The 230,839-nt window shown below is 41.4% G+C and overlaps 7 protein-coding genes across 13 annotated transcripts; 4 read left to right on the forward strand and 3 right to left on the reverse strand.

Annotated features, from left to right (window-relative positions):
- Nucleotides 1–2,236: 2,236 nt before the first annotated feature.
- Nucleotides 2,237–19,363, reverse strand: LOC110987113 (uncharacterized). The gene is made up of 9 exons (XM_087137446.1): nucleotides 19,173–19,363; nucleotides 15,271–15,504; nucleotides 10,643–10,783; nucleotides 9,733–9,822; nucleotides 9,015–9,242; nucleotides 8,210–8,462; nucleotides 7,750–7,985; nucleotides 5,505–5,676; nucleotides 2,237–3,913 (listed from the first exon to the last, which is right to left on the reverse strand). The coding sequence occupies exons 1-9, from the start codon at nucleotides 19,282–19,284 to the stop codon at nucleotides 3,883–3,885; spliced, it is 1,497 nt and encodes a 498-aa protein (XP_086993572.1). The 5' UTR covers nucleotides 19,285–19,363; the 3' UTR covers nucleotides 2,237–3,882.
- A 9,101-nt stretch (nucleotides 19,364–28,464) lies between these two features.
- Nucleotides 28,465–70,946, forward strand: LOC110987123 (uncharacterized). 2 transcript variants are annotated; one of them, XM_087136863.1, is made up of 18 exons: nucleotides 28,465–30,554; nucleotides 48,681–48,785; nucleotides 50,937–51,053; nucleotides 53,970–54,061; nucleotides 55,806–55,862; nucleotides 56,087–56,156; nucleotides 57,914–57,958; nucleotides 58,177–58,367; nucleotides 59,237–59,299; nucleotides 59,716–59,812; nucleotides 60,752–60,982; nucleotides 62,728–62,937; nucleotides 63,429–63,610; nucleotides 64,066–64,149; nucleotides 64,735–64,949; nucleotides 66,001–66,138; nucleotides 66,827–67,100; nucleotides 68,258–70,946. In XM_087136863.1, exons 2-18 carry the CDS (start codon nucleotides 48,698–48,700, stop codon nucleotides 68,267–68,269), a joined length of 2,166 nt encoding a protein of 721 aa, XP_086992989.1. In that variant the 5' UTR covers nucleotides 28,465–30,554; nucleotides 48,681–48,697; the 3' UTR covers nucleotides 68,270–70,946. The 2 variants fall into 2 exon arrangements, with proteins under 2 accessions (XP_086992989.1, XP_022105268.2); XM_022249576.2 differs by having other exon boundaries at nucleotides 28,635–30,554; nucleotides 68,164–70,946.
- A 3,024-nt stretch (nucleotides 70,947–73,970) lies between these two features.
- On the forward strand, nucleotides 73,971–98,913 carry LOC110987129 (uncharacterized). The gene is made up of 16 exons (XM_022249588.2): nucleotides 73,971–74,244; nucleotides 75,031–75,150; nucleotides 78,484–78,581; nucleotides 85,098–85,154; nucleotides 86,274–86,352; nucleotides 87,407–87,451; nucleotides 88,426–88,628; nucleotides 89,704–89,787; nucleotides 90,852–90,954; nucleotides 91,667–92,053; nucleotides 92,950–93,123; nucleotides 93,451–93,632; nucleotides 93,935–94,018; nucleotides 94,917–95,131; nucleotides 95,501–95,638; nucleotides 96,502–98,913. Exons 1-16 carry the CDS (start codon nucleotides 74,145–74,147, stop codon nucleotides 96,809–96,811), a joined length of 2,379 nt encoding a protein of 792 aa, XP_022105280.2. The 5' UTR covers nucleotides 73,971–74,144; the 3' UTR covers nucleotides 96,812–98,913.
- An 8,178-nt stretch (nucleotides 98,914–107,091) lies between these two features.
- Nucleotides 107,092–146,269, forward strand: LOC110987075 (neuronal acetylcholine receptor subunit alpha-3-like). Of its 3 annotated transcripts, none has more exons than XM_022249497.2 (7): nucleotides 107,092–107,434; nucleotides 117,895–118,081; nucleotides 136,291–136,430; nucleotides 137,095–137,139; nucleotides 137,678–137,787; nucleotides 138,966–139,959; nucleotides 141,089–146,269. In XM_022249497.2, the coding sequence occupies exons 2-7, from the start codon at nucleotides 118,012–118,014 to the stop codon at nucleotides 141,233–141,235; spliced, it is 1,506 nt and encodes a 501-aa protein (XP_022105189.1). In that variant the 5' UTR covers nucleotides 107,092–107,434; nucleotides 117,895–118,011; the 3' UTR covers nucleotides 141,236–146,269. The 3 variants fall into 3 exon arrangements, with proteins under 3 accessions (XP_022105189.1, XP_022105191.1, XP_022105190.1); XM_022249499.2 differs by having other exon boundaries at nucleotides 107,092–107,296; XM_022249498.2 differs by lacking the exon at nucleotides 107,092–107,434 and adding an exon at nucleotides 115,112–115,271.
- Nucleotides 146,053–180,989, reverse strand: LOC110987074 (neuronal acetylcholine receptor subunit alpha-7-like). 2 transcript variants are annotated; one of them, XM_022249496.2, is made up of 10 exons: nucleotides 179,653–180,989; nucleotides 175,542–175,583; nucleotides 162,170–162,330; nucleotides 159,140–159,184; nucleotides 157,401–157,510; nucleotides 152,868–153,121; nucleotides 152,088–152,276; nucleotides 151,221–151,307; nucleotides 150,494–150,603; nucleotides 146,053–149,870 (listed from the first exon to the last, which is right to left on the reverse strand). In XM_022249496.2, the coding sequence occupies exons 1-10, from the start codon at nucleotides 179,726–179,728 to the stop codon at nucleotides 149,343–149,345; spliced, it is 1,602 nt and encodes a 533-aa protein (XP_022105188.1). In that variant the 5' UTR covers nucleotides 179,729–180,989; the 3' UTR covers nucleotides 146,053–149,342. The 2 variants fall into 2 exon arrangements, with proteins under 2 accessions (XP_022105188.1, XP_086992885.1); XM_087136759.1 differs by lacking the exon at nucleotides 179,653–180,989 and adding an exon at nucleotides 176,976–177,549.
- Nucleotides 180,990–182,796: 1,807 nt separating this feature from the next.
- LOC110987078 (uncharacterized) lies at nucleotides 182,797–188,877 on the reverse strand. Of its 3 annotated transcripts, none has more exons than XM_022249501.2 (7): nucleotides 188,753–188,877; nucleotides 186,358–186,523; nucleotides 185,949–186,030; nucleotides 185,166–185,305; nucleotides 184,588–184,858; nucleotides 184,071–184,153; nucleotides 182,797–183,507 (listed from the first exon to the last, which is right to left on the reverse strand). In XM_022249501.2, exons 2-7 carry the CDS (start codon nucleotides 186,434–186,436, stop codon nucleotides 183,374–183,376), a joined length of 789 nt encoding a protein of 262 aa, XP_022105193.2. In that variant the 5' UTR covers nucleotides 186,437–186,523; nucleotides 188,753–188,877; the 3' UTR covers nucleotides 182,797–183,373. The 3 variants fall into 3 exon arrangements, with proteins under 3 accessions (XP_022105193.2, XP_022105194.2, XP_086993237.1); XM_022249502.2 differs by having other exon boundaries at nucleotides 188,778–188,819; XM_087137111.1 differs by lacking the exon at nucleotides 188,753–188,877 and adding an exon at nucleotides 188,606–188,685.
- A 146-nt stretch (nucleotides 188,878–189,023) lies between these two features.
- On the forward strand, nucleotides 189,024–220,596 carry LOC110987077 (methyl-CpG-binding domain protein 2-like). The gene is made up of 7 exons (XM_022249500.2): nucleotides 189,024–189,203; nucleotides 191,017–191,174; nucleotides 192,690–192,832; nucleotides 193,522–193,612; nucleotides 194,241–194,338; nucleotides 209,605–209,767; nucleotides 217,461–220,596. The coding sequence occupies exons 1-7, from the start codon at nucleotides 189,091–189,093 to the stop codon at nucleotides 217,499–217,501; spliced, it is 807 nt and encodes a 268-aa protein (XP_022105192.1). The 5' UTR covers nucleotides 189,024–189,090; the 3' UTR covers nucleotides 217,502–220,596.
- Nucleotides 220,597–230,839: the final 10,243 nt, after the last annotated feature.

The following is a 230,839-nucleotide window of genomic DNA, read 5'->3' on the forward strand; positions in this document are numbered from 1 at the left end:
AAGACATCGGCTTCTCCATCAGCGACATTTGGCAGCCCCTGCTCACCTCCTGGGCTGATGGGTCCTCTATACCCTAGGCCCCCCGCCGATGGGTCTCCTATACCCAGGCAACCTTCCCCCGCCACAGCCCATGACCTATTGACATGCATCAGTACCCAGGTGGATCCACCAGCTGCATCCTCGTTCCACCTGACTACACAGAAGGATCCGTCACACTCCAGTGCTCCAAGTCAGCTTATAATCCCCACTCTCTGTCGGCATCTCTTCAGTCTCCTGACGACAGACAGAGCATACTGTCCGAAACGTTGAGTTCCTCACGGTTCTTTTCAGAACCACACAGACTCACCAAAGAGATCGTATCCTTGCATGGTGCAAGGTACCTTACTTGAAGGAACGTTGATGAATAAACCAGCCTCTTTGATTGTTGTATACAAATCAGGTGTCCAGACGACGTTTATTTTAAGTCAGGTCTGCTTGGGTTGCCGCACTACGTTTTGGCTAATCAGATTAGGCATCATCTCAACGAAGACCAGAGATCATTGAACTTTCTTCGGGGACGGTATACTTCAATCCCAACGGACTCGTCCCTAGACGCTCAGGCTGAGTTCGAGCGAATTGCTCTCGTATGTTCACGAACAGCTTGATTTGTTGTTCTTGGATCAGCCGGTCGAACGCCGGGAACGTACAACCGGTTATTGCTGGAAGTTAGTCACAAGCAACATGGCGGCGTCCTTGTACGTTATTCGAGAGTTAATATTTAGATAGCTGGGCTGAATTCTTTTCTGTTTAATTAGGAACATTCATTTTTGTGTTATGAAGAATAGTTATTGTTACTTTTGCAAAATTTCCTATATAGTCTCTGGCTTTGTAAGCTATCACTCTACTTTTTTGCCATGTTTGCAACTGTTCAAAAATCAAAATCTTACGAGTTTTTCCGTGTGTTCTTGTAAAACCCTGACGAGGAGGTGGTGTGTGATCCTGTTCCGTGAACAGTGTTCTTGAGTCGTATTTCCACCGTTTGAGCGCGAAAACAAGAAACCTGTATTGAGAACAGGCCGCCCGAACTCGACCTCAGGGACTCTCCAGCACGTGCCATCCGACCGTCACGGCTCAAGGAAGCTTGGGGCGTGACGTCACAGTACTCATTTTGCCGGAAGCGACGTGCCCATAACGCGTGCATTTCACAGTCGTTTGTGAACCAGCGAAGTGCAGTTCTGACTGTAAAGGAGCCTGCGTTGCTAGGAAAATTGCGCCCTCTCTTAGTCCAACTCGGGGCTCATAGTGGACTTTTGTGAAGTAACGTAAGCATAGGGAAATACCCCCCCCCACACACACACATACATAACCTACATGTGCACTTAAAACCCAAGGGCGGATTCATGCAGGGGACCCCAAAACCATGGCCCCTCTCCCTAAAAGGAGAAAAACGTTTGAAAAATGAGAGACCAAAGGCGACTTTTTGGCCTATTCCTTGCCTCCCTGCAAGGTGAGTTAAAAACATTTTAAAAAATGCAGCCTCAACTTCAGAAAGACCATGAAGATTACATACCAAAATTTCAAAGATTTTTGCCCCCCCCCACCAAAGAAAAAAAATTGAACCCCCCCGGTTCTGGATCCGCCATTAAGCTGCCCGAATTTTTTGGCGCTCTTTTGAAAATGTGTGCACCCCTAAGGGCCCCAGTGCACCACTAGTCTTGTGGAGCACGAACTCGATATTAGAAAGGTAGAAAGCTTTGAAAAGGATTGTCAGCTGGCATATCTGAAAGATTTTATGGAAGAAGTCTCCACCTTATGCTCTGTTTTGCAAATGAGGACTCATTCTTCAAAAATCATGTCAAAAGGTACGGTGGCCCACATCTGTCAAAAAATCATGGGTTTCTGATCACCAAAGTGATCAGAAACAGAAACAAATCTTGAGTGGGTACGTCTCTCAACGTCCTGGGAAAGTCAAACATATTGATTTTTTTGAAGTTGGAGGCATTTATCTTTGGCTGTCATTTCAGGAGAGGAGACATTAATCCAAGGGCAACCAGCTACCTTATGAACAGAGGTTATTTGGCGCAGCGATCAGCTCTTTGAAGACGAGGCTGGAGCTAACTGTGGTAAACCGTTCCGTCAAACATCTTCACAGTTCGTTGCGCTTCTTAATGTTAACGTGGCACATTTCAGTTTTTATCGTACAATATTAATAGCATCAGCAATATAAAAAACAAACTGCAAAAAGGCGAAATTATGATAAATTCCAAACGTCCCCGTTATTTAGTGACTATCTTAAAAGTGACAAATAAATTTGATTCGACACTTTTTCTGTATGCAGGCTTACTTTATCTGAAAGATCGCTGAGAGCTGTTCCCAAAACTTATAAGCGTAAACAAACATAAACTAGGAGCTATGAATAAGGCAGAGAGGTAAATGATCTTATTACTTGAAAATGAACAGAATCCATAATCCTTGGTAATATGGACAGATAATGTTTGTCCAGGGCAACTTATTTACTGGTCTTTAACCATAATGATGATTTCCTAAAGCCTGGAAACTGAACCATATAGTAAAGATCTTGAGAGAAATTCTACGGGGAAGCAGAGAGGCGTACATCATTCTAGACAGTGACAAAAAATATATTTGGACGGGGACCATACAGGTTTCAACTTAAGAAATGTTTTTTGTGATGGGCACAGACTTAAAAGGATTGAATAACAAACATAAAAACCTACGTCATTGTTTTTATAGATACTTTCTTTATAATCGTTTACACTTTAAACTTCCATAGTTCATAGCTATGGTAGGCCTAGCTATAAGATTTCAATGATTCTCTAGTGATGGGTAGAACGGTCTGTGTACTTTTCGTTTGTTCGTTCTTCGATGAAAAAAAAACGAAAAATGAAAACCGGAAAATGAGTCGTTTCTCGTTTGTCGATTTAAAAACAGAAAATTGAAAATGGAGAAATCGGTTCTCGTCTTTCATTTAAAAATGAAAAACGACAATCGCGTTCTTTTTTCGTTTTTCAACATGAAAATGAATAACATTGTAATAAATGATCTACCTTTTTGAAGAATGAAAACCAGCTCCATTTTTCATTTTGTAAAGTAAGGAAAATCTTTGTAACCCACCAAATCAGTCATGGCTGAACAAAAGGAAAACGAGGGATCCGTTGCTTTTAAAGTAAAAGATGGAGCAACCCAAATGTCCCGCATTTTCAAAGGCAACTTTCCTTTTGAGAAGTGCTCAGAGACGTCCGTGACGCCTCCTCAAAATTACGTGTGCAGTCAAACGAAATTGGGTTTAAACTAAAATTTTAAGCCAGATTACTTTCGTTTTTCATTTCCAACATGAAAACATAACACGATTTTTTCGTCTTTTTCCTCATTTTTCGTTTTCAAATCGAAAAACGAATGAACGAAACGTACAAGGACCTGGAACACGTCATGCTGGTTTGGGCAGTTTCGACATACCTTCCAATTAGACACGTTAATGGAACTGTAAATCAAAGGTTGCTACTGTGTTTGCTAGGATGCTTGATTGTAGATACCACTTGATCTGATTAATTTGAACACGTAAAAGTGGAGTTTATTTCCAGTTTCTGGGAGAAGATGTAAGGACACATGGGTATTGTGAGACGACCATGATTAGCGCCACCTGTTGTCAGAATGTTACCCAGTCCTGTTCACTGATCTTCCGTGCTTAAACTGAATTGAAGGATACATACTTTCAGTGAGACCACGTCATTAATTTTTTTCGAGCTGAATGGCCTGAGCTTATAATCTTTTGACATCATTTGAAACCCTCATTGTTCTTTGGGGAATTCTGTTGAAGCCTGATATGCTCATATTAATAATACCACTGCTGTAACCCCATGTGATCTGTCAAAGAGAGCTTCACAGTCAATGTACTGGGCCGGTGCATCTGGCTCTTCTGTAATATCAAGAGGAACAAAAAAATCCGCACATTAGTACAAAGATCAAAGGGTGGTCCGCAGGAAGGGCCGGGTTGTCCAATAGGCACAGTAGGCACAATGCCTATAGGGCTTGCAATATAGTCGGGGCCTACGAAAAAGGTGCCGACACCTTTTTACCATAGATGTGTAATAAAACATCACCATTGAAATTATGCAAACGTAGCTTCAATGATTGAGTATCGGTCTTTGAATTTTCGATGTTGAGAGAGCTTCAAGAACTGCTCATGCGTAGCATCAATGCAAGACCGCAGGGCTAACGACTGCAGCGCTATGAGACTGGTGCTTGAACTTAGAGCAGAGTACATGTACATGTATATAGAGCCCATGGGCATGCGGAATACTGGTGCCTTGAGCCTACGGAACACATAATCCAGTCCTGGTCACATGATGACTATAAACAGTGGTAATTTGAACCTGGAAGTCGCTGGTTGGTTAAGTGCAACTCGTCCAGTCAAGTGTTGAGTTTAGCACGGATTGGCAATTAAAGCACTGGTGCATCTTTCACTTGACATCTATACAAAAGTGAGGGCGCGTTAAGATATCTTCGTTTGACGTAGTAAAGTGCAGTTTGCTTCGCTTTTGAATCGCTTCGTGTGCGTAGGATATAACTGAACAACTGACTTTTAGTGGATTCCTAGCAACGAATTTCCCTGAGCAGTCCATGCACGGTATTCAGCAATGATTTTAGATTGTATTTCACCCGCAGGAAAAAGTAAAACCATAATGACAACACTTCACACGAAAGCGTGTTGTCTCGAACGCAGTCGAGGGTATCATCGATCCTCGGCAATGGGCTATACTGATGTCTTTCTCCTGACTTTAAGAAATAAAACAGTAAAAATCTGTAAGGCTACTTTCTGAATTTTCCACAGCTAAAATGTTTGTAACAACGTGACTGAAAAAAAAGACAAACAACTAGTTTACACTATTTTAATGTAAAGCCTAAGATAGTCGCTCTTTGGTCAACCTACACCCACCCAACTCAACACCATCCACCGCGCCAACTTGTTCCACTGCATCTCTGCATAATGCTAAGCCAACGTCTCCTCCCCCGGCAAACAATTCCAAGTCCGTGTACTCCTTCAATTGGCCTGTTTCCTACATTCAAGGTTCTGTGTGTCCTACAAGTATACCGTCTGAAAGCTCTTTAATCAAAAAGCCTTCTTCGCCAAAGGCACTATGGATCTGTTTCTTACTCCTCCCCAAGGCATAAACCTGAACCGGCTACTCATAAGAAGTGTCTTTTTTTTTTATCTTTTGGGAGGTCTGTCTTGTCAGTGGCAAAACTTCGGTGTGTTGTTTTTCCTCCATCCCAATTGCTAAACTAATCCTGGGGCACTTAGAACGAGAGCTTTTTCTGTTGGAAATGAGATCTGGAGAGAATTGCAGGTGCCTCTCCCTCCATATGTTAGATTTCGTTGGGGTAAGAGATGAGGATGTAGGCGACAGGAGACTGCATACGCATGCGTTCATCCCTTTTAAGTGTCTATACTTGTATTTAACAACCCCTTCTGAAAAAAATACACCCACAGCAGTGGTAAACCTCACCTGAGTTTGTTGTATGGAATTACAGTGTTGGCGTTAACCGTGAAGGTAGTGACGTACATGCATTGGCAGGTAAAGTAGGGATGCTGAGGATTAATGACCACGGGGCCATGCCCGTCTGGTACACAGACGTCTTTCTGCTTCCACGGGTCGTAACCCCAACAGTCGCTCACTCCTAGACATGAAAAATCGACAGAGGCATTTCTTAAACCTCGCATTCGTCGTCTGATATCAAGTCTCAGCCCTAGCCTTGGTGTCATTTGTCGGCCTTCTATGATTAAACAAAAAGAACTAGCTCTCAAGCTTTGATATCTACGTTTGAAGGTGAGGCTCAGGCTCCATACTTGCCTTAGCTTGAACCATAAAAATTGGGGCCTAACTACATGAAATCCCTTCCAGCCGTTCCAGAGACAAAGGCTATTTGTAGCAAGCATAAGTTGTGTAATAGGAACTGTAAACCATCATTAAAGGTGCACCGGAGTTGTACCTAAAGAAGTTTTGCTGCAGATATAGTAACGTTTGACTATTTGGCCAAGGGCCAAAATGCCCTGACCATTATCATGGTTTTTCCAGCTTTTTTGAGCGTGACTTTCAAGTTTGTGGACATTTACATTTTACTCACCGAGCGATTGCGAGCTGAGCATGAACAAAGGATCCTCAAACATCATCAGAAAATGCCCTAGATTTAATTTGCAAAGGACATCTATACCTGAAATTCCATTACTGTATAATCGGGACTACAATGAAATTGGGAGAGTATCGTATTGACATTTTAGGGGGTCATGAAAACACGAAGAGCGTTATTTTCCTCACTTATTTGCAACCTGGAGTCCGCGTCTGCTGTATACTTCACGCCTCATGAGGCCTCAACCGTACATAGTGAGTCCACGACACACGTACGTAACGTGCTGAAAGACGGTCAGTTGAAAGCCTAAAGTAACTTTATATTTGAACTGACATCAAGCCTGGCTTGCACAAGCACAGGGTCAATGTATTCTTAAATTCTGTTTTGAAGTTTCTTCCAACTATAACTGTAACTTTGCGTGGTTGGGTCACATTAACCAAGTCTCTCTCCAATTTTTTTCATGGCTCTTTCTGAGGTGGCACATTATCGCTTCAATTTGCTCACACCACATTACGTGGATCAAGTAAAATCCTCCCTTTGGCGACACATCTTTCTCAGGAACGAGAAAGGCACTCGTGGCGTGAAACGTGCTGGTTATTCCAAGCCAAGCCCCTTGGGTAGATTTTGATGCCTTTCTGTTTGGAATTTCCCCATGCACTTGACATTGGACCGCCATCGGCGAGCAATGGTCTACATTATTTTTGTAGCTCCATGTATTTTAGTCACCCTAGTCTAGTCACTGACACCCTGAATGCGAAGGAAGAAAATGACGGAGTTGTTGGGAAGGAGTCAGGTTATCAGGTGGGCAACACTGGCAGCCTTAGAGTAACATGATCTTCTCATCCAATGGCCCGAGTACCGGTACACTGGTCACCCAAGTGGGAAAATTGATTATTATTTCAACGCTTTAATACGATTATATAAATCATGAATCCATCATTGAGGGCTAAGCTTGTGGCTTTAACCGAGTCCTACTGATGCTTTGGACGGAAGGAGTCTGCTCAAAAAGGCAGATTAGAAAAATAGCAATACAGACGTGTAGAACCAACTGGTGCATGGGCAGAATTTCTATAGAGATGGACCCCCGCTCTTTAACGGTGAGAGTGACATGATTAACATTTCTATAGCTTTGGTGGAAAATTTTGCTGAAATTCTCTGAAGATGTGGAAATCATTTTAGTCACTCTATGCTCCTCCATGTTCATCCAGAAATCGTGGTTCGACGCCACAGAACGAGATCCAGTCCTGATTTTCGAGATGTCAGTGAATATGTATATGGTTAGCGTATCCACGTACATGTAATTATTTTGGTTGTGACTTCTTGGTGTAAGCCTGCTTTTCGTGTATAGCTTAGAAGTTCTTTACAGTTTTTATCTCTACCCATTTGCTCCCATCTTGGATGTTTTCTGCCTCCCTTGCCATCCATCGCTAAAAACAAAACGTAGACTCACACAACCAAGCATTATGTCTGTCTTCCCGGGAAAAAAAATACCCAGGGGTTACTTTATGAAAGGTGTCTAAATTTGGCTACAACACTGTTATAACATGCTTGTAGACTCCTTTTCGTAATACTGCTTAAAAGGTTCGCGATGCCTGGCCCAGATCTTGTCATTTTATCCGTTACCTGTTTTGCAGTAGGGGCAGCCACAATTATCCACCTCGTAGTGCACGCATCTGCTCTCAAACTCACACACGTTGCTGTTGGGGGAGCAAGCAATGATGGGTCTCTCGCCACTAGCACTGGCGAAACATTTGCAGATCCGGCCACACTGGTCTCCATTGTAGTTAGGCACGATATCGTTGGGGGCGTAGTACTTTCCCTGGTACTCGCAACAGTCCGAATAGTCGCAATTGCAGCCTCTGTGATGAATATTAGAACGTTTATTCAAACGACTTCACGTTGAAGGCTTCCTACTGTTGTTCCGTGCGCCCGTTATTACGTCCAATAAAGTCATATTTTATACCGTAGCGGCTATATTTTTTGCTTGGGAAATTGCTAACTTTTGACATAATACAAAATTCACTTCAGTCGAAATTTTAGTGTCTTTTAACTTTAGAAAAATCATTATTATCCTCGACTTCACCTGTCAATCACTTTTCCAGGTGAGATATAGGAGGTGACAACATCGCATCGGCATTTGGCGCAACGGCCCACCACCGTCACACCACCGTCTGGTATGACCAGGTAGCTCCCCTTGTTCTGTAAATCAGGGACCAGGCAGTTCCCCCCGGTCACAGCAGACCCTGGTATGAACCCGGACGGGTACCCTGGGGATGGGATGAGAGGGGACGGGAGAGGAGGGTAGCCCTCGAACGGAATCACTGCGCTGTCGCTTCCTGCAAAAACATAAATGCCAAATATGACCTTCTTGTTTTATAAGTGAAATTTTATTAATTATCTGTAGGACTAAAATGGCATTATTTTGGAATTAGCTAGTTCACTTTTTCACATAATCCGCCTTGAGCAGAAGCACCTCCTCATCGGTTGAAAATAGCCAGGTTTGTTGGGATTGCTCATTTTGCTGGTAGCGACGCGCCCGTAACGCGTGTATTTTATTGTCGTTTGTGAAACACCGATGTGCAGTTCCGACCAAGGGAGCCGCCGTTGCTTGGAAAATTGCACCCTCTATTGGTTCAGCTCAGGGGTCATTGCAAATCAGACTAAGTCCATTATGCCGATAATGCCATTTTATCTGGTGGTGTATGTACGCACGTTACTGTATTAAGTAAGAACCCTACAAAAGACTATCAAATCTGACGAATTTTTGGCGACAACATTATTGTGATCTTACATCGTGCCTAAAAAAACTCACTGTCAACGACTTGATTAGAACCAAATTCTGGTAAGCTTTTTCTTAAGTTATATACTCTGGAGAAGTCCTGTATTACCCAGTATTTCGTGGCCAAATACCTGCACCTCACACAACGTCAGAAATTCCGCTCTGTGCCGGATCTGCACGCTGACGAAGCGCCCCCTCGTGTTTGCTGCGCACTCCCGCGTGATCTTGTTGCCCGGGGCCGCTACTTCTGCCTTCGTCACAAGACTACCGCAGGGGCGGTTCCCGCCGGTCACAGCATTGCCACCAACGCGCACTTCAGCGCCAAAGAGACGTCTACCTGCACCCCCATAACGAAATCCAGTCCACAAACAAATTTAGATTTCACCAGAAATGTGCTGAAGAAGGGGTTGTAAAGGCCACCTCTTTCTCAAAGAAGCTAATGTAAGTGTGTACACAGTACATTATTAACAATGCACCATTTAAAATGTGGGAGTATTGTCATCCACGTCTATTCACCATCATCCTATTCCTATCATCTTTGAGACAGATCCTAGTTAGAGTGGTAATTGCCCATTTATCACTGGTTCAATATTTTACACGTCACTGTCGCCTCCCTGCATACAACCATCTCTCTTACCCTCTTCATCATCCTTTTATTTCTCATTCCACGACCACTCCATTAATTAACTTGATCGTATACAATGTTTCACCATACCGGAATTAATCTGAGCTTTGTCTCAACCGTGGGCTACATCTCCTCTCTGTTTAAATTTACTTTGCAGGGCTTTCTCTTTGTCAGACTGATTCCAAAACTCAAAAGCACTCACCAAATTTTCCAGCGCGGTTGAAAATAACAACCTTCGTTACGACGAAGCTTTTCCCCAAGTCTAGTTTCCACCAGGGTTCAAAATGCTTAGCTGGAAAAGACGAATCGGCACGAAATGAATTAAAATTCTCTTACTTATATGGTGAACTAAAGTTAAATTTTAAAATCCGGCGGCAAATTGGCCGAGAGTGGAACAAAATGTCACAAGCCATGAGAACTCATCCAGACTCAATTTCCAGGGGGAGAGAAATTTGTTCCACGAAACAATTCTATGGCTTCCTCATGGGCTTGCTCAGATGGGAAGCTACATTTGGTCCCTTTGTTCTCCCTTTTTGCACGAAAGTAAATAAGATGTAGCCGCCAAATCAGTCTTTGTATATTTTAACAAAGCCAAATTTGCCTCTTGTTAAGCGAAATTTACTTCTTATTTAGGAAGGATGGTTACGATTACCTACCTACTATACCAGGCAAGATATGGGACGGAGGGGTACCCCCCTTACCTGTCCAATTCCTATACACACTCTAGACTATTGTTACCTAACAGCCCCCCCCCCCGGAAGTTTGTAAAGAATTTCTGAGATTCCGATCAAACAATGACCAACACAAAGGCGGGGAGGTTCTCTCCGTCCCATATCTTGCTTCAAATGCTACCTACTGCTTCCATTCATGATACCGAACTTGTTACATAGACTTTTAATAATGAAATACTGACGTGCGTGGCACCTTTCTCTTTCGTAATCCCTGTTCCGCAGGGGGACAAAGTTTTGCACTTCAGTGACAATGGAGACTTAGGCACTACCACCCCGGTGCCGTACATAATGCTACCCAAACTAACCAAACCAACGGGTAGGGCTCCCCGAAACCGTGCCAAAACCAAATCAAAACAAACGAACAAAAATTAGTTTTCTTACCTGTATGAGTGCAAGTATTTCCGCGGAAGAACTCCCCGTCAGTTTTCCCGTCAACAGCAAGCTGTGCCCCCCGGGATATGTGTCTGTACGTTTGGGTAGAAATTTGCCAAGCAACTCGATTCTCTGACAAAAGTACTGACTCTGCGAAAGGACACATGGAACTCTTAATTGATCAATGCAAGTGGCTCACGCTGTTGTGTGTAGGTGTGGCTGATGAATTCAGTTAATGACGCTATACAGGATTTTTTTTATGCAAATATTTTGAAATCTAGAAACGATCGAGAGAATCTGTTGCCGGTGAAACTGACGAACTACAGCATTGCAATGCACAAGACTTAGTCGGCTCTACACGAATAAGAGGAGATCATAAGACAAAGACAGCAGAGGATATTTCGACGAATCCCGCATGTTGAAGAGCACAAAACTGGAAAATAATATGCGGGTGCACTGTGCGTCAGAAATATAAACTAAACCTAGAAAGGTAAGCTGAGGGATTTTAGTACCTTTCATTTTGTCGAGGTCCAAATTTTATTTGTATTCAATAAGTATTCGGGAATGTGACCCAAGGTGTAGGGCCTATCCGTAGAGCATCTACTAACTAATTCTTGTAATAGTTGAAAGCTTCATTCTGATTACCAACGGTGTAACATTTTTTACTGTTGGCTGCTCTTTCCTCACATGGCTCTTGCGCATGTGTGCGCAGTGGTAACCACGACGTGTGTATGTACGTGAATATCAAGTCCATATACACACTATTAGCTGACTGCGTAGGAGAGAGTCTGTCAGAAGCTTGTTAAAGAAAACGGGTTTTCTCGGGGATTTATAGGCAAACTCTTTGGGGAAACCCTGCATTAAGGGACAAAATTATAAGAGGATTAACTTTCAATTATGAAATCTAAGTAATCCATGCCTATGTATTTGGCCGAGGGGCAGGTAATTCTGACGGATCACAGAACAGGAAACAAGGTAAAAGCTTAAGATTCTTGGCGGAAGAAGATCGGAAAATAAGGAAAGGCTCTAAAATGATGAGTTTACAGACAGCTTTTGGATCATGAAAGCTGCTGGCAATAAGCTGAGAACAATGTAGCACTTATGTATTCACAGCGGTGTGATCAGGACCGTATGCATTGTGTATGTTTTGATACAGTACGCGTGCATAACCACATCACCAACCAGCGGCTCAAAAAGAAAACAGACCAAATAAAAAAGAAATAAAAGTTCCACTTGACCAAGATCCTTCATTTCTACTTCAGTGACTCAATAGGTAAAAAAACCTAGACTCACACATTTATCCGAGTTAAAAAATAAAACCAAGAAAATTTTCACTTCCAGCTTGGGTGCAAAACGGACAGCCGTCCCTTGTCTAACAGCATATTCTTCCTTCGGTAAATCTAAAGTAAATATGTTCCTTTGGGAACCCAAGACTCCGTGAAATCTTTTAAGTGCATCCATTTCCTGCTCGACCATATACCCTCGGGAAAACGTAGGTCTATGTGAATCCACGTCCTAACAACGGAGCTCTTGACTTGCCATCAGGCTTGCTGAGAAATATTTCATCTCAGGAGGACGGTGTTGACCTTAGGGTGCCCACTCACTTTTAGGATATCATCGTCCCATGAAAAATTTATTATGACGATGTAATCCTGCATTCAGGATGGCATCGTCCCCTGATAAATCATTCACGATGTCAACATTTAACATTCGAGATGTCGTCAACCTGAGTTATTGCTAAGATATCCCCAATTTTTGCCTAGATATCCCCAAACTAGATGGCACTTCCAGAGCTCAGTACATGTTAACGGTAACACGTGGACTCTTGCACTCTGCGATGTTGTTTCGGCACTACCATTTGACATGAAATGCAAGACAGTTGAAATTAATAGGTGCCTCTGTACAATTGAGAAGGCAGTCTTTCGCGAGAGACCTCACAAAATTTTGAGAGAAGAAATGGCTCCAAAACAAAATGTTCAAGCAATCATTATAATGTTGACACTTATCAAGATGTATTTTTGCGTTGGGGAGATGTTAATTATATATAACGGGTTTGCCCTTACCCAACGTATATTTATAAGCACTGTATGCTCAGTGCTTGTCCGAGAGCTTGCGAAAAAACCTCACAAGCTTACTCGGGTGGGACTCGAACCCACGACCTCCTGCTTACTAGTGCAGATGTCTTAACCACTCGACCCCGGCAAGCTCGATGCTTACTAAATGATTACTTCGATTCCGTGGAACGCGCTCAATGCCTGTATTATCCTCACAAACCACTAATATCTGGCAGTGAATTTGGTATAGCGAGCTTCCGGAACCCTCGCACGGTCCCCTATGGAGATTTTTCTAAACGACCTTTCCCTTCCGCCGATATCGTATCTAGGTCTCCATGTTCATTCACATTTGTTTTCACTGCCCGTGCTTACGTGAAAACGAGATTGTACAACGTTGCAAAGATTTACCCACTTGCAGTCGATGGGTTCCAGATTCCGTTTAGTTGACATCACGCAGTTGTTGTCAACAAAGGTTAGATGAAAGATTAGAATCTTTCGTAATTGAGGTAGAATATTGCTTTCAGTTTACTGGTGCCAGGCAACTTTTAGTAACTCCCCATTCCCTCCGTCCCCGGCACAGAACTAAGTTACTGTGCAATGCGAACCGTGCTCGAAAGCGAGGTCGTGCAACACTAACAACCAATTGATATGAGATCTTAAGTCATTTGCATCGGTGCATTCAATGCGATTATTATTCCAATGATACCACACAGGGAACCCTTTCGTGGACCTGCAATATTGTTCAATTATACGGTCCTTGGCTTTAATCAAAGTAACATTACCGTGAGCGCTACAGCAGTCAGTGGCGATCGTCTCGGGCGCCGCGTCCCTTGTAAATCTACAGTTTTTTTTTACCTTACAGGAATCTCCCTTAATAGAAATGAGGCTGCCTGCAAACATGAATACTATTGCCACATAAAATAACAGAAACTTAACAGAAAAGCTCATTACATGCAGACGATATTCTATTTCGCTATTAATGTACAAAAAAGTCTTTCTCATTTAAAGTTGTCTATGATAGACATTAAAAAGAGCGTTAGGTCACACTCTTTTAAACGAGTTGTCAAAATTCAGGAAAGAAGTCCTTCCGAAAACTAATTCAGGCAAGACACACAGAAATGTCAGGAGGAAGAAACGTCAAGGAGGCTGGTCCCACCCAGGCTAATTCATAGCAAAACTCCGTCCGTAATAAGACCTCAAGAGTAGCAGACATCGCTCAGGGCAGAAGCGCCGCAACAGGTCTATTCTTATAAACTTTAGTCTGGCTGAAATAACAGGAGCCATTATGATGCGTTTATGTACAAGACCAAAACATATATGATGAGCCCCATGTAAGAGCAGACGGGAATCCAAAAATATATACAAGTAGTATTTCAAGCTCTTCACTGAACAAAAGCCCTCGGACGATGTGAAATCATAATTCAAACAAACTAAGTTGTAACTAACACTTTCAGCTGGATGAATGGACATTTTCCACATCCAAATCGATTCTTTCCTAAATGGACTCCTAGACTATCCTTTTTCTAACATTAACCTAGATCAAAGTAAAACAATCTTAACATTTTTATATAATAACATTGTTTACACTTAAGTTCCGCTCACAAAGGGACCCAAATCCTTCTTAGGTATTGCAATCCTATTTATTGTTCCAGAATTGACAGAATAGTTGCTTGACAACGGCAAAGGTACTTTACTGATGAGCACATCTGGTGAATGTATTTCCTACATGCGCAGATGAGGCCAGGGCTAGGGCTGGTGTTACTGGGCTATTATGAACCGAGAGAATGTCACAGTTGAGCTGCCTGCGGGGCAACCGCGCAAACACGTCGACGTAGCAGGCTCCAGTTTGAAGAGCGAATGGTGCAGACTCGGAACCAACCTACCCGTGGGTAATGAGGACAAATAAGCAAGGATCCAAGGTGGAAGTCAGCCTAGATTTAGCACGGGTTGACGTACTTATCAACAGTCCGCTGAGGACGGGAAAAACAGGTTAACAGAAAACCCACGACCGCCATCCAGGGGAAAAACGTAAGTCGCTCCAGTTGGCACTTAATTAAAAAATGGGGGAAGAGACAGAGGTGCGACACAGTTTGGACAAGACGAAGAGAAGTATAATTTCTGCATTTTTTTTGTTACCCTGTGAAAAATGCCGGCCATTAGTACCCGAGGTATAGGCACAATTGAACTTGCAACCACATGTAGCTTCAACTAAGCCCCTGAATAAAAACAAGTTAAAATGATTGAACTTGCAACCGCATGTAGCTTCAACTAAGCCTAAGTTAATATGTTGTATTAACACGGGCATGCCCCAAGAAATATTAGAATCTTTATCATGGTGACGCTTTCTCTGAATTCCAGGGCAACTGGAGAAATTGGAGAGATTTCATTTAGGCATTCCATTCAATTCCATTCGGCAGGTGAGAGGGGGGGTACGCCTCTTGGAGCTCGCTTCGCTGCCGGGTGCACAACCTTCCAAAATGGCTACAAGCTGACAAGGACAGGTGTATTGGCAAAGTTTTTAAAAACCTTTTTATACAGAAAGAAGAGAGAGCGAGAGTGCGTGTGAGAGAGTGGATTTCCCACCTGTTACTGAGGGCCAAATCCAGCCACCAGGCCGGCACTTTGGACAACCACAGATGTCTGTGATTGGATTAACGCACAGGTTGGTGAACGCGCACTGCCTGTTCACAGCACACACGATGTGGCCGGTGCGACCGAAGAGAGAGGCGTAACACCGGCACTGGGTCTTGCAGGGGCTCAGGTCGGGGACCTCCTGGCCAGGGTTGTAGATGTTTCCGTTGGCGATACACGTACGTCCTGGCGCGGAAAAGGAAACATGGAAAAAATTTCAAATTAATAATGCGCCACAGGTTTTCACCCGTATGACACATGTAGTTGGCATCCTCTCAGTTAAGCTCTGTGGGCCGAGCCATTAATAAAAAAAGTATTTTCATAAGCACAATTCGAACTGGACGCGAGGGGCTTAATGGATTGTGACAATGATGACCTTACCCAGCACAGGAATCATCAATTTCACTCTTTCAATTTGTATTCACTGCAGGGGAGGGGGACAGAAAGAATATGAAAATGTTGAAAAAGATATGAAAATGTTGTAAAATGAATGGTCCCTTGGTTAAATAATTTGCCCATAATGATGTATTACACTCAACCTTCGTTTTTCGCAACTTTATCCCTTCCCCTCCTCTTTGAAAAGTAGAACAAAAATGTTGGCACCACCTAAACCTTTATTGTGGACAGACACTGCTGTCAATAGGCAATAGGCCTAACGATAGTGGGCTTTTCCATGCACACTGTCCTTTCCCCATACTATATTACCATACAAGCATCATATGACGTCGTTAACAGTGTCGGAGCTTTCACCGTGCAAGGATAGATTTCCCTCCTTGGACAGGACAAAATATAAATCATGGCAATTGCGTACCATGATGCAGCCGAATAGGGTACGACAACCTACAGTTAAACTGGGTTTTACTGGATTGACTTCATATTACGAACCATTTTCAAAGACAGTGCATCCTGGTATTGCTCAATATATTTCCAGTAAGGAATAACATCACTGACAGAGATTTCCCTTTGTTTCAATTACCTAATATTTAAAGCTTGATGCTGAGGGTGCACATTATGACTGGCCAAAATACTCGCACCGTTTTAAGTTTAGAAACGCGTCATGCCTGGCATCAGCGCATCTGTCGTTTCCCCAGACTATTCCACTGCAAAGTAGAGAGTTGTGGTAGAAATAAATTCATGAGGCAACAGATTGAATGTTCAACATTCACCGAAGGTTCACTATTCACCGAACATTCAGAATTCCCCGAATGAAATCATTGTTTCCACTATACAAATTGTGAAAGTCTCGTGATATTTTTTTTGGAAACGCCAATGCAAATCCTAGTCGCCGTTGCGCTTTTTGAGCTTAAGCGACAGGAATGTTTCTCATCCCGACTTCTTTAATGCTTCCTTCCTCTGTGTCTCACAGTCTGCTGCAATCGTTTGACAACCTATTTTGTATCTTTGTTTCTATTTCGAAGCAATACCAGACAACGACGCGTCTTGATTTTTGGTATCGGCAAGAATTTTGTGCGTTTGCGTCTACATGTTTACATGTCGTAGAGTGTTATTTCTGTATTTAAAGAACACTGTGCAGAGCTGCAACTACACGTTATTGCATGTGGTCAATACAACGATATTCATCGGTTGTGGTTAATTACACTGAATAAGTCATGACCCGTATCGATGACCCGCCAGTAGTGTATAAAGACGCCTACAGGCCTACATGATGTAAATCAATAGGAAAAGACAGAAAACAAACTGACATGCACAAAGGTATGAGCCAACAACAGATCAATACAATTTTGTCCAATAGTCTTAATGCCACCACTTTATCAATGTTAGGGTCCTGAGTAGACGACACCTTTAGGTGTTTCTTCAGCGCAGTGATCAGAAAGTAATGTTCCAGTAAGGAGGCAAAAATCTCATCTGCATTTACATGGATTAGGGATCATTTGAATACTTTTAGGTGGCGAGATATTCTACATAACGTCCCACAAGCAGATCATGGTTGGCTGAAGATATGATCAATTAGTAGGTCAAGACGCAAACGTCATCAGCAGTCACCTGTAACGGAATTCGATTTGGAGAATTTCCCACCTTCGACGAAATAGAAGCAAGTCTTACAGGAATATACTTGTAAACGACTATGGGGCAGCGCGGACATCCGGAATTCTCGCAAAATGGCAGGTACCGCGCCGGTGAAAACAGCGACCATGGCGACGTATGCATGCAGCATGCTGTCAGTTGACCGATTTTAATACACAATCTTGTCTTTGACGCGCGCGCTCGTTGTAGTTGGTTTCATCGGCGCGGTGTGGTTGCTACCCTCAATTTTAATTTTGTGAACTCCAGATTTCGGCGCTGCCCCATATCCGCCTTTCCATATGTACTTTTGTGTGTGTGCGCGTTGCTAACGCAATGCGCTCATGCGTGTCAATTTTACATACACAAAAATCGACTACATTAACATAGCATTCATGCATCGTGTTCGGCCGTCACATTATGTTGACGCGCACATGTTGATGCGCATATGGAAAGGCGTCTTAAATCGGAAGTTGTTAACTGCGCATGAGCGATTGGTTGAGGAGCAATTCTGGCAATCTTTCAAGTCATGACGGGTAAATTGCGAGTGAAACAAAAACCTATCGGATTTTTCTCCGAACTTCAGGATTGTACAATTAGCACCTGAAGCATATTTACGAGCTCCTGTCATGAGTGAAATACGATTCAATGTGAGGGACCTCTTATGGTGTAGTGCCCAAACTATTTATTCTTACATGGACCCGTTAATGGTTCATGTGAAATCTCAGCTGAGATCGGAGGACGATTTGAGACGTTTAGGTTTAACTGTTAGGTGCTGATTGAAATGAACATTTACGTAAACGAGTACGACTAGGTTGTGAACGATTTTTGTTAGTGATCGTTGGATAGTGCGTCGATAAATGGTCGGTTGATGAAAAATTGATCTTGCAATGTTCACTACATAAACATAAGAAACATGTTGCGTAGTTCCTTTTTTCCCTTCATCTACAATTTTAATAGCTGTTATGCCTAAGTTATGTAACAATGAAGAGTTTCTTTCCAGTTGCAAATGCAATGAATATTGGATCTTAGAGAAGCTTTTTTTCGCTTGCGTGATATCCTAATTTTGGCGGCACTTCTATAGATGCATGTCACCAGTGTTTATCCTCAGATTCCATTGGCAAAATTTTTGTTCTGTTAATTCCACTCTTTTGAGTTGAAAATTGAGTATTCGTCCGCGAATGAAAAGTACCAGTAACACTAGGCCACTAGCTAATCACTGTCACCACCGTGTTTGGTTTCTCGCTTACACAAGCCATGCGAAAGGTCAAATGAAATAAGGTGACATTTCTGTGACTTATGCGTGCGGCGCCAATAGGCGTATTACCGTCACGCCCTTAAGGAAATTTAACGATTCGTTTTCTGGGTAATAATGCAGTCTCCAATTTGACATGGAATATCTCATATCCGCTGGGTTGAAACATTATTAAAGGGGAAAATTTAACGGGAAAAGCAGCTTAACACGAGTATTATTTGACATCCTTAAGACCTCGTTCAGGAAGTGACACGCCCGCTGTTTTCTCCAGAAAAACAAAGTGGTGCAGAGCAAATGATTAACATGATGAATAAGCTGGTAGGAGGGTGCTTTTGGTTTCGAAGGAACGCTTTTTTAAAACATACATGAGGGGTTCACTCATTTCGCTATTAGGCTATAGTTGAAAGATCCTGATGGCATTTTATGGCGATTCACCACTGTCTATCGTGAAGGACATGCGCGTTTAAGCAGTTTCTGTCTCGGTTTTTTTCCTATCCAGACTCGAAATCTACACGAACTCATCAATAAAGATTGTGTTGGTTTATTAATGAAATCTACGAACTGTTCAGGAAATTACCTGTAATAGTGCCCCGGCGGTGTCGGGTAAGCGAAGCGTTGGTCCAACATGGCTTGACGAATATACAGCAAGCAAACAAGAGTTTCATTGCAGCGATGTTTATAAGGGCCATTTTTGACAACAGGAAGATCCTGAAGCAGAAGTAATAAAAGGGGAGTACGTTGGCCTTTTTATATACGGAAAACTCAAGGCCGTACATCACCGTACGGACCAAATATGACCACTTACGTTCAATTGTGATCCTCGTTGGCCTTACTTGTAGAAATCTGAAGCATTCTGGATTTCGGGGGGGGGGGCAAATCATTGTTAAATCATGATCTATTATTGTCCCCTAAACTTCCATATGTTACGTACGCGAATAAAGCATCGGTGCACGATAGCAGTCATGTATACACTCTTGTTGCGAGAGTGTTTGTTTCGATAGATAAGTATTCACAAATCCACAAAAGTAATCATTGCTTGATTTAAAGGACAGAAATATCGACAAGTACAAACGTGTAGATTATCCTGCGAATGTAGCACATTATAAACAACATGCAAAATAATATGTCCTGGTCTTGGACAGACGCGTGGCTTTTAATATCACGAAACAGTTACTCTTAAAAATAAGAGCGATAACATATTGTAAAAAGATTAAAGTTTTTCATTTTGCCAAGGATTAGTGTTTTTCCTGATGCTAGAATGGTGTCAAGTGTACCCATGATTGGAGCCCTGCTCAAAGATGAACCTACGCAAGAAAGCGTGACGCCATGCTATCAAATTGAAAACAGTACGTGTAATTGAAGGGACAGCTAGCGTGCCCTAAAGACATTAATATGTACCTTTATGCCGACATAAAGGAGACATATCAACCTCTCCGTCATGTACCATTGTTAATTTCTTTGACATGGTAGAGAAATTCGTGTAATTGGATTATAAATTTATTAGCGTATGGTCGTTTGAAATGCCGATGAAATGTGCCAGAGTTTAGAGCGTTCTCACGTGACTGCATTATTTTGACATTAGTTTCGACTCAAACATTTTTTGTTGAACTTTTTACAATTCTTAATTTCTTCCTTTTTGTCATTTCAAATTGAAAATTTGTTTTGATGTATCCGAAAAATATTAATGAAAATCACCTCTGACGCGATCGACGCAACATACACTGCAGTCGCCTGAAATCCAGTTTATAACCCAACAAATTTGCCAGGCAAATAGAATCATGGATTCAAGGACGAATGCAGGGGAGGTCAACGAGGGTCATCCCCTCTCCTAATAAAGGAGCACATTTTATTTATTAATGAGAGAAAGGCGATTCTTGTGGTTTATTTCATTTGTCCTTCCGAAAGCGGGTATACTCTCATGCCCTCAGAACGGCCACAAAAGGCTAAAGATTCCAATATTTTGGACCCCTTGAAAAACGACTTTACCTCCACTTGGTTTCGGACCTGCCCAGGGATGCATTTCAGACAGGACCCGTATATGCAACGTCATGCGGGATTTGGATCCCAGTTGTTACCAGGGAAAGCATACTAGTCTCAACAATATATTGGGCTCTTATCTACGGGGAGCCCTCGACAAATTTCAAACAGATGGGGCATTTTCTGTGAAGTTGATGCGTGAATGAGAGAAAGCCCTTACATCGTCATTCATATTCACCATACGTCCACTCCATTTTGTGTATTGTTGTTCAAATGTGACCATTCGTGTTGCCTCATACGCCAGGCACCATATTCACATGAAGCTTAATTAAACGAGCAACTAAAAGTTCAAGGAAAACAGTATCATTTTACAAATAATAAAAACACCAGTCCTTTCTTATTCCACAGATATAGGATTTAAGAGCTTATTTCAAGAGCCAGATATGCAATTTAAAAACATCATCCGTGGAAGTAATCTTTGCAGTTAATGCGTTTTTTTTCCTTTGAATATTGCTTAATTACGAAGTTCAGTGAATTCGACAACCTCAACCTATAAGAAAGCCGGATTATAATCTTGATTGGATGCACGCTTTGAAATGATTAGCTTATGCTAGTTCCCCTCGGTGACCCCCCCCCCTGGGCACACGGCCTTGGGAGATACCAAGGCTTAAGCTTCTCATTAGTACTTCAGAGAAGCATCGCAATCCACGTTAGCTGGCGTTCACAAACTGATTACAGTTGTCTCCAGGGACAGCTTTTTTCTGGTACAAGAACTCATCAACATGCACGGGCGTCACGAGGGGGTAAGGTGTGCTTGCTAATCCCCTGGAAAAAAATTGATAAAGAAAAAGGGGGAAATAAATAAAAGATAAGGGGAACAAAAAGCGAAAGAAACAACAGATAAGGGGCAAAGGGACGATAATCGCAAATATGTAAAAAAAAAATCTCAGAATTGTCCCCCTTCCACCGTTAAAGTTTTTTTCAGTTTGCTGCTGCTGAGTGCTTTGCAAGCCCCGGACAATATCCTGACGACACCCTTGTCAAGAAATCATTGATACTCACACCATAGCTACAGGTTATACACTATTGAATCTAACATTTGCAAGAGTAGAGCCAGTGGCTACTCTTTGGAAGTGTTAAAGTTAACATTTTAAATGTTACACAAAGCATTTTAAAAATCAAATCCAACAGTTAAAGACTTAATTCAACCTTTTTTCCATTTAAATTGTTGAATCAGCATTTTAATTGTTGAATTAATAGATTAAATGCTTGACTGAAAATTTGGATTAATCCAAAGGATGGATTATGAATACCACAGGATGCTTATTATTTTGTTTTATCGAAACCCACCTTTTTCATAATTTAAAATCTACTCTTATTTTACCGTAATTCAGACTTTTCTGCGTGATTACCTGTTATTTCATGCGTTAGTTTTGATCATAACGAGAACCTTTGGATTTATACATGTAGTTATCCTCATCATGACAAAAGATAATTCATAAAAACGGGTTTAGGTGGAGTGCTTTGAAGTGGTAAAATCTATATCGGGTGTCAAAAATTGGGCCAACAACACAATTTACTCCAGCTGGTGAAAATTTCTTTCATTTCGTTTAATACTCCAAAACAATCATCGCCGAGCAGCTGTTCCTATTTACAATCATAAGGACTTCGCAAGCAGGCCCTTCTCTTTTAAGCGCGCTGACGATACCATTTTATGTATTGCAAACACTTCGAAGGAAAACCACTGTCAGCAGTCCACTTTTGGGCCACATAACTGGTTGGTAAATAGTTTATGCACCGTGACTGTGCAGGCTTTCAGTGGTGTGTTGAGCTAAGTAGCAGTTGCACTGTAAATGTCCAATGGGCTGTCTGGAAAACATGCCAACTATACAACGTCCTAATAAACTCATGTGGTGGATGTCTAATCATTGTACATTTGGCACTCTCCATTATCCCGGTCTTTTTAAAGCAGGAACTGTTATCGTTAATAATAGTACCGGTGAGATAGTATTTCGGGCGTGAACAGTAAACCTACATGTAACCGGACATTTAGTCAGAAGCTATCAATAGTACGTGTTGTTGCAAAGAAAAGAGAAACTGACTGAATACTAGTCTGGATACCAGACCCAATGATTCTGACTACCCGACGAATGAAGGGTCTGGGCCCGTATTCACAAAACCTAAACTTAAGAAAAACTTAAGTTGCAAATAAACACTAAGCCTCCAACTAACTTAAGTGGGGTTCTCAACTTGAGATTCACAAAACAACTAAGCACCCTACTTATCTTAGTGCTACACGTAAGTCTCTAAGAAAAATGTGCTATGAGGGTTACATGTTGCTCATGCGCATGAATCACATATCAACAATGGTTGCCAAGTGTCCATTGTCAATCAATCAATTAAGATTCCGGACGCATGCCGACAGGTTACAAAGCTGAATTTGCCTGTTAAATTGCACATTAATTAATTGTACCTACTGAACAAATCAAATTAAAAGCGCGCGTTTGATACGCAATCCACTCCCGGGACGCGTTTAGACGCAGGACGCATTGAAATTCCATTAAATTAATGACAATTTTAAAATCGCTGTTGTAGTGACATTACGCGCACGCGGTACGGAGATTTAATTTGATCGCAACACCTTAGACCATTTTCACTATTTTATGACCATCTTTCAATTTTGTTAATTATGACAATGACCACCAAAGACGGTAAACAATCAAGAAAGCCTAACTTTTCTGAGAATGAAAAGTTGACCATTCTCGCTGAATGGGAAAAACGGCAAGACGTGCTGCGGCCCAAATTTTCAGCGAAAATAACATCAGCTGCCAAACATGCTGCCTGGCAAGAAATTGCCGATGTGCTGTATGCACAGTTTCCTTCTGTTCGACGGGACGTCAGCGAAATTCAAAAGAAATGGCAAAACATGAATAGCAAAATGAAGGAGAAGGCATCCGCTCAAAGAAAGGAGTCACTGAAAACAGGTATTTAGTTTAAAAAGTCATTATCTTTTTGCAATTTATTTACAGGTTTGGATTGAATAAAACTTAGACAGTTGACATCCAAGATATTGGCAAAGCTTGTGTTTAAAATTAGCCTAACGTTAAACAAAAGCTAATGCTTCTATAAAACATAGACTGATCCTGTGTGCCTCCGGCACTGAAAAGTATTTTTGATCCAGAGTGAAGCCTCTCAAAGCAGGCCTAATAATTACCTGTGCGCAGCATTGTATCTTGCTTCAGCTCGATTTGATGGACGGAGGAACGGGGTAAGGAGCCATCGTTTGGACGGGTATCCCGTATCGCCTAACAGGTACATTTCTCCTTCTTGTCCATTTTCAAACTGTTCTCCAACCAGGCTTTCCCGCAGAACCCGGGAGTCATGAGTGCTGCCAGGCCACTTGGCATTAATCGCCGTGAAATTGCATTTGTCGTCGACTACCACTTGGACGTTTATGGAGTGATAGTTTTTGCGATTTACAAACTGTTCCTCCTGCTCAGATGGGGCAATGATTCTGACATGTGTACCATCAATTGCCCCTATTATGCCCGGAAATGATGCAATTCTGAAGAATCCCCGTTGAATGTCTGGTATGGTATCAGCCGCTGGCCACTTGATGAACTGCCTAACCCTTCGAGCAAGACTTGTCGAAACTTCAAAAACAACTCTAGAGACGGAACTTTGTGAAATATTTACAGTATCTCCGACAGTTCTCTGAAATGTTCCACAAGCATAAAACTGGAGTGCCGTTAAGACTTTAAATTCTGGTGATATTGCATGACTGCGCTCGGTCAGTGAGGTAATTTCGTCCCTAATAAGATCAGTTAGGAATAATATTCCGTCTCTGTCAAATCTATACCTTGTGAGTAGTTCACCGTCTGTATATTCATCCAAAGGGTTTCCTCTATCACGAAAAAATCTCTCCCTTCGTATCGCTCTTTCATTAATTTCTCTAAAACGAGCGGCACGAATAAAAGCCGCCATGACACCTAAGTGCCCCGCTTATTTGACTTAAGACACGTCCGACCACACTTAGATTTAAGTTATGAAAATAAGTAGGGCACTTAGTGCAAATGTTTTGTGAATACTACTTAAGTTGCGACACTCGTCTAAGCTGTATACTTAAGTGGGGTGCTTAAATTTTCATGACTTAAGTTGTTTTGTGAATACGGGCCCTGGTATCACCAAATGCCATGTGACCAGGACTGGAGGAATTCCTCCAGTTTCCGGAAATAGCCGAAATATTCCGAAGTCGTCTCATCTACATTCTGCATGTTCGGATGGTACCGTTGATGTTCGGTTATTCCCGGTCGGGTAGGTGGGCTTGTTGAACGTAAATCGTCAACAATCATACATTGGCATGTAACAACAAAGTTACAAACAACTTACTTGTTGATGGGTGTGTGCGTGGAAGGAATGTTGCTGTACAAGAAATGATCAAGTAAATGAATTTCAAAATATTTATGTATGATTTTGAATTTTTTTTTTTAGATTTTTCCAAGTTCGCCTCATTACTATAGGGAACACTCAGCTGAATTGGAACCCACCTCGTATAAAGGGAATGAAATTGAAAACATCCGGGCTTTCAACTTGTGACCTCTGACCCTTGCGTCATATCTATTTATTTCCGTGGGTGATGGCTCACCTAAGATTCTTTATCAAGAGTCGTCAGGGAATCTTTGGGCTGGGACCAGACTAACTGAATACGAGCGTTTCACAATTGTGCGCCTCCAAGAGTTTGCAACGCGTTGGCCAATCACAGTGCGCGAAATCTGTCGACCAAATGCGCGTTTGGAAAGGGTCGACAGATTTCGGGCGTTTGAATGACGGGATATGAAATAATATCGCATGGCTGTGTAATTTATCGTTTTCTATAGAGATAATTATCGTTAAACTTGAGCAGGCATCATTAGTTCACTCTACAATACGTTTATGTGAAAAGTGTGTCAACTGTTAATAACAGAACGAGTTGTGTTTAAATACGTAACGTAAATACGTATACGTTCTTGAAAGCATAATGTATGACCTTTTGCTTTCGCTGCAATATGTGCGTCTCAGGCGAACATGTATATCCACAGCCTATAGTTCATCAGTTAACATCGGTGCCCACTATATGCCTAGTTAAAATAAATCTTGTACAAGTCCATATTTAAGTTTATTTCAAAGTCACTTGAATGTGCTTAGGTAGATAGGGGGAATAGTCTGTGTTCCTTTGTATGGTACAACCGTCTTCGAAATAACACTTTATCCGACTCAGCGTAAAGGGCAAGTCAGTATACGACTGTCTGTTCTTTCCCGTTGGGACGCCCTAACAGTAACAGGCACCACGCTGTCAGTGATGCCAAACAGACGATTTATTGCATTGTTTTCTTGAGATTTTGGCAAAAATGTCAGCTCGAAGGTGAACGATTTGTATGCATGTCCCTCCTTAATTCCCAAAGCCGCTGAATGAAATTCTTCATAGGATAGAAAGATTGGCTCCTACTTATCAGATAGGCTTTTCGAAGTGCATATTCCACCGAACGTTTGAAATCACAAACAGAATCATTTTAAGCTCCTGTTTCAGCCATGTCGCTGTAATCCAAGCCCAGGCTTCGATGTAAATCCACACAGGGATAACTAAACCAGGTTTCTAATAATACCCTTTGTGAGATTTCTCGTGCTCCATGCGAGATAATTCTTGGCGGAAAAAGTGTTGTTTTTCTAAAATGAAGAAGTCTTCCATCGAAAATAAAAAGCTTGAAAATAAATTAAAAACCTTAATAAAATCTGTAGAAATTACCTTAATAGCATATCAAGGCAATGAAAGGGCCACGGAGTCTTTTCGTTTTCAAGCAGTTTCCTCAAGCATTTATTCATTATATGCGCCGCAGCTATACCGCGCCACCCCTGTCATGAAAATGGAAAGAGCTAGAAGTCTTTCTCCAATAACGCTCGCGTGTTATTCGCGCTTGCGCTCGTGGTTTATCCAATAAATAATAATTTGGCAAAAACACCTTGCATCATGTTACATGAAAGATCTGTGTGGCCTTGTTTGTAAGCTGTAGATTTTGTCCAACCAATGGGTTGGCTGGACACGCTGTTTTGAATTATTTGTTGCTGGTTTAAAGGGCCCGTGAAAAGTGGTTTTTAATAGTTCTAATTGAAAATTGTATGTGCTTATCCATAAAGTAAAAGTCATATATGTTCAGAATGTAAAAGTTTCTTAATTAATAAACTGACAAATGTTTTCAAATATTGCCGAAACGGCCCCGCCCCGAGAGCTATCTCATTAACACAGAAAGTTTGCATAGCTGTGATGTACAATTGAGGAGACATCGTTGTGCGCTGCTAGCGCGTCAATGCTTGTCTTGGGTCTAGTTCGGAAAATTCAGTTCAGTGTTTGGGTTAATTAGAGATTATGTCGACCAGATGTGTTGGCAACACATCTGGGACAAGCCTGCATATCTTGCTAACCGAGGCGAAATTCAGACGAATTATGACATCGAAAGTCAGGCTGACCAAAGCCAAATGTTATGACCGATCGACAGCGAGCTCCGAACTTTGCCGCGCGCATGTCTAGCCACAGTGCTTTCTTCTGAACATGTACGACTTGTTTGGGATTAAATTAAAACGATTGCTTAAGTCAGATGCCGCGCCCATGATCTTTGGGAAGTCAAAGAAAGCCCGTGAACAAAAACAAAGGGGAGCTCTCATGAAAGGCTAACGATAAAGAGTAAGAATTGCTTCCAAATCGGCCCGGGCTATACCACTCAAAATACTCGTGTGAATGCTTCGTGATGCCTCAATATGTACGCCACGACACCAACATGGTGCGGTGCGGTGAGTCACGTTGGTGTGTTTGTTTGTTTTTTAGATAGGCCTATGTAGTATCAGAGTCAGAAATTTATTAACGAAGATCCAAATTGCGGCTGATTAACTAACTCTGTAGAGTTGGAAATGACTCTGTAAAGAGAGACAGAGGATTTTTCGGAGACAGATGCATTGATTTGAAAGATTGAATGGGCTGAATGAAGTAAACATCTAAAAAAAAAGAGAGTTAATTTGACAGAAACTACACAGCATCCAAAGAAGTTATAGTTGCTAAGAAGCTATGCATGTGCTTCCCATTGAAGTCAGTTGCTATGGTGCTATCAAAGCTGTGTTTCTGTAGTCATGCCTTGCTTTGCCAGTCAGTCTTAAGGTGTCTTTCTGCGTGCACGTCAACACTTGCACGGAGAGTTGCGTATCCGCCAAAATCGCTCCCGATGTGATTTTGACGGCCGAACGCAGCGCACACGTGTGTTATGTTAATGGAGTCGATTTGGATGTCCGTGAAATACAGGCGATTCACAATAGTGCGCCTCCAGGAGTTTGCATTGCGTTGGGCAATCACAATGCGCGAAATTTGTCGACCCAATGTGCGTTTGGAAAGGGTTGACAGATTTCGCGCATCGTGATTGGCCACCGCGTTGCAAACTCTTGGAAGGGCACTATTGTGGATCGCCTGTATTGAAACGCACGAACGCATCGTGTCGCAAAGCACCCGAAAAACGTACACATGGAAAGGCACCTTTACACTTGTTCAGAAATGCAGAGGACCGTTTTTTTATTCGCAAGCCTGTTCGTGTTAGGTACAGTGCTCATCACACAATCGGAGATTTTGGTTGATTTCCTAGAGGACTTGCGACTGAGTTAGCTCAATTCCCTAGTAGCTAGACCTACACAGTGTCTTGTGGCGATACTTTAATTAATAATAAAAACATGATAAAAATTTTGTATAGCGCCCAATTCCGCCTAATTGACGCTCGAGGCGCTTTACATAGGCCTACAAAAATATCATTGAAACGATCATAACAAAGTAAAATTCAAATTTAAGAATTAAAAGTTTAAAAAATTACCAATATGAATGACCTAATAACGAGGCCTATTCGTGTAAAAATTAAGAAAACGCATCAGACAAAACTGATGGTCAAGCGCAAACCTACGAAACTGACCCTAAGGCCGGTTCCTAAGGTACTATCGACGTATAAAAGAAAAAGAAGCGAAATTTTAACGTCAGAGAAATATTCGTGCTTCAAATTAACAAAAGGTGAACTAGTTTAAACTCAGTGAGTTTCCGTGTAAATTCTTCCACACGTCATTCGCTTCGCTTTTGTTTTCGCACTAAATGTGAACCAGATTTGGCAAATACAACATCGAGCATAATTGTTGGAGGCGTTCGGACTCCATTTTTAAATTCCCTTTAAAACTGTAGTTGAACTCGATTCGGTGTGAATTTTCTGCCAAAACGCTTCTGAACATACCTTATAATCTATCACACAGTCAAAACAGACTGTAACAACAACTGGACGCCCTAACGTTTGACAAAATGTCATATGGTACAACAGTGATTTTACAAGATCGGCTGATTTAAGGGTCTAAAATCTACCACAGCTTTCATTCCACTGACTTGATTCTTATTTGAGTTCACTGCTTTGAGAAAAAAAAAAACAGCGGCTTTGTTATCGGTCAAACTGAAGATCTTGCATTTTATCTTGCGCAACATCCATGAACTACAGGGCGTTTTGAGTTAAACGTACATGTGGGGTCCGTCTACAGCATGACAGGCATGTCAAGAGCTCCTGCCCTTTAAAAAGAGCAGTTTTCCACGCCAAGAATAACCAGCAAGTTTACCTTGAAGTAATATGCCTCTTCAACAATGCAGCACTGTGGATTCATGCAAAAAAAAAAATCGTCAAATAGTGGAAATACTACAGTTGACTTGCACGGTCCATGACGTGATGAGTATATACATGTATGAATTTGTGCGTGCGATTATGCGTCATGATCACACTTTCGCGTCAGTTTATGCACGTCAATGGAAACCTTAAATCAACTCTAAGTTGACTAGCTAATAAATATGGGCACAAAGGAAATTATATCTGGAAACACGGAATGTTTAAAGTCTGGAACTCATGATTTTTGTTGACTGTAAAATCCTTTCGCTGTGCAGCTCGCAACCTTAAACGGAAGCCATCTTAGCCACATACACAGCCGACGGTTTGGACCATACCATTACACTTTGGGGGTGATAGAGAGATCGCAACAGTTTAGCATTAAGTAAATTCCACTTTTGTAGATAAATTTAATTTCGAACTGATCTAATTTCTTGTTTACTTTATACCTTAAACATAGTTTCTTCATGTTTCAGTTTTCAATGCGTTTTGTGAATTTCCCCTGGTGTGTTTGTAGCTGCTTTTAGTATTACCACTTTATTCAGACTCCATGCAACAAAACGACCGTACTCACCGCGCACAAAAAATCTGCGCCCTTTAACGGATATGGTATTTAAAACGAAACGAATTTTACACAATAGTCGGCCGATCATCGTTAAAAGAGAGAACAAAATTTCTGTTTTCCAGAAAACAACAGCATTCTGGGCGGAAATAATCTACAGATTGACCGAGGCTGTTACTTACCTTCTTTTAAGTAAGATATTTAAGGATTATTCGGCAGTCCCTTTTTTGCCAATGGTGTAAGTTGCCGTTAAGGGGAAATACAAGTTAATTCAGCAATCTGACGGCATGTAATGAGGATATTATTTCATTCCTGAAACTTGTTCAGCCGTCCGAACAAATCGAAGTGCGTCACTGATTATGATGGGAACGATGTACCGTACGTTGCGAGATTGCGCAGTACTAGGGAATAATAGCGAACCACATCCCGCCAGCTAACCTCGCTAAATCAACGAGCACAGTCTGCATTTGGATTGCAACGAGTGAGCAAGCAAAACAGCGTGGCGTTTGTGAACGTACCAAGTGGTCTTCGGCAGGAAAGGCTGGACCTAGAGAATGCTGTATACTCGGTCTTCTCCGCTTATGCTATCATAATAACTTCTTGCACAAGCGCATAAGTACAAATATACTTGATTTCCATCTACATTTGGCTAATCGCGTCCAGTTTCCTGTCGCTTTTTTTCCTTTCGTAAAAACTGGCAACTTGACTTGATCGTGTGAGAGAGGTAAGATTATTATTTTTAATTCAAATAATTTTTCAGGTAGTAGAATTAGATTGTGCTAAGGTAACCACTATCCTTCATGCCGTTTGTTGGAACACGTATGGAAAATGCAAGCGTCTAAGTAATTTCAGTAATTCAATCTAATTCGATTTGATACAGGCAACGGCCTAGATTTGTGTATCCTCCTTATTTTGCCAGTGGTACAAATTGAGTTAAACGAGTGAGGACCTTTGTTTTCTACAAGTGTTCCAGGAAAAAGAGATGTATTCAGTTAATGTGCGTGTTTATAGGTTGATGCCCACTGCAGGTCTCTGATGAGTACGACTAGCCTGGCATTTCTGTTCACAAAATTATAGTGTATGTAAAGTAGTTAATGGAAAACTTTTTCAGTGGCAGCTTTCCTCCCCACATGCATTCAAGAGATTGATGAGCAGGTTAATTTCCTTCCTTTTCTCCCATAGAAGGTCTACGTGACCAAAATGTAAGGACACCCTCTGCATATGGCAGATATAAATATCGGACGTCATTTTGGCATTCAAGAACCATTCTCATTAGATTTGGTTCGACGGTCATGAACAGCCTTCCGATGACACATGGACGCTTTGGGCGAAAAGTCAACATTTGATATTACAATCTATCGCCGTCCTTCATTCATACACAGACATCGGGACAAAGTCACGCATACCATAAAGTGCAGAGCATTATCAAGATTTCTCTGATTACCGTAAGTTAAGATTTCGTTATACAGGTGTTGAAAAACATTATAGTGCTGACGGAAAGCTTGTATCAAGGAAAAGCGAGACATTTTGGCTTGTGCACTCCCGTGAGTAAAGATTCTGAACATGTTTTCTGCTTAATAATGAAGTTTCTGTGCTCAGAAGGTTGAAAAGACTGGTCGTTTTACAAAGTGTAGAATTCCCTGCTTAGCAGAACGTTAGTTGTATAATTATGGATAGAATCTTAATGTGGTACTATCGGTTCTCCTTCCAATAGATACTTTTGTACGAAAAAAGTGAAGTATGTTTTTTCGAAGTCCGTTTTCAGAAGATATATTTTTCCGACTTCGTTGGGACGAGATAGGTTTTTGTCCAAAGTGCGTTTGTTCAAGACACATTCTCCTGTTCGTTCTTATGACATCTATATTTAGAAACATTGTTTCTATTTTTGGGGGAACAAAATCGTTTGTACGAGAACATTTTTTTGTATGAGGTTTGTTTTTTTTGAGATACATACATACAAAGTTAATTTTCAGGAGATATACATTGTCAAGTGTGGACTTATTTATCACAAAAACTTCAAAAATATAACTCATAAAAGCGAACTTAAATGACAATCTCCTAAAAACGAACTTGGAAACTTACATCTCGGAAAAACAATTTGTTTCCAAAAATGGAAACAACGTTTCTATTTATAGATCTTATACAAAAACGAAGTGGAGTATACATATCTCGAACAAATGAACTTGGGAAAAATATATCTCGTAAAAACCAAATTGGAAAAATACACTTCACACAAACAAACTTTTAATATATGTTTCTTTATTTGTACTTATGCTCCGTCAATGGTTTCCTTAAAAAATAGATACGGCGCTTTCAATAGTATTGTTAGTAATACTAATGCATCTCGGGAGATATAGCCTATCTGAAGAATGAATTATATTTCCCCACATGAATAAACCTCATTGGATTCATTGAAACCCATCTAAATGTAGTTTTTAACACGGGCAGAAACTACGATTGAATTACCTTTCCCAACTGTCTTTTGTTTACTTAGCGTTAAGTAAATAACAGTAGAAAGTAAAGTAGGGCAATTTTCTGAAATTTCTGCTTTCTTTTCAAAACGACTATTAATATCTCCTGCCTATATCCCAAGAAGATGTTCAAACGACACCGCTCTTAAATTTCCCACTATTACAAACGTCATTTTCAGACTTGTGGTGATAACCACTTGTATAGAAGCGACGCACCAGGAAATGCCGAAACAATAACTGACGTCAACGTTTGAATAAATTAAGTCATTAACTGCGTCTCACCAGGCCTGCGTGGCATTGTATTCCGGCGAGAAAAGAATGTATCATACACATTAATTTGGAGTATAGGCTGAAATACGTATACAGTGGCTCTCTACCATCGGACGATTTGATGTGTTCACAATAGCCATAGCAAACTCAAGACTGGCGTCATTTGGAAGGATCCTGATCCTGTACGCAATATATACACCTCGTGTGAGCAATTGAACTATTTGGAAGCAATATGGAGATTCCAAGTACATCCCAACGTGACAACCTCTGCAGGGCATCGGAGCACGTCATATAATCCCCGAGTTAATCGTTAAACGGCATATCTGTCTAGTCAACCTTTCCAGGCTAACTTTATAGGCAATTTCAACTGAGATGTAAATTCAACAGTAATTCCAATTGCTTCAAACATTCAGAGAAACGAGGGGTTTTTGTACGTCATCTGTAAATTTCTCGACTTCTTGTTTGCATAGACTGGATTGGCCAATGCCTTGGTGTACTGTGTAAACTGGCAGGAAAACAAATTTTACAAATTAAGGCATATAGACTTTGTAAACACATGATACAGAAACGTGCGGTTTAAACGATGAGTATGCGACATGTACCCAGAACGTTGTACAGAATTTTGTTTTTTAATTACCTTAAGTGAGGAAAAAAAGGAATACGATTTATAATTCGTTATTTAAAGTAGGCCTACGTCTCGTAAAATAAAATGCATAAGATACAGGGAGTAGGCTGTACTGTCAGTCAGTATATAAGCCGGCAGAGGTGAGTGGCGTTTTTTTACCCTAGCCCTAGTGCGGCTTCGTATGAAACTGGCCCGCAGTTGTTAGAAATTCTTCCAGTTTGTAAACATTATTTCCCTCCCTCCAATCAAAGGTTATATGCATGTTATTCATGATTGGTTTCAGACAACAGATGGTGGTAGTTTACCAGAGCAGCCTGACAATGTTTGATTTAGTGTGTTTGTCCGGGCACGCGTAGCCTCGTCAGGGGCTTCGTTAATAGTTTTTTTCTAAGTCATTTTTGTAAGCCTTCATTTAAGTGAATTGATTCGAAGTTATAACGCTCCGTGTGCCGTTTAGTGCGTTTCCGTGGTTTACGTGTCACCGACTTACCTTGTGCAAAAGAAAATCAGATGTAGATTTGTTACCGGTATCCAAAATAGCTCAGTAATATTCGACAAAGTGTGCTGTTCACGGTGAGTCAAGGCTACGATCGTTTTGTTGGGCTATGTGCGCCACGAGGCAAAACGTCACAGGGCAGGTCGTCTGTTGAGATGAGCCGACATATCTAAATTCACGATTTGGAGCCAAGAACGGAGACGAAGCCGTCATATTGAGAGACGACTCTTATTTCAAAAGTCTCCTGTGGCTGCGGAAGGGCTATTGCTCGCTGAAGTATCGCCCCAAGTCCATTCAGCAAGCCAGGAATTCACCATTCTAGATGTTTATTCCCTGATGCAACTTCGAAGCGATTTCCTTCTGAAGACATCCACTCGAACGGAGCATTGCCTGTGGATGACACGTCAATAGAGACAGTTGCAATAAGCAGCCACAAACAATGCAAGTGCTGTGGGGTAGGCCCCTTGCAACTGGTACTGTTACTTACGAAAGGCGAGGAACCATTGAAAAACGTGAAATGCAATCCCTCTTTATGTAATTGAATGGCGCAGCGAAGTGCAGTAAGACGCTCTGTTTAGTTGCTGGAGGCATTGTGTTCCAATAACGCGGTTTGGACCAAACGGGACTCAACCAAGTCCCACTTGTTGATTGTAAGTTATTAAAATTCACAATGACGTGTTATGGAATTCTGCAAATTAATATGGGCCTATTGATGGCACAATCATAATTAATTTTGTGGAGTAATGAGTTTATTTTCTGGGCAATAAATACCTTTGTCTGGTTTAAGATAAAAGTGATGTTTTTGGTCATCATATACGGATAGGTGGTCATCATAATTATGAACTGTGCCGTACTTCCTCTTTTATGAATTTGCTGCTTGAGGAAACGTCGGTAATATACCCTTACGTATGTATTTTATTAGCATGTTGCGTTTATAAAATAATTCATGCGTTCAAAAGTGGACGTGTTGTTGAGCGTTGATTAGTAAGCGTGTTGAATACTTTAAAAGTGATACAGAAATGCACTTGGGTTTTACGGTGTAAACAAGTTGTCATGTAATGACGCTCTCCCAAGCAATGCTCACGTCTTCCCGACTAGCATCCTTCCTGCCTTACCCGCTCCGTTGTTGGTCGACCTGACAGCTGAGTGCATGATGATAAGTTACTTGATTAAGACCACATTCTCAAGGAAGTCGGCACACCGTGATAAACGATTTTGGTCTTAATTCTGCCGCCATCCAAGCAAGGCGGCGCAACCGTCAAGAGCATTCACAGGCCGACAAGGAACGTCCACTTATTGGTGCATGCTCTGTTCTTTAAGAACAAAAAACAAAAGTGGTCTGTCTTTAAAGAGAATCTCGACGACATGGCGATGAAAACAAGTACCTTGGAATAGTGAGTTAACTGTTAACCTCTGCGTACACTTTCAGCCTTGCATAGACACCCAACCCAATCGAAGTTAGTATCAAGTCCAAAAATCCATCAAGGCTGATTTTGCAGCTAGGTTATCCCCCTGTAGTTGATAACATCTCCTTTATCTCTGAACAAAAACTATCCCGCCTTATGTAACTCACGCGTGATTGGGCTTCACAGTGTGTTATGGAAGTTGAAGAGTCTACTTCACTTTAAGACGTCCTGCTAAAAGTATTCACAGGACTGCTGTCTAACATGACCCGTCAGCTTGAGTTTCATTTTCCAACGTCGGTGCTGGCGGTCATATTAGCGCCAACAGGACCCGGCAGCTTAAACTAGGTTAACCGATCAACCACTCATTAGTTTGCATGGAAATAGAACACTGCGTTAGACCCTGCCAAACCCTTCCCCAAAATTTAAAAAAAACACACACACACACACAAAATCAAGTATCAGTATATCTTTCCATCAAGATGGCATTAAAATAAATCTGTTATAGTATTTAGGGCAAGAATTTAATATAGTTCTCCAAACTAGTATCTTCGAAGATTTTCTGGCAATCCGGGAAAGTGAAAAAAAAAACTATTGGGGAAAAAAACGAAAAAGTTACAACGTATGCGACGTGTCTCTTTATTAATGTTGTTTATTCCATAAATTTGGGGTCTGACGTGTAATATTTTTCCGTCCCCGTTACACGTGACCTGTGTATATCATTGAAATCGACTTCAAAGAAATTTGTTTTGTTTAGATTCACGAATGGGTTAGGTGTCGTTGCTCTAATGCTTGATAGGCGTGCATATGTTCTACACTGTGATCACACGTGCTGCAGTAAGTGACGTGTCACTGTAACAATCTCGCCTAGACTATGTCCAAATTGCAGATTCCAAGTCAAGGATATTTGCACCTGGTAGTTGCAGTATAACTTGGTGTCGCCATTTCTCACTTACCGATATTCCTTGTCTCTGAAAAGCAAATATAATATATATCACTTTGTTGCGATTGGCCAATTAATTGCAAACTCTAGTAAAACGAACGCACCAGCCTTAATTTTATTGGAACTTTTCCCAGGCTGGTTGAAATGTCGATTCACAAGTCACGTCTGCATTGTACGCGACACCTTTAAGCTCCGATGCCAATTAAGCCATAGTGCCCAACGTGTGCATGCACTATTCCCATTAATTAATCATTCATGATAAATCATGAACAGCTGTCATCAGAAAACACGGTCACATAAGCACAAAAAGTCCTACTCCCAACAGAAAAAGGCTAATATCCCCCTTTCCTTCGTTGACCCTGCAATGTCTTTTCTCGCCCAGTCTGAAAGTGCACTTGGGGTTGGTAGGACCCCACGCAAGTGGCATATTAAAACGGTGCCTGTTGATCAAAGTTTGGCAGCACGGGCATAATAGAATTACAAGGGTCGCTAAAAGCTGTGCTTGTGAATTTTACCGCCACAGTAGTGCAGGCATCCATCAATTAGTCATGATACGCAATGAACGTGTTTGCCGTAGGATGGCAGCTTCGACGTAATCAGAAAAGTCGCCAATGTGTCGCTTTAGCGGGACTCCGTCTTATAAACATCTTTTCATTTGTTGGGCATCTTTGTTAAAACCGTTCAGACCTATCTATATTGTACATGTCATCACGTGCCGAAAAGTGGGGGGGGAGGGAGTAGAAACTAGGCTAAAACAAATGCTAACAGCCCTAACACTACCATGTAACCAAACAGCGATATTGTTATCCCCTGGAATTGCCTTCAACCCTTTTCCTCTTTGAGCGAGCTGAGCTTTAAATAAAATGAAATTAAAAAGCTCTCGCAGACGTGAAGAAATGCCATCTGGAGCGAATTATAATCCCAGTTGGGTTGCTTATCCATCAACGTAATTGCTTATTGCCTACGGTAGGTGGTTAATTCCTGAGACATAACACGACAGCCAACAGAGAGGTCTACCGTGAAATTATCATTGTCCCAATACTCTGAAGCATTTGGAAATGAGTTACAAAACGTGTAGTCGGAGTGACACCATTATTTCAGCAGGCTTCAAACTAAATTTTAACTGTAAACACTTTGAAGAGATGCTTTAGCATTCTCTTTCATTCAAATCGGGATATTTTTGCACTGTGAATTCCTACAGTTGATTTCTTTCGAAACAGAATTACAAAAAATCCCGAACCGAACCGAACCAAACCGATACTGTTGAGTTTGGTCACGATCTGACCGATTTGACCAACATGAAAGATCACATTAGGCTATGCTTTGCATTCAAAATATTATAAAATTTCAATTACGATTTGAAGAGAGACGAATTCTTAGTCGGAAAGATGAAGCATATTATAATGTGCCGAACTTAAATTTTGTTATTGTCACATATATATATTATTCTGCATTTCAAATTCTCATCTTCATGTTTTGAATGTGTGCGGTCTGTTCAAGTTGACATTGGCCCTTGAAGGCTGAAAAATTGCTATATGTGTGCTTACTGGAGCAAGATAAACCTTAGCGCGGGAACAGGACATTAAAAAGTCACCGTTGGGGGATCAACCTAATCGGATCTGTCCAACTCCCCCCATGTAATCAACAAAACCGAGACTTAGTCCCAAGCAGCTGGCTAGGAATAGAAGTAGCACACGTGTTTAAGAGAAGTAGGCCTAGTTGCAGCCGCTATAGCCATTAGTTTCCGAAGGCGCTACTGCCAGCCGAAGCCATTACTGTCAGACACGGCTTGATCTGAGCATTGTTTCAATACGTTTGAGACCTTCAACACTCAGACATAGTATCTTGAGAGGACGTGTCCTTGGGACCAACCTGCAGTAGCAATGACTACAACACCGGCTACAGCAAACAGACACAACAACCACAAAATGAAAGCGTGAACAGATAAATAACGGAGATGTGGCTAAAACAAAAAGCACAAGGAAAAAGCAGTGGGCCAAGTTTTTGGGGAAAAATCTGTTGTAGTCTCAAAGAGCGTTTTTGGAGGAGGCCTTTGGAAAGTCTTCTTCCGGCGCAAATATTTTCTCAATTTATTTTGTTTGTTAGCGTTTTGTTTCCATAATTCACTTTCTACTGTCGATACGGTGCTTTTACCTCTAATTTTGCTTTCAAAAGATTAAGAAGTGCAGTTCAAATTTTTTACTCAGATTTTATCTCGACATGTGGAAACTCGATACGATGTAGGTAATCCGATACGCTTGCGAAAATTCACTCTGCGTGAGCGCCCCTTGAAAGATTCAGATGGTTCTTTGCAGAGAGTTTGACTCGATTTTACGTATCTTGGGTGTCTTTCCTAAATCATATTCTCCAATAACATCGATATATCGGTCTGTATGGAGAGTTTGGTACTTTACATGTTGGGAATTCATTTGAAAAATTGCAACACTTAACAGTCTGTCAAGTGTGTGTGGGCGTGTGGGTGGCATCCGGACTACTGTTCCCTCTGCTCAAGGAGAATACGATCAGAACCTCTACTTGAAACTAATCTCAAGCAGATCATTGGCTAGCATGAAGCTGAGGGAAAAATACTGTGTGCGAGCAAGGTCGGGACTTCCGATAGATAGAATGACGAAATGAAATTAATTCTTCTAAAAACATTAGTATATTGATTTTGCATTTTTACTGTCACTTTTTTCTGTTGAATGACCGGCGGCGTATCCAGCTTTTGGTGCCGGGGGCAGGTTCAAAAGTGAATGCATCTTCGGGCTTATTCAACATGATGTTGGGGAGAAAAGAGACTCAGAGTCCAAACATCCTTGCTTTTATTTCCTGCTGTTATTTTCCTGGGCTTTTGGTGTTAATAGTTGGTAAAAAAATACTATATTTGATAAAAATCTGTCGGGGGAGGACAAGTTGCTTGATACGCGACTGCTAGTGACATTATCATAACGTGACTTAAATTATCATCTTTGACACATCCCCGGCTACGTGCGTATACAAATTGAACCAACTCGGGACTCACACGTCTCTAGTTAGAGAGGACATTAAAGACCCCTTTAAGACGATGTTTCGTGACGTCATATCGTAACCTTACTAATCACTTGAAATACATCCCTGTCTACAAACATGTAAAAAAAAAATAAACTAAATAGGGCTCACAGTTCTGCAGCTATTGAATGTTATAAGTATCGCCTTTAAGATTACGTCACGTGACATCACCCAACTTCCATTTATAACACATCTTACTTTGTGAACGCTGAAATTGATCCAAGTCGGACTTGTGTTTCTGGGGATAATAGCCTGCAAAGAGTACAGCTTTGGAGGCATGTCAAGTGACTTTGTTTGTTGCCCTCAAGACCTTAACTCTTCTAAAGAAAAGTCTACGCCTAATGGCCGTTCCTTTGTGTAACTTTGCTGATGATTAAAGATGGCAAAATGGCTAAATAATAAGCCCTAGAAAATTGTGTCGAAAATCAATCTTTTAAAAAAAAATTCAAAATGTAATAATAAATTACCCAATGAACTCATCATGATATCACTACACTATATGCCCTGAAATTTAGCTCTACCTCCCTTGTGTAATAATTTGTGCACAAGAGGTAGTCCATTCAGAACTCTTGCAAAGCAAGGTAAGTGCAAGTTTACAAGATAAAAATTTCAGTTAACAAAGAAGACATCGTACTTCACCAATTACCAACATGTTTGGAAACCAACGTCAATAAAAATTGGTCAGGGCGAATGTATAAACCAGCCTTCAGAGCATACTTGGTGAGGGATTTGAAACATTCCTGAAATTTGAAGGTGGGTTCAAAATTTTATTTTATTGCTTGAGATTGTTTTCGTGCTGAAGTCGAACACAGCAAGACTTAATTTTTTCCTTAACGTAGCCTTAGACAGCATCATAAGTTACTTTGAACACCTGCACTTGCAAAACAGGAAGGCATGCTTATGAAGTCATGATAACTGTCGTTGCGGTTGAGGTTACTTTGTATATTCTTGCGCTGACACTCATAAAAAACATGACTTACACTGGCTTCCCTGAATCAAAATGTAGTATTTCAAAGTTCACTATTTCTTGCAGCTGCATGTGTTTTTTATCAGTGTCCAAATGAAGCAAGGTCCACTGCACTTTTCACTTATCACCCTATCACACTTGTGACCAGCATCTCCCAAATGAGATCACTTATCTGCTTAGGTGAAGTCTAATCAAGAGGAGGGTCCATAAGCTAAAACCTGCTACCAATGGTTGCAAACATGTGGATCAGCTGCCACAAAATATAGGCGTAAGCCGTTTTGTCAATAGATGAAGGCTATATGCTGCAGTATTTTCAATAAATTGATTCGTGTTTCAAACGCTACGAGGATCTCATTAATTGGTGAAAAGTTTTCCAGAGGTTGCATTGATTTTGCTCTTTTGTGAAGCACTGTAATATTATCTCAGACAAAACAGAATTGAAATAAGTTTTCTCAAGTCATTCATACAAGTTTGGCGAAACCATATTGCGGTACCTGCTGTTACATCTGACCCACACCGGAGTGGTTAATACGTCTTTACTAGTAAGCAGGGGGTCGTGGGTTCGAGTCCCACCCGAGTAAGTGCTCAGACAAGTACTGAGTATACAGAGTTAATTAATATACGTCGGTGTAAGGGAAAAACCCGTTCTTAAGACTTTGATCTTGGCGTTTCGTGCCTTCGTACTTTATCTGAAAATGAATTTTTTTGACGTGGGTCATGTTTCGGCCAAGTCAAAATTACCCCAACCCTCAAAACTGGAACCAGGTTTATTGACGTGTACAATGGGGTATTGCAGAAGCTCGCAATTTATGCCCTCTCATTCCCCAAGTTTCCTGAAGAAAACAAACAAACAAACAAACAAACAAACAAACACCCCAACAAACAAACAAACAAACATGCAGTCTGTCGTGGCACTATTGATTGACTGTGGCAAAACAAAGAGCTTATACATGGCGACTTTGTTCGTTCTTATACTTTCCACGGTATGCAGAAAAGCCAAAGCCAAGTTAAATCTTGAGAAAAAGAAATCCTTTTCTGCAACTTGCTGAAAGCCAAAAAAGCCAAAAGGAAAACAATAGCTGCTTCAGCAGTTATGCCGAATCAGTTATAAAAAACCCTAATTCTGTGGGAGGAAGTTCATCCAGTCTTTAATTATTAAATTTGTCAATAATGCAGATTATTTCAAGCGAGTTGTGTTAGGTGAGCCTTTTCCCTGCAGAATGTTCTTAAAAATTGCCTGTGATCCAGTCATCAGATACCTGATAAGGCGATAGGAACACCACCAGTACGCCCACATTTGTCCACAAATTTCACGTATTGGGGATTTATTGAAAGACTTGCTGAGTTGAAAGATTATCCCACGTGTTACTAACTCTCTCTGGACAGCAGAGTCTATCGACAGCATTATGGGTAACTACTGTAATCAAACAGGAGTGAGGAACTGAGAAATTAAAACAAAAAGCGAAATCGAAATGTTAGGAATGTTGACAAAATTCCGAGGGCCATAAATAAGCTAGAGGACCTTTGAGAAACGAATTTCGCTGCATGTTTCCAAGTCGGACATGCTTAACGCCAACAAAACTTTTGTAAGTTAGCGTCGTCATTGTTGTATCCGGGGGACAATGGGACTTGCTCCTCAATGGGGAAACATTCCGTCAACTGGGGTTACTTTGGCAGGTTAAAATCCTTGATCGTTTCTTTTTGTCCTAAAACACAAATCATTTTTCATTGTTGATTGGATATTTTGGTCAAATGAAGCCTTAAGTCTAATCTAGCAGAAAACCATCCACTTCTTTTAATTGCGAGTTAGAGTCTAATTAGGTGCTGCCAAAGTTACCCCGCAGTTCGGGCCAACTATGGCAGGTTGATGGAATTTAATGAAAAAAAAGATTAAAAAGGATTATAACAAAGTTTTACACTTGAAAAAATCCTCCAGGACACGCCTAGCTCCAGAAGTTTTTATGATAAATTACTTTCATAGAATTATTTGAAAGAATCTTATATCATTCATACAGAGTGTTGCATAAATATAACGACTACAACCAACGGGTGTGGCTTGTCTCAAAGTTATTATGGGGTGCCAAAGTTACCCCGGCTTATGGTTCTTTTTGGAATGTATTGTGTAAAGGCTATTTGGGGGGCTGTTGAAGTAACCTTTCTTTCCAAGGCGTGTAAGAAGCCCACAATTTCAGCCTCATCTTCAGATAGGCCACTAAAAGCTAAAGTGACAAAATTCCTAAATTTTTTACCCTCCAAGCTAATTTTGCCCTTCCCCAAACAACCGTTCTGAATTCCCTCTTGGAAAATGGTCATGTTTATTGTTGTGAGTTTATGATTTTTCTTATGTTTAATTCTCTTCGACTGTGGTAGATCTGCCTTTACCAGAAGATAGGGGAGTGTGGAACACTCCTAAAGAATTTGTACCATAATGAAAAAAGTTTCAACAGGTACAATGACCGGATTTGTCGTGGTTTAATTGCAATGATGGACTTGTCACACTCGTCACAACTTGGGAAAAGTGCGCAGCCCGATACTGGCAGGATGATGAAAGATAAACTTCAACCTGACTCGAAAGAATTTATTCAGTGTTCACTGCCGACAGAAACCAATTAACGGACAGGCCTGCATCCTGTATGTCATGTCGCAAATCAGACTTTCATCATAACCAGATTTGAAGATCTCGTGCATTCTTGGAGAATACTTACTTTACTGGTGGGGATTTCTGCGCATTTGCCACCGTGTGATGACACGCAGACCATCAATCTAAGCGAGGAATCGTGAGGCAGGCGTCGAATTCAATACTGAAAATGTCAACTGTGTTAACGCGCAAGAAGGGGCAGACTTGAAGGACTTCGAAGGATGGCTGTACCTTCTGCTGTCGTGTGTAGGTATGAAGTGGCATAAACAAAACATGGGGTGCAGATAATTACCAACTATGAACACAGCGTTATATAAAATAAAAGGAATTCATTGCAATGGAATGCATTGGAATTCAACAATGCATTGTTGTCTTGTAGATAGTTTACCTTTTAATTTTCAAGAACTTTTGTATACTTCTAAACAAATGTAAGAAGTACTGCCTCTTTAAAAAGTCATTCTTTAGGATCGGAGGATGTTTTGGAGAAAAATATGGCCGAGTAAGCGTAACTGCCTCGATACTTTAAATTGACGTTATGTGGAAAGCCTCTATCTTTAAATTACTTTGTCGGTGGTATACCGGTACTTTGGAGTTGATGCGCATAATCACGACAAACTTTCACCCCATCAATCATTCGGCCGTCCAGATTGTTTTGCTTAGCTTTCCAGGGTCCAACAGCACCAAGGGAACGGTTTATTCGGGATGCTTGTGATGGACAGAAGATTTCACTTTCAATTTGGCGCCTTCAGCCGGACTGCCGCGCTTCAGAAATAGAGATAAATGGACTGGACGTGCCCTGCTCACAGGATTGGATATGCATGCTTCCGATCAGATGGAAGAATGATATGTCCATTTACCAATCCTCTCGAGGACTGAACTTGGTAATTCTTGCAACCGATCTTGTAAATAGAGTTACAATATAATCTACTCGCAATCCATGCATAGTTTATGCCATCTCAGTAGACGCTTTTAGTTTGATTCTGCTATCAGAAGATGGACACTTTGTTTGCAGCCCGGCACGGATGGACTAAAACTCCAGCTTTCAATTTGAGGCTATCGGCCGCACAAGCCTGACGCCAGCCGCGACGATGCAGAAATTGTGATTTAATAGCGGGGCGTCACTGCTCATTCCTCGCAGGGTTGGTGCCTGCAAGCATCTGGTCAGATCAAAGAACATTCGCGACAGAACTCCTCACGATAACCGAACAAACCTATTTTTCTTATATGGAATATGATCTACATGCAGGTCATGCGTAGGTTCGTCATTCTGCTCTTGTCCATCATGATACAAGATCCATTTTGCTGTAGTAAAATGACACAATACAAACCCAAACAATAAATAAAATAAACCGCCACATATTTTGATCATGACGATGAAAAGATCGGTGAAACATTAATGAGGAAGCCAAGGTTAATTCCAAGGGAAAAAAGCGTAATTTAGGCAACGTCCATGCGCTAATTTCTAGAACGCCCTTGATGTGCATATGCCGTGGGCGTCCTGTCAAGAAAGGAATTGGTCAAGTGTTAAATGCATTGACGTCAGCTTCCAGTCTAAAGGTTCGTGAAGAGAAAGTGTGATTACATGTAAATGAGCACCACTTCCTAGTCCTAATATCATTGCCTCCAGTGGTTATTCGACACATTATACAGCACTTTCCCCTACATATTTTGACCTCGTTTCTTGGCTGATACACCCAATCTCCCAACTGTAATTTCCTCAAGATACTGTGTCGTATTTTGGTTTTATATTGGAATTGCTGCATTGTCTAATGGTCGAGTACATAGGATTTGGTTGCACTACCTGCCTGGCTGGCTTTCAAGGGTCTCATTTTCAGAAACTGAAAATGCCACTTTCGGAACTGGTGGTCGGAAATGTGCAACTTTGCCTCTATACACTGGCATAGAGCTGAGCACGGGCAAAACCTATTTGCTGCGTTTTTAAGAGCCTCTTTTTTTTCCCGGAAACCTTCATTCATGAACATTCAGCTTCATACAATCTCTAGCGTTTAGCGTAGCAAAGCCAGTGGATCTTTTTCGATGATGATATTTTTCGTTCTAATTGTGGACACGAAGCGACATGCGAAGTTCAGAATGTTTCCTGTCTGACAACCTGACGGGCTGTCGTCATAATTTACACGATGGGCTATCCCCAGCTGCTCTGATAGCGGTAATTACATGTATGTTCACTGCAAGTCGCTACGATTACTTGAATTCTGTTTCGGTGTATATCAGATAAAAGAGTTACAAATAAAAAGGAAAAAATGCATTTCATCGCAATGTAGAGTCTGGTAAAACATAAAAAGGTCACTATATAATTGATATATTGATTATACATTTTTATTAAACATCTCAATGATAGTATTATAATTAGGCGATTATTAAGAAAGGGACGAAAAAATAACACAGAGGGAGATGCATTTAATTTAAACATTAATTTGACAATTCTTGTCTACCTTCTATTTTCATTGACAGTGACGTCATCGTCACCACGTGACAACTTGCGTGCATGATCACTGCTCACGCCATTGACCATCAAATGAACCACGGCTGTGATGCCCCTCTATGCGTCGTTCCTAACCCGGAAATGACAAGGAAGAATTCCAGCTGCAGTCCATCCGTTGCATGTTTCACAAAGCGTTCTAAAAATCAGGCTTGTGTTAAAATGGCAGGCATCACCGGGGCAAAACGCCCCATACTTCGCCCTGTGGGTAACAGTGTTTCTTAATAGGCGTAGACCCTTGGAGAATGATAACCAAAAGGTTTTTGTGTCGAAAAGAAACAAAGAAACAATGAAGAGGGCGGGAGACAGTGCTCTCTGGTAAACCCCTCGTCGATTTGTCTGAAAGAGGGCCGAAATACGATTCTGTGCTTGGAGTATGATCAACAATTGTTAAATGACGCCTGTACAGCTAAAAAACATCTGTTCACAATTGTTTTGTTGGATTCATCATCCCCAACCCCCCCCCCTCTTGCATCTTGGCTCACTCCCTCGTTAGGTAGCGCTGTTACCGGCCGGCTTGCAATGCATCATTTATCATTGTACCTTAATTCCTCCCAAGATGTGGCATATTCAGTGCGACATGTATCATATATTTTTAGCAATTAAAGGGGCGGATCCAGGAAAAATCCCAAACCTGACCACCCGGGGGGTGGTCAGGCTTGGGATTTTTTTAATGTCTCATTTTTGCGGACAAGCGGAAACGACGATGAAACATTTTACATGGCCTACATTGTTTACAGTGTATTAGTGTGCTAATTTTAATCATTTTTAAAGATGATTTCCCAATTTTATTTTACCTTTTTGTATCAAAGCGGGATGGGGGTTCGACCCCCGCCCCCCCTGGATCCGCGCTTGAATTATCACACTGTGATTCCAGCCTGGGGCAAGTTGTTGAGACGTCTTGCAGGCGGTGAAATTCGAGTAGCCACGCGTGGCAAGATCGCGAAATTAGACCCCGGAACTACAAATTCGCTATTCAGAGCTCTTAAACTGCACTTAATATACCAAAGCCAAAAAGACTACGACTACGGACTACTGTCTACTGGGGGACGGGGGAAAATGCCCCCCCCCAAAAAAAAAACCCTAAGAAAACAACACCTTTTGATTTTTATTTTCCCCCAACATGATGCTGAATTCTTGCGAACCTTTTTCTGACCCACCGACTGTATTTTTTGCAGTCGGGAGTAGATCTGTATATTTTAACCTAAATGTAACAGAAACTCTTTCCCATCGTTGGACGGGGGTGTGAACACTAAGGGCAAGAGGAACAATATCGGTTGCCATGCCGGCAGCCCCCCCCCCTGGAAGTAGAAAATGTCATGCAACTCATAAACAGCCGACAGTTACAAATTGACCCCAGCGACCCACCATTGTGTATTTAATGCGAAAAAAAATGTGTTTTCAAAAGTGTGACGTCTATAAAATTCTGTTCACCAAAACACGGTCTTGGCAGTCTGTGGTTATGTTGCTGAAATACGAGTGATATTTCTCTGAATTTGTTTTCGCCCCTGGTGTGTTGACATTCAATTCATTCTATCAAATCAATTCGTGTATGGCTACATTGTAGACTGGTTTCCCATTTTTCCGTTGGTCCTCAGACTCTCATCCAACCGACGACTGTGATAAATAACGCTCTCAGGTCTTTCTAATTCCCGTCTGACATTTAGAGAGTTCAAACATTTTTGGTTCGAAAGACTGAAACTCCTTTAGTCTATCTGGGTCTGTTTAGATGATAGTTGCATGATTTAGTCGACTAACCAGAATGTTACAATTCACGTTCATTGTAGCCATTACTGTTCATCTCCTTGGCCCTGCCACGAGGCCAGATTATTAGGTCTGAGTTTCTTTTTTGCCGAAGAAGCAGCTGCATATGAATGAGTGCATGTTTCTGACATTCGTCCTTTCCAACCCTCATGGAATCACTGGGAAAATGGCAGGAATAAATGATTCCCGTCGCCAGCCTCTAAGATTTACCAAAACACAACATTACTTCAAGACCATTTATTTCCTACGTGTCTATCGTTTTCTCAGGGCTATCTGTATAATCATATAGCATTGTATCCTTCCAATTTTTGTAAACCTAATACCCCACATGCCAATGGATTCTTTGTGAAAAATTGATCAGTATCAGGATCTTTTGAATTTTTCAAGGCATCCTCTTTACTCTCATTGCCTTGCAAATGTCTTCAAATCGGGTTGGATGGATAGGGTTATAATTTGACAGTGATTTCACTTTAGGGATCTGGTCTGCATGAAAATGTCTGATGTACGGTTGTATTTTAAAACCCCAAAATCCACTCTCAGAAGTTTCTCTTACCTGTTTCCCTAGAGAGAAGCCTCAAGGAATTTGCCAAGTATAATTTCCAATCTCTTAATAAAAACAAGGCAAACTTGCTGAATTGAGTAGATCCATGCATCATCGTTGGATTGCATTTGTATCAATAATTATTAACCCCGGAACTTGGAGGGGCATCTCTGGAGTGAAACGAGATTCGGTCAATTGTCCACAAGTTGAAAAGTTTTAAATAAGTCTGCCCAATCAAGTATATGCTTGGCCTGCGATTTTGTTTTGAATATTAGGTCGACTATTTACGGACCTTTCTGAAGCCTGATTGTAGTTGCGCTTGAAAAGAAAAGGTTGGTCCAACACCACAGTCTTTGATGTTACGTTCATTTGTCGCACTGCTTGTGACGGAGACTATAGTAGTTGAATTGCCAACGGTCATTGTGAAAAACACGGTCAATGTGAAGAAAATGGAGAAGTTGAAGTCTATATTAAAGTATGAAAAAGAAAGTCAAACATGATTTTCATACTTTCATGAAGCTGGTATATAATTCTGATCGGGTTATGTAAAGTAATATTTTAAGTTTATTATCTTTTGAAGTTCCCTGATGGATAGTAAAACTGGCAGGAAAACAGTACAACTTTTACGAGGGATACCGGTACTTTCACACTCCTTCCAGCTTCCTGACTAACCTCGTCTTGTTTGTCTTAATTCAAGGCCCTCGGGTATTCCTCCGCCTGTCTGATTCAGTTATGACGACAAAATTTGGAGGGAGTTAGAGATATTTAAGGTCTACAGCTAGTGTCCAATCAAATATACTAAGGGTTTATTCCAAAAGCTAGGCCCAGTGCAAAATCAATTTGCTAGTTTGTTTTGTCCAAACAGCATATACAGAACAAGGATTTCTGGATATTTTTTTAGTCCCACAGTTTTGTCCTTTGGTAAGTCGTCTTGCCTCTGGGTTTCCATCAGTAATTACTGCTGTAATAAGCTACACAAATTGACCTAGCGTGCACGTGGAAGCCAGTATCAATAGTAAGAGGCTGAGGTGGCTCCCGATTTGTTACCAGCTATAAGTTATCGATTCGCTACTTTGAGAGAGTTCCCCTCAGTTTGTGTGTGAGTTAGTCACCGTTTTCTCCCAAATGACCTTTGAGTAACGAGAACGTGCGACTTGACACATCTGTATCTTTTGTACTTGCAGGCCTCGTGAAGATCGAAATGGGAGCTTTTTTTGACCGCCTAGTTATGTCACTGGTTATCCTGTCGTCCCTATCTTACTGCGTGGATAGCCTTTGTTATGCTTCAGGTAACGTACATGACTTCCTCGTCTAACACAAAGGCGTGGAGCCTTTACGATAATCAATACCAAAAAGAAGTCCAAAGCATAGTTCGCTATGTATACGCAGACAGCATCGCCGATCACTCTCAAACGGTAGCAAATTCCACCGGTACAAACGTAGGCATAGGCTAGATACATGCACTCGAAAAAGTAAGATCATATTCAACTTTACACACTGTCTGCGTCGAGTCACAAAATTTGGCCTACAAAGCCTCGTTTCTATTGTTCCTGACGATCGCGAACAGCACGCACGATGTCAATTAGAGACGGGAAATGGGCGTGCGCTTGTACATGGTGCCTTGTGGGGTACGGGAACAATGGAAGGTACCCTACAAGGCCAGTGTTGATCCTTGTTGGGTGCTAAAGTGGTACCCCACAAGAATTTCACGAAATAGATATTTCAAATTTACTCTAAACAGAGGTATTTTCAAGTGCCATTCATCCATCGCAAATTGGAGTGTTTTATGTAAGGGACATACGGTCGAAATTTCAACCCAGGAAACTGAATTTGGTTGAAATGGTAGTGATTCGAAATTTTTTCCGTGTTGTGTGGGTGTTTTGTAAACGAGAACAAAGTAAATACCCCACAAGTATACAACTGTAAGGGTGTGTAGCGTCGTGAGTTTGTTTCTGCATTCAATTGGGGACCCTGAACAATAGAGGACAATAAGGTCCCCGATTGACAGAGGGTCCCCGATTGACAACTGTGTACAAAACATATGGGTGGTCTTCTACAAAAGTTAAAGTACAAACAAAAGAGGAAAAATAGGGGGTCCCCAGTTGCAGGCAAATACACAATTCCATGTGTGCGTGTGTGTAGGGGTCAATCTTTCCACTTTTTTTAATGGACAATAATTCTCTCTATATTTTCGTTGAGACAGTATACTGTATAAACTTTTCGGGGAATATCAAAGTCTCTTACCTTCGCTTCCGGGGCAAAGGAGGGATTAAAGTTAGCGAAGACTTTTACTTAAAAATCTTAAATCAGAGGTAGTCCAGCTGACCCACAGCGAAGGGTGAGTAATGCCTGGACTATTCCGGAAATAAACGATGCTGAATTTGCTTTACAACACCTCATCAATATTCAACTCATAAAATGATGGAAATCCATAACTGTACTCGTCGACGCCATTGTAGTGTCATGCCTAGCAACAGGCAGTTGAAATGGTCTGGTGCTAGCACCCTTTATTTGGACTGGTCCCCGTCGCTATTGCATAGGGACCCGTAGCTAGCTTGCTTCTGGGGTCCATGGTTGTTTTAGTTCTGCACAGGCGCAACTGCTTTTTGTATTTATCGAGATGATATTTTACACACAACTTTCGTGTGCGTGACAGCCGAACACATGGCTCTCGGGAAAACTTTAGAAAAGTTTTTTTTTCCCGAAACGTCTGCAGGTGTGCTGCGTACAAGGAGTGTTAATCCATTCTAGAAAGTCTTTTAAAGTCACGTGACAGTGTTGCGCTCACTTATAAGTAGCGATGGGCAGTCGGATCGGGTGATTCCGGAGGGAATTTTTGGTGCTCAGTGGAAAACCTACCCCATCACAGCAAGGGGATACTTACCAGGATGACCTCACCCGGTGGACTAGTCCCCGTCCCTGTTATATAGGGACCGGTAGCTAGCTGCAGTTTAACATATACGATTAGCCCTGTCAATTTAGATACTGTATATTTTAATTTTTGTCAAACCAATAACAATGTTTCAACATGAATTGTTCATGTGCAAGGATATGTTGAGTCATAATAGCAATATGTGTGGGGATCATCATGTAGTCCCGTGTCGAATTACCAGGCCTTAGAGGTACACTTTTGACATGCCCTATACCCGTGTAAACGTATATCAGGATAAGCTGGGATTTGTCACAGATGCATGTTGTGTTAATGTGGTCATGTGCAAACGGCAATATAAAATACAACTACATTTAGGCCTATACACAACAACTGGAAAGCAGATCAGATTCATTCAGACAATGGCAGATGTTATTTTGTATCAAATGGTTCAAACGTCATAGCTCTGTAATGTCGTTAGATTGATAGTGCCCGAACACTGCGTGTTTGTCTCTTATTCAAACACGGACCTCTGATTCTATATTATGTTTTCGGTTCTTTGTCTATTCAGATATTTTGCAACAATCAGTCAATGCTGAATTTAATACTTTGAAATTAGACAACGGTAGTAACCAATGGGAACTGGTGGCAAATGTCACATGGTCAAGAAAGCCAGGCGAGAATGAAGGTAAACGTTTATTTATTATCAGAAATCTTTTTGGGACTTCAGATCACATTAAAACACATTTCAACTCCAGCGCATGTTTTGCATGCGTTTTGTGCCGTCACGTTCGTTTCGATCGTTTGTGCGTACATTTGAAGTTTGAACCGACCTCAACTCTGAAAGAGCCAAGGGAACCCGCCCTGGGGCTCAATTTTTCCGATATTGTCGCACTACTTTTTCCTTTGCATGCCAACCTTCAAGAGTTTGTTTTTTTTTTTTACTGAAAATCGAACATGCCATTTTTCGAGACAGGTCAGTCCCAAATTGAATAGTTTAACCATTGACGAGCTCCATGCACGCGGGTCAATGCCCGTGAACAGGTGCTTCAAATGACTAAGCAGCAAAACAATCAAGTGAATTGAATTGAAACCTCACATATTTGTGGACCTTTTAAAAACGCATGCCGAGTTTTAAAAGAGATCGGGCACGAGACTTACTTATTTACTTACTTAATGCTCTTGCGTGGCGGGGGCTGAAAGGAAACATTACCCGAGTCATCGCCATGTGTAGAGCCCACCACAATCGCCAGGGCCCTCCGTCATGGGCCGTCTCGGGCCAGTTCCTCGAGATTGTCCATATTGGCCCCTAAAGGTCTTTTAGGTCGGTCTGGACGATGTCCATCCACCTAGTGCGGAGTCTTCCTTGGGTCTCCTCCAGCCTGCAACGGTAGGGTCGAACGAGAGGATGGCCTTTGTGGGATGGTCTGGTGGGAGACGGAATACATGACCGAGCCATCGGAGGCGGCGTTGGACTGGCAGCTAGGAGGTCGGGGGTTGTCGTGTCCGCTCTCGCAGCTCGTCATTCGTGACCCAGTGGTACCACTTGATGTGTTCAATGTTGCGGAGAGATCTGCTGTCGAAGCCATCAATCCTTGAAGCTAATGTCTTGTGCAGTGGCCAGGTCTCAGCTCCGTCTAATAACTTAACGGAAAGAACAGAGGCACTGTAGATCACATGCTTTGTCTGGCGGAAGATGGTGCGGTGTCGCCAGAGAGGCTTCCACAGACACTGCATGACACCGCTGCCAGGCCCCGTCTCCGATCAATCTCAGGCCTAAGATCCCCGTTGCTGGTAACAATCGAGCCGAGGTACACGAAGAGGGGAAAAATTCGACCCTGTCCACATGAAGAGGGGGAAGATCTGGTCCATCGCCGATGGGCATCAGCTTGGTCTCAGGCCAGTTATCCTTCAGACGGAGCTTGACTGTCTCATGGTGTTACAAGGTGAGCTGAGCGCCTCTCTGAGTTGGTCCACGGATGGGCAAAACAAGTTGGTGTCGTCTGTATAATCGAGGTCGGCCAGGTGGTAGTTGCCGTATGATACGCCGGGGATCATCTTGCAAACCTTCGTCATCAGGTGTTCGATGACGCATTTGAAGAGGTCTGGAGCAGCTACACACCCCTGTCTGACCCGCTGTTGATCTGTGTCGCGATAGAGCCTTTGGAACATACGGGTGAACTTTGGGGATGCTCCAATGATATCGAAGATCTTTCACAGGGATGCATGATCAACCGTGTCAAATGCAGCCTTGAGACCTATCAAGGCGATGAACAGGTGATGATCTCCTCTGTACTCCCAACACTTCTCAATGATTAGGTGGAGAGCGGAGATGTGGTCAATGGTAGATCTGTTGGGTCTACTTTTGTCTGGAACCTCCCTTAGAGACTGATCCGCCACACGGTAGCTCTCTCCCAGATCTCAGGAACGCACAATCTCCCTCGCCACGACAATTTTCGACCCATGGGCACGAGACAGCCAAGTTAATTTCTTTGGTGGTGGAATCCCCCTCACGCTTGTTGAATGGTAAAAAACATTCTTCCATAAGGTACGGTACAGGCTGGTCATCTAACGTCACATTACAACCGCATTCGTGTCGGCTCTCGTGCCAATTATGAAGCGGTCTTTGAGTGGATGGCAGGATTGCCTGCCCATCATTTCTTAGCGTCTCGGTTTGCATTCAAATGTGTAAGGGGAATCATCTCTCCTTTCAGGAACACACATATTTCCAACAGTCTCAAGCAAATTTAATCGGCACTAGAAACTCGATGGGGTGGGGCGAGAGCTCCATTCGCTAATACGCGTGCTGTACTATTTTGTACTTCGAAAAGAACTACATTGTAGCTAGCTATCTTTGCTCCGTGCACCAAGAGCTATCCCTCCCTAGTGAGAGAAGAGAGACCGAGTCGACTGTTCAAAATAAGCAGCACGACATCTTCCAAAATACATTAACCCAAAACAAGGGCCAGGTTGTCTTCGACCTTCTCACAGTCACAGGGTGGATTCCTTTTTCTTCGCAATTTCTTCCTTCCAGTGGTCCAGTTTAAAAGGAAGAACAGATGAACCTCCGCGTGCATTCAGGGTTTTATTGTTTTATCTCTGTATAGTACTTGTCAATTTGAAAAGTTAACATTTTCGGCTGACATGTCTCGAAAAATGCGCATTTCGCCAGAATACTTTTTCTGATTTTCGTAAGATTGGAGTGAAATAACAAATCCCCTGAAGGTTCATCAGAAAAAAATACATGGCAATAACCATTGCCGAAAATGTGCAGCGGCACAGTTGGCTAACACTTTGGCTCTATTAAGGTGACAATAAATTTACGTATATCCCCCAGGATGTTATGTCTGTTTTTCTACATCTTCTTCCTCTCTCTTTCATGCACTTAGACCGTGATTATATTTTCAGCTATGCTTGGTGCCTTTGTTCACTGTGAAGGTCTATCAAGCTTGTAAGCTATGTGCTTACTGATTGACGTGCAGACGTGCACTTAGCCAGGCTTATCCTCAATCACTAAGCCGTCAAGGCTTCATTATTTTCAATATCAAGCTCTCTTTATCATGCAGTAACTTCACAATCTTCAATTTTCCATTGTTTTTTCTAGACTTTGGAGGATATGCAGTGCGAGTTGACTTGAATCGGAACACACAAAAGCTGTCGATAAATAACTGTTCCTTAGCAGGATTGACGAAAACGGTAGTTATCTGTCAATGTGTCCATACTGTTCGCGTCTGTTTCGTGTACAAGATTACCAAAGCGCAAAACACGCAGCAGGTGAATAGCAATCATATACGAAATTACATGTTTAATATTCATCAAAAAGTGAGGTATGTGTAAACATTCCAAAGTCGATGTATTTTTCAAGTGTTTATGTAACATGTTTTTCGATGATTGTTTTACTACTTAATTTTAGTTTGTTTTGGGGAGATCAATTTTAAGAAACAAGGTTTATAATTCTGGGAAACATTGCTCTTACAAAATACCTTTACATCAGGCTCACAGAAGATGCATTTTCCCAAGTTTTTTTAAGACATGAAAGTTGGGTTTTACAAGATCTCTTTCTAGAAACATTTCTTTTGTGAGATATAATTTGAAATTTTTGTTTCGGTGATATATATTTTTTCAGATCCCCAACGGGGAGCTGTTGAAATTCGACATTTCTTTAAAAAATCCGGTGAAACTTCACTAACTTTGGGAAGTTATTAGTCTAAAGATGAAGGTATTTGATGCTTTGACGAACGTTTGGCAAAATATCCATTTGTCAGGTTTTAGCAAGTAAAAGTGCCTTGCTCTTCTTGACTACCTAAATCTGGCCGTACTCTGTAGATCATTGCGTTTCTACAATGACTGAATTTGAACGGAAGCGCGATTTCTTCGTAATAGACCTCATGCACGTGGCGTCAATGTAGAGCGTATTTTTTCCTTCCTCTGGGATATGCTCAAGTAAATTTTTTTGTGCATTCATCGTAACGATATTAAAAACAAAGAACAGCCTCTGAGTTACCAGCAACGCATAACCTCAACAGCAGATCCGACTACCCAACCCCGTTAACAAACAAGGTTTTACAGAGAAATGCCCCTATTCGGAACGGGGCCTGACTAGTTTTCACCTGAAATACTTAACAGCTTCACTTTCTAAAGGCACAGGAGTAACAAACTCCCTCCCCAAAAGGGTACGTCCTTATGAAACCCTTCCAAAAGATTGAAAAGCCACTCTAAAAAAGTGAGAATAACTTCATAAGATGAGCCATGTATGAAGGACAACTTTTTTCCCGTTGTCCTTGTAACGACAACTTTTTTCGAGTGGAAATTTCACTCTTTGGGAGTGCTTCACACTGTTTTAGCGTGGTTTTCAGTCTTTTAGGGTGGTTTTCAGTCTTTTAGCGTGGTTTTCAGTCTTTTAGCGTGGTTTTATGAGGGACTCACTCTTTTCGAGGGCGAGTTTTTGCACTGTTTGCATTTATAGAGTTAAAGCGTCATTATGTAGGGTCATAGGTACAAAATGAAGGAAAACCACGGAAATTCAGTCGAGCTGGTTTGCGTTTGCGTAGCGCACGTACCGTACCGGTAGTGGGCAAGAAAAGATTAGCCTGAAGTGGGTGTTTTGGGTTCGAATCCCAGGGGAGTACTGATTTTTGCTGTTGGGAAATATTAATTTTGAAAATTTATTATACATTTAGGTATTGCCCAAATTTGTTATCTTGAAGCATATTTTATTTGATGACAAAAGCTCACTTCAACACGTTCTCGACCAGGTTTTAGGTCCAAATTTGAACGGAGTCATTTCTCTGAAAAGCCTCGTTTGTTAACAGTGGTGGGTAGTAAACCACAGTGGTCACAATGCGGGGGTAAAATCAGCTTGCAGAAGAAAAAATGGCAGTAATTTAGCTGAGAACCAGAGTATTTTCTTGTGATTTAACTTTTGTATTTTTTTTATTAGGAGAAGGAATATTACTTGTTCACCGGTCTCCATTTTGGATACACTTATTTTTTCGGGGTAAGAAAAGCGTTTTTGCAAAGAGAGATAAGACGTCATAATTATAATCTCAAAATTGATATTTTGCCATTTTTTTCAGTATTGATAAATCTCTAGCTATTTTCTCGACAAACGTTTGAACCACTTCATTTCCTTGACTATTTTTCTTATATTTTTTAACTTGAATAACGAGGTGCATAACTCAAAGGTGACCGAGTTTATCACTGTGTTTTAAATTCAATTAGGTTTCGACAGTCTGCAATTCGACGAACAAACGAAAATCCAAAGAGGTTTTTAAGACAAAGAATTCACCCGGTGAGTAAACCTTTGGCCTGCTTTTATTGAAAGTGTTCTTATTCTATGACGATTGATGAAAAAGTCACTTATTGTTCCTTTGTAAAATGTACTGTTTTCTTTTTTTGACAGCGTTCTTTCCTAAAACCTGGGTTTTTTATCAGCTTGTTTGAAATATTTGTTTAAGTTACAAAATGTTTTCTATATGTAATTTGATTAAGATAATTATAATAGGAAAATGTGATGTAATTTCAAATTATCGTTACCTGTATCAAATTGATTACAATTTCCAAATATCTGACTTGACTGTGATTTCTACGAGGAAAATTGGAAAAAAAAGATTGAACATTACGGCTCTCAAATCAAGGAATAAGGAATCCAAAACAAATTGAATATCGCAGGAATATTCAAATTACGTTTGTTTATTTATCTGTTATAAACTATAAAATAAGTTCTCTTGTAAACTGCTTTGACTATAGCCTCTCTGTTTTCCCCGGATCCGATGGCCAATGTAACATTGCCACTGTTAGTTGTATTGGCCCCTGCCAACGGCAGTAAGCACTGTTTTATGTAGTGCACTCCCCAGGGAGCCTAAATGGTTTCAGGAATGTTCAGACGATATGAGCACATTCCGTGATATGCACTGTATAAGAGCTGACTATTTTTATTATTATTTTTATTATTATTACGGAGCTGCTGTTCCGTGACAGATCGCTCCGTTGAAATCCTAACACCGAGCGTTTCAACATTAAACGGGCTATCGCATATGTCCCTTTCGGCAATTTGTTAAACAGTGCGCCACAAGGAGGTTTTCATAGAGAGACCTTTCCATTTAAGAAAAATAAAAATGGCCGACTTGCCGCGATTTGCATTTGAGCAAATGTCAACAGACGATTTGAAGAAATGTGTGATGACCAGGGCATTCTTTGCTTCACAAAAAAAACCTCTACCGTACATTAATTAACACTGATACGCAAAACACTTCCGAATCTTAAATCTAAAATGACAACTATTGCAAGCCGGAGTTCTGGTGCGCAGATGAGCACTTACGAAATTATATTTTAAGGCAGTCTTTAGGTGAAAGTTGAAATAAAACCAGACCAAAATAAAATTATCATTTTACGGTTTTTTAACATTCTGTGTACAAAAGATTCTAGAATTCTAAAAATCTTCTAACCTTTGCTGACCAGAACTGCATAAGGTAAGGTCAATTGAATCTAAAACCGATCGAAGCATGTAGGTAATTTTTTCAGCGTTATTCATTCTTGCTTTCGCATAAGCACAAAAAAATGTGCATGAACAGGGAAACCCATAGGAACAGTGATACCGAAAGTGAATGATCGTTTACGAAATTCGTTATTCACCCATCTCCAGGTGACTTTTCCACAATATCGCTTGAAGATCACAAAAAAAAAATTCCGAAAGGACTGGTTCTTGGAGTGTTTTCAGTTTGAATTGTTCTTCCAAAACGTGAGAGGGCGGTCTCATCGACAGCCTTTCCATACCTACCCAACTAAATGCGCCCTCACCGAATTGTCAAAAGCTGAAACGATAAAAGTCTGCGTGATAAACCCCATAAAAAACATGCAAAGGGAACACTGCTTGCTGTTCCGGATGTCATGACAGTTTTCTTCAGCGCCAACTTGTTAGTAACAAGGGTGTTGTGTCCTATATTATGTACCGTCGTTATAGTTCATAAAAAGTAATGAAACTAAAATCAAAGGTCGAGTTTTGCCCTCCTCCTGAAAGTCCCTGATAATAAGGTTTATTTTTGACAGATTGCTACTTGGAAACTGGCGACAAAGAGTTCTGCGAAGGAAAAAGTAAGTTTGGCCAAAATTCTACACCAGCTAACACTTTGAGATAATTTATAAGCTTGTCACGTGATATGGGAGAGTTTGTTAAAGAGGAGGATGGCATGGCTAAACAGGGAAAACGGAATGAAACCTTGATTCTTACAAATCCCCGAATAAAATCGACTTTTCGTGAATCTTTTTAAAGTAATGAAAGGAGTATCATTAACGGCTGAATTTTCTTCAAGGCGTCGAGATACCCGGGGTACCCTTGGATTTTCAGTTGGACTGTGCAGCGCCTTCAGTGTCGGATATGGGTCAGTACACAGTGGTGTTATCCTGGAGTCCTTCGTCTCAAGTGAGTGACAACATTTCACTCTACGAGTTACGCTACAACACTACTTCCACAGAATTACCCCTGAAGGTTTTCCATGATCAGGTAATTATGTTCGTAACTAGACCTGTGCCAGGTGCTTCTTCAATCAAATGTGTTGGTCACTTGATACTGATTCCCCCAAATCAGACGCAGACAAAGTTTATTTCCGTCAAACAAATATCGGTACAGGGGGTACGATGGTTATAATTTTCTGTGTTTGGTGGTCACGGACGGCTGCTTTGACTAGCAGTATGCGCGCGCACGCATATCGTTGGACAATTCGTCACAACATCTCACTCTTCATTTCGCTTAAAGCAATTAACTTGTAGCATGTTTCTAAGGGAACATGAAGGGTTCCTTAAGGCTTTATGGGGAAGAGGCCTTATCCAAAGGATCCCTGTGGAACTTTGTGTTGTGCCCCCTAAGGTTTTGCATGAGGGGACAGTCTTAATGAGGTTAAATATGATATCCGTCCAACTGTGCTCGCGGTTACGCGTTTTATTTGATATCCAACAGAATGTCCTAAAGCCTGTGTTGGTAGCAACCAGGGCATTATTCATGGAGCGTTTTCATTGTTTGTTTTTTGTCAGATGAATTTATTTCATTTTATATTTATTTCTTTTTTATCGATTACAACTGTATGCATCTAAACCCAAGGGTTAATTGATCCTGAATCAGGTTGGCTTTGCTTGTCTGTGCCCTGAAAAACACTTACCTGGCAACACAGTTGCGAAATGGTGTAATGCATCATGAACGAAGAACCAGTTTCTCTCGCTAATGCAGCCCTACAGCAACTTTGCATTACAGATTTCAATGAACCGTGCAGTAGTAATATACGCACCAAAGTTTAACTTAATTCAGCTTTATTAGTTTCTCAACTTCAGACACCAAACTAATTTGTTTACAGATGTTCTTTATTCCTCCGGTTTTAGGACAAATTATTTTATACGAAGGAACTGGAAGACGTCAAGAGCTCCTCAAATTATACAGCAATGGTAAGTTTTATCATGACATCATACAGAGGAACACACGAGACACAACTGGTTACTAATAGATTGTTAAAAACGGTTGAGATCGAATATCTGCACCAGAATCGGCGCTTTTTCCCCAATCAAGATTAAAACCTGTTTACTTTTAATAAGGTGTATATGGCGTCAAAGTGGTACCATTTTGTGTCTTGGAGTACTGAGAATATAAGGCGTTGGAAAAGCAACTCCTGGCTGAAGTACGAAGCGGATGGAGAAAATAACTGTTAGTTGTGGGTTATCACAGAAAAAACAAGCAAGCTCTATTCTTCGGTGATTGTGTTTTGAAGACAGATGAAAGATATTAATTTCTTCAGGTGGGACAGCTGAACAGTTTTATTTTGTATTTAACGGCGAGGCGTAAATGTTAACTAATGACTGTATAGGTGAGAGCATATACGGACGATGGGAAGGGCGGAGCGTGGGCTGTGCTGGACTTCGATACGCACAGTGAGCAGTTTGCTAGTAATTCAACCCGATCAGGTCAGTGAAAATAAAAAAAAGTGAGATCTGTCTCTTTCATTCAGTCGTATTACGGTAATTTGACCGACGCCTATTGACTTTGCAACGCGCATAGGTAGTGTAATTACTGTAGTCAACATAAATGTATTACGTATGTTAACTGACGGAGTTTCCAAAACATTCTCCGACTGCATATGATCAGAGTCTTTTTACAAGTGATAAAATGTTTGCAAAACATACTATTACTAAAAATTCAACGGCCAAACGACGTAATTTCCTCCAGCATTCAATGAATAGAGTTAATCTTGCGCGCTTGCGCACTGAATGTATCATTTATGCATTTACGTAGGTAGAAATTGACCCTTAATACTTCGTGGGTCTGTGTATAGCTGTGACCTATATTTCCCTCATAAAATTTGGTGAAGGATTTTGGCTATTGAGCATGGTATTGGGGGGAAGCAGTGCTTGCCCTTCCCTTAAAAACAGAAGAATAGGAAAGGCTTAAAAAAAGTAAACACTGCAAAAGAAATGAAAAACCAAAATGAAAAGGGATGACAATCACCATTTTGCTTTCCCCTAGCTCTAGTCATGACTTCTTAAGCATTTTTGTTATATGATGAGCACTTATTTCCTTGAAATCCCCTTGGAAATGTGGTTAACCCCCTGGCAACGCCCAAGCCCTTGAGCGAAGCAAAACGCCCCTCTCACGTGGCAGTTAACTCTATGTATGTCCCGTTTAGATTGCACAAAGTCGCTTTCATGGTTGGTTTGCGTTGTTTTATCCGCGTATCGGATGTATTTTAAATGTGTTTAAACCTAAAATCATTCTAATTGGTCAATAATTTTCGTACTGTATCAGTTTACTTTGGCCTCCATCTCGTTTGATTTTGTTGAATGGCCTAGGAAAATACTTTCCTAAAGCAGTTGCGAAATTTAACGTCTGTTCCCTTATTTTTGTAGAAGAGTTATGTGCTAAATTGAAACCATCCCCGGATGTAACCACCTTTGCAAGTGCAACAACGGGACAACAGACAGCGCCCTCGTATGTGGCCGTAATTGTTGTGTCGTTCATGGCAACTTTCGCCGTTGTGGGCGCCCTGATACTCCGTTTCATCAAGAGAAGAAAGGCAGTGGCGGAGTCCAAAGAGGCGATATTTGTTCGATACCCCGAGGAAGGGGGATCTAGAAAGGGTCAGTTTTTATCTTAATCAGCGGTTAATGACTTGGCCCAATTTCATAATGTTGCCCGGCAGAAAATGCTGGTTAACAAGTCACGTATGTTCATTCCCATACCCTTGTGCACCACTTAGTTAAGAGCTAGCGCATGCGTACTCGATCACTTTACTATGGATATCGAGGCAGGCGGCGTCGAACATCGTTCCGACATTTCTTTTCGCGGATGAAGATCATGATTATTTTTTAACAAAACACAATCAAATAAAGTTCACGAAGATAACCCGATAACTAAAAATGGATTAGACAACATTAAACCACCGCATTATATGAACCAAGCTGCACAAAATTTGAAACAAATTTTGAAAAAGTAATTTTTACAAAAAATAAACACAATCAGATTGGAAAGAAAATACATCCACGGTCTTTTCCATTTTAAAACAACTTCTCGAGTTTATCCAAACAAACAAAATAAAGTGCCGTGTGTATTAAGGTCTAATAAAAACATCGGTAGTATTTTCAAGTGATTTAATATCTTGCACGGAATCATTTGTCCGTAGTAGTTACGTGCATAGATGGAGTACACGTACAGTACATGTACACAAACTCGCACATGTGTACACGTAAATCATGGCCGACCGGTCGACAGAGAGCCAAAATTGAAATTGAGCAAACTAACCAAGGACAATTCGCTATAGCTAAACATAACATGGTAACCTTTTTCAAACACTCTTTCAGTAATCAGGATATGCAGCATGTGTGGACCAACCGGAGAACAGTTCTAATTTTCAAGTTCAAAATACCGTTTTTTGCGTTCAGAAATGTAACGTATACAGACATCTTTCACCCCGTTCTCTCCAACATGTCACTTTAAAATGAAATCTGAAGCCTGATTTTATTTCTCTGGTATAAATTCAGCAAACGTTCAGACAGTGCGGAAGATCTCCGCATATAGATTTTGGTGTAGTCATTTGCTGGCTGGCGTCGCCATTTTAACAAGCAACACTTCGACTTTGCCGAATTTTAGCGCATGTGCACAAACTAAGTGGAAGGGGTGAACATACGTGAATAGGGGGCCTAAGTTGTTAACTCCCCCCCAAAAAAAAGAAAGAAATCGGAGGACCAGTCCCCACAAAGTACACCACTTTTATTAGCAACCAAAGTAAAGGTTTTTTGAGCTTGGCAGATTTCTCTGCTTAGCGGCTCTGTGAAATTATAGCTAAACTGGGCTGATATAACGTTTCGATAGGCCTACTACAGTTCCCTCCTTTCATTAAGGGTCATGAGCAGATCGAATTTGTGTCCTACACCCCCACAGCTCACTCCTGAAGTAATTGAAAACCTGTCCAGGGCATCCGTCAAGCCTTCCTCAAACAAAGAGGCATTATCTTAGTCCATACGAAGGGGGGGAGGGTTCTTATTTTTTGGAAGTATAGCACTCAATACGTTCATGAAATAGCGCTCTAAATTCTAAGCTGTGGAAGGGCAGAGAGCTTATTTGAAGTCTGTATTACCAAACCCCACTAGAATTTGGAGTGGGAAAATATACAGGCCTAGGTATACTGTTACACAGCTAAGGAGGGGGAGCCAGAAATTTATGATATTAGTTACTTTTCTTCCTTGATTGGTGAAGGGCCGTTGGGGGCAGCAACAACTCTTTGCTGTTAGATTGCCGCTTCATTCATGGACACTTTGCTAAGTTAACTTAAAATAGTCTCGTGTGTGTCATAGAGCTTAAAAAAGCAATATATTCGTTTGTTTAGGAACCTCTGCAGGCATGAAGTCATCATTCGATGAGCTGCGGGAACCAGACGTTGATTTCCAGTCGAGAGAGATCGACCGCTCCCTTTTGACCATCAACGAGAAACTCGGCAGTGGTCAGTTCGGTATCGTGTATAGCGGAATACTAAACTCTGCAGACAGTTCATTAAAGAAGTACGCACCCCGACCGGTAGCCGTGAAGAGCCTCAAAAGTAGGTATCCACATCTCTTTGGGCGCCCTCATTTGGCTATTATGTGTTGTGTTTACTACGTTTTGCTCTAACGAAGAGCGTCTCTTCCTCTCTTGCCCGCTTGTACGTGAACTGTGCTGTTTATCATATAAACGAAGCAGCCCTGGTACACATCGCTAGTACATGGAGAAGTATAGTTCTTGGAACAAAAAAAGTACAGCAAAGTGTGTATTCTTCTGTCTTGACTTTTCTTGCGAAAAGAGGACGTTAAAACCAAACACAAATTGTACCGAATTGATGCATCCTACATTGGTCCTTATGCTATTCAATTGAAAGTCTTTCTGTTGAGACAGCCAGTATGACAAAACAGAGCTGTAAGTGGAACGTTAAATATAAGATTTTGAAGTCGAATCACCTCGCCTCTGGCCAGCTTAAGAAATCCAGCGAGTAATACTTTCGCTTTATATGCACTTGATCAAGTTATTTAAATTACTGGTTTAATCGGTCCACAGTGAACGCAACACGGGAGGCTAGAGAGGATTTCCTGGACGAAATCAAGCTGATCATTGACATTGGTCACCATCCCAACATCCTTGCCATACTCGGCTGCTGCACGGTGGATGAGCCCTACTATCTCATCACTGAGTACATGAAATACGGAGACCTCCTTGGCTTTCTGTGGAAGTGTAGAGATGTAAGGCCAAGTCCAAAAGTCCAAATCACTTGGCTGCGGCTTGAAATTGCACAAGAGTCTATGGGAACTAATTGCTGCCACTACCACTGCATAAAATAATAATTTGTGTAGCGTAAGCCGCTGCTAGGTTATTCGGACCCAGACTATGTCAATTGAATTCATTAAGATAATTTTTGCATTCCGAATTCCGTATCATCACATTCCTTGCACTTCTCAATATTTATTGAACTACACACGGAGAGAAAAGTTTTTTGCACTGCAGAACTTTTGTAGATATTTCGGTTTAGTTCTAGATCAAAATGTCACCGGAAGTGCATATATATAAGATGACCGTCAATTCCTGTCACCGTAAAATGTGACAGCGTTGAAGATTTGAACAAAACTCCTAGGAAGCTGTTTACGAATGCACACGCGCAGTCTGTTATGCAAAAGGTTTTTAACCATTCTTCTTTCAGGAGAAATTTCAAGCTGAGGACCCGATTTTCTGCATCGCTGAGACTGGGCAACTGCAGATAGCCCGCCAAATTGCGCGTGGCATGGTAAGTTTGCAATGAGAACGTGAAATGCTGTGTGACAAATGAACCTTTAAAAGTTCCAGTAGCCGGTGCTATATGGTGGCGCCAAGCTTAGGAGATAACCCAAGGAAACGTTTCAGCTCATGTCTTTTGCTACTGATTAGACCTAAAATAGTGAGAGAGGACCTGGCTATTGGGGGTAGCGAGTACAGGGGCGTATCCTGATGGAACAGGCAATGAGGACATGAAGGAAATGTTTTTGAAAAGTTCCATTTAAAATCAAAAGGGGCAGGGCGAGAAGGGGGTGCCATACGGCCAAATGCACGGTGTTTTTATACCTTTAGCTCATAAATAAACGGAAAAAAATGTATAGATATTTCGTCAACGTTTACCCTTTGGTCCCCATATCCTCTGAATACACCACAGAGGTCCGTCGAGCATGAAGCTTTGCCCGACTGCACGTACAGTTGGTAGATTTTTTTCATGTAATCACTCCCGTTTTAGACACTGATCATATGAAGTTTTAGACCGAATTTTGGACCGACTGCAATTTTTGTAGATGTACTTCATTTAGACTATCATTTTAATATCCAAGTAATTTGGCAATAGGAGTACTTGTCCAACACTCGGTACTACCACGGTGACCTGGCCGCTCGTAATGTGTTGGTCGGCGAAGGTTTGGTGGTTAAAATCTCGGACTTTGGCATGGCGGACGATCTTTATCAGCGGGGCTACAAGAGACTTGGCCAGGAGAAAAAGCGGCCTCTGAAGTGGGTCAGTCTGGAAACCAACACGAAGGGAACCTGCTCCATCAAAAGTGACGTGTAAGTAGGATTGTTCATATGCTGCAGGATGTTTAAAATCAGAGGAGGCAGACCTGCAGTAGGGCAACATTGCATGCATGCCGCCGATGTTCTTAGCATGAGGATACAATTTGCTGCGTTGTGAACCACTCATTAGCGCTAAGCACAACCGGTGACGTCGGAGGGCACGAGACACATACCCCCTAGCCAATGTCGGAACCCACCTCATCAGGTGATGAACCAGCGTGGGGGCTCAAGCGGGGCTTCGATTCGATCCTAACGGGTTCCCTCCGCTGGAAATCCAAGGTGAAATTACATTGAGTGTCCCCCCGAAAAGTGTGTGCACCCAGATGCCTCCTGAAGGTTTCACCCTATAACGGCACTAAGCACGACCAACATTGAAGCGTTGCACTACTGAAGTACTGGCTTGTTGCTGTACGTATATTTATAAGACAAGGTCCAGGTTGTCATGTTTCACGCAGTATAAGGTTCTCAGTTTTTCAACGCAAAAACAGCACATTCCCATCCTTGCCAAACGTCCATTAGATTTTTATGAGCACTTATTGATGCAGTGACATAACTAGGGGGCTAAGTGTCCGGGGGGGGCACCTGGGGGTAGTCATATTTTTCAAGGGGGCACCACAAGAAAATAAGCTGTCGCTGCATACCTTTATAAACTCAACGGAGATTATTCACAGATTTCAAACGGGGAGAGGGATTGGGGGCATGGGCATTCGCTAGGGGGCGTGCCCCTGCGCCCCACCCCTTCCCTGTAGTTACCCCACTGTATTGGTGAAATGAAAGCATTTCTTGGAGCAGTGAGTTAACTTTCCTTTTTTTTTCTTCACAAATGGAACGCAGAAGGATTTTGTGTTTGAACTGAAAAGGTGCAAACTAGAACCTTTTTACCGGTACTGTATTAATCATTTTTTTATTTATAGAAAAGAAATATAGCTACGGCCATCGTACATGCAAGTCCAAAACTGTAATTCATGCTTTAATTTGGTCCGAAGAGGACTTTGAATTGTGTCGTTTTTCTCACAAGAAATTGTTTCGTGTTTTACTTCTGTAGTTGGTCCTTCGGCATAGTTCTGTACGAGATCTACACTCTAGGGGGCGTCCCGTACCCCGGGCTGGACGGCTTTGAGGTCGTTCGCAAACTCGAGGACGGTTACCGAATGGAGCAACCAGACAACTGCCCGGACGAACTGTGAGTCTGTTACAAACTCATGGGTGTAAATTCAAGGGGATGGGGGGATAAATCCACCCACTTTTTGAGGTTGGGGATACGCTAGTGCATTATCCCCCACTTTTTTGTGGTGAGCACAGAAAAGAAGGAATAGAATTTGTTGACTTCCCAACTTATAAAATGTATTCAATATCACTCAAAAAAGGAAACGCCGAAAAGCCATAAATAGGCCTATGCCATTGTGATGTAAGATTCTGCATGAATGTAATACATATTACAGATGCGACCCTATTCACTATCACATGGTGTGCCCCCTCCCCCTGCTTTTCGAATTTACATGGCCGAGCAAGTCATTCCCCACAAATCCTCATCTCTCATCCCGCAATTTTTGGCACAAATGTTCGCCAATGAGCAAAATAGTTCATAAAAAGATACCCTGAGATGATGGAATGACTGCATTCAATGGTGACGTGTTATGCACACAATCATCGAGTTATTTGCAAAGAGCGGTGAAAATTGTAGTATCTATTGTAGAGAGACTAACCTTGACAGTTGCTCCGCACAGAACCCAAACACTTGGCTTTCACTATTAGAGGAGGCCCTCCGTAATGTTTAGTGAAAAGTCGCTAGATTTTTGCTCTTTGGTTTATAAACCACATCTATAACAATGTAATGACTTCTATGTACCTCTTTCATTAAACACAAAAAGGTACATCGTCATGCTGGAGTGCTGGCATGAGAACCCGGACCTTCGTCCAACCTTCACCACGCTCTACAACAAGTTGGACCGGATGCTGAGCGAGCTGAGCTCCGAATACTTCATGGAGTTGGATGTGGACGACCACCTCTCGCCGAGCACAGAGATTACGAACTACGGCTACGAGGGCACGCGGGGCGACGGTGGGCAGTATGAGGCGCTGAAAGCGTTCGGCTGGAGCCCTGTCCCTCGGGTGACTGTCGAGTGCGTGGACGCCGTTCAACAGGTATGTGTGCTCTCCTTGAGTTCCTTTAAGACTTGTTCGTGGGATAAATTGACAAAGCCTTACAACAGTCATCTTGTCAGTTACTTTAGATTTATGATCTCAAAAACCTTTATATTATCAGTGGAGACACGTGGGCGAAAAAGGGCACCATGACAATGGCTCTAGGGTAACTGGTCTAAGGCCGTAATCCCCAGGTCGGGTTCGCGGGGGCGGATCCCGGAATTTTTTCCAGACGGGGGGCTAAGGCCGGAGACTTTTTTTTAAATATCTCAGCTCATTTTTGCGGACAAGCAGAAACCATGATGAAACATTACATGACATAAATTGTTTATAATGGTATTGGTGCACTTACCTTTGCAAAGTGTAGTTATTTTTTGTTATTATTTTCCCATTTTTTGTACCTTGTTTTGTCGGGGGGTGTGTTGACCTCCACCCTGGGTCCGCACCTCACCTGGTTCGATAAGATACACCTTCCATTCTTTGAGGGGAGGGTTTGGCTTATCAAACACCCCTTATTTTTTGTGTCGAAAAACGGCAAGTTTAGAAATTTGGTTGTCCTCGCACTTAGTGCAACAGATCAGACGGCAATAATGAAGTCAAAAACAATAGGTACCGAGTGACGTAAGGCAGTTCGACCTTATGAATGTGATACCCCAGGCATAAACCTTAATAATTAGAAAACACAGCACTGCAAAACAGTAGGACTTCATTGTTGATTTTTTTTTTCTTGATCAAGAAGGAAAAACTAGTCAGCAAGCCATACCAAGTCATGTTGTCGCAGTATTAACTCTCCTTATTTACCACTTTTACGACTCGCAGTGAGTCTATTAAGATCAGTACACGTATGGAGTTTGTGACTGCCGAATTTTCCTGGCACCCCCCCCCAAAATGCTTACAATATTTTCATTGCCTTTTCCAGACAAGTGTCTTCGGAATCGTGGTCAACTTCCATTGGCTCTTTTGAGAAATCCACAGTTTCATCACTAAGAATGGTAGACTAAACGATGACTGAAGTAAAGCAACCGTAATACTAAAAGAAGGTTCTTTCTTTCATTCACTACAGGAGAATACCACAGACACATCCAAATGTTAAGATCTCTCTTCAATTCGTTCAACTCAGAGAATGAACGTTTCAATCTACCTCCACTATTTTCCAGGTATCATTTTGATGAAGCATCTAGGAGACTAAGCATACCATTCCCCACCGAGGCAAACATTTTCTAACAAATCTTTTCCGTTGGAGATACGGCTTAATCATCGGTTTCCGAAAAGGGCATAAATGTGTTATCTACGGCTGTAGGTATTTCCTCAGTGTGCTTCTCCGCCCCCGCCCCCCCCCCCCAAAAAAACCCGGAAGTCGTAGCCATCTGCGAAATTTGTAACAGGGGAACTGCCATCAAAGTTAAGGCTTTCGTTCATAGACCTGCGACTGACTTGTACTGGCTACGGTTTGCCAGCTGCAAAAGGACATACAGCTGGGGGAAGCGGCCACTCCACTTCAAATATTCACATGCAGCGCCAACGGCAGTCGTATCACGCTACCGCGATTAGAGAAACTCTTGATCCAGATGAGCAAAGGGTATTTTATACGATAGCAAGTTAGTGCTGTATTTATACTCGCACAGCGCGGTCCATTAAGCTGTACACGGTTTGTGTTTGGGACTTTCCGATGTGATAGATCTTTTCGTATTTTCTTGAGTCCACACTGTAATTACTGTACATATTTATCAAATTGTCAATTTATCTAAATGTCATAATATGCGGAATAAACTGCAACCATATTTTCAATAGTTTGTAAGTTATTTAAAGATAAGTTCAGTATGTATTCTTCGCGCAAACTTTTATTTTTTTCTACCAAAATCAAACAAATTATATTTTTTCTCGAAGTTCAGTTATCTGTTCAGTCTTGCTTGCTGCAATTTCATAGGAATATGTCAATTGCAATTTCTTTGCACATATATTTTCAAGAACAAAATTGCTGTTAAATTACATCAATATGTACGATGGAATGCCTTGTAGCTGTAACAAGTAATTATCTGATTGAAGTCAATGACTGAAAAAAGTAAGATGGTGTCTTATGATTGCTTTAATTGCCATGAATTACTATCACTGGTCTCAGGATTTGTAATTCAAACCGTATTCACTGTTAAAAACATGGCAACGATTGTCGATAAAAAAGGAAATTACGTTGAGCGACGAGTATCAGAGTGCGTACACTCAAAGGAATTTAAATAACCTTTTCATTCCGAATTCAACAGCCTATTATACATTACTTTAATAAAAGGTGCCTAGATTTTGGTATAATATTTGTAACCTTCTTCGAATACCGTAAGCTTGATGTTGCCCCAATGAAAGTTAATATGTGCAAAAAAACTTTCAAGTGCTGAATTTAGTGTATACATAAAGCACATATTTGTGCACTGCATCTTGTTTTGCTCAATTATTATAGTTTAATATTCGATCAAAGACATCTTTCTCCATTGAAACTTGTCCGCTGGACTCCCTTGGACCTACTAAAATTAATTCTTATGTACACACAAAGTACTGCACTTGATCTATTTTTGACTTATTTCTGAAACTCACTTCTGACAGTGTGAGTCTGAACTGCTTTTTAGACTTGTTGCTGGCCTTCATTTAATCATTACAATGATCCAGGATCAAAGACAACATTTTCTATTGATGTGTATATTCCATTTTCTCAGACGGCGAACGGGTTTTTTTTTTCAAACAGACCCTCAGACGGTCTACAAAATATTTTTTTTAAGTTAGGAACTCTCATCAAATGATCGCTTGATTGCTTTTGTTAAATTGTTGAGGAAAACGTGTATAGCAAATGGTAATTGTTGTTCCTAAGTCTGTTTGCACTGTTCCAAATTTCTGCTCATTATATCGCAAAGATGACAGCGCCATGATGCATTGGAAAATGTTGGGCGCCGAGCTTTCGACGATGTCAAAATGCTTGTTTTGCCATTCAAAATTACCCGTGACTTCTTTTTAAAGACTGTCTATATAAAACTGTTCTTCTTACAAGCCTATCGCGTGGTGTGCTATGCATCAATGGAAGACAAGCAATTTCAAAGGGATGAACAAAAGTGACTCCTATAGCTATTTGTAGCTATATTGTATGTAACGGTTTATCTTTATTCAAAAGGATTTGGAAAACAGGGAAAGAGGGTTTGGGCGGACGACCGACACACTGATGCATTATGACCAAGTAGTACCATGCCCCGATGAATTCAAAGATTTTCTTGATTGAGGATTGAGCTGACCTTTTAAGACGAGAGACATGTCTAGGAAAACTTTTTTGCGCATTATTATTCATGTGTAATGGAGAATGTAAATAATTTAAAGAGATCAAAAACAAATGTGGACACATTATATATCATAATGGACCTTATTCCTGGGGAAGCCACGTTCATTGAATCTTTTTTTCAATAGTTAACTATGACATGAGATGGTATCGGACTATTCCAGAATTCATTTGGTTTCCAAACCTCTCAATAGTTTCTCCCGATTGGGTGTAAAACACTGAAGTAGTATTATCACAAATATGAAAATATTCATCAGAGAAGACACAACTTTAACCGGAAATTTAACTTCATTCTTTCATTGATGCTTTCAAGTTAAAACTGAAGAGTGAACCTCACATTCAATTTCAATATGGCCGAATCAAGAATAAGGTCCATTGGTCTGTGCTATCGTACACTGGCTGAGTACGCACACATAACTTCTTGTACACTCTGGTACTTGTAGTTAGTATTCCTGTAGGCGGTTAACTTCACGAGTTTCACTGTTCACCTGAAGCGATGGTAGAGTTGATCGTTGTAATAAACGGTAATGAAATAATTCATTGGAGTCATTTCTCATTGATTGCATCTGTGATAATATTCCTGAGTCTCCCCTGATTGGGTCTTTTTGTCATTAAATGTGAAGGGGGGTTTGCATCTATTGCAAGTGCATCTAGATCATGTCGCTCGAACAGCAAACAGCAATCAATTATTCTACAATTACATGATAAATAAGTGGATTATTACTTGTTGAGTTTGGATTATGTCCATGTATTGTGGTCTCATGTGTTAGAGTGTATTGTCCTTCCGTAGGGGGATGCCTATTCTTAATTTGTTTTCGGATAGTCTGTGTTTGCTTTTATCCCTTTATAGCATGAGGCTTCATTATTAGTACGTTTAGTGTAGCCAACGAAGCTTACAATGTTACCTTAATGGTCAATTATGCTAGTCTTCTTTCAAGGATAAATCGGGTTCTTAAAACCCCCTTGAGAGGCAAAACACCGCTGTGCTAATAGCTGTAATGTCCATTAGAAAGAGGAAATGAAGCAGTCCTCCTGCACATTCTGTGCCCAATGTAAATCTTATTCAAAGTCTCGCAGGTGTTGGTGGGACAAGCGCTTGATTTATCAAGGTTAACTGTTCAATTTAATGGAGAGAGAATTTGTGAAAGAGAATGCTTTATATCAAGATACGTGTAAAATTTTTGCATAAAGACATAACAATAATCATAATATTTCAAAGGAAGCACAGGTTTGTGCTTTAAAAGGCACTGTTGTAGTTAATTTTGCTTTGGTGTATTTTCCGAGGTGAACGTTTGCTATGTGCATCTTTTGGAAATACAAACAGGGAAATCCTCAATAGATAATAATTTTTGTTGAATCAGTATGCCTTATTTCCCCCATCCTTTATATAACCAACTTGATTTGCAACCAATACTTGGAAAAAGTGTTGACTTAAATCAATCCAAACTGTTTGCAAGATAGCCTGAGTAAAAACACACATTTCTCGCAGAAACAATTCAAACGTCGCGGATATATAATTAAAAATAGACTATTGAAGATTTGAAGTTACAAAGAAAACATATAGAATACACAGACTGATCGAAAGGAAACCTTTAAAATGATTAACAATGAATAGATTTCTGTACTTCGATCCTTGTTTACAGAAACAGTAAACAGAAAATGGGTAGTCATTTGTTTTTCCTAGACCGCATAACAAAATCCGAAGTATACTTTGGAGGAATACTTGGTTTTATCCCTGGTAGGTAGCCATGTCTGTTGGCAGTATTTCTCTTGCATGATTTCCAATTGCGTAATGCCTCCGAAGACGGTATTTTGTCTGTGCACGGCTAGCATTGATCCACGGCCGGGCCGTAATTGCACTTAGCTGATGAGGCTAATCGAACAGATCTGTGTCTCGGTAGTCCTTGGTTCATTTGATACTCCTAGAAGGAACGTGACCGATTCGCAGGTAGCCGCTCGATATTGGGTGGGAGTAAATCTCTACAGAGCGAGTGAAGTGAAAGAATGGCTCCGCACAGGTATTCCAAGCATTGGTACCTGAATAGATTCTGACAAAGCAACGATACCAATTAAGAATAAATAAATAACCTTTGAACCTAAAGTTGTAGGTGACAAGCAGGAAAGCATTCCCAGGTCATAAACAAGGACACCAACTACAGACATGGCAATATCCGTTTGCCTTTGTCTTTCTTAACCAAATGTGAGCCTTCTCAATGGAAACTATAGGGTGTAACAGAGGCGATAGAAGTTGGAGTGCAATTTCTAGGTCATTCCAACGACCTCGTGATTCAAATCAGGTAGAAACGAAAATTTGGATACCGGTCACAGACTAACCCGTAATTTTTTTGTGCTGATTATTTTTTGATTAATGTAAAACCAAAAGCGCCAGTAAAATGGGCCAAGTGATTGCCAGAGAAGCCGGAGATTTAGGAATCTGGAGACAGAATTAATGGAAGAGGACCGTTGAATAATTCCACGGTGTATCGCGTTACCACGGGAGACGGATTTAAAGTGGAAATACGTGCAGTTACTATGCCCAAGAACAACGTCTTCAGCTGATACGCTGTGCACACACGAAATATGGGTTGTCTGGCGAGACGTAATTTAAGTACAGGGAGATATCAACGTGTCCCAGAGAAAAGCAAGACAATACCCAACCTGTATAACTTCCAACCCACAGCAACATACAACTGTAATACCTAGACACGAGCGGAGTCAACGTTTCATTTTCAGGGCCAATTTTTGGGAGGGGAGCACAATTTCAATTTCTAAAGGAGACCTTCAAAGCCTTTCTGACGGGTGGGGCTTAGATTTTTCTGAGCTTTAACTAAGAATCCGCCAGGTGATCCCCATGGGAGACGAATTAAATGAGAATTGTACAAATCAGGCAAAAGTCCATGAAAATTTGAAAATACTGATACAGAACTAAAAAGGTACGGGCGAATTTCCAAGTCAAGTCAACCAACGTCTCCATTCGTCTGCTTTTCTTTGCCTCGCGGCAATTTGGTATTTCAAAAAGAAGTGATTTCCTCTGAGAACACTACGTATTACGCACGACATAAATTGCTAACAGTCAAATGCAGGCGTAAAAAGGTCACGGTACTGACTATCAGAGGTTACATAATTTCGGTCGTCTAGCAATAGAAATGTTGTATAGAAAATGAAACTAACATCAAAGTGTAAATATTAGAAAAATTTCTAAACAAGTGAAAGTATAGTTTTTAGTCAATCATGTCATACACTCTTTTGGTAAAAATAAATTCACTCTGGTTATGCCTAAGTGATTGAGTGCATTGAATGACAGAGACAAACCAAACTTTCTGATGAAATGATATCTTTACAATCTTTATTTACTGACTGAATTTCTTCTCCACTGCAAGTAATATTGGATTGAATTAAAATTGTCTTATCAATTCTGCCCATTACGATCTGACTGCTATAACGCTTTGCTTGTAATTGTGGCACTAACCATTAGCTCTGTAAGCATGCGCGCAGAGGCAAAGAATGCGTGAGGCTCAGTGATTGGCTCCCTATATTTACACTATTTGCATATGGCATCGGCCACGATTGCTCAAGACAGCAGAGAATCACTTGGAAGAAACACTTGGAATATATGCATCAACATCCTTTCTCGGAGATTTCTACCTTCAACGGAATATTTTCCCTTATCCAAGACAAAGGAAAGACATGTGAATGATTCACTTCTTAGCATTGTTTCTTCATTGTTTTAGACAATGATTCAGTGGGAAAAACGGGCGTTGGTCGCTGCTTTTACATTGGTGGTTATTCTACTCGAAGTAGAAGTAACAACTGCAAACGACTGCTTCAGTATGCGTAAGTTTAATAATCCTTATTTTGTCCTTTAATTTTGAGTAGGATCGTTTTTATCTATAAAATGAGAATTTCTTGAAGTTGTATATTACCTCCATTGGTAAAAGTTGGGTTTTTTTGTTTTTCAAACTTTCATTGTTTCTTCTGTTGTTTTAGTCGCATCAGAAGATAAAATTGACTAGTTTATCTGTTTCCCTCTCTTTTGAGTGCTGGGGAAATGGCCTTCGGACATTTTGCATAAATTTGTCATCAAGACGGTCAACGATCATCATTTGAGATGATCGTGTGTTACACTACAAGATCTCCTGATGATGTTAATTCCAGTTCATGGAATGAGAATTCAGAAACTGTTACGTTTAGTTCGCACACTACAGTCTTAGTCTTACCTTAGTTTGTATAAGCATGTATGATGAATGTGGGTGTTATGCCAGGACTTTTTTAGTTCCGCTTAATTCAGGTTTCATTAAGTTTAAAACTGTGCAAATCGTGGATTACAACAACATGATTGTATTTTTGTGGTCTGAATATAGCCTGAATTCTCCTAGGTAGGAACTATACACATGACCATTCATCACCAGTTCGATTAGAATGACATATTTTCCATTGGCGCAACACAGGGTTAACGGAACGTTGCGATCATGTCGCCGGAAAGCCTGCTTAGGAACCCTCGAAGTAATGTTTCCTGTCATGAAGGTGGTACAGTATATATTTTGCAGCCTACAGTGAATTCTATTTTAAAAGGAACAATTAAGGACAATTACCTCGGATACGATTCCCCGTATTCCACAGCCACCGTGACCGATCTGAACCTGACGTTCCACACCCGCCGGGACATTAGCGGGTCTGGCCTCGACGGCAGCGAGGACAAATGGACAGTCGACGCCGTTGGCTCGTGGAAGAGACCGCCAGGTAAGACAATATCTCATCTATTACAGGTGGCATCGGATACTGCTTCTTTCATGCCGTACTTATCAAGGCTAAACGGTCGCCTTTCTTTCATTTCATACTTTCTTTCTAAAGCGAGACGGTCTCACGAATAAAACAGGGAAACCGATATTTGCCCTCCTGAATTTGCTAATTTTTTATATCACGCACAACGTTCTTTTGACACAACAAGCTCTCTTATGGATACGACTTGTGCAGTACAAAATTTAAATTAACAAAATTTGAAGGAGGACGAACTCAAATATGGCGCTTGTGGCGATATTCAGAAACGTTTTTGAGCTTTTTTTTATAGAGACGACTTGCCGATGATGAAACAGACTGTGGTTATTAGAGTTTACATTATGCCCAGAATGTGGAATTAGATAAGGCCATGCATACCACGGGTCATTTTTTTAAGGTACTCAGGAAAAAATTAAAGGTTGAAGTGAGAAGCGGAGAAGACATATTTTTAAGACTTCGGTTTGGGCAACAATTCATATCAATTGTCGAGTTGAATTCAAAGGGTTTAAAAAATCTCCCCCTTGTTTCGTGCAAACCTGAATAACTGGACTTATTGTTCATTAATTAATGACACACATCTTCAGTGTTATTTCCACTCAGTCCAGGCTGATTCTTTCCTCTGTTTTGTATTGTGGTTTAGGATGCGATCATTTGGGGAATGTCTGTGTGCCATAGGGAGCTTATTATGTCTGCCTACAATCTGAGTAATAACGGAAACCACACATAAGACCTCACAGGTCTTATACAAGAGCAGTAACAACACAACCCGTGTTGTGGCTCAGGCTCAAGTTTCCTTGGATGAGATATGCCTCACCCCACCCATGCCCAAACTTCCTTCAAAATACAGCTTGAGTCCGTGGATAGAGTTAAGGTTTGGGGTGTGGCTATGTATGTCGCCAACGGTGGGGGGGGGGCGGGGTGGGGGGGGAAGAGTGAGAGATTGGTGAGAAGCTGCCACCCTCCCGCATCGACAAAAACCATTAAGCATCCAAAGTATCCATTGTTTTTGTGATGTATCCCCTAGTTGGTCTTGTGCACCCCATCACCCCATGCCTAAAGCTGGTAGCGGGGCTGGATGTGCAGGCTCAGTGTTAGACTTACTTGACAAAGTGTGTCCGTCTCTTCATTCAGAGGATACAAGAAAATTAATAACAGACTGAACGGTTGAAATAGCTTTAATAAAGTCAGTGGTAAAACAGGAGAAAAGAATTTTTTTAAGGCGAGAATTTTTAGTTGGTGTTCGGATCCGCCGACTTTCCAGATTCAAAACTGAAAAAAATTAAAATGTTGTATCTTAAATTAAGAAGTCTCGGATTAGCCGACCAACAATTTACCTTTTTTTTTTTTTTTTTTTTTTTTTGCTCCGCTGTCCAACCGACGGCGAAGTCCCCGGTCCTTGGCAGCTAAACTAGTGGTTAGGGAAACCACTTCTTTCCACTTTTTTTTTTAATTTTTTGGTATTTCTTCCGCCGACTTGAAGACTCTTATTTGTTTTTCTTGAGTTTATAAAAATACTTTGGGGTTTTTCCCCTCCTCCTGTAAAATTTGTCTTGAAAAAAATCCGAGCACCAACTTATAAAAAAGATATTCGCCTAAGGATACAATGGATCTCAGAATAGGACTTGCCATAAGGTTTCTGGTGATGGAGAGTCATTTTCAGAGGTTTGAAATATCTTAATGCGTTTCCCCCAAGATTTTGTGCCTCTAGAGTCATCATTAAAGCAATTATTTGGCTAACCCAGAGTCGTCGATTTAGTCAATGTGTTCTCAGCGGGGTAATCATTTGATCGCTCATTGTTGTAGGCCTAGAGTCCTTATTACGGCCAACGTGTTGGTAACCTTCTGCAGTCAAGGGGTTGCCAGTCTAAAACCACTTCATTCGTTTCCCCAATTTTTTCTCGGCAATTGAGTCACACGTGATATAATCCTGTACGAATAACAACAGGGCAGAAAATAGCAGGCATAACAACGCAGCTTTACACCCATAGACCTACTGTATGCTGACTGATGTCAACATAATCGGGTTGCCAAGACCAAAACCTTGTCGGACCTCATACTAACTTGCCCGGAGTCATCGACCAATCATACTGTCATAAGCATACTTTAAGGTGCAGAAATTAACGTACCTATTTCAGTATGATCACAATGGGTCTGGTGTTACACAGGAGCGCAGAGACAATATGCATGCTTATTTTGGGTTTTGTTTTCGTCTATTAATTTAAGAAATCGAATGTGAAAAAGGGGAAAGCATGAAAATCTGACTACGTCCTTTCATATATTTTATTAAACCTCCCTTTGGTTTTCTTTTTCACTCTGCAAAAGTTCAATAACCTGGATTTATTGTAAACATTTATCTTCGCTTCAACTGATGAGAGTGTACTGATGTGAGGTTAGAGTAGCTTCACATCTAAGCTGTTTGTCAGCGCATTTAGTGTTGTTTGGCTGATCTGATGATGGGTTCCGATTTTCGTGCTTTTTGGGAATAATCAACAAATCCATTTTGATATAACCTTAATGTTGACCTCTGAAAGTAAACTGCTTCTGGAATCCTTGGGTAGAGAAAATAATGTGCAAAATTAGTATTGAAAAGATTATTTTCATAGAAATTCTAGCATTTGTGATAATTTTCTTTTGTTTACTTCTTTAAAAATCACCTCAGTAAATGCCTTGGTAAATATTTTAAGAGCATATTCAAAGAAAATGAAAAAATACCTCTTCTCAAGAGCAATATGTTGTCAGAAATTGACCACTCATTTCCGTAAATCTCAACTACATCACAATCAGGTGAGTCGGTCTATTTCCACACACATTTAATCTAACAAAATTATTTTGTGGTAGTCTTTAGAAACTGGAATAAAAAAAAGAAAATTTGTACACAAGTCACAAGTGCATTTCAGATCATTGTAAAGTTCATATGTGCGCCTGCCCCTAGTCTTTACGTGTTACATTTTATATTTTTCTCCCTCTATAAAAAAAATCAGACAAAAGCTTCGTAAAATTTGACAGGAAATCGTCCACGTGGTCATAATTTTGAATATTGAAAACAAAGAGGTCAAGATCGTCTAGGGTGTCACCGGGAGGCGCAATTTCTCAAAATTTCGCACTGTTATCTTAGGGTGCGTATTAGAGTTGTGTAACCTTAACAGCACTTACTGCCCCGCTGAACAACATTCACAGCGCTGCCAAACAACTCTCATCGCGCAGTGAAACGGCTTTCATCCCGCAGTGTAATGTGGCCTCAATTGCAAGGGAGCACCATATGAAGCAGATTGTCGTTCTTTTTTCCCCTTTTGACAGGAGTTTTCACCAGATATGGAGTGAGGCTATCAATAGCACCAATGAATTTGTCCAACGCGCACGTGTGTGAAATAGATTCAGCGTCCTACACCTTGACAGTAAGTCGGACATTTAACTTTGGCTCGACTCTTTGCACCCCTAGCAGGGCCTGGGCTCCCTCATATCGTGTAGTTTGTGAAGAAGGTTAAATCGCCAGTACATACGTATTAATGGTACTGGGTGCGTATTCAGCCTCAAGTAAATGATTAATAAGGCTGCTAGCGTTGGTGGTAGCGGCAGGGAATCGTTAAACCCGTATACCTTTTGTGCTCGTTGATATGTTTGCCATGTTGAAACAGCCACCGCTTTAGACAATAATTTTAGGAGCCCGGGAACCAACTCTGAGGCTGTATTTCTACTGGAAGTGTTAACGGGCATTCTTCCACCCCTGGGGCTGCCTCTTTGAATGACTCTACCTGTAGGCGAGAAAGATCATCAGCTAATGCATTTTTGCGACGTGGGACGTGAACAGCTCGAACTTAAATGTTTAATAGCATGTACTTTATTACTAATTTTACGTGCGAGAGCCACGACCTGCACTTCTTTGGCTGCGTTCGAGTTATTTATGCTAACCAAAGCTTCATTATCATTATGCATCATTATTCTTTGGTTAGCCTACAGATGACCCCTGACCTGTATACTGCAGCTACAATTGGGTAGCACTCCTTAATTAGAATGTTTCCATCGGCCCTTGATGTTGGCCACAGACCGCGCCGTACCCTAGGGAACCTGCAGCATCAGTGTGTAAATGTCTCACTAACGTCTTATCAGACAACCACTGATCAGACAGGAAAAGTGCTTTCCATTGAACGGCAACCAGGCCTGTAAATCTGACTTAGCCTGTGCTGCTGACCTAATTTAATGCCACGGGCACCTAATTCCTATCGTCAAATTTATCAACCTCCTCAAAAATGCCCTGCCTGGGACCACAACTCTGAATGCGATTTCCAGAAAACCAATGATTGAGTGTAGTTCGTGTAAAGTGACTTTAGTCTTGTTCAGTGCGTCGCTGGTTATATTCGTGGCTTTTATTAATTTTTGGGCTGGTATTACCGTGCTGACATAGCCATGCACCGTATCTAACTCGATCCCGGCAAATGTAAGACATGTTGTTGGCCTTCAGTTTTCTCAGGTTCCATAGGAATTCCCAGGTTGTGACGAAGCATTTGAAAATCCTTTAAATTCTGCGAACCTTGTTTAAAATCGTTTGGAAATGGGCAAAAAATCGTCGGGAATATGTATTATGCCTGCGGGTTTCTGTTCCCTCGTTGCTACCCACTCAATCGCTGTACTAAATTCTTCAAATATAGCACAACTGGAGCGGCAACCCATGGGAATAGTTTTATCGTAATAAAACTGGCCTTGCGGCGATAAACCTATTAAATTGTGATCGTCCGGATGATTTGGGTTGATCTTGAAAGCAAGCTTAATATGCGGTTTAAAAAGCACACATCCCTTACCAACTTTTTTTAAAACACGAACATCATCGTCTGTGGACGAATCTCATTGTTGCTGAGCTGTCTGGTATACCGTCATTCATTGAGTTGTACTTAGGGCAAGACAGGTGATGTACAACTCGAAAGGACCCAGGTTGTTTTCAGGAACCAAGCCAACAGGGCTCACAAAAAGTTGCTAAGTGGTCTTTCGGGAAAAGGCCCTGCAAGTCTTTCTTTCGATATCTCTATATTCAACTTTTCAGATAGTATCGCCGGATTGTCAAAGGCCGATTTTAAAAATTCCCAATTTTCGGAATGTCACTTCGTACACATTGAAATTGCCCCCTTCATTTGCTATTTGCCTGATTAGTTCGCTATACTAAAGCAACTTGCCATTCTCCCAACTTGTGGGTGTAAACTGAAGAAAAATAGCTAAGGCTGAGATCCGTTCGTTGATGTTTTGGGCAGCTTTTTGTTGGATGGTACTAAACACAACGACCTAACAACGGAAACATTCTAAACCGCGATGTTGCTCTGTACAGCTTGAGCAGCAAGCCAAAATAAACATACCCAGTCCCTCAAATTATTTTCTCTTTAATGTCTTTTTTGACGGCAAAGTTTAGTGGAGCAGAAATGTGACCCGGACCATCAATGCCCAAAGACTTAAATCTGTCAGGTAAACCCTGACCTCCTCTCTAACTCCTATAGAAACGCAAGGACCCTGCCCCATTGTCCGACACCCAGTGTCTCCCATGGACCCGACCCAAGCCCTGGTCCAGCAATTGTCGGAACTGCTGCAATGCACACATCCACCATCAACATTATCTCAGAATAAATTATGCCCAACTGGTAAAGTTTATATTCAGCACCTCCAGAAAGCTCACCATCTCTGCGACTAACAGCTGCAAGGCTGAGGTTAGCCACATCAATAGCACACCAAAATCAACATCTGAGAGCTGTATGGGCCATATCAACCAACATAAGGCCAACTCAATGCAATATAGCAATATACAACAACACACAAAGCTGTAATGTCCGAGGTAAGATTATAAAGTCGGGAACATATCAGATCAGCATGAACACACCATTTCTTTCACCAAGCAATGAAATGGAACCTTCGATATAGCCTTTTTGTTAGGCAAATGCCATCCCCGTCGATAGCACACCACAACAGCAGGTATATGCTACATATGGGCCATCATGATCCTAACTTGGGCAAGCACGAATAAGTAACCCAGAGAGCATAATTATTTGCCTTAAGAAAATAAAATTATGGTAAGCTTCGCCTGACCATATCCTATGCAGGCAGGCAGGCAGGCAGGCAGTTAAGTTCTGCATGGATGGGTTAACTATAGTTGTGTAACGAAAACTTGGACAAACGGAAAATAAAGAAGGTGACGAGTGTGCCAGTTGATTACGCAGACAGTGCCTTACCGGCAACCTGGAACCGAGTTAGAAACTATTAGGGCTCCCCAGTAACAGCTGTGGGAATTCCTAGGAATTTCTTTTTCTTTTAAAATAGTTATGGTGTGGTTATGACATGGGAAAAATCAATCATTTCTAGCCTTTTGTAGTGTTACATATAGTCCTTGTACCCAGCCGTACCAGGAAAAGGTTGCCAAACGGCTACCTGTAACTGATATAATTTAAACTGCTTGCGCTTTGTGGTTCAGGCCAAACAAAGCAGCTCCACGTATAGACTTGTAGAATTTGTATTGCCCTCTGGAAGACACGTGAATCCCATCAGGGCATATGACCGAACCAAAATCCTTTATATTCTGATGTGTCATTCCCCTTTGCTTCCAGAATTTCAGCCCAACATGTTTACCACCGTTATCTCTCAAAAATGAGTTTGCTAAATCCACTCTGGCTTTGAATTCTTCCACACCCGTTTGACTGTATCTTCGTTTATTCCTGGGCAATATTTGGCACACTAGTACCCATTCAGATCCTACTGTGTCCCTGATTTTAACAGCTCCGTCAAGGAATTTAAGTGCAAAAGAAGTAGGATCTTCTTCAAATTGCCATAAATCATTTTGTATCGCACTGTAAAATGACTAAATGTGGGGCAAGCTTCGCAATCTTATTCGTATTAAAAATGATGTTATCTAAACACCAACAGCCTCTACAAATGAAATGTCAGACCCTTCAATTCCTAAATTCGGGAGACAGTTAGGCTGTACGTCGTCACGAAGCCGTCAAATCAACGAGTGACCAACAATGGCAAAATAATTTCATTGATTTGGATACAAAAAAGTCCTGCAATTTTGTAGATTTTGCTGGACTAAGTTTTCGTTTTGCTGTATCACTGTTGTTAATATGCATAGCGATAAGCAAGCAGAAATATTTTCAGTAATTAAATTCTGGTTTCACAATTTGAACAGAAAACCTATGGATTGAACTATGTCTTTCCTGGATGACATCACAGCAACAGCGCCCTCAGTTGTCCAGGAAAGCATGGATAACTTCAAGTATTTAAACGTGCACTTTTCAATGCATGAATTTCATACATTTAAGAAGAGTACAAAATTGCAGAAAAAATTGTGTCTAATAAAAATTCATTGCAGCTACACTTGAAAACGAGTGACCCGTTATTTCAAGTTTCAAGACGTGTAAGAGAATATCCACATGTGGCTTGAATACCTCCAGATGGAACGAGGGGTCTCATTATCAAAATGGTTGCTTTGTGCTGTCGATTAATTGTAGTTAACTTAATCTGTTTTCTTTAAGCTTGTGCAGTGCTTATTACTTTTTGGGAATATTATCTTAAAGATAAGCCTGCCATCAGCTAAATTAGAATCCACACGGCACGGCAGCTGCGCAAGCCCCTGAATGTGATCGCAGGCGACTAGGTAAAGCCACGGGTTAAGGAATACCCGAGCCCCGGCAGCCAGTCCCGGTCGATATTGGGCCGGTAAAAACTGACGAGAGGTCCCGTGTGATTGGAAGAGATTGACGTTCCCCGTGTCAGGGGAACACGAGGATGACGGGCGGGAACGTCTAAGCCTCTTAACCCGCAGCCCCGTCATCGCCACTTGTGATAACCGTCCCTTGACGGCGGCAGCTGGAGTACTGTGCACAAGATGCCGACATCTAAATAGCATACGTCGACCTGGGAGGCTTCAGCATACCTCAGCCTGAATGTCCTTTGGAGGAAATCAGTGTTTATGGATGGTTGAAATATGTGTTAAGTTAGTACGATAAGCGTCTTCGATAAGGTAGTCCCAGTAATGCGTTTTGAATGGTTTCATTTTAGGCTGAGTGTTTTACATCAGTGACACGCTTCACTGACTTTTTTATTTGTACATAAACCTGGATATTAAGTTTGTTAGTTGAAAACCAAGTGTCAGGTGTAAATTCTTAAAATATATCATTTTTTTTAAGTTTCGTTCTTCTATTTACAAAAGCATCCTACGAAACTACCACCTATCCTCAATTTATGATGTTTTGTATATATTTTACTTCATACTCAAAGATTTGGTAAGTGGTAACAAAATTTCAGTATCTGAAAGCCACAGATTTTAGTTCTTCGTTTACTCGCGTCAAATTACGTCCTCGACAAAACTCTAAGAAAGTATGTCATTTGTATCACAAGCTTATACTAAATAAGCCGTAAGTCACTGAAATAAAGTCTGACGTTTTGGCTTGAACTTTTATCGCAGAGAACCCGACCGCTGCCAAACAGCATTTAAGACTGTGCTCGTGTCTGGCCAAGTGTTGAAGGGTTCTGATGGTGACCATGGCTGTATGCCCAGCTGGTCTCCCCCCATAGAGTGATGTGACATGTATGGGGAGCTCTCAGGACCCCTGCGTTCGATTGTAGTCGAGAGCAGCAGCATCTTACCACTTAGATGGTACAAGATTCCGATTCCAAGGATGTTTATTCTTACGTCCATCGCCCTCCATACACAATTGGAAACCTGCGTGGATTGTCAAAACTCTCTATGAGTTCTGAGAGGCTTGAAGCCTGAAATTGAGCATCACAGACTGCTTTGTATGGTTGTCGTTGTCCAAACCTCTTGTCTTGGATTTTTTTCTGTGCAGTTCTAAGGGGATTCGATACCTTTTTAGTCAATTTTCGTTCATGCCATAGTCGAATGGGACCTGTGCTTCGACTCAATTATGTGAAAACGCACCATCATTGCTTTCTGGAATACTGTGTGGAGATAAAAAAGATTTGCTTAATTTCAAATCGAAGTTCCCTAGCAACTCTCAGCTTTATTTTATTTGCCATTCCTCTCGAATCTGAATACGTAACGAGGTTCAGTTATTGATTATGTGTTTAAAAAACACACAGTACCTCTCGTGACGCCAAGACGAAAGTGACCTCCGCTACCCTCTCTCCAAGAAAAATAATCTGACGGCGTTATTATCGATTGCATGTCCGTGTAGCAATTACCTACATGCTCTCTAGGTCTATTTCGAAGGATATTGAAAAAAGCGAACGTGATACCGTCGGCGCAAGTTGTTTTAAGTTTGTACTTGGAAGGTGGGCAGAGCACTGTGCATGTCCGCACGAACTGCTCCAAGATTCCCTGCCCTCGCTAGCCAGTGTGATACGGGCCTATCACGCTCCAGCCGGAAGTGTGCTGCAAACGCACAGAGTTCCGTTATTAACCAAGTTGGTATTTGATGGCTAAACAGCGTGCTCGCTCCCTGAAGGGTTGACCTGTTGTGCGTCGGCGGCGCATGGGATTGGTTTTCTGTTTGTGTAGTGTTCCATTGTTTGTCCGACGGTTAGAGAGAAAAATCTAATTCTCCCGATATTGTCATTTCAAAAGACCGACAGACTTCATTTACCTCTGGAATGAATGTGATTCATTCCAGACTGTAAATGCAGCCCTCAGGCGTCTGTCAATTTAACGGGCAAAAAATATCTGACCTTTTCCTGCTTCATTATCCTAGTGCAAGTGGATTTACGTCTTGGGTGAACATCACTGCAGGGTTTGCATCGAATTTATTTTGCCTGTTCGTTTTCAGCATATTTATGTTTGTTCATAAAGCTTTCGTCCGGCACAGTCTTTTCTTATAAATGAACGAAAAACTGCGATAAATTGTATCCCATTAATTTGTGAGCATCAGACGTGGGGTTACTTTTTGTTTGTCTTCTAACATGACGCTTACGTCTTCAACCCACAGGAAAATGAATCAATCACATTTTCAGATGTCAACTTCGGATTTCCATATGAAATGATGGTAAGTTATCAGCACTACAAATCTGAACCTGAAGCATTGATGAATTCTAGAGAGAAAAGGGGTGGAAAGACCGAACGGCTTGAAAAATTTTGTAATGATCCACATGGTTATGATAAGGGCCATAAAGTGTATAATTCACCGTTGCCGATGCATGAGGCAGCGCCCAGCGCACTGCTTGTAATTTACAGCTGCACGACGTCCAAACTCGAAGCGAACGTGCTTTGCGCCTAGAACCAGGCCACAGCTGTAACCATGGGAAGTGCATGACCTTGTAATGCATCAATTTACATGGTCAAAGCCGATACATAATTAACTGTAACACAGGAGTTCAAAATAGACTTTGACCTTGGCTGAAACTGGCTAATAAAGGTTGTGTCCAAAATGTACATGCATAATTTGTGACATAGGCTTTATACATTCAACTTGTACCTTTCAAAAGTTTTATTTTTCAACTGGACAACCCTCCTTCGAGCCCCCCCCCAAAAAAACAAAGTAGGAACAGCGACAAAAAGGTCCGAACAATATACAATTTTGGCCGCCGTGAAATCTTGGCCCCTCTACCCTTGTCGGTCTCCCAACATACCCATCTAGTCCCTTCTATTTGATGAATGATATCCGTTTTTACACGTGACAACTTTGTTCAGATTTGAGCCCCGAGCGGTACCAATTTTCTTCGCTGGTTTACGAACAACTGTGAAATACGAGCATTTAAAGTACCACTCTCCACCAACATGACTCTTTTCCACCGGTGAGGGGTGCTTCTGTTCAAGACAGATTGTCCAAGAAGCATGCCCAGTACAGCAGAGTCCGTATTATACACTACGTACAGGTTGAACGCTGTTTTGCAGTGGCGTATCTATAGCGCTGGCGGGAGGGTAGAGACATGTTGCCATTTAGGTATCGAACACCAGTGTTTCACAAACGATACCACCACCTTTCTTTGAGTTTGTGAGGATTTCTTTACGAATGAAAGAAATTGATAATCCTTTTCATAAAAACTCCACTTGCCACCCCCTGATGACCCAAGACGTGGATGGGCCTCTGATGGTTTGTGGTAAAGTTCGGGCATTTAAGTGACAGCACATTTCTAATTTTGCTCTTTCACTTTTCCCCCATCAGGTTAGAACTGTTGATGATGACAAGGATATCATGCAGCCATCTGTCCAGGGTAGCTCTATTGGACCGATTCAATCCCCAGGTTGGTGTTGGCCCTTGATACAGCCCTACCAGCGTTATCTTCCTGCGATCAAATTTACACTCCGACCATAATGCGCACGCGTACATTGTTTAAACGGAGTGGGTCTTTGACTCGAATCGATCTACCTTGGAAAAATCCTTGAGAGGCACGTTGTCAGACACAATACAGAAAGAAATGGGACAAAAAGGAAGGGAAAGTTTAACACCAATTATTGAAAACATTTAAAAGCAACAGAAATCGCAATATAAGGTCGCCAAAACAATACTTACAGAAAGGTGAAGTTACAACTTCCAGTATACACCCTCCTCTGTCGAGTGGTGCTTATAAAAAGCGGCATAGATTTACCGCTGAGTCGTGCAGTGTGTTGTTTCTGTCACGTGACATCGGATTAATGGATGCATCTTGCGATGATTGACTATACCTTTTTACTGGGAAATAGCCAGTTTCGGGCACTATTATGTCACATCCAGAAACCGTATTTTCACCCTAATTTTTATCCCTTTGGATGAGCTTCATATTTGAGCAATTCGCTGATGTTTCAAGCTTTTGGTTGTAGTTTTTCTTAATTTAGCAACGCGTGACTGAGGGCTATTAAGACAAATGTGGGAGAATTCTATTGAATTTGAACTTGAACTATAATTAACAGAAGAGTGGGGACTTCACCGCTGCCTCTAAAATCAACCGATGTGGTCAATGAAAGTGTGTAACAATTTCCTTGTTCTCTTTCAGCAGTTCGGGACATTTGTGAGACCTTTCCGCTTGATGTTTAACCTGCTAGGCCGACCACATTTGCAATTTTTATTCAAATTTAGATTTCCTTCCGTGAGTTTAACAATACATCGCCATAAACCGCATGCTTCATCTTTCAACTTACTACAACATCATATAAACTGTACATGCTGTCGTCAAGACTCGACAAAATCAACGGCGCGCTTCATCTTCTTTTTAATCAGGAAGACTCTTTAATTGTCACGCTTTCCATCCACAAACACACCCCATTCTCATCAATTCTTCTTTTCTGTTCCTTTCCTCGTCTATGATCATATTTGGATAGATTGCTACGAGGAGACACAAAGCGAGGCGTTCTGCCGCGGGAAAGGTAAGGTGGGAATGGAACGGGATGCAAAGGGCATTGGGTGAGCTAGTCTGCACCGAAAAGGCAGTGGCTCTGGAAATCAATTGCTTCATAATTTAACCTGGAAAAGACATTTTCTCCGCTACTTGTAGCAAAGAAACAATACTTGAAAGTGGAAAATATTCATTGATCTGAAACCCAATGAAAACGAAAATGCGGCTTTGAAAGGAATGCATCATCAGAAACAATTATGTGCTGCACAAAGAAGGAAAAAAAGACTTATAATCAGAGAAAAAATGATATATCCGTATGTGTATGTTGAGCCTAATCGTAGTGTTAGACACTTGACGAATACCCAGCTTGTGTTTTCTCTCAAGAATTTTTATACTTACCATAAACATTTGGTTCACTGATACTACCATATTATGAACACTGAAAAGTTGTCAAAGTAATTGATTTTCACATATTATCGAGCCGTTCAATGAAGCATTTGTAACCGTGTAAGTACAAATTGCAACTTTACCCCCTCCCATTGAAGGAAGATGGAGTGAAAAGTTTGGGAAGGGTGAACAGTGCCGTAACACTTACATTATAAGACTTTCATATTTTTTGGTGCTTTTCAAGACCAGCTGAGCTAACAATCGGTTTTTGCCCAGAGTGGACTTCACAGTGTTCCACTTGGGCAGTAATCTTTGTCTCGATACCCGCCTCTCAAGATCACTTTTTCCTGGTCTAGGCTTGGATAACATGATGACACAATTAAATGTAATGAGTTTATATTATGAATATTAAATTCATGTTCAAACTGCGTGTTGTGTTACAATATTGAATATGCAGAGTTCGTGCTTCAAGTTGCATAGGAATTAGCGCTACACGTTAATTTTGTATACACGTGCAGTTTTCAGCGCCGCTCATCTGGATCTGCTCTTGACCTGAATGTACCCCAGCCATATAATTCAACCTGTGGACGTATTAACTCACTCTTCTCTGTCATTCAGCTGTCCAGACTACCGGGAAACCTGTGGATTTGCGTATAGACGGCATCACGCGGCAAGAGGACGGGCAAATCGAGGTTCGTTCATCGTGGATTAGACCCATACAGTCGAACGGTGAAATTCGGATGTACGGTGTGAACTACAAGCAGTCTAACGAGCACGTCAGCGATCAGACCGGCAGAAAAAATCAAGTTCGTGCAACGCAGGTATGGTGTCTAATCACGACAACGCGCATGTCCTTCAACCGCCAGTTCGCATTGTTTTAATTAAATTATTCTTGACTACTGGTGGAACTTCTAACGGGGAGATACAAATTTTAAAAACCAGAATTCAGTTTTGCTCATTACCGCAGACATATACTCTGGTGTTACCGGAGAGCTTTGACCAATAACAAGAGGTGTACAGGGGTGGAACTTCAACCCATGACCCGTTGAAGTCGACTTACCAGAGGTTCTTAATGAGTTCATGACACTTAATTTACAACCTGGGGGGGGGGAGATCGACAGGCATACCAATCCCTTTTATTCATTTCGTTTGATTGATATCCAGAAATTATCAGAAATTGCTCTTTGTAACTTCAAAGAACCTGTTTCTCGTTTTAACTACACCACCTATTGAGCTTTAATGATTAGTGCCATACTGCCCCTTGCAATTCAGACAATGCAATTCAATGCGATGTTACGATAAATAACTAAGTGGAAGACGTGTGGTCGTTATTATTATCGTTTTAATACTATACTGAAGTATAAATTAAGGATTACACTCTGGTTTATGACAAGTAGATTAAAAACTTGTGATAGATGGTTGTCATATATAAATTCAATGGCTATTTCCATCGGGCACCACAACTTCATTCATATTATTTGTAGGTTGGAATAACCCAGTGGGAAAAGCCTTCTGGAAAAAGAGGGAAAACAGTTAGCCTTGCAAATAATAATAAGAAGTTGCTATGGTGGAAAGAAGTGTTTGCCTGTCGGATCGTAGATGGCACATTCTTGCCACACCCTGGTTTATATCTCGGAGACGCATAGCTCAGTGCAGCTTCGTGACGCCGAGTGATATTCCACATTTAAGAACTTCATTTCGTTCTAAATCTCTACCCCTCTCAAATAAACAAAATTACATTTATCACAATCGTTGGATGTCTGATGTCTGATGTTCAAATTTACACATATTTCCTGCTGCAGAATATCCAGTTGCGTCCTTGATTGGATAACATTAGGTTCAAACGTTTCTTCAGGTCAACAGGACTTCAATTCAGACTTTGATCTTTTGATACAGGAAACTGGTCCGTGGAACACATCTCGGCGATACGAGCACAACATGACTCTCCCTGATCCGCCAGATCACCAATATGAGTTGCAGGTTAGGTTTCCAAAATGTCACGGTGTCTAAAAAGCACACGAATAAGGAGACTCTTTTTAAAAAGCTCAAACTTTGACATGATATTTCCTCCATGGTAGACGTAGTATTATTAAGATGATTGTTTGCAAACTGATCTAGCACTGCAGGCTGCTTTACGAATGAGTCACCGTTGTAACATTAGTCACGTTTTGCTTTTTGCTTAACTGGTACAGTGCAAAAAAAACCGATGCCGCATTCGTTAAAGCTATTCACACAACTCGTCTGATTTACCAAACGCTGCTAAAATGACCAGGAATACTGGGGACACAAGGTCGGCCTCGTTTGCCGACAGACTGACTCGCAACTCCCGAAAGAATTACAGAATGGTTAGACTGTTGACTGTCCTTGTCCCTGTTGTCGCCCAAAGCACCGCTTTAAGGTTGTGTTAATCACTAGTGTTAATGAAGCGAGACCTCAACGCGTTTGGCATTCCTGTCTAATATTTGAAAGAGAGGCATTCCTGTCTGATATTTGAAAGAGAAAGCGAATGACAATCCCAATTACGGCAATCCCCTTTCATGTGTTTGTGAATAAACTGCACTGACTTTTCGAGTCAATATGAGGGAAGGTACACATTGGGCATCCAGTTCAAGCTTTTGAAGGGATGCGGGCATATCACTAATCATATATCCTACGTCAATTTTATTGTCGACTCCGACATGTATGACCATGATCACTGCCGCAGTTTCGGCACTGTAGATATCAGCAGTGATATACGGACTCACTTTGAAAGTAAAAGTCAGAGAGCATTTAAGTCGTAAGTAATTTGTTGGTATGTCGAACATAGATATCAGAAGGGAATAGTGGCACTTAAAGGAACGAAAAAGAGCAGATAATTGAAATGAACATTGCGCTGTTAAATCAACAGTTTTCACAACTAAAAATTGAATTAAAATGGTCAGTTTTTTTTAAAACACCTTAAGCTTTGAATGGTGCCCCCCCCCTTTCCACTTCAAATTTTCCTCGACTGGCGTTTTTCCCCAAAGCCCATGGGGACAAACTGTTAGTGTATCATTTCTCAACAGGTTACACCTTATGTGACGATCAACGATGAGGGTAAGAGCGGCTCTTCGGCTCAGATACGGTTTAACACGGCAGGAGCGCAAGATCCTCGAAACAGACCTGCAGGTACTGGACAGTTTTACCACAAATAAAATGACCGTGTGTCGTTTAAAATTTTGACTCCAGAAATAATGAACTCCTCTTCTTCTTTTGCGCACTGTTGTGACAAGTCCAAATTACATGGCTGCGACTATAAATGACACTTCCCACGTAGAAGCCAATGACAGGCTTAATGCATTTTCATTGTCACGTGTTCTATTTCAATCCAAGTAATTCGAGCACAACCCAAGTCTTACATGCCCAATAGTTGCCCCTGTTCTCTGACCTACGTCATGCGATCGATGGGTGGACTTTTCGTACAGAGTTCGGCTATCAAATTAGACCAGATTTAAACAGTGCAGACGAACAAAAAGTATCACTAGAATAAGTGTGCAGTTTAACTTACAGTAGATAAAGAAACACAGTGAACTATTTAACCCCTTTGCTTAATGGGTAGTTTCGTCAATTGTGCCTCTGCTCAAGTAGAAATAACATTGAACGAAAATTTGTAAAAAAAGAACTGATTTTCACTCAAACTTCATTGATTTAATGGTTTGCCCGTGTAACTATTAAATGGACACTAACGGGGACCGTTAACCAGACAGCGGGTTTCCCCACTGGAAATTTTGGTGAACTTAGGCATCCTATAGGCATACTTCCATTAATCCAGTTTGACATTACACTTGGGCGAATTATTATGACATCATGGAAAAATTCCTGTGTTGTTTTTTTCACGTAGCTAGGGAGTCCGTGGCGCCTCAGGGGGCTGTTGCACCTCAACCGAGGCCAACCCCCCCTGCCAGACCCATGCCGCCCAACAACGAAGTCGTGAGTGAGGGCTTCGGCACCACACCTTCAAGCGGCAGTCGCGGCACTTTCGGCACTTCGACCGTGCTCAGAAGTGAAGAATCACCCACCCAAGGCACGCCCGCCGGGGGCTCGATGCTGGTGACCGCCTCAGTGGCGGTAGGCGCCGCCCTGGCCTTTCTACTGTTCATGGTGTGCGTGGCCTGCGTCTGTTTCAGGCGCAAGAAGAAGGAGGATGAGTTGAAGAAGGCGGTGTTCATCCGCACACGGGAGGAAGAGATCAGTATGTATCACCCCAAGGGAAGTCTGGAGAAGAATGGTGAGCACTTTGAGTTGGCTAGCCTTGTCAACAAAGACGATCCCATCGCAGGGGTATATTGTACAAACCATTTAATTGTCAACGGTGGATCTATGGGGTAAGAGGGAGTCATCCCCGAGGAAAAAGGAGCAAACGAGTTTTGGGGGGTTTTTTCGTTTCTTTTTTTGAAAATTAATCATAGGAAGGCGATAGTGAGTTTCATTTCCCTTCCTCCCAAAGCGTGTAAAAAGCTCTAAAATGTAACCCCATCTCTCAGAAAGGACATAAGAGGTTATACAAAAATGCCCCACGAAAATATGGTTGTAGATCTGCCCTTAAATATGGTGTGTCACTGCTATGGCGGAAATTCAAGGCGGCGACGAAGCACTTGTGATCTTCAAAAGAAAAGTAAATTAGCTAAAACACTCAGCCGTTTGACCTTGGTAGAATATTTCAAAATTGCGTTCATATGATTAAGGGAAACAAATTTCAATTTGATAGATTGATTGAAATCGAGTTTATCACGGGCCACTTCAATCCTATAAATCCTTAGCAAGTTGGCTTTCAGACAAATACTGGTGGAGGAAAGCCCATAGGTTCCGTCAAGTATATATTTTCCAAATGTGAACTTTTTGAAAGAAATTGTTTTTCAAAGTTCGTTTGTTCGAGACATATATCCTCCAGTTCGTTCTTAAGAGATCTTTATTTAGGAACGTTATTTCTGGCTTTAGAAACAGATCGTTTTCACGAGATATATATTTTTGATCAAATTTGTTTTATGAGAAAGAAAAATATATTCTTCATAAAACTAACTCTGAAATGTGGTTTCATTTTTAAGGAAAACTTGAGAGCGTTGATCCGTGCTTATCATATTGATCAAAAGAGGACCTTTCCATTTGTACGGTTAATATTATCAGAGACCGACTGCAAGGAGTGTCTGCCTGAGTTCGAAGTCAAGGAGCTAGACCGGACACTGTTGAAGTTGGAGAAAGAGCTGGGCAGCGGCCAGTTCGGCGTGGTCTACAAAGGCTATGCGTTCGGCGTCTACAACAAGGAAGAATACTCGCCCGTTGCCGTCAAGAGTCTCAAGTGTGCGTCCCTACACTGCACAGACTGCGGTCTTAGACTATGCAGTGTTGAAAAAAAACAACACTGTGTTGTTTTGAATGGACCTTGTGTTACCCTTGGAAACAGTTCCCTCCACACCCAAAAATTCAGGTCGGGAAGTTTAGGCTAACCCAAGCACCACAAAAACTGCACAGTTAATGCAACAATCTTTTTCTGGTCAAACTTTTTTCCTGAGCCACAATTCTTCAAATCAGTAACCTGTCCCACAAGACAAAAATCAGTATATCCAAATGACAATTAGACATCCTAAATAAATGTAATGAATATTTGATAGTGCTGGTTTCTCACAGGCAATGCGAGTTTGTGCATGAAGGAGGACTTCTTGGATGAAATTAAGCTGATTATTGAGATTGGAGCGCATCCTAACATCCTCTCGGTGTTGGGCTGTTGCACGGTAGATGAGCCATACTACCTTATCACCGAGTTCATGAAATATGGAGACCTACTGCACTTCTTATGGAAGTGCAGGGAGGTGGGTACACCGTGAAAAATTATTTTATCAGTTATTTGGTCATCACTATTCAAGGGCCTATTAAACAAGTGACATTGCACAAATACAATGCAGGCCCCAAAAGAAATCAACGCAAATGTAACAACGCGCCCTCTGCGGTTCAGGGAGCTTTTATCTCGAGCTGTGTTGTGCTGGTGTTGCACATGACATAGTGCTTATTGGTTCTGTGAATTTGCACCAGTGATCACGGTAGAGGATTTGGTACAGGACATTTAATTGGTATAATAATTGCGTTTTCCATTTCATTTTTTTTCTTTTAACAGGAAAACCGGCCCGATAACGATTTGATTTACGTGCTGTCACAGACGAACAAGATACAGATTGCCCGACAAATTGCGCGAGGCATGGTAAACATTCATGTCCAATCCATTTGATTTGGAGGAAAGATTGGTTGGAGTATCAACAGCCTATACGATCTCCAGATAAACTTGTAGGGCCAATTTCGTAGAGCTGCTTAAGGCCAAAATTTGCTTAAGCTCGAAAAAACCTTGCTTGATAAATCAGGTCAACAGCCAAAGCTCCTCGTGATGTATATTGTTTTGGAATCGTATTTAGCCGTCGTTTGGTTAGCATGACAATCAGATAGAGTTTGACCTGGTAACCTTTGTTTTAAACAAGGTTTTTTCGCACTTAAGCAGAGTTTGTTCTTAAGCAGCACTTTGAAATCTGCCCGTGGCCAAGACTGTCTGTCTCAGGTCACTGTGGAAGGTTTATATTACAGAAAGCGATCTATACAAGGGGGAAAATTCCCGTTTTCCTTAAAAATCATTTATCAGATCTCAGCCCCTCATAATAACCATCCAATAAGAATTAATTACGTGTGAAGTAGTTCTTAGATACTCAAACTATACGGTTAGGCAAATACAGTACATGTGATTGCCATGATTAACGTCACAGGTGTGAAATAGTTACTACGTTTGAAATAATTAGGTACGAAGATGAAAATGTGTAGCGCTTATGGGGAACAGAAAGCCCATTGGTCGAAATGACATCAAGTGAGGGTAGAGTCGTGGGCAAGTTCCAGAAATTACAACCATTTGTCGAATACTGGTTGATTTTCCCTGGTAACCTGCGTACAAAATTATATCCCTGGTACCAGGCAAAATCGAACAGCGGTTGATAAATGGTCGTCCGTCTGCTGAGCTTACCCTAGTGTTCAGGAGGAGTCGGTGGGTGTGAATTTTTGTTGCGTTCAAAGCAGGTTGCGAGTTATATAACTTGAAGTGGAGTGTTCTCTCCCTCAAGGAATACCTGTCCAACACCCGTTACTATCACGGCGACCTTGCAGCTCGCAATATCCTGGTAGGCGAAGACCTTGTGATCAAAATCTCCGACTTCGGCCTGGCAGACGATATTTACCAGAACGGCTACAAACGCTTGGCGCCTCAGCGCAAGCGCCCGGTCAAGTGGGTCAGCCTCGAGACAAATCTGGAGGGGAAATGCACCATACAAAGCGACGTGTACGTATGGAAAGTTGTGTTTTTGTCTAGCGACAGTAAGAGTTTACTATGTTGTTCAGGGACTTCAATCTTCTCAACGGTTCTACCAACAGAATTTAATGATGTATGATACACTTGAGGAAAAGTTTTTCAACTTATACTTTTAATGCTGGCAAACTCCACTTCAGCAGAGATGAAGGTAGGCCGACATTGACGCCTGAATTATAACCCAATTAAAATACCTAATTCATCCTTCTACAAATTGGCCTGCACTATGGCACGTTCTTGGGTTGTCTCTAGCCCCGTGATAGTTGTGGCTCCGTCGCCCCCAAATGAAGGTGGCCGTCAAAAGTGGCCTCGGTCGTTCATAGAGTTTGTCGTTTGTCTCAGGTGGTCCTTTGGTATCGTCCTGTACGAGATCTACACCCTAGGCAGCATGCCGTACCCCGGACTGGACGGACGAGAGGTTATCCGTCGTCTGCAGACTGGTTACCGCATGGAAATGCCCAACTGCTGTCCTCAAGACATGTGAGTGCATATGCCAGATATTCATTATCAAAGGAACCAGGAAATGAATTTTTCTTAGAATCACGTTTTGTGTATCTCTGTACTGTTCTTCCACATATGAAGACTGTTGGACATCTTTTTTGAGTTATGTGAGCTGAACGATACACTTTTTCAAACATTAAAAACTGACCAAATATTTCTGGAAAAGAGGTAGCAGTGGTTAAAAAAATCTAGAGAAATTTTCTGTTCACCTATCAGTGCAACATTGAGGTTCAGTGCCTTGGATGACATAATAGTTCTGCTCATGAATATGCAACTATGCATTAGCAAAAAAAAAAATTAAAATATGGGTTAGAATTGCAAAACAAACAATCAAAATAAGGTTAAATGAAACCCAAAGATGCAATTTCAAGGGTTTTAGTAAAATTTATAAAATATTTCTATTTCCTGGTTCTTTTAATCGGAAACGTTCACCACAAGTGCTGTTACTTCGCCCATAGCCTAGGCTAAGCGATTCTGGGCTTTCACAACAGTGCGCTGCCAAGAGTTTGCTGTGGGTTGACGCGTCCGGACGTGTCGACCGGCGGCTGTGGCAATGCATGTGGGTCGACACATTTCGTGTATTGTGATTAGCCAGGGTGTTGCAAACTCTTGGTGGCGCACTATTATGAAACGCCGGTATTCATTTATACAACTTGTACACGTGCACAAAGCCTGTTACATCCACGTGCTTAAGTTCCCTAAATTTGGCAGATTTAATTCAAAGAGACCGGCACATAGAATGCACATAATGAAAAATATGTTCATTAAATTGTGCTCGCTTATATATGTTCCTTTGTTACCTTGTGTTTGTTGATTACTGATTCTCACGTTCCTTTCTTAAGCTATGACATCATGAGACAGTGCTGGCGGGAGAAACCGTCTGACCGGCCTACCTTTACCAATCTCTTCAACACCTTCGACAAGATGCTGGTGGCCCAGTGCGACTACATGCCTCTGGAGGGCGCCGTGTACGATCACTGCCTGCCAACTGGTGGCAGCAGTGGAACCAAGGCACGGGGCGAGAAAGAGGAGGCAAGTGGCGCCCCGGCTGCAACCGGGCAAAGGTTCACGCCGACCGTCGAGGAGATGGCGAAGAGCGACGCCGAGCAGAGCGACACAGCGAGGCTCTTTCAAAAAGATGAATATGAATGAGACATTTCAATCACTGCACAGCAAAACAAAAGTCAGCAGTATTATTATGCTATTTATTGAAACTATAAGGTTTAATTAAATAATTCATTAAAGGAGCATGCAGTTACTCTTCCTCATGGATGTTCATGAACGATATTACTCATGACAAGCTGGTAGCCACAAAATTTGTACAGTCGCAAGTCAAATATTACATGTTTTTCTCTAAATGTTTTTGCCCTAATGAGATTTAGTTGCAAGTTTTCCTGTCTTTTGGTCAATTTGTAGTATAATGTATTTGGAGCCAGTAAACAACTTTGTAGCATGTTCATTGTGTAATGTTATCACAATGTTTCCAAAAGAATACATAGATATATCGAAGTTAATCCATATTGCGTTTTCGAAGATTTATAGCAAAGTCTTTCGAGCGCATTCCTAATGGGATGTCTGAGAAATCAGTGAAGACAACCAACCAATAAACGTCATGACAAATTGTATTTACAGTTAAGGGGCAATCCAACCACTCAACTTTCGATTATACGGTTGATATTCAGGCCATTGTTTGAAAAATATTTGTCTTAGATCATCCAGTTTTAAGCGTTTTGTTGCAACAACATAAAGTGAATGATCCCTTATAGCTGTAGAAGTATTAAGTTTTGGAAAGTATTAAAGCAACTATAGTATTATCTTATAGTATTATCAAGATGGCTTATTAAGTTATATTGCAGGAAAACTTTCATAAAAGCAGTGTAAAAGTAATGACGTACAGGCTTCATTAATTAAGACTGGTGTTTAGAGAACTTAACAGAAATTACAAAGTGTAAACAGAACCAAAGCATGCGAAGTGCGTACAATAATGTTGGTCAAACGCCAGAGGGCGTGATGTAGGTTAATAACCAGGATTCCTCCACTGTTGTCAAAGATGTAACCAGATTGCTACTGTGCCTGTGGTCCCAGGTTTATTGTTACTAGACAGATACGTTGTCATGCAGCTTAGCTTCGTGTAAGCATTATTTCACTCAGATATTAAAATCCGTAACAAGTCAGAGAATAAAGACTGGAATTGGTGATAGCATTGTTGATGTTCTTATATGATTGTAAACGTTTCATATCAAACATGATTTTCAACGTAAGCCAAAGTGTCGCCACATTTCGACAAACTCGTGATTAAAGTTTAATCAGTGTATGCGTTTTAATTGAAGTTAATTCTGCCCGTTTGAATTTATTAATAGCTACAAACATGAGGTAGATACCCGGAGAGCGAAATGCTGACCAGGTAAATCGTCACTCTCTAGAAAATTGTGAAAGCTACGGGACTGCACGCATGATGATACATGGAGCCTGTATTTCATAATGGATTGATGTAAAATTATTGTCACGAATTAGAGGCTGGTTTAGATATATATTTGTAATATTATAATGTAACTGAAACTTAATTAAACCTTAAGGGAACCAGGAAATAGAAATATTTTTATAAATTTTACTAAAAACCCTTGAAATTGCATCTTTGGGTTTCAATTAATCTCATTTTAAGTTTTCGTTTTGCAATTGTTACCCATTTTTTTATGCTTTTTTGGTTTTTATGCTAATGCTATTTGCATATTCATGAGCAAAACTATGATGTCATCCAAGGCACTGAATCTCAATGTTGCACTGATTTGTGCACAGATTTTTAACCACTGCTATGACAGATTTTATTTTCTTTGGCAATTTATTGCTGTGTAAGTATATGGCAATAATCCAGCAAAAATCCTTCTCACAGAAATGTTCCCAGATAGCAAATTTGGGGTTCACAATTTGAACATTGAAAACATGCATCCTGAACCATGTTTTCCTGGATTTACATCAAAGCAAAAGCGCCCTCACTTGTCCAGAAATGCTTGATCAATTTTTAATGTTTGAAAAAAAAGTGCACCGTTCAGTTCATGTAACTCAAAAAAGATGTCAATCTTCATACTTTGCATGGAAGAAGAGTACAGATATACACAAAAAGTGATTCTAAGAAAAATTCATTTCCTGGTTCCTTTCAATGTATGTAAATGATACAAATAGTCATCAGCACTTGGATTTGCGAAGTTCCACGTTTTGTGTAGCTAATTAAAGGCATGGTGTTACTGGGAGCTCTACACCACTCGTTTTCTCCCTGCTGGGGGAGTTGCATAAGCTGATTATGAAGCAACACTGAAAGCCGTCGAATTCATAAAGGAAGCGTGGTTAGTAACTGTAAAGAAAGGGTTGGGCCCAGGTGCAAGGTTGGGGTCACCGTGTTTAGTTAAATGAGTGGGGAACACGTTGGAGACTGAGCAAGAGCGATGGTTTTGACAACGCGGAAATGGTCGTGGTTCTTGGGTTTTTACTTCTAGGCTCAGAACAATATCTTATAGAACAATCATACAAGGAAGTTAGTTAAGAGTGTGAAAGGTCCCCTCTAGACTGACTTTTTGAGACCAATGAATGTGTTATCTTTTTGAAAATGTACACAAATAATGGCAATTCGCATGACACGTACATTGCACCCTGCACATGGTTACATCCCAAACTGTGTGATTCAGTCAATGCTTAGGAATAGCGCAGGGTCAAGTGCGATCTAACGAAGGATTGCGTCCTTGCGACCCCCAACTGGAGTTTGACATCTCATACATGACAACTTTTTAGGGGCCGTGCGTTGCTGGCGTCTCCATGGTGTCTCTGAAGCTGTTTTGGTTAGTTTAAGTTAGTAACAATGAATGTGCCACAGGTTTTCTCGAGCCTATCGAAGTAAACAAACCTTGCCTCTGAGGACGCATTAACGCATAACCTCTATGAGCTTCGAGCTGGACCACGAGAGGGCGCACTTTTCTTAGCAACAGCGGCTTTTTGATCGGAACTGAATTGTCTGAACGATTAGGAAATGCACGCGTTACGATAGCATCGCTACCGACAAAATGAACATTCCCGACCAACATGACTCTTTTCAACCGATGAGGGTGTGCTTCTGCTCTAGGCAGATAGAGGTTGGAAGACCCTAACTGCATAAACGTTTTGATTAGTCATGCACGAAGGGGTCTAATTTGCGTGCACAGTAAAGAACAAAATAAAGGGATTAGATAGCTGCACGAATGGCAACAATTACATGTAGTAGCCCCCCATGAAACAATTTGAAACCCCTCTGGATCTGCCCCTGGCATATCTACCTTTTCTGGAGGTGACTCTATTGTGTATGCCTTTTGACTGGTTTCGCGTGCGTCGTCTGGTGGTGCTTGGAACATGCTGAGGGAAACATGCCCTTGCTCACGAGCACCAACTGCGAAGACTGGAGAGCTGATTAATAGCTTGTGGATTGACCTGTCAAAGGCAAAATAAAAATGACAGGTTTGCAAAGGGTACTTGCTTAATGTCAAACCTCTGGTACGGCCTGGCGTGCGGTGTCCGGCAATCAACTGAACTGTGAGTGAATGATGTTTATCTCTGGTAACACGGATGCTAATATTGCCTTTCCACTTTAAAGGCGCCTATTAAGATTAGTTAAAGGGAAATATGGACTGGCTGCGTAGCACCGTGATCAGAATATTGACAAGAATATAATATAAAATTGGTGCTCTAGATTATGTGATTGCCGAGCTTTCGGTAACTGCATGAGTACCTTCTTCAGGGCTTCTTGTCAGTACTTTTTTTAGACCGGTTGGAATCCATGTCTGTTTGCCCCATTCGCTGTTGTATAATTTCAGTGAACACTCTCCGCAACTTAACACATGCGCAGTCGACGTGTGAGTGAACTCGTGAGAGTGAGATAACGTGTGCATGAGGAAAGACGCCTTTAGACGTCATTTCGCTGTTAAAGTTATCTTGACCATCAAGATCAAGCATGCCGCACAAAACGGTTGGAGGGTTTTTGGGGGGCTGTTGGTAAATTAGCTGAGCTTTTAGATCACATTCGCGAAAACCAAAGAATACATATTTGAAAAATTGAATTGAAATTTCATTTTATCTTTAAGGCAGACAGCAGCAAAGTCAATAATGGCCCTCCGGGGTGCCTTGAACAGGCTTGTGATAACTGCTTCCAGGCCTATATGCCGTTGGTAGATGCTCTTTTGACACTATTTTCCCACCGTTGGCTATTTAGATTTTAAAAAAAATTGTACTTGTTTCTCTTTGTTGGTAGAACTACGGTACAGAAAATTTTGCTTGTGGTCAACCCAGACGTAGCATAACTAAGAATAGATGTTGATTAGCGTCATCTTAAGGTTCAAGGTCTGAATGAAATGAACCAATATGAATTTCCCAAGAGTTACAGATCGCAACTGCTGCTTTTATTCTGTCCGTACTTGCAAAGTGTGCGTGAATAATTGCTCCAGGAGGAAAAATTCCTTCCTGATCGAAACACAAGAGATCTTGTGGCCACTGCCTTGACTCTCTAGTGAAAATCAGTGCGCCCTCTGTTGAGAGTACATGTAGTCTGTTTTTTGAAAGCAAGTATGCCATGACTTTGCTTAGGATTTGCCTTGAATTTTTTACATCATGAAGCAGTTTGTTCGGACAGATAAGAGACAGGCGTTGCGGTCTGGCAATGTAGAAGCTTTGAGAAGGGATTGCCCATCTAGAACATCGTTAACGGTTGGGGAGGTGTTTCTGCATGAGTTTCCAATGTCGGAGTGTCATTAAAATAGCCCCCTAAAATGTCAGCCATCTTTTTGTTTGTTGGGATTAAAATTTTATCCTCGTTTTCCTGCAGGGACAATTCCAGGTTGCTTGATCATATTTTTCCTTCCCAGGCCCAAGGGGGTGGGGAGTATACCCATACTGACTCAGTTGCTCTCAGTTGACCGTTGCGCTGGATATTATCACCCTTTTCAGTGGTCGATTACCAGCCCTCACCATCACACACAATCATGGACTCTCCCCGTCATCCTTACACGTACATCCTTAGCAAGCCCGACAGCAATTTGAAGTGACAGTGGCCAGTCATTTTATGACTGAAATAACCTTCCTAACAAAAATATAACCCGGAGGCCCTCAGTAGTTGGACTTAATACTGGCCTAGGCCGAGGCTGCAGTAACACGTTCTGCACTGCGAATTTCTCTTCATGGATAGTAAAAAAAAAACCTCACAACCCCCGTGATTTCCACTAATGGGTCGACCATAAATTCACCCGCTGGTGACTTCGCACTGCGATGCGGCAGGTGCGTTTTACGATCCCTGCCGCGCCCAAGGCCGGGTCAACCTATGGCTGCATTGGGGAACTTTTATCCAGACGAGTGTCTTTGATTATGCCGAGCTGATTACAGTACACCACCAGTGTGGTGTAGTTTTATGCTTATATTTTCATTAACTGCGTGACGGCATGATTTTTCTATTTACGTAATTTCCCTTGAGAGTCTGTATTCTGCAGGCTACCTTTAATCACTTGTTTAACTCCAACCAACAAGCACTTGATTGAATTTGTCTGCTTATTTTGAGTTATCATCAATGGATTTCCCTCCAGATGTAGTCCCCCGCCTTTTAGAGCGTAACCATAGTGCATTAGGTCAACAATGAGAGCATGGCATATCGGAACAATTTTTGCAATGCAGCTGTGTTTGAAATAATTGAAAAGGAAGTGACTTCAGTCTCGCTTATGTGAAAACAATCTGCAAGAAATCAGGGAGTGAAAATTGTAGCCAATTTCAATGTCAAATCACCGACAAAAATAAATATACCAAAATAAATTCCAGGCCATAGGCCTATCATATTTGTTTTTATTGAGGGCTACAGTGTCTTCACCGAACCTCTCCTTTTTAACAGCAACGAAGTCCTCCTTTCTCAGCCGGGGGGAAAAACAGTGTGACATGCATGAGGAATTGCGGGAACGTACTCAGTATTCACTCAGCGATTAGATGTGTGTTGTGGTTCACACTTGATGCCTATACTAAACCTCCCTAATCGCAATCTCCGTCCAAATGACACTGGAAGGTGCCTCAGCTGCGATTGCTCTCGAAAGGTCACCGGAACTAACAAGATGTTTAATGAAGGCGAAGATTAGACGAGGACAATAATTGGCAAGCGAAAACCTAATTAGAAAGAAACCCAATAGTGAAAAGTCCTTTGAGGCATTTGCAAAAGCATAAACTTTAACAATTTTTCTCATGACAAATGATGTGGATGTTTAAGAAATGATTTTTTTCTTAACATGCAGTCTTAAAAAACTGGCTTTCTGTTATAGGTCTATAGCATCATTTATTACTGTACGTTGTTAGCCTTCTGTAAAAAACTCTGCTTTCATTTCTCTAACATGTTCGATTGTTCACAATTAATAAACAGAAAGAAATTCTGAAGCTTCACCTCACATTCTCAGCCCAGCTCCAATGGAAAAAAAAATAATCAGCATTTATTTTTATCTGATTTGAAAGACAGTAATTGCACTTCTTTCCTCTGTACAATTGGATAATTCTTACTGGGTGTTGTTTTCCTTTCATTTTGTCCCCTGTCTATGCTCTGTCCTTTATGCCCTACGTAACACTTTTGGGCCATAGCACAGCATTGTAGGGAAAAAAAACAGTTTTCGTTTTCTTTTTTCTCTTTCAGTTTTTTTCGCTGAATGGAATAATGCATATTTAATTCAACACGATCACCTTTGTAAAGATACACAAGTAATTTCTCATAAAATGTTGTTACTAACCGTCAATCTGTCACCAGAAGCTCAGTTGGTAAACTACTAGCATGAATAAATTATCCGGGTTGAGCTTATATATATTGATATGGGGGGAAGCATGACGTCAGCAGTTACCTGGCGTGAACCCAGCTCTGTTGACTCAGCTTGTCAGCACCAAAACACGCGGTCTTTGATTTTCGCTCGCGGAAACCAGAAGTTCAAGGTTTGGAGATTCATAGATTTTTTTCCTCCTTGTTTTATCGTCCGAGACAGAGAGCTGGAGAGCGAGGGGTTTATATTTAGCAGCAGTGGGTGCATGATTGCCCTTAATAAAATGACCGGAGCAATATTTATTTCACACGTTGATATTTGAGTCAAAATATAAGAAATGGTAAGGTTCAAATGGAGAAAAAAGTCAGTCGTGGTGGGAATAGAAATAATCAGAAGCATTTTACATCTTCAGTGGCAATTGAATTTCAAACCTCTCGGATCACAGCGGGGCTTGCCTTGTTAAAAACCAAACTTTGTAAATGTTGATATTCTCTTACGGAAGATGCTATGCCATTCCATCAATTTAAACGAATTTGAAAAAAATCAAAATTTGAATTAATGTCCACGGGATAAACGTGGCCCCTCCCTTGCAATTGCTTCGTGTACTTCCAGCCGTCCTTGATGTGTGTGTGCTTCACCATCACTGCCCTGTCCTCTCCCCACGTCGACACGTTTTTGCTGCGAAGAAAAAAGTTCACACCAAACTGGAAAAAGAAACTAGACTTGCCGCTGCTAACGGTGAAACTTGAGTATTTAGTTGCAGTCTGACCAAGCGGGATGCTGGGAGCAAGGCCTGTCAGGTGTTGGGTTTCATCAGGCCATGTCGCTACGTCTAATTTAGTTTTGTTTGATTTGGAAAATGAGCGGGACTGCGTATATCCCCGGCAAACAGACGAATGTCCGGCTGTAATCACCGCAACAAGGGAGGAATACGCTATGGGTCGAATTTAGTTTGAGACATCAAGCGCTGGATGGTCTTCTTTACTGAGTGTTGAAGTATGGGGAGCGGGTTCACATCCCACCAATTATGCAATCCATTTTGCAGCATCAAGATCTCGGGTGTTCTGGATGAATGAGATTTAAATTTGAGCGTGGATCCAAATTTTGGAGATGAAGTACACGAGTTTCAACATGAGGCTTATTTACATAGTTACTTGTGAATTCCAAAACCAGTAGCGACATACAAACCTCGAAGGACGCACTGAGAAAGCTGTGTCTCCCAGAACGGCATGAATTCGAAAAGTTCCCTGAAAATGAGCGCAGGTTGTGAGCGGTGTTGGCGTCATATTGTGTGAATGGACACCGTGAAATGTTGAAATAACACCATGTATTCAAATGCTGTTGTAAATAACACCTACTGGTGTTGAATAGATGCCATGAGGTACAAGTATATGGGATCATGGTGGTTAGAACCACTCCTCAAATACACTATAAAATGCAATTTGAACTAACGGTGCAACCGCTGAATTAATGTCTCTTCAGTTTGAGAGAAGAAGCTGGAATTATTTACGGGCTGGTAACAACGTAAATGTCAAGCGTGTCAAACCTATCCTCATAGACGTGACCAGTATTAATCCAGGTACTCCTTTACAAAGAAAAAGACTCCTACACGACTGATTTTTGTTTTCGGTTACTACCCAAACGTTCAAGTTCAAGGTAACACCGAGCAGCACTGGCAATGGAACGAAAAGGTAAGTGGTTTCGCCCTCAAGAGGGTACCGTATCAAGTTGCTATGTACGAAATGCTTTACAAATTACTTTGTAATTCTATCTTTTCATATAAAGTATTTTAAGGAGATTTTAAGTATAAATCATGTTGAAAGGTTTAAAACGATTTCATGTTACGTTCAAAGATTTTTACAAGTGTTTGGATATAAGACGTACTGGATTTTAATTTTTAATTTATTTGGCATTTGAATTTGTTGTTTAATCTTTTTTTGCCGTGCCTTAAATTTACGTTTTTGTGTATTTTTGTGCAAACTGAAAAATAGAATTTCATTCTGGCATGGTAACTAAATTAATTTTGAGTCCGTTTTCAAGCAATCTGTTTTTCTTCCCTCTTCAATTTTTTGAGAGGAGTTTCTTGTACATGCACCCAAGTATTACTGCACCAACTAATATGTGCTTGTTTATCGTTTTATTTCAACCAAAAGCCTTTGTACACATCTGAAATACACGCACTTTTTACCAATGATTTTTCCAAGTGCAGTTGCAACGTTAAGCAGCGGGATAATTCTTCTAAAGTCTACAGATGACATACTTAGTTACATGATTATTTTGTCATATTTGGTACCGCGCACTTCTCATGTCAATAGCAATGGATGCGGGCATCAGAGTACCGTGCTGCACGACCAGATGTAGCTTAGAGGTTACCGCTTCAAGCGGTTGGGGGCGCTGTTTATATTCCATCGCCAGAGCTGTTTAGTTGCGACATGAGCATTTCAATTAATTGTTGGAACCAAAATTGTGTATGATGCGTCAGTGCACATGGACAATTACCACACAACAGCTGCATGCTGTACTGCACACATACTAAACGACCATTTTCGCTCCTATGTCTGCAGTTGGCACAACACTCTATTTATACAGCTCTGTGTATGGCTTTCCCAACACTAAGTACACAGGCTTGGTATCCAAGAATGAACACTTGAGTCTGAGATTGATGATGATTAAGCACAAATTCCTGCAACTCACCAACTAAGAAAATTTGGGTTCGAATGATTTTTTTTAGGGGAACTATTAATTATACATTGCATTTTGTTCAAAAGATACATGTACATTTGAGACCTTTTGCAGACATTTCCTTAAATTCTACACTGAATTTCAGGCTCTAACTTTCAGCCTCATTCGTCATTTTTATTCATTTTTTAAAGAGGGAAGATCCTGGGAGTTATATTAAGACTCATTCCCCAGTCAAGATGTGAAATGCGTAAATATATCTCCTATTCCCTGGTGATCTACACCTATTTGAAGAATTGGCTTTTGTCGAGATCTGCAGACTTGAATGGATTTACTTTTGTGTGGGTCCTGTCAATCTGTCTGACTTATATCCAATAACACCCAGCTAACTTGAATTCAGGTAACACAGTACTGCCAGTGTCTGATAACAGAATGGATGGATGAAAACGTTCGACACACCTTAATCTTTTTTCTTTCTGTTTTGCATTTGGAATAAAATCAAACCTCTGCAAACCTTATAATACTTTTTTTGTTTTTTTTTGTTTACGGAGGCTCTCCGAGCTTCAGGTGCAGGGTAATACCCTCGTGACTATCACCAAATACTCGGCGATGTGTGGACAATTTTAAAGTACTAATCCATATACAATCAGGCACGCTCGGTCAGGAAGAGTTTGAACAACATTCTGAGAGTGGCGTTAGTGCGAGCACTTGTCGAGAACACAATTTTCTCCCCTCCTAGACTTGTTTTTGTGATTTGGAGAAGAAAGCGGAAACGCTCTCAATGGATTCGGTGACATGCCTGAAAGCAACACCAGCCGGGTACCGGTGAGATACCCAGTCGATACAATGTAATTAACCCGACGTTCCTCCCGGTGTTGACCGCCGAGCGAGCGGCGGTGCCGGCAACCAGCGACCGAGGGGGGAAAAAGTCGATAGCGAGCAAATTAAATTTGCTGGTTGTGTGTAATGACGCTACTAACGGAGTGTCGTGCCATTTGGTGTGGTTATATGTGCCGTGGCCAGTTCGCAGTGATGCGCTCGGCAGAGACCTAAATCTTCTCGCTCGTCCACACTGCATCACTCACACACAAGCAACCCGGACTCCATTAAGGGCAAACATTGGAAAGAGGACAGCCATCTGAAGCCATTTTCTTCCAGCAGAGAAACAGGGGTAATCGAGTTAGAATACAAATTACTACCGTTTGTTTCCACTGTTTGTCTGCATGTACGCTGCTTGCAATTTGTGATATGCATCTGGTCGGCATTATGTGAGGAGCCGGCCGAGAGGGAACAATTTGTTCTGTAAACGGTAAGCGTTTTGTAATTATTAATATTCAACCTGATTGAATGAATGAACGCTGTTTTACGTCGAGAAGCAGGATGAGTCAAGACTGTGTTTAAAACCAAAACGTTGTCTTTTAACGGTTTCATGGAGTTGTGTGACTCATGGTGTTTTTCATGATGCAGCATACATGTAGACATCTTGAATGTGATCTGGTCGTGCATCAGTGTATTGTAATGATAGTATAAGAAACACTGAATTGTGGATTTTAATAGTAATTAGAGCAGAAAATCTCCTGATGCTTGAAAATTCATCGGGATCATCATTTTCTGGGAATTTTATTACATCTGAATATTTCAAGGGTAAAGAGCTAGTAGACAGGGTTGGCATGTTAATAACAGCATGTAGATTGACATATCAGAGTGGACAACGGAGTCAGTACATTGTGTTCAACAGACACCTACCATATGTGTTTGGTAAAAGGTGGCTCACTTCAGATCAATCAAAACTTTGACAGGACAGGACAGAAACATGAGACTGGAGCTCAAATTTATGGATGGCTGTGCTACTTCAGTCGATTAAAAAAGGCAGTTTGGATCTTTAGCAATAATCCACAGTGGACACAATTTGCCTGTAAAGGCGCTTCGACGCGGTGTCTGTTCTGTTTGGAGGAATAGGCCTAAGCATTTCGTTAGAACATTTTCAGATTATATCACCAGTCGCAAAATAATGATTTAAAACAAATTTCTCAGTAAAATGTGTAAGTATAAAATAACTCACCCTGCTTTTACAATGTCATGTCTGACAAAATCCAACTTCTCGCAAAATGTAGAAATAATATCCAGCAAAGTTTAGCAACCTTTCCCTTAATGCACCCGAAACCCCTTTTCCTGTAGTAATTATGCTAAGCCTATTAGCTTCCTAAGCGAATAGTGTGGCTAGCCACATACACTATAAGCAGAACAGATTGGACATAGAGTGAGTAATACAGTCATGTACCATTTAATTTAATATTTGTCTGCGATTGGTACTAAAGTATTTAGCACCAAGCACTACGAGCCGTATGTGCATATATTTATCTGATGGGAATCCAACTTACACGCAGACATTGGGTGAGTGCTATGCATAGTAATCTTAACATCTGATAAATTCTGGAAATATCAAATTTTAAATCAAACCAAAATCATTGCTTTCCCTCGGCAATGAAGAATATGTATAAATACACATCTATCCAATGAAATTAAAAAGCCTCGGGAAAATTTGAACCATTTCGTTTTTAGTGTAGAGGTCGAAGACTTAATTTTGTAAACGTCACAAGATCTTCAAAACCTTCTTGGAATGTCTTCACGCTTTTAAATCGTTTGTTTGCCAGAGCGTTTATAGTCTTTCTGTGGCTTTAAGCTTGGCGCTCGAATCAATCAAATTGAGCTTTCAATATAGTGCTTAATATTTACTACCTCGAGCGGAAATGCCTGAAGTTTTATTGCAGCGCTTTCTTCATAATATTACATGTAAGATCATGACCCCTGATTATAATGAAGGTGTAACGTTTCTCAGAGGTTGTTTTAATTTGCGAAATATTTAAGATCAAGCCATCGCCACTCATTCACTTAAACACGTTTTGAAAGCCGTAATACCTTTTTCAACATGTTCCAGACTATGGTAATTTAAATCACGAAATTAGCAATTATTCTGCTTCAGTTGTCCATGTCAACCCGGAAAAGGATGAACTTAGCCTCATCAGATGGTGTGTTGAAAGATACTTACAGCTGGTGTAAAAATTAATGAAATTGGCCGCTCTGTGATCCTTTTCCGAGGTTTAATAATTAAAATCCCGGTTGACCATGCCACACACCGCTTATTCAAATTTTGAGATACGTCCATGTACTGGTGCTTATTTATATTTTGTCCCGGCGCGGCATTTAGCGATCGTCAATAAGCGATCTACTCGTCAGTGACTCAGCACGACATCGGCTGTCATTCCTGAACGGGTAAATTACCCATCTGCTCACACTGTCTGTGGGGACTTGACATAAAAATGTTCCCCGCTTGAAGCGACGGAGGCACAGCCGACCGTGACATTCTCTCATGTTGCAGGGGGGTGGCCGCATGTGTCGCACAAGCCGCATGATCCTACCCACTGCGAGGCCAGCCCTCCCTTTGCACGCAACCATCTTTGAATTGTTCGCATTCTGGTTTTATGCCAAGCTTAGATGGCTTGTCATTTCCATCATTCGTTGTGATGTCTGCTGTCATTAGCATTTGATCACTTAAGAGCATTTACCTCCGTTAACCACTGCGTTGTTTTTCCACTCCTGTTGTCATATCTTTCAAATGATCCTTGTTCCCGCCACAGTAATAGGCTTCAACATTACCAAAGAGAACATGTCTACTGTACTCTGAGTGATTTCGGTGTACTTTACTGTAAACAATATTTTAAATGAAACTTTGGAAACGCGGAACGTAGTCAAAAACCTTGTATTCGAAATTATTAATTATGCCACACGCTGTGTTTGGACGTTTTGATAACTGATTCAAATTGACGCATGATTTCAGAAATACTATGATTATTAATATGAAAATTATGCGTTGCTTTGCGCATCAGAGGAGCACAAAATGTTAGAGGCAAGTCTCTCGATACAGACGTTTTTACACTGCAAACACTGTGATGTTAAAATCAACTCTTTTTGGTGTTATCAGATGACCACTTTAACAGCGCTGGTGTTACTTTGCACACCTATAAGTGTTACAGTGCACTGGAGGGTATTAAAAGTAACATCAAATAACACCAACATTTTTAACAGCAGTGAAAAGTGTTGGCGTAGTCCTCTGATAAATTTAACACCCCAGTTTGTGCAAAAGCTTTTAAGAAGTCATTGCACACGATATTTATCAGCGGCTTAAGACGCTCAACAATGCTGGCATATTTGGCATCAACGTCAACATCTTATTTTCATTCTTGTGGCTAAGAGGATTTTCTCCGGATAACTGCTGCTGCTTCATCTGATCGTTCACTAGTGAAGCAGACGAGAATAATGACAGCATGAAGCCAGTGATGAGAGATGGTTTTTTATAATAACCAGACCAGTGAGCCATGCAAGTAGCAGTGCATTATATTACATTCCATCTTTCTGAATTACCACTCCTCATTTGAGTTCTTACGTCCATAAATCCGATCAACAGTTGCATACTGCAGTCAACCGATAGAACACTTATTTCGTCAGGAATGCATGGGCCTATAAACAGTCACTGTCGTCGTCATTAACTCGCCCTTTTTTATCTCCACTGTTGATACGATCATCAACAATGCCACCCATCTATTTTTCTCAACATTTGTGAGCAGTACCAACATTATTATCCCGTGCAACATAACTTGTCAGAGTCATTGTCGATCGACGCGATCGTTGTTGGTCACAAACCAGATTAGTTCCTCTTTATCTTCTCATCGCTACCATACACGAGTACCACCACCTCCCCCTTGCATTTCTACATTATAATAATTTAACCATTCGCATTACCATTGACGTGTTTTGTTTCAAAGGTGCATTTCAGACAGCTTTAAAATCAAAATATCATCACTTAATAATTTCTTTTAAAACAGAACAAAAAACCAAACAAAGAAAATTTTGGCTTCTCTTTAAACGTCTTCTTGCTGCGTTATGATGCATTAGTTATGAACTGCCATTCAATAAACTCATATCAATTCCTCTTCTTTTGAATCCGTAAACTCAAAGTTAACTAGCAATAGCATGGTTTAGTTTATACCAAAAATGGCTCCGAGACAACTCGATCGTTCTCCGTGCAAGGTCAATGACTCAGAGCCATTCTGAACCAATGGATTTGCTATGTTTCCGATCAATGATTCCTTACATTTATTGACCCTGTCATGAATGTCAGGATTGTTCTCGATCATATTACTGCAATTCATTCAATTAATTGACCGACTCACACCCGTGTGATTCACTGGTGTTCACTTACCCCCTGGTAATCGGTATCATGAAGGAAAAACACTGGATAGATTTGTCTTTGTTAGTCATAAGTATAGGGACCTAACTGTATCGACGTTTGAAAAACTGACTAATTTTGAAGGACAGTCTGAGAAATAGCTTGATGACGATGTGAACGGATTGAAGATAGTTCGTTATTGTTTCAGCGTTATTTATCAGCGAGGTAATGGAGCCTCGTGCGAAGGAACCAACATTTTCACCGAAAAAAATGCATGCTTTGGATTTCTAAAGAGAGGCATGTAGGAGAACAGATTTGCAATGTTTTATGAATTATGCCCTACTTGACAGGATTTTGTTAAACTTTTACAATCCATGGAGAAATAAGAACACTGTCATTGCTACTTGCTACCTTGGATAATACGAAATCCTGTCTTGTGCGAAATTTCTTCTTCTTAATTGTTAATGGCTTTATACAATTAACGAACAACCAATGACTGGAGCAAACATCAACTGACCAACAGATTGATCATGCAACAATTAAACCACCAACCAACAAACAAAACCAACCGATAGTCAGCAAGTAACGCCCACCGCTTCCAATGCCGGTTTGTAAAAAGTGCTAAGGGTCGAATGCCCCGTAGGCTCAACGCAATCAGGTTACTTGCAGAGCATACAATTAAGGTTTCCGATAAACTTCTGCAAAAGCCCCAAGCAATACCTCCCTTTAGCACACTCCGTCAGTAGCATGACAGAATGCGAAGAGCATTCGACTAGTTTTGTAAAAAGTGCAGAGGCCCTGTCTTTGCGTGTTTTTACTTTTCCATTCGCTTTCGTCCTTAGACAACCAGTGAACGGGTCACACGCAAGCAAAAACAAAAGAGCAAGTATACTACCAAACTTTTCAAGATACTTAGACAAGATATTATTCTGTATAGTACTGTACTACATTTGAAACAAACCAGCAAACTTAAAATCTAATTAGAAAGAAAACAAACCAAACGACCAAAAACCAAACAAAAACAAATGATAAAGTATATTAATCCTTGGGTATTCTGTATAATATTTTGAATCTGTTCCAATCGTGAATTGATGGCCAGCGTTTTTAAAAGAGGCTTACATTAAATTCACGCGAAACAATGGGAGTAAGGATCTGAAGATAGCAATGTTAAATTGTTCAACACAACCGTTGAACTCTACAACAATACTTGTGACAGGAACAGATCCGATAAACTGAAAAAGTACAAACGGCTACACACCATCACCATCATCGTGACGGTCACACGATCCTGCCTGCAAAACGGCAGTATTAATTGCCTTTCCCTTTGCCATCGTCATACATCCCGCGGTTTTTCTGTTTGTCCGTAGTAGGGGGCGTCCATCCTACCCCACCCCTCGTCACGGATGTATATCCCCCACATGCAATCGACCATTTTCCCCTGCACAGCTAGACGCTGAATCGATGAGATTAAATGACTCACGTGAGGCTGGTCATTAGGCGAGGAGCGTGTGAAACTGATCCTAAGAAAACATGTCAATAAAATGGCCGCCGCATGCAAAAACAACACTGAATTGTTTTCTCATTCCTCCATGGCATTATCTTTCACTGTCCATCCACGTGAGTTTGTGCTGGCTTTACTGATGGTAAGTTGGCAGCAGCCATTTCGGTGGTATTACGTATTTGTAATGCGTTCGATTGATTAGATCAGATAAGCATATCACAGTCGAAACAACTCAAATTTTACAATACTTAACTGATACCTATTCAGTGATACCAATGATACCTATATACGAAAACAGACACGGATAGGCCTATGGAAGTGAGCTAAAGACAGTATAGGGAGTTGGACAGCACAATGAAACCGATAGCCCTCGGGTGATCAGGAGAGAACTGTGCTGGCGCTATTTCAACTTTACAAAGTGACACTTGAAAGATTGTTGCAATAACCCCCTACTGTACCCAACAGTAGATGCACCTCGGTATTGTTTGCATCTTATCCTGAAAGAGATCTTTATCCTCTTTTACAACGCAAGAGGACCTTCAAGTGACATAAATAAAGACTCCAGATTTGTCCTTGCATTTACCCCTGAATTGCGGGGCGAAACCGCGTGGGGTCGAGGCATTGTCTGGGGCTGTTGATGCTACTCTCACCACGACAAAAGTAGGAAGCACTCAAAAAAGCATCTGACGAATACCTTACAAGATTTACCTTTGTTGCTATTCCGCTAATAACAGGAATCCACATCTAAGCCTCGACCATGGTGATCAGCGAATGATTATTGCGGCTCTCGGCTCTCAGCCGGGGTAGTGTTACATTTGGACCCCCATTAAAATGGACTCCTTGATCATACTTCGCAGGGCTCTGACAAAAAAATATGAAACGAGAGAAAAGGCAAGGCTAGTTTTAAGGGCAGAGTGCCTTTGATTATATCTTCTGCGTATTTATAGCTCGAGATATTGAAGATTGGATAGTTTAAACGCACGTACAAAGAAACTCCACCTTCGTTCAAATTTTGCACTTCGGTACGGATTCCACTTCTTGGTTTTTGATATAAACATATTATTAAAAATCTCCAAAGAATTTCAGGAATTCCAAAAATTGGAATTTCAAGGATGCGGAGAGAATGGCATTCCTTACTGCACTGATGTTTAAAATGTAATCATTCACTGATAATTTATTTCACTTGTCAGGATTTCTGAGTAGTTCTTATTGCAGGAAAGAAAATGAACATTTCTGTGATTTTTGTTTCAAGTTGAGAGGCCATACCGAAGAAACATAGGAAGAGAAATGATTTATTGGCGATGCAGGGAAAGTACATTTCTAAAACAAAATCCAAATCGAGTAGGTAATCTGGTAGAAATGTTTAAACTGTAAAAACTGATTAGTACAATTCCAATTACCTGACTAAAGTCCGTTTTTAATATAAGCCTCTCGATAAATGTGTTTTGCGAAAAACAGTGTCCAATCTTTAAAAATCATTGATAAGTGGCACATTATGCTTGTTACGACAAGATGCTGACTGTCACGTGACCCCAGTTGTCCGCCGAAACAACAAATTCTTCCTGCTTTACCTCCACCAAAATGTACTTCCGGGAGTTACCAAGGAAAACAAGAAAAAAATGTTTGTTGTGTTGTTAATCATGAAGAAACTTAAAGGTAAAAACAACGTTTAGAGTTTCAACACTTTTTTGTACCCACTTTTCCACACGTTTTACCCATGACATGTTTATAATCAAAATGTGTTTAGGACTGTGTTTAAGCGCTAAACGCTTTTCCGAGGTACATGTTCAGCTTTTTAAAATGTTAGCATTTCAAAACATTCCTAAACCATAACGCTAAACATGTCGCGGTTAAACATGTCAAAAAAGTGGGTACCCCCAAAAAATGTGTTTAGAAATGTGTATATTATTCTAAGCGTTTTTTTTACAGTGTAAAACCAATTTAAACCTCATAACCCCCGTATGGAAGGTTTACGTGGTTGTGCTTGCCTTCAGCCAGACGAAAATCATAACCTGCTCACAGTGTTGTCAGCTTAGAACGTAACACACGGTCAACCATTTTGTGTTTGCTTTTCCTGGCTGTGTGTTTTGTGCATCACTATGGCCACAGCAGCGTCCAATCACACGTTGATGAGCCAAGCTGTCTACACACTGATGAGAGTTAAATCCGTCATTTAAATCACAATAGCCCCATGGCACAATAGGACCAAACGCCCTGCCCCTTTCGGTCCCTTCTTCTCTAATTAGCTACGAACCGTTTGTCATTGTGCGGCGTAGCGATATTCGATAACCTGCGGTACACTTTAACAACAGCTTGCGTGGCCAGACTAGTCAGCGATAACCGTTATTTGTATAAAGGTGCAACTCTCAAAAACGGTCTAACGGAATGATAAATACAATGGAAATCAGACAGGAATTCGTGAGTAGCCTCTGATTATTGTTGATTTTTTGTTAACTGAGTTTAAAGACTGAATTTGAAGCGGTCTCAGTATTTGCTTGGGACGTGTGTTGGATCGGAAAGTCTAAAGAAGCAAATCGGATTTATTTTCATGTGGAGAGGCTAACATTGTGTAAGAGTAAACCAGATGCTTGTCCACAATTTTAAATTTGCAGTGGATATCTCTTACCTAGACTGCCAAAAAGTTCACTTACTTTGTAGATTGATGTTAGTACATTTTGCTCATGAATGTATCTTCTTTGCATCTTTTGGTGTATTGTATAAAAATCGCCTCAAAGGATGACTATTATTAGCGAAATGCACAGTCTGTCTTTCGTGTTTTTCACGCTCGTTTTTGTTTGCTTAGGTGTCAATTTTTCAGTGTTTTGTGACCGTGTCATGAACTAGAAAGCTAGTACCTGGCGAGAAAATTCCCAACACTAGTGCCGTTGGCAATATTCCTGGGAAGCTTCCATTTCGTGGATTGATCGAAATGTATCTTCTTACAGTTTAAAAGTTCAGCATAAATTAATATGGCTTTGCTTCATTGCTGTGTCATGGTTTAGGCATGGTATATTAACACTGCCCTCATACAGTGTAACACGAATGGAAAGGTGTAATTTATTCTGTCTCGATATTTCAATTCAGTGGCAAAATGTGAGCACTGATGCAACATTTGATAAAATTTCATTCAAGACTACGTAAAATGGAATCATCGGATAAAGATATTCCTTTGGACCTTTCTTCCCCTTTCTGGAGAGTGTGTTTTAGCGACCCTGCTACGCCTGTCGTACATTTTAAATGTTGATGCTTAGAAGTTACTCTTGAAGCTATATTTGGCAGTGACTGGGGTATTCGGTGCGTAGTTTGACGTGTTTATTTTAATAAAATTCAGAGGGAACGCTTGATGCATGCACTGTGCCGTAAACATACTCCCGATTGTCTCATAAGAGGTCTCATAAGACTACGTAAAATGGAATCATCGGGTAAAAATATTCCTTTGGACCTTTCTTCCCCTTTCTGGAGAGTGTGTTTTAGCGACCCTGCTACGCCTGTCGTACATTTTAAATGTTGATGCTTAGAAGTTACTCTTGAAGCTATATTTGGCAGTGACTGGGGTATTCGGTGCGTAGTTTGACGTGTTTATTTTAATAAAATTCAGAGGAAACGCTGGATACATGCACTGTGCCGTAAACATACTCCCGATTGTCTCATAAGAGGTTGCATGTTCACAGCACGACAGTGTTGTTACACCCACGAAGGTCACGATAACGTGGACACTGCACCCTCGAATCAAAGTTGTGACAGTCTCCAAAATAGCGAGTTGAGAAAGAGGACAGAATGTCCTCGGAGAAAATATGGAGAACGAGTTCCACATCCGTGACCTTTATTATTCATGCTGAGGTTCCGTGCCTACGGGGTTTATATGGCAACATCTGCAACTCCGCTGGTATACAAGGATTCAAACATGACTGCGCAAACAGCTACATATAGTCAGAGCGTTGTACTATGCACAGCTGATATTGATCGCTCGTAAACTCAAGGAACGGTTTGCTTTTTTTCTCAACCCATTTTCCATAGTCGTTTCAGTAGAACGGTTTATTCTCAACCGTGCCAACGGTGTAGTTTGTAATATGGCACAGCGGGATGACAGCAAGGTCACTGATTCATTCGGGTGAAAGAGTGCATGTGTTGCGGCTCGATCATGCCTGGGTCTTTGAAGTCGCACAGGCTTTTATAGCATATGAGATATTAAGTCAGTGTGTTGTCAAATGTAAAACTTGCACATGCATAATTATTAAGTCCAATAAATTGATAAATTGTCGTTTTTGTTTAAAATTGTAGTTTTGTTTGCATCATCATTTGTTTATTAAATACTTCAAATGGATACAAATGTCAGAAACTTGAGTTGCCCTGATAGCTAGTACATTTCTTTCACAAAACGACATATACTCTTTCGTAGTCATCATAGAAGTATTTTTAATGTAGCAGCATAGATGCGTCCCCTTGGCGATTTCTCTCTAGATTCTTGACTGGCGTAGGTTTCCTACGTTTAACTGCTGCACTGTTAAAGCTGAGGGTTAAAGGGAAACCATGAACTCCTAAAATTTTCTTTTTTTTCCTTCTAAAACATCTGTATATAGTTTTGGGTAACTGAGGTAAGCCTATGTACAAAAAATAATAATAAAACCTGAATCAGACCACGGTCCGGTGCCCCAACAGCAAAGTTAGTCCCCACATTAAAGGAAAGTGCTTTTCACTGCAGATTGAAATTCGGAGTACAGTCTCTCGTTCTTTTTATTTGACGGTTGATGAAGATGTTTTGCTCCCCGACAAAATCGATACTCAATCGATTAGCATCTTACCCCGCTGGTCCCCCAACACCACATCCATGCACTGACCGTGGTTGCAGTTGGCTCCCGCGTACTGCCATCCCTCCCCACCTCCCGAACAAGCAGAATCAGTTCCCAACGTCTACAGGGGGAAATCAGTCAGTCACTCAGTCCCTGAGAATTGCCGCCATAATACCCTGTCATTATTCACATTCTTAGCAGCTGATCCCTCTAAAGGTCTCCCTGTTTCTCCCGTGCTCGCTCTTTACCAGATTCCTGGGCCTGCAACCCGCTGAGGTCAGATGCGCAGGACGCTATCACAGCCTTTCCTCATGAACAAATGTCAGCACAGCGCTAGGACAAGGTGACACCGTCTTGAAACAACAAACATGGATGCTATATCGTTTTGTGCACCACTGGCGGTGCTACTACACGTAATGTTTTCCATCTTTGCGCAAGGTAAGGGAAATCCACTTTCACAGAAGAGGGTTTTTAGGTGAAATCATGGAAAAGAATTTGGGAAGTTGTAAGAACTGGATCCTGTTTGATATTTGACCAATTTTTAACTCTGTAACGCCACTGATAATTTTACTACATATGGAATATCGTGGAGATTTTTTCATGTTGTGAATTGACTGAACTTTGCAAAGTTTCTGTTTACCAAAGATCTTCATTTGTTACTTTTCGACACACTAAATCATTCATATTATGAAATCTCTGAATATAATATAACATTGAAATAATGGTTACTTTCAATGTAAAACTTGGGTAAAATAACTTGATCCATGTGTTGTGGAGAGTCAGGGTATCGATAGGCTATCAAGAAACCATTACAGATGTAAATCATTTTAATAAAGATTGTCGCGAAAAGAATATATTGGTAATCTCCAGCACTCATTGGCAATTTTAATTCGTAGTTCTAATTTAAACATTTTTCAAGACATATGAATCAAACAGTTGCCAAAATATTTGACTTACTCAAGCACTTTACAGATTTCTATCAGGAAAAGATAAGATGAATTTTTAACTCTTTGGCTTGTGTATCAATTTCAATTTCTCAAGATGGTTTCCTGTTGACGTCAGAGAGATGACATCATAAACTTGCCAATGCTCGGGGTATAATGCTTTTAAAACACCGTTGGTTTTGAAATAGGCAGGAACATCTGCTTTTAACTATCACTATACCTAAGTTGAAGTCTTTTAAAATATCAGAATTTCAAGTTGTTTGGAATTGCTTTAAGAATACTCTTATTGGGTCTTCCATTTTACAGCCATTCATTAAAATATTAAGACACTGCCTTATATTTTTGTAGCTTTATTTGATTACTTGTTTCAAACCATTTTTCCTTAACAGCTAAAATTGGCTGCAAAACCCTATGTTGTTTAAATCAAAACTCCTAATATTATAACCTCTAGCAGAAGCACCCCCCTCATCTGTTGAAAAGAGCCGCGTAGGTCACGTTCAATTTGTTGGTAGCACAGCAACTATGATGCATGCATTTCCCAATCGTTCGTGAACCTGCAAAGTTCAGTTCCGACCAAAGGAACCTCCGTTGCTCAGCAGAAAATAGCACCCTCTCTTTGTCCAACTCGAGGCCCATAGCGTGAGGGTCAATCAATTTCATTGAAAACTCATGTATCCCGATGACAAATATTTTCAGGCTGTGCAAAAAGATATCTGAAGCGTAATGAAAGCCAGGCTGCCTTTTATGATTCTGTACGCATAGATGTTAATACAGTCTTTTTCAGTGCTGTACATCGTACGCGAACACGACAGGGATGGAGTCAAATTTTAGACACCGGTTTGATCAGTGAGGGGATTAATACTTGGTTTATTTTTACCCTGTTGCTGCGTCGCAAAACATTGTGTCGTCAGGTTAATGACACGGCATTACTCCAGTTTAATAATGACATCTGGATTCAATGAAATAACAATCAAGCACCACTTAAGACAGACTGCAGCCTAATTTTCGTTTGATGTAGAGCGCTACTGCTCGCCGTGTGCCATTGGTACCGCAATTAACGTACCAGAACTGCATTCTTGCATTGGGTAACGTAGAGATAGGCTTATGGCAACTGGCTGCATTTGAAAGTATTTACGTCGCGGACCATCAAACCATGACATTGAAATGAGAGGCATGGCCTGTTGACACACCACCCAAATGTCGGTATTTTCCTATTCAACTTTGTGTTTCTGCGTCACAGTTTACAACAATCGCTTGGTTTTAACATTGGACTAAGATTGCGCAACGCATGGTTTAATACCAACCAGAAATAGATCTCATGTTACTTTAATAAGTTAAACAGGTTCCACCCATGTCTATACCTTATTGTTATTTTTTACTGTCGTCAGTAGTAATTTTTTTGATTGGAGGTCAACGAAATTAAAGAAGCCAGATCTGTTAAAAAATGAAGAAAGCGTAAATAGTGAATAACAGGCGTGAATCCAGGGAGTGACTTTGGGCCCAACTGCTCTGCCCCCCCCCAACAAAAACGTAAAATGGACAAATAACAGTTGATGTATTTAAAACTTTGTTATTTAATGAAATAAAAAGACGGCATCATACCATATGAATGAAGGAAAATCACTAACAATATAGTCTGTAACAATTAGATATAAAAATAAATCTGACGGGCTGGGCCCTTCCGCTGGAAACAAATTCCAGGATCCACCCTGGATAACCATCAAAGATGCCAGCAAAGTTCCTTTTGACAAGAATGATTTTCCATTTGGTTAGATGATTATTTTTCCGCATGGACAGTACAAAACGGGGTTATATAGGAACGAGTTCGTGGATGCTTTCGGGAATTTGGTCAATTTGAAGCATTTAAACTATTGTACCGAGATCTGAGGGAAATGATATAATGCCTGAGTTATTCCTGTATACTCCACAATGTTCACAGGGGTTGAATTATGTGGATATGTCATCAGTCTTATCCCAGGAATTTCACCAATACAATCGAGGGAGCATTTCTATTCGCTGACTGTGATAGTGTGGTCGTAATTGAGTATGCTATCAAGTGGCTTATCAACATATATCTGAATCGAAAGAGTCTGTAAATTGAATGAATGAATGCAGTAGAAATATGTCAAATACGATATCACTGACAATCAGCCATTTAGCTATTCAGTGAACAAAGTACACATGTCTTGTACTTGTGAATCATCGAAGCATAAACCCACACGTACGTTTATCGGTCGATGAGAGCAGTGGAACTACCAGCTATTTCTGTGGAACCAAAGAATAGATGACAACGCACTTCACATATTACCAAAAAGCATACAAATAGGTCCAAGTTCTCTGATTATGATTGTAATCTGAACACAATTGAGAAATCTCATTGTTCAATTTTGCAGCACGCTAATTGTTAATTGCCTATCAAGTTCCGGGATTAGAATCTACCTATGCGCATTTGGATTACTGTACCGTGTTATGCACCACTATTAGGATGCAGCAGCTAGCCTCATTGATTATTTGTACTCATTCGTTCAGTGTGACTTTATCTAAGACTAAACAGCCCCGTAGTAGCTGCCTGGTTCACATAAGACGGTGAAAATATTAAATCACAAGGTAATGTAAATATTAACCAGGGATAGCAGAAGTTAGATTTCTCAGTAATTCCTAAAAGTGTCAATTTTTTCTCGACTTGTCCAGGCAATATCTTTTTTGAAAAATTGGTGCATAGAATGGAAGATAAAAGAGTATCATTATTTTGACATGATGTTTTTAATATCGTTTGTCAATCGCCATATAATATTCGCGTTTTGTCTCATTTTATGTTAATCACCACTTTTAACACCAAACAGCCGTCGTGTGGAATCACCATTGCTTGATGAAATCCGACGCTCTATCAAGTTCATGTTGACAGCTGGTTAGTTTGTCGTCCGTCATTGGGGAGGCCAGCCCGATTAGGTGAAACAGTAATTGGGCGCGTGTACGCGGTAAGATTAATCAGCCAGACGCGGTGGTAAACTCCGTGTACTTTTCCCTGCAAGACCTGTCCGGGTGGGTTTTTTTTTTCTGATCTGACACCAGTTTGTCACATCTACGGAGAGGCATGGGGTTCTTCATGCACCACCGCTCGCTTTCCTGATGGTGGCACCACGGTCACGTGGGCCTACACGTCAGCCAGGACGAGGTTTTATTTTCTCCCCCGTCGCCAAACTTAACGGAAGCGCTGATCAAGTCTCGCTGTGCACCTCCGTCTTAAACTTTAACCCCTTGAAGCCTCGTTCCCCGTTTCCATTTCCTGCCGTGGGGCAGCTTAGCTGATGTCGTCTGTCAAGTCATCTGCGTCCCATGCTTGAACTAGCATACTTCTGGGTTTTGAGTAATTTTCGGACAGTAACAATAACTGTCCGAAAATTAGATTTGCGCCCATACTTATGCGCCAATTGATAAAGTACCTGGAATCACTAAATCACGAATGCCACAGAACATCTTGGAGACGGGACTGTCAATTTTAAGCTTATAAACAGCGCTAATACACAGTCTTTAATTGTGCCCGATCTTTACGTCAGTAGATATGAACACACCCTGAAGTACAAAGTATGTGACGTGGAAAACCCGCAATGATGAGCTGATTGCTGGATGGATCTCGACGATAATGAAATGTAATTCACTGTCAAAACACTCTGATAACTAAGTCCTTCCTTCTTTATATAGAAAACGTTTTACGTCACAAAAGTGAGAAGAGAGGGAATTTCTTGGGGTCGATAGAGCTTAGGTGCAATAATCGAATAGCGCATACTGCTATGGGATGGTGCATGCTCTCCAAGGATCCACTATGATAATGTTCTCGCCACATTAAGGGACAGGAGTTCCCTCGCGATCTCCCAGTTGGTTAATTATATTACGAAACCCCGGAGGCAGTGGCCCTGATCTAAATTTAAGACTCCATAATAGCTCCAGATATCTGGTCATGAAATACTGGGAGAAAAAAATGAATCGTAGTAAAGATTGGCGATGCAACGTTGACGCGGGACAGTGAAAAAAAAGAAGATACAGCTCTGCCGATGAGTGCTTGTAAAATTAGTGATTCATCTTTGCAGAAAGCATCCCATTTTATCTTTCCTGTGAAAAAAAATCAATATATTTTGAGCAAATAGGATCCATGGATTGTATTAGCCTGTAATTCTACGTCACAGTCAGAGTCATTAGTTTGTAACACTAGAATTAAATGGTGATTAATGACACTGCAGTTAACGGCTGAAAGTCGCGACTTCTAAATGGATAGATGTGACGTGTGTGAAACCATAGAGCTGGGTTGTAGCTCTATGGTGAAACCAACAGCGATGCAGTGGAAAAAAGTACAAGCCAAATCCCGAGGGGTCCCAGTAATATTTGCATTGAGTTCAGTGTCTGAAATTCGTGATATTTTAAAGGTTAAAATAAGGGGAGAAACAAACAAAACGATTCGATCGTAACGGAATGTAACAACAACAACGTTTTGAGTTTTCAACATCACACATGTACAGTTGAAAACATTTTTGCCTTTTTTAAAACATGGGCAGTTCTGGGTATGAACTCAGAGGTCAGATGATGGCAGGGAGGAGGTATGGAGTTAATCTCACTGTGATAAATTAACCATTGTACGTGATGATCTTTGATTTGGATTTAATGTAAATACAGAACTTCCAATATTTACATGTATATGAGAAATTCCAAGAGCGGCCCAAATACTGCTTGTTATAAGGGATCTGAATCACTAATTGGAATCACAAGTTAAAGGATAGAAGTTTTGACAGTGGAACGTACTGGTATATATATTATATTTCAAAGCAAGGGTATTGGCCGATGTGACATTGTAATATGCGATCTTAGGGAACGCTGTTTAATCTACTGCTTTATTTTTCCCCCGACACTCAAGTTTTGAAAATCACATACATGTACCCTGAATTGGTATCGGTCTTGGGAAATTCTGTTGTTACAATAACCTATCGAATTAAAGAATTATTATTTCACACGTCCATTGCAAAAAACACATTTCTGTTTTGTTCTATCAAAGCTCACAGTGCTCGTTCATCTGCACCTGGCAAATACTTGGATTTTTGCTTCAAAGCGCCAGTCATCGATCATAATATGGGCGTGTGTATTGTAAAATGCCGAGCCGACGCTGCCTGATACTGTTCATTATGTTTTTCTTCAACCGGATGTTAAGTCAGGTGTGTGCAGCTTTAACATAACAAACCGCAAGCTGCGCATCACTTGCATGTTCCGTCAAAGTCATCCCTACCGTGCGTCCTTCAATGTTCAAAATAAAATGCTTGTCTGGGCCATAAAGCAGACTCAGAATGATATAATGTCGCTTCGAATTAATCGACCGCGATAAGGAAGACGAGCTAGCCGAAAGTGAAACCATCTCAAAATTCCGTGATCAGGGCGAAGCGAGGTTCACTGGAATCTGAAGCATGCGGCCGAGGGAGTTTTTTTCAAACATTCGTTAGCTGATATTTTTTCCAAGGCACCATCGTGTGAGGAATTCTAGAGTGGAAAGGCTTTGGGCCAAGAATTGCTTCTTCTGCCAGACACCGATGTGCATGGTTGGACCAATTAAGCAAAGCTCCCTCTAACCCCCGGCTAAACAATGCAACGAAATGGTTACGAAACAGATGTAGCATACACCTGACGTTGCAAGAAATGAACTGTATTGATGCTTGAGCCAGGTTAACACGTCTTCTCGTTACTAAATAAATACCAAACCCTGTACTTTATGACAGATATCTTATGACTAGCAAAACAAGATGCGAAATGTTTGATCCAGGGGCTTCATTCACGAGGTGGCCACGTTCGATTGAGCAACCTGATTGAGTTTTTTTTCACCGTTGGAGACAAAGGTTTGACTTCACTTTGAGATTTTTTTTATCATTTCACACATCTTAAATTGCTGAAAAGCAATTACGGGGATCACTTTGCTTTCGATTAAAGATATCCTACTCATGAATAGTCTTAAACTGCGGGCTGTACTGCGTGTCTTGGTTTCATGTACTGTTTTAAGCCACAATTCCATGTTGAGCACCGACAAAGATGAACCAAATGTTGGCCCTGCAGGATGTAAGCCCACGAGGGGGGATTCTGATGGTCATCACTCAGCACGAATTAATGTCCGGTCTATACATAATTAGCAGGAGCAGTATATCGCAATCCCTCACATCCAGACAGCCTTTACATAATCCTGTAGTATACATGAACATGTATCAATAATTCCTGCACTGAGTCTGGCATTCTTTATGTAGACACAGATATGGCAGTTATCCATAAGGATATAATCTTTCCAGTCTTACGCACTTACATTCCCTAGCTGATAACGTAAAGAAAAATAATTGTACAAAGTATAGACGCCATAAATCCTCAAATAATGAAAAAAAAGAAACACAGCTGGGTGCAATATATCGGAGACGCGGGGAGTATTATAATGTAAGTGGAACATCCATGACGGCTGTAATGATTTTTTCAACGCTGTCATGTTCATTTCTATAGCTGTCGTGTGAATTTTATGAATTTGTGTGTAGAACGAAAAGTTTAAGTCCGAAAGATGCAGCCAACACTGCAAAAACTGTGTTATTTAAGCCGTTAGACTGAACTGAAACACTTACGCTATCGGATCGTAGACAGATTTAAATGCTTGAAGTGTTCCGCGTTTGCATGGATGATATTAATTTGACATTGGGAACCAAATCAATTTGACATTGATGTGTAGGATTTGGGAACCACAGTTTTAGCATCTAAACATGTTGACAAAGTGACAGCAAGATCGCATTTAATTGCTGAGCACAGATTTTAGAGTGCACTTTTACATAGATATCCGATGATAAGATGTTAACAAATTTAGCCAGCAGTGGTTGATTCTTGGAATTGAAATAGTAATCAAATGCTTTTTTAATTGAGGTTGATGTCGATGAGTGCCACGGGTAGCTCAGCGCATTCACAACCACCGGGTAATCTACTTAACAAGTACATCTCACCAACTCGATCAGATCTGAAATTCAAATCAGTTGCAGACAGACTTGTTAGAGCTGCATTAGGCTTGACTCTTAGATTTGTAAACTTTCATTCTATATACTGTATAATTGTGTCTTCTACGTACAGGAATATCTCCACAATTAGCTTCTGTATTATGATACATACTAATTTTGGCAAGGTGCGCATTGATGGGTTGTAATTTGTTAAATGGACACTGATTTAGACCATGCCTGGGTATTTGCCAAGCACTAATTGTATCCTCGTGGTAAATATCGTCTGTGTCCAATTCACATCCCCGTGTTGTTCATTAGAGGTGAAGAGAACGACACCTATCAAGCGCGAAGGTGTGGACAGATACATCGGACGTGCGTTGTAACACACGATGTAATTTAGGGTTAGTGCCAAGTTACACAGGGCTTTAGGGCCTAATCTGCGGGCAGATCGATGCGTCGTGTGATGAGCAATTGCATTCACACCGCTCAAGGACGGCCTTGTCCGAGCTTGAAACAAAAGAGAGTAAAGATGTGGTTCAATTATACCCAGGACTGTCCCATTGGAAACCTGTCGGTGAAAATATATATCGTAAAGTCTCGATCTTTAAGCCCAAGGCTGGAGACTAATTGATCATCGCATTTATTAAACATTTCAGTCAACAGTTAAAGGTATTATTTTGCGGGCACCATTCGGACTCACTCACTCGAACCTTCAAATCACGATCCGTTGTCAATAACGGACATTAGCGCATACGAATACTAAAGTTAATCTCACTCCGTGCCTTAACAAAAGATGCACATTCACGAAATTCAATTATGCATTCAGAGTGACATAAAAATTACCCGTGCCCCCTTTAGATAATTAACTTGCGTTGAAACGCTTAAACCCGATACTCAGTGGGAACAAATCGCGTATCGCGCCTTAGTTTGTGTCAGTGTCGCAGACACTATGAGATAGCATGCCCTGAAGTAACGCTAGATGCGAAATGTGACCTGTGACACCATTTCTGTTGAATTTTATGAAATCCACCCCACACGGTAGACGGTATCATATAATCAAATTCTCTCTACATCTGTTGGTCATTGCCGGCGAATGTTCTACATACCCGTCATTTGCAACACGAATGATAACCTCTTATAGAAAACTGTCGCTGCAGTATACCCATACATTCCGTTGATTTTTATGTTTTTTAATTAAAGATAAATTTGGCTAAGTTAGCTGATTTAATTTTAAGACATGAAAATGACAGGAAAGAGTTCCACAACACTTGATGCCCCTGTGCACAAACCTATGAGACCTGTTTTTCTTAGTAAATGCCTTAGAATTTGCTTAGCTAAATTTCACATTTTTGGACATTTTATCACTTTCTGATGGCTGTTGTAACATTTTAAAGGAAACTTAGTGGTGTCGTTATATGGAACTCTAATAACACATACACAATATTCAGAGTTAAGCAGACATATTCAAATATACACGGCTTTAGGGGTTTCTTACTTCCCTGATGTATTTTCGTAAACTGTTCTGTCTCGTTTTCAAATGCAGTTATTTAACATTATTACAAACAACGCTTTTTGGATTCTTTTGTTTGCTTTGTAAACTTAAGAGGCTTTGATACGGTTCGAAATGCAAATATTGGAGTGTATTCCTTCTAGATTCGTTTAAAGACCCGTGTTTTGCCCCAGAATTATCCACCCCGCGTTGTTTCTCTTGCTTGCACTCAAGGCATTCTGTGCCTCTCAGTGTTCGCTGCAGCCTCAGCGAGGAGTATGCAGATGCATAAACTGATGAGATGCGGACCGCGCACTTGAAAGAGACCCGCTTCATTGATGTCACGTGCATGTTGTGGATCACATGATTAATGACAACGCCCTCTCTCCTGCCAGCTTTTCAATCAGTGCCATCATAATAAACGTCAGGGAGCAAGTCTCTGTCTCCCTACACAGCACCATGCGGTCTAAACATTTCTGTGATGGCACCTAAACAAAGAAGGCAAACGTGCCGAACTCAGATCCGCTTAATCCATTCCCGCAAATTAGAAAGCACCGAGCAATTCCGTTTAGCCGCAAACCAGCACCTCGCCGGAAAGCATCGGGCGTATACGTACAGGAAAGCAAAGTCGCGCTCACTGCCCGTCAGTGATTTGCGCACGCAAACATTACATGAAAGTGGACTCGCGCGAGAACATGTGATCCCAGTAATTAAATTTCTGCGAAAGCTGTGGGTCGACGGAGTGCAGTTATTACTGCGCTGTGGCAATGTCAGGCGGGGCCGGGAGCCAGTGAAAACCAGTTTCCGCTCATTAGGGGTTTTCATTAGAGGACATGTCAGAATGGAAAGTAACCATGCCATTTGGGAATTGATTCCATTCTTTAGGGGTGGTAGTACGTGTTTCTTTGGTCATTATGACCTTTATCACATTTCTCTAAACCTTGCTTTCTTAACACGGTCTTTCTAACAGAATTTCTTAAGGCGATTTAGAAACATGTATAAAGCCATAAACCGTAGTTTTAAATTAGACTCGTGCAGTATGATATACTTCGTACACTATGGTTTCCTAAAAATTTGTCTGTTTTCTGTCAAAGGTTTATGTGTGCGTGTATAGGATGTTTAAAAAAATGTAATCCTACCTCAAAAGGTTAATACTGAAAAGCAGTTAATACAATCGATAAAATAATTAAACAAATACAATTGTTATTCTTCCGGGCGTATGCATCACTGACCACCATTGTCTTTTAAAATGCGATTTTACATAGAGGTTGGGACACTTTCATATCACACAACATCTTGCTGAGGATACCGTGCACCATAAGGAAAAGTACAAAGCGAAGACTCAGTTTAATTCCAATTGTTCATCTCGGTTGTGAATAAAGCATTTTCCAGCGTGATTATTCCATTTGCCCTCCGTTGCTAAGAATATGCAAACGTTCGTTTCCCCATTGTATGCACATTTGGACATAAACGACACAAATCGTCCCGACTTGTTTGGCTGCATGAGAGTGGACATTTAGCGATATCCAGCGGCTAGCCACCGATGCATACTAAAAATGGCTATCACTGGGCCGCTCTGCAGTGGTTTCTAGGGTCAGGAGCTGACGCGTTATGTCCGGTCACAGCCACAAGTTTTCGGACGCGGCCTAAGACATATAATGATGACTGTTTAAATGTTCACTTTCTTTTCGGAGCTTGGTGAATCTCATCCCCACCTAGCTTCTATCACTCCAAAAAGTGGCTTAGAGTTTAAGCAGTTATTTTTGTTCATTTTTAAACATGTTTAAATAAGGAATGTGTTTAAATGCTAACCAGATTTCAACAAGCTAAACATTTACCATGAAAAAGCGTTTAGCATTTAAACACGTTCCTAAACGCATTTAAGCAAACGTGTCTAGTTTAACTGTGTTTTTTTAAGGGTTTAAAAAGCGTTTAAACTCTAAACGTTATTTTTACAGCATGACGTCATTATGTCTTAGGTCTACTGAAATTTTGTCTATCAGAGTAGGATTTTACAAACGTTTAAATTTTACACAAGAAAATGGCATAATTTTGTATTTCGGTGCACGTACCATTTCAAGAGTTACTTTCTGCCATAGATTTATGTTTGGTATTCAGACACTGTTCACACTCTCATCATTGCATGTAATTCGTCGTTCACAGGCCATGTTTACTTTATTGTTTCGTTGTGATGTTCCACAGTCACATAGCATAATGAATTTAAAGGTTCTGGAATTTAGATTTTTTGGGTACAACCTACGCTGAATGACAGTAGAGTCGAAACGAATTCCATTTGACGATGTGGTAAGGTGAAACGATCGTGTGCATCCCACCTTTGCTGAGCTGAAAAAACACAGTATTAAAGGAACCAGGAAATGGATTTTTCTTGGAATCTTTTTTTTTTTTGTATCTCTGTACTCTTCTTCCATGTATGAAGACTGTTTGACATCTTTTTTGAGTTACGTGAACTGAACGGTGCACTTTTCCAAACATTAAAAATTGACCAAACGTTTCTGGACAAGTGAGGGCGCTTTTGCTTTGATGTAAATCCAGGAAAACATGGTTCAGGATGCATGTTTTCAATGTTCAAATTGTGAACCCCAAATTTGCTATCAGGGAACATTTCTGAGAAAAGGATTTTTGCTGGATTATTGCCATATACTTACACAGCAATAAATTGCCAAAGAAAATAAAATCTGCCGTAGCAGTGGTAAAAAAATCTAGAAATTTTCTGTGCACAAATCAGTGCAACATTGAGATTCAGTGCCTTGAATGACATCATAGTTCTGGTCATGAATATGGAAATTGTATTAGCATAAAACCAAAAAGCATCGAAATATGGGTTAAAATTGCACAACAAAAATTTAAAATGAGTTTTTAAAACCTGAAGATGCAATTTCAAAGGTTTTTAGTAAAATTTATAAAAATCTTTCTATTTCCTGGTTCCTTTAAAGCATACGAATAATAACGAAATCCTTCTGATTGTGACGGTAAAATTATGAGCCTGTACCCCCTGAACCCGGGAGCTGTCAAACGAAAGGTATGCCTGCAATGTAGCCTGGCCGTCGCCCACGCGTCATGCGATAGTACGACGCCATTATGGACCATGTCTTGTTTTCTGATGCATCTCCCGCTTCGATCTCGTCATTAGAATGCTGTAATGCAAATGCGCTTGAAGTCTAGTTTGGTCTAGAACTGTTCCAGTGTGGTGAGATGCGGATTTCTAGAGGGAACACGTCCAAGCGTAGATAAACACAACTACGAAGTGAGGATGGACAACAGAAGAATGAACATGTACTGCATTTGAAGTTAGCAGGGTTTTTCGTTCTGTTGAAGGTTTTCCGTTTTAAAATCTCTCTCCTAAAATATTGAAAATACGCGTTCTGTTTAATGGGCGTTTTGTTTAAAAATTGATAGCTGTCTTTTCACCCATGGAGAATTTTTTAAATTTATTTACTTCGGTATAAAGAAAAAATGAATTTTAAGTACAGCAAGAGTCATTCTTCCAGTCCCCCCCCCAAAAAAAGGAAAACGGAATCTGCCCCCATTAGAACTTATCCCTTGAATGTCGTATGGCCACTTGACATATCTCCACTGACAATATCTCTGTCACCCTTAGCCAGAGTGTAAATTTCGTTCAAAGCACGAGGGAAAACTTGAATGCTAGACATTAACTTTCCTGGAATCTAACGATCTCCAAAATCATATTAAAAATTCCGTATTAGTTCTTTTTAGAGCCCCTCAAATCGTACGAAACGCTTTCAAAAAATCCATTATACAACAGGGAGTATACCAAACTAGTGCATTAATGCTTGGGAATGGAAATTGTCTGCGGCATACTTTGTCAAACAATGCCTAATGTTTGCTGAGTTGGATGTTCAATCTAAGTTATTAAAACCACGGATCCCGTGAATTTTGATAGTGATGGTTCGTAGGCGCTGCTTTAAGACAGTTGTCCATAACGCGGGCAGCTGGTTCAAAAATATAAACATTTCAAGTATAACAACTTCAGATGTTAAGAGTAAAGGACTTTCGGTAACATTTGGGATGGACGACGTAGAGCAAATGGAGAGATCCAGAATAACTAAGCAGCTGACAACAGAGGATTGAATGCTCTCGATGCCGTGCTTCCGTCCAATTATCTTCACCTCAACTGAAATATCTCCAACACGATGCTCCCCGGTTGGACATCCGCAGACGGGTCTGAAACGGGATATGAGAGCGCTGTCATCACCCCAGTGGGTCCCAGCCGGGACGCGGTGAAGCAAAGATCAACTGTTTAAAGTACAATCGAGGAGCAAGGACGACGTTTGGACGCAGAGAGCTAATGGACACGCGCAAATATTTCAGCCTTATTACGGAGATCTCAGGGATAAGCCTGAAAATACGTTCACCATTCCGTCTGATAATTTGGTTATATTCAAGAGGGGCATCGGTGCACTGCATAATTAAACTGAACTTGTCCCGTCTAAAATTATGTAATGGAAATGGATTTGCCCGTTTTAACAATCATCAGACGTGACCGATTTTTGGCCAAAATCTAGTAAGGTATATTATGAAATTACATAGTGTACATCATAGGTCTATTCTGGGCGTACGTGTACAATAAGTAGCCTACAAAAAAAATACATCTTGAAAAAAGTAGCCTACAATTGTACATCACAAAACGCGTGCGCATGTCATTTATTCTCTGTAGTGAGGTTCAGAGAAACGAGATGAAAGCTTTTTGGGACATTCTTGTCAATTTAAGATGTAATTTCAAGCAGGACACCCTAACCAGTGAATAGTGTCCGTATGGATGCCCCTGGCTCCACGCACATTCAGTAAGTGACGAATTTCTCTTTAAATCACTTCGGTCCGTCAGAGCAGCGAGTTACCTCTTCTCCTGCGTCAGTATTGGAGCTGTTACTTCAGATTTGAACCATCCGATACAGGCTTCCGGGGGAGAGAAAGGAGGTCCTTTCTTGCATATGTTCTGCTTCGGTTTCCTGAGGGGCTCCATAAGTATATACTCGGCGATGGAGCGCCTCTCTGTCTGGAAATGTCAGAATTAACATGATGCTGTTTATATGTAGTGTGTTGGCCGGGCCCTCCTTGTGGTTTGGTTTGAAATAACGCTCCTCAGTCAGTCCGCAAGAACATTATACTAAAGGTTGTTAGTGGCTCTTATACGGCCAATCAGTCGTATTGAGAGACACGTTATCTAAGGCACTCTTACACCGCACAATATTACTTGACTGTTCCGTCATGGTGAATGTCCCGCACGTTCACGGCTCAGAGTAGAAACAACACAAAGAATCCAAACCTTAAGCACAGGTTTTGTGACGAATGATGACACCAATCTTTTGTTGCTTCCAGGTACACGTGCTTTCACGAAATTCAAAGATTTACCCTTGTTTATTTTTTTTTTTACTTTCTTCAGCTCGTTTCTTCTGTTACACTGTCCACGTGTTAAAATCTAATTAAAACATTAGATCTTTAGATAGGCCTATACTCAGTGCATGGTCAGTAATTTCAAAACAGGATTGCGCTGAGATCAAAAGTCATTTCCATTTAGAAATTATCCCTTGCCTACAGACGCCATCGGGAGGATACGACTGCGTCTTCAGAATTATAATTCCCAATTTGGAAGCGCGGGAGAATTTTTTTTCCCTTTGGCGCTCGGGGGCAGACTTTCTGGAGAGGATTCCTCCTTTCACTTACCTCTAGAAGGATTCTCTGATCAAACAAAGTCAAGTGTGTTGATTCGGTGGTTAAAGTCACCGCGTCCTCCCATTTCCATGAATAATGTTTGATCTTGAAGATAAATTGCCCTTCTCAGAAGTGCCCATTGGTCGAAGAGTATAGCTCGATCTTGCGCCGATCTATTTTTCCCCACCGAAGGGGAGAGATATTCTTCCCGCTCACTTGAAGGAGATATTGGCCCACTTTTGGTGATGACCTCTGCAGACTTGAGAAGAGGCCTTCTCGGGGGAAGGGGGGTCTGATCAAGTCATGCATTCTGCATTTTGTGTGGGAGTTCGGGATAAGCCTTTTGCGAGTTAAATTGGAATAAAATCTGGTACACCGAGTTCTTTAAATTCACTTCAACATAATTTGAATTCTTCATACTAAAGACACCGTTGCTATACCTCGTTATTCGGGGCAAGCTTTTCCTTTGTTACATAAGAGACGCCTTGTCTCAATACACTGTTTTCAAAGGATAAGAAGGGCACAAAGGAACCAGTCCATTCCAGAGATGGTGATCACTATGCAAAAGCTTGCCCCGAATCACGAGGTATAGTAACAATGTCTTTAGTCTGGGAAATTCAAATTGCAACGTTTATGTGAAATCAGATAACTCAGTGTACCAGATTTTATTTCTGTTTAACTCGCAAAAGGCTTATTGGACATAGCAAGGCATTTGCACAATTTGAAGTGAACTGCACCGCGAAGTTGATATATAAATGACTAAATTTGATGACCCTTCACGTCCCAACTGTCATTTTTCTTCTGTTGAGTGTTTAAAGATTTCCACCTCATTTCATACCCCCCAAGCATAAACTGTTCTCACTTATGCCCATCCCTGTGTACAATTGATTGTGTACTCTTAATTTGTAGTTGAGGGAGATGTGGTCATTTCTTGCAGTATTTCGTCAGTTCAAGTAGGCCTACACCATACAACGTGTAATGTGGCGATACATCGACGCATGGCCACATCTAAGAACTTACCGAATCAATGCCCAGAGAAACGGAACAAGAAAATCGATAGAATTTGGTCCGGGCCAAATGTCAGATTTCACCTTTAATTTGCCACCGCAAGAAATGAGCGGCGCGTGACCGTATGTGTGTACACCAGGCAATATCAGGCAGGCATTAGGGCTAGCAAATTATTCATACGCCTTGCCGCACGTCGCCGCATCCGACGGAATACCAACCGGTCTTGAACCACTCATAGACGCCAGGGTGAAGCTATGCTTCTTGCCCACGGGGTACACCCCATCCCGACTCCATCTCCTCTACCATGGCGATCCCCTGTCCCGAGTACTCTGCCCCTCGGCCTGCCCACTCGATAACGGCATTCATTAATGTAATCAAATCCTGGAATGAGGTGGCAAATGGACGGGTACCCAGACTGGGCCCCCGGCTCCTTTGATTCAAGTCATGGACGCGAGGCCAGACCTGTGTCCCGTCTGAGAGAAAACAACATGTATCAATGTTATCTCGACGACGAAAGCTGATCTTGCCCCTTTTCAGACCTGGTGGAGGTTGCTTGTTTTAAAGTAACAAAAACTGTTAGGAAAGCTTTTAACTCTTGTGTGATATAATGATGGCAACTGAGAAATTAAATTACAAAAGAATTCTGAATCAAAGAGCAACACAGTATAAACTTCAGCTTTATATTCTAAAATGAGTCTACATTATCGATTTGAAATGAAGCTTTTTTCAAACAGTAACATTATATTTTAATCTTTAATAGAATTTTATAATTGCCGCGTATCATTGCTAACAAAAATTCAATACACATGTCTCGGTTACCACAACGTAGAGCGAATCAACTTCATTATTTGTCAACAAACTAATTCGGTAATTATTGAACGTTTGCAAAGGGGTTGTGTTTTTCGCTGTCACTTTCTGAGAATAAAGTACAGACAAGAACTGTTTCGGCTGGTCCACATACCAAAACAGCTATTGAACGCAACGGCCTCTCTCAACCCGGCAAAGCTGAAGGCACAGTGAATTCCCCTAGTCAATGCTCGGATGTTTCTTTCAAACTGATTAAAACTATTGAGGATTTTGTTAAGACTGATTCGTTTTGAAGGCATTACTTGTCTGGCATTTGAATTATTTATGAATGGCTGCCATTTCGCTGCCATTGTGCGAAAACCGCAACTTCCAACCGCCCCTATATTCCATCTCTGCGAGATATAATTCGTTGTGGTTGAAACCACACACTTGAGCCGTCATGTCAATTTGCCGTGGTCATATCGCATTGTGACAGCTACCGTAATAATCCAGATGAGCAGGGAAACAGGGCCCGCTTCGCCTAAAGCGTTTGCCGGGGATTTCTTTGGAAATCCAAGTCGATCCTTCGTCTTTATGCACATTGGCCGTTGTGTAAATTGTTCCGGCCAGAGGTGTTAAATGCGTGTTATGTATGAAGTGCAAACACACAGTATGCAATATCTCGTTTGTTGTGGTGGAACTAACTATTATTGCTGTGAACGGTAATACGCTTTAAAAATAAGTAGTGTGCAATCTTTAATGTGAAGGGGTTAGGTTTCACCATAAAAATTGATCAAGATTACAAATTATACACAAGTGCTTCTTGTCTGAGTCTGAAAGAGACACGATCGGATTAGAAGTGTTCGGAACAAATTTGTTTACAGCAATCAACATTTTGGAGAACGTAAAAGAAGAGAAGCCAAAAGACGCCATTTCATGCAAAAAAAGAGAAAAAATATATTGCTGTGTCGAATCCATATTTGACTCCTTCACAACCCTTCCATGTGCAGACTTTTCCCACCCGAAGCAACAACGTATTTGTATAAAGACAGAAGTGATATCATTACTATAATGCAGTAACAGTAGACTTGATGCCAGTCTGCCTTGCCGTTCAAATCATGATAGATCTTAGACGCATTGCCTGTGCGGTTTAAGTGATGTCATCATATTTTTAAATATATATATTGAAATATCGAAAGCACAAAAAACAGGACTGCTATTCGAGGGGACAGACAACTCGAACAGCAAATTAAACCATATCAATTTTCTCAATGATCACATCGGGCCTTGTTGATTCACTGACGTCCGTATAATTTGAATTCATATGCTGCTTTGCTTTTCGTCTGCGGAAGCTCAACATTCCTATTCACTTTTAAATTAAAAAACACAATGCACAATACCTCCTCCAAACAAACTTTTTTACCTTTATACCTTCTTAAGGATCCTCCTTTAAGGCCCCGGCCAGCGGTATCATCGGCACACAAATGTGACAACTGCCCTAACAGGAGCCCATAGTGGATAGCCGTTGGCTCGCTCGGAGCTCTTTCACCCTTTAACAGGTCTTGTTTTTTTGTCCTGCAGGGTGTCCACACACCCTTCTTACCCAGTAGTCGGTTTATGGTACCGTTTTAGTCGGCGACCGCTATGGTGTTCCGCAATATGCCAGCTGTTACCTGCAGCAGGTTTTAAAACCTTACCTGACCTAAGAGAACCTTCTTACACCTATCCTATTCCCAGGTTGCCTTGCGTCCGAGGCCGAGGAAAGGCTTTTTAACACACTGTTCACGGGCTACAATCGGCTCATCCGTCCAGTCAGAAACAACACGGAAACGCTAGTGGTCGACTTCGGACTGACAATGTCCCAACTCATCGACGTAGTAAGTTCAAATGTCAACATTATTTACAACCTCATTTTCAACTGACGTTTTTCAACCGAAAGCGTGTGCCAACTGAGGACTAGTCGCGCCCTCAATTGTTTACACTATGTGGGGAATGCCATGTTAAAGGATGGCATGTCCTCTGGCGCAAATAATACACGAGCTGTGTGTTTGTGAGCCAATTAGATAAAAGGCATTTCAAAAAACTTGTTGTATGTACCTCCCTGCCTGTAGTGAAAAACTGAAATGCTCTCTTGAAAAAAAAATCTCGTCAAAACAATCAGCAATTTTCTAGAAGCCGAAATCCCCTCCAAATCATCCTGTCAACCCTTCATATTCCTTTCCCATTGCGAGGTATTCTGCTGGTAAATCCTATTTTAATAAAGTATTATAACAAATTTATGCACTGAATATTTTTTGAAAATGGGCGTAATGACAAATGGGACGATAAAGTAGACCTTGCGGGTCCATTGACAAAGTACGGGCTCACTGACGCTTCTGGAAAATTGCTGTAGACGACGTTTGAACTGTTACCTGCAGCTTCGAACCGTCTTCATCTGAATTTATCCACGATTGGGCCACTATCTTGTTTCCAAAACACTGTTTCTTGGGCATTCGTATAAAAACTGTTTTTAATATTTTTGTTTCTTTTCTGCAACTGCAGGATGAGAAAAATCAAATAATGACAACGAACGTGTGGCTTAAACAGGTTCGTATTCTCTGCCTTTAAGCCTTGAATACTTTTATCGTCGTGCGTTTCTTTGAATACCAAGACGGAAAGGACTGAAACTTCCACTGGACCTAATTCAAAGCAGCAGATCTGTCAACTATGCTTTTAATGCGGTTATTGTTGGTCTGATCAACATACACAGTTATGAACACATTGTAAATAACCAATGATAATCATTAACAGTAATTTTGAGGTCAGGTTGTACATATATTTTTTACCTTCCATGAGAAGACCTCCTATCCTTTTCTTTTCCTTTGCTGTTTCAATATTTGGTTAACTTTTAAAGTGGTTCACTCTCACAGTGGTGATGTTGAACCTCATTGGACCTTGTTAAATTGAAACAAAAGCATTTAGGTTTCCATATCAATTTAGAGTTACCCAAAACACCAATATGATGCACTTTTGCAGTTATGATAACCAAATTTCATGTTGAATTTTCCAGCCGTTTGGTAAAGTTTGTCAAAAAATTCTGTCGTGTAAATGTTGGTAATATGTTAGCTGTATATGTTTTGCACAGCAATGGAACGACTACAAGCTAACTTGGAATCCAGACGATTATGACGGTATCAGTATTCTTCGAGTCCCAGCCCTTATGATTTGGCTTCCAGATATTGTTCTTTACAACAAGTAAGTCCAGGCTACATTATAACTTGCTTGACTGAGTGCAGCATGTCTGCGGGCCAAGCGAGACTTGCTGGGGGGGGGGGTTTCCAATTTTTTGTATTAAAAAAATTAACATTGCTTCAAAGAGTGACCCTAAAACATTTACCGCTTAAAAAGGTGAACAATCTTGGGCGGTCACTTTCTGCATCAGAACATCGTCGTTTCATTCAATTAGAAAATAAGCAGTCTTGGGAGAGGTTTTTTTAGCCCATAATGATCGTTCTATTTGTTAAATTAAAGAGGTAAGGAAATATTCTATCCAACGTCCGTGACGGTACAGTCGCAACTGCAGCTTCCCTATTCGCCACTTACTGTGAAAACCAGTCAGACGAGACAAAAGGTGGCGAAGTAAGTGGCCTGGCGACTTTACTGTCATGGACAATAGAAGGATTGGGATTGACAGAGTTTGGCTCTTAAACAAATTGGAGTGCCGAATTCACGACGTGTGGTGTTGATTCTACATCGTGCTATATTGAGTTTCACAATTATGCGGTATTGGGTCATTGCCGTGAGGTGTCAACGTGCAGTGTTGGCATAGAGTTTGCAACATGCAACATTGTTCCATCATCATGTGGTGTGGAATTAACAAAGTTTGGTGTTAAATAGACACCGTTTAATGTTGAATTCCCACCATGTGGATGAATCAGCACCATCCGTTGCCGAATAGGTACTGCCGATATACGTGGTAGTGAATTAACATAGTGATGAATCTATACAGGACTATAAGGACTGTATATCCCGCCCACACAGGCCAATTATATATCGTTGACTTCATTCACTTTGACATCTGAGAGCCTAAAGAGCGTAGCTCTATCTACCTTCGTTCCCTTATAAGTCTTAAGCACTCATCACATTTGCACATGCTATCCGAGTAATGTCAAGTGTTAAATCCGGTAACCAGACTGTACAGAAATGAAGCCGTTTGCACAACGTCTTGTGTAAACACAATGTAGGTGCATGACACTTCAAACACCGATTTCCGTCAAGATGTTTTTCTGAAAACCAGATTAAATCTTTCTATAATGGACTGGAAAAGCTCGATGGGTTCTTTTTTATTCGAATAATGTTCTATAATTCGTGCGAGATACTTTGAATTTATTTTTCATTCGTTTCAATGCTCGTTTTGTTTTTGCAATCTGTAGTGCTGACGGAAAATACGAAGTGACTTTAATGACTAAAGCTCTCGTGTATTCCGATGGGACAATATATTGGCTTCCACCGGCCATCTACAAAAGTTCGTGTAAAATAGATGTGCGGTACTTCCCCTTTGACGAGCAAGAGTGCATCATGAAGTTTGGCTCCTGGACTTATGACGGCCTGCTGATTGACTTGATGCCCCTGGGCGGGCCTGACGTGGACCTGGAAGACTACTGGCCGAGCGGCGAGTGGTATATCATCGGTACGCCTGGTACCAAGAACACGGTGAAGTACCCCTGCTGTGACGAGATCTACACGGACATCACTTTCAACATGATCATCCGCAGGAAGCCGTTGTTCTACACGGTCAACTTGATCCTGCCCTGTGTGCTCATCTCCTTCCTGACGGTGTTGGTGTTTTATCTCCCCTCGGACTCCGGCGAGAAGATCACGCTGTGCATCTCGGTGCTACTGGCGCTGACTGTGTTCCTGCTACTGATCGCCGAGATCATTCCCCCTACCTCCTTGCTCATCCCGCTCATCGGCCGGTATCTTCTCTTCACAATGGTCTTGGTCACCCTGTCCATTGTCATCACTGTCATCGTCCTCAATATCCACTACCGGGCTCCCAGCACGCACATCATGCAGCCCTGGGTACGCCGCGTCTTTCTGGAAATCCTGCCTCCCCTTTTGTACATGAAGCGCCCGCAACGGTACCCCAGCAAGGTGAACAAAAACACGCAGAGAGACCCCAATTACTTCGAGCTGAAAGAAGTCGTCCACAAGGACGCAGACTCGACTCGGAGTAACGGTCGGGACATTTACGACAACCATCATCCAGGCTTCAAGCTCAGGACGCTGTCGGACGACGTGGCTGGTAGTGATGGCGAATCCACCAAATCTTCCGGCGGTACCCGTTATTCGAAGGAGTTTAAACAAGCCGTTGACGGCGTGCGGTTTATTGCGACACACTTCAAAACCGAGGAAGATTACAGCAGGGTAGGTAGTACATTTTTTTCCCTGTGCGCAATGCCTTTGCTAATTTTCCTTCCAAATACCATGAAAGTTTCTTCTATTTTTTGCTTTAAAAACTTTATGCAGAAGTCTAAGAGGGTCTTTTCAGTCTGGTTGGCTTAGTGGTTCTTTCCTCGCCTTTCGCCTCTGCGGCCTGGGTTCAATTCCCTGCTCGGTCCACATGTGGAGTGGGTTTTCAATCCCACCTGATTCCGTGGGTTTTTACCCATAATATTCTCCTGGATTTTCCCCCCCACCTCTAAAACTGTAACTGCTTCTCACTGTCTCCTCTCCACAGAGCGGGCAAATGCGGGTGGTTGTCAGAGACTCCCTTGTTTACCATTGACTCACGTTGTAAATCTGAGGGCCTCCATGGAAAGCAGTGTTGGGCACTGATCGCAGCTTACTATCATCAAAAGATGACATAAACAAAGAAAAAACATGACTTTTGTCACAAAAGTATGAGCCAAAACGTGTCCAACTGTTCGTGCAGAGGCTAATGGGGAATATACCTGTGTGGTACCAGTGACGTCATAAACCAAAAGGATGTCATTGCACTGACGCAAACATTACTTCATGTCACTTAATGAAAGAAAATTACCATCAGCTACTGAGCGTTGGTAGATTGTTTGTTAGTTATTTTTGTTTTTTGTCATGTTGTTCAATGTAAACTAGTGTTCCTAATGAGGACCTTTACGCATGCCCAGAACAATATAGTCTACAACGCAACTTCTCAACGCTTTGTGATGTTCATTAGCATAAACTTTTAGCCCGCCAAATTGTGGGTATATTTCTCAGTAATTGAGACTGCAAAAATTCATTGTATGCAATGACAGAGGATCCATGATCGCCTTCTGCGATGTTTTCCCCTAGTCACCTTTCAGTTACTTATGACTTTTTGATATGGTGTGTCTACCCAAGGTCGTCAGACAGGCTATAAATGTTACACATTTTAATGGTCTTTAGGATTGCAAGGGTTGTACATTCTTGGCTTGCGTGTACACGTTTGCAAACCGCCGCTGACCTCATTCAAAGAGCCCCCATGCATGAAATTCAGCGGAGGTCTTGACAAACATAGCGTGACGAGTGTTCTCAATTTGTGATTTCTTTGCAGATGACAGATGATTGGAAATACGTTGCCACGGTGATTGACCGGATCTTCCTATGGGTGTTCCTCATCTGTGTCATATGTGGTACCAGCGGTATCATCCTATCCGCACCCCTTATATTCGAGGAGGTCAAGGAACAACAACGCGCGTAGCCAGGCTTTTGTTTGCCACATTCGCGCTTTTCCTTTTTATGGTCAAGGTTACATGAAAACACTTCAAGGATGATTGTCGATTGGGTAATGTTTGAAAAAAATCCCTCACAGAATCCAAAATGACAAACTAACATCTCTATTCGCCGAACCTCGCCAAAGCGCGCGTGTACAACAGCGTTTAGAGTTTCAACAAATGTGAAGGGAAACAATTTTCACCTTCTACATTTTCGTCGTGCCGATTCCTTTCAATCAGTGCTCCAATTTTAGCGACCCTCGGCTGTGCCACTTGCTATACAGGACAATTAACAGATATCGGATTGGAGGATTTGCGGTGCACTTTTACTTGGGTGGTGAGGCAAGAGTCCTGCCAAAGGAAGTAAGCATTAGACCAGCAAGACAGCGTAACAAGTTCCGACCGACTTGGATATTTTACTCCATGTGTATCCTAGAGTTGATCGGACGAGGATTTGTTTTGTGTGTGAAGCGTCGCTTTTGTTTGTGGTACCACAGCATAACCGACGGTAACAGATTTCAGCGACAGCCCTTGCTATCTAGGAAGTCAGAAGAGCAAAACTGATCCGACAAAAGGACGGAAGAGCTTTTGGCTCCAGAAATGAAGGTCGATTTGAAACCACCAACCACGGGATTAAGCCGCACAAACTTGTACATAATACGACAGACTTGGTGCTTATGCCACACACTGCTGTTCGCTTCTTGTAGGGAACTACGAAACTATACGAGGATCGGAATTTTTTGTTTCTTCCAACGGTGGTAAAAAACCGTCAACGAGTTGTGTAAGATAATTGAATTAAATTACATGCTTTTGGACTACAATTGACCGATTTTAACTTTGATAAAAGTTACTTGGAGTATTTTGTTCTTTCAAATTATTTTTAATGGATGAAAAGGCGTTGAGTGGAGGATTGCGCTCAAATAGTAAGTTCCGCAGGTGGAGTTCGACTGCACGGTAGTTCAGTCTGAAGATGGGGGGCGCTGGAGTCGTGGTGGCGCTTTTCATACAGAATGGCGACCATTGGAGACACCGTTTCACCTGAATGCCCCTGTATGCCATTCGAATCCACAGGAGGATCTTGTAAACAGCGCCGTCATTCGTTGCATTTTGTCTCACTGCTGGTGATTTTCACATGGTGATTCGTACAAAGTTTAGCCAAAAATTAAGCAGAATTTGATGTTGGTGTTGTGACTACCTTATCTTTGTTGTCCTGACTTCACTGCAAGAAAGCTGTGTATTAGGGTCAGGCGACTGATATTTTCAGAGGGCTTAACTAGTGATTTTTGTTTCAATTTAAACGTCTTGTAAATAAACCCTAAAATAACAGCAGACATTGTTAGATTTTTTAATGTATAAAGATGACTTTGCAATATGAGTGAATTATTATAGAGTGGCAGGACCCACGGTTCACTTTTGTAGTTGTAAAATTTCTAATAATCCGGTATTTTTGGCAGGCCTGGTTTTTTGGGTTCCAGTGCAGATCTCTCTGTCAGCCTCGAGCGACACTGTGGCAAATAAGCAATTAAGCATGAAAGCAGTATACATATTTTTCATGGAGAGTTGGACAGTCACATTTAAAAAAAAAAGTATTCATTTGTCTTGTTGCAGACATGTTCTTAGGCCTTTCCTTGGCAAGTCTTTCGGATGGAATTAAAGTATTTATTCTGTGAATGTTTATCGGTTTTTGTAAATACGCAGGGGGAGTATACCGATTGGTGAAATGGAGGACCGCTGCGGCGTCTATTTGTAATACTGATTATCATTTCAAAAATAATGACGGTGGTGATACGGGTTTGAAGGGCAGTCGGTTCATTTATGTAAAACAGCTACATATAGGCTACTGATGCATTTCATACTACCATAAACTATCATTCATACAGTGTACTATATTGCATGTAAAAGCGTATGTATTCTGCTAAATAAACTGTTTTTCCTGATGTCGCTGGAGAGACGGGTAAGGCGATCGCTTGCAGTGCACGTCCTAACAAACTACAGCTAGATTCCTGGTATATGAGGTTTCCAGTCTGTGTGAGACTTTCTTGTTTAAATTGAGTCGTTTCCTGTTTCATTACCAGGTGTCGCCAAGGCTCATGTTATGAAACGTGGTCCATTATTTACGAACCGTCTGCTCTAAACCGTAGAGAGGGTTGCCGACAAGGATCAAAAGGTGTCTCATCAGTGAAAGGAGGGGGGGTCAGTTGTTCTCACAGAGAATTTTCACCGCTCTTAGAAAATGCAAGCAGAGCATTTTACCGGGTCATCATTCACGGACTGGATATTACAATGAGCCCGGTGCACACTATAACAATAAGCCAGCTTACGTTCTTTTTTGTTCAAACACTGCAACAAGCGCTTTCCTCCTCTTCCCTTTTCCCTGTCCTTAAAAGTTTCAGGGGAATCAGTTCTTCGGTGAAAATCACACTGACAGAAAAATACTTGCTTTTAATATGTTCCCATAGTTTGAAATGTGGAGACAGATGAAATATCACCTGGGGGCATTTGTGTGAGTTCCGTTTGTGCAGCCGTTCCTATCAGAAAGTTCCAACGGATGCAGAATGTTTTTAAATTTGTTTAAATGACCTTCCAAATCTTCTGTAAGTAAACATTAATGTGTTTCGTGGCGACTTTTTTGAAAAAAAATCAGGGTAGATCCAGGATTTACCAAAGGGATTGGGGCCGTGAAATACAGCAGCAATGTTATACTGCCCGCGAGCGTGTAGCGCCATGACGGTGTGGGGTCCAAGGCCTGCTTAGGGGCCCAGGGAAAGTTTGGATTCGATGCGCTCTGTGGTGCGATTCAGGCAGTATGAGCTAGCTTCGTCTTACCCTTTCCTCTTTTTCTTCTCTTTTTATGTATTTATTTTTTGGTGAAAGGGAAGGGGGCGTGCTTCTCCACGCCCCCTGGATCCTCCCCCAGTAGATTGACAAAATGTCCAGCTTTTTTTCATACGTCACTGTCTGAAGTCGAACGAAGGTTTACATAAAGGAATTTTGTTGATAAGCAGAAGGATCTGGCTAGTGGAGGAGGTCATTGTCCTATGCCGCTTTGAGTCACAATGGGATATTCGGGCAGTCTGATAGTGAGTTTAAAAATAAGGTGACGCCAATACACCTTTTTGTCACCTTTTACTCACCGTTACTCATCTGTATGAGTACATTTGCCCGTTGGGGATATTTTCACTTTTTGCTTGGATATTTCATCTCAGAGGTTAAACTGTATTGACAAAGCACTTGGCTCTGAGAACTGTCAAAATGTGGGAGTTGCATTCAATCTGATTCACTACAGTCCTTTTAAACGACAAGATTAAGTTTCTCATCCAGACGCCTGCAAGAGGTCAGTCATTTGTCGAAAATGAAAAGCTCAGAGCTATAGCACCAATGACACTCTCTTTACGTTTTTATCTAGTCAAAAATATGTCAGCGACTTCATCTAAGCGAAAAATATGTGATATTTACTGATGGGTGGTTAAGGATGTTTCTTTGATCTTTGGACAAGAAACCATCTCCAATCACCGTGCATCCAATGCAAGCAATACTCCTGGTTTCTTAGAACATTAAAATACACCTTTGAGCATTGCTGTAGTCGAACCTGAAAGACACGTCTCTACGGATAAGCGGATGAATTCAGATATTCGATACCATGCAAGCAGTGTTTGTTAAGTTCAGTTGTTCGGCCTGTCCCAATAAAGACTGCAGAGATTCGAAAAATATGTCTCAGCAGCGGGAGGCAATCAGTGTTTTCGAACTGATTTGTATATTTCCAGATTGATTCGTGTAATGGTTGGTGTTTATTGCCCTTGTTTACTTGCTTTCATCTGTTTTTGACCGCCTGTTTCTTCAGACCAGGACAATGCCTGAAAATTTAACTTAATCTTTTAAATTCATGTGTTTACTTTACACGAAGCATGCGCCTTTGAGTTTGAACACCGGTTGAATTGTATACAACCGCCGGTCGGCTATTAATAATTTGTTTTATATCGATAACAAATACTTCCACGTCAGTTGACAATGATAGGGTGAAGAAACTTATGACGGATACCAAAATCGGAGGAAAGTTTATAGACCTTCTTAATAATAAATTCATCATGCACACATGCGCACAAATGGTTTTGGCGGCCAGAAGTGTATGTGGGCTATTGAAAATGTACAGGGGTGCGATTTTGACCATTTTCTCTCAGGTTTTCTGGCTTTGTTAAGTTTTTTCTTCAGAAAATCCCACTTGTTTTTGCAATTAGTTTCTAATCTAAGTGATATTTTTAGTGCTCTGTAAAAATACTGTACAATCGTGATTTTTTCCTGTGCGCACAAGATTGCCGCTTCTAACCCGATCACCTATCGTGCTGGTTTATAGCAAAAACGATTTAGTGCGATTTTCTGAAGAAAAAATGAGCAAAGCCCTAAAAACCTGAGAGAAAAATGATCCCAATAGCACCCCTGTACATTTTCAATGGCACTTACCGCCAAGGCCATTGGTGCGCATGCGTGTACAATTACGAATTGATTAGTGAAAAGGTCTGTTTTAAGGGAAAAGGCAGATCCTTGAATGGACTGGAGGCGTCGCCCTTTTTAAAGTTCTGATTATAATCAAAATTATGATAATACTTGTTAGGACATCTTTGGTAAAACCCAAAACTAGCTTCAAAACACTTATTCTCAGCGCTTTGTCATTCTGCATATACCAAATCAGTATTCTGGAACCACAGTTTTAGCAGGTCTATAGGCCTAAAAGCAGTTAATCAGGTAAAATGATCAACAGTTGATAGGCAAAGGTACAGAAAAGAAACAAATACCGAATATCTCGACGTGAACTATTAATGGAAATTTTATTGGCGGTAAAGTTGATTGTTACTGTTTTTCCCTTTTCTTCTCCTTGTATTATTTGATATTTAAAATGGTGACCTGGATGTCCATAGGTGCCATTGGACACGGGTTGTCAAGTTTGATTACTACTATTAAATACTTCCATAAGAATGTTGCTCCAAAAAGCAAATAAAGGGAGATAAATAATGTTTTTCTGGTCATTTTTTGTGTTTCAAAAGTATTTTACTTTGATACTGAGAGTCGGGTTTTTTTCTACTGTTTGAGGTAAATATATAAATTCACTTGCCCTGTGTCATCTGGAGGTGAAATAACGTAATCACCCCCAAGGAATTGCCCACAGGGTACATTTTGTACGGAGGGTGTTGTTGACATTGCACTCAGAATGTGCCTGGAGACCCCCCCCCCACCATTGCGTAAAGTTATTAAATAGAGTCTAAGTGAACAGCTGTCTTCAAACAATTGTCACTAAATCAACGTACTTTAACATGTTTCATGCCACTAGCAGCAGTTTTCATGCACTGGAAGCTATACGAACTCCGGTTATAACACACATTTATTGCGGTAGTCTGACAAGTGTGATGGGTATAATATGCGGCGCGTATGCCATGCTTACGACGGGCGGAGGAAACACCTAGACTTAAGCCGTATGCACGTATATACGCACGGGCATATTTTGTGCTTTCGGACTTCATGGATGGCCTTCACTTTTGAGGGTTGATTCCCCTGACTTGCCAGCCTTTACATTCAAATCGTGTAGGTCCAATAGCCGTCATCATGACCAAAGCCCTGTCAAGTCGGTACAGGTGCAGAAGGTGAGTTCAAGCAATTGTACTTTTGGTGCACATGTCTTACAGTTGAAAAAAAAATTGCGCCTGCCATTTAGTTTACGGCCAATTTCGGGCGCAGCATTTGCTTATATTTAGACACACACTTAAAGAAACAATACAGCAAAAAACAAAAATCACTCTTTAAAATCTATTGATGTTATAGGCGACAACATTACCGCGGTATACTTAAAACACATCTAACAAGAAGTAATTCCACCAGGGAAATTTACCTCTACAACTCTTAATTAGCTTCAAATCTTAAAACAATTGTGATATTTAAACATGCTATTGCAAATAAAGCATTATTAAAACGTTCTCAAAAGTCCACGTACACCGTATTCCGCCACTCTTTCACGAAGAGGCGAGCCGCATATGCTCTTATGCAGGAATGCCATTGTCAAGAGATGCTATCTGCAACATATATAGCACGGCAAAGCGCCCCATACTTAATTTCAATGGATCAACAATCCTCGTCCACTTACCTATGAACAATGCCAATGGGGTGAAAAACATTTTAATGTGAATCTTCAATATAATATCAAGCAAAAGCTAAGTCCCTTTTCAGATAAAAACTTGTCTGATTGGTTAAATAAACAGACATTAGTACAGGACATATTGATAGACAAGATTCGACCCTTCCACATTTTTGCGAGTGAGCTCAAAACATTTCCTTCCTTATGCCTATTACTTTGAATACTTTGAAATTTTACATGCACAAATGCGAACCTTTTAAGTGCTAAAAACATTCCGAGTTGTGCACAGGGCCCTTAATGGCTACTTACGGAGCCACACTGAGGACATACATGTATAGACCTGAAAAGCGAGAATGGTCTTAAACTTTTCAGGAAAACTTGCAATAAGCATGAGTTTACAAAAATTGGGCAGAAATCCCATCACAGCTAAGTAATCAATGCCGATATTAATCTTTAGTTTATACATTAGTTCATAGAATATACTACAAAGAAACAAAAACTTGCACATTGAACTGTTTGACCTGCAAAATACCCAAACCGTGCCTGCACTTACTACTGTACAATATATAGAACATATTCCTTTATACATGTACAACACCAATTACATCGAATGTACATCCAGTGGTCAGTCACCTTAATTAAAGCAACGTCATGGTATTCCATATAATTTAGACAACACAAAACACTGATTCAATAGGATGCATACAAGTGCCCGTCAATTAGCAAAATGTCATTGAAACATCAAATATATATAGTTTTATAAAACACACTGGAAATAGTCATTGTGTATTTTTCTACCCAGTATACCACTAAAACGTACCTCGTCACACCTGAATTTAACGCTTTCTTATTCATAATTTGCATTAACACTACGGGCCTTTGTTCACTGTTGTATTTGTAGGCTGTTTTCTTTTCTTCCCGTAGGTTTCATAAATACTGCCATGGCTGAATGTAACAGGTGCCTTACGAGAGGCTTTTTCCCCCAATGACCAATGTTCTGATAAAAAGGTCCAACGATGTATCTTGACCTGTACTGACCAGAGACTGAAATCATGCATAACAAACCCAGACTCGTTTCTAGAAAGAACTGTCATACCTAAGTGGGTCATTTTTTTAGTTACATACTTAAACTTACTTATGGTCTCAAAATGTTAGATAATGTATCTTAAATCTAGCACACTGCTCTAGGGATGCCAAGAAATTGTTATAAAATGTTCCTATGCGGTCATCCAAAATAAACCCACTTAAACCTGTTTCCCCTTTGCTATTTCTGGGTAGTACCAAGTATTACATGTTACTTTATTATTCAGTACCCAACACACAACAAGGCAAAATATTGTTTGTCTCGACGAGAAATTATCTTTTATTTATAACCTTCAGGGTACGCTATAACTTCATAATCAATACTTTCTCTGCAACTTGAACGTCGCTGCTTTATTGAGAACATCTGATTGGAAATCGTGCTGAAAGACCGTACAAAAATAGCCCAAGACAACTCATAATCTCCAAGCATCTTAATTCCTTCTCTTTTACTGTATATCTTCTGCAGGTTTCTCATCCCTTTACAATGTTTTCATGAAAAACAGACAGCCAGTTACGTCTCCCTCTAACCTCGGTTTCACGCCAAAATTGCTGTGAAAATGATTTAAACCGTTTACCGTGTCCTCAGCTGGTCCCCTAACAATATCCATAATATACTAACACAGCAGAAATCCCAGCAAATTCTCAAAGAACTGTCATTCTTTCCCTGCTTGGACCTTCCCAAAATGGTGTCATCCAGGGAGCTGCGAACCTGCACCATTGACTGTAGCGGTACAGGTATATGCTGTTCTTCAAAATGCCTGAATAAACAATCTTGGTGTCGTGCATGTCTCTACTGTGTAAAGGAAGTAGGACATGACCCAAGTGAAAGACATTCTCTTCATTTCGAGCCACCATGGCACGTAAGCGATGGCTCTCGTTTTCCCCAGCCCTCATTTTCCGAAATTCGGTGCGGTGCACAGGAGGATAAACGTGACGAGGAGAGTAGCGATGCTGAAAACGACGAGGCAGAGCCGGTCCACCACCATGGCCGCGAACTTCCAGTCGGATATCACCTCGTCCTCGGTCTCCTTTTTCCGGTACCTGTTGGTAAGGAACCGCAGTTCCTCCAGAATAGGTCCCTTGTTGGTGCAGCCTGTGCAGCCCTTGTGGTCCACGCTCAGCATCGGCTCCACCTCGGCCCCGTCGCCGCCGGTGCCCGTCGCGTAGTTGGCGTACTTCACCCCAATGGCGTCTGTGGAGTTCAGGTAACCGTGGCAGTTCCCCGTCCGGATGCCGTTGCGGGTGGCTTTCTCCCCCAGCCCCGTGGCGCGGTTGCGCAGCGGGGATCGCTCCATCAGCTCAAAGTCCTTCTTCGGTTTGCCGGTCACGTGCTTAGAGTAACAGGGATTGGCGATTTCCCGGCCCGGGCGAGTCATGCGCAGTATCCACGGCAGGTAATCAAGTAAGATGCAATGAAGCTGAGGACGAAACGGAACGACATAAAATGGAGGGCAATACGAACTTCCTTATGAAGCATACAATCAAATGTGAAAGGTATACATTATTCTGGGTATCTGTAGTTGTGCAAATGCGCTACAGATTCCTTTCAAAACGGTTTCTGGGCTATATCAATGAGCGCTGTATTCACATAGGAGCATTCTTTCATTTCACAATAATTATTCCATTCCCAAATACAATATAATTACTCTTCTACACCACCCGAATCATTCCCTTTTCTACTACAAATGACGTTTTACATCGGCGATCTTAAATGAGGATGTTTATGGTCCTTCCCAATTAAAAATACGTTAATAATTTAGTATAAAATTATTTATGATTATGATTACTGAAAGAGAGTTCCAGTGGGACCCTACTCGGAAAAAGGTGCCATCAAGTACGAGCAATGAGACAGATGAATGGGAATCAATTTGGGAAATTCCATCTCAAAACCGTTCCTTGATTTTTCAGGAACAAACCATTTTAAATTTATCGCAAAAGCGAAGTGTTTTTCATGAGATGCAATCTCCAAATGCCCAATGACGGTTCTGAGTACGAAAAGAAAGACGACGGTGAGTTTTGGGAAATGGCCAGTGTGTCCTACCCATCCATGCATGCTATGCGTATTAGGGTTGCGGAAGTGCAGGTTCAAACTGATGACAGTGCAGACGACGGAGAGCGCCACCAAGACCAGCACACACGTGAAGTATTTAGCTGAAGGGATACAAACAGCATAATAAACACATTATTGAATTTGCAAGAAAGAAATCACCAACTTACAGCCTAGAAAAAGTGGCAATGTGTGTCATCCGTCTTAGCAGGAACCGGTATCATCGAAATGCAACAAATTACGTCGGATTGTCTTTTCCATAACCCTACAAACCTAAATACGAAATTCATCAATATACACATTGAAATCTGATTTCTCCAAACAAAAAACTGTTAATACTCAATTCATTTCCAAAGGTTTAATTTAAAAAGTCATACGTTTCAATGTTTATGTTTATCCTGTTGAATTTTTTAAATGCCATGCCTAGGTGACACTGCAGCAACGTAGTCATAAACTTAGCATGCGCACGCATTTCCGCTAATCACAGCACCCAATCTGTCGAGCCGGTAGCCAGATTAAAGCGTATAAAATACGGCCATTTCACAATAGTGCGCCACCAAGAGTTTGCAACGCGTTGGCCAATCACAATGCGCTAAATTTGTCGACCCAATGTGCGTTTGGAAAGGGTCAACAAATTTCGCGCGTTTTGATCGGCCAACGTGTGGCAAACTCTTGGTGGCGCACTACTGTGAATCGCCCGTATTGTGCGTTCGTTTCTCACCGATCAGTGGAATTACGAAAGACGTTTCGGGCATGGCCGAGGCTACTATCATCATGAAGACTGTCAGTGACAGTAAGATGGTAACACCTGCGGAAAAATGACAAACAACAAAACAATGTTGGCGTTTATTGCAGTGGAATATACATGTATGAATTGTTAACACCATTATGGGAGAGTTTCCTCAGCACTACAATGTCTAATTGCCTGATCTTTAAAGGTTTTGCCCCTGGCTCACTATGATTCCATGGTAATGACAATTGGGGAACTGACGTGTGACTTACTTGTTGCATGTGTCAATGGAAACAGTCACTGAAAACAGTTGAGGCTAGCCAAACTGGTTCATTTCTGCACAGTTTCAAGGGCAGTTGCAGTAGGCTGGCTATTTTGCACTCAGCCTTGTTAATTAACGAACAACTACCTACCATAAGATGCATCAAATTAGGTACGATGCCGCGGTAAATAAACCAACCCAAACTTGGTGGGGTCCCTGTAATGCATGGTTCTTGTTTCATAAAGACTACGTGCTGCAACTGAAAAAAAAAAGCCAGCAATAGGAAGGACATGACAAGGATCTCCAATTCTCAGGCTATAGAGCGATTCCCTGACGGCCATTGCTGCGGAGTCCCCGCCACTCAGGTGCGCATTCCTAAAATGGACGAGCGCGTGATTTTTGGTCAGCAGTGCGCTCCCAATTACGGAAGGGGAAGCATTCTCTTTTGTTCACGCGCGTGGGTAACACCGCAGTAATTAATCGTTCCTGATTCTTGTCATCGGATCGGTCTATCTATAGGGGTAGCAAACGTGTTTGCTACCACCAAGGGTCCGGTAGGAAACCACGCCTAGTTCTTCAAAACAGGCAATGTTTACCGAAAGACAATTTCTCCCCGCTGTCTGGTGGAAGACTGAAACTGAGCACCGTCAGCATGGAGATAAGCACGCACGGGATGAGGACATTGACGAAGTAGTAGAGGGAACGTCGACGGATGTGGAGTTTAAAGGTAACCGCGACGTAAGTTGTACTCTCAAATGGTTCAACTTCCCTCACCGCCCACATACCTTTGGAAAATTTATAAAAAAACAAACCAACAATTGATAATGAGTCTCTAATGACACAGTCAACTAGTACAATTTCTCAATAGTAAGATGTAATGTTACTTAGTTCAAATTGTGCTGAGCAATGAAAGGCGAAGTGTAAGGGTACGACTGTCCCTCCTGTCCCCTCCCCCCAATGCTACCATTGTTACCAGTTTTGCAGAATTGAAAGTGCCGACAGACATGGTACTTTCACCTTCCATTGAGGAGGTGAGGATTTTGGGGGGCAAATTTAAGAGAAAACACGGGAATCTAAAAAAGTCCGACTTTGCAGCGTGGTTCTTTACAACGGATTTTCTGCAGAAGCGTATTTAGGACACAACTAATAACATTTTGGCCCATTAATTCGCCTGGGTGAAATAATGTGTCGCTCTGGAGGATTACTACTTCGCCCGGTCAAATCAGTGGGCAGATAATTTTAGTCATGTCCTAAATGCGCTTCCGTAGATTTCAGAAGTCTGCACTCTTGCCAAAGATGCCATGATCAGATAAACTTTGTGGTTAATGCCAAACGCATAATGCATAAATGCTTAGACTTGTTCGTAGTCTGCTCACTTAGCATCTCCCACTCCCCGTTCTCTGTCATGGAGTCAGTGAAAGAGCTGTCGTTCTTGGAGATGAGGTCCAACGCGAAGCCGTCGTAGGTCCAAGAGCTGAACTTGAGCGTGCAGATCTGCTCGTCGAAAGGGAAATATTCGACGTTGATTTGGCAGGTGCTGCGGAGGATCCCCGGTGGAATCCAGACGCAGTAGCCAGACGAGTTGATCAACACGTTGGTGTGGTAGGTCGCGTCAAAGCCATCATCAGCACTGCGTCATAGGCAGAGCAAGAAATCAAAGAAGCATTTATATCACCATGCCACATTCCTTTGGTCCTCTTACATGCCAATCCACAACTTGAAGCTGACAGTGTCTTCTCAGTGAGGTAAGTTAACAGCAACGGGTAATTAGAACCCGTCAGTTCCCATATTTTTTCCACACACCTAGGGGGTGGATTAATGATCATCACGATTAACTATCATAGGAGAGACGTCACTGTACATTTTAAATTGATCGTGGAAACAAATAAGTAATTGACATTCTAGATAATAACGGAAGAGGGCGCACTGCTGGTGGTCTGAACAGGCTTTATTTGGAACCTGACTGGTCCCCGTCTCCGCCCGTCCCAATAATAAATTATAGGGACCGGCTCATGTTACACTTCTGATTGGCCCTAGTATGTACGCACAGTAAACTGTACGCATCTGTTGTCAGAGTTTTGAATACTATTCCATGTGTGTCGATAACATGAAGAGCAGCGCGCATCGTACAGGACTGCCACCTTTGTGCAGTTCACGAAATGGCACGTCCATGGTTGTACATTTTTTCGAGTTGAATGTTTCTGATCATGTTTTGTGTCAATGTGATCAATAATTCTCTTTCCATCTACCACACGTGCAAGCAGTGTACACTGAATTTTTGTTCATCTGTGAAGAGGAACGTGGAAAATGTTCGATTCACACTGATTGCGTATTGCATTGACGGAACACGTCCTGAAATGAACATTTTCCAAATGTACACAAACTAGGAAGAATTCCTGTAGACCTTGTCACCTGCTTACGGTTGCTATACCTTCGTTGTTCGATGGACTTTGTGGAGTCTCCCAAACAATTTCCACTCTCGTCTGGTCACTAAACCTTTCTGCCAAACCAAACGCCACGCAGAAATAACATCATGTGACTGATTTAACGGCAAATGACAAGATTTTGATGTTTAAATCCAGTTGACATCAGTTTGCACTATTTTCTGCATGTTGCAAATGGTAAGCTTTTTCATACTGTCCCCCTAAACTCTGTGCCGAAAAGCAATTTCTTTGTATTTGCAGTCTGTTTTCCCCGTGATATCCTTTAGGATTTGGCGTCAACTTTAACAATGAAATATTGATAATGACGTAAATATAACTCTTCTTTGAATAAGCCTTTGATTTGATATAAGCTGTAACAAAATTAATGGCTGGTGATATTTATAAAATGAATCAGGTGAATATTAACATCTCCCTATAGATAAATGTTTTGAAACAATATTGAGTTTTTCATGTTTCATTCGATATTCCATCCCAAATAGGCCAATATGAATGTACCGAAGAGTTTTGTGTTTCATTCTGAAAGCACTACATAAGCTGTGTCAAGACCCTCAGCTTCATTATAATATACGGCTGTCTCCGGATAAACATGCTACATCTTTAATTTGACACGCATCTGCACAGGTCCCCTGGGACCAAGAGTGTGATTTTTTTTTCTTGGAGCAAGATAACATATATTCAAATTGGCTCGTGCCCTTACAATCTACCCGCAGACTTGTCACAGAATATGTCTACAGAGTGGCTCCATGAAAAATGGCGTTTTTTCTTATTCAAAGAAGAAAACCTGCGTTCATTAAAACACTGATTTCCACATTGGTATTTGTTCACCAGTCGGGGTGTGGCACTGTACAGGGTGTCCCAGAAAAAAACCACCAAACCCTGAGGAAAGGGGTTAATATGCCCAGGCAATGACATATGATTATAATGTATAAGGATCTCCGAGAAGTAGAAGCAGTATTTTTTCTAATGATAACTTGATGGTATCCCTCCTGTCACGCATGACTGAATACCATTGTCTCGAAAATGGGGCATCCGAACTCAGGTGTAACACTTTGGATGCGTTCCAGGAGCCATTGAGCAAACTCCGTCTCCTCCTGAGGTCTCCACGCAAAAGTTGGTATTCGGTATGGATGGAACTGCAGGTCTAACTTCGTTATGCGGTTAAACGAAGAATGGGACAGTCCAAGTCCATCCCTCCTGCAACTGGTTCCCTTTGGCTCTTCGACAAGTTGCTGTCGAACTGCAACAATGTTTCCAGGAGTTCGCACTGTGTGCCTCCTTCCCGAATGACCCTTATTCAAATTAAGGCTAGTCCCATGTTCTCGGCATTCGCGCACATTTTACCAGATGGTCGACTTTGCCGGTGGATCCCTACCAGGGAAGGCTTCCCTAAAATGCAGCTTGGGTGGCTTGAAAGCTCTTGTTTTCAAGTCACGACAAACACTCTTTGCTCTTCGGTAAGTTGCACCATGTTGCAGACTTGCTGTCCTGCTTCGAACACTTTTCAACACTGCACTGGCCTACCTCGGGGCAAGCCAACACATATAAACCAGATTATTGCATAACTTGAAGGTGACAAAAGGCCAATTTTCCCTCATTAACATGACCTTTTTTGTCACTTTCAACCAGGACAAGCATGACAGAGGACAACCTCATTCACTGGTTTATCCAAAGTGTTACACCTGAGTTCGGATGCCCCATTTTCAAGACAATGGTGTTCAGTCATGCATGACAGGAGGGATACCATCAAGGTATCATTAGAAAGAATAGTGCTTGTACTTTTAGGAGATCCTTATACATTATGATCATATCTCATGGTTTGGGCATATTAACCCTTTTCCTCAGGGTTTGGTTTTTTTCTGGGACACCCTGTATAACATTATCACTAGACTTGCCTCTAGTCTATGCTTTGTATCTCCCATGTACAAGTACTCCTCTATGGCATCAACTGCATCAAAATCTGTAATAAGGACTGTATCTAGGCAAGTCAACTAAGATTCTCTACAATCTTTGGTGCAGCACGTAAGCCTCGTCTTCCCTCTTCAGTTCGCCTTTCGTGGCCTTAGGGGTGGGGCAGATATGACAAAGCGGTAACTTAAATCCCCTGGCTGGGAGTGGATATGTTTTCTTAAGCTGACAGGCAAGCGGGGTGTCGAGTATCCGCGGAAGAACCCACCTGCCGCAAAAAAGGCTGCCAGTTACGGATGCAAACAATCTCCGATTCGCGGTACTTTTTAGCGTCCTCGGGATGCTGTATTGGACGTTTGTGTTGTAAACAGTATTTTCGGGGTTCGACATGATGATGGCGATTGCCTTGATTATTGGTTTTTCTCGAGTAGGACATCCTATCCGACGAGGATATTCTCATCCGGGAAGTAGAACTAATCTGAGCGGTCCTTCAGATCGTGCGTCATGCTACTGGTTTGTTGTTCTGTCATCAGCAATAAAGACGGCGTTCATTACAGCGGTCTTTTACATCAGATGAAACTTTAAGCCCTAGACTAAACTACCAGTGAAGCTATCTCGTGATTCGTCTGTGGTCGTCACACGAGTTTTTGAAAATCTTGTAGTTCGCTATTTGTCGGATAAAGGTCCACTGAGCAAGGGCGCTACGCAAGAGAGGTGCACAATTCATTTTAGGTAGGGTCGTGTGTCTTTTCATTCATTACCCGTGTCCAGAAATGGTTTCCTTCCAGGCCCTTAACAATTTCAGTATTAATCTGACTCAACAACACTTTAAATCTACCATGACATGGGCAGACCAAAACAACTCAAGCCGTTTATATTCAGGATGAGGGTCCACAGAGCGTAGGCCGTACCAACAAGAATAACAAAAATAACTTATTAAACGTTTTTCGTTAGTTTCCTCTCCTGGATGTTCTGTGCTTCCATCTCAGCCGGAAAATTCTAACGACTACTATTTTGGGCATCAGGGTGTCTTCTTTCATAAAGGTTTCGTCTGATATTGTCATCAAGATATGAAGTATGTAGTCTGTAGTCAACTAGTCCCACCAGTTTATACATTTCTTATTGATGCACAAAAACAGAAAGAGCATATCGATCATAAAAAACGTTCTCAACTGTTCAAAGTCGTTCAAAACCGTCGTTTTCTCCTCGAATAAAACAAACAAGGGCTATATACCTGATTAATTAAGAAATTAAATAACCATTCATACTGAATTTTTCAAACAGAAAATAGGAGAAAAATATATCATCCAGGATTCGAACCAGACATCCTCACATACTCAATAATAATTTCTTTCCTTTACTCACTACTCGTAAGCCATCTCGATAAACCTCCTTTTTACCTGTTATAATATATTACCGGCACCCTTGCTAGTGTGACATGTTGCTGCAACAGCAGTGAAGAGTTGGAATGGGTGCATTAGTAGCTCTCTTTTACATTAAGGCCCCAAATGTTCAACCACCACAAGGTCATTGTGAAATACTCAGAATGCGAAGGCAAACCTGTTGTAGAGGAGCACATCTGGCGTCCAAAGATGGCTTGGCGGAAGCCGAATATTCTTGACACCGCCGTAGTGTGACTGGTTCCAGGCTAGGGTTGGGTCAGTCCACCCCTGAGATAAAAGGCAGGACACAAGCCATTTTAGAAGGGGGTTTAAGGCTCAGCTTCTTTTGAAATTGCATGGGACCCCGTATGGATGCCATGCGGATGGGTCAAATATACACAACCTGCGTGTTGCGACCAACAGCATAATCCCAACGTCCCTTGTAACCATCTCACAAGTCAATATTCTTTCGCTTCACGACTTGTGTGTCAGAGGAACGGTATGTCATCACAATACTACTTCGAGCATGCACATAACTATCACCACTGCAATCGCTGCATGTCATCCTCCTCACTGTCAGTAATGCACGCCCTCTTCCCATCCTTGAGGCCTCTGTTCCTCGCTCCCCAAGCCGGTCGGAATTTGTGAAGGTGACATAAGCAGTTCTGTGCTGTTTGGAAACCATATAACTGAACCCATTGGGTACCCCCTTCAGAAAATAAGGTTTCAATTTCCATACCGGCTGGCTGCAGTTACCCCACTGCTGAGCACAATTTATCACCAACATTCTCATTGCTTATGTCCTTATAGCATGGGCAGTGCACAAGCCTTGTTTCCTCCCAACTCAGCCCAGAGTTGAACGGCCACAGCCACCAGGTAAGCCGTCAAGAAATGCCTCCCATAGCAGGCATTGAGGCCTGCCAGACCCGCCATTGACCTTGATCACCATGTATCCTTTGGATTTACCCAGATACAATGTTGATCACTTTGCCATCAGGAGGAGAACTATGCCCGCAATTCACGGCAGCTGCACCGGCCAGCGATCCAGTGTTTCTTGCCAGTAAACGCATCGTGTGCACGAGGAGCGCTCTTAAGTGATGCCTTAAGATTTTACACACCCAAAAAAGATGACGTATTTTGAATAACAATATCGGCTTAGAGGGTGAGACCTCATGCCCGCACCACATATCTTTCCTACCCAAGCTCTGCTTTATGCTTATCACGCACCATGTAGTACTCGACTACGATGGCACCAGGTGAAATGCTTTAGGCATTGCGAACACTTTCATCGTGAAGTAACAACAGCCGTTCGTTTTGCCGGAAAGGAATACATGGCAAAAAGCTTGTAGTTTATCTATAATACTCATATTTCCTCTTCAACATATCGCTTTAATAAAGAAATCTGGTTTGTATCCCATTTAGCGAAATACGTCTCTCATAATCGAAAGCCCATCAAAATTGAAGGTGGATAAACCGCGTACTACGCACCGCGCACATAACACCTCTTGCCGTGCGCAGAAAATGCCGTTAAAGAGGCAACACGTACGTGCGGCATCTTCCGTAGCCTGAGGTCATAATAACGATGCTCGTCTGATAAGACGAGAATCAATCTTCTGCCATAGATTAGCATAGCCTTGCTTGTAAATATAGGGATTTTTTCAGGAGTAATACTAAATTACTCAAACAAGTGAGGTCACTTAATATGAAAACACTTCGTGAGAATAAGACATGAAACAAACTGATAAGGTCACGTGCACAAACCAAGGGTACTGCAAGATGCCAATAACGGATGGGTAACATTATATGTGTACTGTCAGGGAAGATACATGGGGTGTACTCAATGAAACCATAAGTTATATGAGACCAAGGGAAAGAAACGCTACGTTATGGAATAACGCCGGATTGGAATGTACTTACATAGTTGAGCCATGCGTTGATGATCAGAATCTGGTCCTTCTCATACTGTACGAGGAAGAAAAAAGCAATGAATTCTGTTACAAGAATTTGAGTATGCTGTTTCTAATTATTCCTTGGCCAGGGTATAACTCCATTTTCAGGGTAAACATCGGACGAAACCGAGCGTATGCTTACACGAGGAAGCCATTGGCCCCTTTTTAATCCCGGGGCCCTCGGTCTAGTATTCAGAAGAAAAAACGTCCAAGAATGAATCAATTGTACGATAGCTGGCACAATGTTTCCGCCATTACTGTGTGGAGACTTCCGTGACCAGATGCGTCCATAGAATCAGCGTCTCTTGAAAAAATCACAACTTAAAGTGTACCAGATGTTCGTCCCGATTCTGCCACCATCTGAAATGTTTGCCCTTGGAAAATTTAAAGTAAAATCGACATCAAAGTTCAACCTATCTAGAAAGTCAGTTCCCTGAAGTCTTGAAGGAACCTCACTTCACATTATCGAGTGAAAATTTAAAAGTTAAAACTTATGAAACGACCTGATTCATGTTGTGTTAACCCATCTCTAAAGACTTCTGCGATTCGTGACGCTTTCGATGCATGATTCCTCTTGGAATGAGAAACTATTTTCAAGGATAAAAGTGCAGTGGCACTAGGCGCGCTTTATAACCAGGCTGTGTCTCGTTATTCCACAACAACCATCTTTTGCCTCTTGTCGTTCACGTTACACACCCCAGTAAGCTTGATTAGCTAACTAGTAAGCTTGATTAATCAACTAATGCTCGGAAAGCAGCCAAGTTCGACGAAACTTAACGCTTGGTCGAAACTAACATTTTAGTTACTCCTTCTTGAGTCACCACTGATGATTGTGTGCCTTTTGACTCGGTTAAGCATATCCTATGCCCCTTTGTTTTAACTAAATTTGGATTCCGTTTATTTGTGTTCAAATTCAAGAAAACTTTCACGACTGCAGGTCGTCACACAAACGCCGTACATGATATAAGTTATTAAACATTAAATAATGCAGTCATGAATGGCGTGGTGCTCATCAAGTTGACAACCATCTCGCTATCCGCTGATACACGCCAATAAATGTCAACGATAGTCGGCCGGCCGATCCAATCAACATGTCGGGTCTGATTTGCAGTGGGCGACTGGAAGCTTTCACTCATTACCCGCCGTGCGACATTCGAACGGATCTACATTCTTTCGACACGTGAAATATGAAGATAATAATGTCGAAGACCATTGCAGTATTGCAATTATAATTGCTAATCTTATCAACAAAATGAATTCCACGCGCGTGCGTCACTTGAGTGGTAGGAAAGGACATCTAGAATTCAGGAGGGGGGTCGTTTAATCAGCAAAACTCCCAGCGTATTCTTTTCTTAAATTATGTAAACTGTAGAACCTATATGGATTTAGCATTCTTACTGGCTGTACAGGGGCCCACTCCCTGAGAATAACAGGGAATATTGTATACTATTGTACACGAAGTTGGTAACTGCCGTTTTGAGGGACAGTGTATCAAGTACTGAACTGAGTTGAGACAAACTGTTTGAGCCGGTTCGCAACCGCCCTGCATGAAGGTAAGAAGCATTGACCTCAAGGATCAAGGAGAAAATGAACTACAAGCGAAATTTCTGAGAAAAAAAACGGTATATATCAGACAAAGACATTCCAAGATTACTGTTATAATGTTAGCTACTGTGACAGCTTCTGAAGCTCTATTAATGTGATATGCACCAGTTTTTTTATGTTTCTGAAATGTTTCTCAATACTTCGTTTCTGTATATAAAGACAGGGACTAAATTATGATAGCGAGGGTTCTTTTATCAAGATTGGAAACACCATCCGAGAGTACTGATTGAAACATCGAAAGTGTACTCCTCTTCATTGTCTCTAAGCCTCCGTCTTATACCACTCAAAGTAAAGGTCTTTCAACAAACCTCCCGCTGTAATCCCTTCATATGTGCCTTAAGCCATGCGTTTTGGCTGCCTGTTTTTATGACTTGTAACAGACAACTGTCTTTTTGCCAAATCCAAGATGGCGACTGCGTGATAAAAGCCCAGCCGACGTCCTTGGCAGCGCAATCAAGCGATCATCGACACCATAATCGCGTCAGATAAAATCCCCGATCAAAGACAGAGAGCGACAGTCTCAAATCCCTTCTCAGTCTCTAAGAACTTGTTGACGGAAGAAGTATTGACTTTCATGCGGGAGGGCCTGTGATTTTGTGACCGAATAAGATGAGGGCTGCTTCCCGCCAAAAAAGTGCATTCGTCGAGAAAAATTCAAAAGCGAGGTGGACGAACACACAAATATACCAGTCCTCAATACCTACTGTACTTTTAATAAAACCGTCTTATATTACAGCAGTGTACGCCGGGCAACCACGATAATTTCCCGACTTGAAGTTTTGAGTTTACTTCCAGAAATTATTAAACGTGCTCCGGTTTCAAGGTACCGGTATTTTTCAACAGAAAGATTTTTACATGAAGCCAAAAGTGAAACACGACAGTGAAAACGAAACAACGTTTAGAGTTTCAACACTTTTTCCTACCCACTTTTTCCACACGTTCAACCCAAGACATGTTTATTAAAATGTGTTTAGGAATGCGTTTAAACGCTTAATGCTTTTCCGTGGTACATGTTTAGCTTTTTGAAATCCGCTTAGAATTTCAACGCATTCCTAACCGTTTAACACTAAACATGTTGCAGTTCAACCTGTCAAAAAGGTAGGTAGAAAAATGTGTTTAGCGTTGTTTTTACATTGTAAGTGGGCACAATAAGCAGTATTGTGTCATACCGGCTGTAAGTTTTAAAAAATTAAATCAATATCCAGGTTAATCCATAATTAGAACAAACTCCCATCGGCTCCGTACCGTCTAAACTCTTTACTGAATTTCGTATTGTGGTCACTTCACTCTGACCATCTGGAAAGTGCTGTGACTGTGGGCCTGTCATCATTGAATTCTTTCGGGTCTGTTTTGGAGCATTGAGATGGAGGTCTTCAGGGCTCAGCATACTTACCACATTCATGATCTGCTGGAGCATCATGCCAATCTCCACGGTAAGGGGCAGATCCTGCTGGTCGGCTGGTAAGGTCAAGGCGCGGTGCGGGAACCGTTCACTGTCCAGCAGCCGACTGACCAGCTGGCGCTCGTGCCATCCAACTTGGGACTGATCTGTGTCTAGTGGGAGATGGGGAGAGGAAAGTGTGTGGTGTGAGGGAGGAGGCTCGGCAAGAAAGAAAAAAGACATGCAGAGCGTGACGTCAGCCTTTTAGAAGTACATGTATGGCGGACACAATAGGAGGGCGCCGTTTGAAGTGGTAAATTTGGAGCAAACGCAAAAGATTTTACCCAAACCAAATAGCGCCCTCCTATTGTGTCCGCCATACCTCTGAAAGGCTAATGGAAGGCGTGCATGGGGAGCAAGACAGGTACTGAAACAGTTAAACAAGGGGAAAGGCGAAGCACATCGTACACGGAGAACTGGGGATACAGGCTTTCAGGGGCAAATATTTTTCTGGGCAAGTACAATCAAGGGACTGTTTTCGGCCCTGTAGACATTAAGTTCATTCATTGTCCCTACCCTATAGGCCTATGGCTTTTAATTTGCGGGCTAACGTGCGTTCATTTAGGAAGGTGGGTTTTCGATGGCGCGCAGACGAGCAGGAGGGTGTGGAATGATATCCAATCCGTCTGGAAACCAATATAAGGCACCAAAAACTTTTTTTTACAAAAATTGTAAAAGTATGTCTTATTTTCTCATGTCAAGACAACGTTACCCTTCTTTCATTAATAGTTTTTTCTCAGCCATACGATGAGCATTTTGTTTGGCGAAAATGTGTATACAGGGGTCCATGTTGTTCCTTCATCAGCTTGGCTATATACATATACATATGCTCTATTGTCAAAACTAGATGGGGACCAAACATAAAGTTACAGTCGTCTTATCCAGCACTGACTGACCCAAATTCGCAAATGAGATTTCTCCCATGGCCTCGAAATATCCATGATTATCCCAGACATATGAACCAAATACGTACATGCCGCAATACACAGAAAACTGTTTCATGGTTTATTATGTACAGGTAATGTACAACCAAACGAAAACTTGGAAACCATTAATAAACAAGAATGTGCTTATACAGAGGCCTAATTACATAATTATTATTGAGAGCAAGACTCTAAATTCCTCTGTGGAGTACGCCTACACCTTGGTTGAGTGATGTCGGTGTTAACACTTCGCGCTGTATTCTAATAACTGCCTGCTTGCTCTACTACGCATTCTTGTAAAAGATCCTTGGCAACACATAAGCAAATCACCAGCCTGAGTTTGTATTTCGGTAACTGCAAAAAATGGAACATTTTTCAGTGCAAAAGGCACACTACCGCATGTGCACTGCAAAAAAAGTGGTGTCATTAACGACCTATCCTTATTCCTTGTATACTAAGTCCAATCCCCGACCGTTATTACAGGGGTTTACCTTAACAAAATGGGTTTTGCAGTATTGCCTATTGAGAGAAGGGAGCAGAATTCATTTCTACTTAATTAATTTATATAAGATCTTGTATAAATAGTCAGTTCTCGGCAAATCCATCAGAATTGTATTCGAAGCGCAAAATGTGTAACAGCCACACGAAATTGAGTTGGGTGTCACGTGACGTGGACTGTGTTAAAATTTGACGGCGCAGATTATCATATCACGGTTAATTTGAACGGCAAGCTTCACAGGGCACCGTCGCATGCACACCCCCAGATGAATGACCTAACCGCACCAGACACCCTCCGTAGACCAGCGTCTCGAATGTACTTGACATTCGAAGGGCTTAATTTAGGCTGCGCAGAGGGGGTAATAAAAGCTGACAGAATCGCTATAAATCACTTCCCCCGTGTGCTTCCAGAAAATTCGTTCTCGTGACGAATTTGGCTAACGGGTTGGTGTGGTCTTCGATCACAGACCAAGGAAACGGTTTCGAGGGGAATATTCCATTTTTATTTTCTTTTTTGGCAAAAGGTGTGCTTTTGTTAAGGTTTGTCAACGTTAACGTTCTAAATAGCTTAGGATATCAACAAAGACGCACGCCTGTCGATGTTTCTCGTGTCGTTTTAAAAAAGCTGAAGTTAACTTAACATGTAATTAAATTGAAATAATTATTTAATACATTTAAAATTGTACCCAGGAATAATGCTGTAACTATTTCATGTGATTTACAGTAATTTTCTTTCATTTTATGTTTATTGTGACAAATCCATGATACATTGTTCTTCTTCTGGAGAAAGCCATCCCTACAGCAAATTCTATCAACCTTAGAGAAAAATGAACGATTTTTTGTTTTCCTTTTTACCAAACATAGCCTACGTGTAGCTGGTCAACGTTACGAAAGATACATGTAGCTGGAGTGCCTGAGAAATTGAAGGGAAGTCGATCAATTCAATCGAATTCAAATGTTAATCAAAATTTGGACAAGTTTTTTGGATTTTTGTATCCATACTGATGGACTCAAACATTCACAGAGCCATTTCCTCACCCAACCAAAAATGGTCCGATTTTATCTTACTCCCAAGTGGCCTACGACAGACTGAAAAGGTCGTTATTGAAACATGTTTTAAACGGAAACTTGTGCGGAAATTGCTTGAAATTTAAACACTGTAGCACCCAAACTGGTTTTTATAAATAGAAGTAAACGAAACGTAGCCTGTCTCTATAAAATATTTCTTTCATGCTCAGAGTAAGGCCATATTAATGAGTGTTTGCAAAAACTGCATTTTTGCCGCAATGATCTTTTCACACTTAGACAACGTAAGTGAACGTCTGCCTTGCTTTGAGAAATGCAGGAATTTAAATAGTGGATTACGTAGGTGCCTCAGAGCCCCTTCAAGGGCCGGCCAAATATCATGACATGACGGGTAAGGTGTACATCTGCATGTCTACTAATCTCTTCGTTCGTTGCACCAAAGCATGCGCAATTATTGTTGTCTAGCACGTGATCCAAAATTTGCAATCTGTCGAATATCAGAGCCGGTCGTACCCTGTGGTATTTCTGTGAAAAAATGCATTTGTGCGATTTTGAACGCAAGCTTGCAGATATCTAACCCGTGATTTTGCAGCTTTTCTGTTAATTCTACTGAAGTCAACAACTGAGCATTTTCACAATCCACAGTTTCATTACTAGTGCAAACATCGGGAATGAAAATCCACGGCGCTTTTAATCATTGGACAGTCTGCACAGTGCAATTCAAATTTCGCTCGGCCCAAATGTCTTATGACGACAGATTTTTTTTCTCGTAACTTTGTCGTGCTGTGAGCAGCGTTTGTTCATCCTCTGATGACTCCGCCCGTTCGGTTCAGGGCTAAAAAGTATTTCGGGAAGTTCGTTCGGCGAACTGAATTCTCACAAACGTAGGCTAAATCCGATACATTGCTTTTTTTACCCGCCCACTTCACCAGCGACGAGGCAATAAGTGAGTTAGACTAATCGACCGCACTCTTGTTTTCCAACATCACCTTATCTGCCCCCTAGCCAAACCCCTCCCATCCGAAAGCTCCGTGTCAGTCGATACAGTCTGGCCTCCAGGTGAGGTACCTGTTTTCCAGTAGTTGCACCAGTGCCTGACATGCTTATCGTGATACTTCATTAGCCTAATGGCTCTGAGGCTGGGATGCGACCGCCCCAGGATATGGTCGAACTTCGGAGTTCGACCAAATAATTCCACATTTGCTTATGGAGTAACATGTAATTTTTTTGTTCGAGAGGAAATACACCTTAAATTAAAACGATTTTATAAAACATAATCCTAATTAGAATTACCAAATTGTCTGGTATTCTTGTTTTTTGATGTTTTCTCTTCAATGAGTGCGCATACAAGGTAACAAAACGGTGCAAGTACATCATTACTTAACTAGACAAATACGTAGTGTTGACGCATCTATGTTGAGACAAAAATAATACAAAGTGTGTATAATATCTTGAAAACTAGAAAAGAAAATCGCAATGTTGTGGGACTGTCAAGAACCTGTGAAAAGGGCTTGAGATTTTGGTACAGGTGTGTCCGCTAGCTAGGGGTTAATCAGGAACTTTGCTGGAGATAAAGTATACACGACTACATCACATTTTATGCTATACACTACTTCAAAGTTTGAATATATCAAACCAATGACAGAGAATACCGCCTAAAATGGCTGGCACTCCCGCGGAGGCGAACTTGTTGAATTCAGTGGTAACAAGCCTTGGGAATGAGAGATTTGAGTGTGGCTAACGTGGTACTTATACAACTGCAAACTTCAAACGGATGTAAATTTTTACAGTGTTTTTTGCTAGTTCACTACGTGGGAATGAAAATGATCCCTTTAATTAGATCACATATTCATGTGTCATGGTTATGAATCTGTCGTTATGTACAACATACTTTCGTACTGACAAACAATCGAAATGGCAGTAACGCGCATGCATGATCAATAGAGAAGCTTTGAAAACCTTGGCATATTACCTCGACACATTTTTGGCTAACAGATTTTTATATCAAGTTACCGTCAGAGTCTGGATAAAAGGGTCTTTGAGACCACACATTTACTGCATTCTCCGTTCCTTTACTACTTCGGGGTTCCGGTCTACCTTGGTATCGATCAAATAAAGTAGGCTAAAGATCCAAAAGAGGTCAAGCTGTGTTCGTTGGCGATGTTACAGATCCATTAATACGGTCAGATCGATTCAACATCAACTCGGAATTGTGACAGAATTTCTCAGAAGACAAATAATCGTGCATTAGGGCCCCACTACAGGCACTCAAAACAATGTGCCGCCTTTAACAGGAGCGCTGCAAACTTTCGTGCATCATCTTCTGCGTTATCCACCCTAATTTTGTTCAACAGGATCACATCACATCTCACACGGGAGTCTGGCCAAGCTTTGGACGACACTTGAGATGTTTCAGATTGGAGGACCCGCCACCCTTCCAAAAAAGCCCGTGATTGATTGCCGCGTTATTCGCGCGGACATCACGAGCCAGGTCGCTAGATGGTGGCTCAAGTATTTTAACGAGGCAGTCCAGGTTCTGCTGAGGATATCTGAAAATGTCAATTACATTCAGGGGCTGCGCCCCCTTGTAAACAAGAGGATCAGAATGCGAGGAACGTAAGTCCTTGATGAGTTTGATAACAGGCAAATTTAACGGATTTGTATTCTCTCGCCCCAGGATTATCTAATCTTTGCCACTGAACATTCACCGAACGTTTTGCCCTATACACGGATGGTTTCTTAGAATTTCGCTGTTTACAGTCGTAGGGCATCAAAAATCTTTTGTTTGTACTATGCCTTCATGGGCACTCGAGAGGTCTTCTTGCTACCTTTTGGTTTGAGAAATTGAGATCTGATTTACAACATAAATATTGTGGTAAGAGCTATGAGGGCAAATTATGCAATGCCATCATCCGCCTCGAGAAGAAGCACTCCCTCTTTGGTGGAAAAGAGCCCCTTCGGTGGGAAATGCTCAATAAGTTGACCGTGACGTGTGCATTTCCTAGTCGTTCGTGAACCAGCGAGGTTCAGTTCCGACCAAAGGAGCCTCCGTTGCTAGGAAAATAGCGCCCTCCCTTGGTCCAGCTCGAGGCTCATAGCCCAGGTTGGACGACATATTCGTCAACTAACGTCCAGAGTATCAATTCGTTCAGTACGCGGAATGCATCAAGATTGCAAGTCTGGTTCCCAGATCCACAGATTCCGACCGTTATGGTGAGCAATCTCTGAAACGTCAGAGAATCTAGCTTAAGTGGTAAGTCTCGGTTAGACAATTTCAGTGGGGATGTTTACGACAGGAGTGCGGAGCCTGGGTTATCTGTAAACGCGTCATCCAAAGACATATACTTATTCTAAACCTATAGCAGTTGGATAATTCCGCATATAAGGAAAATGTGAAGGAAGTTTAATGTTGCATTTACCTCCGTCGAGGAAAAATATGAAAAAAGTATTGTAAAAACTTTCGCTTCGTCGGGATGAATCCACATACCCTGGAAGTCAGTCGTAATGTAATGATGACAGGCTTCCGACCACGGCTATAGGCCTATGACATACCTAAACTCAAGAGTGGATCAGACTGAAGAACAGCGTCGAAACAGTCGCAAAGCAATGATTTTTAAGAGATAATGCAGCAAACCTTGCAAACTATTCTTATTGAGAGTCAGCGTGTATCGCAGGCATGATGGTCACAGAGTCACACAAGACAAGCCCGACAAGATTTATTTAAAACGGCCTCCCCGGGAGGTCAGAACAGGTGCCTCACTATTTACACTTTCTTACGCTCCTTGGTCAAACTATCCTACATCAAAACTGTGTCAGTTAATTGCGAGATATTTTCGGCCCAACTGTGATTCGTAATGTACCTGTAACCTACACTACTTCAAACACATTCTTATTTCAGTATACTTTGTATTTACAAATATTACAGTGACAATCTGGTACCAGTGGCAAATCCAGGTTGTGGGTCTAGAGGGGCATTTTTTAAAATCTAAAATGACACATGAAAAAACCTGAGCAGTGCAATATTTTCAAATCAATGTTCTCTCGACGATAGTTCACCGTGCGCCAAAAATGCGCCCATGCATGCACCATGACCTTATCAATGCGTACACAGCTTGCGCTGTCAATCCTGACAGGAAAGGGCGCGTCATTCAGCCACAATTTACAACTGGACGTGGTGCCCGATGAAACATTCGAACTGTTTCGGATGATGACTGACATGTTTGGGTAGCTGTTGGTTTCCTTGTAGATTGTTTCAAGAACAATTCTGAGGTACTTCCGGTACAGTTGCATTATTTGAAAGCTGGGTGGGAGACAGTTCTACTGAGGACTATAAAGTCTTGCCCATAAATAATGTGCTGTGTAGTCCTTTCTTCCCGTACCTCAAAAAAGTTGTTAAGCAATAATGTTAGCTTGTAGTGTTAAATTTGAACTCCCAGGCATGCCGTCTTGGTGCGTTGCTCTACTGCCTCTCACATCATGAACGACAGCATTGGAAAGTCTTTTCAAAGCTCTAGCAGAAAACATTCGTCACATGAAAAAATGAAATGATATTTGGCGGCTGTTGAGCATTCTACCATCTGCCGATGGAGGGCTAGACGGCATATCAAATGAACCTTCCAGCAGGCTGCAAATCCCAGAATTTGTCTTGGTCGTAGGCAGCGTACACTCGGGATACGATCAAAGGGCGAGATGTAAACGCAGATCGAGACCAAGACGATTTACCCTCAAGAACAACAGTACGTAATCCCCCCGCGCGCAATCGATTTGCAGTCGAAATGAGGCCAGACAAAGATCTATCCTGCATATACCGTTTGTGCGTACCTGTTGAAAACCCCTCTTGCAAAAGTGCGTGACATGAACATATCATTGTTTCGGGCTATGGACACTGAAATCCCTAAATTTCCAGTTCAGTGGCTCCAGTCAGACAATTCTCCCGTGTGTGCCGTTTGATGATTTTCTTTGACAAAGTTAGGTTCTCAGCCAAAAATCAAGATTCTCATGTGTACTGAGTGAGTATTTTCTGTCGGCCTCTGAATGTTGTCCGTGATTGAAAGAGTCAAGGTGTTCCAAATCAGGAGACTCGTACCTGTGTAAAATATATACCCTGACAGTTTCCCTGTACAGTTGTTTTCCACAACAAGTAAATTTTCTTTAAGAGGTATTCATAAATATTTACTGTGTCAAATGTGGTTAAAATGCTTGAAAGTTTGGTCAGGTTATAACCACTTGACAGTTCTCCCTGTAACCCTGGTGCCATAAGAAACGCAAATATATACAATGAAATTTTGATATGTGGCCTCCTCAGAGAGTCCATACCTACGTTGCTTTCTATATCAACATCTCTTTTCCTGTTGGGCCATGCCATGGATTAAAAGGAGACACCGATGGCAATCGATGGGGGGGGGAGGACAGAAACCTCCCCTGCCCCCAGCCCGAGGACGATGCCTCCTGCTCATTACTCGAGACAAATGGAAAACTGTATCATAACCTTCGGCTTTCAATTTACAAACCACCCTCGCCACCATCCGATCCCGACTATGGAAGAAAAAACTGGCCACTGCGCAAATCCAGCGGATTGCGAAAACGAAGAGAAATAAGCGCCACACCGCACTATAGCAAAGACCAAGGATCGACTTCAAAAACCCTATCAGTTGTAATGGGAAGCCTCATTGAAATTGGGATTTTCCGACTTTAAAACGCGATCTGGAACGGAGACAACACATATGACGTCATTATTCCTAGAGGAGATGGTTCTTTCGGAGCCAATTTCATTTATGCAGTGCAACCAAGCTCAAGAACTGTACCAAAGTACCGGTAGTCAAAACGCCGGTACATGCTGTAACTATGTAAACATTACGAGGTACAATGTAGATAACCCTTTTTGAAACCCAAACCACCAATTTCTGTCTGAAATCTTCATACGTCCAGAAGTAACAGGCTGGCATGTAAGTTTACGTTTGGGGTACGGAGACGGAGTATTCTTTGCCAAGTTGACATAATTGACATCTTATGATAGAAACACCACATTGTAATGACTTCTTGGTCTTTTATGCCGCGCAGTATCTTTGGCTCTCAATCACCGAGACTTGTCAGGATATCACAGTTTCATTCATGAAAAGCGGGCCCCAGCGACCCTAGTTTTGCCATATAGCAAAGAATTGACTAAGTATACAGCATGGTGATTCAGACATAATTCGCGCTGTGGCCCATCACGCTGTCTCCACCGATCGATCCGTTCGCCCGCCGGAGTTCCGATTGTAAGTGTGTATAATTTGCCCGTCTTGGTTTCGACTAAATCGAATTTGCGTCGAGGTGGCTGCTTTTCGCATAGGTCAATTTTGCACACCTTGTGGAAACTTTAGTTGTGCTGTCCAAACGGTTTTGGTACGACCATACTAGCAAGGTAATCGGATTTTGCTTGTGTAGGGGATCTTTCAGTTACCTCCACGAATGTTTGCGTTTGTCAAAATTATGCATGCATTCCATTTCTTTTTCTAAAATTATGAGGAATTTTCTTCATAATAATATCTTTCATATTCCTTATACCTGTATTGTACAGCACATCTGAATATTTTAAACAGAATTAACGCATGAAAACGACTAAAAGTTATGTTAAATGCACAAAAAGAATTCAGATGAGTTGAAAAATTATTCATGTTTAATGCGGCTAAACACAGTCAAGAACTATTTCGATACGAATTTTGCGTTTGGTCATGCATGAATGTCAGCAAAAACCTATTAGCGGCCAGTAGGGAATGAACAACCGAGAATTGTTACCATTTTCGAACTACGTGTATAATGGTTGTAACTTTAGCAACTGTAGACCCATTGATTAATGTAGAGCGCCATTTCCACCGGTTGCCACACTGCGGTTTGGAGTAAATTCAAATGAATATTTTAGCGGCAGCTTTGTCCTAAATTGCTTACTCACGTTCTGCGGAATTAAAGGGAAGATATCATCATTGTCATTTTTTTGATAATTCAGTGTTTTTACATTACCTGGGTGGTTTTCAACACATGTACTTTGAAGGTTGCTCTTTTCTAAATCCTTAGGTAAGAGCATCACAGTGACTTTAGCGAAAGACAGGCCTGTAGCGAAAGCTTGACCGCCGAGGCGGCCATCATCGGCCATTAACTGGGACGGCCGTTGACCATCCTGCCTCCGTAGACCCCGACAATTAATGTATTCCATACATTTCCTCACGGGGCTCATTCGTTCATTAGCGACTCTACGAATTCAATCTTGCAAGAGGCGTTGCATTATGGATAAGCCACTTGACTTAACTAATATGCAGCCTCATCGAGGTGGTATAGCAACCCTTCCCCAACACGGATCACATCACCCTCCGCCTAGCTAAACACAGATATTGCGAGTGCAGCAATTAAATATCGTTTTGAATCATTAAAATACCCGTGCGCATTTTTAGGACACCCGACCGCAAGTCACGCTTTCCACGAAAAGTTAAATAAGGATGCTGTCCATAGTGAGTGCATTAATTATCTTTGAAAATTAAATCAGATCTTCGGTATTGTAATGAGATAACTGGAAACAATGCAATTGACTCCAGTGCGTTACATAAGATGGATCGTGAAACCAATTTTTGAAAGAAAAATGTGGAGACATAAAATTTTTAAAAGGGGGTTGATTTTTAAACAAGTTCAGATTGTAATTTCAAAAAGACAGTTAGGGAAAAAATTTCATTGGAATTTTTTTTTGGGGGGGCTCTCCTTCATAGACCTCTTCAATAATAAATTCATAATTTTGCACGCATGTGCACAAATGGTCTCGGCGGCAAGAGGCTTGTGAGCGGGCCATTGAGCGTATACAGGGGTGTGACTTTGATGATCATTTTCTCTCAGGTTTTCTGGCTTTGTTCATTTTTTTCTGCAGAAAATCCCATTAAATCATTTTTGCTATTAGTTTCTAATTTAAGTGGAATTTTTAGTGCTCTGTAAAAAACATTATAATCGTTATTTTTCCCATGCACACGAGACCACCATTTCTTAGTATGGCCCCCTTCCATCATAAGTAATATAAATTACATTGTTAGTGTTCTTGGAGCCAACCTGTGCATTTTCTTATTACGGTGTGCGCTGAAATCGCAGAGTATTTGCAGATCTAAGGGAGTCATACACCCCACCCCACCCCCAAAACGGGGGTGGGTTTACACCACAAAGGGAAGCAATTTGGGGACTCTGTTATTTTCCTTCATTCCCCCCCCCCAAACAAGAGAAAAGCCTCCAAATTTAGCCTCACTCCGAGAACACGCAGCCCATACAACGTTAAATGAAGAAATTCCCAAATGTTTCCTGCTCGAAGAATGTTGACCCTTCCCAAAGAGGGGTTCTGGTTCCACCCTTGCTGCCGAGTGAGCGAAAGCAAGCTCAACTGTACAGCCAAAGGTCCTGTTGGTAGGGGTCCTAGCTCCATGTGGCCTCACCAGACAAATAAGATAGAATCTCGGTAATGGGCTTGTGTATAATACGCGTACACTATAGGCCTTTATATACATACGTCTCTCTAATGCAATTTGAACTTGGATGACGGGACGGATTGAGACGGAGGAGAGAGTAGAAATCAGTGACCCGTCAATGCCCCGATCCGATTGGGCCTGTTAATGATCTGGAGGTGCCCGGACGACGACGACGAGCGAGTGGTGAAACAGATCAGATATGAAAAGTCCGTTATTCATAGGCGGCTGGCTAAATTAATAAAAGGGGGAGAAGGGGGAAGGAGGTTGCCGGGGTTGAACCCGTCGAGCAATAGGTGTCTCTAAGCTCGCTGTCCTGACGGCATCGTAAACAAGACTGAAGATGGACGGCAGGTTTCTCACTCTCTCGCGCTTAAAGGGGCCCTTGATGTAATTTGCGTGAATAATTCGTGATGCCCGTCGTTAATTATCGGTCACAGTACAGCGCATGACCTTGGCGTGGTGGTTTGCTTGGCACATATTCCAACGGCCACTGATTGGTGCCCACCTACAGTGAAATCAGATTGGTTCACTTTTGGTATAACACGTGTATGCGTTTACTCAGATCAATTTCCACGACCAAATTCGTTTGTCTTTCTCTTTATTGCTTCATTCCAACATGGCGCACAAGACATGTTTTGAAGGATTTAATTCCTCCACTGATTAAAACTGGACCCACGTGTTTATGGGTTTATCAATCAAGTCTTCATGAAGGGATCAGTGACTCAGTCCGCCGTACCAGTCACACTGGTAAACGAAGCTTGTACACGCAATGGCAAATTTATGACCCAGTAATAAAATTCATGTTGTTTTTGGTTGAGAATGCCGCTCATAAGGAAATATGCGCATGAAATTTCAGGCTTGTTTTGCTTTGAAGAATCCCAAGCAATAACATGCAGGCACACAGTCACTTTCATCCGCCTAAAATTAACAGCTCCTATTGCGGCCATTTCCAGTCCCCGATTTGTCGCAGTGTTTAATAAACCGTAACTTTTCTCTGGAAGATCAGTGGACAAATGAAACAACAGATTATAGCCAACGCCTCAAGGATAATATATTTGGGGTCTTCAGGCAGATTGCCTCGTGAACTCGAAAAGTTTGGTGGTGTCTTTTCCTTTGAACTTGACGGCGTTTAATTCCGACGACCACGCTCGGCTGGCGTGATGAGTTAATTTGCTTTGATTTAGCAAGAGCAGTCGTGATAACCGAGTCACGCCTCGTTGAGAAAAACTCGGCCCCGATTTCTTTGGCTCCTTTCGGAAAATTACAACACACCTCTGACTTCTCCAACCTGGTTCGAGATTAATCATCTTTGCTTCCTTTAACGCTGCGGGCCATGTTTCACTGGCGAACGTAAATTGTAATTATGGGGGGTCTCGTCGGGGCGGTTTTAAAGACAACTGATGCACAATTCCGGTTGTCCTACCAGAAAAAAAAGTTATTGATCAGTTATTCTGCACTGGCTCATGGAGGATATTTGCATATTGATTAATTGATTGGAATGATTTGTAAAACAGGAGGTATAGTTCGGTCTAAAAGAACTAATTTGGGGTCTCTACAGAGTTGCTGTGCCCGTCAAACTCAAACACTATCGTGCTACGTCCTAAGAAATCGGGAGAGCGTGGCCAGTCGTGGTGAGATCTTATACATCGTAGTAAGAAATGAATGGGGACTGACAGCAAGGTGGTAGGGTCTTTAAGGACGGGGAGGTAGGGAAAAATTTGGGAGCATGCTCTGAAGTTAGGTAGCAGGGTTGTAGGCCTAGTGGCCTCAAGTGGCAGTGACAGCGTATTAACAACCCAGTAAAGACGGCATACGCGTAATCTTGGCGTATTAGCAACGTAGATCTTTATAGCCGTGGCACAAGCGCAGCTTAATTAGGAAGAATTTGATGGCGTTCCCCACCGGAGAATTGATGGGGTTGCAGTGTTTCAGTCAATATATGAAGGAAATGCTCGGAGACGTGACGACAGCTTATTACAGGCATACCCCACACGTTGTACAAACAGAAACAACGTATTACTATCGTATACCCTGATAATGTCGTAGTTCGATCGTATCGAAGTCTTTTACATCGTCAAACGGTCCGATTGCATCTTAGTGGAGTCGGGACTCACACTCAGTTTAATCGTGCCGAGAAAGTAATGCCAACTTCACACACGTGCCAGCAACTTGACAACCTACTCTACGGTCTTGAACGAACAATTTTTCCGCCCAATTTTCCTCGTTTCATCCCGTCCTAGTAAAGGTTTAATGAAATTTTACGACGTAGCCGAGTCTTCCTGGTCGTTGCCAGAGTGTGAAAGGGACATTACCATCTTGCAAAGACCATTCTCGGCATCATTCGATAAAATCTCTTGGAGCTGGAGGCAAATTAAAAATCCAATGTGAAAGAAATAAACTTACCGTTTACAAAATGTGGTTCTCCGCTGTCCTTTGCAAAAGCCACTGTCGGGAAGAAGAAAAAAGATTAACATGGTACTCACACTTTTTGTTTTTTTCTTGAGAAAAGGGGTAGGGCCTATGCATTCTCCGTATTTGGAGGAAGAGAGCGGCTATGTGTCCAGACAAAACCAACAAAATTTCAAAATACTATACGAACGGGAGAAACGTTCGAAAACATACAGTTAAAAAAGCCAATACAATTATAATTGTGTTTTCTTCTGCAGCGCTCTTAGGCTTACGTGCATGGACTTTGCAGCTGAAACAATTTGAAAGATTTGGGTCCCTTATGTGATAGCTGAAAAACAATGCATGTGTAGTCGACCCATCACTATCACAAAGAGTGCGGACAATCCCGACATAGCTCTCACAACCCCCCCCCCCTTTCGAGTCCATTCTGCGGAAGGCTTGGATGCAATCTGTGTCAAGCTGAGGTCCTCGGTTTTTTTTTGGGGGGGGGCTTGCACTTCAAATTAAATTACCCCAAGACAAAAAAGAAAAAAGGAAGGTCGGCTGTTTAAATATCAACTACAAATTTCAGTCAATTTAGTTGTGGACAGAAAAAGCGCAAGCCTGTTAATCTGTGGCTCCGCGGTTGATGGTGATTAATCATTAGTAGCTACAAGAGTTGCGATGTTCCTTTCATGTGGAATTTCTCGTACATTACTATCCCAATAATAAAAGCATTTAAAAATCACACGAAAAGGAAAAAGTTTTCATATTGGGGCGAGGAAAATGAATGTGAGAAATCTACGAGCTGAAGGCCCCCCCAAAAAAAAAACAAAATCCAAACGCTTCTTCAGAACCTACATAGCAAAGACAGCGTCCGAAAATGGCAATTATTTCCTCGTTCTCAAAAAGATAGGATCGAACAGTGAAAATCAACTAGTGTGTCGGCCTGGCTGTTCAACCCTGCCCATTGTTGAAGGCAAAGTCGTGCCCTCACTTTACCACCCTGAGTATGAGCTTGAAAAACACTCTCAAAATTCAAGTTTGACAACTGCAAAAACGGACACTTTCACAGGTAAAAAGAGAAAGGGAAGGACTTGGCTGCTATATTCCAATTCCTATGGAATGTATGGTGTGACTGGTGTCATTTTGCACGGTTGCGACACTTGTCAAACCAGGGCCAAGTTGGAAACGAGTTTATTACTACCTCAAAGGGAGCACATCGCCTTTTTATGAGACAATGTCCGCGTGATTTGAACGCCTTTAATCAAATCAAACACTGTTATTAAATTCCACTAACATCTAAGCATCGGTCAGAAATACAGACTACATGTATATCGTCTCCAGCACTGAATCGAACGACTGACGAAATGCAGGACTTGCAAAGAATGGATTCCATTAACTGTTACAGAAGAATCCGTCAAATTATACTTTAAGTTCATTACTTACTCCAGCTTCATCATCAACACGAACACAAGGAATACTGGCCCAGGCCTATACCGGAGCACTGGTGACTGGGGCCGGCAGGACACTTAATCCAGCCCTGATCACAACTTCATTTGCAACTTCACGATCATTTTCTGAGGAATCGTCCATCACCGTTCTGTCAAATATCGGACGTTCCTCTCGGCCTACCCTGATTCAGGATTGAGTCCCTATGGAACTAAGCTGGATGAGGCTGGTTTGTGATTCGTTTGAGGGACGATGTTCGAATTTAACCGGTGGTCATTTTCTTCTGACCTTGGGGAAACCACATTCAAACTGTTTGTCTCTCGGCGCCCGTGTAATGTGAATTGATGAACCAGAATTAGCTACGGGAAAGAGGTTGTGATAAATTGGCATCCACTATCCAGTAGGAAACAGAAGTACATTCAGATGGTCGTTATTCCTTTTTCACAGCTCCATGGTTTCACGGAAGATGAAACCAGATCAACGTTGGCCTTATGAGCAACTGCTTTTTCTGTGCTGTTAACCAGAGGGAAAACTTATCCAATACAATGCTTTTTTGCTGGCTATATAGTCCGTGGCGCCTCTCAGCCTGGTATATAACAGAACCACGTTCCATTTTGTATTAAACCCATGTCAGACAACAATTTGGTGACGACTGTGAAAACCACCGACCCTGAGTGCTGTCGTTCCCCGACCCATGCCCAAGCCAACCGCAACAAACAAACAAAACAGGAAAAGGCAAAAGAAGGAAGTAATTCTTCTCTCTTGTAACAACATTCCAGTTCACCGTGTTTGCTGTTTTTTTTTTTCATTCTTTTCAAATGCTTTGTCCAGAATGACTGCTTAATTGTAAAGGTGTTATTTTCTTATCCTTGACATTGTACGGTGTTGCACGACAGTGTTGCGTGCGCTGTATGGACTAGGTGCCATATAAAGTTCACACTCAATCAACTTTGTCCAAGCAGTTACATAAACTCACTTATCTGTGAGCGACTTCGTGATTATCTCTTGTTTCAGTGGTGTTGCCGTCATCCCTCCTTGACTTTGATCCATCCCAAACGGTAGCCGAAATCAAGCCAGTGAAGAAGCAGACATTTAAGAATGTGCACCTCTTCAGTGCATAATTCAAACCATGTAAAAACACTGCTTGATACCATGCACACGTCGGGAAGGAGAAGGAAGAAGGAAAAAAAACATCCCACACGCTTCGAGATAAACGTGCATAATCACTCCATCACCGGTCAGGCAAAAGATCTGTTTTGCAGAAGTACGGCCACGCCGAGTTCCTCCATGTTGGTTCCTGTAAGGGAGCACCACGCTCCGTCTCCCCCGAATGCATAATTGGTCTGCATCTGCATTGTACATCGCACTTGATCGCGTTCGGCCTTGGGGTATTTTTTATTCCAGCGGCCGCGGCTACCAAGTGGCGTGGAGGGTGGAACAGTGACACCACCGCCGAGTCAGAGTGACAGATCTCGGTGAAGATGTTGTCGATGCGTTGACCAAAACATCTCAGCTTACGCCAACTTCAAATGGCTGTAATTGGGTTCTTGTTTCACAAAACTCCTCCAACAATAACCGTAAATCTGAATCTCAAATAAGTACACCGTAGACTCCGGAGCACGAAAATTACAAACCAAAACAGTTGAACATTTATGATCAAATTTGATGTATAGTAATAATGGAAAAATTTGGTCCACATAAATTAAATCTTACATCCTGATTTATTTCTGGAGCTTATAAATTGGGAGAGTCGTGAATAAGTTTCAGAAAGTTTCTCTAGCCAGCTGGCGAGCCATTACAAACGTTAATGTATTATAATGTCTACGTCACTGTAAAAAGCTTGGTCATTTTGGGGTTGATATTTTGCCAAATGTTGGTAAAAATGTCAACTTAGCAACCTTTGGGCAAATTCTTCCCAATGTTTGGTCAATGTTTGACCAACAGTGACGGATAATTGACCAAAAATGCGGTAGCGTTAACCAAGGTTGGGCAAATAACAAATGCCCAACACTGTTTCGACCAACGTTTTTTACAGTGATGTGCACACATGGTAGCAGATGTAAGTGGGTAACAATTGTTTAATAACGAAATCCAAAGTGAATTCGAAGTGTGATAGCGTAATGGAGAGAGCAGCTGTTCTCTACGCAAACAACACCATTCGTGCACAATTATAAAGAAAGTACCGGTGCTTTACTTCATAAACACTGCACACTCGGTGCTTGTCTTTACTCGGGTGGGACTCGAACCCACGACCCCCTGCTTACTCGTGCAGAGGTCTTAACCACTCGACCATCGAGCTTGCCGGGGTCGGACGGCCGGTCGAGTTAGACGTATCTGTGGGTACCGCAAACTATTTTCAAGTTGTACTTTGTGTCGGGGAGATATTAATTTTAATTACGGTTTTGCCCTTACCCGACGAATGTTCATAAACACTGTATACTTGTCCGAGAGCCGGTTAAGGCGTCTGCAGTAGTAAGCAGGAGGTCGTGGGTTCGAGTCCCACCCGAGTAAGCTTGTGAAGCTTTATCGCAACTCTCGGACAAGCACTGAGTATACAGGGTTTATGAGCAAACATCGGGTAAGGGCAAAACCCGTAATTAAAATTAATATCTCTCTGACACAAAGTACATCTTGAAAATACTTTACTTCAGTTCATTAAAAGTGAGTCACTCACCTTGTAAATACGGCAGAACCAAAACTGTTAGAATGGCTGTACATGCCATCATCCTGAAGTTAACGGGTCCTAACATCCTTCAGCAACTCAACTGCTATCTTGCTATCTTAGGTAGACGGACACTCATGTACGACACTTACGCGTGGGCACGCACCGAAGTTAACACATGACGTGCGGCGTAAAATCAGAGCTGTTCTGGCGCTAAATTTCACGAGCTTGTTGCCGGTGTAGATGCAGAGGCGAACTGGGTTAGGTTGCTGGCAGGCTGCCGGTCGGTACCAATTTATAATCTAAGAAAAGTCCGACGCGCGATGCACGCTTACAGCTGTGGCAAATCGGTACATGGACCCAGCAGCTACTAGACCGTCAGCATTGCCACTCGGGGACACATACATATTTTGTATTCATTAGAAAGGCCACTACAATGTTTTGCAGTTACGGGAAGTGGAATGAAGATTATTAAAATTTAATGTAGATACACGTTCGTACCCAAGTGATGATATTCAGTATGAAATGGAGGAAGTTAATTTTGGTTAGCCCCAACTTCTCAAGCAATCGGCGACACTAAGCTTGGGTTGTGAGTTGAGAGCAAAATCAGTCCAGCTTGCCGAGTGCCGATAGCTAACAAGCTGATTTCACTCAGGTTGCCCACGGCCACACGACCGTGTGTACGTATGTGTGCCAGGTACGTTCACGTGCTGCCGGGCCAGAGTTTGCTACCGTTGCAAACGGCTTGAATTTGGCCGATCATCAGCTGTATGTGGCGCAGGGGAAAGTTATGATTGCCGATTTACTAACGATCCGCCTGATGATAGGACTGCGTGAGATGACGTTTTTATTACCGGTACCGCCCAGCATCACGATTCGTCGGGTAAATGAGGTCTCGCATTCCCGATACTTGGGTCCGGAAAATTGCGTAGTGTCGTGTTCAGTAACTCAACCGTGAAGACGCAAATAAGATCATTCAACAACTAGTAACTGCCACCCGTAGAACATTGAACCGCAACTCTCCAACCATAGAGCAAAGAACTGACCAACGGAAACATACATTCCTCCTACGTCGTGGAAGTACCTGCTATCTCGACAGAGAAAGTCCCGTGTTGTGGTCTGGGAACCTGTCTGGCGCAGGCGCGTTCCTCACGGTGTCGTTACATACATATCAACAAAACATAACTAGGCAGGCCCATTTTCCATTTCACTATGTATTTTCGTTAGTCACCCAACGCCCTCACAGGACGCCGAGAAGGGCCAATGCATGATGTAATATTAACAAGCATTCACTGGACAAAATGCATTCGGACAATTCACTGGTAAACACTTTCATGAGTACATGACACGAGTGCACTGAAAGCACATGCTTGGATTAGGACAGCAAGTAACCCATAATGCTTTGCGCGTCCACAGCTATGACATTATCTCCTTCACAACATTATTCACCCTAATTCCCAACTCTCTGTAAGGGCTGTGGGTGACAAGCGAACCACGTATCTCACCGAGATCACGCACCAAATAAGTTAATTCGAAGAAGGAATACCACTGAATGCATACTAGCACACTTAAACTGCCGTCAAATTTTCATGTTTGTTAAAGGAAAAGTGCAGTACCACGTTGGTATTAAGTGGCGTCAATATCAAAGCACCCCCCGCCGGCAACCCAGGCGAAAATGCCTTTAGATTTCCACCAAAAACGTAAATGTAAAATAAAGTTGCCAACAGAGGGCGCAATTAGCGGACCAGCTATGTTTTGCTCGTATCCACCGTCGTCCCAATGCGCTCTTGTGGGGACTGCCATTTCCGATGAGCATTCATAATTGCATAGATTTCTCAACAACATTTAACTCATCCACAATACTTCGCATTTCCAGACTTCCCTCAAGCTTACTAAATAATTGGGCCGGGTGGGTCCTCAGTTGGAGCTCTTTTAAATCACCAATCACAAACGGAGGAACTGACGTCTACCTAACTAAGCACGCATCCAGAACCAAAATTTCCAGGTTGGGAAAGAGGCTGATCCCGAAAGTGGGCAGAAAGGTCATCAGGCCTATAATCTAGAGAGTATCCCAGCGCTATTGTAAAACTGAAAATTTGCTTTTAGATTTTAGTTTAGTTTTTATATAAACTAAAGGTGGTGCTTTGCCGGTCCCTCGATCATTTTCATAAGTGGGCTCAATTCCCAAAATTGGAAATCTAGAAAGTGGCCACTAGGCCCTAGTTTCATGACATCAAATAACCGAATTGCTCCATGCATTCACTGTATACGAAATGGCAAGTCACAGTTAATCTAAAGAGATAAAACAAAAACGATATTTTCCCCGAGAATGGTTCTGTTGGAATTCCACCCCCCAAGCTTTGAACACAGTTCCATTTTCAAATTCAAATGTACTTACTTTCATCTAGAGTTGATTGTGCAATCTGAGTCGGCGCCAAAGTCAGTTTATCTAGTGGATGGCTGGAGTGTAATGTGCCTAACACTTCATTTGTTTAATTTAATTTGTCAAGATCTCGGGATATAGCCACAGTTGTATCAATATATTTAATAAAAGAAGCAATAAGCAATCCGATCGCATATGTTCTAATCTGTACTTCAGCAAAAGGTATCATAAAAAATACAAGCTGACTTGCCACACATCAGGCATGACGAAGTGTCCGCCTGATAAAACATTACCCCATTAACATTCCTCACGATACTTCAAACATTTATTCAGCTGATGTTCCAGTATTATCGAAGGTCTGCGGCTACAAGACTCCTCAGGCTCTCCAGGGCAGACGTGACTTGAGGGGATGTAATCACATCAGCCAAAGTCCTGGTGTGATTTCCGTTTTTTATCTGATAACCTGAGCCGCTCTTCAGACGAGACGGGCCGAGTGTTATATGTAGGCCATACTTCAAGGCAAAAGGGAAGAATATGGTGCTTATAGAAATTATAGAAAAAGCACAAACTGGGGTTTGAAATAAGAGCAGTGCGAATACCGCGTAACGGATTCATGCTCAACCATAGCCCGCTTCAGTTTTCCACAGTGACAAGAATACACGCCCTAAAGAACTGACTTTCGTTTTCGATGCGCCCCGTTCAATCAGATAGTTCAGAGCATGCAGTTCGAAACAAAATGTCTTCCCCCCCAAAAAAGAAAACCACCACCAACCTCCTTTTTGATGAACACAGTTTAATGTTAAAATCCGCCACGCAAGGCCTTGTGGCAAAATTACATTTTGTATTTACAACTTGGACTAAAAACATTTACAATTTCAAATATATTATTCCAAAACAATACACAACATCTAATATTATAAATTACTCCATTCAATATGCGAAATGTCCATTAGTGTGCTATGAGCACTCTATTAGGGGAACTATTAGTGAACAAACCTGATAAATGAAAACAAACTGGACCATGGATAACTGATACCAGATGAACAATTCACTATACAAGAATGAGCCAATGAACTAGAACATGAATATTCATACAATATTATGCATGAATGATGCAAACATACTTAGGAATGGTTCTTACAAATGAATATTACATGTATGTATAAATAATTTATACTATTTCCAACCAAAAAAACCAGCCATTTTTCACCTTTATTTCAAAATGAAAATGCCACTGTTAAAAAGCAGCGTCCTAATTTAAGTCAATTCAACTGGGAAAAATGACATTGTTTGAACTATTTCCAGGCATCCTAGAATTCCAACCAATCTAGCAACTCAGTTGCATCACAGCTAGGTGTCCATCATCTTCTGCACACCAAAGCCATTTCTCCCGATCACAAAGTCCACAATGGGTCCGGTCACCTTCGGTAAATCTTTCACGTGAGGAATCTTTGTAATGTCGATATCCTGGAATTTGGGAAAATCTATACCAGTTGGGTAGGGGGAGAAACAGAATATAATTAACAAGTGACAGTGTCCAGGACCTATCTACTGGGAAAGGGCTAATTAGGATTTAATGTCCAAAATCCAAGTTTTCAACTTTTAAGCCTCAGTCAGAAACACCCTTTTGCTTTGTAAAAACTGTCTGTTACCCTTTTCATGATGGGGACATGGTTTCCTTTGAAATCACAGATTTTAACATTTGCAAGCAAGTTTGAGTGTCATTTTTCAATGAATTTGCAAGTTATAATCATTAAGAAGATCTTCATCAAAATATAAAAAACATGAATTGCAGAATAAATGTATCAGTAGTTACTGGTTTGACGTTGCTGCAATAACAGTTTTGAGTGCAATTCTGTCCAAGAGTTCTAAATGTCAGCAAGACGGTGGTTTGAATCGTCAACCAATGAAAGCCAGCCAGTGATTTTTTTCAAACAACATTGAACAGCAGCTGGTTGAATGCTTCTGTAATGAGTGCTGCACCCCCCGTTACTTGTCTTCACATGGACAACAAGTTTAAATCAATGCTCTGAAGAGGCTCACATACCTGCCGAATCGATTTTGTGGGAATGCCTCCTTGTAGAGTGGTCTTTGCTGTCAGATCTGCATTCTTCAGTTCTGTCTGCACTCCTGTTAAAGAGGCAAGACAAGCATTCAATACATGTACATACTTGCTCTCTCAGGACCCGAGTGAACCTGCCCTCTGAAGCACCTGTGCTTCCCCTCTACGTGCATCATCCTTTTCCCAACTCCTACATCCTGAAAACAACCAGCCCCTCCAAGGCTGACCTTGAGACCAATTCTACATCAGTCAAAAGAACTGAACCAGGAGAATGTCAATTTCGTATGAAATCGTGATTGGCAGACACTACAAATTGCGGGCTCAGCCTGTTGTGAAATCTACGCGATAAAAGCCAGTTTTACTTCATTAACAATTTTTTAAATAATGTTCACAATGAAATCACATTTTCACTGTTGGCAGTGGATGTAGGCAAACAATGGAAGCCTGAAAATTTGACAAACAAAATTTAAAGGATTCCATAATTTCCTCAATTCACACATACCTCCTCTGTTCGTGCATTGTTTCATGCTGTGTACCATTGGCTGATTGGGTTCCAGTGGGTGCAACAGCCTGCCTGTCTCCACTGCCAGTTCTTTCGCTGCATGCATTATCCCCTCCCTCAGGCAAGGGATCTCCCATCTCTCCATTCTGTGTCATTGCAGGTGTCGCCCTATCCCTTGGGCTTGCTCCATCTCCTGTTGCAGACTTTGCAGGTGATTTTCTTGGACTTACTGCTGGTGGTTTATCCTCTGGGATTAGGATGCCATGTAGAACTGTGCAGAATGTGAATAAAATGAGATGTTCCAGATCTCAAACTGAGAGGGATAAATATTTCTTAAAGCTGTAAAAAATACTGACAAGAGTGCAACTGCATTATTTACTGACATAGGGCTTCAACTGTATCAAGTTCGTGTTTTGGCTGACGTGAGTACAGCACCTCCCTGTGGTAGTAATTTTTGGGATGGGTGAAAGGTAATATGAGGAAAAAAAAGTGTGAAGACAGTGGCATGCTTTCAGCCAGTCAAATGACAAAATCTAAGGGAGAGGAGATTCATGAAAATTATCTCTTTATCTCGTTACCTTTTGGGGCATCTTTAGGCAGGAGGAGGTATTTGCCGATGGTGGTCTTGTGGGCACTGTTGTTCTTAAGACAGGCATCTATGAATCCAGCATGGAACACGGTCAGGCAGCCAATCAGATAGTCCTCCGTCTTGAACAAACTGAGGGTACATGGACGAGGTGCCTATCACTACGTGTATTTGACTTGTTCTGGAGAAATCAGTCCAGTCTTTTTGTGGGAAAAGGGTGGTTCAGTTTACCCACAGTCAATTTTCTTGATGATTGGTCCCACTGAGATGGCATAATAGTATTTAATCGGAGAGTAATGAAGCAGGTGCTCGTTTTTAACTGCAAAATTTTCAGGGAACTGCATATGGCACTTATAAATAATTTCAGCTAACTATTCAGGGGAAACATAACTTTCAAAGAGCGTTTGATGTGTAAGTTATTCCAAAAACCAGAGATTAATGAAAGGTTAAAATGCATTCACAAAAAATCAATTTAATAGCTACGTGATTACATTTTCAATTGAACCAGCTTCCCATGTATGGAATGTTTGACACAGCTGCACCCTTGGCACTCGGCTCATCCCGCATGAGTTGATTGGGTTAAATAAGGAAAGTGGTGAATCCAACTTACTCAAAGTTAGTAAGGGGAGCTGTTGCCCAACTGATGCTGGTTACATTCAAATCAATGTTTTATCACGCTCGTGCAAATAGCAATCACTTTCATGCCCATTCAGTCGAAATCTCAGCGACGTATTGGATGAATACACACACCGTACTGTTTGGTGGCTTTTCTCACCTTTCTGTGTCCCAGTCCTCCACATCTTGACTGAAAATAAACTGTGCATCGGGAATGCTGACTACCTTTCCCCCATGCTTCACTGAAAGCAACATTAACACACATTAAATACTTTTTACCACCTCGTGACAAATTTGTTGGAAATAAGTAAGTGAATTGTTATATAAACTTTGTGGAAAGCCTTTTAAGAGACTCTAGTCAGAAACCATATGTATACACATTTACAATAAGTCATAGTTCGTCTCTACATGTGAAACAAAAACCCTGCACTTTACGTTCAATTAAAAGCCTTTGGGAGAAAGAAATTAGTTTGAAATGGCAGGTTTTGTTCACAATCAGTCTTTCAAATATCAAGCTCTTTTTCTTGCTAAACTTCTGACACATCTTTTTAAAAAATGAACAATCTAACCCCACAGAGTTCTTCTTCGAGCTGAAACACTTCTTGCAAACCAGGCAGTTAGATTGTTGAAGACTGGTTGCTTGTCCATTCTTACGAAACAAAGAGCTAATGAGCTCCTGAGAGCCGGTTTGACTGTCCAAGGGTTAAGCTGACTTCTGGCTCTGAAGGAAGAAAACTTTGAAAAAAAATTGCCCAGTTAAACAAAATTTCAAAAATTGACGATCCTCTCCTTCATCTTCCCCTCAGTCAAGTAATTATTTTAGGTCACCTGACTGTCCTGGTGACTGCATACCCTTTGGAGCATCATTCTTTTTAAAGTGTACATTCGATGGGCTTTGTCTTTGATGTACCATTCTCTAAAACCCATCCCTTACCCACAGTTCCGGGGGTAGGCATACCTACCCCTAATGTTGCATGCCCTTGAAATGTGGGATTTATCGTTGCATAACGTTAATAATAGGTGTACATAAATCTGAAGTCCAACGACTAAGCTAGACCACGGGGGAAGAACACAGAAGGAATTACAACTCTGGCACTTAAGAGTGCTCAACGATCATCACCGAATCAGACACATAATAGAAAGCATTTCAAGAATGCCTGATTACTCCCCTGCTGCTTAGCCGGACAAGTGGAACCAGTAATATCCATGTGATATTTGCGGTGCTTTACTTGCAATTAAACTACAAGTTATTGCTGTGACCAAGAAATGGAGAGAGAGAAATCCCTGATGTTATACCTACTTTAGCCTTCGTGAATAAACTTTTTTTGTTTTGATACACTGTTCCATTGTCCATGCAAGGTAAATTCTTCTCCCTCCAAAACATCAGATTTCAAAGACTTGGTACAATTTGCCAAAGACTGGCCAATAACATGTTGACCACCACTAGAAAGCTAAGTTTATAAGGAACAAAATGCACGATTTCATCATGCAAGGAGTGATCATGAGATCTTGTAAAATAAAGTTTTGCATAAATGCCGTAAATATAAATGATTCAAATAAAACGACTTGGATATTTATTCCAAAACTAACTCAAGAACAAATTGTTCATGAAGTTCAATGACTGCACATGAACATTTACAGCACATGGCCTAACACAAGCAACTGCGCAAACATTCAATTTGACGTTGCTATGAGGTCATACCGAGCACCAACAAATGCACGAATATTTAATTTCCTTTACTTTAGTACACAAAATTTTAAGGATGCAGATTACCAGGGAAAAATTGCTGTAGTGATCATACAGCACAGGGGGGTCTCGTGGTTGTGAAATAGATGGTGCATTGTCAGTGCTCACTGTGCTCTGGCTATGGACATATCGAGCAAGCGAGAAAGATTTGCCAGATGTTATAGCCTAGGCAGTCCAAACTCCTTCTGTGTCCGTTTTCCATGGTTAGGTCATGGAGGAAGGTTACGCCAACAAAATTTGATAGATTGTTTCTCGTCAGGGGTTTTTAAATTTAAATGCAGGTTGGTGCCCCTGTGCACAAACCTATGAGTCAAGTCTGAAAAAACCTTTAGTGTTTTCGAAGTAAACGCTTCCGAATTTTTTAAGTTTCACTTTTCAGAAAATCACTTTCTGACGGCAGTTATTGGGGCAAACTAGTGTTGTCTGATTATGGAAGTCTTTCTCAGGTTTTTTTCATTATTCATTTATTTTTATCATGGAAAATAATACCCTGCCCCGCTAGGCTGACAAGGTGCCCACGGACATTCAGGCTCCAGATTTTTTGTGTTCTGATGATTGAGGCTGCCAGAACATAACTTTCAATGTATTCAAATAATTGGAAGTATGGATTTTCTTCAAGCTTTGCCGATTTGTTTCAAAAATAATGACCAGTGAAATATTTTGATGTGGAGCACAAGTTACCTCAGAACATTCGTAGGAGTGGGGTGGACATCAGACCCCACAGTTCTGGGGGTAGGGCAAAAATCACATGTGGGTGCTGACGAGAAACAAATTAGCCTTAGGCCTAACTGAAGGCCATGAGACTGACCTATAAATGCATTTCAAGGTTGATTCCCTTTGCTTGGATGGGTGCACAATACTTTTTAGGTACATGTAATCACTGTCATGACTGTACCAAAAACCAACATGACCAACTTGTCCAAGTAGGCCTAATGAATGAAGAATAAAACTTTCAACTTAGCCGTCTTAGTAATTGACGGGCCTGTACTTTTTAGGCTAATTTATTGTTTACAGTTTACACTGGTTCAGGTCTATGGCCTAAAAAATAGTACTACTACTACTACTAGTACTGGCCTAGGCCTAAGTTTTCAAATTTTTCCGGACCCAGGCCTAATTAGCGTGTATGCATGCACACAAAATCTGGCAAAGATCTACATTACATTTCAGACAAATATTGTCTGTATTCATAAGTATTAGAAAATTTTCTTTTGAAATACCCGCCACGATTTGTGTTGTACACACAGGTGCTACTCGGAGTTCATGGGGGCTGCCATCTTGATTATCCCATCACTCTTTGTATTTCCGACCTTTCAGACAGTAAATATTCCTACTCAACTGAGAAGTACATTTCATTTCTTTCGAATTCTTTGGTCATTTTCCTTGGTAAGATTTAGGTTGCATTTTAATAGGCCACATTTTCAATTTATCTGGAAGTTTGTATCCTCCGATTTGACTAAAGGGAATTCCACCCGCATTTTTTACGCGGATGTGGAAAACATCTTGAGTGCGCACGTCGACCCCTGTGCTGTGGAACCAAGTGCATGTTGGTTACAAAATGGAGAAGAAAAAGACAGAAGAAGTGCCCTTTTTGCCAAAAGGTTGGAGGAGGGAGGAGGTGATAAGAAAATCCGGTCTTTCTGCTGGAAAAACAGATGTTTATTATCACAGGTAAATTAAACATCTTAGTTTTAGCTTGGTTTTATCAAACTTGTTAACTTAACGCTACATACATGCATACGTGATATACGGGTACAGTGTCTGAGTGATACATACTGCACTGTTTAGGCCCGGTCCGGGGACCTGTCGCGGCATCGTCATGATCTGATGATGGGCACGGATTAACCTTGCTTGTTGTGGTAGGCCTACTGTTTGGCCATAACCTACCTGGGTAAAGCTTCAGGACATGAATGTTTTTCTAATGCAGATATTAACCGTCTGACTGTTTAACATGATTAAGTTTAGGGTAGGACAAAGTGAACCAATATACAGGTACCAATGCAATTAGTACCACTGGAAAGAGCTTGAAAAATCCTACACAGTGACACCAAAATTATTGAGATATCTTAATTGATCAGGACATTACAAGCAATTGAACTCATCATTAAGTGTTATTTGAAAGGTAATTGAACATATTGAATAGCATGTTGTAACCAAAAACATAACTTTTTAAAGTAAAAACACTTGTGAAGTTGTGGTTCATGCCGATTGCCCCAGGACCTGGCTGCGACCGGGTCGATGCGACTGGTTCAGTCAAATTGTTTTCTTACCCATAAAATACAGTGAAACTTCAGGATTTTTAATGATGAAATAATAAACAATATGTAGACTGCCCTTCAATTAATTTTCACGATCTTTTTCATTAATATTGTCATGTTTATAGGGCCCGCTGTAGCCAAGGCCCTACCTACATGTAGGCCTATCAATGCACTTTGCCGGGTACTTGTGCTGACAAATCTTACTGTGACAAATCTAAGTCTGGTTCTGCGCCAACATATGCCTAGGCCTAGTCCTTGTCACAAGGTGGGAATCAGACCATTTACAATTTTTGACTTCTTTTCCCTTAAAAACAAAATCTTCCGAAGCTGTAAATCAAAAAAATGAAAACTCGGTAAATAAGTGTTGGAGTCAGTTTCAGAAGAATGGATATAATTTTGGGGGAAGAAAAAAGGTTTAATCGCTTTGAATCTAACCCAGCTGGGAGCGTGTCACGTGATCTCAAGATGTGTGCACTATCCACTAGACCAGAGACCTCACTCAAATCTGGAGGCAATTTAATAAATGCATGTAAATGCATCAAAGAGGGCACTCTCTACATGTAGTCTGCTAATATACCATATAGATAATTTTTGCCGATGATGGGTAAATGTATACACTATCTTAAGCTTACGTTGTTGTGACTTTGATGGGACATGGGATGTACCAAGAGTAGTTTATACAGGTTCTGCATGGTATCTATTTTTCCAGTAAGAGCTTTTGTTCCACAGGGATACCGATGAGTATACCTTTTGTACTATCCCTCCGCAACAAAAGTAGTTACCGGAAAGATGGCTGCCATGCAGAACCTCTATAGATTTATGATATATCCTACAACACTGCAATGGGTTCAATTTGAAATAATCAGTTTTACTGCTGTGACTTTACAGGGAAAAACGAATAACTTTTTGAAAGTGCATTGCTGAGATTCTAACTCGGGGTGGTGTGTCTCGCCAGGATTTTTTCATTAATGATATTGACCTGCTACATGTACCTGTACCGGTACTCTTGAGGGCACTGTGCAGTGCTTGTACCATGCTGGCTTTATAAGAGAAAGCGTGGGACTGGTTCATGGCAAAATGTCCACTTCATAGATTTTTTGTGGTAGTTTAATAATCTGCAATTGGCTCGAAAAAAGATGAAATGATATATATAGCATGATGTACACGTGTGGGAGAACAAAGTGTTTGTTTTTTTTCAATACAAACTTGAGTTGTTTATCATGCAGCCCGTGTGGCCGGAAGTTCCGTAGCAAGCCCCAACTCGCAAGGTTCCTCGGCGATGCCATCGATTTGACCTCCTTTGATTTCCGGACGGGCAAGCTTCTGACGTCGGGAGTTCGAAAGAGTAAACGACTGAAGAACATCCATTATGATTACAACAAAGGTACGCAGGAAACATCGTTGGGAGCAATATAGGGTACAATTAAATGTAACCACTGCCCATGCAGTTGCCCCTACCGGGGGTAATCATTGGTACATTGACGCTAATCCCCGCGGGCTTTTTCTAGGCACCCTCCTCAGCCATTCAAAATCCTCCAATAATCACTTCCATTTTTGTGTTGAGACAGTGGGAATGATATCCTTGAGCAGTATGGATGATTTCTTACACAATCTAGACAGAATTTTAGGCACGGCTGAGCATGAACAACGCAGGGTCTGACCCACAACCTTGACACAATGCATCCTTCACAGTCGGTCTTACTATTTTAGGATTATCCTCAATCCTTCACAATCCTGCAAAACCCCACAGGATTTTGGAGAATTGAGGATGGTCAGTATCAAAAATTCATCCAAGCATCCAGTAAAATAGCGAGGAAAAATAGACTGGGTCTCACTCCTGTCCGAAACCCAAAAATAATAGCGACTCGGTCTCTGTATGTGCAATGTACAGAATCCAATCGGTGCAGAATGTGTAATTTTGTGCCGCAACTTATAACCAGTCTGTGTATAAAAGTAGTCAGGTGCGACGTTTTTAGAGTTGCAAAACTCAACTACATTGATATGGTTGCCATACCATATTGTCTACAGGGTGATACAAAACGAGTCCGTGCAAAAAAAATAGTGCTTGGTGCAGCTGGCCAGCCGTTGACAGAAATGCTAGCGCTAAACGGTAACTTGAAAGTTGAATACAACTTTAAATATATGGAGGCCTAAAAGGCCTCGATCTTTACAGCGGCAACTTGGCCGACATAGCCCTCTTCAATGATCAGTCATTGAAGAGGGGCACGTCGGCCAAGTGGCCGCTGTAAAGATCAAAGCCTGCAAGTTAATGAGAGGGCTATGTAGTCAGAGTTATGTCAGAGTGACGAAGGAGAAGTGTGGTGTTATGCAGTTATAAAATAATGATTAACCCTCCTATGCTGAAGTCACTCTTTGGGTCAGTTGGTAAACAGCTCAAAGAAGCACAGCTGTGTCATGTTGTGCACTGCACCAACTGTCCCTCACAGGAATATCAGATTGCACTTTTGTGCTGCCCAAGAACTGTGCTTCATTATTTCATGTGCATAATTGTGCAGCAAACCAAATGCAGTGAAGAGGACTGCACAAAAGACCCTGGGTCATTTTGTGCGGGCAACTAACTGTGTACACACTGAACCTGTGCATGTTTGTGTTCCATATAGAAAACACATGCAAAAGAGTGACTGTGGGCACTTGTGCATACTGTATTGGTGCTGAGGGTTAAGGTTAGGAGACATCAATTTGTAAGGGATGTTCTACTTGAAACTGAAGCCCAGTCCCCTTGAGCTGCCAGTAACTGGCAGAGAGGCCAAAATGTATGTTCACTTCATGCCGTTCATACATCTTCCGGTCATTTACATTGCTCAATCAGAGAAGTACAACTCTCTTGCTGGAATGTCTGCCTCTAAAAATGGAAACCTGTAACGTGTCCTCTCTACAGGTACGCGACACGACATCAGCTTGGTCCTGCCTATCCGACAGACAGCGTCTATCTTCAAGCAGCCTGTTACGTTGAAGACCAATCATGCAGCCAATCGCATCAAGGCAGACCCCAAACAGGACACCAAGGAAACACCAAGACAGGTACGTCACTTGAACATATAGTCTAGAGCTGACATTTAGGCATTTCATGTAAATCTGAAATATATCATTCCAGAAATTAGGGGTCCATTTTTTGGGTGTCCCTGTTATTACATCTGACATGATTTTTTGAGTTTAGAACACACTTTCCTCTTTCCAAGAGGGATGAATTTTACCTGCCAAACAAATAGTAGTAGTTTGAAATAAATTCCGGTCATATTTCAAATAATTGTCCAATAATAAAGGTCAGGTGTAACAGGGACACGAAAATGTCATGCACATTATGCATGAACCCTGACCTCTGAAGAGTCTCGTTCAAACATAACATCTTTTGAAACGGCAGTAATTAAATTTTAAATTTAAAAAAATTTTAATTTTAAAAAGCAGATCAGTGGCTTTTGAAAAATAAAACTCATTTTGATATACTTTTACAGTTTTTTTGTTTCATTTGAATTTTAAATCTGCGCAGTAAAATTTTCCTTTTTTGAACTCTGGGGTGACCTCATGAGCTGTAACTTCGTGCGATTTGAGTCTAGATTGTGTGTTCTTTGCGTGCACGCTGAACGCATGCAAGAACCCGGTTGGAAAACTTGGTATCGTCTGTCTTTCGCCGGTGAGGGTGCACCTCACCTCAGGGCGGATACTCTGAGCACCTTTCTCTGTCTTGATTCTCTTCTTTTATGGTCCTTCAGCTTTTCTGGGAGAAGCGACTGCAAGGGATGCATGCATGCGACATCGAAGAGGAAATCCTACAGTCCATGGAGCTTCCTGAAGGGCTCTTTGGTAAGTGGAGAAAGGGTCATACCCGAGCCCCATTTCATGGTGCTGCTTAGCAGCAGAAAAGCTGTGCTTGCTTCAGCAGAAAATTTTGCTGACAAACACAATTTCATGGTGTTTTAGGCTAACTTTTGGGCACGTGCAGAGATTACCATTATAATATGTCACGAAGGTCAGCAAATCTTTCCCTTCAAGGTAAACGGGCCTTTTGCTGTCCTTACTGGTTACAGTCTCCATTAAACAAACGCAAAACCTCTAATACATAAAATGTGCTTAGCAGTGCCATGAAATTGGGTCCAGCTTAGCCCTTTTTGTAGTGGTGCTTAACAGCTGATTTTGTGCTACCAGAGCCTCAGGTCTAGTTCACTGACACCTGTAAGCAGTAAGCATACCACAAGCACGCTTACCCTTTGAGGATCAAATTAATTGAATCGGCAATGCTACAACAGACATTTCCTTGTGCATTCATACTGTGAAGTAGTGCTTAACATCGACAAATACTGATAATTTGAACATTAATTTTGCCAGTGGCAATCTTGTTAGGTTTGGCATCCCTAAACCTTCCCAATGTCTATCCATCAGTTTTTGGCTGTGATAAAAACTGCCTCAAATTGTCCTGTCCTCATCTTGCCAGCTGTTGGCCCAGACATGAAGGAAGAAAGTCTTGTACAGAGTATTGCGTCCAGCCTTCATCTCAGCACTCAACCAATCATGGGACAGACTGGATCACAGGTAAACTTTGCCTTTATTCAGAGTAGACAACTTATGCGCACAGTGTCCATTATGCTCCTTCAAGCAATCTGAATGCTTTGAGGTCTCTCCGCAAGACAGTAGTTCATCAGTACTTCCTCACAGCAGTGTTGGGGAGGGCAAATTCCATCCATCCCATTGATCTGTTTAAAGACGATTTTTAAAAATTTGATGAGTGTATCAATACAGCATATTACATCAAACCCATGCTGAAAGGGTTCTGGTATTGCTCACTGTGCAAGATGTTCACCAAGAGTATGCCACTTAAGAAAGAGCAACGTTAAATCACTAGTACTCCCATTTAATTGAGGCGGTTGGGCTGAATTTGCTGAATTGTCATCCATTGGGTATCTACATGTATGAAGAGCAGATTCTGTCTCAGGCACACTGCTTCCATTTGTTCTGTGAAGGAGAAAGAGGTTTGTTCCTCCGGAAGTTCCGCCGCTACATCAATGCGGAAACCCAAAAGTAAATAAAGGAAGTAGCAATTAATGTTTGCTGTAGCACAGCCTCCAAGAGAAAAACCCACTTTGGCATTTGCAGGAAAGTGACCTGTTAGGAATCAGTGGTCACGCTCCATCCTAGAGAATGTAAGAGAGAGAGAAGGATTGGAATTGTGCTTGTATATTGGGGGGGAGAATACAGTATTTGTTGAGAATGCATTTGTGAGTTACTGGAGATTTATTAGAGAAACCTGACAAGCTACTATGTATAAAAAGGAGGAAAATCTTCTTGGTGAACTCTGCTAGTCCTTTACCCTGGGATATCCTGGGGGAGGTTACGGGCCTGTTTGTTGGATCTTGATCAGTGATCCTAATGCTGGTTCACACCATCCGTTGGGTGGATTTTTGCATCCGTAAACCAGTGGCAGATCCCTGATGGTGATCCAGAGCCACGTGAAACAAACATAGCCGATGTGGCTTCAGTATCTTGGCATCCACTCAAATGAGACTAATGCTCACAGTCTTTGTCTGTGTATCATGGACAGCAATCCTTTGGGAACGTTGGTAGTCTTTTTGCAAGCAGAGCGTACCCCCTGGTTAATGCAAGGCAGTGAAAACGTGTACACCAGGTTATACGCTTACGGGATATGGAGGTGAACTATTAGGAAAATGCTACTGAGAGGCCTGGTTGTCACTCATCCTTCAAGAGTCTGTAAAATCCATTATAAAGTTTGGGAGGATTTTACATGGTCAAGGAAGGTACATGTAGAACCCGGTAAGTTTTAATTTGGCAAGGGATTCAATATCTCTTGAAATTAATGTAAAGGAAAGTTGCTGTTGGGTTCTGCAGAGAGATGTGAGTTTTGGTGGATTCCACTTCCTGCTGGATTGAGGAGGAAAAATCCTGTCTTGCACCCTGAAAAAAGAACCAGCGCCCCCAATTGTCTGTAGATACCAGAAGAGGAAGGGTCAGCCCTATGACATGTCTGTGATTTTGTTACAGCCCCCTCTGTTGGTGGAACTCCACCAGCCCACTAGCCAGATTTGAGAGTACAATGTGACACCGTTTAAACCTGGGGCTGGCTTGGCTCACAGGACATCAAGGGTTCTAATCACATTTGACAGGCTTAGCTCACTGCCTGGTAATCCACTTACAGCCAGCTTGATTTGCTGGATGCGCTACTTGCAAAGCGCAATATCAAATATTTGAGGCCAATTAACCGTGTCCCGGTCCCAGTCTGGGCTGGGTTTGCGTGTACTTTGGTAATCAGGTTAGATCCCTAAGACAACTTGGATTTAGTGCGCTTTTTAATAAAACTTGAAGCCCCAACCAATGGTGTTGAACCTGTGTGCATAATATGCTTTTCCTGTGGGGGAAAAGAAAATAACATTTACAGACGGGTAGTCCAATACCTGTTGGCTTGACTGTGTACAGAGGCCATGTAAGATCATGAACAAGTGAACATGTACATACCTGGTTGGACGTATTTTTTTAATCGATACCTCTTGCATAGCACTGTAGGGTGAGCTATGGGGGACGTCCTGTGAACTAATAAAATGGCTTTGTCTACATGAGAATGGGAATTTTCAAACTCCTTTGCCGTCTTATATAATTTGCAGGAGTTTAACCAAATCCAAATCAGTACGGATTTTCTGTTGAATTTAACGAGGTACAAACTTCTTCAAATGTGTTTTCTCTGTTGTTCAATTTGACAGCTAAATGATTTTTAGTGTCAAGTTCTTTCCATGAATCACTGGATAATAATCAGTACCACTTAGTTTAAAAGTAGGACATTTTTTCCAAAGGAACTGGTCAAAAGGTTGGACTTGGACCCTAGAGTTGACATTTAAAAGGAATGTACATGTGTACAATGTGATATGAATTGGAACATCATAAATGAATGTCTGCATTATGGATCACATTACAGTTATCCAAACTGAACTTTGGAAGTGGGAAACCACTTGTCATAAAAACAATCATTTTCAGAGCAAGGCTTTTGGAAAAAGGGGCATTAGTTTACGTGCAGGTTTCCTCACGTTTATTGCCTTGTATTTTGGGGGTTATTCAATGTAAACGTATCTCAGGTCCATAATTTCATTTGTCTCAACGAGTCACAAGTCAAATTTGTAACAAAATTAATGTACATGTATGTATTTACATGTACGTGTAACATCATTTACGTCATTCAAATCCCGCTCAGCACAGCATGCACCCCACGAGCCGAGAGTACCACATGCTTACAGTGGCCATTTCTGCAACCTCTCATGTCGGACATGAACGCCGTCAACAATTACATTGCTTTGGTTTTGTTAAACTCTTGCAGAGCAAGTCCAGGCTTTAAGCAAACGGGACAAACAGTACACCAAAACAATTGTTGATATGTTCAAAAAGGCCATGTTCCCCAAACAGTTGTTTATTTTACATGTTCCAAAGTTCCGGTGTTTACAAGACAGAAAATTATTGAAGGACACTCAAACTTGAAGTTAATAGTCTGAGAAAAACAAACAAAAGGAGGTATTTGGTACGCGTGCATGACGAGTTTAGCACACCTAGGCTTAAGGTAAAGAAAGAATGTGTGGGGCCCACTTGTACTTTGCTCCTCCCTACATTTTATTGGAAACCATTGCCCCAAACAGTTCTGTTGCAGTGCAGACTGTTGGTGGTTGCGCATTGCGGCGCACAGTAATTGATTGATTGGAACAGGCTCCGACAATCTGTGATCGAGCAACATTGAAATGCTTTGTGTCCATTGGGGGGGAATGACGATGGCATCCGAGGTAGGCAAAGGTGTTGTCTGTGCGCCGTGATTGTACCGGTGCCTTGACAGCCACTTGCTACAGTTGGAACATTAAAGGAGCCATGCAATCGACTCCACTCTATCTCCATTCTTAAAACAACTTGCTTTGTGTGGGGGCCGGTTACCTGTACCTTTGAAGTGTATGGAAATAAAGGGAAACCCCTTTTGTGGTGTGGGCTATTCTGACCACAGAGCCATATTTTGACAGAACACTCAGTGGTTCACTATTATATTACACAATTGTCTAATGCGTTTCCTGACATTGAGGCACGGTGTTGTCATGTCACGGAAGACTCTTTCTCCGTCTCTCTCCTGGTGAAAGGGTCTTTGAACCAAACTGTGCACCCAGATTATGACAGTTTGTACAAGAGCTATTCACTAGTTGTTCTGAGAAAAACCAAAGAAAGCAGCGGTATTTTGAAGTTGTAGATTACAGATCCTCCTCCCCCCATAAAAAGCAAGCAACCTCTTTGAGTTCTATCAGGCAGGTGTATAAACTCAAGTGTCTACCTGCTTTTTTTAAATTGGCATCAACCTTGTGTTCACAAAGACATTTGTATAGGAGATGACACTCATGTAGAACAACCCAGAAACCTGTGATATTAAAAATGGCAAGTGAGAGATAGAATATAACATAAAGCAACAAAGAACTTGAGGCTTTGAAATCCCCTGAAATTAGCAATTCAGAGATGGACATAAAGGGGCGTGAAGTGCATGTCTGTGATATCCGTTAAAAGAATGTTGCAGCCCGATCTGAACAAGGATTCATTGTTATCAACAGCTCCATAAGATGTAAGCTATGCAAGCATTACACTGATAAAATCCATTTGGGTCATTTTATAACTTTGGGGTCCAAAGAGTGACATTTTTCCATCCCTGTTACCTCTGACATGTATGCCATCTGACATGTTTGACAAGGGATGTATCACTGAAATATTGATTTCAAACCATTTTTGCTTGGCAGGTAAATTTGCAGTAGTTAGTCAGTCTTTGAAATTAAGGAATGGGTTCTTAACATTAAAAAAATCACTTGCCAGATGTAACAGGGACGGGAAGAAAATTGGACCTCAAATTTATAGAATGACCCATTTGTGCTTATCCTCTTTGTCTTTAGGATACTGGTACATGGACATGTAAATGTATGTGTGGGGATACTTGAAATTCTGAATGCCATTTTAATGGTCCAACACATTCTTGTATTAAAACAAAAGCAGTGTCAACCAATGCATGATTAGTAATTATTAAATTACATACGTTCAAATTTAATTGAATTTTACAGTGTCAAATTGACATTTTATGTTGAAAGAGGCTACATAATACTGGTGTTAATTAATTTTAAGAATACAAAGACTTTGGGGGAAAAAAGTCAGTAGGTATGTGCATTGTACTTCCCGAGACACATAATTAAAAGTATTGCATAATGTATAGATTCTTGAAACTGCGTTGATTTTTATCCAGGCCATAATAAGCCTTTGTCTGTAGCCCACAGAGCTAGTCTGATTCAACCAGCCTGGCCTTAAGCTTGCAATGCATGCACTCTATTTTCATAATTCATGCAAGTCTGCCTTGCAATGAGTTTCCAGCGACTATTTGCCTGCGGCAGGGCTAGGCAGGGGGAGAGACCAACAAGACAGACAGGCCGTGCGCTCTCCACACTCAGTCCCGCTACTCCAGTTTTATTAGTCATCTGCTCGCCCACCCCACGTTCTCTCTTTCTCTCTCTTTTCTCCTTCTCTGGCTCCTCTGCCCCTGGAGGAAGGAGCAGAGACGAACCCCCACATCTCTGTATTTACTCATTGCTGGGTTCAACTGTCTGGAGTGTGGAGCAAGCCTCACACACTGTGTGCTGCTTCAGGTCCACATGAGCAGCCGGTCCGGCCTGCTAGGCCCGGCATTCCGCTGGGATCAGCATGCAGTCCACATACATACACTTAGAGAGCTGAAACCCGGAATTAACCTCGTGCTAAGTAGCGTTAATCCCATCAAGAGCCAGACTAGTTTATCTTTGTAACAGTGCCTTAAAGGGGCATTTTGGAGGAATTCAGATGCACATCATCATACATATGTTAACCTTTCTTTTTAAACATTCAAAAGCTGGAAAAACCGAATCTACATGTGTATATATTAAAAGTGAGATTGGTTGAAAAGGTCTCTTAACCTTATGTTGCTTTTCTCGTGTCGCATATGTTTTCCTTAGGTTGATGTGGCATTGTAATTAATAACACAGGATGAGTCATGCCACTCGCATTCCAAAAGAATGGAATCATTTCAGTGAACGCAGAACAGTCCACCAAACAAATTTCAGGTCATGTGTAGACTTGTAGAGGAATAGCAAGAATCTGTCCTATCCTCTGTGGTCATATCATTTGCAGTCCTCTGCATGTAAGGACCACTCAGAAAACCTTACTCATTGAACACACCGTCCCTGCTCTGTAAATTGCATATATTTACCGTCCTGGTTCTTCGATAAGGATGATAAATGCACTCTGGAGGACCAGTAAAGAGTTGATGGTGTAAGCATGAATCTGATCCATATACAATCAGTCTAGCTGGTTTCATATGCTTGTCCAATCACAATTTTTTTTTACAATCTGATGGAGTTTATTATAAACCTTTACTCTGAGGCAACTGCTTTAAGGACTCTTTTTGCCATAGAGCTCTGTGCTTCTGCATGCAATGTACATGAGTTTGTTTTTCTAAATTTACGTTTCCTTTTTCTTTTTTTGTTTGTTAATGATCAAATGTCAGTCTTTCCAGTAAAAGATGTTTGCAGCTTGTAAAAGTGTACCGGCATCGGGGTTTTTAGTCTCGAGTTGTGGCCAAAATGGTCTGCATGCATGGGGGGGAGCTTCCTTGACGAAAATAGTTATGGAAATACCGGTATGTTGTTCACAAACTGGAAGAAAAAAAATTTATTGTTCCAAATTTTTTTGGAGGGGGAAACGTAAACGGTCCGGAAAAATTTGGTTACTTTAGCCCAGAAAGATATTTTGCCTGACTTATTCTTACACCCTCCCCTCCCCCATTCAGATTGTACTTCCCTTTGCTGATTAACCCTAAGATACATCGTCAGTCCGGCAAAAGCCTCCGTTTGCCCTGCCCAAAAGATGGAGGGGTGACCACTGTCTGAATCTGTCAGAATCCTCTGGCAATTCCTTTCATTATGTTGAGGCAGCGTGTGTGGTATCATGGAGCAGTGTAGATAATTTCATGTGTAATCAAGACAATGACTTTAGGCACGGCTGAGCACAAACGTAAAAGGTCTAGAACAACATTAACTCGTTGCATCCGTCCTCCGCAATCAGCCATAGTTTTCCCCATTCATCCTTGATGTTCCAAAGTCTTCCCAAACCGCCCGGAGGATGTCGGAGGAAAAATGGTGGAATCCAGTGCTGGTCACCTTTAAACTTCTCCTACAACAGAAAGCCTTCAGAGTTGATCCAGTATCTCTTAATTTGTTAAACCCAAGGATAGAAACGTGATCTGCTTCTAGACAAATAAAATTGTCAATAAACTTTGCATCCGGAGCAGTACTTGCACAACAGGTCTCAATGTGTGATGAGTGAATGCAATCATTTATCATCCACATTTGGACAGGTGTATTATATCTTCCATTTGAGGTTATTGGCTTTCATTTCACTTTACGGCGGCATAATGTACAATGTGATCTTTTATGGTAGCTTCTGTTTATATCTATCAAAAAGGGGAGTTACATGTACATTCCTCATCCAGACAGCCTGGTCAATACCACAGTACAGAGCTTAAATTGGACATGTGTGGATCTATGAAAACATTCGTAGAAAGATTAAGATTTAAGAAGTATTTGTAGGTTTGTGTATGGATGATTGTATACATGTACATCTGGGCAAACCATGAAGACTTTTGATAGATTTCATTAGTAATAGTGGATATTTTAGTCGATACCCCAGTGTTCATTTTTTTTTTTTTCCATTAAACTTTCATACATGACTGGAGTCATGCAAGGACCGTTAATTTATAATACAAACATCAGAGCTAATGCCGGCACAAAATTTATGGCAATCTTTATTTGCACGTAGCAGTTAGAGTCACGTGAAATGAAATTTCTGTCAATCTGTCAAGCTTGTCTTCTGTGCCACACAAAGACCGTGCACTTTGACTGTCAAAGTGTCATATCCAATAAGAATTTCATTCATCTTTTTTTTGGGGGGGGGGATGGGGTAACTGTTGGTGAGATCTGATTGACAGGCTATATCTTACGCTTAAGTTCTGCTCAATTAAAATTGCCAAAGAAATCCACCACCAAGATGCATTGTATCAATACTTTGTTATGTTCCAAAAAATTCTGCTTTTCAATACTTTGGCTGCATTCTGCATTTGAAATCTCAGTTCAGTAACATCTGTATGCATGTACGCTAGCGCTGAAAACCTCCCATCGACCAAGAAATTACCGTCCACTAACATCACTACAAGGCATTTTGCAACAACAGGTTAGGGTAAAGACTAAAACAAAACATTGGAATGGGTGACCAGGATACAGGGGGAGGGGAATGAAACCTGCCAAGGTGGGGGCGGACCTGAGAGCCAATCTACATTCTGACCTGAGTGGAATGTGCACTGGTTCACGACAGGTCAAGAGGTCAGGGGAGTACAGCTACATCAGCTATGACCTGTGAGCGATGAGTGGGCAGATATTTATGTGGCTGAAAGCTGTGTTTATTGTGACAAATCCCAAAATGACACTCGAGATATTTTATTTTTCAACTCTTTAGGCTGTGCTTCGAGCTGAGGTGACACCCCAATGCAAATTATCCAACTATCAGTCAGCTGCCCCGGATAAGAATTGCTACAGAACATTTCTCTTCTGAAAATCCAAGTCTCTTGACTGTTATTGTACTTCTTAATGGTGGAAAGTGACCGTAATTGCAGGAGTTATCTGGTACAAGTAAATAACACCGAACCAGCTCTTGGAACATACATACATGTACGTAAACCCGTATGATAATATGTATATTCATATTCCAAACATGCATATTCTGTCCTAAAATCACAAATTGTTATCTACAAGTTGTATTACGGTGTACATGCCTGCGGCAGTTTTGTGTATTTGATATTAAAGTCACTTTGTGCATTAAGTGAAGAGAACGTCGTAACATCACTCAATATCAAGAAGCCAAATTAGTACAGGAAAGCACTTAAACCCATACGGGTTGTAATCATTCAGAACAGCAGGCACCACGGGCAGGAGCAAGTGCTTTGTTACTCACGCTGTGTTTCTGCATGCAGAACACTGTGAGAGCCTGACTGTTGAAGCATTAGTCATTAATCGACACACATGGTGCGTCAAAAGAGAAAATTAAATCCATGAATCATTGATACAGGAATGCTGCTGCTTGTTTTTTTTTTTTTTTTTGCTTTTTTTTTTTTGGGTAAAGTGTCTCTCTCTTTTTTAGGTGTTCAATATTGTGACATGCCATAACAGCAAGGAGTGTGGATTTTCTGGGAGAAAAAAAGAAGAAGTTACTCTTCGAACCATTTTGAGCTGTGACTCACGATCCACTCTTTTCAAATCACATTAAGGTATTTGTCACGGTGCCGCTGGAGAGTTGGCTAAAGAGCCTTGGTATAGCCAGACCAATCATGGAGTGCCCATGGAACTCGTCATGCTTTGTCATACTGAAGAGATGTTGTAGGGATGAATCATAGAAATCAACTTGGCAATGAAGCCAAGTGATTCATTTGGTATTGGCCAAGGCTGTCAGCAAATGACAACAGAGGCAAGACTGTACAGCACTGGGTGTGCAGTCTTTGTACATTATTCTGGTATCACACTGGTGAAGGTCAGAACCCCATATCAAACTTACATCTCCAAATTCCTTCAATCTACGGTGTATAAAAGGGGTCATCCATTTTCTTTCATTATTTTTACAAGTGTGCAGAGAATACTGGTTTCTTGACTCCCTTCACTCCCCTAGAGCATGGACTCTGAAAAAGATAAAGATGATTTATGCACTGGGTATTCTCACTTTTAATGATTTCAAAAAGCACACCTAGCAAACAACTCCTCCCAATAGCATACAGTCTGTAAGTCCCAAGTTTGTTTGTGCCTGTAAGTCATTAAAGGTAGTGTACACCATTGGTAAAATCTCCCAAACTGGACTGCCGTGGAGTCCTGAAATATCTCACTTGAAAGAAAGTCTCAAGAAAACAGAAATTCTGTTCTCTTTTTTCACAATGGTCGTTCTGACCATCGTATAAGAGTTCATTTTGTTTGGCTTATCACATTTTTTAACAGGCGCCAATTTTCATATGTGTAGTGTTTGCAGATGTTATGGCCTATGTGGGAGTCTCCACCAGAATGGGTAAACCTAAAGGCAGCTAAAAAATATACCGACAGAAATTCATCAAATTCGACAGAAATTCATTCACTGATTACTCCTGGCCGTTGAAAACTGCTCCTTTTTTAAGGAAAAGAGAACCTGTCATGCCTGTTTCCCACTCTGACCCCGCAGATGTTGTTTGCTGACTACAAACACCCTGTAATTCGTAAATTTTACTCAAGAAAAATTACAAGATCCTCGATTTAATAGTTAAATAGTTCACAAAGCAGTTGACTCAGACATGAAACAAGTCCGTGGAATGTGAGTTGCAGTGAGTATTATACACTGTAATCAGCCAATCTTAAGAAATTATGACAAAAAACCAAGGTATACACTACCCTTAAAATGATGAAAAAAGGGATTACCGTAATGAAATTTTGAAAGACATATTGCGCTATCGTGCATACATGCTCCTTTGTCAATTATTTTTGGGCCAGATGCACACCAGGGGTAGGACAAAAGTAGACACATTGTACATCAGTGGTTGACGATGTCATTCATAAATTGGTCGACCTATGCCAATGGCCCCCTCATTCTGCCAGCGCAGGAAGGGCGAGGCACGAGGCAAGAGGAACACTCTTAGCCATGGCGGTTATAACCCCTCCCCTCCTCACAAGACGGCCAACCTGGTCTGTCTGGCCCCTAACCATTCCCACCTTAAAAAAGGAAAGGCTGGGATGGTGATGATATTAGGTCTGTCTGGGAGCTCGATCCCACGGGATTTGAGTCCTGTCTGACAGTTAATCCCTACCCTCCTCTCCCTCCCTCTCTTGCCTGGACTGAGAACAGGCCTGCCGTCTGTGTTCACAGTCATCTTTGCAAGATGTGTCTCACCGGCATTGCTTAGGGGACTGGTACTGAGGTCACAGAGCCGATTGTCTTTGTCTGTTAATTAAGATTGGAAATGTTGTTGCACAAGTGCTTGTGGCAATGCGTTCTGATTGAGGAGAGGGATGTCTTTTGTTTGAAATGGTCCCGACCTCAGTACACGTACATATAGTTCACTCCTTGTTCAATATTTGGACCCAAGTCGCCGAATGTATCTCCTCTAGTAATAAAGCATATTCTCTGCCTCTCCAAAATGGTAGTGCCACCGCCAGATGTTATGTATGTGGTCAAAGCCATAAGTCCACCCAAGACCATCCCAAAGTCACTTGGCCTTGTGGTCAAGTTGAAAACTATTGGGATGACCTGTGACCGAAGGCATTCTCCTTGTTCTTCTTCCTCTGTTGCTTGTGACTGTTTGGACTTGTGACTATAACACTGTCACAGCCTATTGAAATTCAATATCTATAGGCCTGTTCCCCCCCCCCAAAAAAAAACGGGCACCTGTTTTTTAAATCTCAGAATTGAAGTAAGAGGAAAAAAATATCAATTGATTGTATTGCCTTGAAATGTTCTTATGGTTTACTCTCTTAGACTGCATGGTGATGCACTTCTTCACATAGTTATAATGTACCTGTATGAGCACAATATCCACCGACTTGTTTCAAAGTCAAATATGCAAATGTCTGGCTTCACACCTTCCACTGATAGTGCCACCCTGTCAAGAGAGATGAGAAACTGCCAGGCTGGAACCCTTTACTTGTCTGCAGAAAAACATTACAAAATGGGGTCCTTTGCCCATTTCTTGCCCGAGGGGAGCCAGACTATTTTCTGCCACGGCGTGATAAAGATCTACCGGATGGTGGCAAAATGCCTCGATGTGTCTAACGTATTCTGAAAGTATAATTACAGCGGTACGTGATGGTGAAACCTTTTCTCAGCCACACCAAGATTTTTCACACTTTGCAGAACATGCCTTGGGCAACCAGCCACAAAATGGCCCATTCTGAATGATAAATTTCAGGAAGATTTTTTCTCGGGTTTTTCTGCATTTTAATCAGTATCACTACTTCAGTTTTTATTTTCTTAACTGCAATCTTAATGACATGACTGCAAGGATTGTGCTTCTAACTTCTTCCTAATGAGTGTGAGAAAAAATCACAGGAATTGAACCCAGACTTCTCCACAAACTGAACAGCCATCCATTCTAAGCTGCTCAAACCTTGTGTCGGTAAATCATTGCCCATAGGAGAGTGTCCCTTTAACACCCAGATCATGACTGCTGATTAGTCACTACACAAATGACACAGGGAACTTCAGCGTCACCCCTGTATTGCCTGTGTCGGTCAGGATACCATCTGCTTCAGAGCACAACAGACCACTCTATAATTAATAGTCACCTCTTGTCTCCAGAGACTTTCAAAATACATTTTTTCCCTTCCCTGTTTTCCCACTTTTTTTTTTTTTAATATATTTGCTCAACGGAATATTATGTATGAGTCACTTGTAATTGCATCCCCTGATGTATGTATTCAAGATATTTGTACGTTTGTGCAGGGTCCACCACTGTGAATTCACTTCGGCAGTGCAGTTGTGTAGGCCTATGACCATTCCACCACTGTGGCATGACAAAGAGAAGGGCGAATTATATAATGCAATTAGTACCAAATGCACTTGTACATGTAGGCAAGTCAACAGCAACCACTAATTGCTGGTACCCGGTACCCGGTCCAGGAGGTTTGGTTAAACTCACCGGCACCGGTAGTTGCGCCGAAATGTTCTGTTCATTCAAAACATGCAATTTTGTGTTCAGTGCAGTGATACGTGGATACAGCGTGATGTGCACACTGCACAGGTGTTTCATCAAGCGTATTGTGTAATTTATATTTCTGTTTACCCATATACGTGTATGTATACATGTATGTGCCGTCTACGCACACATATAATCATGCAAAAGTGTTAATTGGGTTCTCTTTTTTTTCTTCTGTTAACCATTTTATGACCTGACTTTTGTCTGTTCCAGACTAGGGACGTGAATATCCTGAAGTAAAAGGAAACATTGCCATCAAGGATATTATGGGGGACTGCATTTTAAGCTAATGAAGAAACTTCCTTAAATACCCACCCCTTTCCCCCAGTCACTGTAAAGTACCGTAAATAATGACTCTGTTGCTTTTATCAATTGTCTGAGTGCGTGGGATTTCTTGGCACTCATATGTTTTGGATACTCTGTATAATTAGAGCAAGGCACATTGATAGGCTGTGTGAGCAGGTGCACAGGCTGGCCTGCCATGAAGTCCCGGTTTTTCCCTCACACATTTCATTGCTGGTACTGACGTCATCAGAAGAAGATTGGAGCTCACTCTGTGAGGAACATATCAAACTCTTCTAAGTTCTAACCAACAGACTACCCAGAGACAGTTCTTATTAGAAGGGAAAAATCACATGCTAAGGCCTGATAGTAACAACTGCAACATTAACTGTCAAATCTTATTAGAACAGGGAGCCTCCCATGTTATGTTTGTGCTGCTTGTCACGTGCCCCAAACCTTTCAAGTTAAAACCAGGCCGTTTCACGTATTCCAAATGTTTCTCTCCCAGATGCATTAGGGTACACGTAGCATGGCACTAACAGCATCTATACCAGCGAGTTAAACCCGGCTGTGGATCGCAGGCAATAATACCCAAGTCTGTAATGTCATTAACGTAGTCTCCAAACCCGGTCGTTAGTCGGTTGCAAGTATTTGTCATCGCAAATTTCCCCTCCTATTAAAAGACTCCGGGACGAATTTGATTGGTTTGCCATCTCCCCGCTCTACATCCCATTGGGGAATAATTGCATGGCCTGCGTGTATGCGCAAGTTGCTAATATTTACAATTACGTGGGTTGATATAGGGATTACTGGTACTTACGATGTTGCTGTAATTATGTAAAGGAGCTTAATAAAGTAAGTTTATTACCCATGGATTTGCGGCAGCCTACATGTGCATGTAGTTCACTGTACTGCACGGGCTGCCAAATTGAATCGGTCTTCATATCAGCATCTTAAAGGCAAGCAAGGAATAAGCTGCATCTCATTGGCAAAACACATTTTAGTGCATCCACCAAGGGAGTCGTTTTAAACCAAAAGCTTGTCTGCTGAATTATTTACATCACATAGAAGTTAATATTCTGTATGCCAAGAACTTAACCATTGTTATAGCCAATTACATTTCCATGCATGCTTTGCTTTGAGTTTGAGGACTTTTCCACAAGCTTTAGTATTATGAGAACAGGAAAAAACAATTTTTGCATGAGTTTATGCCTGTTCCCATGAAACCAGGGACCAATTTCGTAGAGCTGCTTAAGCACAAAATTTGCTTGAGCGTGAAAAAAACCTTGCTTAAAAAAACAAAGGTTACCAGTTCAAACTCTATCTGATTGTCATGCTAACCAAGAGACAGCTAAATACGATCCCAAAACAATATACATCACATGGAGCTTTGGCTGGTTACCTGATTTATCAAGCAAGGTGTTCTTGCGCTTAAGCAAATTTTGTACTGCTCTGTGGAATTGGCCCCAGGTGAAGTACATGTATTTTAGTTTTAATTTTCCAGTTAATTCAGCTAAAATAATAAGCAATTGACATTATTTTCACGAGGAGGAATTTAACCCTATTGTTTTTTTAACCATCTGTGTTTTGTACCACCTTGTCCCGTCCCGTGTACAAAAAGTACTCAAGTGCAAATTAAGATGTGTATACACCAGTCCAAAATTGCAGGAAATCAAAGGGTGTCCACTCTGGAGGAACACTCGGTGTATTATCCAAGTCTGTGCTCTTATTGTGTCACATTAATGTAGCATTAGTTACCACATCCTGTCTTATGCTCTGGCAGGACATTGTTCTTCCTGAAATGCTGTCTGATTGGGAAGTGTTTTGTTAGAGACTGTTGTCATCTGTGATCATTTGGACCATGGAAACCGTCCAATTTTTACGTCCACGGCCAGGCTGGCGAAGTTGGAACGAGTTGTGGGAAGTTCCGAGCGTCCCCACAGTGTTCTAGTTTCCGTAGTAGCTGTCTTAAACACGTCAAGCTGGGTCCTCCTGAGCAGGGAAAGCTCAGTTTGTGTTTGGTTTGGGGTTGTTTTGTCCTCAGGATTCTTGTCCTTGTCTGAGGAAAGTAATACATGTACAGTACGTGCACATAGAAGTTGTCAAACTTGAATGTAAAATGTTGAATGGAAAATACATGTGCGTGTACAGCTCACGCCTTCTTTTGTCACATTTTGTCCAAGACTGTTTTGATTGGATTTCAATTTAATCATTTATTTACATCATGGTTATTTGTGTTATAACGTTCATAGTATCACAACCCGTGGTTTTGAATAAACAATAGATTTCCCCAGACTGATTGGTTTACAGGCACAAATTATGTTTCTGACAGACTTCGACTAAACCAACAAATACACAGGTGCCTGCAAGCGCTTTTATGTGGTTGTGATTTCTGGTTTGATTTTCTGGATGAATCAGTGAGTAGCCACCGTTTTCCAGGAGTACGTTTGTGCGAATTGTTTGCTTGTTTTTCTTACCCCTGAAATTGTAAAGAATCAGTTGTAATTTTTTTCCATTGTCACTGCTACACTGTGCATTTGTTTTTGGATGTCATGTTTCATTGAGTTGTGGCTATTTACCAGTAGCATTAATACCTTGTACACATTTTGACACCGATCACCTATACTGAGTAGATTTTAAAGCAGGCTACTGAGAGTTTATACTCATCCAGTTTATACATTTCCCGCACCAAGGAATCAAACCTGTTTGTGTTGCTGATCTCCCATCTCAGAATCAGATTGAGAAGAACCCAGGGGTGTACCTGAACACTGAGCAGCCTCCTTGCATGAAGTTCCTGGTGACAGAGGGAGACATCAGGAAGCAAGAGGAGCGGGTGCGAGAGATCAGGCAGAGACTGCGCAAGGTGCTAGAGGGTGACCTCAAACAGATACAAGGTACCTAGCAGGGTTCCCAGCCAGTCTTGGTCGGGGTGGGGAAAGTTGTGGGAGGAGCATCGGGAACCGAAGGGAAACAAGTGTAGGAGATCGGGCAGGGCACATGCTAGGTTGGGGTGGAGGATGACCTCAAAGAGATAGAGGGTACATGTACCTACATTGTACCATAGCAGGGTTCGTAGCCAGTCTCCCATCAAGATGGATAAAATTGTGGGGGGGGGAGCATCGGGAAGCAATAAAAGGAACAGAGGTCAGGCAGAGACTGTAAGGTACTGCAGGGTGAATTCAAACAGATACAAGGTACATGTACCTAAAGGGGTTTTGAGGCAGTTTTCTTGAGGGTGGAGGAATAGTGAGAAGATGAAGCCAGAAGGGCTCGATTCAGGCAGTTTGGGGATGAAGGGGCTGGAGACACTGGTGGAAATCCAAATAAATACAGATCACATCTTGTCATATGCTGTGTTTTTCTCCAGTCCGTGGAGAACCAATGGATTTCTACCCTTGAAATTGTACATAGTTTTAACTCTTCTCCCAATACTGAATTGGAAGTAAGCAATGGAGAAAATAGTCTCTGAATTGTACAAATAGTGTGTATGTGTATAATTGCTGTGTTTAAACATTATTTTGAGACATGATGCAGAATTTAAGGAAATATGTCAATGCACTTAGTGGTACTGTGGGGCAGTTTCTGAATTTTCATTGAATATTCATGATGATGCTTGAAATTAATATTAATTATGTCTACAAAGTATGAGGGAAATGAATTAGGTTAAAAAGAAACTGATGTGCGTGTGGCATTCACCTCCATTGTCACTGCAACCCCAAATGAATTTGCCTTCAAACAAAATTGTATACAATGTATTTCTTTGTTGTGGAGGGTTTACTAGCTTCTGCACTAGGCTGTCACATACATGTAGCCTGTGAGTGATGCTCGCGCATGATCAAAGGGATGACTCACTCTGAGCGTGCGATGACTCTAACCTGCGTATCACGTAGTGCTCCTCATTATCCTCTACGCTCTGTGGGTTTCTGTTCACGTCTGTTTGCACTGGACATTGATCCGTGCACTGCCATCAAGCATGCACACGCAGTGGCAGCGCATGCTCGCTGGTGCACAAAGACTTAGACGAAGACTTGGACATAATTCTGTGACTCATCCCCCTTGAAGATATTCCTTTCTCATGCTTTTTTTTTACTCGGTGAGTCACGATGAATCGTCATTGAATGTGAGAAACAGACGGCAGGGCACGCTGTAACAACGCTTGATCTGCTGGATCAAAAAAAAAAAGTCACCAATGAGCATTCTGTGCATTCATGAGGTCCACCTATTAATTTAAACATTTATTTTTCTCCCCATAAAAGAATTCTGATACAGGCAACTGTTTTTACCATGTGCTTGACGTTTTTAGACCGGGTCCGGCCGATTAAAACACTCCATACTGCTTTAGTAAGCCTGTGTGTACAGATGGGCTTCAGAAGAGGTGGATTGCAATTCTGAATATAACAAGTGGCGTAATTAATCAACCCAAAGAGGAATACAAATTAATCATTAATTTTACTGCAATGAATGGCAGTGGAGGTGCCATTTTGCCGTGCCAAGGGGAAAAAATTGAAATCCGTTTCTTTTTTTTTTTCTTGCTAAGGTTGATCCTTATCCTGAGGAAAAACAACAAAGATTGGTTTGAAATTGATATCCCTGGGGCGGATGTTACTTGTTTGACAATGTACATGTACAAGTATATCCTCAAAATAAGGGATTTTTTTTTAATAAGGGGTGGGATACGCACGTCAGAGGCAGTTGAACTCTGGCTGGGAGCCTGTTTACAGATCTCTGAAAGGAAATGTTCATAAACGTGCAGGATATTGGCTGGCGGTTCAGGGCTTTGTTGGCCCTCTGCCAACATTCATCAACCACCGATCCTATCCCTGAAAGTTTGTGAACTCTGGCAGGGCCCGTGCCTGGGGGCCGGCTTGGCACATGTACACAGCCATGTCATCGTGGCAAGGAGGGGAATTTTCTATTTCATTGTGACTCACGTTTTTAGCCAAAATAGAAAGAGCAGTGTTTATCCAACATAAACACAGCGGAATTTCCTCTTTTGGAAGAGCGTTTTACAGGTACGCATATTTGTAGGCCTACAGCAAGCCGTCCGTGTACAGATGTTTAGAATTAAAATAGATACAGTCATGTTTCAATACATACGATGAATTGCCAGGGACTAAACGTTCCCAACAATTTCACTTGAGCCGACGCAAGGCATTTCATGGGCAACAAACATTGTCCTGGAACACTTGTCCAGTGGGCTGCATCCCAATAAAATGGTCTTGGATTTTGGTGCATGTGATAAGCAGCCTTCTTTTTTTCTTTTTGGGAGAAACAGGGAAGCATAAACCTGTGCAGTTTACCCGGTTTCGGGAAGGGTGAAAGTCCCCAGTGGAGAGAGAAGTGGGCTTGTTCGTATTTTCGTTGTCTTTCCTTCAGTTTATATCACACTGTTTATGCTTTGACTCTCTCTCGTCTGTGAATGTATTTCCTTGACAGATATACATGTATATCAGTCATTTAGTAATTGAATATGTTATTCCCAGTGTTAGGAAATAGAATTGAATAAACTCTCAGACACTGAACAATTTAATCACTGACCAATCACATAGAGCAACAAAGTACAGAACTTTTGCGCAGCATAGAGAGTATTTGCCTAGCCCCCCCCCACAGATTACCGCCTATTAAATATGGTGCACTTTGCTGGGAACCGGTTCTTGTATACATGTACGTAGCTGGTTTTTGTTGAGCAAGTACGGTAAATGTGTCAAGTAATATCTTCCTGCTGACCCAGCTCTGGAGTATCGCGCCCAGATTTTTCAACAGGAACCCTTACTGATAACAACACAGTCCAACAACTGACAAACCCAGAGCTTGCTTTATGCAGCAGAGGGTCTATCATTTCACTGCTCTGGTCAAAGAAAAATCAAACAGAAATCACCAGATGCTGGCTTTTACCACACACCACAGCTTCAGCCTTGGGTTTAGTAACAGTCTAGTTTCTTCAGTTTAGGATGTGTTGTTGAAAGCCCCAGCAGGTGAATAATCAACACAATAAATGCAATTAAAAATAGACAGGAATCTTCCCGTGCAACTTGTGGCCAGGAAGTGTTGGATCACAGAGGGTCAGATGAAGTGCTAGAAAAGGTTTGGCGTAGAAGCCACACAGACGCAAACAAGATATTGCTGGTCGGGAAACTGTAATTTCACACATCCTTGTTTTTTTCATCATCGTGGGTATTCACAGCTTGTGTGAACTGGGACATCTTCACAGTCATTTCTGTGTACTGGTATGCAAGTAGAAACAACGCAATATGTGTGGATTAGTACCTAGGGAGAGCTTGTCTTGAACAGAATAAGACCCTTTTTTCATTGTGGCTGGCATTTTGGTAATAGTACATTGTTAGCTTCGGATTCATTGGATTGTGAGGTAACTGTAAAAAAGGGTTGGGCATGGATGAAATATCAGACCGTTTGAATCTAAACACTTTGTATAACTTTGCACTTAAAGACTTTTCTCCGGTATAGAAAGTATCACAAAAGCTACACTCCTTGTCCAATTCCACCCTTTATTCCACAACATTGCCACCAGCACCCCTAAGGGGCTCACTTTTGTTCCCCTCTAAGTCTGATTTCCATGTTTAGTCTTGGCTCTGTACCTGCATGACTGGCAATGACTACGCTCAGCTGTTTGGTACTGAAATTAAAGTCTGCTGCTGGGACATTTTGAGTCTTGCAGTTGTTTCCACAAAAAAATGGAATGTGCTACCCATAAGTTCGAATGACTTTAAAAAGTTGTCTCCGTGTTTGAAATTTGCACAGAAATTCAGAACTTTATGTATGTACATGTAACGTGTAAGCCACGTATCTAATCTTGTGAGGTCTTGGTTTTGGTCAGCCCTCAGACAAGAGCCACATCCAGTACCTATTGCAATCAAATCTGTTTCTAGCAACAGGCATGGGTAATTACCGGAAGAAGTTGGCCTTCCTGTGGTGTCGATACATGTACAGGTTGGGTGTTCAGGAATTTTCTATTTTAAATTAAAGCCCACATCCAGTCATTGAAAGGCCGCACTAATTACCTGGAAAACTGTCTGACAAGTGGAGTAGTTTGGAGGGATTGTTATTCCCTGTCTGATGCCAAAGCAAGGAATTTACGTAGTGTTACATATTTGGAATAATGACGTTTTAAAGAAAATTCCTAGAGAATAATCCCTTCGGGGGGCGGGGGACTTATTTTGTATAATATCAACCTCACAGTGATTGCGGATTTCTGGTTTTTAGCCTGCCTAGGGTGGCCCTACTTCTGAAATGATATAAGAATGAAGTCATGATGAGATACAGTGAACAATTTTTACCTTATCAAAGTCGGGCTATCATGGTGCTACGCACGCAATGTACTCATTTCTGAAATGTTCAAAACTTCAAATGTTGCCTGTTTGTCTGAGGTGTCCGTCTACTCTCTGTTTCACCTTGAGCGATCAGTTTTGATAAAAAGTGTGGCACCTTCCAAAAATATTGGCAATCATGTAGGCTGGGAGCAGCAGTGTCGGGGATCAAGACTACAAAACTCCTAGCACAACTACTGTGTAGCAACTACTAATACCTCAGAAACAAGCCACTTAAATTGTACAGCCTGCTGCACTTTGCTAGACTTTGACCAAGAATAGTATGTTTGGCTTTTTTAATACAAAAATTAGGAGGTGTATTCCACAGGGAAACAAACTATTTTTATCACTCTGCTTGGAAGGTATGTAAACAGTTTGACTTAAATGACCCTAACCTAATCATCTTATTTGTCTCTGTCAAAGCGTAAATATTTATTTGATGGTAGCAGTTAACCAGCACAGAGGGTACCAGCTATTGTTGCAGGCAGTGTTTGGTAGACGCCAAGATCAAAGATGAAGTAATGAACAGGAATGGCCCAGAGATGTTGTAATTATTAACAACATGAACGACATTCGCAGCTGGTTTCCCCTTTTGACTCGTGAATCTTGAACTGTCAGTGTACAGCGACCTCCTTCCTTCCACAAGGGATGTTGTAGCATGTGGCTCCAGTTGACATCCGTCTGGCACGTTTTTCGTCAGCTTGTTTCGTTTGTGATTGCGCTCTACTAGCCAGAAATGGTTCTGGATAGACAGGCAGAATGTAGGTGGGGTTATGAACAGGGATGTGGTTAATCTCGGCACACAACTTTCTCTGTTTGTCAGCTCCATTCTTCACCTCACCCCCTCCCCCTTTTCCAATTTGCTGGCAACATGAAATGTGATCTTGAGAGGCCCGGTGAAGCTCGAAATGACTGTCTTATAGATGTGGGTCACAAGAATGCGTTGGAAAATGAAAGAATTTGTAATGTGACTAGAATCTGTACAATCCACATCAGCATTTCTGTTTCACAAGAAATGTGGCACTGCTACAGTGCTTGATTCAAGAATCTTTCACTGTGAAAATGTGATGCAATTTGCCCTGCGTTGAGTGCCAGATTGAGCAAAAAGATCAAAATGTTAGTGAGAAAAAGGGTAGTACAACAAACATTTTCTACAACTGTTGCATAAAATGAGACAAGTTTGCCCACATTTTAGGAGAGAATCAACGCGGTTCGGTAATCTGTGTGCCCAACAGTGGGATGGTTCACCTGGTACTCAATATTGGGCAGAAAATCAGCCCGTGTTTTGACAGTGTTGTTGCCATTTGTGCTTGGTGACCAGCTGTAATATTTGGGGCTAAATTACAGCAACACCTGTAATTGGAGTTCAACAGTTATAGTTAAACATCAGGTTTTCTTTCTTTTTTTTTAGAATTTAATTTTCCTTTGAAACTGTTATTTAGGGGACAAAGATGATAAGAGGTGCTTTCTGGAAACATACTTGAAAAAGGGAAGTCTATGCAGATTTTTCTTTCACTGGGGGAGGGGGAATAGCCCCTCCCCTTCCTCCACCCCACCCCCACTGTATAGTACCACCAGTGACCCTTTTCAAACCCTCTGATAAGTGTACAGAATCATCTATCCAACAGTGACACTGGTCAATCTGGCTCCATTGTGCCTGTGCTGTGACCCTCATATCTTTAATTAAACAACGGCACCTATCCATTGTACCCAGATCAGGAGATACATGTATACGTAGCTCTGGTGCCCTTCAGTTCTTTTGTCCCGTTGCTTCCTCCTTTTGTTTCATCATGTCTGCCCTCTGAAGCTGGAGATCTCCATCTGCAGACTTTGGGAGAAGAAAAAAAAAGTTTAGGTCAAGTTGTCACCACCTCCCAAACAATCTCCCAATAATTAATTGGTCGTGTACACACACACACACACACACCCAGGTTGATAAGGCCTGAGATAGGCTCTTTCACCTTGAGCTGTTCTTTGTGAACACTACCTTCATGAGTTAGACAGCTATTATCTGCAGAGGGTAAATGTAGGACCTTGTGAGGTCAATCAAAGAGCAAGGAAACAGGCTAGGTGGATGGTTTGGAAGGGGCATCTGTGTACATGCAGGCCTCCTTATTTACATATTTTGTTTTCTGGGCAGTTCATAAACCTATACCTTTCCAGTTGTCGTTGCTTATGGGTAACACCGCCCTCTGCCTCATGAGACCCAGACTCAGAAACCATACAAGGTTCTAGCCAAATGAGTTGACTGGGTGTGCTGTGGACCTCCAAGAAGGGATTTTAAGCACCCCATTTTGCAGATGCAAATGTATGCCAAAGTAGGAAGCTCAGATGTCCACTATTTCAAATTTATGACAGGTATCCGTTTTCAAGATCCATTGATTCTTTAGTAGTGCACAGCCTCCCCTCTCAAGAAACATACTGTGAAGAGGATGTGCTTCCGAGACTTGCCTGAGAAGGGAAAAACTGTCACACGGCCCTGTGTTTGCTCTTCTGCTTGGCCAGGGGCAGACCCAGGAATTTCCTGTTGGGCCACATGATTATTCCATTTAAATAGCTAGGGGACACAACAAAACGTTCGAGCGTTAAAAAAAAAAATATTTTTTTAAAATTATTGTGTGTTTTTGTTTGTCTTTTCATTGCCTTACCTTTCTTTTTTAACGCAAGAAGTGCATCTCCAGTACTGCCATGGGAATGCATGTAAACAGTGCGTGAGTGCTGCAATTGGGCAAGCAGTGGCAGCCGGGCTTTAACTGTGGCATGCACAAAGCTTCCTTCAGTGTGGTCACATGGCCACCATAAAGAGTGAAGAGTGCAAGCGTGCAGGCTAATGCAAGCATGCAGGCTACATTTGGGCCATGATAGCAATCAGGCTTGCTTCTGGAAGCCAGGATTTGTTTAGGCTACGGGTGGTGGTTGCGACTAGTCAATTACAGTGGCAGCAAGCACGCGTGCGTCCTCGCGCAAAAAAAGACAAAGTATGCTTTGCAGAAAGGGCTCATAATTGAAGTCTCACGTTCTTTTTACACTCTTTGTCAGTGATTTGGCAGCGGTCTTTTTCGATCGGCCCTTCAAAAACTTGTGGTTAAGCAGATGTAGTAGTGTGGGCATTTTGAGTTACGGAGGTCTTTTTGTTCATAAAAGCCTATTTTTGCACGAATAAAGAATGTCTTCGAGATAAGTGGAGTTTCGAGTTAATCGACTTAGAGTTAAAGAGAGTTTACTGTAGAAATAATCTTAGTTCTTGTGATCCTTCTTTCAGCTGAGTTGGAGGAATCAGAAGAGGAGGAGGGTTCAGAGTGATCAAACCCCGCCCACAACAGGAAAACCATCAATCAATCAACCTGTAGCTCCGCCCAGTGTCATTGGTACACTAGTTCACCAAAGCTCTGTGCACCAGACTTTGAATATGTATGCATTGACCTGTGTGACTCCGCCAACTTGTTCCCTGGCAGTTGTTCTACACCAGACTGGATGGTGTGCGCTGTTTACAGACATTGAATATTTTTTGTTCAGCCAAGTGTATGGCTCTACCTACTGGCTATTAAGCACCTGCCCCATACCAGACTCCGTCTAGCATAAGTCCCTCCCATGAGTGTTGGAGTTGCTCCACCCACTGCCACCACCCACCAGTTGTGCAGGAAGCAAGCATCACTTAAGCGTCTCCCACATGGGTCAAACATGTATTTAACTGGCTGGATAAAATTACAGTAACCGCCTCCCAGAGTGTGCCAGACTGGCACTTCCAGCTCTGCCCATCAAATTTGACTGCAGGTGAATTAATAGTTTCTGTCCAGTCGTTGATTTAAATTGGCTGTCACAGTACCTTCAGAATGTGTTTCATCCGTGTCAAGCAGCCAGGGGGCAGCTCTGCCTTGGTGAGGAAGGCCCAGTTATGATATGCATGTAAATGCACCTGTACAATAGCTGACTGCATAGACGCTCCTGAACATTAATGTCAACCGATTAACTCCACGCCTACAGTATGATAGTTGTGCGCCTTATTCTTAATCACCTGATTTCCTTGTGTCAGTTTACCTCCCTTGGTTGGCATCACAATTTTCTTTGAAATTGTCCCACTGCTGGGTATTTCTGTGTCTTTTGTAACTGGCTTTCAAGTTTTTATTGATGTTTAATGCTGAACCCACCTGCGCACGTCTTGGTTAATGTGCCGTAGTGTCAGTAACAGAAATTGCCCTCCCTTCAGCTTCGCTGTAGAACATGAAGGGCCATTCTTCCATTGCTTTGCTTTTAAAACTCAGTAACTGCTTACAGAGTTACAGAGCTGTTCAAAGGAACACATTCAAAGGTAGAAGTAAGGTCCAAACTCCACAGATGGTATTTCATTTTTCAGATGTACACCATTCCAAAGACCAAAGGAATTATAGTCTGTTGACGAAGGAAGTAGTATCGTTGAAATTTCTGTGAAAGCATTACAAATTGCTTGAACAGTCATAACCAAGGCTTTGTTGGGTTGTTTTTCATTGGTTTAATTAATTGTTTTGGGAAAGCTTGTCTACATCATCATCACAATTCTTGCCTAGTTGAAAATAGCCAAAGGAAGTCACCTGTGGGAAACAACGGAAGGAACGCCTTGTATTAACTGCCAGTATGTGCTCCGGTACACTGAGGAATGTCCCAGATTGCAGAGAAATTCCTGTGTAACCACAGTTGGAGGTATTATTCAGAAAAAAAAAACCAACAATCAAGGACCAGTTGGTGTCATCTGGCATAGTGTTTGCCCCGTACTGGGATAGTTCCTGAGTGCACCTTGATCTTGTACTGAGATTCGCCTGTAGGCGATGCACCTTTAAGCCAGCTTGTAAACCTATCCCCCTTGCAACTCATGTTTTCCCAGTTACTCAAATATTGTAGATCCCCCCCCCATCTGCCGGGGTACTAGTGCGTGAGCATTTCATTAATGGAAGCATTCCCGCAGCACACAGAACAGTGGGCAAGAGCCAGGATTGGATCCACGCCTCTCCAGGCACGGTCTGCATAACTGTGTAGGATCAGAATGAAGAATAACAGCAGCAGCTAGCACCTTCATGCTATGGAAAAAACAAGTGCAGTTTGCCTTCACTTACACTGCGAGGATCCGAGACAACACATTTTGACACTCATTCCACCACTAGATGTTTTTCATTTTTCCCCAAGCCCGTTAGAGATATAATCAAAGACACAGACTTTCTTCATAACACATATTGTGTGCCCCAATGTTCCTTTTTTTTTAAATGAGTCTATTTTCTTATTAATGCTGCACAGCATGTTTACGTCCCATACAGAAATTTATCTGAAGTAAGCAGGCATTTGTCGGAGAGTGAGTTACCGAAGCTTCTCCATATGTTGTAAGGAGAGTTCTCATCCTTAGCAATCATTGATGGAATTAAATCGATTTGGAAGGTGGCTGTCATCTGGTACTCGCATACATACATTGAATCACTGATACAAAGCCTTCCTTCCTACTCTGCAAGTCTTCATAACATCGTACTACCTACTCCCCATATTCCCCCCCCCAAAAAAGAAAGGAACTCAGCGGTAAATGGGACATAAATATCACAATTAAAAAAAAGTATAACATTGTTGACCCAGCCTTACCAAATGAGTCTGAAGACATTAAGGTCAGTTTAGAATTAATGACCATTAAAATAAATTTACACAATGTACATGTATAAAAGCCAAAACCCTTAAACGTCTTTTACGTGCATAATGTTCATTTTAATCAGAAAGCCAAACAGAGTGGTACTTCAAACCAAAGATCTGTTTGCTTTCATTAGTTTACTAATGCACACTAACACGAAATTGCTTGGAAAAAAATGTCCTCAAAACCCTTTTTTGTGGGATCTTTTTACATTTGTGTATATTTCAACACAAGTTCGTTCTGACTGATCAACTGAATTTGAATAGTCGTCCGTTTCCAAGATTCAATAGGATGGAGCAATTCCCAACTGACTGGGCGAAATCCAGGTCAGCCTTCGCTAATCGCGGTGCAGCAATTGCAGGACTGCATCTTTATTGCTTGGTTTCTTGCACTCAGGCTTGAGAAGCAGGAAATGTAATCGCGTTATGAACTGTCCTGTAAAGTGTGGAGAGTCCAAGGAAGTACATGAACATGTATGAAGTGTACAAGTTGTATTCTGTGATCAGTCATTGTAAATCTGGCATTTTCCCCCTCTGCACAAGGTGGAAGTCTTTTTGCAGAGCAGTTTTTTCTCTCTTAATTTATGAAGAGAGCTTTTAAATAAGGACAAGCCTGTAAATAGATTCTTCTAATGCTTCGTTGTACTGGAATATTCAACATAACTTTTGTACATTTTCACATGGTGTCCAAGCTTTCCCCGTAATTGTTTTTACTGGACCACAAGCTAGACAAATAAAAGAATAAGAGTTTTACACAAGTCAGCGTCTGACACTGATTTATTGGTTGAGGTTTGGTTTGTCTTCTTTGTTCGTGGAAACTGAAAGTGTATGTTGATTTCTTGCCAAGTGAAAGCTACCAAAGAAAGAGAACAATGTGTCCTTGTTCCATTCTTTCACTCTCGGACTGAAAAGGACAATGTACATGTACTTATAAATTCAGATTTATTGAATGGTGTCCGATCTCCAAGATAAATATACGTGAAATGTCGGCAGTGACTGCTGTGAAAGCAAATTTTCACGTTGTAGGGTGACGGTAATTGTACATGTATATGTACATGTACTTGATCATGTGTGACTGGGTTTGTTCTGCAGCAACAGGCACGGAGTATACTGAAGCCTGCAGGAGCTCCTTGGAAACCCAGATGTAAAATCTGAGTTTGTGATGGAATGACTTGTAGATGTTGCTGCACGTTCCCCTCTCCCACAAGATTCCCCTCTAACTTGCCCCACCCCATCGCCACCCTAATACCTCCCAACCACCGTCAAATTCAATAACACAGGTCTGCCCTTTCTGAAGAGGTCAAAGCTGGGGGGGGGGTCACTGCTGGGGGATACAGAGAGTTCATAGCACCAGTCCTCGGTGGTCTATTGTTGATCTGTCTGGGGCTGAGAGGAGGAAGTTGTAATTTTGTGGAGACAGCCCGTCCAGTGCACCGCACCCTTTCACAGGAGTGTGAGTGGCCTCTTAAAATTAAAGCTGAAAACAGCTAGCAAAGGGCTGAAATGTAGAAAGTTGCCATACTTTTGTGCAGACCAGGTGTACAGGAAAGCTGGAATTCAGGGTCAACATCTGCACAAAAAAGCTGAAATCAGCTAAAAAGCTGAATTCTCACACCCCTGCTTTCAGCACAAAAAGGTATCTCACAGTGGGTGGATTGGACGGGTTGGCTTACACTCCACACCCTTCCGTTGGACCAGTAGCTATAGCAACAAAAAGAGACAACTGAATTTCCTCTTCTGTAACGTCATACAATTGGTGGTTGGTTTGCGTGACCACTTGTGTACACGTATGTATGTGAAATGACTTGTTTGTATGTACATGTACATGCAGTAACCGTCCCCCACAGCCTTTGAAAAATGCAGACCTCCAACACTTCCACCAATCCCCTTTGAAAAATTCAGGAATTGGCACTGCTGAGGTCCACCTACTCAAAAGCAGCCATCAAATCATCCAAACATCAACTTTGTCAATTTTGTTAACCTTATTTTCAATTTTTGTTGTGCTGTATCAGTTTCTATTTTGGAGCCATTTTATTTTCTATGCTGACGCAGTTTCCATATTCATGAGCAAAATTGTGATGTCATTCTAGGCACTGAGCCTCAGGGTTGGATTGCTTTGTGCTTGTTTCATATCGTGTTGTAAATTTCTGTTTCTTTGGCAATTTATTGATGCATAAGTAAGCCAGTAAGCAATCTTCTCTCCAAAATTTGCGCATGGAACATGTAAACTGAGCAATGTCATCCCTGATTTTTATTACACCAACAGCGCCCTCACTTGTTCGGACAAGCTTGGAGTTTTATCATTCAAAGAGGGAACTTTTCAATACCCTTCAACCAAAACTGATTTCAAACAGTTGTTATGTCAGACAAGAAAATAAAGATGCACAAAATCCGCGTCAAAGAAATATTCATGGCATGGATCCTTTAATATTGTAGGCGACATTTGGGTGGAAATTTCATAACCTGCTTGTCTTCACCCGTGAATTGGAACAGGAAGGTTCGTTCACCTAACAGATAATAACATGCAGTGATGCTGCGTGCCTGCAGTCTGACAGTGCAAAATTGCACGACATGATCTCAGTGCTGGCATTTGATATTCCGACAGCACTCAAGACGAGCGCGAGAGTGCATGGTGAGGGTACAACTGTGAATCGTCATCCAGGGAAATTTAAACTCGATCCTTGTGCGCAGAAACTTTGTTCAAAGAACATCCAGAGTAGTTTCACCTCGTATCCCATGACGAAAAAAAAATGAGAAATGTGACGTGGCGTTTCTCAAATAAAAAATTGAACGGTGATATGCCAATAAAATGTGCAGTCTTTTGCCTGAGTCAAATGTATTGATATTTCAACATTTTGAGTCCCTCTGGTCACAATTCTGAATATGCAGAGCACAGCACAGGATATTATAATACCCCTCCCTCGTGTGGTTTTACATAGGAGTAATTAAGAAGCCAGATTTACAGGGATTCATAGCCAAATTTCAATTCTTGGTATTGCATGCTGTTTTCACATTACGTGCTTACCGGTACTTCTATAAATGTATATGACATCTAAACCTAGTAAGCCAGAAAGACTGATATGCTGTCCTCCATGGAACAGCACCTGTCCTATCAGCAGTCAGCACCAAATACCAGAAATTGGCAGACAGATCTGCTCCATTATTGCTACATTTCTCCACAGGAGCACACCTGAAATTTACTTTCAACCCGAGTTCACTTTCATCCATTAATGCACCCCCAGCTAGACCAGGCCCCCCCCAGCTGTCATCAGTACCTGGTGAAGGACGCTTCATCTGCTTCTGATATCAACACCGTTGTCTCTCTTGGAATAACCTGCTACGGCAATAAGCATCCATGGTATTAATGTCAGCTGATCAGTACGTCATACTAAGCAAAGAAGACAGCCCTAGTTTTTCTCTAGCTGTTCACTGTACTGGCATCATTTTGCCAGTGGCTGACGGCTTCTTGACTCTGAGGCTGCTCAGTCAGGTTTCAGAATCGAACCCTCAGGGATAGGAAAGTTGAAGGGTATAGCATGAATGTGGGGGCAGCGTTGCAGTCGACTCCCTTTTTGAGGCCACAAGCAAACAGTTATATGAGATGAGGTTGTAGGACTCCCATTGGAGTACCCAGACTGCCTGTTGGCTCATTGAAGACTAGGTGTGGGCACATACATTTGCATAATTTATTATCCATACCCATGTCATTTGCATATCCAAACCCTAATGTATCTTTTGCAAGCCCTTATGCTCGTAACATATCAGTGTCTAGATTGTCAACTTGAATTCCTGCTGTGCCACGTCATATTTTGCTGTTTGTTGGACTTGGACAAGGACTCCTCCACAGCACTGTGTTTGAGGACCTAACTTGTCCACTTCAGATGAGCAGAGTAGATAATATTGGTTCATGTAGGTTTCTATTGCATTGCCAGCACCGTAAATTGATTTAATTATTGAGAGAATAAACATTTACAAGGCTGGTCTTTAATATAATGCCCAAGCTGAATGCAAGAGACATTTTGGCTCTGGCATTATCAGCGGCCACTCTCCTGAACTGGTCTTAAACGATGTTTTCAGGCCAAGCATGTGTATTTATTCTCATTCAAAAATACCTTTTGAGTCACTAAGTCCAAACAAATTTTTAAAAATTGGCACATTTCCAATGATTCTGTTTAGCAATTTTATTGTAGTGTATTTTCAAACACCCTGTAGCCATGATAATTTCATGGTATGTTCCTCTCGTGAGTAGTCATAAACAATCTCCCGTAATATGTCACGCACAGTTGGCGTATAAGTCTGCCTGGGCTGTATCAACCTTTAAGACTGGCCACATGATAAACTCTCGACCAATGAGAATGGCTAAACTGTCTCAGGTATTCATGAGGAATATTTTCACTGCTACATGTCTGTGCTTTTTCCTGAACATCTCTTTTCATTTTTTGGAGGTCAACTGACTACACGGCCATTCTAGAGAAGTAAAAAAAAAATGGCCAATGGCAAAAAACTCTGTGATTGATGGGATGTTAATTAACATCATCCTTTTTTAAGCATGTGTAAATCAAAGAGTCAAAAAACCACTTCTGAAAGAAACGGAAGCATCAAGACCATAGAGGCTACACAAAGACACAAGATGGGTCAAGCAAATGAATACTGCAAATTGATGTGCAGAATTTGTGGTCAGTGACTTGCACACTGACACCTGATACAACACTAACATTGTTAATTGATTCAAGTCTCAAACCACCATCATCAAATTTACACCTGGACTACCCAAGCCCCCATTAAAATTCATTAACAATGGGTTCTTGGCATGACCAAGTGTAATGTGGGGTGCCTATGGAAAACAAAGAGCAAAGATTCTTGTCAATATTTATGAAGTTCCCCACACCGGTTAATGGACACATTGGTTTGTGGGTGAGTTGTAATGCATCTGGTTTGTTGTCAAGGGAGGTATAGCAAAAGCAAGTAATACTAGGATTTTTGTTGTTGCTAAGTAAACACATTATATCAAATAACACAAGCTAAATGCCTTACGTGCATTTGGCTTGAAGTTTCAGTATGTCAGGCGTAGGGAAGGGGGGGGGACACTGGGTGAGTTTGGTCCTAGATTCAAACAATGCAAAGCATGTTTAATATTAATTTTCTTCTTCACTTTATTGGGGGGGATGCAGGCCTCCAACTAGGATCATTCCCCCTCCCATTTAAATGTACCAGTCGAGAGTTTGACTTTGTCAAGCCTCTAAATTTGGACATTAATTTGTCTTCCTGTGTGACAACAAGATGGAGACGTGTAGTATGGCTCCATCTATACTCAAAATAACTTGGATACATCTAAATGGTTTTGAAGGCTCTCCTGTGAAGAATTTCTGTCCAAGGCCATTTTATTTTTGGCACACCCCAACCCCAAAAGTAGAAATACCCCTCTACACGTACATGCCCCCCCCCATCCCTGCAGGTTTAAAAAAAACCCACCTAACCTGTCAAACCACTTAAACTAAAGACTTAATTACATGTGATTGAGGGATTACGTAAGTGCATGCAGTATCCCCGTTCAATTTCAGCTGAGTCAGCTCGAACCAATCCAGACTTTGATACCCCGGCACCATTAAGTTTGATGAAGCTTCAGTCGGTCAGGTGGGCTCAGGTGCGCTGACAAGCGGAGAAGTGAAAAGACAAACCTCCTGAGATGAGGTAGTCATGGCGAGGTGTCGCTCCACACAAAGCCAGCCCCAGATGCATTTACGCGAGTTTTGACTGTCGGCACCAAGGACGTATCTCGGTATTATATTCGTTCTCGGGCTGCAGATTCTGTCACCTCTCTCTAGCACTCTCTCTGGATTGTCTGGGCTTTTCAGTATGCTGAACTTTAAAAACAAGAGATCAATGGTGCGTTTGGGGGGACAACGCTAGTGACCTAAGGAGAGTAGGGTACAAGGGGGCAGAGCCACCGGTGGTAGAATGATTTTCGAAGTGGGGGCTTAGTTGTAAGACAAACAGGTATCAGCCATTAATAGGCCTATTCATTAAGTCCCACCCTATTAAAAAGTAGGGGATGCCCCCCCCCTTCTGCTTCCAGCAGGCAGGACCCTCTATTTGACATCTGTGAATCTGATCTCCCCCCCTTGATTTTACAGCCCAATGATAGGCAAACCCCAAAAGCAAGTTGTGTCAAGCAGTAAAAAACAGTACTGACCCTGTGTGCTACCGAAACTGAAAGTAAGACGTTGCTGGAGGAGGCTGCATGATAATGCTGACTATCTGGTGTCCACCTTTTTAACATTTTGAAGATGATTTATACCAGGAAAAAGTCCGAGGAGTTGGGAAATATGGTGCCTGTCCCTCATGCCACAACAATTATGACATTTAGTCCAAACATCAAGGAGCAAGGACTTTTTACCCATTTCACACACACTTGACGGAACTCAGAGCAAAGCTGCGGGATCCAGGGTCTGTTTTAGGCCTGCATCAGCGTGTGGTCTCTCTCCCATCCCATGAAATCCAAACCAACTCGTGGTGTGAGACATCTCCAGTGTTAATGTTGCTTCTTGGCTGTATGTACATGTACCTCGGATGCATAGTGCATCAACATGCACCATACATGTCATACAGCCAGCCTCTGGAACCCAACGGCATTGTCAAGAGACAGTCTGGCAGAATTCATTATTCAGAGCTTGGTGCCCACTGACAAGATGTTATCAAGCTCAGATTTGCTTTCAGCTTGAAGAAAGAATTCCAACCAATCTGAAATATGTCCTTGGCAGAACTAGGGCATTCTAATTATTATTTTACTTACATTTGCATGTTGCTATATTAATAATGGAATACTGTTCAGGAAGAGAGCATAAAACCAGCATTTGGATTGGATTTCAAGATACTTCCTGTATTATGATACACGTGTATCTGAAAGTGAAACTTGCATAAAGGTATGATGTATGTGAATACAGTATTTGAGTCATCTTGTGTATTTATAATGTGCATCAGCAAATCACATTGCAACTTCTACCTTGCATTCTGCATGAAACAACAGGTGTCTTAACAGCTTCAAAAGTATCTACTGTTCACACAGACTTTGTAATCACTTCCATTATTTGTTTTCACGCAAACCTTTACCCAGGTCAAGACAGAATGTAATAACGCCAACCTTTCAGTATCTCCCGCCAAAATTGTCCTTTGATGGTACAAATCAACCGTGGGCCTTACAGCTGTTGGTCGCGTCCCATCCAGCTGTCTGGCATGAATTGCCCCAACACAGTGTATTCATTTGTCTATGGATAGTCAACAACTATTATTTGCACACATCAGTGCATTTTCGAGGTCTCGTTTGAACAGGCAGCCCGTAATCACAGAAATAATATTTGTTGCTTTGGTGGTCACACATGTTTTTCTAGTTTGTTTTTTCCACCAATCAATGATAGCAACATGAAGGTGACCAAGAAGATTGCAGTCCTTTGTCTTTCGGGGCTGTTAGTTTTGAAGGGGGGCAATTTTGAGACAAAGTGACCTGCAAAAGGTTCTGAGGAAGGTCATTTACATTGCACCACAGTAAGTCAATAAACATGTCCTGGGTTGACAAACAGACTGGACCTCTGAAAACCAATGCTACTGCTGGTTGCTTCTGGAAGTTCTGAACACTAAAACAGTGAGAGTGTCTAGGTTACACTCAACTAAAATCACCACACTGGCAGCATAATTCTTGTGTTAAGAGGGCCGCTAAGAACCAAATAGCTGTTTATCCAAGCAATGTTGCTTTACAATGTCTCAGGAGATTCCATTCAAAGACAGCTAGTCCGCTATTCTTGAAAAAACTTGTAGTTCTGCTGATGTGTTTCTTGGTAGTTCTCACCAACATTTCGTTGTACCCTTAAAAAGAGAAACCATTCCAAACTGCCAAGAGAGACAATTTGAAGGCTGTTTATTCCCTTAGTTTACATGGGCTCAATCATTTTGACCTGACCAACTTCCGTTGATGTTATTTTCATCTGTATCACATAACAACTTAACAGCCAAAAGGAACCGCATGCAGGTGTACAATATTATTAAAAACTGTGTTTAGCCTAACAACAGTAACAAGGATGCATCCTTTTGGTATATTTTTTCTAACACAGTAGTTAATTTGTGAGAATTCATCAATGATTGTTTTTGTTTCTAATTTTAATCTGGGGTCTCAATGCCGTCTACTTTAATACAAGTGAAAACTAGTGGGTGAAAAACCAACTGAAGTGGACTCAATGAACAACTCCAGTCTCTATTGGCAACAAAGGCCAGCACTCCATCCAAGACTAATTCTATACCTACATTATCCAATCCTTTGTGCAACAATTCAGTTCTTGCATGGGACTGCGGCTATTTTTCCAACTTGAAAAGACGCAGGCAGAGTCAATAGACGTGCAGAACTTGTCTGAGAGTTGAAGGTCGGGGAAACGGTGGGATTGGCAAAGACTTTTTTTCCGCGGTTGTTTGGTGTGAATGGCTGATGATTGGCACGCTGATAGGAGGTCGGCTAATGTGAACGTGGGCTTGGCCTGGGGTGCTGTGTGGGCTGCACTGTTCCTTGTCCTCCAGCCCTCGGTAGATGGGCTCATTATTAGTTCTTGGTAGAATCGCACCTTTTGTTGTCGGCATGTGGAATTCCACTTATTAACCTTGATACTTGAACTTGAACTGATTTCCTGTGGTGTTTTCTGATAGCCGAGATCTGTTGGGGGCCAACGGCTTTCCTCCCACTCAATTTTTTGTTAAGGAAAAGTCCTGTGGAACTGAAATTTCAGAAAAATAAGGTTTCCACATCTGGCCCTTCATACTCTTTTTTTTTTTTCCAGGGTGACTTTTTGGGTCACTATATTTGGGTATGTTGGATATATTGTGAAAAAGTATATTACCTTAAACCTGCGATCAGTATTTTCTAGTTTTTGTGAGGTGCTTCTGTTTTCATCATTTTAATTGTTTTGAATTCTCTTATCTTCCAGACTCCGAGAGATATGGTTCCAGATTTAATATTATTGTTTTTAATTTCAGTTTGTGTGTTTCAATCTGTCAATTAATCCTTTTAAAGTTTTTAATCAATTCTTTTATAAGGATTTATATTTATGTACCTGCTACAGTATGTAATGTGTTGACCCAATGGCAGAAGACCATTAATTTTCTTAGATTCCAAAATGCATGAAGTTTTTATGTTGACAGAGATTTCAGAGACGGATGCGCACTACCAGAGTGTTATGATAGAAGATATCTTTTAGTGGAATCCATATTTTGAAGAAATATTTTATCGGCTTATTTCTATCATTTTAAAGAAAACTGTTAGATTATACATAAAAAGATTGTCATCAAATTATATTTATGTCCTTTGTTTAGAAATATGTAGATGTACTTATATGAAAAGGGATACATCCCCCTGCCCCTCCCCCCCCAAAAAAAAAACAAAGTTGAAAAGGCCAGCAAGGATGCTGCCATACAGTTGTGTAGGGAGCTTGTTAATTTCCTTGCTTTATGGGTGGGTTTGGCCACTTAATCCTAATACATTTGACCTTTTCCAGGCTGGGTCTCAAACCGAGTGCACCAATGTGACTTCATCACACTGTGTTGTAATCAAACCAATGAATCCCAACCATGCAATGTTCACAGGTCACAGAATGTTTTGGCTGATGAAATTTCACAATGATGGGGTTACATGAGCGTGGCATTCAATTACTGAACTGCTTAAAATATTGATGACAAGTCTTCCTTTATCTGCCCAACAGGGTTTGGTTTACTGCACAGCCCTGTGGCCTGTTTGTCATCAACAAAGGCTTGCTTCCACAATAATGGCACACTGCCTAAGCACTAGACTTGCTTCAAGTCTATGAACTGCAGCTGCTGTATTCATTAACATAGCTTTCAGAAATTCCATTGCCATTACGCTATGGCCGCACTTCTCCTAAAATCAAGTTTTAATCCTGATTTGCTGCCGGTACTGAAATAAATACTTTCTGGGTCAGAGACAGATTTTCTTTCCTTTTCAAGCCTTTTTAGGAATAATTGTTTACATGGGTATTGGACCCACATGGCATTGGAGACTAGATCGAGTTTAGTTCAAGGTAGGCATTGAAGGAATGAGTGATGACTTTTAAAAGCCACTGACTTGAATGCCTAGGCTGCTCTTATGTAACCAACTACTGAATACAAAAAGCTCAGTCAGAGGTTTGAAGGTTCAGCATGTACCAACAGTGTAATAAATCCTTGTTATGACCAACTTGTTAAAATACATTAGAAATACTCACTCCTTAACTGTATCATTCAGGAATGCTACGGTAACGAAATCTGTGACCTCTAGGGCAACAGGAAAGTAAAGTTCCTGGTTGCAGTTATAAATGAGTTTGGTTGCTCACTTACTGGGAATTCAACAATATTCTTCAAATACACAAACTTGTATTTCACCATGGGAACTGTTATTTGGGAAATTTGAACTGAACGGACAACTTTGATTCCATCATGTTGGCGAGGTTAAGCCTCGCTTGAGGTCAAGTTGATTCACAAACGTCGGAAAGGAAGTACATGTATATGCAAGTCATCTTTGATTCTTTGTTTATTGGGAGTAGGATAAATAAATGATCTTTGTTGTGGGACTTGCAAACTCTGTGGCAAGTCGCAGCATTTTTTTAGGGGGGGGCAATATGAATGAAATCTTAAAACATTGTACACTGGAATTAGGGCCCATGGGTGGTGCATCAGATCATGCCTTTGGAACGTGGGTTATACAAGTCCATTGAACATGACTAAGGATGCTGCCGTGATACAAGATGACAAAGCCATTTCAAATGCAAATTTTTTCCAACTATCTCAGAGAAGGCAAACAGTTTTGATCCTTTTACAAACACTTATTCATTCAAAATGATAAAACAAAATAAAATCATTAAAATGTAGATTGATCACTGGAAAATGCACTGCACATACCAGTTAGACATGTATGAATTGCAAGGTAACAACATCAAGATCGGCCGGCTGACTGATATCAAGCCACAGCTC

This window comes from Acanthaster planci, linkage group LG05 (assembly GCF_054643075.1).
Source record: "Acanthaster planci isolate LZ-2023a linkage group LG05, COTS_SCS, whole genome shotgun sequence".
Classification (NCBI taxonomy): domain Eukaryota; kingdom Metazoa; phylum Echinodermata; class Asteroidea; order Valvatida; family Acanthasteridae; genus Acanthaster; species Acanthaster planci.

Excerpts from the sequence above, each read along its gene's own strand:
- LOC110987074 (XM_022249496.2), bottom strand. The coding sequence starts at position 179,728 with ATGTTAGGACCCGTTAACTTCAGGATGATGGCATGTACAGCCATTCTA. Across the intron at positions 153,122-157,400 it reads GATGTGCTCCTCTACAACAG|TGCTGATGATGGCTTTGACG; the intron begins GTTTGCCTTCGC and ends CCTATGACGCAG. Across the intron at positions 149,871-150,493 it reads CGCATAGCATGCATGGATGG|CTTCATTGCATCTTACTTGA; the intron begins GTAGGACACACT and ends TTTCGTCCTCAG.
- LOC110987077 (XM_022249500.2), top strand. The coding sequence starts at position 189,091 with ATGGAGAAGAAAAAGACAGAAGAAGTGCCCTTTTTGCCAAAAGGTTGG. Across the intron at positions 191,175-192,689 it reads CCATTATGATTACAACAAAG|GTACGCGACACGACATCAGC; the intron begins GTACGCAGGAAA and ends TCCTCTCTACAG. Across the intron at positions 192,833-193,521 it reads CCAAGGAAACACCAAGACAG|CTTTTCTGGGAGAAGCGACT; the intron begins GTACGTCACTTG and ends ATGGTCCTTCAG.
- LOC110987129 (XM_022249588.2), top strand. The coding sequence starts at position 74,145 with ATGATTCAGTGGGAAAAACGGGCGTTGGTCGCTGCTTTTACATTGGTG. Across the intron at positions 78,582-85,097 it reads CAGCGTCCTACACCTTGACA|GAAAATGAATCAATCACATT; the intron begins GTAAGTCGGACA and ends TTCAACCCACAG. Across the intron at positions 90,955-91,666 it reads TCCTCGAAACAGACCTGCAG|CTAGGGAGTCCGTGGCGCCT; the intron begins GTACTGGACAGT and ends TTTTTCACGTAG.
- LOC110987075 (XM_022249497.2), top strand. The coding sequence starts at position 118,012 with ATGGATGCTATATCGTTTTGTGCACCACTGGCGGTGCTACTACACGTA. Across the intron at positions 137,140-137,677 it reads CGAACGTGTGGCTTAAACAG|CAATGGAACGACTACAAGCT; the intron begins GTTCGTATTCTC and ends TGTTTTGCACAG. Across the intron at positions 137,788-138,965 it reads GATATTGTTCTTTACAACAA|TGCTGACGGAAAATACGAAG; the intron begins GTAAGTCCAGGC and ends TGCAATCTGTAG.
- LOC110987113 (XM_087137446.1), bottom strand. The coding sequence starts at position 19,284 with ATGGCCCTTATAAACATCGCTGCAATGAAACTCTTGTTTGCTTGCTGT. Across the intron at positions 15,505-19,172 it reads CCGCCGGGGCACTATTACAG|GACGTACGTGTATCGCCAAC; the intron begins GTAATTTCCTGA and ends TTTCCGCGCCAG. Across the intron at positions 3,914-5,504 it reads ATTCCATACAACAAACTCAG|AAGAGCCAGATGCACCGGCC; the intron begins GTGAGGTTTACC and ends TTGATATTACAG.
- LOC110987078 (XM_022249501.2), bottom strand. The coding sequence starts at position 186,436 with ATGGACAAGCAACCAGTCTTCAACAATCTAACTGCCTGGTTTGCAAGA. Across the intron at positions 186,031-186,357 it reads TCGAAGAAGAACTCTGTGGG|TGAAGCATGGGGGAAAGGTA; the intron begins GTTAGATTGTTC and ends TGTTGCTTTCAG. Across the intron at positions 184,154-184,587 it reads ACAATGCACGAACAGAGGAG|GAGTGCAGACAGAACTGAAG; the intron begins GTATGTGTGAAT and ends CCTCTTTAACAG.
- LOC110987123 (XM_022249576.2), top strand. The coding sequence starts at position 48,698 with ATGGGAGCTTTTTTTGACCGCCTAGTTATGTCACTGGTTATCCTGTCG. Across the intron at positions 51,054-53,969 it reads AAAGCCAGGCGAGAATGAAG|ACTTTGGAGGATATGCAGTG; the intron begins GTAAACGTTTAT and ends TGTTTTTTCTAG. Across the intron at positions 59,300-59,715 it reads CCTCAAATTATACAGCAATG|GTGAGAGCATATACGGACGA; the intron begins GTAAGTTTTATC and ends ATGACTGTATAG.